Consider the following 288,358-nt stretch of genomic DNA (forward strand, 5'->3'; position numbering starts at 1 on the left):
GAATCTTTTGCAATTACATTCTACAGATGAGGAAATTTAGACCCAGAATCATTCCCAATATCACATATCTAGTAAATTGCAGAGCGGGATTACAGTACTACCTCTAACTACTGTGGGCATAATGTCATCCAGTATATTACAAACTTTTTGCCTCATATTTTGAGACTGAATCCTCACACAGCCAAATCCTACCCATTCCTTAAGATTACTTTCCTTCCCCAAACTACACGAATCTCTCCCACTCTGAATTCCACAATTGACTGTTTAAAGTTCTTTCCCTTCAGCATATAAACATCTTGCTCATCCTTACAACAAGGCAGCTTTTTCAACTATGTTTTCCTAATTCCTCTTCCTCCTAATCAGCTGTCTTGAGATACTCCTTGCACTTTCTGCTCTCTCTTTTCTATTCACTTTTCTGCCTATTATTCTCTACCTTACTAGGTGATTGTCTCTTAATCCCAACACTCAACAGTCACCATCAGCATTCTCCTCATTTATTTCCTCTGTTGCAGCTGACACTGTTCACAAAGCCCCACTTCCCCCTCTGTGGCATCTTAGAATTGGTCTCGTACTTGCATCTCTAACCCTCCATCTATCTCCTCCCTATATTCCTTTTTTTCAGCCATTCTTAAAATGCTTATGTGCCCATTGTTTTTCACTATTCTTGAATTCTACCTGGGCACTTACCCCAGGGTCAGTAGACAGGCCTCATATGGTAGTAAGGGAGTCTCCTGAAATTAATATAAATTATTTTGTATATGTACATTTTTTTCTAGGCAAAGGGCTTTCTCATTCAATATTGTTTATTTCCACAAATACTTATGAAAGCTCTGCATTGTGTTAGGCACTCTTCTAAGTTCTTGAAATAAGACAATTAAAAAAAAAAACCCACAGAAGGAAAGACCAAAAGTGACAAAGATTAGAAAGGAACAGAGAAAATGTCCAGAAACAACAAAACAAATAATAAAATGGCACTAAATACATATCTATCAATAATTACTCAGAATGCAAATGGACTACATGCTCCAATCAAAAGACACAGGTCAAAATGGACAAAAAAACAAGACCCATTGGGGCACCTTGGTGGCTTAGTCAGTTAAGTGGCTGACTTCAGCTCAGGTCATGATCTCATGGTTCGTAGGTTTGAGCCCTGTATCCAGCTCTGTGAGACAGTTCAGAGTCTGGAGCCTGCTTCAGATTCTGTGTCTCACTGTCTCTATGCTCCTCCCCCATTCATGCTCTATCTCTTAAAAGTAAATAAATGTTAAAAAATAAAATAAAATAAAATAAAATAAAATAAAATAAAATACCCCTCAATATGCTGTTTACAAGAGACTCCTTTTAGACCTAAAGACCCCTGCAGATTGAAAGTGAGGAGATGGAGAAGCATTTATCAGGCAAATAGACATCAAAAGAAAGCCAGAGTAGCAATACTTACATCAGACAAACTAGATTACAAACCAAAGACTGTAACAAGAGATGAAGAAAGACACTATATCATCATAAAGGGGACTATCCAACAAGAAAATCTAACAATTATAAATATTTATGCTCTCAACTTGAGAGCACCCAAATATATAAGTCAATAAGAACCAGAAAGGAACTCATTGATGATAATACAATAATAGTAGGGGACTTTAACATCCCACTCAGAGCAATGGACAGATCATCTAAACAGTGGCTTTGAATGATACACTGGACCAGATAGACTTAACAGATATATTCAGAACTTTTCATCCTAAAGCAGCAGAATACACATTCTTTTCAAGTGCACATGGAACATTCTCCAGAATAGATCACATATTAGGTCACAAATCAGACCTCAACAAATACAAAAAGATTGAGATCATTACCATGCATCTTTTCTGACCACAGTGCCATGAAGCTTGAAGTCAACCACAAGAAAAAATTTGGAAAGACCACAAATACATGGAGGTTAAAGAACATGCTAATAAAGAATGAATGAGTCAACCAGGAAATTAAGGAAGAAATTAAAAAATACATGGAAACAAATGAAAATGAAAACACAGCAGTACAAACTTTGGGATGCGGCAAAAGAGTGAAATTCATAAGAGTGAAATGTATAGCAATACAGGTCTATCTCAACAAGCAAGAAAAATCTCAAACAACCTAACCTTATACCTAAAAGAGCTAGAAAAAAAACAGCAACAACAACAACAACAACAAATGAAACCTAGGGCCAGCAGAAGAAGGGAAATAATAAAGATTAGAGTGGAAATAAATGATATAGAAACTAAACAAACAAACAACAGCAAACTAGTAGAACAAACCTATGAAACCAGGAGTTAGTTCTTTGAAAAAAATTAATAAAATTGATAAACCCCTAGCAAGACTCATGGAAAAGAAAAAAGAAAAGGACCCAAATAAGCAAAATCACAAATGAGAGAAATGACAACCAACACCAAAGAAATACAAACAATTATAAGAGAATATTATGAAAAATTATATGTCAACAAATTGGACAATCTGGAAGAAATGGATAAATTCCTTGAAACATATAAACTATCAAAACTAATACATAAAGAAATAGGAAACTTGAACAGACTGATAACCATCAAACGAATTGAATCAGTAGTCAAAAATCTCCCAAGAAACATAAGTCCAGGGCCAGATGGCTTCACAGGACAATTCTACTAAACATTTAAAGACAAGTTAATACCTTTTCTTCTCAAACTATTCCAAAAAAATATAAATGGAAGGAAAACTTCCAAACTCATTCCATGAGGTCAGCATTACCCTGATTCCAAAACCAGACAAAGACTCCACTAAAAAAAAGAGAACTACAGGCCAAAATCCCTAATGAACATGGATGCAAAAATCCTCAACAAAATAATAGCAAATTGAATCTAACATTACATTAAAAGAATCATTCACCATGATGGAATAGGATTTATTCCTGGGCTGCAAGTGTGGTTCAATATTCACAAATCAATCAACGTGATCCACCACATTAATGAAAGAAAGGATAAGAGCCATATGATCCTCTCAATAGATGCAGAAAAAGCATTTGAAATGTACAACATCCATTCATGATAAAAACCCTCAACAAAGTAAGTTTAGAGGAAACATACCTCAGCTTAATAATAATGGACATATATGAAAAACCCACAGCTAATATTATCTTCAATAGGGAAAAACTGAGAGCTTTTCCTTTATGGTCAGGAAAAAGACAGGGATGTCAACTCTCACCTCTGTTATTTAATATAGTATGGGAAGTCCTAGCCTCAGTGATCAAAAAGAAATAAAAAGTCATCCAAATTGGTGAGGAAGAAGTCAAACTTCCACTATTTGTAAATGACATGATACTTACTCTATATTGGAAAGCCAAAGATTCCATGAAAAAATTTCTAGAATTGATACACGAATTCAGAGAAGTCACAGGATACAAAATCAATGTACCAAATCTGTTGCATTTCTATACACCAATAATAAAGCATCGGAAAGAAAAATCAAGGAATCCCATTTACAATTGCACCAAAACCCCTAAGATAACCTAGGAATAAATGTGACCAAAGAGGTAGTCTGTACTCTGAAAAATATAAAACACTGATGAAAGAAATTAAACATGACAGAAAGAAACTGAAAAATATTCCATGCTCATGGATTGGAAGAACAAAAACTCTTAAAATGTCTATCCTATCCAAAGCAATCCACACATTTAATGCAATCTATCAAACTATATGGTCAACTAATCTTCTGCAAAGCAGGAAAGAATATCTAACAAACAGAAAAAGACAGTCTTTTCAACAAATTGTACTGGGAAAACTGAACAACAACATTCAAAAGAATAAAACTGGTATACTTTCTGATACCATACACAAAAATGAATTCAAAATGGATTAAAGACCTAAATGTGAGATAGCAAACCATAAAAACTCTAGAGAACACAGGCAGTAACCTCTTTGACATCAGCTATTGCAACTTCTTACTAGATACATCTCCCAAGGTCAAGGAAACAAAAGCAAAATAAACTATTGGTACTTAATCAATATAAAAAGCTTCTGCACAGTGAAGGAAACAATCAATAAAACTAAAAGTCAGCCTATGGAATGGAAGAAGATATTTGTAAATGACATAAAGGATTAGTATACAAAATCTATGAAGAACTTATAAAACTCAACACCCAAAAAATAAATAATCCAGTTAAAAATGGGCAGAAGACATGAATAGTCATTTTTCCAAAGAAGACATACAGATGGCTAAGACACATGAAACAATGCTCAACATCACTTATCATGAGGGGAATACAAATTGAAACTACAATGAGATATCGCCTCACATGAGTAAAAATGGCTAAAATTCACAACACAGGAAACAACAGGCTTTGGAGAAGATGTGGAGAAAGGGGAACCCTTTTACACTGTTGGTGGGAGTGCAAACTGGTGCAGCCACCCTGGAAAACAGTGTGGAGGTTCCTCAAAAAATTAAAAATAGAATTATCCTATGATCCAGGAATTGCACTACTAGGTATTTACCCAAAGAATACAAAAATAATGATTTCAAAGGGATACATGCACTCCAATGTTTATAGCAGCATTATCAACAATAGCAAATTTTGGAAAGAGCCCAAAATGATCATCAACAGATGAATGAATAAAGGTGTGGTATACACACACACACATTTGCAAAGATGTGGATGGAGCTAGAGAGTATTATGCCAGGTGAAATAAGTCAGTCAGAGAAAGACAAATACCATATGATTTCACTCATGGGTGGAATTTAAGAAACAAAACAGATGAACATAGGGGATAGGAAAAATAAAGAGGGAGAGAGAGGCAAACCATAAAATAGATTCTTAACTATGGAGAACAAACTGAGGGTTGCTGGAGGAGAGGTGGGCAGGGGGATGGGCTAAGTGGGTGATGGGTATTAAGGAGGGTACTTGTTTTGATGAACATTGGGTATTGTATGTAAGTGATGAATCACTAAATTCTACACGTGAAACTAATATTATAGTGTAATGAATTGGAATTTAAGTAAAAACTTGGAAAAAGAGGGGCACCTGGGTGGCTCAGTCGGTTAAGCGTGCACCTTAGGTTCGGGTCATGATCTCATGATTCCTGAGTCCCAGACCTGCACTGGGTTCTGTGCTTATAGTGTGGGGCCTGCCTGGGATTCTCTCTCTCCCTCTTTCTGCCCCTCCCCAACTTGCATGCATGTGCATGCTCTCTCTCTCTCTCTCTCAAAATAAACTCTAAAAAAATACTTTAAAAAAACTTAGAAAAATAAAATAACACAAAAATCTCTGTGAATTTACATTAAGCAATAAGCTATGAACATAATAAATAAGTAAATTATATAACATATTAAAAATTAAAAGGGCGACATAAAAAGTAGAACAAGGTAAAGGGGATCACAAGGGCCAAGGGGGTGGGAGGGCAGCTGGTAAGCCTAACTATGGTAGGTAGGGTAGATTTCATTGAGAAGGTAACGGTTAATCAAAGACTTGACAGACATGAGGAGTTGGCCATGTATATAACAAGTAAAGCAGAAGGAAGGCAAGTGCAAAGGTCTTGAGGCATGAGCATGTTTGAAATGTTCAAGGAACAACAAGGGAACAAGTCCTGCAGGGATTTTTAGATTATTGTAAGTACTTTTACTTTGAGTGAGATAAGCAGCCATTGTAGGGTTTTGAGCCTAGAAGGTATGCTATCTGGCTTACATTTTAAAACGATCACCTGGCTGGTATTTTCAGCATAGATGTAAAGAGGCAGGAATAGAAGCAGAAGACCTATCAGGAGGCTATTGCAGTTATCCACACAAGAGATGGCAGTGGTCTACACAGGATGCAAATGGTGATATGTGAAAAGTGGTCAGTTCCTATTTATGTCTGAAAGTTATGTCCAACAGTATTTCCTAGTGGACTGGATATAGGATATGAGAGACAAAAAAGAGTTAAGGACAACTCAAGATTGTTGGCCTGAACATCTGGAAGAATGGAGTTGCCATCACCTGAGATGAGGAAAACTGTGGGTAGACAATGTCAAGGTGGCGGAGATGGTTGGAAGGTCACTTTGGGACCTGGAAAGCTTGACATGTCTACTACACAACTAAGTGGAAATATTAAGCAAGCAGGGGGGAATTCAGGAGAACAGTCTAGACAGAAGTTCTAAATTTAGGAGTCATTAGCATATATACCCAGTATTTAAAGTTATGTAACAGGATGATATGACTAAGAAAATGAGTTATGATGGGAAATAAAAAGGACCAAAAACTGAGACCTAAGGCAGTCAAATATTAAGAAGGAAGAGATCAGCAAAGACAATTTAGAAGGAGTAACCAGCAATGGAGGAGAAAAGCAAAGAAGGCTGGGATGCTGAAATCCAAAGGAAATAACAAAGAGCAGGGAGTCATCAGCTATGTCAAGTGCTACAGAAAGGGATAATGAGAGCTGAAGTGGGTTCCACGGAGGCCCCTGGTCACTTTGACAAGAGCAGTTTTGGTGGAGATGAAGCCCTGATTGGAGGATGAGTAAGAATGAACACAAGAAGGGGAGTTGGAATTTGGCAGCTAAGAGGAGCAAAAATGATGGTGAGAGAGAAGGTTATTTTCCAATGGAGAACATTTCAGTTTGTGTGTTAATGAGAATGGTTGAGCAGAGAGTGAAAAATTGATGAGATAGAGAAGGATTGCCACAGTGATGTCCCCGAGTAGGCTAGAGGACATGGGATCTAGTACATACATATTTGGAACGTCTGGTTTCCAATATGAATGTGCAGACATTATTTATGGCAATGGACAAGAAAGCAGAATATGTGTGCTAGATTCTGATGGGGAGAGAGAGGTGATGGAGGGATTCTATAGATGTTTTCATGTAAATTATCCAATTATCTAATTTTTTCAGTGAAATAGAAAGTAAATTCATCTCCTGGGAGTGAAGAAGGGATTAGGAGTTGTTTGGGGAAGGGGGCAAGGATTTGAAGAGATGACAGAAGATATAAAATAGCCATTTTATACAATAAGAGATAAGGATCTATCATCTGATTGTCAGGTAGCACTTGAAGGACCCACCTGAAATCCAAGGTCAAGGATGTAAAAAGGAGACCAGTCAGTGTGATTGTGTGTTTTTTCCCAATCACAATCAGTTGCAGTCACAGGCACTAAAAGTAGGCAAAGGTTTGGACTTAATCAGGGTTATTGTTTGTCAAGTAAGTACAATGAAGCAAGAAGAAGAAAGAAAGTGATTAAAATGATTGACCACAAATTTAAGGTGCATAAGCAGTGATCATGAGCATTGAAGGGGTAGGGGATAGTGAAAAATTGGTGAAATACTATTTGATGAAAAAGATGTAAGCAGGGGATTGTGGGTCCTAGTGGGTGTAGGTACATCATTGGAGTTAGTACACTAGAGGGAGTGAGTTATAAATTTGGGAAGTAGTGGTCAGAGAGTGGGATGGATGAAATTAAGGTTTTGGAGGGGTTAGACGTATTAAAATGACAATGTCTAGAGTATGACCATGAGTGTAATCAGGTTGTCAAAGAAATACCTGCATTAATTTTTCTTTTCTGCGTTAACTGCCCTGGCTCTAAATATTGCATATTGTGAGATGATTTCCTGTCTGTACATTCCAGTCTCTACCTATTGGCTATCTCCAGTAGGATGCAGAACAAGTACCGGAAAGATAACATGCTCTAAGTTTCACTCATTATTTTCCCCTTCCCCTGCCTCCTCCACCAGCAGACCCAGACCACCATGTCTTTCATCCATTCCAGCTAAGGCAGAAATCACAACTTAATTAGACTCCTTCCCTAACCGGCAACATTAAAATAATTAACAATCTCTGATTTCATCTCCTACATCTACATTTTAAACTGTCTCATTTCTCCAGTCCAACTCCCACAAGCTGAAATTTATACCCTGAAAATTTCAAAACTGGATTATTGCAGCAATTTCCCAGCCTCTTCGCTATGGTTGTGTCTATTTTCAAAGCCATTATCTATACTCCTTCTGGAGTATTATTTCCTAAATGCAAACCTGCTTAAAGTCTCTCAGTGGAGGCTTTATATTGCCTTCAGGGTGAAATCCATACTCCTTTGCAAAACTAGGCAGCTGCTTATCTTGTGCCTGCCTGCCTCCAACTCACATTTCACTGCTGCCCAGCACACCACGTTCACCTAGTGCTCCAGCCACATGGAATTACAACCAACTCCTTGCCTCTTTACCATTGCAAATCCTCTTCTGTTTCCAGGAATGCTCATCCCCATTCCCTCACCTTCTTCAACTGGCTAATTATTGCTCATTCTTTACAGTTAACTCAATCTTGCCTTCTTCCAAAAAGCCTTCTCAGGGGTCCTTAGTGGGCTTAGGATTTCCACCTATGTGTCCCCAAAGCATCCTGTCCCTATCTACATCAAGTTATTTTCCATACTGTAAATTAGTCATCTTTATTTTTATGTTTTATTTTTTTTTTACATTTATTTATTTTTGAGAAACAGAGTGAGACAAAGCGTGAGCGGGGGAGGAGCAGAGAGAGAAGGAGACACATAATCTGAAGCAGGCTCCAGGCTCTGAGCTGTCAGCACAGAGCCCAACACAGGGCTCAAACAGGGGACCAGTGAGATCATGACCTAGGCTGAAGTCGGATGCTTAACCGACTGAGCCACCCAGGCGCCCCTAAATTAGTCATTTTTAATTTGTCTGCTTTTCTTTTACATCTGAGCTCATTGAGGGCAGAACACTGTTTTCTTAGTTAAACTTTCTGAAGTTCTTTTTTAAAAAAAATTTTTTTTCAACGTTTATTTATTTTTGGGACAGAGAGAGACAGAGTATGAACGGGGGAGGGGCAGAGAGAGAGGGAGACACAGAATCGGAAACAGGCTCCAGGCTCTGAGCCATCAGCCCAGAGCCTGACGCGGGGCTCGAACTCACGGACCGCGAGATCGTGAACCTGGCTGAAGTCGGACGCTTAACCGACTGCGCCACCCAGGCGCCCCAAACTTTTTGAAGTTCTTAACTCAATGTCTGCGTGCATAACCGGTAAACAATATGGGCTTTTTGAATAAATGATCGGGGCTCTACACTGAATCCCACCACTGTGGTGGTTTAAACACCTGTTCAAATCCTGAGATCCCAATTACATGAAAATTCCTAAGGACAGTAATTCTTTTGTAGCTCCCAAAGTATGTAGAAAAATGTCAGCAACACAGAGCAGGCACCTGGTAAACACTGAACTGTGTGAATCCCATGGTAGTGTGACAGGGTCAGGACCTGCAAGATCCCCGCTCAGGCCAGCTGACTTCAGGTGTATTAGAACAGAACACAAGTGAGTGCAGTGGGCTAAGATAGCACAGATCAGGCGTAGTACGTTGGTTTCATTCAGTTAGAGTAAATATTTGACTGTAGTGCCAGCAGCTACCATTCTGGCAACCGGTCAAAACTGTTTTGCTACCTCAAATTTAGGTGAAACTAACAAACAAGTCTACTTGAAGACTGTGACAAATACCAAAGATCCCCAAAAGAAATCTTGCAACTTTTTTGCAAACAAATTGCTTGAGGTTATCATCATAATGTGACAAATTTGACAATGGACTCCTGAGAAGGAAAGCTCCCGAACAAAAGGAAATATTCATTTTGATATTTAAAAAAAAAGAACTACATCTTCTGACTCTGTGTAGTTGCCTAATTGCAGCAAACCATGTTCACTTACTTAGCCAAACATTCTCCTCCTTCCACTGCTCCTTCTCCCCAGCCGGTTCCCAAGTGGAGATTCAGCGGCTGCCAACAACTCAACTGATCCCCAGCACCAGCTCCCATCTTTTTGTCTTTCTCCTGATTAAGACATGCAGCGGGACTCCAATAGAAGGACTTGTGTGGGTTTGAACAAACTGGAATATTCCCCCTAACTCAACAAATGGACTATATTATTAAAAACAAGAGAACGAGGGGCGCCTGGATGGCTCAGTCGGTTGAGCGTCCGACTTCAGCTCGGGTCATGATCTTGCAGTCTGTGAGTTCGAGCCCCGCATCGGGCTCTGTGCTGACAGCTCAGAGCCTGGAGCCTGCTCTGGATTCTGTGTCTCCCTCTCTCTCTGCCCCTCCCCCTCTCATGCTCTGTCTCTCTCTGTGTCAAAAATAAACATTAAAAAAAATTTTTTTTAAAAACACAAGAGAATGAAAGAGCAATTGAATTGCAGGTTTTTAAGGTTTCTTACTGTAGCTTTGTTTTCAGTGCTCACCATTGTTGACTTTCAGGTTAGTGTGTGCCTGATGGGTAGCTGGGCTAAGCAGGCACCAGGATACATGGCAGAACACATTGAAAATGAAGTGCAGCAAGGAAAAGCGTGTGGTTGAGAGGCAGGCAGGTCTGTACTTGAATCTCAACTCTGCTTCCAACCCAGATTATGTCAGTTACTCTGTTCAGCCTCTTTGAGCCTGAAGTTTTCATCTGTAGACTAGGGAAGATTATGTCTTCCATAAAGGGCTATTGTGAAGTGTAACTGAGATCACACACATCTTGTGCCTAAAAAAGGCTTGACATAGTTGACACCTGTTCTCCCAAGAGTTTACTATCCACCTGGGAAACAGATATTTACATAACCTACCATAATAAAATATTTTAAATATTATTGAGCAAACCCTATGAGAGTAGACACAAGGGAATAATTAATTCTGCTGCATGAGGTGGTAGGGAAGACTTTCCACCAGGCTTCCAGATTTTGCCGTTTGACACTAACATTGACCAATTCACCTCTGTAACCATCATTTAATGAACATGTTCTGGTAGCACTACTGTAAATGTAAATAAATCAGTCTTCTCTTGACCTCAAACCGCCCCCGCCACCTTATTGCTCATCTCTCTTAGATTATCTCATCTAGTCCCTTGACATTAAATACAGTTTATTCGCTGATGACTACCAAATTTACATCTTCAGCCCCATCCTCCCTCTTAAGCACCAAATTTGAACATTCAACTGCCGATTCTACATGAGCACATTAGTAGCCTTCCCAAACTTAAAGGGTCTCACACAACTACTGATTTCGCCAAGCACCCCCCCAACAAAACTAAACAAAAATATTTGCTCCTTATTTATTCTTCTGTCTTGTAAATGTCGCTACCATAGTCACCTTTGACCTTTGATTGTCCTTGTTCCTTTACCCCATTTCTGATCCATCAAGCCCCTGGATTCTACCTTCTTCTTCCTTTCCCTCCGTCTCTACTGCATCCATCTTCACACAAGTCACCTCCTGCCCCTCCCCTAGATCCTCCGTAGACTCCTAACCCACCTTACAGCTTTCAATGTGGGTTCACTGCTCTGTTCACAATGTTCCATAGTTTGCACAAAGTAGTTGCAGTGATTTTCATAAAATTTTCATACCCCTTTTTAAAACCCTACATTGCCTCCCCATTTCACTTAGGGAAAAAAAAAATCAGTGCCTTACCATGACCCAGGAAGCCTTGTGCTGTCCAGCCCAACCTACCTCTCTGCCCCCACCCCCTGGTGCCCCCTCCCTTCTGCTCCTCTTCAGTTCACTCACTATGCCTCAGGCACAAAGGCCTTCTTTCCATTTCTCAAATTTACCAAATTATTCCTATCTGGGGGAAAACCTAAATTTGTTCTTTGCTCTATGCAACACTTCCCCCAATCTCTGCATGGCCCAGCCTTCCCCATATTTCAGATGTCAGCTCAGTGCTCCCATCTCAGAGAGGCGATTCCCCAACCATCCATTATGGAGGATCCCTGACTCTTCCCACACCAATCACTCTCTATTATGTCATCCATCTGTCTTCTCCACAACATTAATTCTTTTCTGAATTTGTGCTTGTTTGTTATTTACTTCTCTCCCTCTAAAATATAAGACTCGGGAGACAACGGGTCTTGAGCTGCTTGTTTATTGCTGTATCTCCAGTGCCTAGATCAGTGTGTGGAACTTGATAATCATTCACACAATAGGTGTTGAATAAATGAACATAGTTCTGGAACTGTTTAGTAATATATTAATTAAATTTAAATTTTAAGGGGAGAGGAAGGAGAAAGGGGAGGGGAAGGCAGGGCACAGAGGACTTTTAGTGCAGTGAAACTACTCTGTATGACATTCTAACAGTGGATATGTGTCGTTATAAATTTCTACAGACCCATAAAATGTACAACACCAAGAGTAAACCCCAATATAAACTTTGGACTTGGGGTGATAATGTGTTAATGTATGTTTATTAATTGCAACAAATGTACTAGTCTAGTAGGGGACACTGATCATGGGGAAGTTATGCATGTGGGGGACAACAGGCATATGGGAAATCTTTGTACTTTCATTCAGTCTTGTTGTGAACCTAAAACTGCTCTAAAAATGTCTATTAAAAAATTTTTAATTAAAAATTTTTAACTGTAATATTCTTTATGGCTTCTGATTCTACTTGCAAATGTCATTGAGAATCTGCTGAATGGTGGAAGCAGTGGTAATGTTGGAGTGATTTTACTCACAGATGAACTTTGTGCTCTTGAAAGAGTAGTCATCAGTTAAGGGAAGCAATAAAGACACAACCCAGCCCGCCAGCGCACCTCGCCCAGCTCTGAAAGGGATTGTGCCCAAAGTGGTACCTTTGACGCACTTATTTCACCTGACTGAGGGTGCATATTATTCTGTCCTCTTTTATTATAGATCAACAAGAAGCTCAAAAACAATGAGAATATTTCTCTCTCTCCAAATTCTAAAGAAAACCACACCCATTACCAGGGGACGTGGCTCTAACAGTTGAAAGGGTAGGAGAAATGAAGAAACAATCTAAAGCAGTCATTTCTACAAAAACATGTTCAAAGTAAATCATGAATGCAGAGCCCTTTCTAAGTTATGCACCTGTCAGGAGGCATCAAATGTTGTCCCCAGACATATCTGTTGGAGGAAAGATCCAGTCAACAGAAGCTGGGAGGTCAGACCTCCGCTGCCGCAGGAGCAGACCGGCAACGGGGCCAGCACTCCTGCCATCCTCCTCTAATTGCCCAGGTATGGAGCGTTTTAACGGTTTGATCACACAGTTCTGATTTGCTCTGTCCTGAAAGAGATCGTACTTCGTTTGTGATCTCGTGAATTCTAAAAACCAAAATCCCTCATACAAAGTCGCCTGGTGTTAATTCTGCATTAAAATCTGTGACTGGGGGGCACAGATTCCATGCCTCCAAGTAAGTTTCTCAAGGCTTTCTCCATTCATCAGTGCAAAGGTGCTTCCATACCTGTAGGTCCCATGTCCCCTGGGCGGTCACTGGCACTGGTGACAAGACACTGTACTATCTAACAGAGCCAGCATGTCACACTGTGTCATAACTGACTGTTCACACAACCAAGCTGACATGTGATCACTCCTCACCACTTTGCCTCCTATGCCAGCTAGCTAATCATTTCCATGCTGAAAAACTGAAGCAACAGAGAAGGAATAGATAAATGTGCCTTCTGTTGTCCCGTTACTCCAAGTCTGGTTACCACCACCGACCACCACTGCTCTTAGATCCTGGGACAGCAGCACTGGACACGCCAGGCAAGGCTCCAGGGAGTCAGTTTGTAACATCTGTGTTACCATCTCTTTAAAATGGACAAGGTAGGGGCGCCTGGGTGGCTCGGTCGGTTAAGCGTCCGACTTCAGCTCAGGTCATGATCTCACGGTCCATGAGTTCGAGCCCCGCGTCGGGCTCTGTGCTGACCGCTCGGAGCCTGGAGCCTGCTCTGGATTCTGTGTCTCCCTCTCTCTCTGCCCCTCCCCTGTCATGCTCTGTCTCTCTCTGTCTCAAAAATAAATAAACATTAAAAAAAATTTTTTAATAAAAAAAATAGAATAAAATGGACAAGGTAAATGTCGCTTTATTAAATTCTGACAACCCTCAGGCAAAGTGAATACAATTCAAGGTGACATTTACTGTCAAGGAAATCTTGCCCTTTCTAGGAGAGTGGTTTCTCAACACTCTGTGCATATTGGAATCACCTGGAGAGCTATTTTTAAAAACACACTGAGAGGTTATGATCTAATTGGCCTGAGATAGGATGGTTCTAATGAGCTACCACAGTTAAGAACTACCACCCTAAGTGGGTAAATAGAAGCCGCCAGATTCTTAAAAACCCAGGGAGGAACTCTCAGCATTTCAGTGATGACCTCTGTAACCAAGAGTACACAAATAAAGAACGATAAAGTAAATGAAGCTCCATTAGCACTGAAAACCAGTGAGGTGAGGAAGATCCATTCTACGGTTAGAAGGTCTTAATCACAACTGTGTCATGTCTACAGTTATTTTTGGTAAGTGAAACAGTAAAAATGCTATGTTGTTAGTAGCTTTAATTGGGCTTTGTTTCTTCTGATGATGCTTCTGGTAACTTCACTTTGACTTTGTGAGTTTACCTTTTCCAAATTGACTTTCATAGGAGTAAAACTCTGAGTTAGTTCTTTGCCTAAAGCCCTACTTTGATGTGTTTAAGGTAGGGGAAAAAATCCTTTTAAATGAATTTCAAGGCTATGTCAAAAGCAGTTTAAAAGTTAGAAAAATATTGTTATAAAATTGCCAAAGTCAATATTTTTTTGAAATTTCACTGCAGCACATTGGACAGTTGAAAGTACTACTCGGTCTATATTTTATGGTTCTTTGCTATTGGCTATCCACCTAGTCCTCTCAGACACCTTTGGGGGAGCTGCACTGCTCTGTTTTTGCCATTTCTATACCCATTCTCTGAGGTTCATTGCTAAGAGGTGAAGTCTGATTGCTTACATACACTCGTGTCTTTACGTTCACCTACTCACACACAAACCCACAGGGCTGTCCACCTAGAAGACAGACGCCATTGCCCAGTCTTGGCAGCCACCAAGTTTTCCCACGGGGAAGGGTTTGTATGGAGCCATCTGCACTCAGCCCTCTCATCCTTCTCAGTACTGTGGAAATAAACGAGCACTAGCCAAATAAGGAAACCAAAGACTATTTATTCTGAACTTGCTGTAGCAAGGGAGTCACCATTATTACTTGTGTTTGGGTATAGACTCAAAGGCAGGCAGAGGAGTTGGAAATTTCCAGGTTAAGAAAAAAGGAGGGCTTCAAGTGTACCCTGATTGGAAGCTGTTGGCACAAGGAAGCTGCAGGTGGTCTAACTAGAAGTGCTGTGTGATTGGTTAGGAATACACATTTGGCTTTCTCTTGTTGGTCATAAACTGGACATGGGAAAAAACAGGGAAGGTGTCAGTTATTAATCAAGTTCTGGCTATTTGGGGCCAATTGCTACAGAGCTCATTATTTACCTTCTTGAATTGTCACTAGAGATAGAAATCTGGCTTCCTTCAAGTCTGAGTTATAGCTGGCTGTCTTCCTGGCTTGTTTATTGTAGATGAGGGGTTGATTTCCTGAGCAGGTTGTTGCTGGTTGTTGAGCAAAGTTCTATATTTATATATGGTCTGGCCATTGTCCCTTTAGATATTCAGTCTCTCAGAACTAACAGAATATGGGTTATGGGGGCTGTTTAATCCTCTGCTTTCCAGTCTGTCCCACACCCTGACTTCAGTGATTAGCCACAAATACACTGATAATTTTACCCATTAAATATAACTTAAATTTATAATGCAGAACACCTACGAAAAAGTACAGAAGGATACTATTAGCTACTCCTTTTATTATGATATCATATTTTTGAGTAATCCTAAAGTTTGGTTTAAAAGATAGGAAAGGGTTGAAAAGCAGAAGCTGTCCTATGACAGGCCTTTCTTTACTTGGTTTGAACCATGCATAGTGGGAGCTAAAGACCTGTTTAATAATTACTTGGAAATAAGGAGGAAGTAGCTATGGAAAAATCAAGGTACCTGAGCAGTGAATTCCTGATTTCTCTGGATGCAAATCAGCAAAAAATCTCTGGCAGCTCTTCATCGAGAGCTCTTCATGCTCCCATTCTGCGTTCTCTCTTTCTGGCTTCTGGAAGCACCATTTACCTGTTGATGACAAAGCTAAAGCTACAGTGGGCAGCCCAGGCCCCATACAAGGGGAGTATCTCACACCATATGACTTGATTACCCCTCCAGTTCAGCTCAAGAGGTTTGTAGCTGATAAGAACATGGGTGAATACATATTTAAAAAGTAAATTTCCGTCCAATTTCTTTTTTTAGAACATCTGAATATTGTAACAAATATCATGCCAATTAGTTTCAGGCAAATAAAAGTGCTTATTATGCTGAGATTTAGATTTCAATTGTACTTGAGATCAATTTAACCAGAGAATGGTAGCCACCAGCAGTACTAAACTCAAGGATAAATGTTAAAATACATCCTTTGGATTAATTTGCACAATAACATGATGCAGACATTATTCTCATTTTGTAGATGAGAAGATTGTATGCCCCAGAAAGATCCAAGGGAACACAGCAAACAAATTACACAGCTTTTATTTCATGTACCAGGAATCCTTGGTCCCAGTTACTCTTGTTGCATTAGTTTTCCAGAGAAACAACCAATAAGGAACCAGGAAAGCTGGGGGTGTAATTCAGTAGAAGTCCAAAGGGCCAAGAACCAGGAGCACCAATGTCCATGGCAGGAGAGGATGAATGTCCCAACTCAAACAGAGAACACATTTGCCCTTCCTCTTCCTTTTTGTTTCCTTCAGGCCCTCAGTGGAGTGCATCAATGCCTACTCACAAGGTGAAAGTGATCTCTATCCAGTTCATTAAGTCAAATGCTATCTCTTCTAGAAACACCCTCACAGACATCCCCATGAATAATGTTTTACCAGATATCTGGATATCCCACAGTCCAACCTGGTTAACACGTAAAATTAACCATCACGCATGTCCTGTGAGAGGAGATATTTAAAGATGCTCCTAGGTCATTTTCACAGAAGAACCAAGGACATGTGTGGTATAGAGTCATAAAGACAGCTTCATCCCTCAGAGGCCAATGCTTTGTATACCCAGGAGCCCTTTCTTATGCTTTGTAGCAAACCATCCTTGTTCCCCCAAAGTGATAACACAAATTGCATTGTAATAATATAAGCATATATAATAAATTCCTTCTACACAAGCTTGCAGATCACATCCTGCCTCAGGGAGCAAAGTCTTGGTATGTTTATCAATGCTTCTGCCAAAACTGTCACTTAGGATTCAACAGTGCCACATTCTCCACGTTCGTTTCAACTTTATGGTTAATTTAAAATCACTTTTTGCTTTGGTTATTTTCAGTTCTCTCTAGCCAGCTTATCAGTTTGATGGTTATATATGTTTATGATGGTATCAGTATGAGATAGGGAATTTTTATTTTCGTAGCAGTTGACAGAAGGCCTCATCATAAGAAGAAGAGATCCACCAATGCTCAGAAAATCATTTGAAACTCCTGGTTGAGTAGAAGCTAAGACCTTGGAGGCACTAAATGTAAAAATTTTCCTGCCAGAGGCAAGGAGGGGAAATTGCATCAGACAGGGAATAAGAAGCTAGACAAAGGCAGAAAAAGAGATAAAGCCCACAGTTGTTTATAACTTCTTATAACTTTCCTATAACACTCCAAGACTAAGCTAATAAAATTCTTATTGTGATCAGAACTTTTGTGGACCCTGATGAAGAGCCTGTACTTTCAGTCTAGGTCTATAAGAGGAAGAACCAAGATAGAAAGTTAGAGTTTTAACCATGTATTCTGATGCTTTAACATCTGGGGTTTTGCTGACCCTCCCAGAGTTGGCCAAGTCCTAGGGATAGTAAGCCACTCAGGAGCAAGCTCTTCAAATGCAAACCAAGCAATGCAAAGCCCACACCTCCAACCCCCTCCTTCATTGGCCTCACACTCTGGGCCACTATCCACCTGCTTCAACCACCCCAGACAATGAGAGACCGCTCCTATGCCCCAGAGCCTGATGAAATTGTTCATCTTGCCAGTTCCAAGCCTGCTTACCCTGCCTTGCCTGGTCCTTCTCACAGAAATCACAGTAAAGGCTCTTGCTCACATTCCCTCTGCCACCTCTGTCTCATGCTGACCCTCATGCTTCCCCGTGTGGCCCCCCAAAGCTTGGCATGACTCCTCCTCTTGGAAACTGTAACTACTTTTTCAATGGCAATCACCTTCTGATCTGTTGACCTTATTCTACCCCAACTTTTCCATTAATGTACTATGTCTTATAACACTAGTGGAAAAAGTCCAGAGGAAACCACAAGGAAGAAATATGTCAGAAGTTACTGACATGGTGATAATTGCTCTGAATTTTCAGACACTGAGCTGGGGCTAAGCCAAAATTACTTTAGTCTCTGAGGGGCAGGAAGGCCTCCCTCCTGCTTCAGAAGGATATGACTTTGCTTTACCCTCAGCATCACCCACCTCCCTCCTCCTTTTACCTGGTATGAATTAGCAATTCAATAAATCAACCCTTAACTGTTTTCTCTCATGACACCAGGGATTCTCATAGATGTGTGAGAATCACATAGTAGGGAATAATCTGAAAAGTACCTATTTTTAGCTCTGAATGAAAGCAAGAGTCTCCAAACCTATGTCTCTGGTCAAGTTTGGTGTGAACTGAGTAGTAAGTAAAGAATAAAACATTCTTCTTTTCAGGGAAATTTCTCTTTCAAGTAATGAGGACACACTTGACAAAACAAACATACATGAGAGGAAGGGAAGAAACATGAAAAACCTATGTGAAAAAAATTCATCCTTTCAGATGACCTTTGGATACGTAGCTAACCTCAATGTTTAGGTTGTTAGAAATTCCCTTTAAGCATATCCTGAAGCTTTAAAAAGATGTAAACACTAAGATTTAATATTATGTGTATGGTCAATCCAGAGCCCTAAAGTCACCTAGAAATATGGATAACTTAGGAGACAGATGTATATGATATAAATTATTTTTAATTTTAAAAAAATGTCTATTCATTTATTTTGAGAGAGAGAGGCTTGGGGGGTTGGCAGAGCAGAGCAGAGAGAGAGAGAGAGAGTGAGAGAGAGAGAGAGAGAGAACTCCCAAGTAGGCTCTATGCTCAGTGTGGAACCTGATGCAGGACTCGATCCCAAAGGCTGTGAGATCATGACTGCAGCCAATATCAAGAGTCAGATGCTTAACCAACTGAGTCACTCAGGTGCCCCGGAAATTATTTTTAATTTCTATTTAAAATAATGTATCAAATTGTGGGAAAATTATAATTATGCAGAATCTGTTCTTATTTCTATTCCAGTACAAAATAAGAATAAGCAATTCGAAGTCAGATATAAATTTTGGCCTCCAGAAGACAGAACCGGCAGCCACTTTGGACTGTACATGAGGATGCCACACTCAACACATGCACACAGTCTATTTTTTTTTATTTCAAAGATGTGAGCAGATTCCTTGTGACCAAGAAATTAAGCATGTATGTGAAGAACTAAAAATAATTATTAACTGTATTTAGGAAAATATATATATTTGTTGTTGTTCTTTATTAGGATAGTCTTTAATGGTAAGCCATTCTAGAAAATAAAAATAGTTTGGATTATTTCTACTCAGTAAGCCAAAATTTTCTGGGGCCATTTTGTGTGCAAACCATTTATGTAATTTAAGTAGTAAAAATTAAGATTTCATAAGTACTTGACCTAATTTTCAACAAAAGCCTCCATATATGCCAACTGAAGTAGTCCAAATGAGCTGAGCACTCTAGTATGTTCCTCTTTGTGTCCTCAGAACTGGCACAGTGTCTGTCATCTTGTAGGTTAAGCAGGGTTTTTTAATAAATGAATGGGGGTGCCTGGTGGCTCAGTCAGTTGAGCATCCAATTCTTGATTTTGGCTTGGCTGATGATCCAAGCAAGGGTCATGGGATAGAGCCCTGTGCCAGGCTCCATGCTGAGCATGGAGTCTGCTTGGTATTCTCTCATTCATTCTCTCTCTCTCTCTCTCTCTCTCTCTCTCTCTCTCTCTCTCTCTTTCCTTCCATCTCTATGCCCCTCTCCCTCACTCATGCTCTCTCTCTCACTCAAATAAAAAATTTTTAAAAAATTAGAAAAATAAGTAAAGGAAGCAGAATTAAGAATACAACTGTAATGATGGCCATTAAATGCTGACGATCCTCAGGAAGTGTGCACTAGATAAATTAACATCAATTTCTCTAAGTTTGATACATTAGAGATTACTGTGCACAAAAATCCACCCAAGCCACGTAGAATTCTGGTTTCTGTCCCTTGAAAGTCATAAAACATTACGTGGCAAAAGTATTGAACATTTCCAAGTAACATGCATCATGTTGTAGACTTCCTGCCTTTAAACACATTTATTTTTCTTTAAAAACTTAGCTTTATATTTGAGAGGCTGGCAGTAAATAAGGCTAAGCCTTCATAGGTAAAACAGAGAGTTATTTCAAAGGGATCTAGGACAATTCACAGAAAACATTCTCAGGCTACAAATACGAAACACCTCACTGGAAGGAAAGAGTCAGAAAGTCAAGTCTATATCTTAACAAGAATGAAGTTCCAAAGGTTCTGACACTTTGCAACCATGAAGAACTATTAATGATTCTCTGCCAGCCAAATCCCATCTGAGATAAGGGTACCCCACCTTCCTGACCTCCTTTGCCATTACAACTGTGAGGGTTCACTCATCTTCCTTTTTCAGTGAGGATTTGCTGGCACAGTATCTCCTGGCCTTCTCCTGGAAGATAAGTGGGTTTCAGGTGTATAGGGGGGAAAAAGAATCTCTTCTTCCCTCAAGTTCAGTGGCTGGGGCCTGTGAGTTAAATTAACAAAAGACAGACTAACAGTCTGACAGAAACAGTCTGATGGTCTAACAGAAAAGGCATACAAATTTTATCAATATTTAAAATTTTGTGTGCATGGAGACATCACAGAAAAGAAGTGAAAACCCAAAGGAGCTATTAGACTCATGGGCTTATATATCATTTTAACAAAGGGCAATGAAGACTGGAGACACGACTAGAAAAGAAAGAGGTTGGGGCTTCCAGGGCTGATAAGCTGTGGGAAGTGACTAGAAAATACATAGGAGGCCTAATCCCAAAAGGTTCATCACACAGACCAGTCTCAGTGCCAGCTCTTCATCTCCAGTGATAGGCTCCTCTCCCATCATCCTCGTGTGAGGTGGGGGGGGGGGGGTGGAGATTTATGCTGTCCTTTAAGACAGATGGGAGAGGGCAGAAAGCTCTTTCTGTGTTTGCTATTTCACAGTTGCCTTTAGTTCAAGATCATCAAATCTGCCAAAGTGGCATAATTTGGGATGGTATATTCTGGACCCCTTCCCAGGAATGGGTGAATAGTAACACATTCCGGGTGGGGGTTGCTCAAAAGTCATCTTCAGTTCTGTCTGAAATGTCCTTTGAGGCGCCCATTACAGGCAAGGCATCTTCAGAAACGAATCAAGTGGAAGCAGCCTGTGGAGGAGATGCTCAAGTAATGAAAGTCAACTGCTAAAGCAAAGAAATCTTACTGCAAATGCCAACATAACCAGGAAATTAAATGCTTTTTACAAAGCCAGTTAGGTCATATTCACCTAATGTCATTTTGTAGGTAATTTAAGCCAGAGTTCCTTGCTAGATCCCTCTGGATAGTTTAAATCTTGCTTTGGAGTTTTTTGGCCTCTAATATTTTGCTTCACTTTTCGTTGGTTTGTGTGCTTGATTTTGTCTTTGCATTTCATTTTATTTCTTGTGTTTGTACTTAACACTTGCCTTTGCTAGATTTAGATTTGTGAGATTAAAAAGATGAGAAATACCTTAAAAATATTAAATAGATTGGAGACAAAGGATGCTCTTTTTTCTTCCTCATGAAAAATGAATGGCACCTAAGGTAATCAATACAGTCAAAATAAATTATTATTAGGTCAAAGAATGATGAGTGAATTCTGAAAGGTGTCTACACCAACAAAAATATCATTGTAAAATAACAGATCCAGACTAGTGTCAACTCCCAACCCATAGAATGGAGAACATAAACTTTTGTCTAACAAGGTCTTCATGGAGGTCAACCAAGAAAATATTCTCAGTTTCCACAAGAGAATTCTGCAGCTCAGAAGTATTACATGACTAGCCCAAGGCCATATAATAAATATTGGCAGAGGCAGAACTAGAAAAAAACAAAGTTGGCTGGTTCCAAATCTCCTGTGTCTTTGATAATTGAAAGAGGGGGGGGGGGGAAAGTATTTGTTTTGTATTTGGTTTTACCTAAAAGAAGGAGCTTTTTTCTGGATATGGTTGGTAGAATTTTTAGACCACTTCCAACAATGATCTTTGTCATATTCTTCCCCTTTATTGGGCCATATTTCCCCTAGACTTCCAGAACTATGAAATGAAAAGGATAGAAATACACATTTATATGTTAGTCTTTATTAGCTGCTCCGTTGAAAATCTCAAAGGAATGTTGAATGTATGGAGGGAAAATGGGATATTATATATCTCAACTTTACTCACTTATTAAAACATTTATTTAAGAATTAACTGTAATTAATCTTCCTAATTCTGGCAACAAAATGTAAAAGATGATATTTCATTATTTGATATTGCATTATTTTTTAGTATGATATTACATTATTTTCTTAGTAATTTTCATCATGGCTGTGCCCCATGTTAAGGAGAAGACAGACAAACTAAGCTGAAGTTCAATCTAACAGAGACAAATGCAGCAAGCACAACCAAGAAAATCAGATCGAACAGGCTAAATTGCCTGATGAATGACTCACAAATGGTTCTGATTCCCTAATCTCCACAGCAAGCTTGCTGCTGGCGGACCCTTGAGGACGGCAAGCCCCGCCTGCTCAGAGACAGAATGAGTCACACTCTGCCTGGATTCTTGACTTTGTGGGGTTTGCAACCTCATTTTCCCAACAACTGAACTGCCAACCTTTATTTTCTCACTATGTTAATGAAATCCATGCTGCTTCCTGCTCACTAACGGACAGAAAATATTTTATTGCTTCTCTGGAAAAAACAACACAACACAAAATAACCGGCCATTAGAATTACGCAGAACTAATCGGGAAATTGTGTGGGGAAAGGGCAGGCTATAAAGCCGTGGATCCAAGTTCAGACATAAAGTGTGCCTCAGGCAGAAAGCCTGAAAAGCATCTTGCAGTAAAATACAATAAATTGGAGGGAGGGGGGTGCTGCCTTGTAAAAGTGATAGGTTTAGGGCTTCTTAAGAGTAAAAGTTGGCATGCCCATGACAACCCCAAAGCCTTAACAGGACATTAGGTGATCAATCATGACAAAAGTCAAGGTTTGTGCTCTGACTAGCCCCTGGCCACAGGTCCTCCAAAACCTGTGCTGGGATTACCTCCTTGAGAGGAATAGTAAATGCCCAGCGACCTGCAGCCTTCCCCATGGGCTCCTAGGAGGAAGAGTCTTGACGATTGAAAATTTTCACCAAAATAATGATCTTCATAGTCACAAGTAAAACAACATAAAGCATTTGAAAGCTTGGGGCATATTCAATTATCTTTAGGATCATAAGGTTAGACAATACGGCAAGCATCTTTGGTTGAAATATCTTTTACATTTTCTTTCCCATTATCTCTGCATCCAGTTGGTCATCCCTTTTACTAACTTGAAAGCCTAAATACCTCTGGAATCTATTCAGTACTTTCCATCATCTCTGCACAGCCATTGTCCTAGTCTGATCTACCATTAACTCTTACCTACGCCCTTAATTCGTCCCCTTGCTTTCATTCTGATACCCTCCTGTATGTGTTTGCAAAACCTGCCATGAAATCTCAGTGGCTTATAGACCAAGTCATTTGTATTTCTCACTCGAGACTGGGAGGCTGTCTTAGCTTAGGTCTGCTTGTGTCTCATCCTGGGATCAGTGGAGCATGGGCGTGCTGTCTCATGACTGATGCAGAGGCAAGAGGCCAAGACAAACCATGGACACTGAGCGCCTCGGGCCACATCACATCCACTAATATTCCTCTGACCAGTGCGCGTCACATTGCCAAGACTAAATAAACTCTAGCAGGTGTGTACAATTACTCCCCAGTCTAGTGGGAAGGGGTACAAAGTCACAAGGTAAAAAGAAAAGATCTGATCTTCCAACTGTGGAGGGAATGCAGAATTAGAAAAGATAATGCGGTATACCTTACTACCTATTAATCTATTCGCCACATCAAGTCTGAGAGGCCTTTTAAGTAAACAAATTTAAATAAACATGTCACTTCCCTTCCCATACTCTTTAATTGGCTGAATTACCATTGCAAAACAGTGTCCTTCAGGACCCTGCAGGAAAGCACCCTGCTTGCTGCTCCCGCCTAATCTCTTGCCATTTTCCTCCTCCTGTGCTCTAGCCATTCTGAACCTCTGCCCGGCAGGCCTCTCTCCCACCTCAGAATTTTCTCAAGTTATTCCCTCTGCCTGCCTGGAATAACTTTCTGCCCTTTCCCTCCATTGAAATGTATATCTGAAGGATGTCACTTCTTCTGAGAAATTTTCCCTGACCAGCAAGACTGGGTCAGGTCCCCTTATTAAACACTAATTCCTTCTAACTCTCTTTAACCACACTTATCCCAATTGAAATTAATGGATATTTTGTAATCTAATGACTGTCTCCCTTGCTAAAATGTAAGCTCCATGACTGTACAAATATTTTTTTAGTGTGTGTGTGTGGGGGGGTTATTTTCTTAGTTTCAGGGTTCTATCGTAATGAACACTCAAAACACATAGACGCACATACACATACACACACAAACACACACAGAGTTATATATATATTTCCATATGAAAAGCTCTATACTTTTTTCTTTAGTGATCTCCCCCACTCAGTTCTACCCCTTCAACACTTGTTTGTGTAGCAACCGGAAGAGCTTAGCATTGGGAGCCATGTGTTGAAATCTCGGCACAGCCGTTTAGTAGCTGTGTGGGTTAATGATTTAATCTTGCAGAGCATTTTCTCATCTATAAAATGGAGATGATAATTCCTACGTTGCAAGCATGAGGGATTTAAATGAGATGTGAAGGAGCAAACACTCAACCACTATTCCTTTCTCTCTTCCTGTTCTCTAGCCTAGTTACCATGCCTGAATATTCCAATGCACACCAGACGTTTCTACCCAGATTTGCTAACAGCTACACATACCTCTCAAGCCAAACCTAGCAACTTCCTATCGAAACTGACAAACTGTTCCATCTTGACTCCCTGTTTTGCTTAACTTTTCAACAATTTCAGTTTCAAAATCTGGAACTCATTGCCCCCTAAGCCCTTCTGTGCCTCTTATCTCCCCCAAAAGGCAGCCCACCAGCTCTCCTTGGCCTTTCCCAGCTTCTCCTTACTGACCCTGACTCTTCCCCTCCTGAGACCTCTCCTGGGCTCTGGTCACTACGATCCACGACCTCACAGGAACCACAGTCATTCACTTACAGTAGGTCTTGGATCACAAGTCTTCAATAAATAAAGTGCAGCAGCTGACAAAGCAGCATGACATGTCAAAGCATCACAATGACATTTTTACTTTTTAAAGTCTGTGTCAACAAATTCTAGACAGAATATAACAAAACATAGGTGGTAAGGTTACCAGGATATCTATTTTCTTTTTTATGTTTTTTTCTATATTACTTGGTTTTATATGATAAGAATGCATTATTTTTAGAAGTAATAAAAAATATTGTGTAAATCCAAATAACGACCCACAACAACTATTCTATGACTTTCTTTTCTTTTTTCTAAAAAATAAGAACCAAATACTTAATCTTGGCATTCAAGGTCTTTCATACTTTGGCTCTAGATTATTTTTCCAGCCTTGTCTCCTACCACTTTCCTTCATACTCGCCCATATTGTAATTAAATAATGCTCTTCATTTCCTTCTCCATGTGGAGTTGAAATGGTCACCCATCCCTATGCCTCTTTGGCAAGAGCCCTCAATTTTAACAAAGACATGCCAAATTCACTCTGTCTCATGCCTTCTATAATATTTTAATAAGCTCCCAAGCAAGAATAAGTTTATTTGGACTTCAACACTTGCGAGAAAATATAGCCTCAAGTATCTGCTCTGTAACTTTCATTAAGACCCCAGATCAGAAAAAAATTAACATTCACTGCCATCATGATCCCACCCATTAGGAATCAGGGTGTGACTAGGGTCTCTGGTAATAGCCTTGAAGCAGGAAATTGGTAGGTCTAATTCCACAATACATTATAAGTGGATATTTTACAAAATATGTCACAGCAATATGGGAAAGAAGATTCACATGGTAGCAACACCTACCTAAAACCCAATGTGAGTTCCCATTGATCTCTCTTCTTCTTCCACTGAAAACCTCTTCCCTAAAGACACCTCGTCTGTTGTCCATCTATTGAATTCTGCTGCCTTCAAAATCCTCTTTCTTCTTCTAAGAGTTAAATCAAGCTCACACTTACTTTGCTTGCTCTACTCAGTAAACCAAAAAGTCTGGTGCATAGCTGGCACTTGAGTGGCCTCAAAACCCCACCCAAAATAGAATTGTCAGAATATTCATCAAATACAACAAGGTTCTTCCTAGAGGAAAATTCTACTGCTAAGAAAATATGGCTTCTCCACACTAGTATGCACCCTTGGAAGATCAGTTTAAATGCCATGTCCTTCAGAAACTTCCTCTAATGCAACTAAATGTGTAGACTTTCTTATATCCAAACCCCTATGTAATGGGTTGAATAATACACCCTGCAAACTTATATTACGAGTTTTTACTGTGTAAACCACATTGAGGACTAGAGAAACCCTACTTGACAGGCAACTCCCAAAATATTACTCTTAGTTCTCTCTTGAAAAATATCAAATATGTGGGCAAAATTATACAGCAAGAGGTCATGGCCCTAACAAATGATGAAAACACACTGGCATTATGACTCATAGACACGAAGATTCTTCCCCACCCTTCTCAGTTCTTTAGATGTTATTACCCATTACATTTAAAGAAGACAAAAGGCAATTTTATTTCAAATGCCATGTTTATTTTTGGCTTAAAATTTACAAGCCTGCTTGTCATTGCAAAACAGTATAAAGCACTATGACACTGTTGTGAAGAATCAGAATCCTAAAATTGTTTTTATGATTTAAACAAGGTATTTTATCTGCAGTGATGTAATTCCATGTCAGAATTTTACTTCTGTACAGTTGGTGTCAGACTCAAGTAATTGGAACAAGGTATTCATGAGGCAAAACTGAGCAAAGAGCTCAGAGCAAGGGAATATTTTACTCTTCAAATTCACTGACAATAAATTGTCACACTCCTTAGTTCACTGCCAAAAAAAATTCCTAACACTGTAAACACTGATATCACAAAATATTCCCAAGGAACAGATGATAGAAGTCTATCCATTATGGTAATGGAGCTGAGCATAGGAAAATTGCTAAGGGAAATTGCATCTGGATAAGCTGTCCCAGATGGTGCCTTATTTGAAGCAGCCTGCCCTTCCTAGCACAAACTTATGGTCACAAGCCCTCCATCCCAGGGTGAGAGCATGTGTGGTATCATAGCGTTAGGGAAGTTTGCAAAGCCACATGGCCCTGTTTCTCTGCGGCTACCTCACATACCACATACTTCAGAACTCACCTGCCCTGACATGATCAATAATATCTAGGTGAAAGCTGATGGGAGTTGAAATGACTCCAGAAGCCTTCTAACCAGAGTTAATGTGAATTCCCCGTTATTCATACCATTGCAGAGGCCAGTACAACAAAAAGTACATACATTGGTAAATGCAATTATAGATTTCAACCCCCAAATCTGAGAACTCCCTCAATACCTTCAATCAGTTCTCCTTTGTGTTTCTGTAGGAATGAAGAGATTTCATGTCTTCAAGTCAAATGTCCCTAGCAGAAATCTGAGAAAAATTTGGTCTTGACTTTTTCAGCCATATAATAGGTTCTACAACTCGAATGATTTTTCTGAATAAAACAGATAAACTATTTTGTTAGGAATCATTTTATTTTTTTTTAATTTTTTTTCAACGTTTATTTATTTTTGGGACAGAGAGAGACAGAGCATGAACGGGGGAGAGGCAGAGAGAGAGGGAGACACAGAATCGGAAACAGGCTCCAGGCTCTGAGCCATCAGCCCAGAGCCCGACGCAGGGCTCGAACTCATGGACCGCGAGATCGTGACCTGGCTGAAGTCGGACGCTTAACCGACTGCGCCACCCAGGCGCCCCTGTTAGGAATCATTTTAAATGCACTGCTGAACTAGCACACACACAAAATAAGGAATCCAAAGATCCTAAAAATTAGGTATAATAGTGACTGTGGGAGATAAGTAAATACCAAGACTGGCTTTGCCCCAAGAATTTCTGCTAAACGATGGAAAGCTAAGCTTCTGATTTGTTAGCTTCTTGGTACATGAGGGACAGTAGTAAAAGTCTAGTGCCCACTGAATATGTGGAACCCATTAGGAGACCCATGGATTATACATAACCCATTATATATAAAGCAGGGGACCCTAATTACTCTAAAGGAGAAGGTAAGAATACTTGTCTGTCTTGATTATGACCCTGGATGAAGAGGAAAAAACCTACCCTGAGAACTTGAGAGCTCAACCTGGCCTTCAAATGGGTTTTGGCCCAAAGTGCTTTGTAGGCCAAAACTCTTAGTTTAGTTAAATTAAAAGTGAGTTTTGAGTTGGATGTGTCACACAAAAGAGAATGTCATAAATACAAGTAAGTCATCTTTTATGATATCAATTTCAACTCTGACCAAAGATGTGACACAGATATAGGCCAAGACAATAAATAGTTCACAGCACAAAAACCAAAGATTCACAAGAACAACCATAAGTGACCAACCATAGAACAGACTAAAAATAATGGCAGACATTAGAATTATCAAAGAATGCAAAATCACTGTGTTTAATATATTTAAATAATTTTTAAAAGATAACTAAACTTGGGGCGCCTGGGTGGCACAGTCGGTTAAGCGTCTGACTTCAGCCAGGTCACGATCTCGCGGTCCGTGAGTTCGAGCCCCGCGTCGGGCTCTGGGCTGATGGCTCGGAGCCTGGAGCCTGTTTCCGATTCTGCGTCTCCCTCTCTCTCTGCCTCTCCCCCGTTCATGCTCTGTCTCTCTCTGTCCCAAAAACAAATAAAAAACGTTGAAAAAAAAATTTTTTTTAAAAAAAGATAACTAAACTTGAAAGTGCAAGCAAAGAACAAGACATGATACAGAATGACCAGATGTGATGAAGAACCAAATAAGACTATATTTAGATAATATATCTAAAATAAACCCCCAAATTATAATTATATAAAAAAACAAATAAAAATGTAATAATTAAATTTGAAATTTAAGAGAGATTAAACAGCAGACGAGATGCACGTTCACTGAAAATCAGAGAACTGAAACACAGCTATGAAGAAATTAGATGCAAAATATGAAAGACAGATTGAAAGATATGGAGAACAGAGTGACAAGGGCTATAATAATGCCTGATTGGAAATTCAGAAAAGATAAGGAATTGGGAATAGATAATATTTGAAGATAAAAAGGCTGAGACTTTTTTAATATATACATTTTTTATTTTAGAGAGAGAGCATGCACACAATTGGGGGAGGAGTAGAGGGAGAAAGAGACAGAGAGAGAGAGACAGACAGAATTTCAAGCAGGCTCCATGCTTAGCACAGACACCCATACAGGGCTCGATCCCACAACCCTGGGATAATGATCTGAGCCAAAATCAAGAGTCTGACGTTCAACCAACTGACCCACCCAGGAACCTCAAAAAGGCTTAGAACTTTTCAGAAGTATTGAAAGATCTTCAGATCCAGGACCCTAGTACATCTCAAATAGGCTAAATAAAAACCAGTTGAATTTTAGACACATAATGAGGACACTGCAAAGTGACAAAAGTAAAATATATTTAAAATATTTTAAGGCATAAAAGCAAAAGGAAGATAACTGGAGTGATTGTTGACTACACATCAAAGAATGGAAACCAAAAGAATGCAAAAAAATAGACTGACGGAAAATCACTGCCAACCTAAATTTCCATACCAAACAAAAGTGTCTTTCAAGAACAAAGTGGGGTGCCTGGGTGGCTCAGTCGGTTGAGCGACTGACTTCAGCTCAGGTCATGATCTCACAGTGTGTGAGTTCGAGCCCCGCGTTGGGCTCTGTGCTGACAGCTCAGAGCCCGGGGCCTGCTTCGGATTCTGTGTCTCCCTCTTTCTCTGCCCCTCCCTCACTCATGCTCTGTCTCTCTCTGTCTCAGAAATAAATAAAAACATTTAAAAAAAAATTTTTAAAGAACGAAGAGGAAATAAAGACATTTTTAGACAAAAGAAAAAGTTAAGTGAGTTTACCACCAAAAGATCCCTATTACCATGGATTCTAAACAATGCATAAATTTCAAACAGAAATAAAGTGATTCCAGGTGGAAGATTTGACATACAAAAAGAATAGAGTGCAAAGACATTGATTAATATGTTAGTGAAAGTGACCAACCAGTAACTGTATAAAACTATGAAATTAATGGCCTGTTAATGGTGAAATGTAGGTGAAAACTAAAATACTCCCTAACAATAGCGTATATATTTCTACTCTGCTGTCCTACCCTTTGGGCAGGGCCCTGGCAACTAATCCTTCTATTCCAGCAAACATGTCCCCCAAAATATTGGTTAATTTGATTTTATCCAATTTGGGTGATTACGGGAAAAAAGTGAGTAGAATATGCTCTATGTGAAAGACAGCACCAAAGAGATTAATCTTCACCTAGAAACTCAGAATGCTTTACCTGATTCAAGAAATTCATTCCAACTCCCTTTTAAATCGAACCTTTATTCCTGTCCTCCTTCCCAAAAGTAAGCCTATCTAATTCACAAAAACACTAACGGGACTATTGTATTGCTTAATTCAGGGCAGGAAACAAAATGGCACTCGTGCTGCCCACCCCCCAATCCTCTACCCAGGGTGGACTTGCTAGTTAATCATGGCTCTCTTTTTTGAGGGGCCGACTGTGGTCACAGTCTTGTCAAGTGCTGCAGACAGCCCCTTCCAATCAATCAAAGCTAGCATTTGACATTGAACCTACTTGCCTTTTCCAGCTCAAGGGCTGCTGGCTTTATTCTATATGGAAAGCAGTCTGTGATTGCTATTTCTTTCTTTAGTTGTCACGGGCAGAAACACAATTTTATTTTCTATCCTGAAATATTCCTTCACCCTTGGTTGCTGGTAAAGGGTAAAAATTATATCAAGTCATAATCCTGGCTTAGACATTCACACTGACTTAGGCATACACAGTCTGACTTTTAGGTACACACATTCTATATATGCTTATAAATAATTGTACAAGAATTATGTGTTTGCTACATAACAGTAAAGTCTCATATTTTGATAGTGCTTTACAGCTATCAAAACACATTACCATAAATCTTTTGTCTCAAATTCTAAAATTAAATAGGTATTGAACAATGCCATGTGACAGGTACTGTGCTAGATGTTGGGATATAAAAATTCTTGCCCTCTTGAGTTTAGAGCTTAGTAGAGAACACAAACACATAAACAAATGACAGGAACACAAGATGATAATTTCATAATGAAAAACAAGGAGGGTAGCATGATGGAGTGATTAAAAGTATGAACTTTGGGGGGCACCTGGGTGGCTCAGTCAGTTGGGCATCTGACTCTTGATATCAGCTCAGGTCTTGATCTCACAGTCATAGAATCGAGCCCTGCACTGGTTAAGCATCCAACTCTGGATTTTGGCTCAGGTCATGATCTCACAGTTGTGAGATCTAGCCCTATGTGGGGCTCTGTACTGGGTACGGAGCCTGCTTAGGATTTGCTCTGCCCCTCCCACACTCGTGTGGGTGTGTGGGTGTGTGTGTGCATGTGCAAGCACCTCTCAAAATAAGTAAACCCTAAAAAACAGTATGAACCTTGGGAGCAGAAAAATCTTGAGTTCCTGTCCCTGCTCTATAATTTTCCAGCTCCCTGAATAAAGCTCTGTATTTTAGGGTTCTCTAGATAAACAGAACCAATAGGATATATATGTACATCTTATATATATATTTCCTTATATAAGTTCATCTATACATATATGTGTATAAAAATATACACATATGTTTTTATTTTTTTAATGTTTATTTTTGAGAAAGAGAAAGAGAGATAGAGCATGAGTAGGAGAGGGACAGAGAAAGAGGAAGACACAGAGAGAAGGAGACACAGAATCCAAAGCAGGTTCCAGGCTCTGAGCTGTCAGCACAGAGCCCAATGCAGAGCTAGAACCCATGAACTGTGAGATCATGACCTGAGCCAAAGGCAGACACTTAACCAACTGAGCCACCCAGGTGCCCCTAAAATATATAATATATTATATATTTTAAACATACTTTACACATAATATATATTATATGTATTACACACACACACACACACACACACACACACACACACACACACAGTATATACACATACAGGTGTATATTGGGGATATTACAGGGTCAGTTCCAGACCTTCGCAATAAAGTGAATATCACAGGAAAGCAAGCCAAATGATTTTATTTTTTAGTTTTCCAGTACATAAAAAAGTTATGCTTACATTATACTATAGTCTATTAAGTATATAATAACATTCTGTCTAAAAAAAATAATGTGCACACCTTGATTAAAAAATACCTTGGGGCGCCTGGGTGGCGCAGTCAGTTAAGCGTCCGACTTCAGCCAGGTCACGATCTCGCGGTCCGTGAGTTCGAGCCCCGCGTCAGGCTCTGGGCTGATGGCTCAGAGCCTGGAGCCTGTTTCGGATTCTGTGTCTCCCTCTCTGCCTCTCGCCCGTTCATGCTCTGTCTCTCTCTGTCCCAAAAATAAATAAACGTTGAAATAAAATAAAATAAAATAAAAAAATACCTTATTTCCCAGATGATGAGTGATGTTGAGCATTTTTTCATGTGTCAGTTGGCCATCTGGATGTCTTCTTTGGGGAAGTGTCTATTCATGTATTTTGCCCATTTCTTCACTGTATTATTTGTTTTATGGGTGTTGAGTTTGATAAGTTCATTATAGATTTTGGATACTAACCCTTTATCTGATATGTCGTTTGCAAGTATCTTCTCCCCTTCCATTGGTTGCCTTTTAGATTTGCTGATTGTTTCCTTCACTGTGCAGAAGCTTTTTATTTTGATGAGGTCCCAATAGTTCATTTTTATTTTTGTTTCCCTTGCCTCTGGAGACACGTTGAGTAAGAAGTTGCTGCAGCCAAGGTCAAAGAGGTATTTTCCTGCCTTCTCCTTAAGGATTTTGATGGCTTCCTATCTTATATTTAGGTCTTTCATCCATTTTGAGTTTATTTTTGTGTATGGTGTAAGAAAGTGGTCCAGGTTCATTCTTCTGCATGTCGCTGTCCAGTTTTCCCATCACCACTTGCTGAAGGGACTGTCTTTATTCCATTGGATAGTCTTTCCTGCTTTGTCAAAGATTATTTGGCCATACGTTTGTGGGTTCATTTCTGGGTTCTCTATTCTGCTCCATTGATCTGACTCATCATCCGGGAAATACAAATCAAAACCACAATGAAATACCACCTCACACCTGTCAGAATGGCTAACATTAACAACTCAGCAACAACAGATGTTGGTGAGGATGCGGAGAAAGAGGATCTCTTTTGCACTGCTGGTGGGAATGCAAACTGGTGCAGCCACTCTGGAAAACAGTATGGAGGTTCCTCAAAAAAATAAAAATAGAACTACTCTATGACCCAGCAATTGCACTACTAGGTATTTATCCAAGGGATACAGGTATGCTGTTTCAAAGGGGCATATGCACCCCAATATTTATAGCAGCACTATCAATAATAGCCAAAGTATGGAAACAGCCCAAATGTCCATCGGTGGATAAATGGATAAAGAAGATGTGGTGTGTGTGTGTGTGTGTGTGTGTGTGTGTGTGTGTATATATATTATATATATATTATATATATATAATTTATATATAATATATATTTATATTTATATATATATAAATTATATATAATATATATATAATATATATAAATATTACTCGGCAATCAAAAAGAATGAAATCTTGCCATTTGCAACTACATGGATGGAACTGGAGGGTATTACACTAAGCAAAATTAGTCAGTCAGAGAAAGACAATTATCATATGACTTCACTCATATGAGGACTTTAAGACACATAACAGATGAACATAAGGGAAGGGAAACAAAAATAATATAAAAACAGGGAGGGGGACGAAACATGAGAGACTCTTAAATATGGAGAATAAACAGAGGGTTATTGGAGGGGTTGTGGGAGGGGGAATGGGCTAAATGGGTAAGGGGCATTAAGGAATCTATTCCTGAAATCATTGTTGCACTATATGCTAACTAACTTGGATGTAAATTTAAAAAAAACAAAATAAAATAATTAAAATGAAAAAAATAAAAAAATAAAAGATCTTGAACTCTTTAAAAAAAGGCACCTTATTTCTAGAAAATGCTACCCATCATCTGAGCCTTCAGCAAGTTATAATCACTGAAAACCATAACAAATAAAGTAATGATGAAAAACTTTGAAATATTAAGAGAATTACCAAGATGTAACACAAAGACACAAAGTGAGCAAATGCTGTTAGAAAATGGTGCTGTAGACTTGCTCAATGCAGGCTTGCTACAAGCCTTCACTTTGTAAAATACAAGATCTGCAGAACCCAACCAAGTGGAGCACAATAAAACAAGGTATTCCTGTGTGTGTGTGCGTGTGTGTGTGTGTGTGTGTGTGTGTAGACAGAGAGAGAGACAGAGAGAGAGACAGAGAGAGAGAATATTGCTGGAGTCCAGCTCCAGCAGGTCCAGGGGTTCCCGAAGGATGAACGGCATCAGCAAAAAAGTGAAAACAAAAATAAAACAAAAATAAAAATGGACACAGACAACAGCAGTGTGTTGAACTGGCCGCTTTATTGTGGCAAACGCGGCATTATGTTTGTTAGCAATTTCCTTGCAGTGTACGTCATCTATGTTTTCAGGAATTACCCAATTCTAAAAATGTTCCTATGTGTAATCACCCTTTAAGGAATAATATGGTTATTTTTCTCATAATGTTCCCTCCTGCCCTTTGCTTACTGATTAATTTCGTACATGATTTTCTTATGTATCTATGTTTACCTATAATCTATAAAGCATTTGCTTTGTTGTTTTCATGAAAGGTCATCTATCTCTCAACACCTCAAGCGGAACAGTTACAGGGACATGACCTCTTAGCTGTTTCCCCGAACTATTTGTGGTTTGAGGAACAAAAGTGTTCGCCTTGGTCCGAGGTGCCAGGAGGGGGCCAAGAGGGCCTTAGAAACCCACGCCTTATACATTCTCAGAGAGACAATGCACCTAGGAGCTAATGAACCATTCTGTACTTTAACCAACTAGGTCCAATCATCATCTGGAATGCCTCCTGAAGGCCAAGTGGGCCTAGGGGTCGGAGTAACTTGTGCCCATAGATACACTCCTTTGTTGCCGGAGTGGGGCTTTTAAATCCATTTGTCCCTTCTTGGCTGGGAAATGCATGAGGCTATCCTTCCTTTAGGTAGAGGAGTCTTTATTGGGGGTGGCAAGGGCTAAACGCAGGGCCTCACAATTTCCTTGCGGAATCTTATTTCTTTTCCAATGGCTCTTTTCCCAGGGGGCCTGTTGAGGGAAATTCCTCAGCAGACAATTCCCCAGGTACTTTTATTAAGGCCAAATTACATAAAAGCAGGAGTACAAGAAGCTTCACTGCCGGTGGACCGCCCTGCAGTTCCGATCCGTCCACCGCCCGGGCGCTGCCATCAGGCTGGTTGGAGAGCTTGGCTTCTGGCAGAATATATATATATATATATATATATATATATATATATATATATATGGGGGCAGGGAAAGGAAGAGAGGGAGAAGGAGAGGGGAAGAAAGAGATTGACTCTAAGAAATTGGCTCACATGATTGTGGGGGGGCTGGCAGGTCTAAATTGAAATTCTGGTAGGAGTTGATGTTTTAGTCTCAAGTTCAAAGGCCATCTGGAGCCAGAATCCCCTCCTTATAAGGGGCCTTCGGTCTTTTCTCTTAATGCCTTCAAATCATTGGAGGAGGACCACCCAAGCTACGGAGGGTAATATGCTTCACACAAAGTCTAATCGTTTCTATGCTAATCACATCAACTTAGCACTACAGCCTAGTCAAGCTGACACATAAAATTAAGCATCTCAGGCTCATTTCTTCATTAGTAAAATAATAATGAGAAGAACAGAAATTATTCACACCTGCTTCGTAGGATCTTTGTGAAGTTGTACTGGAATCTGTTCTATCAGTGCTTGGCACAGTGTCTGGGAAAGGTGCATGCTAGGGAACACCAGGTTAGTATCAGTGTTAGCTCATCAGCTGCTCCAGGTAATGGCGTCCCAACCACAGGGCAGAGTTCTGGGTGGTGCCTGGCCTTTCCTCCCCTGCCCGTCTTTGTGCATGTGACCTCCTCTGTCTGGAACACTTAAACCAGTCTTTGTGGATGAACTAGCTAACTCCAAATGTAAGGGTGGCCTGGGAAAAATCTGCAATATTTGACCATCCTTGATGAACAAAAAAGAAACCCCAGAACAGTATCTAAAAACAACTGAAAATAAACGAGGGCATTAAATATTTAATCCACAAATGAAATTTCTAAAATTCCTTTTCCTTCTCAAACACACACACACACACACACACACACACACAGTTGTGTGTACATGTGTATTTCTATAAAGAGAATATATACATGTATCTGTATTTCTGTATTGCATGGAATTCTAGGCCAGTAGCCCAAATGTTCCTCTAACCTAGCCTTGCTTAGCAATCTTATCTTCCTTTTTCTCCTCCTCTCACCTTCTAGATTTATTCTTCTGTGTTCCTATAAGTAGTTCACTGACCTTCTGATGTAAACAACTCAAGCTTGCGCTTCCTAACGAAGTGCAGTCTAGCAAAGACAAGACTCTGTAATGGAGAACATTAATTAAATTACACATTAACCTTTTTTTGCAGTCATAACATTTTGTGCATACATAATTTCCAGATTCCATTACTTTTGTATCTGCTTAATACAAAGTTTGTGTTCATACTGAATTCTGTGTTACACAGCTAAAGCCACTCAATTAAATGAAAAGAAAAACTCAGATTTTTACGTATTAAGGTTTTTTTCCCAATACTATATTTTTAACAAACAATGCTTATTGTGCATAGAGCATATAAAAGCATGCCATGATTGCCCAGGCCTCAGACTGCTCACTTGTGGAGATACCTTTAAAAAATATATATTTTTTTACATTTATTTATTTTTGAAAGACAGAGAGAGACAGAGCACAAGTTGGGGAGGGGCAGAGAGAGGAGGAGACACAGAATCCAAAGCAGGCTCAGAGCCCGATGTGGGGCTCAAACCCACAAACGATGAGATCATGACCTGAGCCAAAGTCAGACGCTTAACCGACTGAGCCGCCTAGGATATATCTTTAAATATATTGTGGAGATATCTTTAAATGAAAACTTGGTGAACACGCTCTTCCATTCCTCTGGGTGACTACCAGTGATGTATGTTTTTTCCCCTCATTTCTTCGTGCAAACCCAGAAGGTTCAAATGTGTTTCTGATGAGCAGAGATCCTGGAAGTTACTTGACCCTGATGTGATAGAATTTTCTGAGCTCAGAAGATGAATCGTCCTTCCAAATTCCCCTGCTGGCCTCGCCACAGCTTTAAGGTTAATAAGGGAGTATTTAGAAGGCAGAAAGTATTTAGAGCTCTGGGAAAATGAGGTAACAAGTGGAGGAGGAGAGGCACTTACAATTATAAGGTAATATTGTTAATACAGAAAGTAAGAGTCAGCCCATTTTCTAGAGAGCAGCCTTTGGCATCAGGCTCTGTGAAGGCCGTCTGAAAACCCTGAGAAGCAGAGCAATTTGAAGGGCTCAGCTTATCGTCCAGCAGTGCAGTTTCTCCCTGGAGTGACGGGCACCTGTTTGCTAAAGAAAGCTGACTCTCCTCTCCTTAAAAATAGATGTGGGCACGGGGCGCCTAGGTGGCTCAGTCAGTTAAGTGTCTGACTTCAGTTCAGGTCATGATCTCACGGCTTGTGGGTTCAAGACCTGTGTCAGGCTCTGTGCTGACAGCTCAGAGCCTAGAGCCTGCTTCAGATTCTGTGTCTTCCTCTCTCTCTGCACCCCACCTCCCGCTTGTGCTCTCTCTCTCTTTCTCTCTCTCTCTCCAATATACATAAATATTAAAAAAGAAATAGATGCAGGTATATCATATAACTGCTTATGTCTCTGGTTTCCATTCTTTCTTTGAACATATCTGAAGTATTTGTAATGAGTTTTATTGAGACATTTTGTGTTTGTAGTTACATTTGTTCATAGCAATCTAAGACAGTCAGGTGGTATATATATGCAGATATAGTCATAGTCATGTCATGTACACAGTCACGTAAAAAAGCAAGAAAGACCTTTAGCTCACAGCAAATCATGGTATGCCTGTGTTCTAGTCTATCTCCAGTGTTATGATACATTCATATAAAAATAGAAAATAAAAGTATAGCAATTTTAACAGATTATCTGTGTGTACTTCACAGCACGCACACAAAAAAGATGTCTCTAAATGTGCAAGCATGGCATCATTACAACAGTGTTTCATTAAATCTTTACATTTAGAAATGCTGTATTTTGAGAGTAATCTCTAAGTCCACTTTCTGGTAGGAATTCATAGAGCTGAAGGGGAGGAAAAAGTTTGCCTTGACTCTCTTAGGGTCCCTAACTGGATCTGAAAATTAAACTGGCAAAGACAGGTTAACAGAAGAAAAGCTTACAAATTGTACTGAATTTTTATGTATACATGGGAAACTTCACAAGAGAATGAGACCTTAAAAGGGACATCTTCAGCAATGGGCTCTCCATGGGCTCAGAGCAGGGAGCTTATATACCCTTTAGACGGAAAGACAATAAATTGGTGAAGAATTAGGACAAAAGCGTTTGGACTCAGGGTAGTAAATAGTGAAGAAGTAACAAGGGTGATAAGGGTTAGTTCAATGAGGTTGGTTTACGGTGAAAAGAGTATCTTCCTCCTGATACAGCGAGGGCACCCGTCACATGGGAGATTTATCTCCTGCATTCAGGAAAGAAAGGTGAGGTGGCAGGCAAGTGTGACCTCTCTGCTTCTATTATTTTCTCAAACTTGATCTTCATCAGCTTAAGATATTCAATATACCAACGTGTCATATTTTGGGGGTAGCATATCCTGAACCCCATCAGAGCCACTGGCTGAACTACAAGCACAACTATCCAGACTGGCTGCAGAAAATATAGAGAAGACAACAAGAAACATAAAATCTCAAGGTTAAAGGGTTACCTTAGCTTCCACTTTGCCAAATTGTGATTCTAAATGTCACTGAAGAAAAATAACTTACTAGGCTATAGCTTAGAATTTAGATTTAAATAAGAGATAAAGCTTGATAATGTTCCCAATTGCTAATATTATAGGCATAGTAACAGTCTAAAATGGATTGCTTTCTAACAGGATCAACCATATGCAGAAGCAAAGTCCCACGACTAGAGGTCCTAGGGCTCCCTGGACCCCTCACCCCTACCCCTCTATTATAATTTTATAGAACTACTGGGTGGTGCCTAAAGTTTCATCATTACAACACTATCTCTTTTAAAATGGATATATATACTATGGCAGAAAGAGGATATATGGTCATTATTTGCCCAAAATATATGTCTGTGAGCCAGAAGCTCCCTGAGGGCAGGCATGTTGTACTGAATCAAGAGGCAGGCAAATTATGTGGTAAAAAAAAGGTCCTCAACAATTTGTTATAGAATGTATAAATAAATCAATCCCCACTGATCCTAGTGTGAATTAATTTATTGCAATTTGGACAACCTATCTGGGAGCTGGTTGTGACGGGAAATAAGAAGGGGACATGAATAGGCAAAGCCCAGAGCTTAGGGAATTGTCCAAAATGACCAGAATTGAATAGATGGTCCTAGGAAGCCTATACACAATAGAGGCAAAGAATTTGGAAACATAAATAAAGCTAGGGTTCATCTCAATTTCCCACTTCTTGACTATGTGATTTGGGCCAAGTCCCTTTGCTTTCTTAGTCTCAGTTTCTAAGATCAAAGTAACAGAGTTATGACATTTAAATATAGCATAAGCTTATATGTGGGTAATAAGTAATGGATACAGACTAACTTGTAGGAGCTCTAAATTATAATAGTTCCTACAGGTATCTAATACCATTAGTGTCAATTAAAAAAATAATCACCTCCAGGAAAAAGGAAGTATTTTAAAACAGATGGTAGAAGGGAGAGAGAAATTTCCTCCTTCATACTTTGTCTGGGGATGGCCCCCTTTTCCAACTACACTTTCTTCCTTAAAAAGATGGCCTTTAACAAGTAAACACCAAATTAATACAGTAAATTAATTGATCTTGACTTCATAAGAAGCAAATCTCTTCACCATAGTTAATCTGAGGTTGATTGACACAATACCTACATTAAGATGACAGTATCCACTCTACTCCCTGTGGTCATAACTCAAACTCTTCAGATGTACAATTCACAAAGCCAGGATTCGTTCTGCAGACCAAGTAGTTGTGCCAAAAGAAGCACTAGAAGTAGTTTGATCCAATCCCTCACTGAAATGTTAAAAGGCCCCCGCCCTGAACACAAGCCCAACATTAAATAAGTAATAAGAAGGCCACTTCTGGAACACCAATGTCCATCCAGCAGGTTTTTTCCACTTCAAGTACTTGGACAAACAGGTGCAAGGTGCTGTGGATAGACCCTAGTGTTGGAAATCAGCCCGGGGGGCAGCAGTGGCATCAGCAGTGAAATGCATCTAGAAAGATCAATTTGCCTCAATTGTGACTCTCCTCTCAGTAAATCATTTCTGTTTAGTATGTATTCCACCAACTAAGAATCTCCTGATGCAATCCATACTTTTCTACGAATTGAAATCATCAGAGATGTCTCACAACATAAAAGTTATGGAGTACTCATCATATAATAACATGGATCTCAATTTTCCAGTTATTCAGGGCACATTCAAATCAATGTTCTAATTTGGGGTGGGCAAACATTTTCTGAAAAAGAGGCAGACAACAAATATTTCAGGCTTCGTGAGTCATACAGATTCAACTCTCACCAAAGCAGCCATGGCCTATGTAAATGAAAGGACCTGGCTGTGTGCTTACAAAACCAGGGAGGGGCGCCTGGGTGGCTCAGTCAGTTAAGCGTCCGACTTAGGCTCAGGACATGATCTTGCGGTTCGTGAGTTCAAGCCCCGTGTTAGGCTCTGTGCTGACCTCTCAGAGCCTGGAGCCTGTTTCAGATTCTGTGTCTCCCTCTCTCTCTGACCCTCCCCCGTTCATGCTCTGTCTCTCTCTGTCTCAAAAATAAATAAACGTTAAAAAAAATTCTTTTTAAAAACAGGGAGAGGGCAGGGTTTGGGCCACAGGCCATAGTTTACCAACCCTTGTAAACTCCATATCAACATCTAAATCATGCCGTAAAATTAAATACCTATTTATCATTCTCTCTGGTTTGAAACTTCATCAAACCACCCTGTGATTTTTCAGCAGCTTCAAGTAACTTCAGTAATTTAGAGCTAAGGCTAGCATGGGTGTTCATAGCAGATAATCAAAAACTATTTGTTGGGGTTGCTTGGGTGGCTCAGTCAGTTAAGCATCTGACTTTGGCTCAGGTCATGATCTCACAGTTCATCAGTTCAAGTCCCACATCTCTGCTGGTCTCTGATCTCTGCTGTCAGCACAGAACCCGCTTCAGATCCTCTGTTTCTCTCTCTCTGCCCCTCCCCTGCTTGCACTCTCTCTCTGTTTCTCTCAAAATAAATAAATAAACTTAAAAAAAACTACTTGTTGTATGAATAAAAGGATGTATCAAAATATAGGGATATAGTAGTTCAATCATGCTGTATCTCCAGATGCTGAAAATTTTTATTTTTTTAAAGTATATTTATTTATTTTGAGAGAGAGAGAGAGCATACAGGTGAGCAGGGGAGAGGCAGAGAGAGAATCCCAAGCAGGCTCCACGCTGTCAGCCCAGAGCCCAACACAGGGCCTGAACCTAGGAACCATGAGACCAGGACCTGAACCAAAATCAAGTCAGCCATTTAACCAACTGTGTGCTAGTTAGGTGACTTCAGGTTAGGAGATTGACTGATGTTTATTTTAAAGCAAAGTCCCAAACCTTGGTGTCTTGGGTTTAGCGGGCTTTCATTGGTTGTAAATTTAAATGCTTGCAGGATCCAGGCAGAAAAATGGATTATGTGAAACAAGGCAGGCGGGGACTGTGATATTTGGACAATGTCATGCTATGCAGGCAACTGAGTTTGGTTTTACCAAAACTTTGAAATTCAGGAGAAACTGGAAATCTAGTTCTTTTATGTAAAATTTCCTCGTTGCATTTCCTTTTTAAACAGTGTTAAAAACAAAACCAAAAACAGTTGGCAAATTAAATCAGATAATCTGCTGGATCCTGTCCACCTGATACTCAGGTACTTACGTGGACTCCAGGTATACATAAGGCTACTGCCCGCCCTTGAGACATGTTGACTAAAAGTTAGCTCCTTTTCCCTCAAGAACATGGACAAATGGAAGTGTTATTGAGGAACAAAAGTCATGGAGTAGCTCTACCAGACTCTACTATTAATGCTTGCTCCATTCTCAAGCCGTATTTTTAATAAACAGTCACCTTTGTCAAATATTTTTAGTTGGTCATAGGTTTCATTTTGAAATAATCACTTTGAATCTTGTCTTCATATGTTAGTTACAGAGCTATAAGCAAATCGCTCTGGATTCTGAACATTAAGGTGATTGATTTCTAAAACTGATTTTGGTAATACAACTCAGAAAATGTTCCACTAACATTATTCTGGAGAATATGGGTCATAGGATGACAACAATTTAACATGTAGAATCATGGTTCTTTTCCCAGATACATGTCAAGGGAATAAATACTGTGTTAACTCTGGTACAAATAAAGTATCGATCAAAAATCATGCATCGTGTCTCTCTATCCACTTGCCTTTTTGAAAAATTGAACCATTTACTTTGTTTCTGAGTATTAAAAAATATATGTTCATTATGGAAATTTTAGAAAATTATAAACAATAAGTCAAAGTCATCAGGAGTCTCACCATCTAGAGATAAGCAGGATTAGGGTTTAGAGATGTAGATATAAATATAGAGAGATATATTTGCATGTATATCCATAAACATGTTTGTAGGGGTGTATTCTCCAAATACATACACATACAGATACGTAAACAAAATCAGCGTAATACTCTATATACAATTTTGTCCTGCCTTATTTTATTAATGAGCACCTTTTTAGTTTTGATTTTGAAATGGCATTTCTCATTTTACGAACATAAGCACTGGAACAAAGCAAGGAGGGATTGCAGCACAGTCCTGCCCTAGTGATAACACACAAATGGTGGTTATTATTATAAATGATAGCCCTGAGTCAGGCAAGCCCCAACAACTGACCTGTTTTTTCTCTCACTCCCTGACTCACATATCTTCTCTTATTTCTATAATAACTGTTGGGTTACTGAATGCATGTGAACTACTTCCCAGCACTTGGACCATTTATGAGGACAATGATTACCAAGAGGCTAATTAGAGTCTATGCCAGACGGTGTCCTCAGTTTTTCTGTACACGAAAAACTGATGTTATTTATATGCAGAAAATTCTACTAGAGTCTGAAATTACTCAGTTCTCCAGGAGTTTTTTATACAGCTGAAGAGATATAATACAAATACAAAAGAAGGATGACTATTACACTAATTTAATGAATTAAATAAATCATTAGAGTAGTAATGATATAGTAATGATATAGTAAGTATAAAATAATAAATCCACAAATTCAGGTGTCCAAGAAATAGCACATATCTTTCTTTTCTAGATCAACCCATTTCTGTCCTAGATTGAAAGGCAATTCAACTCGAGTCAATGCCAAGGGCTTATCACCCTGAACTAATAGAACATCCAGGTCTGGGGAGGCCACCAGTCACCTCTCCACATAAGTTATTTTGAGACACCATTGTCCAGTCTGCATGATTCCTTCAGGTCCAAGGAGCCTGCCACTTTGATGGTCCACTTAGGGCTTGACAGTTTGGGGGGAGACTCAGTTCTGGCACCTTGGGTGCTGCCTTCCTTGGCACACCCCACAGCTACACATCTGTTTGCCCCTGACCCTGGGATGCAGCCTGGGAACTACTATGCAGTCCCCACTCCCTTTTGAGCTTTAGAGTTCTCTCTCTCATGTCCCATTACAGAGGACACTCTTCATGCTCTCTGGCTTCCTCTCAAAGATCTTCCCTTCTCTCTCTTGTGGCTCCAGCATACTAATATAATCAATTCAATGGATGAAGGTTTTGCAAAACACAGGAAAAGCTGTTGACTTCAGGCTTCTCCCACTTTCTCCCTTGGCAAAATTTCAGAGGGTCTGGCTACCTGCTTGAAACAGGGAAAGAGGAAAGTATGGGGAGAAATGATGACAGCAAATATTTCTGTAAGAGTCTTGAGGTGGGAGTAATCACTGAGCTTTGAAGTTATTTAGCAGAGCTCATGGAAGTAATAGTCCCAATTCTGAGACTTGAGGGATGGATTGATCTTGAACACGTAGGGAAGAGTCAGGGCTTCCCAAGTAAGTGGAATTGCAAGGAGTAAGGAAGTAGAGAGGGAATGTTCATATCCTAGTCAGGAACCACAAAGACCAGTTAGTTAGGAGCTCAAAGAGAAGGGAGAGACATGTTTGGAGATGTAGTGGTCACTTTGTGGAAGGCATTGAAAGCCAGATTACTGCCACTTTACTTGTTTTGGAAACAACAGGAAGCATTGAAGACTTTTTTGAGGACTAGGACATGGAAAACATGATAAGATAGAGAATTACAGGCAAAGCCATCCTGGGATAATTGTTAGAGAAGGCCTCTCTGAGGAACTGTGTCTTGGGAGTGCACCATAAAGGGTGAGTCAAACCCTCTGCTCAAAATTGGTTTCGAGATGGAGATGGATGTAGCTGCTCAGGCACTAAGAGTGTGTGAGAAGGTTTACTACTCACATAATGAGGCCTTTGAAGGAGAACACCACGGATACTCAAGCCAGTTCAAATGCCTTGAACAAAGAAAGGGGCACGTGGTTTTTTGTCGTGTTAGGGGCTAGGGCCAGGGTGGGGATTCCCATGAATGTGTTGGGGCTTACGTAGTTTAAATGCCCACCTGTACCAGTGCCAAGGGAGTGAGAGTATAGGTTTTCTCATAGGCTTTTCCAGAGGAGCAGGGCTTGAAGCTGTCTATGGCTAAGCATTAAAAATGAAGAGATAGACTCTATTACAAGGCAATATTTTGGTTGGGACCTAAAGACGGAAGGGCCATGGGAAGAGCTGGAGGAAGAGCATCCAAGATGACGGAATGTATGCAAAAACCCCAAATTGTAAATGTTTGAGGAACAGAAAGAAGCCAATGTGCTTGGAACACAATGAGTAGAAGAAAGTGAGGGTAAAGAGGCCAAAAGAGGCCACATCATACAGGGTTTATTACTGGCTGTGAGTCTGGGGTTGATAGCAAGAGCCATGGGAAGTCATTAAAAGATGGTAGCTTGGTGAAGTGAAGTCAGAATTTTATTGAAAGCCTGATAAAACCTGAAATCTGGATATGGAGAAAGAAGAAAAACAGAAAAATCAATAAAACATCTCTAACTTTTTTTTTTCATTTAGATGTTGTGTACCCAAATAAAACTAACCCTCTTGAATCAAAAAGGTTTAGCCTGAGGTTTAGGACAGGATTTGAATCCCTGCACATATCTCTCCACCCACCCCTCCCCTTCCCATGGTGCTAAATAAATAATTAAATGTGAATATAAAAACAAGAAAGAAACAGGTGATATAGAGAAGTAACAAACACATAACCATCCCTTCTTTAATACTATTGAAAGCATGTGCAGCAACTTTCAGTACAGTGCCATTAGCGTTTCTTTCCTCCTCCATGGTTACATGCCTTAGCTCCAGTCTATCGAGTATCCCTTGGAGAAGAATGACTGGAAGTTTAAAGGAAGTTTCTGAAGCTCAAGATCATTAGCATGCACCTGCTAGACAAAATCATGTACCACTGCTTCAATAGGAATGCTTACAACAAAACTTGTATAATTTATTTTTAGCTAATATAGTTAGCTCTTGGTGATAGATTTGAAATAATTGCCCATTTGTTTTCAAAAGCAATTGTTCAAAACCACTATTCCTTTAATAAGAATATAATGTAGTATTTTCCTGTTCATTTAATTTCCCATTTGGAAAACAAAATATGACTAGAATGATTTCTGGAACCTTCAAAATGATTGCACTACATATTCCTTATTATCACAATATTACCTTTGCACTTATGACTTAAGCAGAGTGATAGGAAGCCACTGAACATCAGCATTACATTCTTCCATTTGTACCTGGAAATGGGAAGAAGCCTCTGATGGAGCATGCCCATGCCAATGTGTGTCCTCTGGGAATCCTGATAATTTTGCCTTGGAAGGTAATTAATCTATTTAAGAAATAAAGCTATGTTTTTGACCTTGCAAACTTCATTCTTCCTGACTGTGTCTCATTTTATTCATCCTCTTAAATTCGTCCTTAATACCATACTGTTTCAGAATTTCTATTCTACTAAATTAAAACTAGGTCAGTTCCAAATTAGTATCATTTTATGCTCAACTTCCTCTGTTGATATTACCCAGAATCTTTTTTAGCTATGTTTCACAATTGTCAATCATCAAGGAACATCCTGACAAATTGGCATGTCTTATGTGGCATTTTATGCAATAACTTCTGAACTTAAGACCTAAGTTGTCCCAGGCTTAATGCTTACAGCAAGCAGATACATATGGAATGGCATTTGGGAGGTGACAAGAAGCATCTCTCTTCTTGCTGGCCACAGTGTTTTACCTAGCAGTCAGGGCCTGAAGAGGGTGTGGTAACACAAGCTCTGAAGGCACAAAATCTAAGGGGCACTCACTCTTCAAGCAGTGCAATCGCCTCCTTAAATTTTGCATCTTAGGCACCTGACTTACCCTCTTCTAGTCCCAGAGAGAAGCACATTTGGGATAAATCTCAGAAGGACTCAGGTAACATACAATTACATTATCCAAAGAGTATGACACAGCAAGTCATTAGTAACCACCACAGAGAACTAGTTTATTAGATTAGAACCAATGTCACCAAAAAGACTCTTAGCAAATGGGACACTGAACAGGTAAATTTTGAGAAATAGAGGGCATTTGAGGTTTCGAGCCAATGGCACTGCCCAAGGCACAGTATGTGACAGATGAACAGTGACGTAGGGGGTAGGGGGGTAGGGGGGCAAGGCGGCGATAGCACAAGGAAGGAAAAAATCATCCAATCTCTGAAAAGGACACAGCATCGTGCAAAATGTATGTGTTTGTGTGTGTATATGTGTGTATATCACTATGTTGTAATTCATGTTATATGTATATATATGTACGTATATATATGTACATATATATACGTATATATATTGCTACTCATATATAATACATAAAATAACTATAATGTCTTATATATGTGAAACTCATATAGTATATATATAAAGTATATAATACACATATATACATATACATATGCACATATATATACACACATATGTGTGTGTGTGTGTGTGTGTGTGTGTGTGTGTGTGTTTGGGGGTGTTGGTGGGAAGTCTTATAATGAACCCTGACATAACCAACTAACATCAAAGTCAGTGACACATTCACATGGAAGGTGGCCCAACTAACCTGTAGTCCTTTAAATCTGCCTGGAGCTTATTTCTGTGTTCATGCCAAAGGAAGGGCTTAAATCACCACCACTCCTATAATATAAGCTTCAGCAGTTTTCAGCCTTACCTCATCAGTGACCATCTCTGTCTTAAAGAGGGTTCCCTGATGGAGGCAGCATTGGAACCCCACACCTGGGCAGCTTACAGGAGACCCATGCTTCATGCTCGAGCTAGTTTGAACTTTGATTTTGCTGCCTGTCCTCAAGCTTCCCATCTGCCTCAGTGTCACCTTCCAGTGCTGGCCCTCCAGCACCCCTGACTTGGATTGTCTCCTCTCTCTCTCATCTTGGCATCCTCAAACTGGCCACCCTAGTGGAATGGCCATATAAGATCCCATGCTTTTTGAAGTTACCTGCTATATGACTCTGCCCCTGAAATGTCACATTCCTAACACATAGTACTAACAACTAGTGCTCAAGGCAACACGATTTTATTGGTGCACCAGATGCAAATGAAAGATCACAGTGGGGACCCCAAGCAGCTGTAACCTCCTCTGAAAGCTCAGATCAGGTGGCTATTTATGAAGCAGTGGGGAGGAAATGCGTAGGTAAGAAAGAAGCGACATGAACTCAACTTTAGATTCAAATTGGGGTGCCTGGAAGGGGCGCCAGGGTGGCTCAGTCAGTTAAGTGCCCTACTTCAGCTCAGGTCATGATCTCACGGTCTGTGAGTTGGAGCCCTGCGTCGGACTCTGTCTGTGCTGACAGCTCAGAACCTGAAGCCTGCTTTGGATTCTCTGTCTCCCTCTCTCTCTGCCCCTCCCCCAACTTGTGCTCACTCTCTGTCTCAAAATAAACAGTAAAAAAAAAAAATTAATTAAAAAGAAACACAAAACAAAACAAAAACCAAATTAGGGTGCCTGGAAAACTGTCATCTTACTACATGCATTGGCTCTCCTGCCCTCCGGTTCCAACCCCCTTCCCATGCAGGGTGACTGCCAGGATCTAGGTCAAGAGACTGTACACAAAATTGTATTTGCTCTCTGAGCCTGACAGATGCCCAGGGCCCCGGGAAGGAAAGCCGTCGGGTGAAAGTACTGCTTTTCTTGGAAGGAGGGTGGCCCTCTGAAATACACAGTCCTAAAGAAGGGTGGGTGTCAACCTGCCTGAGTGGTCGTGGGAGGCCTTCCCATCTTCTCTGCCCCTGAGGAGCTCTGGGAGAGTAGAACAGGTGAGCTGAATTCTCTCTATTCATGAAGCAAAAAGAGAAGCATTAACCATTACACCTCGGGACACTGAAATCAGTAATGGGGCACACTGTGCATGATTCTTGCTTTCTTACGTGTTTTATGAGCCCCGTGAAACACTGATGTGCTTAATAAGGAAAGGAATATGCAAATCTCTCCTCTAAGCCAATGTCTGGGTCAGTGAATATTATTTTCAAGTAAGAACAGAAGCTCCTTGAGGTCAGAAACAATAAATGAATGAATGAAAGAATGAATGAATGCCATAATAACTTCACATCCTGAGGCTATTTTTCCTTAGGTAGGTGAGTTTTACCAAAAATTATCTGCATATTAATGTTGGGGGTATAATACAAAAGGCAATGAATGATTGGAAACTGGGAGACTTGAATGTTAGTCCTGGATCTGTCATGAACCCAGTACACTAAGCAAACCATATCTTTGCTGCTGGTTTTCAAACTCCTAAAATTTTGAGAATTTGGTCTAGAAGAGCTCAAAGCTTCTTCTATCACTAATATTACCAACTAACATTATTAATGTTACTTCTATCACTAATATTGCTGAAGAATTCTTTTGGCATAAAATAGAAATGCCAACCATCTTTCTGGACAGTTCCTGGTTTGTTGTGGCTGGCTCTCTTATTCACATATGTTCACACATGATTTGTTATCCTGAATTTCCTCTGCCTCACTGTGCAGCCCCCAAGCCTGATATCTTGCCTACATAAAGCCCCTAACACTTTGTTCAAGGTGAGAACAGTAGTCTTAACTATCCGCTGAGCGGTGATCACCTTGACCACTATGTTCATTACTTTCTCAAGCCTTAACCAGTGAAGGTTATTGAAGGGGCACTTCTTTTCCGTGGTCTGAGAGTAAGATAGTTTCAAAGCCATTACCCACACCTGAACCAGCAAAGAACATTCAGAAGGTACTACAGGCCACCTTTCAAAATGCTAGTCAATCTTTTGTTTTTCACTGGGGTCAAAAGAAACTATTAAAGTTTCTTAAAAGAAGAGTTTCTGTAAGGTTTTTTAGACCAGTGACTTTCAGCTGTTGCCTGGCAACAGTCCTAAAGGCAAAAGTAGCCTACGGCCTGAAGAAATCTAGTAAATTAGGAAAGAAAAGTGTCTGTGCCCATGTCAAAGTCATTCTGGTTTAGTACTACTATAAAAGGACAGTGAAAATCCAATAAACAGAGTCTGGACTCTTCCTTAGAAATCACAAAAGAGTGAGTTGACTTTGGCAAAGTGGAAAACATGCTCAGTACACTTTCCATAAGCCCATCATTTGTCAGTTAACGCTGTCTTACACTCATGCAGCCCTTCACAGCCGCCATCTTAGTGAGTCTACAGACTGTCAGGGGAACAGATGCAGCAGGAGGATCTTGGGAGGCATTTAACAGCATCCTTTGTACACAAACACTCCTTATACGCTGTGGTGACCCAGAGAAGGCTAATTATCTCACTGGATAGGTCAGTATTTTTTTCTTGACCCATCTATTTTTTTACAGCATCTTTTTTTAATGGTTATTTACTTATTTTTGAGAGACAGAGAGAGAGAGAGAGAGAGCAAGAGCAGGGGAGGGACAGAGAGAAAGGTAGAGAGAGAATCCTAAGCAAGCTCTGTGCTTGAAACGGGCTCCATCTCACAAACCCATGAATTCATGACCTGAGCCAAAATCAAAAGTCAGATGCTCAACTGACTGATTGAGCCACCGAGGCACCCCTTGACCAATCTGTTTTTGAAAAGTTTTCTTAGAATACTCTTCCTTAAGAATTGAAATTGTTTCTAGATAACTTTCATATACTTGTCCTCACCCTCCCATACCCTTTACCCTGTCTTAAATGGGAAAATGAACACTAACTACTGCAACAGACAACCCCCCCCAATTTGGATGACTTTAAAACAATGAAGGTTTATTTCTTCTTCAGGTAAAGTCCAATCCAAATTGGCCACCTAGCTCCATCTTGGAGCCATACCATCTAGAACATGTTGCCAAGGCAGGATAAAAGAAATTTGGTGGAAGTAGACTGGCTTTTATTGCCTGTATCTCCAAGAGGAACCAAAACATTTGCTCCTACCTCATTGGTCAGAGCTGCGGGGGAGCCTGAGAAACGTAAGAAAGCATATGAGATTTAGCGGATGCTGTGTGTCCCATACCCTGTTTCCCCAACTAAGCACACTGACTAGAAGATGAGGCAGGTACCATGATTTGATCCATCACACTGAAGCTAGAACCCTGAAGCTAGATCATACCAAGGAACAGCTGGTTCTTCTATGATCATGCAGAAAGAGACCAATGGTCACTCCTCCAAAGTCTGACATCTGGCCCCTCTTTCTCTGTGCAGTGCCCAGAATATGTGACTTTCCCCCAGTATAGGCCGGGTGGTTAGAGAGCCTAGTGGTAAACTGTGCCGCCATTCACCCTTATTGACTAAAAGCATTTTGTATTCATATCTCCAGACTTAGAGATAAAAAATTTGACAGGATGAAGGAAGGCTGCCACATACCTAATGTCATTTTATGTCCATTAAGATCATGTTAATTACACTTGTTCTTATAGCTCTATAGTAAATATATCTGTTCTGCATTTCAGATTTTCCCAGGGGACTAAGGATGAGATAATACCCAGGAAATAGACATAAGACTTCTCCAACAGGCTGAAAACTCCTGTTTGTATCTTACTCCCAAACAGGAAACTGAGACTCAGAGGGACTGAGTGCCTTATCTGTGTTTACATGACCTGTAAACGCAAAGCCAGAATAGGAGCCCAGATCCGTGACTTCTAATCCAGTGCAAAGTGCTTTCCTAAGGGCATGCCAAGAACTAGATTCCAATCTCCTCCATGCCTTCTTTTTCTTTTCAAATGTCAGAATACCAACCTGACACTGCAGGGAAGAAGATCGACAGCCAGACCTTGGCTGATAACAGCACCTGTGGTGTCAGCACCAGGCAAATAATAGGCAGTGGCAAACGCACACTTAAATCATGCAGAAATTAGTGGCATGATGAGGACAATAAGAGTCCTCTGATGGAATAATTACTTCCCCCAGGGGTGTTCAAGCAGCTCCAGTGCGCTGGTGCCCAGACTATAAATGAGTTTGCATGGGAGGTATCGACATAGCCAATACAATGGAATTGAAGGGGGAGGAGGCAGCCATAGGCATGGAGTTTTCAAAACCAAGTGATATATGAGTTGCCGAAATGCTGTTCAGGAAAATTTACACCTCTTTAAATGCTTTACACTTTGAAAAAGAAAAGGCAAAATGGCACGTTAGCATTGACTCTGTTCTGACTCCTGCAAAGTTGGTATAGTCAACAACCACTTTTGTAATAATAGCTTAGACAGGTATTTAAAAAACTGGTTAATCAGCATGAATTTTACAAATATGTTTTACTCTATAGTGGTACTAGAATCATTCCATTATACTATCTGGGCAATCCATGATGAGGTGAAGAGACAGAACACTTGTGACAGAACATTCAACGGACCTCATAACCCTCCCCCACCCCCGCCCTGCTCGCATACTACCCTGTGGCAGAATCAAGCATCAGTTTATGGAAAGCTCCTGATGAAAACTCATGCACCCTTAGTGGCAATGGCAAATGCATTATGGGAAACAAATGGATTGATTTTCCTCTGTGGTATGTGTATAGTACTCTTACAATCTCACAGAGCTTCTTGATCATTTTAGAAGGCAAAGTAGTCTCATCTGTCCCAACTCAAAGCATATATTCAAATGCATTGTCTAAAAAACCCCTTTGATTTAGGTAGTTCCTGTATTTTTTATGCAGAGTAATAATTACTTACATTTGATAGTTTTTACACGTACACAGCCAGATTTTAATCATGTCTTATTGAAGACTCCTACAGTGCTTATAAAGTAGACTGGACAGATATTGTTATCCCCATATTTTAAAATGAGTAAATGTGAGGTTCAGAGAAGTTAGGTGCTTTGCCTGAAATCACACAGCTAACAGGAAATAAAACTAATATTCTTAGTCAAGGCTTACCTCCTGCTTCCTCTCCGAAGGCTACGAGGCCAGTACAAACTCATCGTCTTAATGTTTACGTCAGACTCATTTTTAAACATACTTCCAGAAGCACATGTTGTGTCTACAGTTCCTGATACATCCCTGAGGGCATCTGAAAACAGGATGATTGAAGATACAGGCTCTGATCCTGGAATCCATTTGCATTTGGGGGTCTGCTTCAGTGGGTCCCCTTGTACTTCTACAAAACCATATGTGTGGATTCATTTTCCTAGGGAAAGAAAAAGGATCTATAGCTCTCAAAACTCCTCAAAAAAGTTAAAGGGCCACCAAATAAAAAGTAATAGGAATATCCTAAAATAGTGTTTCTCAGTCTTTATAAAACTTCCTCTCTTTCATGAATATAAAAATTCATGCCCTTCTTTAAACTTATTTAAAAATCAAAATAAGTGAAAAATCAGCACACACACACACAAAGAAACCATAAATAGGACATAGATGTGCTTTGTTTTTAAACTATATGCATCATCCCATCCTCCAAAGATTTTTAATATACTCTGGCTTTCCATTCCCTCCCACCCCATAATTCCTTCCCTGGAAGATTGTCTCTCCAGGCTGATTAAAAATACTGTTTCAGGAGCACATGGATGGCTCAGTCAGTTGAGCAGGTGACTCTTGATTTCAGCCCAGGTGATGATCCCAGAGTCCTAGAATCAAGCCCTGCATCAACTTCTGTGTCAGGCTCCATGCCTACTTGGGGTTCTCTTTCTCTCTCTTTCTCTCTCTCTCTCTCCCTCCCTCCCTCTCACTCTCTCTCTCTCTACCTCTGCCCCTCTCCCCTGCTCACACTCTCTCTCTAAAAATAAAAATTAATTAACTAATTAATTTTTTAAAATACCGTTCCAGACATCAGAAGCAATGCTACAAGGAGAATGGAAATAATTCGTCCCTGGTGTTATGGATTTCTGGGGAAGGCTGCCCTCTTCTGTTCTATACTTCCTTCACCTTTTGTAGTCCAATTAATGAGAGATTTGTAGGAAAGAGTTTAGGGGTCAGATTTCAGGGGCAAGAAATATTGTCATTAAGACAACACAGCATCAGCTTACCCTAATTTATGTAGTATCCAAAAGTACAAATTTGGCAGTTTAAAAGCAACTCTTTCTTAAAAACAATTTTATTGCAGTATAATTGCCATAAACTGCACATATTTAAAGTGTACACTTTGATAAGTTTTGATACATGTAAATTCCATGAAATATCACCACAATCAAGATAGGGAATGTATACATCATCCCCCCAAATTTCCTCATTCTCCCTCATAATCTCTCCTACTCTGATCCCCATCCTCAGGCAATCACTCGTTTATTTTTTATTTGCATTTTCTAGAGTTTTATATAAATGAAATCAAACATATATTATGTACTTTTTTGTCTGGTTTCATCTGTTGAGCATAATAATTATTTTGAGTCATTGCCTATATCAATATTTCATTCTTTCATTTACCTGTTGATGGACATTAGAGTTATTTCTAATTTGGAGCTTTTACAAAGTAAACTGCTATGAATGTTCATGTATAAGTCTTTGTATGGCTACATGCTTTCATTTCTCTTGGGTAAACACGTGGGAGGGGAATGACTGGATCATATGGTGGGTGTTAGGTTTCAAATTTTAAAGCAGCGCCATATTGTTTTCTTAAGTGTGTGCACCATTTATATTCCCAGCAAGCATTGTATGAAAGTTCTAGTTCTTCCACATACTCTCCATTATTTGATCTGGTCAATAGTTTTAATTTTAGCCATTCTAATAGGTGTATAGCAGCATTTTATCATAGTCTTAATTTGCGTTTCCTTCACGGTAACTGATGTTGAGTATCTTTTCATGTGTGATTTGCTCTCCTCTTTGGAAGATCTTTAACGAAATGACTTGCACATTTTTCTTATTGAATTGCTTATTATTAATGTTGAGTTCTTTAAATACCCTAGATGGAAGTCCTTTATCATATGTATCATTTGAAAAGATTTTCTCCCTTTCTAAGACATGTCTTCATCCTCCTAAAAGTGTCTTTCAAAAGCAGAAGTTTTAAATCTTGATAAAGTCCAATTTATGGATCGTGCATTTCATGTCATGTCTAAGGAACCTTTGTCTAGCCAAACATCACAATAATTGTTTCCCAATATTTTCTTCTAGTGAGTTTTACTTGTTTAGAATTTCTTTGGTATATTATTTATTTTGGGGTTAATTTCTTATAGGGGGTGAGATATGAATCAAAGATTTTTTATTATTATTTTGGGGCTTTTTTTGCCCCTGGACACTCAACTGTTCCAGCACCATATGTGGCAAAGACCATACTTTCTCTCCTGAATCACCCATGTACATTGTTGAAGATCAGTGGTCATAGATATGTTAGTCTCTTCCTTGTCTACTATTCTGGTCCCTTGATTTATATGTCCTTTTCTATGCCACTGATACACAGTCTTGATAACTGTGGCTTTATAGTAAGCATTTTTTTGTAGAAAACAATTGTGAAGCCATCTGGCCCTGGAATCGCCTTATGGGAAAATTTCTAACTAGACAATTTTGTTAATGGGCTATTAACAAATAATAATTTGTTATTGGGCTATTCAGATTACGTATTTCCTACATGAACTTTGGTAGTCTGTGTCTTTTAAGAAACCCATCCTTTTTATTGGTCAACTTAAGTTGTTCATACTACTTTCTTATTATCCTTCTGGTATCAGTGGAATTTATAATTATGTCACCACCCTCATTCCCGATCTGACTCACTTTTCCTTCTTTTTATTCCCCTGATCACTATGGCTAGGAATGTATCAATTTCATTGAACTTCTCAAGAAACAATTTTGGTTTAACTGATTTTTCTGTATATTTCTACTTTCTATCTCCTTGATTTTCACCATAATACTATTATTTCCTTTCTTCTGTGTACTTCAGGCTTAATTTTCTCTTATTTTTTTAGTTTCTTAGAGTGGAAGCTGAAGTCATTGATTTGAGATCCTCTTTTCTAGTACTGGCATTTACTGCTATTCAGTTCCCATTAACTATGACTTTGGAGGCATTCTGGTAGGCTGCATTTGATTTTCACTGAGTTTAAGTTGCTTTCAAATTTCTCTTTTGATTTCTTCTTTGACCTACAAGTTATTAGATGTGTAGTGTTTATAAATATTTGGGAATCTCTCAAAGATTACTTACTGATTTCTAATTTAATTTCCATTGTCATCAGAAAACATACTTTTCATGACCTAAATCTTTTAAATCATATCAAGACTCTTTTTATGGCCCAGAACATGGTCTACCTTGGCAAATGATTTATGTGCATTTGAAAAGAATGTGAATTCTATTGTTGGGTGGAATGATCTATAAATGTTAATTAGCTCAAGTTGGTAGTATGTTTTCTACATCCTTGTTGGTTTTTTGACTATTTATATGAATTATCAAGACAGAGACTAAAATTTCCAACTATAATTATGGATTTGTCTGCTTCTTCTTGCAGTCCTATCTCCTTTCTCTTAATGTATTTTGAACCTCTATTTTTTTTAGATCCATAAACATTAAGGATTGTAAATGTCTTCTTGACCAATTTATATTTTTATAATTATAAAATGACCTTGTTTATATCTCATAATATTCCTGGCTCTGTATCAATTTTAATAAAATATAGCCACTACAGCTTTCTTTCAGCTTTCTTTGATAGTTAGCATGGTATGTAGTTATCTTTTAACTTTGTACCTAATAGTGTCTTTCCACTTAAAGTGCTTTTATTCCAGGCTGCTTATAATTGGGTCTCACAAAGTTTGCCTTTTAAAGGGATATTTAGACCCTTTACATTTATTGTGCTTACTGATATGGCTAAGTTTACTATCGCTATTTGTTTCTTTATTTGCCATATTTGTTTCCCTTGTCTCTCTTTTTCTTCAGTCCTTTGGGTTAACTTAATTTTATTTTCAATTTATTTCATCTTGTTGGCTTTTTAGCTGTAATTCTCTGTATTGTTATTTTAGTGGTTACTTTAGGTTTACAGTAGAAATCCCTAAGTTATAACACCCCACATTTAAGTGATATCATACCTCTTTACATATAATAACCTTATAACAATAGTATACTTCCATTTTTCTTATCCTGGTCTTTGAAATTTGTATTTTGATTTAGATTATAAGCTCTAGACCACATTGTTATTATTTTTGTTTAAAGAGTCATTTTTTTCAAAAATATTTTGAATGGAAATAAAAATGTCTTCTGAATTTTCCCATGTAGTTACCATTTTCATTTCTCTTTATGCCTAGTTAGATCCACATTTTCATTTGGTATCATTGTCTGTCTAAAGGACTTCTTCAATATTTCACATAGTGTAAGTCTGCTATATGACTATAATATACATAGTCTTTTTTAATGTTTATATATTTATTTTGAGGGAGGGCTAGCAGGGGAAGGGGAGAAAGAGAGACAGAGAGAGAGAGAGAGAGAGAGAGAGAGAGAGAGTATCCCAAGCAGGTTCCACTCTGTCAGCACAGAGCCTGACATAGGGCTTGATCCTATGAACTGGAAGATCATGACCTGAGCCAAAATGAAGAGTTGAATGCTTAACTGACTGAGCCACCCAGGTGCCCCTATATGATCATTTTTTACTTTTGTTTTGGCATACATTTAAGTTCCATGGAAACAGTTTGTTTTGTTTTGTTTTGTTTTGTTTTGTTTTGTTTTGTTTGAGTCTTGTATTTAAAATATTTAAGCAGGACCAGAGTGCACTTTAACCTAAGGCTAAATGTGCCTCACTACTGATGTAAAGCCCTTCTATGTACTTACAAAATTTTCCATTAATTAGTTTTTCCAGACTGGTTGGTAGGAACAGGTACAATTCCCAGGCCTGTGTGAATGCTGGGAACTTTCAAATCTCTCCTTTTTTCTCTGTCTAGTTTTCACCTCTCCAGGACTCTGTCCTGCAAACTCTAGCTACTCTGGTCAACCCATACCCTCAGTTCCTTCTCCTCAACTCAGGAAATCTGCTCAGGGGATCAGCTAGATCCCCCTTCCTGGGCACAGCCTGGAAGTTCTTGCTAGGCAGTAAGCTGGGGCAGTCACTGGGCTCAAGTCACTTGTCTCTCCTCACTTAGCATCTTTTATTGCTTGATGCAGTGTCTTAAAAATCATTGCTTTATATATTTTGTCTAGCGTTTTGCTGGCTTAATGTGGGATACTAAATCTGTTTTCCTGTTATATCATCTTCACAGTCCTTTCTTTTTAAAAAAATTTAAGTCTTTTAAAAATTAATATAGAGATCTTATTCCTTCTACTATTTTTCTGAGCCAAACTTTGGCACTCAGGGAAGAAGCAAGCAGCACGCTGGTGTAATGGCGGGGTGCTCTCAAATACCAAAATATCCCTTCAGAATTGTTTATGCTTTCAAATTATCACTGCTCTGTGTCATTGAGTTGACGGCCCAGGCATCTGTTTTTTGAGCAGCGTTAATATGAATGAAGAGAACAGCGATTATCACTGCATTTGAAAATAAAGAGGTATGGTAAGTTATACACAAGATGTACCAAAGAGGCAGTCCTTTATTTAGATCTTTGTATAACGGGGAGAGAATCATGTGCCCCCCATTAAGATCTTTCCTATTCATTTATTTATTTTAAATTTGAAGACGTAATTGGCTTTATTCAAAGATCCATGAATTGGGCAGCATCCCATCCAGCAAGTAGAAAGGAGCTCCCCATTCCGGTTTGTTTAATGGTAATTTCTAAGTATCCTTCACAACCAAACCCAGCTTTCAAAGAAAAAAACTTTAGACATTAACAGAATAGAAATAATTCCAGATACATCCCCAACCCAAAGAAATGCATACTTCCCACTATATCTAAAACAAAACTCGAAATGAACTCTGATGGTCTATAATGCCAATCTTCTTAAAAGAGTAATCATGGGGCGCCTGGGTGGCTCAGCTGGTTGAGCATCTGACTTCAGCTCTTGTCACAATCTTGCAGTTTGTAAGTTTGAGCCCCGTGTCAGGCTCTGTGCTGACAGCTCAGAGCCTGGAACCTGCTTCGGATTCTGTGTCTCCCTCTCTGTCTGCCCCTCCCCCATTCATGCTCTGTCTCTCTCTCTCAAAAATAAAATAAACATGAAAAAAAGTATTTAGAAAGAAAGAGTAATCAACAATTAACCTTTATCTATTGTAGTATGGTTCTCAAGCTGACCGCAACATTACCAAGAGCCCCCTAATTGCCAAATCAATGAATGTTACTGGGTTGGATTTTTTTTTTTTAATTTCCTTTTATACATGACCTCTTTCAAGTATTTGAAACCCTTGACAATTCTTATCTTCTTGGAATGTTCTTATTCCAATCATTTCTCTGCTTCACTCTCATAATGCCTCACCTAGACTCATGATAGCCATGTAATTATGGAAAGCATGCAGTAATTGATAATAGCATAATATAACAGAATATAGAAGCAGCCAAATAAGGGATGTCCCATTTGAAAGAAATATTCTCATCTTACTATGCTGTTCTTATGATTAATGAGAAAAGTACACACGATCCATGTTTCTATTTTGTACTCATTTTATTCAATAAAGAACTGCATTGCACATGGCTCAGAATATATGAATTACTAATATGCCTCAAAGTGTTATTCCTCATGCAGGGAGAAGAAGAGTGATTGCTTGATGTTTACTCTCACATACACACTTTATAATCCACAACACAGGACAAAATATTGAGAAACAAGTTGCGCAAGAGTGAAAAATATCCTCTGCCCAGACTGCTGTGTTTATTCTCCTGCTGTGATCCATTAGTAAACAGCTGTTCCTTGACTTCTGTAGATAAGAATTCTCTCAGCACGGCAAGTTGGGAAAGAAGGGACTCATTTTTTTTTCAAACAGGTGAAGCTAGGGACAAAAAATGATTTGCGATGCTGTGTAATGTGTCACAAAAATTGAGTACCTAATTCATACATTCTAATTGTCATTACTGAGCATAATTCTCACTTTACCCAAGTCTTATATCATCCCCAAGAGGAGAAAAAAAACAACAACAACACAAGAATTTGGGTTAAAGGAATGAGGTATAAAACATAACAAAATATCCAGAACTTTGAAGAGTATGCCATTTTCTTAAACAAATCCATCCTATTCTCTACAATTCAGTTTATCAAAAGTTTGGAAATGAAAATTTTATATTGGTGAAATCTCATAAATAAAACCTCTGGATTAAATATACGTTATGTATGCACAAATCAGAGAGTAGTCCGTTTGGAAAACCACTTCCATATTTAGCTGTCATTCACTCAGCTGCAAAATGTAAGAAAAGCATGCTTATCCATTGCTGACAATGAACACCAAAGACCTCAGGATAAGTTTTCTGATGAACCATAATGAATTACATAGATGACTACAGTGTCTTAATAATGTGTCTTCATTGCTAAATACAGGATTTGTAGACCTCATTGTGTATAGTATTGACATGTTTATCTTCTAGGAAAAAATATATAATCTCACAGTTTAACATTCTTTAATATTGGAAAGAAGCTAATAAAAACTATGAGGGCTGCAGGGAAATAAATTAATTTTACATTAGAGGCCTATTGATTATTCTTGTAATAAGAATGGACAAATCATGCAATTCATGAATTAAACCCTTAGAGAACAGAATTAAAATTCTTCATGTGGAACATGCTTAACTTGGATAATTGAGTTATTTTTGAGAAAGCCCTTCAGGAAACTTTATTCTAGTTTCATTAGTAATCCCCAAGTTAATTCAAAAGTGATTCAAATTTGGGCAAAGTATTAAGGAAAATTTTAATGTATGAAAGTTTAGTGAGAATCATATTAATTAGCATTCATTGTTCTAAGTTGTTTTTCCTTTGGTATCATAAATGTATACAAAGATTCCCACTTTGTTGATAAAAAAAAATCACCACCAATAAGTCATTCATTCACTTACCAAACTATTTTGAGCACTTCTCACATGTCAGGAATGGTGCAAGATGTTAAAGATTAAAAGATGACTAAAATATAGTCTATAACTTATGTTTTGTACTCTATAAACTTAAACTTCGTATCAGAGGGAAACAGATAAAGACTCAAGAACAATGTATGTGACAAATGGATGGGTCAGGTTCATCAGGATACAGGATACTGTGCTGTTCTGTAGAAATAACCCAAGTTTCTAGAGTTTGGAGGCAGTCTGGAGGGGGGTTATAAAAGCAGCCTACCACAGTAAAAGAGTGTAGTTGAATTAGAGCTACCTGGAAATGGCCGTTGATGAGGAAAGTATAATCTAAGGTGCAGCTAGACAGAGCATTTCATTATCTCACTTCCCATTAACAATGTGCTTAGCTCCATAAAATAATAGGTACTCTATTTATGAATCCAACTTTTTTTTTTTAGAAATGGAAGCTGAGTACAATTGCTGGGGATGATGCAGGTTTCAGAGGAATATCTAAAGCAGAATATCTAAAGTGAAGTAGAATATCTAAAGCAGCAACAGGACAGAGGGACTTTGTAAGAGATGTGTTCAATGGGGCTTTGTCTGGGGTATGATGTGCAGCGTGTGACTGTCATCCTTTCCAGTGCCTCCATAAATCTCAGGTAGGGACTATAAAATTCAGAAAAAGAGAAGAATGATGATGAATGGTAAGTACAATTGGGGTTCACGTGAAAACCAGCAAAGGGTCTCAGTTTCAGGTACTGATTGATGTCAGGCCAAAAGAGGATCAGTTTGAATGGATGAGAAGACCACTAAGATCTCAGTTACTCATGCAATGCATGGTCACTGTACAATTCAAATTTCAAAAAGAAAGAAACGAGACAGAAGCAAAATAAAACTTATGAAAAATAAGCCCAATATCCAGTTTCAGTTCTGACATGTAAAGAGCTTGGAAATTGTCACTGCCATTCTTAACATAAGAAAAAACACTAAACAAATTAGAGATCAATGGCCTCCATCAGAGAATTGAGGTCATAGGGCAAACCAGAATGCTGAGTCTGGAAAGACCAGAGAATACAGAAAACCACAGCCAACATCTGTTTACCCACAGCAGACACGGCAGGAGCCATGCACTATAGGTACACAAAAATGACAATTCTGACAAATTGTTTGAGTCTGCACGTGGATTAGAATGAGGATGAGAAACTCCTGGGGGCCACAGTCTCAGGGAAAGTATGATTTCTGTGGGGTTTACTGCCAGGAATCTCACAAGGTTAGCACTTGGAACCAAGAACCGAGAGAGATTCCCTCGTGTCCAGGGTGGAAGAAAGGGAGAGTGGTCATATTGAAATGTGCCCACAATGTTCTCCATAACAAGGGGAAAAGACTTTATCAGAGCCTTATTCCCTTGGGAAAAGGGCACTTATCTTATTCCAGCCCCCGCTCGCTCTTCTGTTTCATCTAGGTGGAGGGAAAAAAACACTGAACACTCGTAAAATTCACAGCCCAAGGTCCCAGGCCCACTAAAAGACTGAGATTTAATTTTAAGATTATAAAACACTTCCTCTCACTCACACCAAAACACTATGTCAAAACAGGGCTCCAATATAAGAACAGTGGATGATAGCCAGCAGAGCTGCAAGGAACAGACTCTACTTTAGTAGGAGTTCTCAGAGAATCCTGAAAACAAAGGGGTGACCACAAGAAGGACACTGAAGAAACTTTAAGCCACTGGCACCTACAACGAACATTAAACACATCTGGTCCCCTAACAGATAACAACAGAGAAACTCACACCAGTGGCCATTTACCACAATTCTTATTATCCAACACATTATGTCAATCTCAAAAATAATAATAATAATAATAATAATAATAATAATACAAGGCATACTAAAAGTCAATAAAGAAAACAGTCTAAAGATTCAAAACAAGCATCAAAAGCAGACTCAGATATCACACAGGTGTTGGAATATCAGAATATTTAAAATAACTATGATTAATATGTTAAAGAATTTACTAGAAAATAGACAACATGCCAAAACAAATAGGCAATGTAGCACAGAGATGGAAACTCTAAACATCGAAAAGAAATGCAGGAAATTAAAAATACTGTAACAGAAATAAAGAATGTTTTTGATGGGCTCATTAGTAGACTGCACACAGCTAAGGAAAGAAGCAGAGAGCCAGACGAGGTATGAATAGAAACTTCCAAACTGAAATGCAAAGAAGAAAAAAATTAATAAGAAAATAGGATATACAAGAACTATGGTAAATTCAAAGGCATAAAATGCACACATGTGGAATATAACAATTAAAAATAAAATGGAAATATTCTGGAATGAATATTGAAAGTAGCAATGTCTGAGAACTTTCCAAAATTAATGACAGATACCAAATCACAAATTAAAGAAAGTCAGAGACACCCAACAGGATAAATGTCAAAATACAGAGGAATTTCATTTTCAAACTGCAGAAAATCAAAGACAAACGACTAAAAGAAGCTGGGGGATGGGAACACCTTACTTATAGAAGAAGAAGAATTACAGCAGACTTCTCATCACAAACCATGCAAGTAAAAAAAATAATAAAAAAGAGTGCTGTGAAACATTTAAGGTGTCAAAAGAAAAATGTGCCATTCTAGAATTCTGCATGCAGCAAAATTATCCCTAAAAAGTGAAAGAGATACAATTTCTCAGATAAACAGGAACAGAGAATTCATCAGATGTGCCCTGCAAGAAATATTAAAAGAAGTTCTTTAGAGAGAAGGAAAATAAGATAGGTCAGAAATTCAGATCTATTAGGAATACATTAAGGTAAAATAAAATATTTTATTTTTATTTTTAATTGATTTAAAAGACAATTTGTTGTTTAAAGTAAGAATAGTAACAATATATCAGATGATTATGACATATGGACAAGTAAAATGAACTTCATAAGAGATTGGAGGGAGGAACTGGGAATATTCTGTTACGAGGTACATGCACGTCACCTGAAGTGGTACAGTGTGATTTGCAGAAGAATTTAGCTTAGATTAAAATGCATATTTTGAGCTCTATGGCAAGCACAAAATGTTTCTAAAAAGAAGCCTAAATTATATGCTAAGAAAGGAGATAAAATGGACCATGAAAAAGGTCCCATCTAAACAGAGAAAGCACAAAACGATGGTGAATGAAGCAACAAAGAAAAAGTACAACAAATAGGAAACAGTAATAAATATAGCAGATATTAATCCAGCCATATCAATAATCACTTTAAATGTGAATGGTCTGAATACACGAATTAAAAGAAAGGAATTGTCAAAGTGAATGAAAACAAATGAGCTATATGTTGTCTACAAGAAACTCATTTTAAATACAAAAACTCAGATTAAAGCAAAGGGACAGAGAAAGATATGCCATGCTAACAATAATCTAACCTAAAGTGGCTATATTAATTTAAGACACAGTGGACTTCAGAACAAAGAAAATTATCAGGAATAAAAAGGGACATTACATAGCAATAAAGGACTATAATTCTTCAAGAAGGCATAGCCATCATTAATTTGTATGTACCTAATAACAGAGCATCAGCACAGGTAAGCCTAAAACTGATGGAGCTGCAAGAGAAAACACATAAACCCACTTCAACATACTTTTTTTCAGTAATTGATACATCAAGCAGGCAGAAAATCAGGAAAAATTTTGTTGATCTGAAAAGCACTGCCAATCAACTTGTTCTAGTTGACATTTACAAAATCCTCCACCCAAAAACATTGGATGTACCCATTCTTGAGTACACAGTCTTCTCAAGTGTGCATGGAACATTCACCAAGACAGATCACAGTCTGGGCCATAAAGCATGTATTATCAGATTTAAAAAAAAGAAGAAAGAAAGAAAGAGAAAAAGAAAGAAAGAGGAAGGAAGAGAAAGAAAGAAAGAAAGAAAGAAAGAAAGAAAGAAAGAAAGAAAGAAAGAAAAAGGAAGGAAGGAAGGAAGGAAGGAAGGAAGGAAGGAAGGAAGGAAGGAAGGAAGGAAAAGAAAGAAAGAAAGAAAGAAAGAAAGAAAGAAAGAAAGAAAGAAAGAAAGAGAAAGGAAGGAAGGAGGGGAAAGAAAGAAAGAAAGAAAGAAAGAAAGAAAGAAAGAAAGAAAGAAAGAAAGAAAGAAAGAAAGAAAGAAAGAAAGAAAAGAAAGAAAGAAAAAGGAAGGAAGGAGGGGAAAGAGAGAAAGAGAGAAAGAGAGAAAGAGAGAAAGAAAGAAAGAAAGAAAGAAAGAAAGAAAGAAAGAAAGAAAGAAAGAAAGAAAGAAAGAAAGAAAGAAAGAAAGAAGAAGGAAGGAAAGGAAGGAAGGAAGGAAGGAAGGAAGGAAGGAAGGAAGGAAGGAAGAAAGAAAGAGAAAGAAAGACATTATACAAAGTATGTTCTCAGACTACAATGGAAGTAAGCTAGAAATTAACAACTTAAAGCTGAAAATCTCTAAAACATTTAAGTAACACATGGGTAAAGTAATCTCTAAGTAACACATGGGTAAAAGTGATCGTCTCAAGACAAATAAAAAATTATTTTAATCTAAAACTTATCAGAATTTGTGGAAGTAGCACAAGCAGTGCTTAGAGGGAAATTTGTAGCATCATTAAATGCATATTTAAGAAAGGAAAAATATCTGAAATCAATAATCTAAATTTCTTCCTTAGTAAAGTAGAGACAGAAGAACAATTTAAGCCTAAAGGAATCAAAAGAAAATAATAAAAATTGGAGCAGAAATAAATGAAATGAAAACAGAAAAATAATATAGATAATCAATAAAAACAAAAGCTGTTTCTTTGAAAGATCAATAAAATAATGGGGGGGAGGAGGGAAGGAGGACATAAATTACCAATATATGAAAGATAGATTCTTATTGCTGATCTCATGGATATTAAAAGGATAAGAAAGGGGAGCCTGGATGGCTCAACTGGTTGAGCGACCGACTTTGGCCCAGGTCATGATCTCACGGTTTGTGAGTTTGAGCCCTGTGTCAGGCTATGTGCTGTCAGCTCAGAGCCTGGAGCCTGCTTCAGGTTGTCTCCCTCTCTCCCTGCCCTTCCCCCACTCACCCTCTGTCTCTCTTTCTCAAAAAATGAATAAACATTAAAAAAAAATTTTAAAGGATAAGAAAGAAATGCTGAAAAATAACTCTATACCCACAAATTTGATAAGTTACATGAAATAGACCAAATTCTTAAAAGGTATAAATGACCAAAACTCACACAAGGAAAAATAGATATTCTGAATATATTTATTAATATGTAGCTATTAATGTATCTGTTAAAGGAATTAAGTCAATAATTAATAACCTTCAAAAAAGGAAATCAAAATACCCAGATAGTTTCACTGGTGGATTCTATCAAATATTTAGGTAAGAACGGATACCAATTCTCCACAATTTCTTCCAATAAATACAAGCAGAGAAAACACTTACTAACTCAACCTATGATGCCAGTATCACCCCAATACCAAAACCAGATGGATATCACAAGAAAGGAAAACTACAGGCCACCATTGCTCATGAACATACATGAAAAATCTTTAATAAAATATTAGCAAACTGAATCCTAAAATATACAAAAAGAATTATCAGGACCAAGTTGGGTCAACATCTTCATACATACATTTTGCGTACTTATTCAATTATTTCCTTAGGATAAATTCCTAGAAATAGAATTGCTAGATTGGAGAGTATGTACAACCTGAAGAATTTTAATACATAGTTTAAAATTACCTACAATAGAGCCAATTTAATTTTTATTTCCACCACAAGAATCTAAGCTATATGAGCCATTTATGTATCATCTGTAGTGATTTTGTTTTGTTTCCATTTGTTTTTTCCCCAGCTTCTTTTTTGTAGTGATTTATATATTAAAGATTTAATAATCTTTCACATTTTGTAACTGATTTTTATTGGTTTGTCACATGCTTTTAGCTCAATTTTTGGTGTTTTAGCCACAGGAAGTTATTTTTTTTAAGACATACGTAATTAAAAATCTAAATCACGGTATGCTGTGGAATAATAATCCCTTTCCCCCACTGACTTTAGTTTTTAAATTTGTTACTCAATTATAAACTTGGGGTTTTTTAATGTCTATTTATTTATTTTGAGCGAGAGAGAGAGTGCACGTGTGCACACTATCAGCGGAGAAGCAGAGGGAGAGGGAGAGAAAATCCCAAGTAGGCTTTGCACTGTCAGCCCAGAGCCCAGCACAGGCTCGATCCCAGGAACCATGAGATCATAACCTGAGCCAAAATCAAGAGTTGGAGACTTAACTGACTGAGCCTCCCAGATGCCCCTGTGGGTCTTTTTTACATTTTGTTTCATTCTTTTGATATGTGTATCTTCTCTGATATCAGAACCATCAGGTTTTAGTTATGGAAACTGCATATTATCTTTTAACTTTAAAATTTTATTCTTTTAGATTAAATGTAAAATTAATAAGTTCTCAGAAAAAAGTTTCATAATGATTTCTTTTTTAAATATCATTAGAAATATGCTGGGGTTTCTTCTTTTTTCAAGTTTATTTGTTTTAGTAATCTCTACCCCAATGTGGGGCTCAAACTTACAACCCCAAGATCAAGAGTCACACACTCTTCCGACTTAGCCATCCAAGTGCCCCTATATTGATTTGGTTTAAGCTGAAGTGCAATTTAGAGAGAACCAAGAACTTTAAGTACACACTCTTTCCACAGATTGTCGCATTTGTTCCAATATATAGAGATGTAACAAGGGCATGATAGGTTTTTTATTTCACGTTTTTGTTACTTTTTAAAGTAACAAAAATATTTAAATTTTTGTTTATTAGTTACTTATTCTAGGCAGAGGGCAAAGCTATTGTTTTTTGCATATGGATTTTGAAACCAACCACATTTCAACTCATTCACTTCCAGATAATTTTTTTTTAAGTAGGCAGTTATGTTATTGCAAATAACAATGATTTTTATGCTTACTTACAAAAGCCTTTATACCTCCCTTTTCTTCTTTTTTTAAATTTTTAGCTCCTTGAGTACCAGGTCCGGAACAGTGTGCAATAATAACCATTATCTGCATCCCTACCTGCATCTCGATGTTAATGGAAAAGCCCACTGATGAATAATGATGCTGCTTAGTGGGATCTGGCCTCTCAGAACACAGTGCAGTAAAACTGGGCATTAATAACAAAATGTTAGCCCAAAACAACAACACTGGAAATGTAACTATTCCAAATAATAATATTCATTTGGGGTGCCAGGGTGTCTCAGTTAAGCTCAGGTCTTGATCTCAGCTCAGGTCTTGATCTCAGGACCTTGAGTTCAAGCCCCACATTGGGCTTCATGTTGGGCGTGGAGCCTGCTTAAAAAAAGAAAAGTCAAGGAAGTGGCCTTCTACTCCTAGTGTTCTAAAACAACACATCAATAATGTATATTGTGATTCATAAAATGCATTTACTACTATTTATTAGGATTAACAAATTATTATTATCCTTTGGATTTCTTGATGAAACATTCCTATATGGGTTGGTCATTATAAAATGTGTAATTTATTAGGGCTTTTTTTATACTGTTGAATAAAATTTGCTAATATTTTACTTAGAATTTGACTCTGTATTTGCAAATAAAATTAAATTGGCCCGCAGGATCTGCATGTGTATGCTCATACCCTCCATTTTCATATTATTGTTATATGGAAATTTTCAATTCTTTTTATAAAATAGTTCCAGTGATGTAGAAATATTCATTCTTTGAAGGTTCCTAGAATTTCTAGAACTTCTATGTAATATAAGCTTTGAGTTTATTTTTCTAAATGTGTGTGTTTGGTTTTTTGAAGGTAAATTTTGAGTACCTTATTTCTATGTTATTGTGCTAGGAAAATCATGTTTCATTAAAATTTTCAAATATATTTGTATGATATGGTACTATATTCCCATTTTTTAAAAATATCCTCTTAATCTGAAGTTATACCACTTATTTTCCATATAATATATTTGTAATTTCCTGAGGTTTTTTTTTCTTGATTAACATTGCCAGAGATTTCTTAAGTCTTTTGATCTTTCCAAAGAGCCAGATCTTATATGTATCAAGTCTATTTTTTTTCTATTAGTTCATTCATTTGTTTAAATCTTACCTATTCTTCCTAATTTTCTGTTTTTTTCTGTTTTTTTTTCAAGTTTCTTGAAGTGAATGTTTAATTTGTTTCCACTTATATATTTCTTTATAATGAAATTATTTTAGCACTATGGATTTTCTTCTGAGTATACCTTTCTCTACATCCTACATGTTCTATTTATTTCTACAATTAGTTTTTCTCTTTATCAAAGAAATACAATAGTTCTCAGTTGCCAAGTGCCATTTTCCTTCAGAGGGCTTTAGGAAGAGTGTAGGAGTATTTAGATTTGTCACAAATACCAGGAGGGGCTACTGGCATAATATACTCAAAGATTGGGTTTGCCAAATGTCCCACAATGCATAGGATGCCCCACAGAAAAAAGCACTAGCACCCAAAACACCAATAATGATCCTATTTGGAAACAGTACAATATGTGCAGTATACAGCATAGACAATAAATTCTCCCACATCCCCGTCCCCACTCCCACTACCCTAAAATAATCATTTTTTATTACTTTTGCTATTTATTTTGGGATTTTCTCCACATCACGAAATAATAGACATCTAATGCATATTGTCAACTATGTTAGACTTCCTACTAATTATTCTGTTAGATGAAAATCTCTTACGTTTCCTCTTCCTCTCTTCCCATTTTCCTAGTATTGTTACAAGTTTTGTGGTATAATATTCTTAATATAACTATGTAGGTGTTTTTTACTCTTGAGTATATTATGACTTAATTCCTTTTCTAGTGCTTCTTCTGGTTATTCCTGGAATTACATAATACCTCTTTTATTTCATTTGCTTTGATGTCTTTAAATCTATGATGCCTTCTACATCCTCCACAATCTTATAAAAACACTGCTCAATATAATTTTCTACACTGCCATACTGATGTTTTTGGTTCCACTTTTGAACTAGAAATACCTCCATTCCCCTTGGAACTCTCTTACCCTCTGGCTCTCATTTGGACTGGATTCTAAGCCTTCAACAGAGTTGTCATCCTGGGATTCCTCTTTATCTTCCTCTATGCTGTATCCTGTTTGTTGGATCTTAGGTCTTCCTCATTCTTGGTTTATGTATTTGTTTTGATAGGAACGCATTCTTCATTAGGTTCTGAAGAAGTGCTGCATGGGAGATAAATTTTTAAAGACTTAATGTGTCCGATAATATCTTATTCTGCACTTATATTGACTGATAGTTTGGCTAGGTGTAGAATTCACTATTTATTTTGAGTCACTCAGAACCTGAGTTCTGACCTGTTTGCTTTTTTTTTAATATGAAATTTATTGTCAAATTGGTTTTCATACAAACCCCAATGCTCATCCCAACAGGTGTCCTCCTCAATGCCCATCACCCACCCCCCCCCCATCAACCCTCAGTTTATTCTCAGTTTTTAAGAGTCTCTTATGGTTTGGCTCCCTCCCTAACTTTTTTTTTCCTTCCCCTCCCCCATGGTCTTCTGTTAAGTTTCTTAGGACCCACATAAGAGTGAAAACATATGGTATCTCTCTTTCTCTTTATGACTTATTTCACTTAGCATGACATTCTCCAGTTCCATCCACGTTGCTACAAAAGGTCATATTTCATTCTTTTTCATTGCGGTTGCTTTTAGGACATTCTGGTATTCTAAAATATCATGATTAAAGGTCTTGATATGATATTTCTAATTATGTGTGCTGAATATTCAGCAAACTTTTTTGCATCCCTCTCTTTTGGATAATTGCTTTTATTATGCCTTTGATAATTTCCTCCCCGATGTGTTATCTATGTTCTCTCAATGAAATCTCTACTCTTAGATGTTATACATTTGGAGTTAATTCTCTAATCTTCTTATCTTTCCTGTCTTATTGTCACTTTTTATGATTTTATACTTAGTGGAAGATTTCTTTATCTTTTACTTTCAAACTCATTATTGAATTCTTAATTTCATTTATCATATCTTTATTTTTCAGTAACTATTTTTCTGATTAATTTTTTTGTAGCATTCTCTTCTTTTTTCCATGGGCTCCATAATTTCTCTTATCTTTTAAAAACATAAGTTGTAATTTCTTTGAAATTTTCATTTGTTTTCTATATTATCAGTATCTGTTTCTGTATGTTTTTTTTTTTAATTTTTACCTTCCAAGATTTATTTATAATCAAGTTAGTTAACATATACTGTAATATTGGTTTCAGGAGTAGAATTTAGTGATTCATCCTTTACATACAACACCCAGTGCTCATCATAACAAGTGCCCTCCTTAATGTCCATCATCCATTTAGCCCCATTTAGCCCATTTCTATAATCTGGCCATTGTTGATAGCGCTGCTATTAATATTGGGGTGAGCGTGCCCCTTTGAATCAGTATTTCTGTACCCGTTGGATAAATACCTAGAGGTGCAATTGCTGAGTTGTAGTTCTATTTTTACTTTTTGAGGAACCTCCATACTGCTTTCCAGAGTGGCTGCACCAGTTTGCATTCCCACCAGCAGTGTCAGAGAGTTCTCCTTTCTCCACGTTCTCACCAACATATGTTGTTTCCTGAGTTGTTAATTTTAGCCATTCTGACAGGTATAGTTTTGATTTGTATTTCCTTGATGATGAGTGATGTTGAACATTTTTTCATGTATCTGTTAGCCATGTGTATGTCTTCTTTGGAGACATGTCTGTTCATGTCTTCTGCCCATTTCTTAACTGGATTATTTATTTTGGGGATGTTGAATTTGGTAAGTTCTTTATAGATTGTATCTAATATGCCCTTTATCCAATATGCCATTTGCAAATATCCTCTCCCATTCCATAGGCTGCCTTTACTTTGTTAATTACTTCCTTCACTGTGAAGAATGTTTTTTTTCCTGATGAAGTCCCAATAGTTCATGTTTGCTTTTGTTTCCTTGCCTCTAGAGACATGTCTCATAAGAAGTTGCTACAACCAAGGTTAAACAGGTTGCTGACTGTGTTCTCCTCTAGAATTTTGATGGCTTCCTGTCTCACATTTAGGTCTTTCATCCATTTTGAATTTATTTTAATGTATGGTGTAACAAAGTAGTCCAGTTTCATTCTTCTGCATGTCAGTGCTTAATTTTCCCAACACCATTTATTGAAGAGACTGTATTTTTCCATTGGATATTCTTTCCTACTTTGTCAAAGATTAATTGACAATATACTTGTGGGTCCATATCTGGGTTCTCTATTCTGTTCCACTGATCTATGTGTCTGTTTCTGTGCCAGTACCATACTGCCTTGATGATTATAGCTTTATAATACAGCTTGAAGTCCAGAATTGTGACACCTTCAGCTTTGGTTTTCTTTTTCGACATTACTTTGGCTATTCAGGGTCTTTTCTGGTTCCATACAAGTTTTAGAATTGTTCTAGTTCTGTGAAAAATGCTGGTGTTACTTTGATAGGGATTGCATTGAACGTATCGATTGCTTTTTGGTACTATTGACATTTTAACAATATTTGTTCTTCCAATCCATAAGCATGGAATGTTTTTCCATTTTTTTGTGTCTTCTTCAATTTCTTTCATAAGTGTTCTATAGTTTTCAAAGTACATATTTTACCTCTTTAATTAGGTTTATTCCTTGGTACCTTATGCTTTTTGGTGCAATTGCAAATAGGATTGATTCCTTGATTTCTCTTTCTGTTTCTTCATTATTGGTGTGTGGAAATGAAAAAGATTTCTGTATGTCGATTTTATATTTTGCAACTTTGCTAAATTCATGTATCAGTTCTAACAATTTTTTGGTGGAGTCTTTTGTAGTCTTTTCTACATAGAGTATTATTTCATCTGTGAAGACTAAAGTTTGACTTCTTCCTTGCCGATTTGGATGCCTTTTGTTTCTTTTTGTTGTCTGATTGCTGAAGCTAGGACTTCCAGTACTATGTTGAACAACATAGTTGAACAACAGTGGTGACGGTGGACATCCCTATCTTCTTCCTGACCTTAGGGGGAAAGCTCTCAGTTTTTCCCTATTGAGGATGGCATTAGCTGTGAGTCTTTTGTATACGGCCTTTAAGGTGTTGAGATATGTTCCTTCTATCCCTACTTTCTTGAGAGTTTTTATCAAGAAAGGATGCTGATTTTATCAAATGCTTTTTCTGTATCTATTGAGAGGATCATATGGCTCTTATCCTTTCTTTTATTAATGTGGTGTATTACATTGATTGATTTGCAGATATTGAACCACCCCTGCAGCACAGGAATAAATCCCATTTGATCATGGTGAATAATTCTTTTAATGTACTTTTGGATTCAATTTGCTAGTATCTTTTTTTTTATATGAAATTTATTGACAAATTGGTTTCCATACAACACCCAGTGCTCATCCCAAAAGGTGCCCTACTCAATACCCATCACCCACCCTCTCCTCCCTCCCACCCCCCATCAACCCTCAGTTTGTTCTCAGTTTTTAACAGTCTCTTATGCTTTGGCTCTCTCCCACTCTAACCTCTTTTTTTTTTCTTCCCCTCCCCCATGGGTTCCTGTTAAGTTTCTCAGGATCCACATAAGAGTGAGACCATATGGTATCTGTCTTTCTCTGTATGGCTTATTTCACTTAGCATCACACTCTCCAGTTCCATCCACGTTGCTACACAAGGCCATATTTCATTTTTTCTCATTGCCACGTAATATTCCATTGTGTATATAAACCACAATTTCTTTATCCATTCATCAGTTGATGGACATTTAGGCTCTTTCCATAATTTGGCTATTGTTGAGAGTGCTGCTATGAACATTGGGATACAAGTGGCCCTATGCATCAGTACTCCTGTATCCCTTGGATAAATTCCTAGCAGTGCTATTGCTGGGTCATAGGGTAGGTCTATTTTTAATTTTCTGAGGAACCTCCACACTGCTTTCCAGAGCGGCTGCACCAATTTGCATTCCCACCAACAGTGCAAGAGGGTTCCCGTTTCTCCACATCCTCTCCAGCATCTAGAGTCTCCTGATTTGTTCATTTTGGCCACTCTGACTGGCGTGAGGTGATATCTGAGTGTGGTTTTGATTTGTATTTCCCTGATAAGGAGCGACGCTGAACATCTTTTCATGTGCCTGTTGGCCATCCGGATGTCTTCTTTAGAGAAGTGTCTATTCATGTTTTCTGCCCATTTCTTCACTGGGTTATTTGTTTTCCGGGTGTGGAGTTTGGTGAGCTCTTTATAGATTTTGGATACTAGCCCTTTGTCCAATATGTCATTTGCGAATATCTTTTCCCATTCCGTTGGTTGCCTTTTAGTTTTGTTGGTTGTTTCCTTTGCTGTGCAGAAGCTTTTTATCTTCATAAGGTCCCAGTAATTCACTTTTGCTTTTAATTCCCTTGCCTTTGGGGATGTGTCGAGTAAGAGATTGCTACGGCTGAGGTCAGAGAGGTCTTTTCCTGCTTTCTCCTCTAAGGTTTTGATGGTTTCCTGTCTCACTTTTAGGTCCTTGATCCATTTTGAGTTTATTTTTGTGAATGGTGTGAGAAAGTGGTCTAGTTTCAACCTTCTGCATGTTGCTGTCCAGTTCTCCCAGCACCATTTGTTAAAGAGGCTCTCTTTTTTCCATTGGATGTTCTTTCCTGCTTTGTCAAAGATGAGTTGGCCATACGTTTGTGGGTCTAGTTCTGGGGTTTCTATTCTATTCCATTGGTCTATGTGTCTGTTTTTGTGCCAATACCATGCTGTCTTGATGATGACAGCTTTGTAGTAGAGGCTAAAGTCTGGGATTGTGATGCTTCCTGTTTTGGTCTTCTTCTTCAAAATTCCTTTGGCTATTCGGGGCCTTTTGTGGTTCCATATGAATTTTAGGATTGCTTGTTCTAGCTTCGAGAAGAATGCTGGTGCAATTTTGATTGGGATTGCATTGGATGTGTAGATAGCTTTGGGTAGTATTGACATTTTGACAATATTTATTCTTCCAATCCATGAGCAGGGAATGTCTTTCCATTTCTTTAAATCTTCTTCAATTTCCTTCATAAGCTTTCTATAGTTTTCAGCATACAGATCCTTTACATCTTTGGTTAGATTTATTCCTAGGTATTTTATGCTTCTTGGTGCAATTGTGAATGGGATCAGTTTCTTTATTTGTCTTTCTGTTGCTTCATTGTTAGTGTATAAGAATGCAACTGATTTCTGTACATTGATTTTGTATCCTGCAACTTTGCTGAATTCATGTATCAGTTCTAGCAGACTTTTGGTGGAGTCTATTGGATTTTCCATGTATAATATCATGTCATCTGCAAAAAGCGAAAGCTTGACTTCATCTTTGCCAATTTTGATGCCTTTGCTTTCCTTTTGTTGTCTGATTGCTGATGCTAGAACTTCCAGCACTATGTTAAACAGCAGCGGTGAGAGTGGGCATCCTTGTCGTGTTCCTGATCTCAGGGAAAAAGCTCTCAGTTTTTCCCCGTTGAGGATGATGTTAGCTGTGGGCTTTTCATAAATGGCTTTTATGATCTTTAAGTATGTTCCTTCTATCCCGACTTTCTCAAGGGTTTTTATTAAGAAAGGGTGCTGGATTTTGTCAAAGGCCTTTTCTGCATCGATTGACAGGATCATATGGTTCTTCTCTTTTTTTTTGTTAATGTGATGTATCACGTTGATTGATTTGCGAATGTTGAACCAGCCCTGCATCCCAGGAATGAATCCCACTTGATCATGGTGAAGAATTCTTTTTATATGCCGTTGAATTCGATTTGCTAGTATCTTATTGAGAATTTTTGCATCCATATTCATCAGGGATATTGGCCTGTAGTTCTCTTTTTTTACTGGGTCTCTGTCTGGTTTAGGAATCAAAGTAATACTGGCTTCATAGAATGAGTCTGGAAGTTTTCCTTCCCTTTCTATTTCTTGGAATAGCTTGAGAAGGATAGGTATTATCTCTGCTTTAAACGTCTGGTAGAACTCCCCTGGGAAGCCATCTGGTCCTGGACTCTTATTTGTTGGGAGATTTTTGATAACTGATTCAATTTCTTCGCTGGTTATGGGTCTGTTCAAGCTTTCTATTTCCTCCTGATTGAGTTTTGGAAGAGTGTGGGTGTTCAGGAATTTGTCCATTTCTTCCAGGTTGTCCACTTTGTTGGCATATAATTTTTCATAGTATTCCCTGATAATTGTTTGTATCTCTGAGGGATTGGTTGTAATAATTCCATTTTCATTCATGATTTTATCTATTTGGGTCATCTCCCTTTTCTTTTTGAGAAGCTGGCTAGAGGTTTGTCAATTTTGTTAATTTTTTCAAAAAACCAACTCTTGGTTTCGTTGATCTGCTCTACAGTTTTTTTAGATTCTATATTGTTTATTTCTGCTCTGATCTTTATTATTTCTCTTCTTCTGCTGGGTTTAGGCTGTCTTTGCTGTTCTGCTTCTAGTTCCTTTAGGTGTGCTGTTAGATTTTGTATTTGGGATTTTTCTTGTTTCTTGAGATAGGCCTGGATTGCATGTATTTTCCTCTCAGGACTGCCTTCGCTGCGTCCCAAAGCGTTTGGATTGTTGTATTTTCATTTTCGTTTGTTTCCATATATTTTTTAATTTCTTCTCTAATTGCCTGGTTGACCCACTCATTCGTTAGTAGGGTGTTCTTTAACCTCCATGCTTTTGTAGGTTTTCCAGATTTTTTTCTGTGGTTGATTTCAAGCTTCATAGCATTGTGGTCTGAAAGTAAGCATGGTATAATTTCAATTCTTGTAAACTTATGAAGGGCTGTTTTGTGACCCAGTATATGATCTATCTTGGAGAATGTTCCCTGTGCACTCGAGAAGAAAGTATATTCTGTTGCTTTGGGATGCAGAGTTCTAAATATATCTGTCAAGTCCATCTGATCCAATGTCTCATTCAGGGCCCTTGTTTCTTTATTGACCGTGTGTCTAGATGATCTATCCATTTCTGTAAGTGGGGTGTTAAAGTCCCCTGCAATTACCACATTCTTATCAATAAGGTTGCTTATGTTTATGAGTAATTGTTTTATATATTTGGGGGCTCCGGTATTCGGCGCATAGACATTTATAATTGTTAGCTCTTCCTGATGGATAGACCCTGTAACTATTATATAATGTCCTTCTTCATCTCTTGTTACAGCCTTTAATTTAAAGTCTAGTTTGTCTGATATAAGTATGGCTACTCCAGCTTTCTTTTGGCTTCCAGTAGCATGATAAATAGTTCTTCATCCCCTCACTCTCAATCTAAAGGTGTCCTCAGGTCTAAAATGAGTCTCTTGTAGACAGAAAATAGATGGGTCTTGTTTTTTTATCCATTCTGATACCCTATGTCTTTTGGTTGGCACATTTAATCCATTTACATTCAGTGTTATTATAGAAAGATACGGGTTTAGAGTCATTGTGATGTCTGTATGTTTTATGCTTGTAGTGATGTCTCTGGGACTTTGTCTCACAGGGTCCCCCTTAGGATCTCTTGTAGGGCTGGTTTAGTGGTGACAAATTCCTTCAGTTTTTGTTTGTTTGGGAAGACCTTTATCTCTCCTTCTATTCTAAATGACAGACTTGCTGGATAAAGGATTCTCGGCTGCATATTTTTTCTGTCTAGCACCCTGAAAATCTCGTGCCAATTCTTTCTGGCCTGCCAAGTTTCAAAAGAGAGATCAGTCACGAGTCTTATAGGTCTCCCTTTATATGTGAGGGCACGTTTACCCCTTGCTGCTTTCAGAATTTTCTCTTTATCCTTGTATTTTGCCAGTTTCACTATGATATGTCGTGCAGAAGATCGATTCAAGTTACGTCTGAAGGGAGTTCTCTGTGCCTCTTGGATTTCAATGCCTTTTTCCTTCCCCAGTTCAGGGAAGTTCTCAGCTATTATTTCTTCAAGTACCCCTTCAGCACCTTTCCCTCTCTCTTCCTCCTCTGGGATACCAATTATGCGTATATTATTTCTTTTTAGTGTATCACTTAGTTCTCTAATTTTTCCCTCATACTCCTGGATTTTTTTATCTCTCTTTTTCTCAGCTTCCTCTTTTTCCATAACTTTATCTTCTAGTTCACCTATTCTCTCCTCTGCCTCTTCAAGCCGAGCTGTGGTGGTTTCCATTTTGTTATGCATTTCGTTTAAAGCGTTTTTCAGCTCCTCGTGACTGTTCCTTAGTCCCTTGATCTCTGTAGCAAGAGATTCTCTGCTGTCCTGTATACTGTTTTCAAGCCCAGCGATTAATTTTATGACTATTATTCTAAATTCACTTTCTGTTATATTATTTAAATCCTTTTTGATCAGCTCATTAGCTGTTGTTATTTCCTGGAGATTCTTCTGAGGGGAATTCTTCCGCTTGGTCATTTTGGATAGTCCCTGGCGTGGTGAGGACCTGCAGGGCACTTCCCCTGTGCTGTGGTGTATAACTGGAGTTGGTGGGCGGGGCCGCAGTCAGACCTGATGTCTGCCCCCAGCCCACCAATGGGGCCACAGTCAGACTGGTGTGTGCCTTCTCTTCCCCTCTCCTAGGGGCGGGATTCACTGTGGGGTGGTGTGGCCTGTCTGGGCTACTTGCTCACTGCCAGGCTTGTGATGCTGGGGATCTGGCGTATTAGCTGGGGTGGTTAGGCAAGGTGCACAGGGGCAGGAGGGGCAGGCTTAGATCGCTTCTCCTTAGGTGATCCTCTTCAGGAGGGGGCCTGTGGCAGCGGGAGGGAGTCAGATCCGCTGCAGAGGTTTGGCTCCGCAGAAGCACAGAGTTGGGTGTTTGTGCGGAGCGAGCAAGTTCCCTGGCAGGAACTGGTTCTCTTTGGGATTTTGGCTGGGGGATGGGCGGGGGAGATGGCGCTGGCGAGCGCCTTTGTTCCCCGCCAAACTGAGCTCTGTCGTCCGGGGGCTCAGCAGCTCTCCCTCCCTTTGTCCTCCAGCCTTCCCGCTTTCCGAGCAGAGCTGCTAACTTATGACCTCCCAGACGCTAAGTCGCGCTTGCTGTGGGAACACAGTCCGTCAGGCCCCTCCGCTTTTGCCAGCCAGACTCGGGGGCTCTGCTTGGCCGGCGAGCCGCCCCTCTGCCCGGGCTCCCTCCCGCCAGTCCGTGGAGCACGCACCGCCTCGCCGCCCTTCCTACCCTCTTCCGTGGGCCTCTCGTCTGCGTTTGGCTCCGGCGACACCGTTCTGCTAATCCTCTGGCGGTTTTCTGGGTTATTTAGGCAGGTGTAGGTGGAATCTAAGTGATCAGCAGGACGCGCGGTGAGCCCAGCGTCCTCCTAAGCCGCCATCTTGCAAACTGCTCCAATTTGCTAGTATCTTGTTGACAATTTTTGCATCCATGTTCATCAGGGATATTGGCCTGTAATTCTCTTTTTTAGTGGGGTCTTTGGTTTTTGAACCAAGGTAATACTGGCCTTATAGAATGAGTTTGGAAGTTTTCCTTCAATTTCTATTTTTTGGAACAGTTTCAAAAGAATAGTTATTAATTCTTCTTTAAATGTTTGGTAGAAGTCCCCCTGGGAAGCCATCCAGCCCTGGACCCTTCCTTGTTAGGAGATTACTGATTCAATTTCTTTGCTGATTATGAGTCTGTTCAAATTTTCTATTTCTTCCTGTTTCAGTTTTGATAATTTATATGTTTCTAGGAATTTATCCATTTCTTCCAGATAACCTACTTTGTTAGCATATAATTTTTCATAGTATTCTCTTACAATTGTTTGTATTTCTATGATGTTGGTTGTGATCTCTCCTCTTTCATTCATGATTTTATTTATTTGGGTCCTTTCTCTTTTCTTTTTGATAAGTCTGGCTAGGGGGGTTATCAATTTTGTTAATTCTTTCAAAGAACCAGCTTCTCGTTTCATTGACCTACTGATTTTTTTTCTATACCATTTATTTCTGCTCTGTTCTTTATTACTTCCCTTCTTCTGCTGGTTTTAGGCTTTATTTGCTGTTCTTTTTCCAACTCCTTTAGGTAGAAGGTTAGGTTGTGTATTGGAGACTTTTCTTCTTTCTTGATTAAGGCCTATATTGCTATATACTTCCCTCATAGGACCGCCTTGGCTGCATTCCATTGTTTCACACTGCCATGTTTTCATTTTCATTTGTTTTCATGTATTTTTTTAAATTTCTTTTTTAATTTATTGACTAACCCATGTTCTTTAACCTCCATGTATTTGAGGTCTTTCCAGTTTTTTTTTTTCTTCTTGTGGGTGCCTTCAAGTTTCATAGTGTCGTGGTCTGAAAATACACAAATATGAAAATAGTATGACCTCAATCTTTTTGTACTGGTTGAGGCCTGATTTGTGACCCAGTCTGTGATCTCTTCTGGTGAATGTTCCATATTTCAATACACTTGAAAAGAATGTGTATTCCACTGCTGTAGGATGAAAGGTTCTGATTATGTCTGCTAAGTTCATCTGGTCCAGTGTGTCATTCAAAGCCATTGTTTCCTTGTTGATCTTCCGCTTCAATGATCTGTCTGTTGCTATAAGTGGGGTGTTAAAGTCCCCCACTATTCCTATATTATTATCAATGACTTTTATTACGTTTCTTATTAATTGATTTATATATTTGGCTTTCTCCAAGTTGGGGGCATAAATATTTACAAGTGTTAAATCTTCTTATTGGATAGATACCTTTATTATGATAGAGTGCTCTTCTTGGTCTCTTATTACAGTCTTTGGTTTAAAATACAGTTTGTCTGACTATTTTCTTTTGATGTCCCTTAGTATGATAAATGGTTCTCTACCCACTCACTTCCAATTTGGAGGTGTCTTTGGGCCTTAAATGAGTATCTTGCAAGCAGCACATAAATGGGCCTTGTTTTGTTTTGTTTTATCCATTCTGTCTTTTGATTGGAACATTTAGTCCATTTACATTCAGAGTAATTATTGATAGATATAAATTTAGTATCATTGAATTACCTGTAAAATTGCTGTTTCTGTGTGCTGTCTCTGTTTCTTCCCAGTCTTTGTTGCTTTTGGTCTCTCTTTCCTGCTCAGAGTATCCTCCTTAATATTTCTTGCAGAGCCGATTTAGTGTTCACAAACTCCTTTAGTTTTTGCTTATCTTGGAAACCCTTTATCTCTCCTTCTGTTATGAATTACAGCCTTACTAGATAGAGTATTCTTGGCTGCATTTTTTTTTCCCATTTAGCATGTTGAATATATCATGCCACTCCCTTCTGGCCTGCCAGATTTCTGTGCATAGGTCTTACTAACCTTCTTCATCTACCCTCATAGGTTAAGGACCTTTTGTACATAGGTGTTCTCAGGATTCTCCCTTTATCTTTGTATTTTGCAAGTATCACTATGATATGTCTTGGTGTTGACTTGCTTGTTGACTTTAAGAGTTCTCTGTGACTCTTGGACTTGAATGCCTGTTTCCTTCCCCATATTAGGGAAGTTCTCAGCTATAATTTGTTCAAATAGACCTTCTTCCCCTTTTCCCTGTTTTTCTTCTTCTGGGACTCCTATTATATGGATATTATTCTGCTTTATGGAATCTCTGAATTCCCTAAGCCTATATTTATGATCTAATGGTTTTCTTTACCTATTCTTTTCAGTTTCATTATTTTCCATAATTTCACCTTCTATATCACCTGTTCATTTCTCTGTTTCTTCCTTCTTCATTGTGATTACAACCAGTTGGTTTTGCATCTCAGTTATAGCATTTTTTATTAGGTCTCTTATCTCTGCTGCAAGGGTTTCTCTGGTGTCTTCTATGCTTTTTTCAAGCCCAGCTAGTATTCTTATGACTGTTTTCTAAATTCTTGTTCAGATAAATGTGGATGGAACTAGAGGGTATTATTCCCAGTGAAATAAGTCAGTCAGAGAAACTTAACAAAAGACCATGGGGGAAGGGAAGGGGAAAAAATAGTTTCAAACAGAGAGGGAGAAACCATAAGCAACTCTTAAATTCAGAGAACAAACTTAGGGTTGATGGAACGTCAAGGCAGAGGGGAGAATGGGTGATGGGCATTGAGGAGGGCACCTGTTGGGATGAGCACTGGGGTTGTATGTAAGCAATGAATCATGGGAATTTACTCCCAAAGACAAGAGCATACTGTATACACTCTATATTAGCTAACTGGACAATAAGTTATACTTAAAAATAATAAAATAAAAAATAAATTCTTGTTCAGATATGTTGCTTATATCTGTTCTGAACAAATCCTGGCTGTGATTTCTTCTTGATCTTTCTTTTGGGGAGAATTCCTCTGTCTTGTCATTTTGTCTGGGTTTCTCTCTTTTGCATGTTATGAAAGCTTCTTATGCTTCTTGCTCCTGAGAGTAATGCTATATTAGAACGGGTCATATACTGTCCAAGACCTGGTGCTTCAGGAAGTGTTTCTGGTATGTGCTGTGTGCACCGGCTCTTGTGTTTGGGCTGCTCTTCCCTACTGGTCAGTCTTCTGCAGAGTTCCTCCTTACTTGGAGTAGGGAGTGTTTAGACCTTTAACTAGGCATGCTTTGATTTGTTTGTTAAAATAAGTCTGATTTTTTAAAAAAGTGTGGGGGGTCTGATCCAAAAGAGAAAAAGGAAAAGGAACAAAGAAAACAAAAAGCTATAAGACTGATTCCAAAGAAAAAGAAAGGGAAAAAAAAAAAAAAAACAGAAAAGGAAGCCTGATCCAAAAACCAAGAAAAGGAAACCAACAAAGAAAGAAAAGAACTATAAGCCCGATTCCAAAGAAAAAGAAAGGGGGGGGGGGGGGAGAAATAAAGAAAAGGAAGCCTGATCCAAAAAAAACCAAGAAAAGGAAACAAACAAACAAACAAAAGAACTGTAAGCCCGATTCCAAAGGCAAGAAAAGAAAAGAAAAGAAAAGAAGAAAAGAAAAGAAAAAAGAAAAGAAAAGAAAAGAAAAGAAAAGAAAAGAAAAGAAAAGAAAAGAAAAGAAAAGAAAAGAAAAGAAAAGAAAAGAAAAGTCTGGTCCTATTTCTACTGGAACTGAAGCCCTCTGAAGCACTGAATGATCAGTAGCATTGGGTGCATGCTGGGGGGCCTGTGCTGGTCCCTGGGAGAGAGGCCTCCTCTGCCTCTCTCCTCAGACCTGCCCTAGTAAAGGTGCCCCTGCAGAGCACAGGGGGGCAGGGTTTGGTAAGCGGTTCCTGCCTCCCTGTGGGGGGAACTGTGTTGCTCTGTGAAGTCAGACCATGCTGGTAGGTGCGATGGGGGGGTAGGGATGGGGGAAGATGGCAACACCCCCGGGGAGGGTAGTTTGCACCAGTAGCTGTTCAGCAAGTCCTCACAGAAAAGCAAACAAGCTCCCCTCCTGTGTCCCAGGCGGATTCAAAACTCCAGATCTTCCAGGACCAGGCAAAGCACCGACCTGCTCCCCTCCTCTGGAGGACAGACTCACAGCACTTTGCCTGGTGCCATTCTGTCCAGAAAAGCAGTTGCAGGGCCACACAGGTGCCTAGGGTTTGTGGTGAAGCTCAGTGAAAGGCTGCCACAAGGTTATCTGCCCTCTGCGCATGCCTCTGTCCCCTGCTGTTGACGGCCACTCAGTGGCTCCCGCCGGGTCTTTTGTCCTTGAAGAGGCAATATACCCTCTTCCAAACCTACTCCAGAGACAGGAAAGTTCTCTCCCAGTGCGACCTAGGGGATCCCCACACCACACTGTCAGCAAATGGCGCAGGCTTCTAAAACCTCAGAATTTGAGCTCCACTGTATGCAAAAACTTGCAATAATCCATTCCTCTTCATTCCCCAGTCAATGGTTTTGGGGGAGTGTTCTTCTTGTGTGAAACTGACACTCTGCTCTCTCTCCCCCTCTCTCCTTCTCTGTCTTCTCTCCACAAAAAGGGCTCCCTCCCCTCCACAGCACCGTGGCTTTTCTCTCCCACAATTCATGTCTCCACCTCTCCTACCTGCCACATTCTCTCCCTCTGATTAGGCAGATTGTTCTCTTAATCCTCAAATTGATTTCCTAGGTGTTCTAAATGATTTGATGTTGATCTAGCTGTGTTCGAGGGACCAGGGTTCACTGACTACTTTGCTATCTTAACTCCTCCCGTTGTTTCTGTATGTTTTGATATCTTTCTTATATATTGGAAACTTTCCTATATACATGGTAATCCTTAGCTTTTCTTACACATTTAAGAGTGAAACACTAGGGGCGCCTGGGTGGCGCAGTCGGTTAAGCGTCCGACTTCAGCCAGGTCACCATCTCGCGGTCCGTGAGTTCGAGCCCCGTGTCAGGCTCTGGGCTGATGGCTCGGAGCCTGGAGCCTGTTTCCGATTCTGTGTCTCCCTCTCTCTCTGCCCCTCCCCTGCTCATGCTCTGTCTCTCTCTGTCCCAAAAATAAATAAACATTGAAAAAAAAATTTTAAGAAAAAAAAAAGAGTGAAACACTAAAAGTCTCATTAGACTCTGCCTTATATGTATGATCATAGTTTTTTTGTGTCTAGATGCCATTCTAGACCATTCTAGGCTAACTTTCTTTTTTAACAAATAACAAGTATTTACAGCAAACTTTGTCATCGGTATACATGGTATATCCCTCTATTTGTACAAATTTCCTTTTACTTTCTTCAACAAAGTACAGTATTATAATTCTCTTCAGAAATTACATATATATCCTTTTTGGTAGATAATCTAAGTAAATAATGGTTTTTTATGTTACAAAAGTTATATTTTTTCCTTTTAAATTACATTTTCTAATTTACTATTTCTGAAATGTAGAAATATGATCAAATTTTATCTTTTGATCTTATGATTGGCATCCTTGCTAACCTCTTAATTGTTCTAAGTTTCTGTATATTCTATTCTATATTTTAGCCATCAGATCATCTGAGAAAACAACGTTATCTCCTTATTTTCATTCTTAAACTTGTTTGCATTTTTATCTTATCATATTGGTTGTAACACTACTGTCTCTTCACATTTATTGTTTCATGAAACATATTTGAGGCCACATCGATTTTTATCCCTTTATACATAATTTTCTCTTGTTTTGTAACACTTTATAAAATGCATGTTGTTTTACTCTCCTTACTTATCTATGAGGAAGACAAGCTCTGTTCTACTTGGAGTTGTTCACCTAACAGTAATCAATGAATTCAGTTCAGTTCTATGAAACTAAATAAAGGAAACCTCATTTAAAATGGAGTTGGGAAGGGGCTCCTGAGTGGTGCAGTCTAAGCATCTGACTTCAGTTCAGGTCATGATCTCACAGCTCATGAGTTCGAGCCCCACATCAGGCTCTGAGCCTGCTTCAGATTCTGGGTCTCCCTCTCTCTCTCTGCCCTCCCCTGATTGCTCGCTCTCTCTCTCTCTCTCTCTCTCTCTCTCTCTCAAAAATAAATAAGCATTTAAAAATTTTTTGAAAATAAAAATAAAAATAAAATGGAATTGGGAAGCCAGAAGGGGGAACTCTTACATGATACCACTCACAGCCCTTTGCAGCCTCAACAAGAAAAGGCATACCCTTCATTCCCACCAGGAAGAAGCCTACTTGATTACCCAGCAGGAGGAAGGCAGCTTTTCTCCTTGCCTTGCAAGGAGCGAAGCCACTGAGAGACTGTCGGCACTCAGCCAATGAAAAGCCACTACACTTCAAACTTCCAGTTTACTCCAATGGACTTTTGTTTATAACACCCCTTCCCAACGCCCCCCTTCCTCTATATAAGAGCAATCCTCTCCTTTGTTCTCTGGATCTGCCTACGGCTTTTGCTATAGCTTACTTGTCACAAATTGCAATTCCTCTTCCATTCCCAAATAAAGCCATTTCGCCGGTAAAATGATTGGCTGTTTTCTTCTTCGGGTCAACAGCTCTGCTCTCTGTGTACGGATACCTACAGTGAACAGACTGATAGCAACAAGGCAGGTTGTGTGGCCAGATCTCAATCCACTGAAGTTTCTAGTAAAACTCTTCTCTCATCTCTGCCTAGTTTTGTCATTTCTCACAACAGAAAGCTGGTGTTCCTTACGTGCAACAATAACAGGGTTCTTCACTGGCCACCTGCTACTCCATTTCCCAATCTCCCAATCCCACCCTGACCCTTAGGGCACTTTCCTCTCAACATACGCTTATTATATTGTGACTTATAGGAAGAAATAGATATTAGGTCTTTGTTCATGGTTCCTGGCTCATAACTCCTAGAACCCTTGCCGTTACCTATATAAGGGCCAAAGGAACTTTTGTTATAATATTTAATTTTCTTCCCTAATTCTGAAATAGCTCCTGAGTGATAAAGGTAAAATGAATTTATTTTATTATTCATAATAAGCCCCTTTCAAGCATAGCTGAGTTTATGTTAATGAAACAAGTTTTGGGAAGCCCACAGGATGAAGACCTGGGTTGTGAAGAGGACCAATCCTGTGATTAAACGGTTGGAACTTTCCACACCCCCACCTCCTCCAGGGAGGGGAGAGGGGCTGGAGGTTGAATCAGTCACCAAAGGCCAATAATTTAATCAATTATGTCTATGTAATGAAGCTGCCAAAAAAATCCCAAAGGACAGGGCCTGGGTGGCTCAGTCGGTTGAGCGACTGACTTCAGCTCAGGTCATGATCTCACGGTTTGTGAGTTCGAGCCCCGCGTCAGGCTCTGTGCCGACAGCTCAGAGCCTGGAGCCTGCTTTGGATTCTGTGTCTCCCTCTCTCTCTGCCCCTCCCCCACTCATGCTCTGTCTCTCTGTCTCAGAAATAAATAAACATTAAAAAAATTGTTTTTAAATCCCAAAGGACAGCTTTTGGAGAGCTTTCAGACTGGTGTACACGTGGAGGTGCTGGGGGAGGAGCACACCTGTGGAGGACACGGAAGTTCTGTGCCTTCCCCACATATCTTGCCCTCTGCATCTCTTCCATCTAGTTGTTCCTGGGTTAAATCTTTTCATAACAAACTAGGAATCCAGTAAGTAAACTGCTGCTCTGAGTTCTATGAACTGTCCTAGCAAATTAATCAAACCCAAGAAGAAGTTGTGGGGGAATTTCCAATTCATAGCCAGGTGGTCAGAAGAGCAGATGACAATCAGGACATGGGGTTGGCATTTGAAGTTGGAGGGAGGCAGTCTTGTGGGACTGAGCCCTTAACTTGTGGGATCTCATGGTATCTCCAAGCCAACAATGTCAAAATTGAGTTAAGTTGTAGGACACCTAACAAGTGTCACAGAATTGCTGGGTATGGGGGGATAAAAGCATACATTTGATGACCAAAAGTGTGAGAAGCAATGCAGTGTTATAGTAGAGTATGGAGAGTAGAAGAGACATACAAGAGGAGCGATTTTCCTTATTTTTCAGTTTCCCCTTATTTTTTCAGTTTCCCCCTTATTTTTCAGTTTGCAGTATCTACCTGATTTGTAGGTTACTGGCAATGATCATTGTTTAGGGGTGTGTTCTGTCATCAGCTTATTGCTTCTCAGTTCCAAACCCACCCTTCATCACCTGTTTGTGATACTAGAAGAGTTTTCCCTTGCCAGTTGGCTTGATGTTAAGCTTGGTCAATGGAGGGACAATGAAAGTCAATGGAAGGACAATTGAAGGACAATGAAGGAAGAAAGGGCTTTTCTTCTGGTACCTGGTTATGTTCTTCTCTTTTGGCTCCTACAGCAAGATGCGGCACAGGACACCCTATGGGCAGCTTATGCTGGCACCCTAGAGGATAATATCCCGGCAGATGGCTTCTCAACAAATTCTTCAGCATGGTGTCTTCTCAGGGATGGCTTCCCTACACCAGAGGACAGAGTCTTCACAGCACTACTGCAAGGTCTCCACCATCCAGTGGGTCATGGCTGCGGAGTCTCCAGTGAAGTCTGCATCTCATGGGCAGGGAAGAGGAGGGTAGGGTCTTCCAAATGTGTTTCTTCCTTGGACGCTCCACCTCAGCCCTAGAGGGGGGCTTCTCCCCACGTCTGCTATTACTCTTCCTTTCCTTATGTTTTCTTTACTCCTTAGTAGGTTATAGTTAATACTGTTATAGTTAATACTTCTTTATATTAAACTTCCTTTGTTTCCATTTCTGTGTGACACTCGTATCTCCAATTGAACTCTAACATAGAATGTGATAAAGCCTTCTTGATATCACTTTACCTATGCTGTCTACAGCTCTCAGAATTCACCTTCCCTGTTTTCCTCATTTAGTTTAATTTGGTGCATCGATAAGTATATTTGCAACATTATCAGGTTATACCCAGCAAGGGATGGCTTTCCTTTTGGTATGACATCAATGATAACCCGGTTGTCTGTTTGCAGTATTACAGATCTGATCATTGGAAGGATTTTCCACAGACTAGCTTCAAGACTCTGTACCTTTCACATCTTGTTTCTCCTCCAATACCCACAAATATGTGGTGGTGGCCACCAAAAGCCACATTCATATAATGATATGACTTCTGGCCCTATACCTTCGTGTTATAATGCCAGGTGAATCAGCACAGTGAGCAAGAGAAGGATTTGGGGAAGCCATTCCTATATCAGATGGTTGATAGTTTAACTTTACCCAACAGTGGCTGAAAACTATACAAACATGTGCCATTCAATGCAAGTTAAATACCCTGATTCCATTTTCTCTTAGATGAGTCTCATAAATTCTTGGAATCACTTCAAAACTACCTGATACAGAGGAGGGAAAGCAAGGGTAGAGGAATACAGTCTTAACTTGTTGAGATTGAAATTGTCTACTTTTCCAAATTTTAACACACACACACACACACACACACACACACACACACACAAAATTGATAACCAAATGAATGAAACATCCTGGGTCCACACACAAAAAAATGTTAACCAAATGAATGAAACATCCTGGGTCAAGAGACAGAGCAAAAGAAGTCTTCATGCTGGCATCCATGCCCTGTGTTGCCAAGATTCTCTGTGGCATCTGTACTTGGCCATGGAGAAAACAGCCACTGAAGCCACCCAGTGGTACAACCAGGGGCTTCATTTCTGTCTATGACTCCCCCAAACCTGTGAAGTTGTAAATACCCTTAGTGTATGCCTTTTCTGCACAAACTACACTGACTAGAAAAGGATTTGTTATTTCTAATTTTTTTTCTTTAAAACCTTACTGCTAAAATCAGTGAGTCTGTTCCCTTTGACTTGTGGGTTGTCCCAGTGACCAGATGGAAGGGAAACCTTTCCCAAACCCCAAGTCCAGTCAGGTTCTTTTGTTATGTGCCCTCCTAGAACTTCAGTCAAGGCACTATTTTAGTTTTTACTGTACCTTTTATGTGATTAATTCACTGACTTCTCTGCCTACCCCACCCACCCACTCCCACCAAAGACTAAGAATACTGACATCAGGGACTGTGTCTATTTTAGTTCACTAGTACTTATCACTTGACATTGAGTAAGTTCCCGATAAATGTTCACCGAAGAAAAATAAAAGCGCTTATCCAGTGAGTCAATTCTTTCTCTTTTATATGTTTCTCCTCTACTTGCCGTTATTACCGTATTTAATAATTACCACATTCTATTGATATTAGCTGTGAACATGTCTGCACACCCTACTTGATTATAAGCTCCCAGAAGTTTGACATTATTTCTCAATTGTTTGAAAGTACCCAGTAAGAAATGTTTATTGAACCAATCTGTGCCCTGAACTGGGAATTAGTATATCTGTCATATATCTCAGATGCATTATGTAGCTTCTTTGAGACTCAATTTTTTTTTCTCTGTAGACTGAAGAAGTTATTCTAGAAATGATCTCCTAGGATCCCTTCCAGTTAAAAAAAGCTAAAAGTCATGTGATTCTAAATACCAAATACATTCTCCTATCTCAAACCACTAACACTTAAGTAATTTAAATGAGGCGGAAAAGGCCTTCAGGTGTATTTAAAGATGTGGGGAGAATTTTCATTAAAATATATGGGATGGAAATTTGTTGATTCATTTTTACCCGGCGGAATTATAAACAATAAAATGTTTACTTACAACAGCCAAACTGGATAACCATAAAGAGCTTATGCTCTTTGGGGGCATGCAGAAAAATCTCTAAAATGTGTGTATATTTTTAAAAACTTACCATTTTAGGAAAAACGGTAGTTTATACTTCTTGGGAATTTGAGAAATGTTGTATGCTTGCTGGATAATATTACCGTATACAAACATTTGAAAGTTTCCTTTAGGAATCCACTGTCATACTCAAGAAAAATAAATATATTAGATGTTTGGGCCATCGGACCATTTAGGATGATTCTCTTTTAACAAATTTGATTTCTAGTAAAGAATAAAACTTACGTATATTTGAATTCAGTTTTAGCTTCACCCTGCTCTTACAAATGTAAATTTTATATCGACTCTACAAAAAAGCTGCTATCAGAAAATCCATTCAATACTCTATTCAACATGAAATAATGTTTCTCCCATGAAGACAATTTTCCCCATTTAGCTTTATTAAAATCTTCAAAATATATGATTAAAAACACTAATTTACTTTAAAAATGCACAGTATTTAGTGTCATTTGCTTTGGAGTATGAGAATAATTTTCATAAATCAAATAGTTTTTTAAGATCTTTCAAAGAAACAGAAGAGAAAAGGAAGATAATTTGGAGAAAATAGGTAAATGAGAATAGATGCTTTATTTCTCATATTCTCATGCAAAATACATCCCTTAGTCAATAATATTATTGCCTCCTTTTAGAAAAATAGAATAAAGCATATTACCTCCAACTCCTCCCAATCTTTCCTTTCAGATAATCATGACAGTCTTAAATATATGTATGTAGATGGTTTGCTAAAAGGTCTACATTTGAAAAACACTAATAAGGACCACTGGCCTCCAAAGATCACAGAGACTGTCACAGTGCAGCTACTTCACTACTTAGGATCCCATCAGGGATTTTCACAGTGTAAGCAGGTCTCTTTTTGGTGTCTAATTCTGGGGGAGCATTAAATATATCAAACTTCTACTATTTAATCATGTTGCATCTGGAATTTAGGATGTAGTTTTAGCTCAATCTTGACAGCAAGTCACAAGCTAGAAGGAACATCAGATAACGCGGGAAGAGAGGGGACCCGACCTATACCTGAGGACGGCGGGTTGGGGAACCAGATTGAAGCACTCCTGGCACTCACACGGTGGCTTATTGCCACCACTGGGGGTAGGGAGAGGGAAGGAAGGAATGGAGAAGAGTACCATGCCAAAAGAGACAGCAAGATGACAGTAAAAATTAAATGTACAGTTTTGCCAGGACAGTTTATATTTCTTATGGTTCACTTACCACAGAAAAATTGGTCCTGAGAATCAAAAAGTGGCTTTAACTGACAACCTGTACCTTTTTTTTTTTTTTTTTGAGAGAAACCTGTACCTTTTTTGAGAGAGAGAGAGAGAGAGAGAGAGAGAGGCTGCTTAGAATTTCTGACAATAATAATTATTCAACAATTACAATTAAAACCACATGCTATATACTTGGTAAGTAAAATACCCGTTGGTATTTAATCTAGAATACCAAATTTCATCATCGACAGAAACATAAAAAAACATACTCTGAATGGCTCAAACACTTGCCCTAACTTTGATGTCACTAATGCCTGGAACCTGGCCCTATACTATGATGTGTGTATCTCATAAACTCAGGCCGCTCCATCAGCCTTTCTCTTGTCTGAAACAGGATGGCACACAGGAATTCATTTTGAAGTTCAACCACAGAGAAAGGCAGGGGTGTGACTATGCTGACTGCAAACCCCAAAAAGGAATATATGTGCCTCAGAGGAAGACCAACGTTGCTGTAATTCAAGAAAACTTACGCTCAGAATGTTTTCAGGCAGGGAAAGACATATTGCTTATAATGCTGCTCTCCAGAGACAAGGGAGCGGTGGGGGCGGGGGGGGGGGGGTAGTTCTTGGCATCAAATGTTTATATTACGTTTTAACATTTAGGTCCATTACAATTAAAAAGATTAAAAATTAAAAGAAAAAGCTCCATGGTCAAGAAAAAACATGGTCAAATGAGTAAGTTGTACACCTGAAACTAATGTAGCATTGTGTGGCAATTATACTTAAATTAAAAAAACAAAAAGAAGAAGAAACAAAAAAAATCTTTCAAAGTCAGAAGAAATGACTCAAAAAGTGATACATCAAAGAACGGCACATTTAACATGCATGGTTAGGGAGAAATTCTGGAAAAAAACAAAACAAAACAAAAACGCAGGAAACTCACTGCACTTCGGATGTATTGATAAAGAAGCCCTGTATAATCCTACCTGTTCATCCTACAGCTTTTTATCCTATTCCAGGATACTTCTCGAACCACATGACTAGCTGTGGAAATTTACTTCTGCCAACTGATCATCCCTTTACCAACAGGCTAGATTCTTATTTAATTTCACTTCCAACAAAAAGAAAAAGAAGAAAATGAGAACCAAATCCAGAAGTAATTCCAGAAAATTTTGACTCCGGCTGAAAAGAAACCAACTGTTTACGGTTCTTGCCTCCCTATTCAGTTATTTCAGTGCCCTGCATGAACAGCTGTATGCAGCACACACGTATCATTTAATCTGGCATATCTTAACTGCATAATTTATTTAATTTCTTAGACATCGTCATTTTTTTCCCCGCTTGTATTTTGTACATATAGACAAAATAACCTCAACACCCTGGTGTAGGTAAAAAATGTATGCTCTTAAAAGCATGTATTTACATTTTATATTAATTTTTAATACTTAAATATTTATATATTGCATTAAAATTTCATGTGGAAAACATTTCTAAATTACTAACCAGAATCTATTTGAGCTCTGCCAAGACATAAGTATTTGCTTTGTAATTTGTTGCTCAATATTTTAAATAATATTTTTCTGTTTTAAAAACCATGAATATAGTTTGGATTGCCTTTAATATAGATTGAAAAGTAAATAAGCTGTAAGGCAACATGGCATAGCGGGGAAGAGCAGGGTTTATGGTATCAGACAGCCTGATTTCATCTGCCTCTAACACTTACAAGCTGTGTGACCTTACAAAAGGTAGTAACCTCTCTGTACTTCAGTTTCCTCATCAGTAAATAAGCGTAATCATAGCACTTACATCACAGAATTGTCAGAAAACCCAATTCATTTTAAACCATCACTGCTACTATCATGTCTAATACCAAAAGGATATTTTGATATTGCTTTTATCCTCATCCCAAAGAATCAATTATATACATGTAACACATGATATTTTGCTAGACCCTTATTTACATGAATCCATTGATTGACTCCTCTTAAAATTTGCAAACTCACATGTGCACAAACAGCCTGTAACAAAGTGGCCAATATATAGCTCTATGATATCCAATTAAGAACATCACCTATGGATGTGCTGTGCTGATTATAAAAAAAAATGATGATTGCTGAGAAATTCATTGATGTTGCTGGGGATCCCGTATTCTACAACACAAAGTGCAGGTCCCCTCTGGTTAATCTAGAAAGATTTCATGGAAGAGCAATGATAGTGACAGTTTCACGACAACAGAGACACAACTGGGTGGGTTTAAAAGAAGCCACTGCTCTGGGGCGCCTGGGTGGTGCAGTCGGTTAAGCGTCCGACTTCGGCCAGGTCACGATCTCACGGTCCGTGAGTTCGAGCCCCGTGTCAGGCTCTGGGCTGATGGCTCGGAGCCTGGAGCCTGTTTCCGGTTCTGTGTCTCCCTCTCTCTCTGCCCCTTCCCTGTTCATGCTCTGTCTCTCTCTGTCCCAAAAATAAATAAACATTGAAAAAAAAAATTAAAAAAAAAAAAAAGAAGCCACTGCTCTAGGCTCATGAGGCTGTTTTCTTCAAGGTTTGGCATTTGGACTGGAATGACTGTATCATGGGAATTTGGTACAGGTTTGTCTAACATGAGTCAAGACCCAGGAACCAAAGAATAGAAACTAAGGAAATGAAGTTCAAGGCTTGTTCCTGGCATGCTGTGATGTACAGTCTGTAGATCTTAGAATTCTGGACAACATAATTAATGACAACACACTACAAGTCTTTGAGGGAAGACTGGAAAGGGTGTTTCTGGAAGAACATTAGGAGGCTAAGAGATGGGAGAAGACAACAATGCTAACTGCAAGGAGGACAATGATACATGCACAACAGGTGCAGGCAGGGAGTCCAGAAGAGATTGAAACTGATCAAGATACAACATTTAAAAGTACCTGGGCCAGGTAAAAAATAATAATAATAATAACAATAAAAAAATAAAAGGATGGGGCGCCTGGGTGGCTCAGTCGGTTAAGCGTCCGACTTCAGCTCAGGTCACGATCTTGCGGTCCGTGAGTTCGAGCCCCACGTCAGGCTCTGGGCTGATGGCTCAGAGCCTGGAGCCTGCTTCCGATTCTGTGTCTCCCTCTCTCTCTGCCCCTGCCCCGTTCATGCTCTGTCTCTCTCTGTCTCAAAAATAAATAAAACGTTAAAAAAATTAAAAAAAAATAAATAAATAAAAGGAAAAAGTACCTGGGACAGGTGTTAGCCATCGGGAGTGAAAAACAGGTGAAACAGATATAAGGGGGAAAGCATGAGATGAAATGAAATTTAATTTAGCAATAACGTGCGTGAACAGAATGAGGAAGGCAGAGGAAGTGAACGTGACACCAGTTTGTGCTTGGAAAGGGCTGACACAGCTGCTCTGATTGACAGTGAGGCAGAACAGAGGAGGGAGAGACACAACACTGTCCTTTAATCTTCAACGGACATGTGATCTCCATCCCAACTTGTCCAGTGGTCAGGGTAATATAAATCAAGGGAAAGAGCAGGTTAAAGGAAAACTACATACGCACTTCAAAGCTCTTGCTTTCTCGTGAGGTCAGCACTTACCATCCTAACTCTCTGCTGCTTCTCTCCTATCCTTGACGTCTGTCACTCCCAGGGGCTGGACACTTGGCCTGTTGGACACTTGGCAGACCGTACCCAGGATTCAGAAAGAGTTTTACGTACACACATAGTAAGGCATGCACACACACACACACACACACACACACACACACACACACACCTTCCAAAGCTAGAACAAGTATTAGGATGAAACTGCTTCATTAATGCGCTTTTCATGTGGTTTTCTTTCGTAAAGTGACTTTACTTTCTGCACTTACTCCTGTGAAAACTCTCTTTGCTAACCCCTTGATTTGTTTTATGCGTATCCCCTCATAAGCAGTTCAAGATCTTGCTAAATTAGAGAGGAAATGTTCATTTTACCTCCTTAGCTGGTCATCTCTTTTTCTCCAGAGGTACAAGAGAATATAAGAGCATAATCAACACATTTTTAAACAACAGACAGTACAAAAGAAGTACTTCTTTGAGGACTCATTTAAGGTTTGATGTATTTTCAGAGAGTCGTACACAGCTGAAGAAATAGATACGAGTGTGCCACAGAGCAAACAGCAAAATAAAGAGTTACTCTTAGAATAAGCATCTAAGAGCCAGCTCACCTCATAAGTTAAGCACATCCACTTCGGGATAGACAACAAGCATCTAATTAACACAAATATCTAATTGCTTTAACCAAACAGGCAGCAAATTATGTCAAAGGGAAGGAATTAAACAGCAGGGAAAACAGGGAGAAAACAACTCAGGGGATTATTTATTTGAGAATATGATCACATTCACAAGTATCCTTCTCTTTAATGTACTTGGCTGAGACATCATCACAGCAAACAGCTCTTGTTTCACAAAACAGTAAAAGCAGTCAAGTTCTTCCACTGGGAGGGCAGGGATGGTATTTGCCCAGAAGACTTGGTAACCAGTAAAATCCTGCCATGTCTAAATACACTTGCCTCAAGTAGTGCTCTGGCTCAATTAAATCTTCTTTAGTTTTTTTTTTTAACATTTTATTTATTTTTTGATAGAGACAGAGCACAAGCAGGGGAGGGGCAGAGAGAGAGGGAGACACAGAATCCAAAGCAGGCTCCAGGCTCTGGGCTGTCAGCACAGAGCCTGATGCGGGGCTTGAACCCATGAACCATGAGATCATGACCTGAGCCAAAGTCGGCCGCTTAACCGACTGAGCCACACAGGCGCCCCATCTGAGTCAATTAATTTGATCTGACTCCATACTTGGCTCAAGGTTAAAATAATAGGCAGGCAGGATTTGACCAATCCATATATCAAACCCAATACAGCCCAAGAACTGTCAGCCAATAAGCTAGAACTGGGTCCAAGAATGATCAAATATAAAACTGTTTTACTGACACTGGACCGAATTTTTGTCAGACATGTTTTAAAGTGAAATCTTCATGAAGAATTCTGAATAAAAATCTTACACAGAGGTACATGGAAATGACGACTGACACCCAATCAAGCCAGCTACGTGAACTCTACATGATTTCAGGGGCTGACTCCTGTAGCAAAGATTCTCTCTTGCAGACTCTGACCCTTTGTCCTATAAAGTTCTTCTTTAGAAGAAGCTACCCTCAGCTCACTCCATTTGGCCCCACACAAGTTATTCCAGTATTCCCTACACACATAATGTGAAACCCTCTGCAGAGCTACAGAATGTTCTCACTTATTTAGGCTGTACATTTTCTTTACCCTGTTTACTCCAACATCACTTGGAAGTGGCAAGAGCCAATGAGTACTGTTTGCTCTTTGAGCATCGTAGAACATTTGTACTTTGCTCCCATGTCCTTTGGTTGCCTTGGTAAATGTTAATTTGTAATGTCTAATGTTCAGGGGAAAAGAGGAAATTGAAAGTTGACATAAATCAATAATTTGAAGCATAGATTGTTAACTATGAAAAGGACCTCAGAAGTCATATGATCAAATCTTCCATCCAGTAATCAATCCTCTTTAAAATATTTTTGGAGGGAAAGGTTTCAACTTCTGGTTTAAACTAACATAGTGATGGGAAGCTCTTTACCTCACAAAGCAATCTATTTCTCATCTTCCAATTCTGCTTAGAAAGTCCTTTGCTAAAGGAAGCGAAAAGCTACCTCCCTATAATTCCTGACCGTGGAGCTTACTTCTGCTCTCTGGGGCAGCAAGCACAAGGTAATTGCCTTATTTATACACCAATCCTTCAAACATTTAAAGAATGTTATTTCTTTCCATGGTCTTCTTTTCTCCAAGGGAGTCTTCCTAAGCTCCTTTCCTTCTATTTTGATACTTACGTCCACTGGACAAAGTCACTGTGACAGCTAAGTGAGTGAAGCCCCACACAACACTTAGAAGATAGGAAACATTTGCGTGATTGTTCAAAAGGTGAAAGTACTAATGCAAAAAGATCTCGGGGGCTTCTTTTCTTCATCTGTACTTCCGAAGATATCAGAAGTCCCTTTTGGAAAACTGTCTACTCTGTAAATGTCAATATCCTACTTCAAATATGCTGACAGTACTGAACATAATCCTTTAATTGATTAGTGATCAGAGCAAAATTTTTGTGTTTTGTGTGGTCAGGACCTTGATTGTACATTTTTGTGTATAATAAATCAGCCCATCATTTTGTTAGCCTTTTTAGCAGCAAAAACAAATGGCTGGCTCGTTTAAATAACCTCGATTGTGTTTACTTGAACTACTACCAACCCAGGCTTCTCCCTTTTGTCTTTTTGCAAAGTATCTTATCGATAATATTTCTACCATGAGTTGTGGGAAGATGGACTCCTGACTAAAATGTGGATTTCATTTATGTATCCTTTATTTCTGTCATTAAAAATGACAATCAAAAACGAAATAGGTCACAAAGTCCTTCTTTTTGATCTGAAAGAAAAGAGACCACTAAGAGGTAAGATACACTCTGTACTAACTACAAATATCTTTGTGAAAGTAATGCTTGGAGAAAGAAAATTGGCAAACTCTTCAAACTAAACTAGGACATTTGCTTAGGACATTTTAAAATCACCTTGCAAAACAAACATGTTTCATATCAGTTGTTATTCCTTATGCACATCCAGAACAATTTTCTAAATAATAAAATAAATTTTCTTTGCACGCAATTCCAATCTTTGCTTGCCAGTGACTATATACAGGGTTTCTTTCTCAGTTTGGTTTGTATATGTAATGATTCAGTATCATCCAAAGAGTGTCACCTCCATTTTCTAATCATCAGCTTAATATATTAAAAATATACAAAACTTTTCTGTGTACATAAATCTTTTTTAAGTAACGAGTTAACAAATTTTGATTACCCTTGGAGCAAATAATATACTATGAATAGGAAAAAAAATTACAACTTGGTGCTAACTTTAAAAGTGACTACTGACAATGCAATAACACTGACTATAAAGTCTGCAGTTTTCTCTGGAAGAGAGAATTCCACTACTCAGACATCTGAAATGTAGCGGGTCACCAGGTCTGCCTAATCTTTTAGTCATGAGTTTTATTTATGACTTTCTGAGGCCTGCAGCTGTTTCTATGCTCAACAGAATATATGGAGGAAGAACAGGTGGTCACAACAGATTATTTACTCCACTGATTATAAGAGTAATTATAGATACTAGGCAAATTGTTGGGTTAGAAAACGAAAAGGAAAATGGAAACTTATAACAATGACATAAATTCTAGTTCATTCTAGCTTAATCATGACAATGCATCTATCAATCAAATCAACACATAAGCATGGAGACCTTCTGTAGGTTTTAGACAATCCTCTGATGTTTGTGTCCATAAGGTGAAGGGTAAAGGACTATACTATTTTGAGAGTACCTTCATTTCCAAAAGTTAGAATTTTACCCTGAAACATGTATGACATTTCACCTTTTTTTGACATATATACCAATAGTATTCATGATGTCAGTCTGTATGTGGTACAACCGCTTCAACATGGCACTATTTTTCTATAAAATATGGTTTTATGTGTATATTGCAAAATACATATCCACACCCACAGATGGAAACAAAGGGTTAGACAGAATATGACAAAATGTTAATAGTGTTTCTCTCTTTGTTATTTCCTTTTGTTTCTTTTATTTTTTTAATTTTTTTAATGTTTATTTATTTTTGACAGAGAGAGAGACAGAGCATAAGCAGGGGAGGGGCAGAGAGAGAGAGGGAGACACAGAATCTGAGGCAGGCTCCAGGCTCTGAGCTGTCAGCACAGAGCCCGATGCGGAGTTCAAACTCACAGACCAAGAGATCATGACCTGAGCCGAAGTCGGACGCTCAACCGACTGAGCCACCCCTCTGTTTCTTTGATTTTTTAAATATTTACAATTGAAATATAGTTGACATACCATGTTATATTAGTTTCAGGTACACAACCTAGTGATTTGACAATTTCAAACATCACAGAGTACTCACCACGGAAGTGTAATTACTGTCACTGTACAACATTATCACATTATTGACTATCTTAACTATGCTGTACTTTCCATTTTCATGACTTATTTTATGACTGTAAATTTGTAATCTTAATCTCCTTTACCTATTCTACCCTTCCCTTGTCCTCCTCCCTTCTTTTTTTTTAATGATTTGTATTTAGGTTCCAGTTAATTAACATACAGTGTAATATTAGTTTCAGAGATTCCCCCTCCTTATTGGCAACCATCAGTTTGTTCTCTGTATTTATGAGTCTGTTTCTTTGTTCATTTTGTTTTTTAGATTCCACTTATAAGTGAAATCATATGGTATTTGTCTTTCTCTGACTTATTTCACTGAACATAATACCCCCTAGGCCCATCCATGCTGTCATAAATAGCAAGATCTCATTCTTTTTTGTTGTTCAATAATATTCCATTCTGTACATATATTACATCTTCTATATCCATACATGTATCAATGGACACTTAGGTCACTTTTATATCTTGGCTATTGTAAATAATGCTACAATAAACACAGGGATGCATACATTTTTTTGAATTAGTGTTTTGGGGTTTTTTGGGTAAATACACAGTAGTAACATTAGGCGATCATATGGTACTTCTATTTTTAGTTTTTGAGGAACCACCATACTGTTTTCCACAGTGGCTGCACCAATTTACATTCCCACCAACAGGGCACAAGGATTTCCTTTTCTCTACATCCCTGTTAATGCTTGTTGTTTCTTGTCACTTTAATTCTAGCCATTCTGATCAGTGTGAGGTAATATCTCATTGTGGTTTTGATTTGCATTTCCCTGATGATTAGTGATGTTGAGCATCTTCTCACGTGACTATTGGCCACCTGTATTTCTTCTTTGGAAGAATGTCTCTTTAGGTCATCTGCCCATTTTTAAAATTGGATTATTTTGGAAGAATCAATATTGTTAAAATGTCAATACTACCCAAAGCTATCTACACATTCAATGCGATCCCAATCAAAATTACACCAGCATTCTTCTCGAAGCTAGAACAAGCAATCCTAAAATTTGTGTGGAACCACAAAAGACCCCGAATAGCCAAAGTAATATTGAAGAAGAAAACCAAAGCGGGAGGCATCACAATCCCAGACTTTAGCCTCTACTACAAAGCTGTCATCATCAAGACAGCATGGTATTGGCACAAAAAACAGACACATAGACCAATGGAATAGAATAGAGACTCCAGAATTGGACCCACAAAAGTATGGCCAACTAATCTTTGACAAAGCAGGAAAGAACATCCAATGGGAAAAAGACAGTCTCTTTAACAAATGGTGCTGGGAGAACTGGACAGCAACATGCAGAAGATTGAAACTAGACCACTTTCTCACACCAGTCACAAAAATAAACTCAAAATGGATGAAGGACCTGAATGTGAGACAGAAAACCATCAAAACCCTAGAAGAGAAAGCAGGAAGAAACCTCTCTGACTTCAGCTACAGCAATTTCCTACTTGACACATCTCCAAATGTAAGGGAATTAAAAGCAAAAATGAACTATTGGGACCTCATGAAGATAAAAAGCTTCTGCACTGCAAAGGAAACAATCAACAAAACTAAAAGGCAACCAACAGAATTGGAAAAGATACTTGCAAATGACATATCAGACAAAATAAAGAGCTCACCAAACTCCACACCCGAAGAACAAATAATCCGGTGAAGAAATGGGCAGAAGACATGAATAGACACTTCTCTAAAGAAGATATCCAGATGGCCAACAGGCACATGAAAAGATGCTCGATGTCACTCCTCATCAGGGAAACACAAATCAAAACCACACTCAGATACCACCTCACACCAGTCAGAGTGGCTAAAATGAACAAATCAGGAGACTATAGATGCTGGAGAGGATGTGGAGAAACGGGAACCCTCTTGCACTGTTGGTGGGAATGCAAACTGGTACAGCTGCTCTGGAAACAGCATGGAGGTTCCTCAAAAAATTAAAAATAGATCTACCCTATGACCCAGCAATAGCACTGCTAGGAACTTACCCAAGGGATACAGGAGTGCTGATGCATAGGGGCACTTGTACCCCAATGTTTAAAGCAGCACCTTCAACAATAGCCAAATGATGGAAAGAGCTTAAATGTCCATCAACTGGTGAATGGATAAAGAAGTTTACATACACAATGGAATACTAGGTAGCAATGAGAAAAAAAGAAATATAGCCTTTTGTAGCAACGTAGATGGAACTGGAGAGTGTTATGCTAAGTGAAATAAGTCATACAGAGAAAGACAGATACCATATGTTTTCACTATTATGTGGGTCCTGAGAAACTTAACAGAAGACCATGGGGGAGGGGAAGGAAAAAAAAGTTAGAGAGGAAGGGAGCCAAAGCATAAGAGACTCTTAAAAACTGAGAACAATCTGAGGGTTGATGGGGGGTGGGAGGGAGGGGAGGGGGGGTGATGGGTATTGAGGAGGGCACCTGTTGGGATGAAACCCAATGTGACAATAAATTGGGTGTTGTATGGAAACCAATGTGACAATAAATTTCATATTAAAAAATAAATAAAATAAATAAAATTGGATTATTTGGGGTTTTGGTGTTGAGTTGGGTAAGTTGTATAGGTTGTATTCGGGGTATTAACCCCTTCTCAGATACATCATTTGCAAATATCTTCTCCCATTCAATAGGTTGTCTTTTCATTTTGTTGGCAGTTTCCTTTGCTGTGCAAAAGCTTTTCATTTTGTTGTAGTTCCAACAGTTTATTTTTGCTTTTGTTTCTCTTGCCTGAGGAGACATCTAGAAAGATGTTGCCACAGCCAATGTCAAAGAAATTACTGCCTGTGCTTTCTTTTAGGAGTTTTATGGTTCAGGTCTCACATTTAGGTCTTCAACCCATTTTAAGTTTATTATAGTGTTAGAAAGTGGTTTGGTTTCTTCCTTTAACATAGCTACCCAGTTTTCCCAGCACTATTTATTTGGAAAGACTGTTTTCCACCCTTGTATATTCTTGCCTCCTTTGTCATAGATTAGTTGACCATAAAAACATGGATTCATTTCTGGGGTCTCTATACTGTTCCATTAATCTATATGCCTATTTTTGTGCCAGTACCATACTGTTTTGATTACTACAGCTTTGCATATATCTTAATATCTGGGATTGCGATGCCTCCAGTTTTGTTGTTCCTTCTCAAGATTACTTTGGCTATTTAGAGTCTTTTGTGGTTCCATGCAAACTTTAGGATTATTTGTTCTAGCTCTGTGAAAAACAGTATTGGTATTTTTTAAGTGGGATCTAAGTCCACTTAGATGTTCTACTTAGAGCATCACGGGGCTCTGACTCACAACACTGAGATCAAGACCTGAGCTGAGATCAAGAGTCAGACACTTAACCAACTGAGGCACCCAGGTGCCCCACTATTGGTATTTTGATAGAGATTACATCGAATGTATCAATTGCAGGGCAACTATTTTACGTGTGTATTTATAGGTACCTCTCTTCCTTCAAAAGGAATTATTTAAATATGACATTTATAATGGATAAGGCAATGTGGTAAAAATGGGTAGAAATACAAAGCAGGCCAAGGAGTAAAGTTAATTCAAAAAAATATCCTACATAATCCTAATTGTTACTGAGAAGAGGAAAACATAATTATTAGTAAGCTTCACAGTTGCATAAAGTATTATTTTTTTATTGCTCAGGGAAATAACAACTGTGCTTAACTCCCTGGCCAGAAGAAAATTTCTTCCATGAGATCACTTACTGGGAGAATACTGTGCCATGTAATACAATCAAAAATATTCTTAGTGCACATAGCAGTGTACTTCATAAGGCTATTCTTTTGGGAAGGTCATCAGTGTTAGCCCATGATGACAAACCATAAAGGAATTGAATACATGCAATTGTCAGCAAGAGACTGGGTTGAAAATGCAAAATAATATTTTATAGGATCATGGCTTTCTGATGTTGGTATATGATACTTGTTATGATCTAATATTGTTAAATACTAGTAGCATATATAGAAATAGTTGTTAAAATGCTTAAAACAAAAAAAGAACAAAAGCAAACCTTTGATAGTATTTTCATTAAGTAAGTTACCCCAATCATTAACTTACATTTTAAAAAAGCTTTCATGAAATATATTCCTCACATGTCTCTTAGATACAATATAAATTAGATCTGGGCACAGGATTCAAAGAAGTATTTGGCTTACATAACATGGGAGTGCGCAAGAGCCTATGTTGTTGAGTGCTATTTTTAAGTCCTAAAGATGTTATAGTGCAGGGTGCTAAGTGCTTCAAGAGCAACGAACATGGGGTCTCATGAAAATGTCTGACAGGAGTAACCTTGAAGACTCATGAGAGTCTTGAAGATATCTCAAAGGATGAGTTGATGTTGGCCACACATAGATGGGAGGAAAGAGGACGCCAGGCAGAGGAAAGAGCATGTGCAAAAACCAGAAGGCACAAAGGTCTTAGAACATTTAAGTAACTCACTGTCACTGAAGAGTACTCTTGGGGGACTTAGGAATAACCAGAGAAACTAGAGGCAAAGGCATGGTCTAGATCATAAAGTGCCTTATGTGTCACAATTGGAACTCTTTACTTTTTCCCAAGAACAATGGGGAGGCATTGGGAAATGTTGAACGAGAAAGAGACCGTATCAGAGTTGAGTTTGACAATGGTTTCTCTGGTAGCAATGTAAAGAATGGACCAGAAAGGAGTAAGAATGGCAGAAGAAAGATAAGTCAGGATCCTTTATTAAATTATGTCAAAGCTGATAGTTGGGAGTGGACATTGCTAAGAGATATGTGGGAGGTATAATTGAAAGAACTTGTTGAGTGGTTATAAGAGGGCTAAATGGAAAGGAGATGACAAAAATGACATTCAGTTTTCTGACTTGAGCAACTGGAGAGAAGGTGTTGCCACAGTCTGCCCAACAACAACAACAACAACAACAACAACAACAACAACAAAATGGGAGACTTGGCAAAAGAAAGAAAACTTTGGTTTGTGGCATATTTACTGGGAGATGTCCAAGTAAAAATGTTGAGGAAAAATTTTTGATATAGAGCCCTAGACCCCAAGAAAGGGCTTTAGAGCCGAGATTGAGATTTGGGTGTCACTGGTACCGATAATGATCGAGAAAACTCTGATTTAAAGTGGCAAACATACTCTACCTCCTGACATCTGAACGGAAATTACAATGTAAAATTTGAAGGCAGAATTCCACCTGCCACAATGAAGAGAAAGGTAGGAAGGATTACCCAACAGATAAACTACTTCAGCATGAAACAACGCTTTTGGAAACGTGCCCGTGGATGAAGCAAAGGAAAGAAAGCTGTGGCGATGAGGAGATGGAGAACCTCAGGGGAGGTGGATAATAATATGTTCATCTTCCAGTAACTTGAGAGTCACTGGGCTTCATGTTCTCGATTTTAATGGAAGTTGAGAGAACATAAGAAAGTAAAAATGGGATGGTGTGGTAATTTTAAGTCTAGCGTGTGCCCTCACAAATATTTTCTTTGCCATATCTAACAGATTTTTTAAGCTAAGATAGAAAAGAGAAAGTATATCAAAAACATCTTATAATTATAATAATTTCAACATGAAGGAAGGCAAAGACCAGTGGATATAAGTCAATGTCAAAGTTCTTTCCTTGTAAGGGAGAAGAAATCATTAAAGTCAAAAATAAAAACAAGACAGGAGAAAATAAAACAAAAAAAAAGTAAAAACAATTTTTAAATAAAAGCTAAGCAAATAGAAATAAGCTCAAATACATCAGTAATCACTATATACAGAAATGGCTTATGTCCCTGAACTTGTGAGGTACTGGGCAGATATAAGCTTTGTTTGAACACCATTCTGTAAGAAATAGAGGATGGTTACCTTGTTTGTCTACAATACAAAATCTTCACTGAAATTGTCTGGAACATAAATCCACTTTGGGATTTGTCATTTAACTTTAGAGGGCAAGAAGAGGATCTCTACTGAATGAAAATATATTTCATTTTACTAAACAACCATATGAAGCCAACTAAATTGCATTCCGTGAATTCTGAGTTTTCTCTAAGAATTAATGGAAGCTTTGATAGGTGTGACAATGACAGTTACGTATTCTGTGCTGTTCTAGGTCCAGCTCTCTATTCTATCACTGTCCAGTTTCTTCCGAATTTCTCCTTTATAATCCATACCATTCTGATGCTATGCCAGATCATTTAATACTAATTGGTTACAGTTCAGGTTTTAAATGACAGCCATCCTATTCACTGAATGCTAAGTATTATTTCCTTTAGTAATACTGGTATAGTGCCTGATACAATTATGGGACAGGAATTCATCCTTTTATTTGAACGACCCCACATTTTCTGACTTTTGGCTGTCTGGAATTTATTCGTTTCTGTCCTTTGGTCTAATGATAACTTTCAGATTGCATTAAGCTTAAAGGTTTTTCCCCATGGACAGGTTCTTGGAAATCCTATCATACCCTCTAGTTACAGGAGCCCAACGCTTAACTTTTTAACTATTCCACTCCTACTAGACTGTATGTTAACCACATATTTTATGTCCACACTAAATTAATGCTAAGAAATCAAAGATAAACAAACAAATAAAAATGATTACGAGAACATCTTTAAAAAGTGATCAAGGAGCTTTTTGGTACAAGACCAATGATATGAAACATACAAATACATTTTTACCATACTCTCGATGACCTTACCTGAGGGAAAAAACAGCTCATTATTCAACCAAAGAAGGTTTTGAATGTGAGTTGTACTAGATTTTTGAATATGTATTATTAGATAAGAACTTGTTCTAAGTTTATAATGTAAGTGTATAACTGGAAACACTAAACATTGTCATGTGAATCGTCTAAAGTTTCTCTCATTTAAATTTCTACTTGAGAGTTCTACTTTTAAATGAGAAAACCCAATTCATATGTTCAGGGGCTAATGATTCCATTTGTAAAAAATCTCTTGTTTTTATTGCTTCTTCCTCTGCTTGCTTCTCCTCCTTCTCTTCCTCCTCCCCCTCGCTTTCTTCTTCTTCTTTCTTAACCTTTATACTCAGTATAATTTATGTCTAAAGGTAGGAAGAAGAAGTCATAAACCTCAAGCCAGCTCCATCCATTTCACTTTTTTCTAGCTACTTGGGTAGATATTACGATTACCTGTTTCATATAAGGCTTGGAGACTATCTGAAGGTGTAATTCTATGGAGCATATTTGTCTACTGTCCAAAAAATGGAGAACTTTCAATATCTTCCATTTGGAGTTGGCTTTCAGCTAGCTACATAAGAGCCATTGCTTAAAGGACAAGAACTACAAATCCCAAATATATACATGTCCTGAAGTCTAATAAATCCACCTCACATGGCTTTTCTCCATCACAAGATTTCAAATTGCAGGTCATAATTCAAGAGTTTCCATCTTCCTTTTAAGAACTATCCTCTGAAACCCACTTTTGGGCACTGCCCCCAGGAGAAGCAAAATGTAAAACATAAGCTGTTCAAATTATATCAGGATCAAAATGTGTTTTCATGCTACAAGTTATGACAAAAATAACTACTACTTTAAAATTAGAATGCATGTATTGGTAGCGTACCAATTACAATGTCTTCTGCTATAAACAACAGAAAACACAACTCTAACTAACTCAAACACAAAGAAGAACACCATCATACACAACAGGAAGCCAAGGAGGTGGGTAGATTTCAAGGGTAACTTAGCAGGTACCTCCAGCTTCGTCAGTCTCTCTCCTCTGTCCTTTTATGACGGCTCATTCCCGGGCTGGTAGGAGCATGATTCTATTAGCTGGGATCACACATCCACACACCAAAGGAAGAAAGAGTGTCTCTGCCTGTAGTTCTTTCTTTCTCCAGGATGAGAGAACTTTATCCAGAAGCCCTCAGAAATTCTTCCAGTATCGCAGGGGCCTGTGGTAAAGCACGTTTTTTTCCGGTACTAATCTGTCACCTGGGAAAGGCTTTTTTTTTTTTTTTTTTTTTTTTTTTGCTCAAGTCTGGATCCCTGAACCAAAAATGAGAAGGTTTTCTGTCAGTGTTTAGCTGTCTTAGCAATACTATAAATGTGGCCTGACATCAGGTTAATACCTATAAAAAGGAAAACTTGGCCGTTCGGGTCCCTCCTTCCAAATTGCCACTCTCCTCCAAACTACTTGGGGTTTTTTCACTTTCCATAGGCTTCAGGTAGCTGTTTACTGTAGTTTTATGGTTTGACTTATGTCCCTCCCCCCAAATTTTCATATGTTGAAGTCCTAACCTCTAATAGCTCAGAATGTGACATCATTTGGATATAACTAGTTAAGACAAGGTCATACTGGAGTTGGGGATGGGGGGGGACCACTATCCCAAAGTGACTTGTACCCTTATAAAAAGGGGAAATTTGAACACAGACATACGCCCAGGGACAAGACCATGTGAAGATGAAGGCAGAGGCCAGGATGATGCTTTTACCAACCAAGGAACTGACAGCAAACTCAGAGACAGTCTGGGAACAGATCCTCCCTTACATCCCGCAGAAGGAACCAGCCCTGCTGATACCTTGTTCTCAGACCTGTAGCCTCCAAGATGGTAAAACAGTAAATGTCTGCTGTTTAAGCCACGCAATTTGTGGTACTTCTTAAAGGCCGCCCCAGCAAAGCAACACACATACTATGCCCGGTGTTTATACAGGGAGGTCATCAGATTACTCCCCCAGACCAGGGATGAAACTGTCTTACTTAGAACAAGTTAATGTTTTCTCTACGCTTCTAGTTTTCTTATCTGCAAAATAGGGGCTATGACAATATGTACCTCATAGCAGTGGTGGGAAACTGAAATAAGCTGATATGCATAAAGCATAGAGAACAGTACATGAAACACGGATGCTCTCAACAGTTACTAGCTATTCTTGGCCTGCACCCATTGGACTATAATCCAGGCTCCGACAGAGTTACTCTAGGTGAGTCACCAAACAAAACAATTTAAACTGTGGCCCTTCTGAGGCTGACATTGTAGCGAAAGGATGCAGACAATAAAACAAATAAGCAAATTATGTAATGTATGGGCCAGTACTAAGTTCCATATGCAGAAAGGAAGCAGAGAATGAGGAGAGGGAGGGCTGGGGTTGGACATGGCAGCTGTTGATAGGCTGGCCCAGAGAGGCATCCCTGGAGGAGGTAAGATCCTGAGCCAGCACACCAGGCAGACAGAGAAGCAAGTGCAATTGCCCTGTGGTAGGAGCCAGCCTGGAGTACTCAAAGAGCAAGAAGGCCCGTGCGGCTACAGCAGGATGAGCTGGGAGGCCGTGGGAGAGGAGGTCACAGATGTAACAGAGGACCGGTGTACGTGTCCCAGGAGGGCTTTTGCTTGCACCCTGAATAACATGGCAAGTCATTGGAGGTTTTGAGCACAGGAATGACATGATCTGACATACATTTTATAGGATCACCCTGGCCACTAGGTGAGAGTAGATTTGAGGAAGAAGAGATCAGAGAGACTAGTAAGGATGCTGTTTCCAGAGTCCAGTCCAGAGATCACACTGGCTCTGACCAGAGTTGGTCAGTGGAGGAGGTAAAACGTAGATAGTCTCTAGATGCTTTGACAAGAGAAGTGCCAAGTTATCCTGATGGATTGAATGTGATATTTGAATGAAAGAGAGGAGTGAAGAATGGCTCTGAGGTTCAGTCCTGAGCAACATTAACCAAATAAGGAACAGACTTTGGAGCAATGGGTTGGGGAAGGAGAGAGTGAAGTTGTTATTACCATTGTCTTATCTCTTACCTTTAGCAATTTTGCCATTATTATTGTTAGAATGAATGAAGTTGTTACTGTGGTCCTTCCTCGTCCCCTTACTATTACTTGAGTTATTGTTATTAAAGTGAGAGGTGGCTTAACCCACACTGTCCTGTTTAGTCTCAGTCCCGTCTCCAATGGCACCTTCTTTTTTCCTTATTGGTAACAAGCCACTTTGGGGTCAGCACATCACATCCAGCTGCCCCTTTTTCCTGATGAAATCTGGAAGTCAGTGGACACAGAGTGTGCCCCCCTCTCCTGGGAACATGACCTCATCTCACCCCTGTTCCTCCCATCACACCTTCCCTCTCAATCTCCCAGGACAGTCTTTGTGAGAGGAAATCCCTGCCTTTTCTTCCTTTGGAAATTCCATTGCCCTTTGCTTTTTCTCATTTTAGCCATTTTTCTTCCGCTTGCTCCATTTTCCATTAATCCTTCCCCACACACGGTCCTGGCTGTTCTTGCTCATGAATTCTGCTGTAACCCCTCAGTAAATCTGAATAAATTCTGCGATTCATCTTCCCAGGTTTTCCCTTCCCTCTGGCTGTCAATTCAAGCTCTTGCCCCAGGAATTGTTGCTTGGTGTCTCTGAGTGATAGTTTGCTCCTGTGTCAAATAAAGGAATTAACTAGGTCATCTGTAAAGAGCCTCTCAGTTGTAACTTCTGAACACCCTCACTCGGTGTTTTTCCTGGGTGGCAAGTTCTCCTTTCTAACTCATCTTCACAGCCTGCCTTTCATACTCTGTTTCCAAGGTCCTAACCACATTTTTTTTTCATCGTTATTTCACCCACACCTTAAGTTGGTCAAAAAAGGTTTATTTTTCTAGATATTTCCTAATATTACACACAAAATATTTGAGGGACAATGATTCAAGCTTAAAGACGCAAACTTATTTGGACATTTCTTAACCATGAGTGAGATTTTGCTTTTCTTTTTTTTTTTAATTTTTTTTTCAACGATTTTTTATTTATTTTTGGGACAGAGAGAGACAGAACATGAACGGGGGAGGGGCAGAGAGAGAGGGAGACACAGAATCAGAAACAGGCTCCATGCTCCGAGCCATCAGCCCAGAGCCTGACGCGGGGCTCGAACTCACGGACTGCGAGATCGTGACCTGGCTGAAGTCGGACGCTTAACCGACTGCGCCACCCAGGTGCCCCAGAGATTTTGCTTTTCTTTAAGAAATCTGTGACTGGAAAGTTTGGTTAATGCCAGTGACAAGCAGTTAATGGCATGGTTTCTGCTTTGATTTTCTGTGACACACTTTTGAGGTTTTCACCCTCACTTCTTTGTGGTGCCCTCACCTTTCTCTTCCTTTTGTCCTGTAACTGCCAATTTTCATCAACGACCGAAAAAATAAGAGTGACAAGGAAAAAACAATTTAGCTCAGCTGACTGTTTCTTCTACAAATAGGGAAACACAGTGTGTTCTCCTGGATTTCAGATTAAATTAATTAAAAAATTTAATCCTATAAACAGAAGTCAAAGCTTATTATTTTGAGAGAGACAGAAAGACAGAGAGAGAGAGAGAATCCCAAGCAGGCTCTGCACTCAGCACGGAACCTGATGTGAGGGTCAAACTCATGAACCATGAGATCATGACCTGATCTGAACTCACGAACTGTGATATCATGACCTGAGCTGAAATCAAGAATCTGACGCTTAACCGACTGAGCCACCCACGTGCCCCAATCAGAGGTCATTTTTAATGCTTTTATTTAGCAAAATTCCAGGTGATTTTGAAATACATCAGACATCCATTTATTGAGGACAAGAGAGGTTATTCTAAAACATTCTTTAATAGCACTAAACTGATTTTGCCTATCAGGAGAAAAAGGAAGAAAATCCATCCATAGGGGTCTTTCTATAGTGGTGGTTACATAGCTGAACTTCTTAGGCATTAAAGAAATTCTCACACACATGTACACACACACATAATTAGAAATATTCCATTTTTAAGACTGAGTTTTACACAACACATTATGATCATAAATGGGTTACTTGGATACAATAGTTATCTCTAGTTATTTTTAGCAACGGAGCTAGATTTCATAATACTCAATCCTGCCTTATAAATTTAACTTTGTAAACTTGCAGGAGAAATGTGAGCTGTCTGGCCTTCTCTGACAAATCAAAAGTCACCCCGCGAGTCCCACAGTGAGGACACCCCTCCCTCCTCTGAACTCCAGGGGACTTACCCATGTGTCCCCCATACGCCCTAATTCACAGTCTCTCATATCTATCAATAAATAATTATGGAAGAAAAAAAGGAGCAGAAAAATAAACAGGCATTGTAACTTAATAGAAAAAGCACAGGCATTGAATCAGACAAACCAAGCTTTGGATTTCATTTCCTCTATTTATTCACCGTGTGATGCTGGGCAGTTGATTTAACTATCTGAGCCTTCGTTTCCTCATCTATGTATCAGAAGTAACGAACCGCCCTCATAGGGTACTGTGAAGGTTAAATTAAAATTGTAAAGCACCTGGCACACACGAGGCGAGGCACCCAATAAAAGTTACTTCTCCTTTCCCCTACTCTGGCATATCATTCGTGGTTCGACCCTGCAGTGTGGTTGACCGAACACACGGCTCTTTCTGTGCTGCGACCTTTTCGAAGGCAGTCTTGTTAATCTTTGTATTTCCTACAGAACCTAGGGTAGTGAGCTAGATATCCTGGAGGCACAGTTAACCACGTATTGTTTTAAACTGAGGGCTGAAACAGGATGGCTCCTAAACTGTGCAACAATTATTCATGGATTGGGGCTCTTTTGGTAGGACAGCTCCCCTCTTGAGCGATGGCTCTGGCCACTTGGGTGTTGAGACAGCCCATCATATTTCAAATTAGGTTGCCCAAAACATAACCACTTTCCTAAATTCTCTGGCAACTAATCAGAATGATGTTCCATTTCTCACCGTAGACACTGCTGCAGAAAAACTGACCCTATTCTGAGAGAAACAGAATCCACTATACTGTGCCGAAAAGACAAGTTGTGTTGAAAGCACTGAGTCACCTCAACGTGGGTTTTAAACACCAGCTGGCCCCCGACTAGCCCTCAGACCTCGGGCAAGCCATCAATGCTCCTTGAGCCTCAACTAAAACAAGGAGACAGACAATAACTCTCCTTTAGTTGTCACACAGGGTTGTGGGTAGAGAAGAAAGGTGATTCCCTAGAACCAACTTGAACAACTGTGAAGCAGGATGCCAACACGAAGTCTAGAAAGCCATCACTTTTCAGTCAATGTGAGCTCTTCCTTTGTCACAGCCCAGGCCTCTCCCCCTATTCCCTTCTCTGGCAACTGACCAGCTCTCATTTTATCATTTCAATTCAGTTGAGCAGGAAAGCGATGCACCTGTGTGTGTGTGTGTGTGTGTGTGTGTGTGTGTGTATCAACACACAAGTGATCAAATCTACAATCCTGCCTGTCACATTACAATGCAGCAAGAAGATGTGGTCATTAATTCGCACAACAAATCCAGCAACTGTAAAGCAAAGGGCTGGTCTGCAGGCAGGCAGCAGGAACTTGATGCATTACTTTTCTGTCTGATACTAGAACACTGCAGAGCGCAATTGCTTGTGGCTTTTTTCTCATGTGTCAGTCACAATTTCCACTGTAAAACATTTCAAAGAAAATACAGTCCAACCAAAGCATAATAGAAAGTCAGCCCCAGACTAGAGGGGGCGGGTTGTGGGAAAAGCCAAGTGACCAGTCTTGTTAGTTCTGATGGAATCTTCGTTTCTAGGTCTTTCCACTGACGTCATCTAAGGAAACTGGGTTCCTAAGGACATCGGGAGGGTGGGGAGGCAGATGGGCCATCTACACACTACACACGGAAGAACGAACCTTCCCAAATTTCTGAAAAAAATCTTCCTCCGCCCGGGCCAATGCGTCTTCATCAATGTACACAGCCGGCCTTTTGGCCATGAGGAAGTACTGCACCTTCCTCAGATTCCAGCCCAGCACGTACTGGAGCCAGCCGCACACGGCCGCGGTGGACCGGCCGACCCCGGCGTTGCAGTGAACGTACACGGTGTGTCCATTCTCGAGCAGTGCGTGGAGGAGACAGACAGCCTGAGGCAGCATCTGTACTCGGCCTGGGATTGAGAAAGCACAGCACATACACATGAATAACGAACCCCAATATCGCCACTAATAACAAGTCCTGCAGCGCCTGGTGAAATCAGTGCCATGCAGAGAGAGGCGGGGACGTTAGAGCTGGCTCCATTCCTTTGTTTTGACGGAGAAGGTGAGATGATATCAAAGCCCACTAATGATAAAGCAGAAAGAGCCCTCCAGAGGCAATGGATCAGCTCTGAACCTTCACTTGCTTTTGCTTTGAGTGACTTCTGCATCGGCGCGACTTTCCTTTCAAAGAACAGTTAACCACTGTCTATAGTCAGAAGAATGGATTTTTACATCTATCAGATTGGCTTGTACAGATTGGGCAGAGATTTAGAGGATTTCACCTGGACTTTCTTTAATCCAAATGGATCTTCGGGATAAATGCAAAACACAGAATTAATCCATGTTCGTCAAAGGAGTCAATCTTCTTCACTCAATATATGCTAATTTTCATTTGGCCAATGAGATGCTCACATTAATTGATACACATGTGATAAACGATCATTCATTTGTTCCCTCATGAACCAGTGAGTATTGAAATGATTCCATTTCTCCTTTGCTGTGCAGCTGTGATTATAGTTATTATGACCTCGTGACTATTATTTTGATTATCAGGTGATCAAATGTCTTCTCTTTTACACACTGAAAGGATAGGCAATGGTCTGCTCAGGCCTGCTGGACTGTCTTATCTCATGAGAGGCAGGAGCCCCCTAAAGTCATCAAACTCCTAGATGCCTGGAGTTTCTTTTGCACACAGGTTCTCAGAGTAAAGACAGTGAATTTGCGGCCGGGGGGGGGGGGGGGGAGGGTGGATGACGGTCACTATAAATTATTTCAAAGGGGAATGAAAGAAGGAAACTATACGGATTACCTAACCTGGATTATGTGACTGTGACTTGATATGCTCTAGCTACTCTGTGTTCTTGAATTCACAGGGGCACAATGGCGCTTCATGTTGCTACCCCCCTGGATAACTGGAAAGGTGGGGGAAACTCCCCCTCAAATGATTTCAATGCAGATCCTCACGGAGGCCTGGAATTCCATGGTGGAGTGGAGCCACGAGGTCATGAGAACCACTGAAGTAAGTTTAGACTTCCCTCTTTAGATGTCCTCTTTTAAAATGCAAGTGCCCCTTAAGAGGCCAACACAACACATGGGAATCAGGGGTCAGCATCTCAGAAGAACAGATAGCTGTTACAAGACCCCATCATGGTTTGAAGGCCCTCTCACTTGCCCCTCCGTCTGGGGTGGGTCCACCTTAGCCTCAGGTTCACCTTGCTCTGAGACAGGAGCAGAAACATCTACATGGAAGCCAGTACAATATTCTACGTTTGCTGCTGGCATTCTATTCATCGCTTTCCAAGGCATCTAAAGCTACAGGTCCCACACAGCAGTTTAGGGCCATTTCTGACTGGAATGTCTTTAGTCAGGGCACCCTTCGCAGTTCCTCAGGCTCCATCTCCTGCTACTGCCTGTTGCCATACGTTCGTGCTCCCTGCCTGATCGCCGAGGGCATCTGAGGTGGGGACACACCAGCTCCTCTGTGCCACTTGAGTTTGCAGGTCCAAACCCAGCCATCAGCTGTAACCGATTTGCACTTCCTCACTAGGCTGTGGGGTACTCTGAGGTTAGAGCTGGGGGGGCATCCCATACAGGCAGCTGCTCATGGCACTTCCCCAGAGGCAGTCACATATCACTGGAGATGGAAAGATGCAAAATGTCATATGCACCAGAGAGCTGTCTCATTGCGTGCCTCAGGGAGAGTACTGTGTACTTGACTTACCATGTGATCTGGGAGATCAGAAGAGGCAAAACTTCCAAAATATGCTTGAGCAGCCCTGCCAACAAGGGTGAGGCCTGCCCACGTGCAAGGCTTTTGTTCTGCGGAAGGGGTGTTAGAGGTGTAGCCCAAGTAATACTGGCTGGGAAGGGAATGACCATACAGCAAACTGTGAAGCCGGGCTCTTCCTGCTCCTGCCACAGCTGGCATCACGTGCCAAGCTCCCTGTTACAGCCGCCTCTCCAGCTACTGTGTACTTTGCCAGGAGATGAGCTGAAAACAAATTTATTTTCTTGAAATACAGCTGACATTCGATGTTAGTTTCAGGGGTACAACCCAGTAATTGGACAATTCTATACTACATGCTATGCTCAGCACAATAGGTGTAGTTACCATCTGTCACCACACAATATTATAAGATTACTGACTAGGGGAGCCTGGGGTGGCTCAGTCGGTTAAGCATCCGACTTTGGCTCAGGTTCTGAACTCACAGTTCGTGAGTTCGAGCCCTGCATCGGGCTCTGTGCTGACAGCTCAGAGCCTGGAGCCTGCTTCAGATTCTGTGTCTCCCTCTCTCTCTGCCCCTCCCCTGCTCACACTATCTCTCTCTCTTTCTCTCTTTCTTTCTCTTTCTCTCTTTCTTTCTCTCTCTCTTTCCCTCTCAAAAATAGATAGATTTTTAAAAAATTAATTAAAAAATATAGCCTTGAGAATTATTATTAACATGGATTTTCATTCAGTGTCCAGTGCCCAAATAGTGACCATGTGCTGTAGGAGCTTCTGGAGTCAGAGCCCCAGCCCCTGTGTTCAGCTTACACAGCATCGGTGCCACCAACCTGCCCAAGCCCAGGTTCACATGGACCCATCAGGATCCCTTCCCCCAGCGCACTCTCTGGCCAGAGATTCCCGGAGGAAGGGTCTGCATCAAATGGCCCAAATGAGGCAGTATCTCTCCCTTTCCTTTTTATCTGTAAAAGGTTCTTCAAGAGGCATGCATACAGCTTACAAGTTGAAAAGGGAAATGTGTGAGTTTGGAATTTTGTGGCCTCGGACATGTAGTCCTGGAAAGTAAGTGGCAGCTGCCATCGGGAAGCTCCAGAGGGCCACCCGTTTAATTGCCGGTTTCACCCTGCAGTGGTCTTCTCCTAGAATCACTTAGCCACCTCACTTAAGAACTGCCACACAAATATTTCAATAACATAACAAAAAACTAAATAAGAAGAAAGGACAGCAGACAAGGACCTGGTCCAGGATGTCCACCTGTCTCGGCCTGGCCTCCACTGGAGCTCTCACTTGTTTTCATGTCTAGGGACTACAAATCAGTCTACTTTGATTAATGACAGCTAACATCTACCTGCCCCTTCTACCTGCCAAGTGCTGTTCTAAGCACTGTGCATGCAATAGTTCATTTACAATCACCTTTTAACAACTATGAGGTTGGTGCTATTATTATCCTCCGTTTATACCTGAGGGAACTGAGACGAGGAGATTTGCCTAAGGTGACCATTCAAACCCAGCCAGCACAACTCCAGAGCCTCTGGTCTTAACCACTATACTACTGCCCTTCCCTCACCTGCCTGGTCTGTGGCACTTGCTGGCCCCCATGCTGTCAGTCTGAATCCTCAGCCTCTGACCCCAACCTACCTGGTTACACTGTTGCTCCTAACCCAGGTGAGAGCAACATCCTCGCTGGGGGTTAGGCCTTCTGTCCTACAAGAACTTTCTGTGCCCAGTGGGCCATATCCCTCTATTACAAAACCCATTCTACGGAGCCTGAGCTAATGCAAAACCCACCAAGGAATAAAAAGAGGGTGTCCATAATCAGAGCTTGCACAATAAACCGGTGTCAACAACAGCCTCTAATTTTTCATGTTTCATATACTTCGGTTCCATATAGAAGTTAATTAGATAAGAAGTTTCCATGCATACAAATGATAATACCTAAAGGCAAGAGAGAAATCCAGATTTTTTATAGCAAGTATTCCAAATTTTAACTGTTGGCAACTAAGTTGAAAATTTTAAACCCTGTGCAGGTCTAACAAAACATTTAACTGTCTGTGGTTCTTACTTTGGAATTTAAAACAGGCCATGGCTCTCAGTGGATGCTCAAGAAGCATTCATTAAGTGCATGAATAAAAAATAAAATGAAACAAAATCCAATAATACTAATTAGATCTGAGACACTACCAGACCCCTCTAATCTAACTTGTGGTCCACACCTCCTCTAGGCTAATCCGACTCTGTAATGATTAAAAGCTTCTTGAAAGCATGCAGTGAGCAAACAAAGATTGGGAGAAAGGGGACAAGGGTTTGAAATCAGGGAGAAGAGTGGAAAAGGTCCTGAAGATGCCCTTTACCTAAGGTTGACCTTGAAAGAAATTACTTCTGGAGCATCTCTCAGCCTTTCCAACACACACACACACACACACACACACACACACACACACACACACACACTCACTCCCTCCCTTCCTTTTTTACTCCAGGCAGATTTATGGCAGGATATATGATTATTTTATTTGAGCATATCTCCTTTTTCACCTTTGCAGGGTAATATAGATAAGGTCCATACTGTCTAGTACATCCTCTGGTAGAAAACTAAGAACTTGGGACTAAAAAATATAGTCCCAACTTTGTGATTTTCAAAGCACTTTCTTTTATTTTTTTTTAATTTTTTTTTCAACGTTTATTTATTTTTGGGACAGAGAGAGACAGAGCATGAACGGGGGAGGGGCAGAGAAAGAGGGAGACACAGAATCGGAAACAGGCTCCAGGCTCTGAGCCATCAGCCCAGAGCCTGACGCGGGGCTCGAACCCACGGACCGCGAGATCGTGACCTGAGCTGAAGTTGGACGCTTAACCGACTGCGCCACCCAGGCGCCCCCTCAAAACACTTTCATATCAATCATCTTATTCTATTGTTATAAACCTATGAGGCAGAAATAATTACCCCATTTTCCAAATGCAGGAGCTAGCCTGCTTGATATCACAAAGCTCCGTGGTGGCAACAAGGCCCAAGCCCAAGGTGTTGTGGCCCCAAGGTCAGTGACCGCCTCATGGCAGGGCTGCACGCACAGGGTAGCATTGGACAGAACTGTCCAAACAAAGGGGCAGCTGGGGACTCTGGGAAGCACATTAAGTCGTTTGGGAGGCAAGGGCAGACCATTTGTTATCACCAGCACTGCACTGATAGAGGTCAAAACACAATCGGAGTACTTCCTATGTGAAAGAAAACTGAATTTTAATGAACAGACTTGGGTTTTTTTTCAGGTGACTGCTAGATTTGGGAGTTTTTCATGTCTCAGGTGAAAGACACAAACCAATTTTTTTTAAGAAAAGAAAAGAAAAATCCTAACTAACTCCTCTACATATGACAAAATGTACAAGAGTAAGGATCGATAGTACAATTGATTGTAACAGGCCTGTGACAACCAGTGGTGACAGTCAGGCCTAACACACTGTCTTCTTTCTCAGACTTTATCTGACAGCATTATGCTACAGCTCAAAACACTTCCAGATGGATTTTTCTCTAGAGTTCTAAAAATATTCAGCTAAATTAACCTATATGTTCATTGTGCTAATATTGTGAGCCACACAGATTAATCTATTGGTCCAAACCTCCCCTGCAACTCTGGAATGGTCATTAACCCTTTGATTACTCCCCCAGTTATGCTGAGCCAAAGAAAGCCTTCATTTAACCTTCAGAGTTTGCCAAGTGGGAGCTTTCATTCGCTGTCATTGGTGTTGCCAAACTGCCTCAGTGTAGAAGGTGTTCCCCTGTTGTGGTGGGGATGGGGACCTGGTGACCCTGTGACCCCCCCAAAAGAATTTAACACAACTACAGTGGGCCTTTGGGGGTGGAGTTTTCCCTTAGGCTTCTGCATACCCCAAACTATCGAGCAAACACCTATTAGTCACCAGGGCCCTCGGGTAATCAATGCCTGGAATGGAACGGGACGCGGCTACAGTTAGCAGCTCAGCTACTCCAAGCTTGTCTCACGTTACACTCCCAACAGGTAACGATGCTATGAAATCAGAATCAAAGCAGCAAGAATCAGAACGCTCTCTGGAAGCTACAGGCACGTGGTCCTTACAATCTTCTCTGTTTTGAAACCAGAAACACAAAGCACTTTCGTATCAATCATCTTATTCTATTGTTATCGTCTTGTAAGGCAGAAACTATTACCCTATTTTCCAAATGCAGGAACTAGCTTGCTCGATATCACACAGCTACTCAGGGGCTTTCATTCTGCTGTCACCAGTGTTTGTCAAACTGCCCCGGGGTGGAAGGCACTCCACTGTTGTGGCGGGGATGGGGGCCTGGTGACTGCGTGACCCCCACAAAAGATTTTAACAGAACTGTAGTGGGCCTAGATTCAACCGATGGTCTTATGTGCAAGCAAAGTTATTTTGTTTCCTTGAAAAACAGCACAGCTCTAATGGCTCAATCAAGTTTCTTTGGACCAGCATTACCACCAAGAGTAACCAAACAATCTCCTCTTCAGGAAGAAAAATTACACCTCATCCCAAGTGATGGTTCAGTCCAGCCTGGCCATGAGAACCACCTGAGATTCATAAAGAGCCAAGGCAGGCGACAGCCAGGTTCCCAAGGATCCTCAAGGTCTTCTGTCCCCACCTACATCCTGGACTGTTGACTCTGGGGAGACAAGCCATATCCCTGGCAAATGGTCTTTGTCTAACTCCAGGTCATCATGAGCACAGGGGACTGAAAGTCCACATGAGCACGCAGGGAGTAGCTCCGTAGCACTGTGTCTGCAGCCATGATCCAAGTCTGACTGCCTGTGTTGAAATCCAGGCTGTGTGTCTTTCCCTATGACCTTGGCCACATTACTTAACATTTCCGTACCTGTCTCTTCCTCTGCAAAACAGAGATAACTACATGTGCCTGGAGTCTTGTCGGAATTATATGAGTTGGGCACGAAACTGCTTAGGAGAGTGTCTGATACGTTATGTACTTTGGGGGGGGAAGAGGACTGAGGGTGGAGACATTTCCTGGCTAGGCATCCCTGCCTTCCTTCTTTCCCCCAGAATAGCAGTTCACCAAAGTCCCTTGCCAATGCCATTCCCACAGCCCTCTGCTGCCCCCTGCTGACAGCCGGTTGAACTAGTAGTGTAACTTGATTCTCTCAGCTTCACTTCCCCTCATTCCTTTCCCAGAGAGAACCTTACTCTACTGCCATGCTGAAATACAGAGCATTCCTGTAAAATGCCATGCCTTAGGCCTTGACTTACACTGTTTCATCCACCTGGCATGCCCCTCCTCCCTCTCCATCAACGTGTCAAAGCCACGCCCACCTCAAATGCCATGACATTGATATAGCCTCCCTGTGCTTTTCTCCCCACCTCATAACCCATGAGGAACACGTGACTCGTTACTCACATCACATTCTTCTCTGCATTGTAATTAGTTTTGAGCTTGTCTTATCACCTCTTGCCATTAGATCAAAACTATGCCTTCTGTCTCTCTCATTTTCCCAGCAGCACGCATGTCCTGACCCCTCTTCACAAAGACATGCTCAGCCAGTAATTGTGCAGTAACTACAGCCTCACCATTGCCACCCTGCCCCCAACTGTGTCATCCCTCATTATCTCTCACTTCAACTATCGCAGTAACCTCCTAACTGGTGTCCCCAGATCCACTGAGAGCCCACCTCCATCTTTTGTCCACGGAGCAAACCGCACTTCTGAATGGGAAAAAAAAAAAAAAAAAAAAAGTGATCTTGGCACTAGCCCAGTCTCCCACCCTTTCAACTGCTTCTTACTGCTTTTAGGAGACAGTCTAAAATCCTTATTGTGGCCCAAATCTGCAAGATCCTCTTCCTTCATTCCCTGACCTGCAGCCATACTGGGCTTCTTTTAGAACATTCTATGTTCTCCTGCAGCAGAGACTTCCTAAGCTGCCCCCTCTTGCTGGAAGCCTCTTTCCCACCTCACCCCCAGCAACTCCATCCTTCGATCTAGCTCAAACATACCTAGGAAAACCTTCCTTGACCCTCTTCCTACATCTGATTTGCCTGTGCATATGCTCTCACAGCAGTATCTTTCTAACACAAGTTTCATCGTATTTGTGAATTTCTGTTCATGGTTATTTGATTAATGTGTGTCTTCCCTTTAGGACTATAAGGTCTATGGGGACAGGAGCTATGCCTGCTTTTCCTCACCACTGTGTTCCCAGCTGCCGGCATAATGCCACACATACATCAGGCACACAATAGACATATAGTTAATGAATAAACAAATCAAAGGAACCATGTTAAACAGAATCTTGGCCAAATTATCAAAATATGTCAAATCTATTAAACCTAAAACCTTATAGTTATTCCATTTCTATCACTCATATTTAAGTCACTCAATTATAGACATAAAGGTAGGTGGGTAGGTAGATAGGTAGGTAGATAGATGATAGATAGATAGATAGATAGATAGATAGATAGATAGATAGATAAAGACAGACAGACAGACAGCAATGGCTTCTCTGAAACACTTCAACAAGAAGCCAGAAAGATTTTTCTGATGCTTACCTTCAGTGCTCATATCTGGGGTCGGCATCCAGATGTAGACCAAGCCTTCTTCCTTATATAGCTTAATCATGGTGTCTGGAGTCATGGGTTCTGGGTAGCGGTTACAGCCTGAGGAATTCTGTACAATATCCCATTCAGTCTGGAAATTCATTACAGCTGTAATCCCCAATTCGTGCTTCAGTTTGATGGTTACATGCTCCACTTGACGAGGGCAGCTACCCAGCCAGATATTTGGGAGAATTCTAATGAGAATACATAGAGGCAACTATTATTATTGTTACTGTTATGGTTTGAGGTCTGAGGAGCTACAGAAAATATGTGGTAATAAAATGCAATTAACCTTTAAATCTGACACAGGAAAATCTGCATTAACAATATTAGATGTTGTAACAATATTATTGATATAATAATATTATTATTGAAAGAAAAAATACCGCAATGTTGTTTTTAAGGAAACAAACAATTCAATTAACTAAAATGCTAGGAAATAGGCAATAGCAAGACAAATCCAGCAACATACTAAAATAAGTCCACCAAGTTGTATTTATTCCTTGATTGTATATGTGGTTTAACATTTGGAAACTCATCCACATATTTCAAACACTAATAAGTTAAAGGCAAAACTCCCATGATTATGGGAGTAAATCCTGTAAAACATTTACAAAAATCAGCCATCATTCCTGCTTAAAACTCTGCATAAAAATTTCAAATAGTAAGAGAACTTTTAAACACCAGAAACTAACAAACAATAGTCTTCTTTTAAACAAAATCAAAGTCAAGATTATATCTATTAGTACCCAACGTTGTCTTACATGTTTCACCTAATGCTACAAGTTAAGAAGAAATATAACTATCTGTAAAAAATCAAAAAAGAAAAAGAAAATGTCATTATTTTTCAACTATGTTTCCATATCTAAATATCCCAAAGTCTAGATTCTACCCTCAAAGTTTCTGAGTCAGTAGATCTGGGTTGAGAGTCCAAGAATTTGGACTTCTCTAACAAGTTCCCAAGCAATCCTGATGCTTCTAGTTCAGGGCAAAACTTTGAGAATCACTCCTTAAAAGACGCAATTACAAAGCTATACAAAATATTACAGGTATTAAGATATATGGATTAAGGAGAATGTACCAAAATCAAACAGCTTTTCTGTGTGCCAGCAGTAGCCAGGTAGAAATGGGGCGGTGGAGGGGTGCCTGGGTGGCTGTGGCTCAGTCGTCTGACTTCAGCTCAGGTCATGATCGCTCAATTTGGGAGTCTGAGCCCCATTTTGGACTGGCTTCTATCAGCACAAAGCCCACTTGGGATCCTCTATCCCACACTCTCTCTGTGCCTCAAAAATAAATAGACATTAAAAAAAAACAGAGGCATGCCTGGGTGGCTCAGTCGGTTAAGTGGCCGACTTCAGCTCAGGACATGACCTCACGTTTTGTGGGTTTGAGTCTGTGCTGACAGCGCAAAGCCTGGAGCCTGCTTCGGATTCTGTGTGTTCCTGTCTCTCTGCCCTTCCCCCCACTCGCTCTCTCTCTCTCTCTCTCTCTCTCTCTCTCTCAAAAAACAATTTTACGTTCATTTGTTAATAAACAATAAAAAAAAGAAATGGGGAGGTAGAGGTGAATCTCATTCAAAAATAAAAGCAAAATTATAAAACAACTAGGAAGACATTTAACCAGAAAGATTTATGAAACTTTATTGGACATTAAGAAAAAAGACAATGAATAAATAGATATACTGTGATATTATAATAATATATATTTGGTCTTCATCGCAGTTTCTGGCACAGTTTCCTGAGTGATGAGAGCCATAAGGTGTCTTTTGCTGTGTTAATGAAGTAACTTCTGGATAGCACCTAAGGATGGCCTGGTTGACCAGGGGAACCAACTTTGTGATTAGAGGGACTGAACCTGAAGTCCCACCCCTCGGCTTCCAGGAAGAGAGAGGGCTTGAGGTTGAGCCAATCATCAGTGGCCAATGATTTAATCAATTATCCCTAGATAATGAAGCTTCCATAAAACCCAGGATTCCAAAGTCAGGATTCCAAGAACTTCCAGGTTGGTGACACAGAAAGAGTGGGGCTCCCAGAGAAGGTCTGGAAGCTCCAAGCCATCTCCCACATTCCTTGCCCTGTGCGTCTATTCCATCCATCTGTTCCTGAATTATATCCTCTTAAAGTAAGCCAGTAACCTAGTGAAACATTTCCTGAGTCTGTGAACTGCTCTAGAAAATTAATCAAACCCAAAAAAAAGGAAGGGGTCATAGTACCTGTGATTTATAACCAGTCAGAAGCACAGGTAACAACCTGGGCTTGCAACTGACATCTGAAGTAGAGAGTGGGGGACAGTCTTCTAGGACTGAAATCTTAACTTGGGAATCTGATGATACTTCCAGGTAGATAGTATCAGAGTCAGGTCGAATTGTAGGACCCCAAGTTGGTGCCCAGAAAATTGATGACTGTACGGGGAAATCTCCTCACCTCATACACATTGAAATTGGGTCCCAGAACCCAAAAGAAATGCCATGCAAATATCACAAAAATGCAAATATTTTCCAAATCAATATATAACTTTAATGAACACTATCATAATTTATTGTGTGTGGTATATATTGTCTTCCACACTGATTATTTCACACGTGTACATTCTCTCCTGAAATAATGGGTAAATACTCTATTTCAACTTTATTTGAATCACGTCACCTAGAACTTTACTAGGTTCAATACGAAGCATTCAGACAACAGTTTATAAATGATGATGGTAGATATCACTTGATGCTCACCAGTGCTCCCAGTTATCTTCTTTCAAGCATAGAGGACTAAATTTCTTCTCTGCCTGCAAATTAGAGCCATCTGATTTGCTTTTGTCAATAATAAGTGAGCTGAAGTAACATGTGTACCTTCCAGAAGGACATATGTAGGACCTCATGCACAGGTCTCCATGCTCTATCTTTCCCTGCAGCAATGGTCATGAAAACATGTGTGGATAGTGAACTGCTAGAAGACTGAAGTGGTCTAGAATGCTAACTAAGCTCAGGAGGCCAGCTGCCCTGGAGAGCCAGTGGCTTGTTGATTTAACCCAATTTTGCCATTGTTTGTTACCACAGCATAACCTGACTTGTTCTAACTCGATGCCTAAATAATTAATCCCTTAAAGCCCCTGATGTGCAGGAAAGAAACAAAGCAGAGGGACTACACTTTTATTTAGCTATTTTCAGACTGAGATTAAAGCAATCCTTCTCTTTTGGGAAAAATTTTGTTTCCCAAGGGATATTTGGCTACAATTACGGAGACATTTTAGATTATGACACTGGGTGGTGTTAATGGTACCTATTAGATTGAAAGTGGGGATGTTGCCAAACATCCTATAATGCATAGGGTAGCCCGCACAACAAAGAATTAGCAAATCCAAAACATCAATAATGCTGTGATTAAGAAGCCTTGGGCTGGGGGAATAAAAATGGAATAGACCTCCTTACTATGGGAGGGAAGAAAGGGAACTTGGGACAGGGAATAAGACCAACATATCTGACACAGAGTTTGTGGCTCATCAGTTATGCCATTCTGATAACACGATATCCCACGTCATATTTTAAAATATGTATGTATGTGCATAAAGAGAGAGAGTTAGAGAATGAGCAAAAGTCTAATAGTACAGAGTTGAACAGCACTAAACATTTTAAGTGTGGTGTAATGGAAAAGGCATGAAACATAAGCCAGAAACAATGCCAATCATAGCATGATATTTTTTTAATGTTATTTATTTTTGAGAGAAAGAGAGCAAGCAGAGGAGGGGTAGAGAGAGTGGGGGTGGACAGAAGATCCGAAGCAGGCTCTATGCTGATGGCAGCGAGCCCAATGTGGGGCTCGAACTCGTGAACCGCGAGATCATGACCTGAACCAAAGTTGGATACTTAACCAACTGAGCCACCCAGGTGACTCCATAGCAAGATCATTTTAAAAGCACTTGGTAATAACTGTGTGACATCAGGGAAAGTTATTTCTCATCTCTAAGCCTTTGGCTGATCATCTTTAAAATGGGTCTAAAAATAACAAATTCATGGGAAGAAAATTCAATGTAATAAGGTATTTGAACAGGACTGATACTAGTGTATGTGCAATAAATCAAGTGGCATTAATGTCTAGTTGTTATAATTTACTTATTTTAGTAATTTACTTTGTATTGTAATGACTATTCAGATAATTTCCCATTGTTCTGTGTATCCTTCATTTGAATGCTGCAGAGTTTGGAATATTCACTCTATTTTCTTAGATGAAATCCAGCTTGTTTTTGTGGGGTTTTTTCCTTATGGCTGTTGCTATTGTAATTGTTAATGTTAATAAGAAGCCAATTGACTAATCCTCAAATATGGGTATTATCCACCCTCACTGAAAATATCTCACAATATCTAGCATCATCTAAAACTTGAATCCTACTTATACTCCAGAAGATAAACCAATTTTTTATTGCTACTTGGGCTCTAACAGGATCTATTTGAGAGTCATAAAGTGGCTGTGGAGTGAGGCCTATGAGTCTGTGGAATTTTTTTTTTCAAGAAATTGACTAGGTTAGGGGCGCCTGGGTGGCGCAGTCGGTTAAGCGTCCGACTTCAGCCAGGTCACGATCTCGCGGTCCGTGAGTTCGAGCCCCGCGTCGGGCTCTGGGCTGATGGCTAAGAGCCTGGAGCCTGTTTCCGATTCTGTGTCTCCCTCTCTCTCTGCCCCTCCCCCGTTCATGCTCTGTCTCTCTCTGTCCCAAAAATAAATAAACGTTGAAAAAAAAATTAAAAAAAAAAAAAGAAATTGACTAGGTTATATTTATTACATATACAGCCAGATTCCAAAACCACTAGCCTGGCAGATAGCAATAACCATGCAGAGATTAGTACAGAGATTAGTACAGAGATCTCAATACCTTTTAATAGCAGCAAAAATATGGCAATGAGAGGGAATGAAGTGCTCAGCCCTACACATGCATATGAAAATTAAGTCTGTGCCTTTCTCCAAAAATACTTTCAAGACTATGGGGCGCCTGGGTGACTCAATCGGTTAAGCATCTGACTGTTGGTTTGGGCTCAGGTCATGATCTCAAAGTTCATGAGTTCAAGCCCCACATTGGGCTTCAAGCTGACAGAGCAGATCCTGTTTGGGATTCTCTCCCTCTCTCTCTGCCCCTCTCTTGCTCATTCTCTCTGTCTCCCTCTCAAAATAAATAAATAAAAACTTGAAAAATTTAAAAAAAAATACTTCCAAGACTAAAAATGATTCCTAGACAGATTGAGGAATGGGAAACTGTTAGGAGAGTGTAGCTACAAGGATATGTGTCTATGTTCAATGTGTAGTATCTTCTAAAAAGTCAAAACTAAATCTTCTTCTGAGTCATGACAAGTATTTAATATAGTTATATTCACTAAGAATAAACTTTTGCAGAAAAAAAAGTTTTATTAATGGGAGTCTTGACTATTGCCACCCTTATTCAACCAAACTGTATTTAAATAAAATCCATCCCATTAATATTGCAACTTAACTAAAGACCAGAGGTGGGGGAACAGGGGATGGATGGATGGATGGCTGACATTCTGGAACCTTACTTTGTTGGACTGCAAATCAAAATCAATTTCATTCATTTGGGTGAATGTGGACCTGTGGTTCCAGGTAATCACATCACAAAACTACACCGTTCGCTTCACCTGTCAGGCTGGGGCCTGTGTTACAACAGCAACTGAAGCGTATGAATGAACCAGTGCCCGCTTGCTGTACCTCAGCTGTCAGTGAACGGAGGCCTTGTTGGCAATGATGAGTGCATCAGACAGAATGAGCATCCAAGCACTTTGCAAAATAAATACCGCCGGGCATTGACAGGAGGAGGGGGCATGGGATAAACAGAAGATATCAGCAAAAAAAAAAAAAAAAAAAAAAAAGCCAGTTATATGGACACCACATCACAAGTTCCATCACTAATGGCCTTGAAAAATGGCAGAATAACCTTTTCCTGAAGGTGAAAATTAGCATTATATTTTGTCCATAAGAAAAAAAAAGTTAGGAAACACAGAAATCATGCAATCAATGAATGAACATAGGATTTGTTTATCTCTTATCACACTAAGAGACCACCACTGTTGAAGACAGTGCCCCATTCCTAGCCGTACAAACATAACACCATTTTAAAGAGAAAGAAAATGGATTTTGCTGAGGTTCTTTATAAAACCCAGCTAAGGATTTAAAAGCAAAAAAAAAAAAAAAAAAAAAAAAGATTAGCACATTTCCTAAGGTGGATAATTTTGCTGCATTTACCTTATTTAATATTTTATGGGAAATTCAATGTTAAATTAAAATGTGATCTGGCTTTTAAATAATACTTGAAAAAAAAGTGTATCAGTCCTATCATTTAGATCTCATTAGTGGGAAAGCAAGAGAAACGTTAAAATCACCCTCCAATAAGCTCCAAGCTTCATTAGCACATGTAACTCCTGCTGAAAATCTGTCCTCTGTGTCAACTGCTATGTTATTAATACCAAACTTCTACCCAAAAAAGGGTGCTTCTAATACACTCCAGTTAAGGCTAAATGCGCAAAGACAAGTGTCAACTTAGAGAGTGATACTAATTAATTTCTTTATTAAAATAGTTTTATTATAGTTTGCTTACAGGTTATAGACTACAGTATGTAGATAGCACATTCTAATTTCTACAGGTAGTTAGTTTCTTAGATTTGGGGGGGGGGATGTGCTTGAGTTTAAAGCCACATGAAGCAAATATTTTTGACATATGTTCTTTTTATTTTCTATATTAAAAATGACATATAATTAATTATCAAGGTCTGTTATGGGTTGAATTGTATTTCCTCTAAATTTCTAACCCCAGCACCTCTTCTTACTTGGAGATAGGATCTCTACAGGGCAATCAAGTTAAAATGAAGCCCTTAGGGTGGGCTCTAATCCAACATGACTGTTGTTCGTATAAGAAGGGGAGATTTGGACACAGACATGTACAGAGGGAAGATGATGTGAACATAAAAGAAGACAGTCATCTACAAGGCAAGGAGAGAGGCCTGGAACACAGCCTTCCCTTGCAGCCCTCAGAATGAGTCAACCCTGTAGATACCTTGATCCTGAACTCCTGGCCTCCAGAACTGAGATAGTAATTTTCTGTTGTTTAAAAGCCACCCAGTTTGTGGCACTTTGTCAGACCAGCCCCAGGAAACTAATACAAAGTCTGAACATTCCAATTTAAAATATATACGTTAATCATCCAGATTCTTCAAATATCCATATATCAAGTATGCTTAAAGTAAAACATTTTAATAGATTTTTTCAGCTTTCATCCTGATCTCTGAAAGTCTAAATTAACTTTTGATTGTGGCATTCCAATCGTCCTCTCATACACAATACTACTCATCCACATTCCTTAACTCATGTCCTTCAGTCCATCACTTGAGCATCTCCAGCATGGCAGACAAGATCATCAGGCCCCTGGTTGGGCTATTTTGGCTTACTTCTTTCATGAATTCATTCTGTTTGTTTGTTTGCTTGTTCTCATTTTCTGAGAGAGAGAGAGAGAGAGAGAGAGGACACACATGTACATGCAAGTGGGAAAGGGGCAGAGGGAGGAGAGAGAGAATCTTAAACAGGCTCTGCGAACCCAACGCGGGGCTCAGTCTCACAACCATGAGATCGTAACCTGAGCCAAAATCAAGAGTCAGATGCCTGACCAACTGAGTCACCCTGGCGCCCTTGGGTTTCCTTCTTGATCTAATAACTCAGTTCTGAAGTTCTGAGATATCCAGTTTTGGTAACTACAATATAGTCTTGGGCCCCTTTGCTTGGCTTTCAGAAACTGGACCTCAATGGAGACTCACCTGAAATATGTAAGAGCACAGTCTTCAGACTCACAAATTCTTAACCCTGAGTCCAAGAGACTTTGGCTTTCTGAGTTTTGAGAATTTGTCGCCCTGAAATTTGGTTTATAGACCATATCAATAGATTACAGTGGTAAATAAGACAACTGGCATACTTCATTTTCTTAAAGTCAGTCACAGGGTAACACAAAGATTGAGACAAATAACTAGGCTAAGCAGCCTCAGTTGGTTACTGTGATACAAATCTCAACAAAATGTTCAATTAAAATATCCTCTTGGCATGTTAATTTTGTTTCCAATATTGAGCACTCCTTGAAAGAGTAAAGTGTCACATTTAATGCTTTTTCACATAATGAACTTGAAGGGATTTGTTTAAAATTAATCACTTGCATAATGAACGAGGAACCACTGAAGATCAAAGAAGTAATTAAAAATTAAACAGAAGATTTTTTTTAAGATTGTTCTAAAGTCATTCTATCTATTCAACAAATATGTAATGATGCTTGCTTTTTGCTGGGAACTTAATAAATTGTGAGCAAGACAGTACACCCTCATCTGAGCCTACATTCTTTGAGAAAGATAGGCAATTAGCAAATAAATATACAAAATGTATACAATTAATCTGTAATGTGCTACTGAGGACATAAACAGGGAGTTAAAATGGAGGATCATGGGAAAGTTGGACAGTCAGGAAGGCCCTCCCTGAAAAGGTGGCATTAAAACCGAGACCTGATGTGGAAAAAGGAGTGAGACATTTAATGGTCTTATGGTGAGAAGGAGGTATACCTTAGGAACTGACAAGAATATGGAGACATGGAGTGAGGTGAACAAGAAGGGACTATGGCATGAGATACTCTGAGAAGATGAGAAAACCATGCCAGGCCTTACTGCTGTGCTAGGAAATTTGTATAACAAAACAAAAGCAATAGAAAAGCAGTGAAGGATTTTTAAGTAGAGGAGTTACACGGACTTATGTCAGCATTTTTAAAGGATGACTCCACCCGTTATGGAGAAAATGGATTGGGCATAAGATAGAGCAGAAACTATAGAGGAAGAGGGAGGACTTCTGGGACAGTGATGGCTTGGAACACAGCGGTGAAGATAGAGAAAGGTGGATTAACTCAAAATGTACTTTAGCAGTGGAACCAGCAGAACTTGCACATTAACCAGATGAAATAGTTGAGGGGAAGGAAAAATTCAAAAATGACTCCAAATTTACTAATGTGATATCCTAAGCTACAGTTGCTTAACCAGGTCTGCCTTCAGTGAAGCCTACAGCTCTCAGTTTGTGTATTATGTATTTTTACAAGTTTCAGATTAACCAACATTTCACCAGGCATCATGCTAATGACACCCACATGCCTAAAAGCTTGATGATATCAAACTATTCAAACTTCCTTTCAGTGTTCCACTCAAATCTTTATTCCCATTATAAAAGTGTTAATAACATAGGGTTTTTATTGATGTGAGAACTTTGTACACAGAATAAGTTAAATCAACTAGATTTAACTCATATGAAAGAAATATCCATGTACACAAAGTGGTACACAGGAAACTGATGTATCTACTCAATCAATTCACTAAAGATATTTTTAAAATTTATTTTTTATACCTGTGGGTCTTTATTTCAGCTCTAGAACAAATAAAAATGAATTTAGGAAACATGACAATCAAAAAATGAAAAAAATCATGATTTTTCTTTTTTTATGGTAATTCTTCTTCATTGCCAACCAGTCATTTGAGTGATTAAAATAGGAGTTTCTAGTGAGAAAAACAATTCTGTTCAGTACTGTCAGCACAACAGATGTTTCCATTGTAAATTTCTTTTTTCTTTAAGATTTTATTTTTAAATATCCTCTACACCCTGTATGGAAACCAATTTGACAATAAATTTCATATTTAAAAAAATAATAATAAAATAAAATATAAATAAGTAAATATCCTCTACACCCAACATGGGGCTCAAACTTATAACCCCAAGATCAAGAGTTGCACACTCTACTGACTGAGCCAGCCAGGCGCCTCTCATTATAAATCTCTTGACAAAAAAATAAAAAAATTAAAAGATGGGATTATTCATCTAGACCAGTGATTTTCAAATATTAATGTGGAGACAAATCACCTAGGGATCACCTTAAGAGGCAGATAATGATTCAGTCAAGTCTGGGCTAGAGCCTAATATTATGCACTTTCACAGACTCCCCTGTAGTACCAAGGCTGTTGGCCCTTGGAACACACTTTGAGTAGCCAGGAGTACTCTAACAATGGTGTTGACTCTAAAAGTATTATTTTATTAAACGTCACAACAGTTCACTACATTTCAGTACTCAGTACTTCAGTACTTAGGAACTCTGTTAAGTAAATGAAGTAAGATCCTTGTGCTAGAGCAAACAGAAAGACAAGCATTTTATCTCTATTACTGATGCTAATATTAGAGGCCTGATATCAACCATGCAGGGAGGCTGCTATTTTTAAAAAATTTCTCCTAATTACAGAACATTTTAAAATCTCTTTAGCCCTTTTTCTTGATTTTCCAGTGAAGAACCTGCAGGAAGCCAAATGACTATCTTACATAACAATCTTGCTTGGCTCTAAGACATTCCTCCTTTCTACAGCACTCATTGGCTTCTTGAGAGTGACCTAAAATTCCCTTTTGTGTTATCTTTTAAAAATGCAGTTGGAGATTTTTTACATATAGATGCTGAAAACTGGGGAAATTTCACATAAGGCTTGAATATTACGGGGGAACTAAGTGATTTAAATGGTGGAAAACTCTAATGCAATTAGCAGTGTTGCAGACAAGGGTGTCAGAAACTAGATAAGGTTCCAGAAAGACAATGAACATCTCCCCTTCCCTATTTGATGTGAATTCTTACGATGGTAAGAACAGAGGAGAGATGTCAAACCATTAATATTCCAATATTGAGACCTACAAAATCCCTGAGAAGCTTTGCTTCTTTCTTTCAGCCTGGAGTCAGGGCACATGGTATATTTCCCAGTGTATAGAGAGAAGACATGATAGGCAATAAACCCTCCTAAGGATGAGCAGATCAAAAAGCCCTCTGTTTTTAGTTACCTGCGGGTCCTGAGGCTCCACAGATATGGGAAAAGAGGCCAGGTATCAGTGATACTTCATCTCCTTATGTTATTCCTAAGAAAGCTCTTAAAGAGTCAGACATGCAGTCTAATACAATTCTCAAGGAGGAGAAGTACCACTTATACCCAAACCAAAATTGTCATACTTAAATTGGTAATCTTTAATAACTCTACTCATTATGAGAGTGCATTCAGTTACGTGGTGCTCTTACTTGCAGCTAATTTGTTCCGGCAAGACCTTCACAATACAGTTTTATTTAAGACCATCCATTCCACCGAGCATTTTATTAATTGAAGTGCTTAATTGGTAGAAATTGGCCTTAATTTTCCATGTTTCATAGCCCAGGACATTGTCGTCTCCACCTTGTGCTACGCAAGCACTTAGGTTTCTTTCAAGACTTTTGAAGATATTTATTCTGCATTCACAACTGGACTTAAGCGTGTGGAGAAATGTTTGGATCTCCAACTTTTGAAATATATCTGATATCTAAAGCGTATGTCCCTTAAACAATATGAACCCATAGACTCTTATTAATAATATTCAGTCTGGTGTCAAAGTCCCATCTAGCACAACTGATATTCACAGAGAGAGTTTAGTGTGTTTCTATCTCAGTCCTATCGCTGTTCAAGATTACATCCCCAGGTGGTCCCATGTATCCTATTAATCACTTCCATTACCACACATACTCTCAGTGTATTCTTACTGTGCTTCTGTCTCCTTCACAAACTCTATATCCTCTACAAGCCTTTCAAGTGTAAATGTTTCTCAGAGTTTCAGAATGTAACTCATCTCCCTAATATACATTGCCATCTATAACTGACATCTACATGCTGGTAAATTCCAAAACCACTGCCTCCAGCTCAGACCTCAATGCTCTGCTGGAATTCTCCAGTCAATGTCCCATAACTATCAACTGAACTCGTCTTCACTATCTTCCACTCTTTGCTCCCTACCCACAAACCTAATTTTCCACTGTCATTCTTCATCTCTGTAAACTATCCCACAGCTTCCCAGTCATCTAAGCCAGGTAACTTTACTTAATTCTTCTCTCTTCCCCTTCTTATAGTCATTAATCCATATAAGTCAATCTCTTAAACAGCTGTAGAATCTGTCCCCTATTCTACATTATTATTGCTTCCTTTCAGATCTTAACACTTAAGAAGTGAATTATACGAACAGCCTCCCACGTGACCTCCCAGTCTCTTTCCTTCCACAATGTAGCTAGAGTCATCTTTATAAAACACAAATCTGATCATGTGACTCCCCTGCCTAAAATACGGAACTGACTACCCATCACTTTCATGCAGTCTATAAGTCTTTGGCCTGATCTTTGGAATCTGATCCCCACACATATCACTGATTCCACATCCCCATGTGAACCCCACCCTCCAACTTAGGAGAGACATTTGCAATTTTCCTGACTGCTCAGTACTCTTCCCTGCTGCTTAACCTGCTACTCTTCCTCTGGAAATGCATTTTCACGGCTCATCTTAAGCCTATTCAGTCTTCTCTGATCTCCCATGGTCTCACTTAGGTCTTCCTTCTTTGTGTCCCCAAAACATAAACAATCACACACCTTCATTTTGAGCTCTGTCCTCTCTCACTCTGAGATGTTGGTTTTACTGAGCATTTCCTCCTCTGTACTGTGAGCTCCTTGAGAACAAGAATGATCTTATTGATATCATATTCCCATAACTGAACAGTGCATCCAGTACATTTGTTAGCACTTAAAGCAAATAGGTGACTGAACAAATAAATGAATAAGTGAATGAACAACTATAGAAATGTCTACCTTTTCACGATATTTGGTTCACTCAACTACGTGAGGATTCATTCAACTATCATAAACTGAACATCATTTCTATGACTTGCAAAACTGTGGTGAAGATATTTTCAGCTGTATTATCCCAAAGATATATGCATTAAATGATTGGTTGAAATTAGTCCAAAAATAACAATTTTCTCTGTGAGTGTGGAAGCTGTTTTTATCCAGAATATAAAATTATGTCCTTAGCATGTTTTACTTTTTTGCCTTAACTGCCAGAAAACTTAAAGATAAATTTAATGTTTCACAGTAGTAATTCGACCATCTCAAATCCTGGGAATTTCAACCCCATCACTTTCATACAGTCTATAAGTCTGAATTTTGATCTCCAGATGGTCCACTGCTATGCTAAATTCCTCTAATATACATGCTTTCTTTTCTGAAGTCTTCTATCATAAACAATTATAATATATTTAAGTTGCTGAAGAAGAGTGGCAAAACGTAATCCTCCAAAATACATGATTCTTCTACAATAAGTCCCAGGCATTAAACAAACACATAAAAGGTAAAGATCAGCCTCTATTTGAGCCATACTGACTTACAGCAACCTATCAGAGTCAGTCTATCCTGCAGCTATGCATGTCAAACCAAAGGCTCCACTCACATAAAACTGATTGAATATTATAGCTGCCAGCACAATCAATCTGCAATAATAAAGTTCCACTCATGCTTGCAATGTGGTCACATTTTTATTAATTATAACCCATGGCCCACATAAGTTTTATTTCATTCCATGTAGTATTTTAAATGTTAGCTGTTAATGTAGGTGTACAATTTATCAGACAATAACAAATGTGACTCTAGACCAGTGATTTGCAACCCTGGATACAGACATCTTTAGAAATACTTAAGCCAGATCCGCAATCAAAACAGAATTTCTAAAGCAGTGGAGTGGGGCTCAGCATCATTTTTTCCAAGCAGCCCAAGTGATTCTGATGTGCATTGAGTCTTGGGAACACTGATTTAGAGCCTGAGAGAGAGATGTGAGTTGGAGATAAAGATCTGTCATCTTCCCCTTGATAGAGGATTGCCTATCCCATTTTTTTAAAGTGACAATAATTCTATCTTTTAAAAATCAAACTGTAAATTCACCCCACTGAAATGGGACTAGTTATAAAAACCTGAGTTAGAAAAAGGAAATTAGAGATGATTACTCATTTTTAAAAGGATTTTTTTATCTTTATAAAGGATTAATTTAAACATTTCTTCCAGTGAAGGGCAGTGATTTAACTGATCTGTAGACTTGCCTCAGTTACTAATTATGCTTGTGACCCTTGCAAAGTCACTGAATCTCTCCAGACCTCACTGAGAGAACTGGATTAAAGAAGCACCTTCCCAGCTCACACAGTACCTCACACAGGTGTCTACATGTTATATAGAGGCACAGGATGGCCCAGGCCACAGACCCTGGAGCCAGGCTGCCTAACTTTGAATCCCAGCTCCACTAATTACGGCACCTTTGGCAGATTATTACCCTTCCAGTGCCTCAGTTTCATCGACTATAACATGACATTAATAATAACTCTACATCTCACAGGGAGATTAAATGAAATAATATATGTAAGAGCATTTAGAACAGTTCCAGCACATAGTAAGCACTGGTAAAGTATTAGTTATCATTCCTGTTACTAATGTTACACTCCTGAAAAAAGTCAGGACCTTTAGTATACTAATGCACTGGAGTCCTTCTAAGAAGGGAAAATATCATATAGAATTTCAAAAATACATTTGACCACTTAACCTTTGATTGTGGGGCTACAGCTCTCCATGGAGCCCCTTTTCAGGAAAGCCACACTATGTGATGATGGTTGTGACCCTTTCAAGGTGTGATTCATCTCTATGTCTTGGAGACCCAGAAAACTAAGGCCCATGAACCAAAGCCAGCTCACCATCTGTTTTTGTAAATAAAGTTTTAATGGAACACTGTCGTGTTTGATTACATATTATCTACATCTACTTTCACGTTACAACAAAAGATTTAAGTACCTACAACAAAAACCATAGAACCTAGCAAGCCTAAAATAGATACTGCCCAACCCTTTACAGAAAAGCTTGCCGATCCCTGCCTTACATATGTAATATATGGGGAAGCCTATAGCTCTACCCAGGGTAACTTAATCACCAAACAAATTATATTTTATGAATGGGCATTTCTAGTCCATCAATGTGCTTGGCTGATGGAATGAAAGAAACACTCATCAATGTGGGATGAAAAGAGATGATGGGAGGCTCTCAATAATTGGCTGGACAGGATAAACAGCGAGGACCACAGAGGAAGAGCTGCTGATGGGGAACAAACAGAAGGCAACTGGAAAAACAGAAAGTGACCTAAAGCCCTTGACCCTGGTTGAAGGTGCTAATGTATGATGGGCACTTTCTCCTATCATCTCCCCAAAAGTCTACACACCCTCCCCAAAATATTACATTTCATTTATAATTACTACTATTAATCAATTACAATCATAACAAAATGTTTTTGTTATTCTACTTGATTCTTACGTATTATTATCCTAATTTTATAATGAATAAACCAAGCCACGCAAAGTTAAAGCAACTTCTGCATATCTAATCAATGGTTGAGCTTGTAGTCACACTGGGATTTTTTTTTTTTTTTTTGGTCTCAGATTTTCCATCATGACTCAATTGAAGATTTTCAATTCTAGAACTGCTCTTAAGTGCAGAGAAATGCTATCTAAAATTCTGATGACCAGGATTTCTTAGGCACGGTGCTAGATAGTTGTTTATTATTGGGCAAAGTTTTACTAGGTCTACCCATACTAACAATCTGTTGCTCTCCACATGTTTGGCTCTTGGGTGAGGGTGAGGAATAATGGGAGATGAAGGGGCAAGGTGATATAAGGCATCTGCCTATATCCTGCATAGATAGCAACCCTGATGAAATTTATCTTACCAAGAAATATAAAGAAGGGGATTCATTCAATAGGAGTAAAAACACAGGAAGTTATTAAAGAACAGACAAAAAAATGCAGTGTTTGAAATGGCAGCTGCAAACCTTATCTTTTATATTCCATTGCTACAAAAACTAGCCAGCTTTTCTTAGCCAAATGTGAATTAGAAGAAACATAATTTAGTGTTTAGAAAATATGCCTAATTTTCCACCAAAGCTATACAATTTGTCTTGAAGTAAGGAATTCAACATCAGCTTTTTAAAATGATGGTGATTAAGTAGACTACAATATACTTCCAATGTTCTGTTCTTTTCATTATTTGTGGCACCCTGATGGAAAGTAATTATGCTTGAGCGAATTTTCCTCTTAGATGTAATTTGGACCACTTATCTGAGATTCTCAGAAGGGAGCTGAGTTGACAACTAAAAGAGAACACCTGTTTCCATCAACGTAAAGGAAGCTTTCCTGAGAGACCTTACCGCTGCCTACCAATGCATAGCATGGCTGCAGTGAGAAATAGTGAGTGATGTATTAATGAATTGCCTTCTCTATCCAACAAACAGAATCAGGAATTAAGTGGTGTATTTTTTATGTTTGCGTAAGGAAAGGAAGAAGAATGGTCATGAATATAAAATAACCAAAAGAGAAGAGGGAGTGTGGTGCTGATTGAGAGCCCTGAGTAATATTGATGCCCACGCTAGTGACCAACACACCTGCCATCGTATGCCCCTCAGCTACTCAGAGCATTTTTTTTAATTTTCATAATTTAGGATTCTGTTACTTTATTAAATAAGTCAAAGGGATCCGCAGAAAATGTTGGTAAATGTTTTATTGTTTCCAACACAAATTATGGATGTGAAAATTCTATCTATCCTCTTCTCGTTGATATAAAAAGTAGGCAGCTGGCATGATACTTACGGTGCATAAAAGGAGGATGGTCCCATGGCTTTACTGAAACACTAAATAATTCCATTTTCTGACTAGGACCCATGAAGCTTCCAATATACTTTTAAGAGGCGTTGTTTCTTTTATGATCTATAAAAAGCTATCGTGCTATTATGTTGGCTTTTCCAATGTGTTTTAGCAAACAGCAGAAAGCACTTTCACAAATACAACCATTTGGCCTATCACATTTGTGAGATAAACATCAACAAATAAAATTAGTACAGTACAAAAGATCTAAAACACAATTTAAGTGGATCTATTGAAAATCAGTTAATGGATTTCAAAAACAATTTTATTTTCCTCTACCCTCTATTTTACCATCCTTACTTGTTTGTTTTTAATGGGAACCTAATTTTCTAATGGAAACTACTGAAGAGAAATGTTACAACCAGTCATTTTGGTTGTTTATCTTTGTAATACATTAGGATTTTTTCACTCTGTCAATTTTTTTTAAGTATTTGCAAGACTGGGTACCTGAGTTTTAAAAACGTTCTATTAAAATAATATACATTAAAAATACACATAAGTAGACTGCTCAATACATCTTTTTACAAACTGAACATAACTGTACAGCCAACACCCAAATCCAGAAACAATTGCTACAAACCCTAGAAGTCTCTCCTCCTATTCCTTTCTAATCATGACAAGGATAGCCACTATCTTATCATTCAGAATAGAAGGAGAAATCCAAGAGTTTCCCAGACAAACAAAGCTAAAGGAGTTCACAACCACTAAACCAGCCCTACCAGAAATGTTAAGGGGGGGTGGAGGGGACTCTTTGAGTGGAAAGAAACAACTATAATAAGAGTATGAATCAAAAAAGCAGACAAAAGGAATTCCTACTCAAAAAGTAGGAATCAAAAAAGCAACCAAAATAAGTATACATGTAAAAACCAGTCAAAGAACTCACAAAATAAAAGGAGGTAAATTATAACACCATGTACCTAAAATGTGGAGGGGGGAGGGGTAAAGAGTAGGCTCAAACTTAAGTGACCATCAATTTAATAACATCTGCTATATGCAGATGTTATACACAAACCTACTAGTAACCATAAATCAAAAACCAATAATAGACACACACAAAATACAAAGAAAGGTATACAAGTATATCACTAAAGAAATCCAACAAATGATGCAAGAAGAAGAGAAGAAAGGATGACAGAAGAACTACAAAAATTACCACAAAACAAGTAACAAAATAGCAATAAATAAATGCCTACCAATAATTGCTTTGAAAGTAAATGAACTAAATTCTCTAATAAAAAGACATAGGGTGATGGAATGGATACAAAAAAAGACCCACCTAGGGGCACCTGATTGGCTCAGTTGGTTAAGCATCTGACTTTGGCTCTGGTCGTGATCACATGGTTCATTAGCTCAAGACCTGAATCAGCTAGGCACTGATGGTTCAGAGCTTGCTTGGGATTCTCTCTCCCTCTCTCTCTGCCTCTCCTCCACTTGCTCTCTTTCTCACGCTCTCTCAAAATAAATAAATAAACTTTTTTAAAAAAACAAAGACTCGGGGCGCCTGGGTGGCTCGGTCGGTTAAGCATCCGACTTCATCTCAGGTCATGATCTCACGGTCCGTGAGTTCGAGCCCCGCGTCAGGCTCTGTGCTGACAGCTCGGAGCCTGGAGCCTGTTTCGGATTCTGTGTCTCCCTCTCTCTCTGCCCCTCCCCTGTTCATGCTCTGCCTCTCTCTGTCTGAAAAATAAATAAACGTTAAAAAAATTTTTTTAAACAAAAAAACAAAACAAAGCCAGGGTAGCAATACTTATATCAGACAAAATAGACTTTAAAACAAGACTATAACAAAGAAGGACACTATAAAATAACAAAACAGACAATCCAACAAGAAGATATAGCAATTGTAAATCTTTATCCACACAATATGAGAGCACCCAAATACATAAAACAGTTAATAACAAACATAAAGGAACTAATTGACAGTAATACAATAATAGTAAGGAACTTTAACACACATTTACATCAATGGACAGATCATCCAAACAGAAAATCAACAAGGAACCAGTAGCTTTTAATGACACACTGGATCAGATGGATTTAGCAGATATATTCAGAGCATTCTACCATAAAACCGCAGAATACAAATTCTTTTTAAGTACACATAGAACATCCTTGAAAATACATCACATATTAGGCCACAAAACAAGTCTTCAAAAAGATCAATGTCATACCATGCATCTTTTCTGACCACAATGCTATGAAACTCAAAATCAACCACAATAAAAAATCTAGAAAGAACACAAAATACTTGGGGGGTAAATAACATCCTACTAGACAGTGAACAAGTCAACCAATAAATCAAAGAGGAAATCAAAAACACATGGAAATAAATGAAAATGAAAACACAATGATCCAAAATATTTGGGATGCAGCCAATGCAGTTGTAAGAGGGAAGTTTATAGCAGTTCAGGCTTACCTCAAGAAGCCAGAAAAAATGTCAAACAATCTAACCTTACACGTAAAGGAGCAAGAAAAGGAAAAACACACAAAACCGCAAACCAGCAGAAGAAAGGAAAAAATAAAAATTAGAGCAGAAATAAATGATATAGAAACTGAAAAAAAACAATAGAACATATCAATGAAACCAGGAGCTGGTGTTTGAAAAAAAATCAACAAAATTAATAAACTTCTAGCCACATGCATCAAAAAACATAAAAAAAGAGAGAGGACTCAAATAAACAAAATCATATATGAAAGAGAAGAAATAACAACCAACACCATAGACATACAAATAATTGTAAAACATTATGAAAAACTACATGCCAACAGGTTGGACAACCTAAAAAAACAGATAAATTCCTATAAACATATAACTTATCAAAACTAAATCAGTAAGAAATAGAAAATGTGAACAGACCAATTACCAACAATGAAACTGAATTAGTGATCAAAACAGTTCTAGGACCAGATGGCTACACAGGTAAATTCTACCAAATTCTTCCAAAGAGTAGAAGAGTAAGGAAAACTTCCAAATTCATTCCATGAAGCCAGCATTACCCTGTTTCCAAAGTCAAACAAAAACATAACAAAAAAAGAAATATCTTTTTTTCCCTGTTTCCAAAGTCAAACAAAAACACAACAAAAAAGTCAATATCTCTGATGAACATAGACGCAAAATCCTCAAGAATACATTAGCAAACTAAATCCAACAATAAATTCAAAAAATTGTTCACCATGATCAAGTGGGTTTATTTGTGGGATGCAAGGGTAGTTCAACATTCACAAATCAATCAATGTGATACATCACATAATAAGATAAAGGATAAAAACCATAAGATCATTTCAATAGATGCAGAGAAAGCATTTGACAACGTACAACATCCATTTGTGATAAAAACCCTCAACACAGTAGATTTACAGGGACCATACCTCAACATAATAAAGGCCATATATGAAAAACCCACAGCTAACATCATATGCAATAGTAAAACACACACACACACACACACACACACACACACACACACACACACACGAGAGCTTTTTCCCTAAAGTCAAGAACAAAACAAGGATATCTACCCTCACCATTTTTATCCAACATAAAATTGGAAGTCCTAGCCACAGCAATCAGGCAAGATAAAGGAATAAAAGGCATCCAAACTGGTAAGAAAGAAATAAAACTTTCACTATTTACAGATGACATGATACTATATATAGAAAACACTAAAGAGGAGTGCCTGGGTGGCTCAGGTGGCTGAGCATCTGACTTCAGCTCACATCATGATCTCACGGTTCATGGGTTCAAGCCCTGCATCGGGCTCTGTGCTGACAGCTCAAAGCCTGGAGCCTGCTTCAGATTCTGTGTCTCCATCTCTCTCTGCCCCTCCCCTGCTCATGCTCTCTCTGTCTCTGTCTCTCAACAATAAATAAAAGTTAAAAAAAAAAAAGAAAACACTAAAGACTCCACCCCAAAACTGCTAGAACTGATAAACAAATTCAGTAAAGTCACAGGATACAAAATCAATATATAAAAATAATATATATTTTTATATATATATTATAAATTTAAAATATATAAATCAATTTAAAAAAATATAAAAATAAAAAAAAATAAAAAAAAAAAACACCAATAATTAAGCAGCAAAAAGAAAAATTAAGAAATCAATCCCATTTACAATTGCACCAAAAATAATAAAATTCCTAGGAATAAACTTAACCTAAGAGGTGAAAGACCTATGCTCTGAAAACTGTAAAACACTGATGAAAGAAATTGAAGATGATACAAAGAAACGAAAAGGAATTCCATGCTTAAGCGTTGGAAGTATGAACACTGTTAAAAAATGTCTATGCCAGGGCGCCTGGGTGGCGCAGTCGGTTAAGCGTCCGACTTCAGCCAGGTCACGATCTTGCGGTCCGTGAGTTCGAGCCCCGCGTCAGGCTCTGGGCTGATGGCTTGGAGCCTGGAGCCTGTTTCTGATTCTGTGTCTCCCTCTCTCTCTCTGCCCCTCCCCCGTTCATGCTCTGTCTCTCTCTGTCCCAAAAATAAATAAAAAACGTTGAAAAAAAAAATGTCTATGCCAGCCAAAGCAATCTACACATTTAATGCAATCCCTACCAAAATACCAACAGCATTTTCACAGAACGAGAACAAACAACGCTAAAATTTGCATGGAGCCACAAAAGACCCTGCATAGCCAAAGTAATCCTGAAAAAGAAAAAGCTGGAGGTATTACAATTCCAAACTTCAAGTTATATTACAAAGCTATAGTAATCAGAACCGTATGGTACTGTCACAGAAACAGACACATAGGTCAATAGAACAGAACAAAAAGCCCAGAAATAAATCCATAATTATATGGTCAATTAATCTTTGACAAAGGAGGCAAGAACATGCAATGGGAAAAAGATAGTCTCTTCAACAAACAGCACTAGGAAAACTGGGCAGCTCCATGCAAAAGAATGAAACTGGACCACTTTCTTTTATCACACACACAAAAAAATAAACTCAAAATGGACTAAGGACCTAAAAGACCTGAAACCATAAAAATCCTAGAAGAGAGCACAGGAAGTAATTTCTCTGATATCAGCCATAACATCTTTCTAGATATGTTTCCTGAGGCAAAGGAAATGAAAGCAAAAATAAACTATTGAGGCTACATCAAAATAAAAAGTTACTACACAGCAAAGGAAACAATCAACAAAACTAAAAAGACAACCTACTGGATGGGAGAAGATATTTGTAAATGACATATCCAATAAAGGGTTAATATCCAAAATATTTAAAGAACTTATACAGCTCACTCAACACCAAGAAACTCCAAATAAATCAATTTAAAAATGGGCAGAAGACATGAACAGACATTTCTCCAAGGAAGACAGGACAAATGGCCAATAGATACATGAAAAGAGGCTCAACATCAGTCATCATCAGGGAAATGCAAATCAAAACCACAGTAAGATATTACCTCACAACTGTCAGAATAGATAAAGTCAAAAATGCAAAAAACAACAAGTGTTGGCAAGGATCTGGAGAAAAAGGAACACTCATGCACTGTTAGTGGAAATGTAGACTGATGTAGCCACTGTGGAAGACAGTACAGAGTTTCCTCAAAAAGTTAAAAATAGAACTATCTTATGATCCAGTGAGTGCACTACCGGACATTTATGCTAAGAATATGAAAACACTAATTCAAGGGGTGCCGGGGCAGTTCAGTCAGTTAAGTGCCCAACTCTTGGTTTGGGCTCAGGTCATGATCCTATGGTTTCGTGAGTTCAAGGCCTGCATCAGGCTGTGCTGACCGCAGGGAGCCTGGTTGGGATTCTCTCTCCCTCTCTCTCTCTGTCCCTCCCCCACTCATGCTCTCAGTCTCTCTCAAATATAAATAAACTTAAAAAAAACATTAATTCAAAAGGCATATGCACTTCTATGTTTACTGCAGCCAAATTATAGAAGCAGCCCAAGTGTCCATCAATAGAGAAATGGATAAAAAAATGTGGTGTGTGTACACACACACACACACACACACACACACACACACAGAGAGATATGTAAAATGGGATATTATTTGGCCATAAAAAAGAATGAAATTTTGCCATTTGTAACACACAGATGGATCTAGAGAATATAATGCTAAGCAAAATAAGCCAGGGAAAGGCAAATACCATATGATTTGACTCATATATAGAATTTAAGAAACAAAACAAATGGACAAAGGGAAAGAGACACAAACCAAAAACCAAACTCTTAAAAATAGAGAACAGATAGTTACCAGAGGGGAGGGTGGGGGGGAATGGGTGAAATAGTTGAAGGGTATTAAGACATTTATCTTGATGAGCACTGACTACTGTACAGAATTGTGGAATCACTATATTGTACACCATAAATTAATATAATACTGTATGTTAACTACACTGGAATTAAAGTTTTTTTAAAAAAAATTTTGAGGGGTGCCTGGCTGGCCCAGTCAGTAGAGTGTGCAACTCTTGATGCAAGGTTGTAAGTTCGAGCCCCATGTTGGGAGAAGAGACTTAAAAATAAAATACTTACAAAAAAATTTTTTTGAAGACTAACCACTATTTGGACTTTTAACACAAAGATTACTTTTGCCTTTCCGGTGAGTTCATGAACTTCTATTATCTTGGTTAATCTACAGGCAGAAACAGAGGCAAGAACACCTAGGGCAGTTTGTATAATGCCATGCAGATCTTGAAGAGTGAAGTCGAGACTTCTCATCTAATGGTTTCCACAGGACTGCCTGTTCTCTAAAAGCCTCCTAACAACCAATGGAGAGTGAAATCCATATGAGAAGTGTAGCCTTTTTGTACATTAATTTCTGACTGCTTTAAATACAGGAATTAAAGGTCACTTTCTTGGCGTAATTTATCCCTACTAGCCCTTTGATCTTGTTTGCACTGATCTCTAGGAGCTCATCATCTAGGAAGATTAAGTATGGGAAAAGGAAGTAAGATATATATGGCACTCAGTCTTTCAGCTCAAGTGACAGTGCTCACCTTCCACTGGTACTGTTATTAGTTGCTACTCTACAGAGAAACAGAACTATATACATGCAGAGAGAGAAACAGATTTATTCTATGGAATTGGTACAAGCGACTAGAGACTGGCAAGTCCAAAATCTTCAGGGTAGACCAGCAGGCTGGAGACCCAGAGACCAGCCAATATTGCAGCCAAACTCCAAAGTCACCTGCTGGCAGAATTCCCTCTTTGGGGAAGGTCAGTCTTTTTCTATTAAGACCTTCAACTGATTAGAATAGGCCCACCCACATTATGAAAAGTAATATACTTTACTAAAGTCTACTTATTTAAATGTTAATCCCATCTAAGAAATACCTTCACAGAAACCTCGAGAATAACATTTGACCAGATATCTGCATAGTGTGGCCCAACCAAGCTGACACCTAAGATTAGCAATCACATGCTGCCTCTAGAAGCAAGTCTACTGTTCTTTAAACTTGTTTAATTTATACATTATTACTAATATGTTCACGCATTTAATGCTGTACCATTCCAAACAGACAGTGAGTTCTAAAAAGTCAGGGAGCTGTTCCTGCATTTCTTTGATCCTCCACTGTCCTGATCTCAGAATCCATTATATTTGTTGATCAAATGGTGTGTTTTTAAAGTGTCAGTTTTACCATTTTCTGCATAGGCCATGCAATTCTAATATTGCATAAAAGCATAGACAAGCAGAAAATTATTTCAGGACCAGGAAGCAGAAACCAAAAAATAATTAACTTTCTATGTTACTGAAAATTTTGATTGCGGGAAATACAGAAAAGGTTTTGATATGCCATACTCAGAGTTCAACAAAAATTCCCAGTTGCCTTAAGCACTTTACAAAGTCTATCAAGCTTATTACCATCTGACCTAGTTTCCAACTCACTTCTTTATTTCCCTAGCATGGGAAGGTATGAGTAATCTGTTCTCACTGATATCACTTCCTGGTTACTCAAAGTTTAAAGTGAAGCAGAGGATTTAGCTTACAGTTTGATAACTAGCTCCTGGGTGGCTAACATTGAACCCAGTTTCTGCTTAGTTTGAGTCTCCCGTGCCAACAGAATGATTTTCTAAAGTTCCTGAAGTTTTAGGCAATCTTCCTGTTTCCAGAATCCCTTGCTTTACTCGTATAATGTTACACCTTTGCCACTAGTAATTGGATCTGTTTATAAGTCTATTTCCTGCTCTACACTGTCAGCTCCATGAGGATAACATTTGTACTTACCTTTGTGAGTTGCTTTGTCTCAGCCCAAGATTGTACGGCTGGTCTGGTTTATTTGGTTTGGTTGTGTGTGTCTGTGTGTATGTGTGTGTGCATGCACACAAGCAAACACATACATGCCATGTTGACACTAAAGCAAATCTGGACTTTTGGAAGTTCCAAGAACCTGGTATTCCAAACAGCAATATTTTACCGTGAAATGAAAACAGGACTGGTCTTCCTAATGGTTTATTGCCATTATATTCTATCATATGGTATGTATTTAAGGGCCTAAACATCTGTTATTACACATCTTAGAAACCATCCAAAGTTGTTACAGAACTGAAAAACCGCTATCAAGTAAAAGCTACTCGTGTATGGTTACAATGATCAAGGAAAAAACGATCCGAGGAACTGTGTAGTGACTTTGGACTATGTAGTCCGCCACCCAGTCATTGAAATAAGTTACAAGAATATAGACATAAATAAGATAAAGTCCTTAACAACAAAAAAAACACTTCCAAAACAGAGATCCAAGTCCTCTAAAATAATATTTGAGAGGTAGAAGACATCATTTATTTTCAAGTTTGCAAGCATAATTACTTTAAAAATAATAACTTAAAATCTGAAGGACACAAATTTGCAAGAAATGTGCTACTTGATGAAGATGTTGCTTGTTAGGCTTTAGAGCTTCCTAAATCTTTTTAAAAGAGAATTTCTTCAGAGATTGGCATACGTAAAAATTTTTTGGTTGGTACGTCTGTTAAAATGGTTCTGATGAAGGGCGCCTGGGTGGCTCAGTCGGTTGGGCAGCCGACTTCGGCTCAGGTCATGATCTCGCGGTCCATGAGTCCGAGCCCCCCCCGTCGGGCTCTGTGCTGACCCGCTCAGAGCCTGGAGCCTGTTTCGGATTCTGTGTTTCCCTGTCTCTGACCCTCCCCCATTCATGCTCTGTCTCTCTCTGTCTCAAAAATAAATAAACGTTAAAAAAAAAGGTTTTTTTAAATAAAAAAAAAAAGAAATGGTTCTGATGAAACAAAAAAAACTACTTTAAAAAAAAGGAAAAGAAAAGAACATTGGCATTTACTAATTCAAAAATTGATTTTTAAGTTGCAAATATAAAATTTATCTCATTAAAATGTACTACATCATAACACAGGAAACAAGCTTAGTCCTTAGTGTTGGGAAAATGTTTTTAAGAGTTGCTACTGCTGGATATCTTTAAAGTTTTGACCCAAAAACGCAGTCTGAGGGCATAGCTAAGACCTATTTTTCCTGCAATAATTGAAAAGGAAATGCTCAGAGCAAATCTAGAAATCTACTAATATGCAAAAAGGTAGGGAAGTTATCAGCTAAGATGTTAAATTTCAAAATTCTATGATGATGATAAAAATGAAGCCACAGAGGGGTGCCTAGGTGGCTCAGTGGGTTAAGCGTCTGACTTTGGCTCAGGTCATGACCTTGTGGTCCATGGGTTTGAGCCTTGCATCGGGCTCTGTGCTGACAGCTCAGAGCCTGGAGCCTGCTTCGGATTCTGTGTCTCCCTCTCTCTCTGCCCTTCCCCTGCTCACACTGTCTCTCTCTCTCTCTCTGTCTCAAAAATAAACATTTAAAAACTTTTTTAAAAACAAATCCATAGAAAACACAACAAATTCTGCCACAAAAAATCTCAAAAAGTATGACTAATTTGGCCATGTTCACGTAGCTAAATACACTTTTAAAAAAGCATATACATAGTAAACATAGGAGTCTTCTTCCTCATCCCCTAATTTTCATTTCTGATAATGAGTATTTATTTTCACTACACTTTTTTATAACAGGACAGGATAATTCTTGGACAGTAGTCCTTAAAACCAAGAGTCCTGTGTTTGAATCCCAGTTCTGCAACTTAATGGCTACATTAATATGGTTAACAGATTTAACTTCTCTATGGTTTAGGGTCCTCATCATTAAAATGTGGATATTAACACCCATATTATAAAGGGTTGAAAGAATAAACTGAATTAGTGCAGGTAGCTACCCAACATAATACTCAGTAGGTAGGAAATGGCTCAGGAAATTTTTATTTACTTTCTTAACTCTCAATGTTGGTTTTTTCTACTGTTTTCAAGTGTTCTCCTGCTACTTGTGATTTATAAAAAAAATACACAAGGAATAGAAGACTAATTAAATCTCAGCAAAAGGCAGCATTGACATAGACTTCCAAAATCTGCCTCCCAGAACACACCTAACCCGAAGTCAACATAGTGAAGAAGAATATATCACCAGGTCTGCAACAAATAGAAGAGACCAACCCTATACTACCAACCTCAAGAAATGGTCAAAATGTAAAACCACGGAACCAAGTCCAAAGAATCAGCACATTACTTTATCTCATTTAAGCCTGGAAACAGTCTATTAAAGTAAGTTGTACTGCTATCATTATCTTAAGATGATGCACAACAGTAATGTACCCACAGTCCTACTGTTAGGGAGTGGCAAAGCTGGAATTCAAACCTTGGCAGCCCAACTCAGAGAGTATGTTTGTTTTTTTGTTTTTTTCTTTTAAAAATTTTTATTTTAAGTAGGCTCCACACCCAGTGTAGGGCTTGAACTCATGACCCTGAGATCAGGAGTCACCTGCTTTACTGACTGAGCCAGCCAAGCACCGCTCAGAGCATATATGTTTAATGACCACATTACATGAGCAGAAATTAACTTTAGAATATAATGAAAAAACCTGCCCACACATTATAGGCACATATGTACCTTGGATTCATACCAGCTGAACAGACACTGGTCTAAGAGAAAAAGGCTTCCTTCACCCCTACTGATTGGTGATGATGAGCCTTCTGATGGTCTGCAGTCCTGGCTAGGACTGACTCAAGATATTAGCTGGACTGAGTCCTATAGAGTGGATGTGCCATGCAAGACCATCCCAGTTCTATGATTTGGTTGAAGACCTCTTAGGAATAAGCATATGGTTGTACTCATGGCTGAGATTTCTTACAATGAAAGGATAGAAAGCAAAATCAGCAAAGGGAAAAAGTGCATGGGAGAAGTTGGGATTTTAAACCAGTTGCAAGATTCAGAGTCCCCTCCCAGGATGTGCTGAATTCTTCAAGCAGCAAGTTGTGACAATAAATAAGAAGTGTTATCTACCAGAGTGGCTCATTAGAGACACTATCAATGCTTTTCACTTGGGGCTACCTGAGTAGCATGCACCAAAATTCTGGACTCTCAGAAGGAAGGCAGATTTCTGAAGTATAAATACATTCTTTGCATATTTTAAGCACAGTGAGCCACCATTACTAGGTAGGGAAAGTTTTCAATTGGTACAGAGTACCATTTACTAGCCAAATTCCCAGACAACACCAGAAGGGCCAATCTTGCAAGCAGGCTTTTCTAAGAAGAGGCAATCTCAGGCTGCTCTACTTTGTGCTGCACAGGAGACATGATCTGAGTTTCCCTCTTATGACCCTGTAACACTTCCCTTTTAACATTCTACAATTCTTTATTCATAATTTTCTTATAATTTTGAATTCGTCACCTTTCTCTATGCCCACCTGCACACTTGTCCACTGAAATTTTTACTCATCATAATTAGTTACTTCTGAAAAACATCCCCTCTGAATTGCCAATGACACACGAGCAGACTGGCACTCTAGAGGATCAAAGAGGGGAGAATGCATTGTGTCTGATGGTGGCCAAGCTATGACTTCGTAGCAATCCAGTTGTTTTCCCCTCTACCCCACCCTGTGGCACCACACAAGACCTACCTATGAGTTCCCAAAGTTTTGGGTAAGTTCTAGATGGCAAATACTAATGATCCATGAAAGGTTATGAAGTTCATCATTCAATCCACACATATAACCATGATTTATCTGCAAGGAATTATGTTCAAAGCAGCCAATAAACGTGAAGCTAAATTCAGACATATCCTGCACTGAAAGAATACACTGTCTTCTTGTTAGGATGCATTAGTAAATAACTTTCCCATAAAATAAGAAGTGATCAAAAAGCATACATAAGCAAAGGGCAGGGAATACAAGCAAGGCTGGGAATACAACAGTGGATGAAGTAGATACACTATTACACCACACTAACACTACACTCATTACCAAAGAACGATCCACAGGAAGTGGCATCAGAGAAGAGAACTGGTCAAGACCAGGATATGTCAGTACGATTACGTAATGTCAGTATGATGGAAAAATTAACATGGTTACAGTGCTGTTATCAAAGGAGCCACATGAAGCTGGATGGGATAATTTCCTGACCCACCATGACTATTTATTTTCTTATTCACAAAATGCCATGCACAGTATTTGATGTCTCAAAAAAAAAAAAAAGCTCCTGCTCTACAGAGCTCTTTATCATTCCTTTGATAGCCCGGCAGCATGAAATTTTCCCAGTCTTGTAAATAAAAATGAACACAATTCAATATTGCATGGATAGGGGTAAAAGATCTTCTTGGGTCTTACGTTTATTACCTTATTTATTAGGAAATGCTAGAAATTTTTTCCATGTCTACTAATAAAGGCAGAATTCATTTTAATGTGAGTAACAGGTTTAGAGTCAAGAATAAAATTGAAGAGTGATAAATTACAATAAACAAAAGAATATGCTCCATTTTTTTTTATTTGAGAAATTGAAGCCTTCTGATTCTAATTTTCCAGACATGTATAGTAGTTTTGTTTCTTGGGTTTTTTTGCTTGGTTTTGTTGGTTTTGTTTTGCTGTTTTTTGTTTGTTTGTTTGTTTGCTTGTATGGAAGCTGTACTTCCTATCTGACAAGATGTAGTCTCATCATTAGGATATATTTAGTTTTTCTTGCTGACCTTTGCTTTTTCTCATTTACATTCTTCTCTATTCCCTTTCTTCTGTTTGCCCCTTCTCCCCCTATGCTAGCTTCTTTAAAACACTTGATCCATAATCAGGAATCTGTTTCAACATCAGTGGCATTTTTGTAAGAACTTGTTTGGTCAGCTGGGTTCTGAGGCTGCTACAGAGCGGGTTTTTATTAGAAGTTTAGGAATATAAGGCAGCCTTTGTTGAGTTTTTCAAATTCATTTTAAGGACTACTTTCATGTTCTAATCAAAAGACTGTCATTTCACTCTTAAAACATCTGAAGATTTACAATCTCTGTGCCCAGAGGCTGCTGAACTCAAGACATATGGGCACACAGGTAACGCATCTCATTGAACTGCGCTTTAACTTTCTCCAAAACTGATAATACCAAATTCCCACCTGCTTCATATATCCTAAAACTGTGATTGTTTCCTCAACTGTCTGTTTCATTTCCTTTACTTTTCCCAGTACCCTAGCTGCCTTTATGTACACTCTGTATTTACTATTTTGATTTTCCAAACAAACAAAAAAATCTATTTGCATTAGCAAGAAAGCAGCCCAAGACAAACATCTTTAAATAAGTTGAAGAAATTAGTCAAGTCACCAAGATGGAATACTTTAAGCCAAAGCTGGATAGTAAATACTGTCTGCATCTGTCCGAGCATGCAGCCATATTTTACTCTTCTCTTTATTTTGCATTTTATTTATAGATATGTTCCATTAAATGACTGACCTGTCCTGCACTCCACAGCATTTTAAAATTTTACTGCCTCCTTATTTTTCATGAAGATCTGCAGTTTGGAGTCACCATTTACAACACAAGAGATGACTTTTGCTCCTAAACTTATTATTTCTCCTTATTATAATTACTAGAACTCTGAGACAGTTTCAATCAGATTTAGTTGTTTCTTACTTTTATTTCTAAAAGCAGAAATCCCAGTAGATGCCGTTCCTATTCTTTTCATTTAAAATACAACTGAAAGATCTTATTTCAGTCTCATTCTGTGATGGCACAGTTCACTGAATTCCAGATGACAGTTATGTTGTTTCCATTAAAAGTCAATTCTTATTTAAGAATAAAAAATTTGCTCTGGGATGACACACACATTATAAGGCTATTTCAAAAACCTAAATAGGTAGAAAAATCTATTTTGCCTTTTATAAGTTAAAGTAGTGAAAAGCTATAACTGCTTTCTAAATTCAAAACCCAGAAGTGGTTTTCATTCTTTTATGAAATTAATGCTAACTGTTAATCTTGCCAATAGATTGGGGTCTTAATTTAATTTTTTAATCCCCATTGTCCTACTGTATTTAGAAATATTTTCTAAATATTTTCTAGATGTTTCTAGGCTTAGATACTTTTCCCTATACAAGCTCCAGAAAGATCTTTCAGACTGCTGTAGTGGAAGAAAAATTATTTTTCCTACTACCCTTCTAGGTTCTCTGGCTGAGGCTCTGTAAATTAGGCTGACAAAAGGCAGATGCATAAGAAAAAAGCATACAAATTTATTTATATTAATATATAACTTTATATATTTAATATTATATAACATTTAATATGTTTTTCATGACATAGAAGGCTTCAAAAGGAAATGAGGACCTAAAGAAGAGGTTAAACCTGAGAATGTTTATACTAGGTTTGATGAAGGTGGGAAGTTGTGGGAAAACGTCATGGGGCAAAAGGATATGAGCTATGGGCAGTAAACTGGGAGAAACTTAGCAAGGCCTGTCCATTTGGAGCCTTCTTAGTCTTCAGGGATAAGGATGCTCCTTTCTTCCAGGTATAAGGAAGGTGCCTCTCACACAAGGGTCTCAATATCTGCTTTGGAGGGAGGTCAGAAAGTCCTTTATATACATGCTATTTCTCAAATTCTTTCAGCCTACTATATTCAATATCCCAAGGTGCCATATTTTGGGATAGTGTGTTCTAAACCCCATCAATGTGAAGTTGGATATGCTTGAAGATTAAATAACAGAAGAGGCCTAACTCAATCAGAGTCCCAAAACAGATGTGATGCAGTATCAATCATTTGACTTACAAACTAAAAAAAAACGATCAATAGAGGTAATTTCTTAGAACTTATAACATCTTGGACCACAAGTCTACTATAAAACTTTAAAGTATATATCAACCCAAAAAATTACAATGCCAACAACCAGATTTCTATGTGGTGTCTAAAATTATTACCCAACCAAGCCCTCTACATACAGCAAAGTAGTCTTTGTACTGACAGAGCAAGTGGGGGTGGGGAAAGGATATCATATAAAATGCCGTAAGAATCATATGTTCTGGAGTTGTGCAAAGCCATGGTCCTCTACCCAACCCTCTATGAAGTTTTATTTTTAAACAATGGTAAGAATCTAAAGTACAATTTTAAGACAGTGTGCTTTACCCAGAAGGCATTTGCTGTAACTCAACAGTGTAATTATTGAAAAGATTTTATTATGATGAGAAAATAAGAATATAAGGTAAATAAAACTTGTACTAATTTCCTTAATTCATAAAATGTTAAATACCATGGACTCTCCCTTTATTAAAAAATTTAAGTTTTTGTAAGCCAAGTCACATTTTATTTTCCTTAAGTTTACTTATTTATTTATTTGAGAAAAAGAGAGAGAGGGCATGAGGAAGGGAGGGGCAGAGAGAGAAGACAAGAGAAAATCCCAAGAGGGCTTGGAACCAAGAACCATGAGATCATGGCCTGACCCAAAACCAAGAGTTGGACACTTAACCAACCGAGCCACCAGGGTCCCCAAGTCACATTTTGAATGTAGAGAGATTTTAACAGGAATTCAAGACCTTACTTCAGTCAGGGACACCTAAAGGAAATAAGTTGAAAAATCACAGAGAAGTAAAAGTAATTTAACTGGATTAATATCTTCATAGTAATATATTTAATTTGTCTCTACCATGGAGCTATTTATATTTGAACGACAGACACAAGATCGTGTTTAACATTATTCCCCCAGTGTCTAGCTTCTGGCAAAAAAAAAAGCGGGGGTGCTTAAAAAATAGTTGAATGCATGAATGGAACAAAAACAGACCAAAGTTACCTGATTACCCATATGAAGAACAGGATACAGAAAGTGATTTAAATATGTGTTTAAATGTGGACTTCAACCCCATGTTGTGTGTGGCCAGTTAATAAAGTATCAAGAAGAAAATGAAAAAAACAGGAAGGATGATAAATAGGAGAAGACAGAGGAAGGATAAGAGAAAAACAGGGAAACAGAGGCACAGCAGAAGAGACAGTGGAAGACAAAGTGAGTGGGGAGCAGGAGAGAAGCAGACTGGAAATACTGAAGATGGAAGAGAAATAGAAAACATGGCAAAAAACAAGGGCAAAATCTGATCAAAAAGGCGCATTCGTACATTTTTATAAATGCCATCCCACAATCTGTTCACCCAAGCATGAATTTCAGTTTAAACTTCTCATTACTCATCTTTGAAATGTGAAATAGCTGGTTAATTACTGTTTATAGTTTTAAGAATTTTTTTTCTTTCTTAATTTGTCCCAGTCATAGTGACAGTGACCAGGACATAAACATTCCTTGGGGTATTATTAATTCAGGCCAGGGACTGATCATGCCTCTCAGCTCTATCCTCAAAATGCTGATTCCTCTAAATGTAAGGACATCTCTTCACGAAGCTAAGAACGCTTCTGTGATATAAGTAAATGCCATAGAACATTATTATTATTTAAGTACAAAATTTTTAACATCACACAACACAATACAGGGTACATGGTATAGAATCAAAATGACACTTCTAAATTAAGCTTTTTAGGTTGTATTTTTTTCATGTAGGGAATGATGGTAAGCTCATGGAAAAGGTTTTGAAACTTGGGTGTTCTGATGTTCAAATCTAGTTCTATAATCAACCACAGGGATTTCTAACTTCTGTGATACCATTTTTATTGCCCTTTTTATTCTCTCCTGACTTAACCATATCTGATTTGAATATCCCCAATTAAAGACTAGCTCTCAAAACCCCAGCAGCTGCAAATAGTGATTATTCTGGCTGAGGACCATTGACTAAAGCATCGAGAATGCTCCTTTCTCTTTCACTGAATCCCTAGGCTTTGCTTTCTTTGAAAAGATCTGAAGTAGTAAAAAGTCGTCGTCATGGCTGTAAGCAACGAGACCCGTGAAGCCCTACTCCCAAATCCCTGGTAACACCAGAAACAACAGATAACTCAGAGTGAACTTTCAAGGGACAGAGCATGCTTCAGAAGGAAATGGCATCGAAAAAAATAATCCATGTGACCACCTGCTATCCCAGAAAAACTGAATGACAAGTAGCCCACCACCCACCACCCAAAAAACTCTATATTCCTTCCTCCTTCCCACTATCTTCTCTGCCCTTCCTTCTTTTTTCTTCTTTTCTAATCTTTCTAGGCTATAGTAAACAGACAAGTAGCTTTCCAAATATAGACAAACTCCACTTTACACAACAAAATGCTCCTCATGATGTGTGTAAACCTTTTATAACAATTTAACAATGCTTCTCATCGATTTGTTGTTTTTGAGATGCTTAAGTTTCACTCCTGATTGATCACTAATTTTAGCTTTAGGTTTCTCTTCCCTCCTAAAACTAGACCCTCTCCCCCCCAAAAATGTCTGGAAATAAACCCTTAAATCCTTGGGGAGGTCACCATTTAAACAAATTTTCCAGTGACTTCCTATTGAATGCAAATATGTCTCTTTGAGCTTTGGGACTTTACATACTCAGCAACCATAAAACTAAGCATGAGGAATCAGACCTCAGTAATTAAGCTGGAGTAGCGGTAGAAAACCAATGTGACATAGTTTATACTAAGAAGATCCTCTCATAAAATTCCTTCCTCTAAAACCAATATGCCTATTCATAATGGCAAGTGCAAGAAACATTGTGAGGAAAGGGTGTAGCAATGGAAATGCCAGCGACTAACTTAAGAAGATTAAAAGTAATTGTTAGAGAAAAACAAAACAGGCCTAACAAAGGCATCTTATGGAAGAAAGCATTGTTGGGATAAGATCTACAATCTAGGAAATGAGGAAATGAGACAAGCAACTGGTACAATAGTTCAAATTTATAAGGTGGGAAAGGATAAGCAAGTGAGTTAACTGCAAGGCAAATAACTGAATAAGGAATGCTTTTCAAAAAAAATGGCATGAAGGTCTGGGAGAAAGGAAAAGGTTTCAGGTTCTTATAATTAATTGAACTTATCGAGATTTATGTGGATTATATAAACTTTAAAATTTGATTAGAAAAAATAAGTTGGCTCTTTTTGGTCATTTGTTTGCATTCAGAAATGCATTTGGATCAGACGTTGGCAGTAAAATACTCTGCTACAAGAAACAGCTCTCCTTGTCTTACGAGGAGAAAACAGAGGCACATGGAGGAGAATCTGGCAATGACGTCAGCTGTTATGTAGCTCTGGTTTTCAGCGTGCCCTCTAGAACAGGAGAGGATACTTTGTAAGATTCCTTTTCTCCCACACTCAGAAGTAGCAAAGGGTTATGGAGCATTATGTTGGTTTTAGTAGCCCAGTACAATCTTGTTCAACATCTAAAATTTGCTCTGGTTACCCTGGGTCCTGGAGTAGTCCTGTCCCAGCACTCTGTCAAACACAAGTGGCCTGCGGGTAGAAAACAACCCTTTCATTATAAATGGAGAGCCTTTACAAGTACATGGGGTGTGTGTGTGTGTGTGTGTGTGTGTGTGTGTGTGTGTGTGTGTGTTGATACACCATGTATTTTTTCAGAGTAATGTTTACACATGCTAATCAATTAACTTAATATGTTTATTGCTATTGATTCACTTATCAAGAACAATAAATCTACATGACATTCAAAGGAAAAACTTCAAAGAACTTAGGAAAAAAAGGATGAGGAAGGCGTTTTATAATTTATCCAAGCATGAAAATGAAGATCTCATTTTTCAAAAAAAAAAAAGTCTGTGAACAGAAAAGTCACAATAGACTTATGACATAAAAATAACCAATAGCAAAACTGATCTTCATATACAGTAACATATGCATTTTAACTACTATTTCTGAATTGATCCCTCCTCATGGGTGTAATACTTCTATACTGTTCAGCAAAGATGAGGCTATGATCTGAGAAACTCATCAGTTATGGTCATAATCAATGACTGGCAACATGATCTAAATATTCCAACCCTCTGAAAACAAAACAGAATTCCCTGATGTATTCACTGATTCTAATATAAATACATTCACTGGTCTTCCTGAAGTGGATCTTCCATAATGGCTAAGAATAAGAAATTTAATTCTAGCTCTGAAAAACTTGTTATATAATCCCCACCCTACCCAGACTCTAGTTTAATGTGCTACGTAGACTCCTTTCTGATCAGGCTAGAGTCACACAGAAAAACATAGAAAAAGGCTATCTCAGATTGTCAAAAATATTCTGTCTGTCTCCTGTACTCATTTATTATGAGAGAATAACTCTTCTTTGGTTGTCATGGCCACTACATATTGGAATTGAGAAAGTCTTGTAAAAATTAAAATTCATGAGTCAGTACATTTACATTCCATTAGTTACCCAGTCTATATATCTCACTCAAAGCCAAAATTCCTCTCTTGTTACTGTCATCTGATGACCTTGCTTCCTATTTCTCTAAGAAAATAGAAGCAATGAAAAACTGAACTTCCACACTTCTCACTATCACACTGACCTACCTGTAACCATGCCCAAATATTCTGCCTTCCTCCCATGACCTTGGATGAACTGCTTGTTCCGGATTCAGTTCACTCCTGCTTACACAAAGATTTTGCTCCTACAACTCTCCTTTTTCTTAATCATTAATTTTTCTCAACTCTATGTGATGTTCTTCAACATCAGAACATTCTATAGTAGCATCCATCTTACAAACTACCCTCCACTACCCTATAGATCCTTATTTCTCTGCTCTCTTTGGTAGTAAAAATCCATATTCATAGAATAATATTTTCACATTTTACCCACATGACTTAGGGGTCCAATTTGCTTAATTTATATGATAGAATACCCCCTCTTTTATACTAAGATTTGGACATAACCTGAGATCTGATCATCAATTTTCCTCCTTCAATCAAGCTTCTCTCTCAATCAGCAGTGACCAAGACATTTCAATCATAATTTAAATAACATGCTGTTGACATTCAAAGCAGCACAGAATCTAGCTACTTTTTTTATACTTGTATGATTCCACAACAGCACGCAAGCAAACACTTATTTCTCCATGAATTTTAGCAGATATTTTAAAGGACTCTTAACAAACAAGAATTAAGGGGTATGTCTGCATTAGTCCATACTACCATTAGAACGCTGTTATCTATCATTAATATTTTTGGATATGATATTGAAAATAAATCATCCCAATATAATTATGTATATAATATATAATCTACTTAACATATTTAAATATGTTTTATATGAAATATATTTTAATCATATGCAAAAGAGGATATCCATCAATTAATCTGCCTTATAAAATATGAACAACTTTATTTATAGAAAAAAAAGGAATTCTTTGAGGAATCTCACACATTCAGTTAAAACTCAATAAAAATCACTGCCTAACCAAAAGAATTCAACAAGAAGGAGGATTATGCTGTTTTCTGCTACTAGGATGAACAATTATAATCTTGGCTTCAATGTTTAAAAAAGTCTCAAACCATTCAATCAGATGTAAATGCCCACTGAAATTAGATTCTTCCTTTAACCAATGATATCTTGAATGTGAACTACTGAAGTGGGACAATGTGATTGATTCCTACTGCACACAAAATTTTGTAGCTATTCTTTATTTACTCCAAAAGAGATTTCTTGTCAAAATTTGATTATAAATATGAGCAGTGTAAAAATATTATTATATAATCATACACATACTTACTAAGGCTTATTTGTATACTGGCTATGAAATATGTGTATTTCCAAATATAGCTTCTGGAATTGGACTGAATGTATGTCCTTGGCTACAAAAATGAGAGAAAGTACCATCTAGAGGCAGCACTATGTGGAAGGCATTTAGTCCCTGGATCTGAAACCAGAGAAGCATATATAGAATGTAGTCATTGTTCGGCCAATGTAACATGCCGGCAAAATGTTGCATAAGCCTTTGTTTTTTAAATTAATTTTAATGCTTCATTATTTCCAGAACTGCCTTTAATAGTCATCAAATTCAACCAGCTCACTTTTGCTAATCAGGAAACTGAAATCCAGAATTGTTGTTCTAAGGCTACCCAGCAATAAATGAAAGAGTTGGTTGGTACCCAAAGTCTTTACTCTCTCTCCAAAGTAATTAATTTCATTCATGTTAGAAAATGTGCTAGATACAACAGGATTTATTAATGTGCAAAATTATTGTTCTACAGTCTTTAAAACAATTTTGAGTTTTGAAAATTATTGTATATTGTATTGAAAATATTGTTAATCTTTATAAGCCAAAGGGGCTACAAAGTAAAAGAATGCTTTCATAATACTTTTTATGAATTATAACTTTTTAAAAAGCATATAAAGTGTGATTTTCATGAAGTCTAATTTATGTTTTTTGAAATGTGTTTAGTTAGCAATAGGCCTTCTCAAGATACAGAAATTACAGGGGCACCTGGGTGGCTCAGTCGGTTAAGTGTCCAACTTCGGCTCAGGTCATGATCTCGTGGTCCGTGGGTTCGAGCCCAGCGTTGGGCTCTGTGCTGACAGCTCAGAGCCTGGAGCCTGTTTCAGATTCTGTGTCTCCCTCTTTCTCTGACCCTCCCCTGTTCATGCTCTCTCTCTGTCTCAAAAATAAGTAAATGTTAAAAAAAAAATTTTTTAAAGATACAGAAATTACAATCCCTTTCCACTAAAGCTTCATTGAATTAGTTATCAGTTTTTAGCAAACATTTATTCTTTTGCATTAAAAAGCAATCTATTAGGGCACTTGGGTGGCTCGGTTGGTTGAGCGTCAGACCCTTGATTGTGGCTCAGGTCATGATCCTAGGGTCATGGTTGGAATTGAGCCCTGTGTCAGGCTCCATGCTGAGTGTGCAACCTGCTTAAGATTTTCTCTCTCTCCCTCTCTCTCTCTCTCTCTCTCTCTCTCTCTCTCCCTCCCTCCCTCCCTCCCTCCCTCTGTCTCTCTCTCTGCCATCCTAGCCTACTAGCACTCTCTCTCCCTTTTTCTCTCTCTCAAAAAAAAAGGGAGAGAGAGAGAAAAGAGTCTGTTCAAAAAATATATATTGAAGAGGGAGATGTAGCTTGGTTCCAAGTGTAGCCTGAATGTGGCTGATTTTTAAAATCTTATTCTAGCATGGTAGAATCTGATCTGGGTCAGAAGAATAGAATACAAGCTAAATGTGAGAAATAAAGAATGAATTGAATATTTACTGAGCTACTATTTACCAAGTTTTATGTTAGACAAATTGATTCCATGTATTTAATATGAGACTTTCACTAAATCCCTCTTAAAAAACAACCTAAAGAGATTTTGTGAAAAACTAAACACACAAAGCCACAAGAAAGAAGAGAACAGGAGGAAAAATGGCAAGATCAAAATTCTGGAAGCTGCAAAGCAAATGACTGATTCCTGAACAATTTAGCAGACCTGAAAAACCAAATCCTAAGGCCAGGAGTGGAAAACACTACAAACAGATGGGAGTTACATTACAGAATCCCCACCAGGCTCAGACATTGGGTTCACCAGGCAGTAAGTGAAAGGAATAAGAGGAACTGTTTTCAAGTTGTTTAAGAAGCAGCCAGACCCTCAGATTCATTTTCCCACTTTCCTCAGCTGGAAAACCCTTCCCTCCCCAGTCCTGAATAAGACTGGGAGTTTATTCTATGGAGAAAGTTAAACAAGTTTCTGGACTGGGGAATACTCCAATAATTAAATGAAGGGCTCCTAAAAAAAAAATAAAGGATGATAACATAAATAAAAACTAAATAGCAACTGGGGTGCATAGCTGGCTCAGCATGCTAAGCATGCAACTTCGGTTCAGGTCATGAATTCGAGCCCTGCATCAGGCTCTGTGCTGACAGCTCAGAGCCTAAAGCCTACTTCAGATTCTGTGTCTCCTTCTTTCTCTGCCCATCTCCCACTCACACTCTGCCTCTCTCTCTCTTTCTCTCTCAAAAATAAACATTAAAAAACCCAGTAAAACTAAATAGCAGATGATAAAATGGGTTCAAAAATATGTTAGAGGGAAAAAAGCAAAGATGTCCAAAACAGAAGAGACTGCTAGGAGTTCCAGAAAGAAAGGAGAAAAAATCATCAAAGAAATAATTCAAGAAATTTACATTCAAAGAAGTATCTGGGTTTATAGAATTTAAAATTCTACTCACTGAGAGCCCAGAAAAATAGACAAAAATACACCCACATCAAGACATACCATCATGAAATTTCATAATATTAGAAATGAAAAGATTCTCCAGGCTTCTCTAGAGGGGGAAAAAAAAGCAGCTCAAATATAAAGGATCAAGAACCATAATGACTTTGACTTCTCAATAGCAACCCTGGAAACTTTACATTCTTCAAAGGAGATTTAGACATTTGTGAAGAGTTAGGGGTATTAAATAGCATTTACATAGGCATACAAATAAACATGAAAAATACTGATCTCATCAAAATTACTGTATAACTATGTCAGGAAGACTGAACAACAGAAAGGATATCACAGAATTGAAAGGATATCAATGAATTGAATATTTATTGAGCTACTATTTACCAAGTGATGTTAGACAAGTTGATTCCACATATTTAATGTGAGACTCTCACCAAATCCCTTTTAAAAAACAATTTAGGGGGGCCTGGGTGGTTCAGTCAGTTGAGCGTCCAACTTCGGCTCAAGTCATGATCTCGCGGTCTGTGAGTTTGAGCCCCGCGTGAGGCTCTGTGCTGACAGCTCGGAGCCCAGAGCCTGCTTTGGATTCTGTGTCTCCCTCTCTCTCTGCCCCTCCCCTGCTCATGCTCTGTCCCTCTCTCTGTCAAAAATAAACAAACGTTAAAAAAAATAAAATAAAATAAACAATTTAAAGAGATTTTGTGAAATCTCTTTCAGAAAAAAAGACCAAAAAAAAATAAATAAATAAAGAGCTAAATCTTCATACTTTGCAGTGTGAAATCAATAGGTAATACCTAAAACTAAAACAAAGAAGCAGGAATGTAGTCACATTATTTATCTTTGAAGGTAATTAGCAAATAATCTGCTTAAGATGTGAAAATGGTTGCCCGTGGAAAGACCAAATTAGGGGAGATGTAGGGATGTAGGTAGTCGTCTTCTTTTCATTACAAGCCTTGTAGATAAACTAAATGTGTTAAATATGTGTATAACTTGACTAAATTTTAAGACTAAAATATACCACACAAATTCTCTAAACACAGTTATATTACCTAATGGGTCTGAATTTCTATAAAAGAATATCCATAAACCCAGAGTGTTTATCAGCATCTCTCTCTGGATCTGAATATTAAGAGGGCACCAGAAGGTTCTCTTCTGGACATGGTCTCTAGGTTGCCCTATGTACTGTTGTGTTATTGTAATGCATTGTGCAGGCTAATTATTAAAAGTATCTCTTTTCACTCTCAAAATTATCCTGATTGAACAAAATTATTTGCTCAGCTAAATATTACTTTCCTACCTCTGTACATTCGCACTTGCTCTCTTCCTTACTTGACTTCCCTCTCCCAAATGTCCTCCCTCACATTTCCATTCAAGTTCTATTCATAAAGATTTCCTTGAACTAAACACTTCTCCTCCCAACCCTCATTACACTGCATATACAACTTGAGCATAACCATTTTCACACTGTGTTGCAGCTACATATGTTTTCATACGAACATGAGTTTCTGAGAGCAGGGATCATTGGTCTCCATCTTCAACCATCTAGCACTGAAGATGGGGGCTACATGCAGCGATCCACACAATTGTCACTGAGTGACTGAATTTGCCACATTATATAAAATTTAATTGTTGGACATTTGTAGTCTTGAAAGACTTGTCATCATGAAAGATACTGACAGCTCAATTCTGATAAGATTTATCCCAACCATAAAAAAAAAGTGCAGGCATAATTCCACTCCCATATTCAAAGTTAAAGATGATAGTTTGACATTACAAATTATTGGGTGAGTTTGAAGATCTCTATTTTTACATATGTGCAAACATATATATGTATGCATCTATTTCAACAGCTACAGTAAATTCACAACTTATTTTAGCATTATACATAGTCAGATGAATATAGCAAGCAGATAATTAGATGTTTTCAAGTTAATAACGAAATATATGAATGTCTTTACAATTCTTTTCTTAGAAACTTAACTCGCATTTTTATCTGGTCCAGTTCACATGAGGATGAATTGTTGCTGGAATTAATTCATAAGGGGGGGTTAGACTAAAATGGCTGAAAGCACATAAGACCTTCCTCTTCCAAATTCTAAGTTACTATCTTTATTGGAGTAAGCACACATATTCTCAAACTTGTATGCCCAAAAGAATCATATGGAGAGGTTGGAAAACAAGATTCCCAGGAGGCAGTTTCAGGATGGCAGTGTAGGAAGACACTGAGGTCACTTCTTCCTGCAGACACATCAAATCTACAGCTACATATACAACAACTCTCTCTGAAAAGGACCTGAACACTAGCTGAGCAGCTCTTCTACCACGAAGGATAAAAAAGCCAAACTGAAATGGGTAGGAGGGGCAGAGTCACGGTCTCATGGGAACCACACCCCTGCACAGCAACCCACAAGCAGATGGGGTCTCACAAATACCAAGCACATCCCTGAGAACTGAGGGGTTCAAGCCCCACCTCAGCCACCCCAGCCCTTGGGATCTTCACTAACATCTTCACCCCCAAACATCTGACTTTGAAACTGAGAGTTACATCTAGGAGACCCAAAAGGCTGTTGTAAAAAGAGACTCTTAAAGGGGTCATGCACAGACTCACTCACTCTGAGCCCCTAGTGCAAAAGCATCAGGTTGAAACACATCTAGACATATGCGAAGGAGATTCGTTGGCTAATCTTAAAAGCATCTGCCAGAGGGGTGAGGGTCTAGTAGAGCTGTCTCCGGGGACAGAGCTGCTAGCAGGCACAATTTTTACACTCTTTCTCTACCTCACTGGCACCACTTGGCAGACCCCTACACTCTCCTGTGACCCTGTCCCTGTGACCCTGGTGGGCTTGCCTTGGCCCAATGCTCCCCTACAACTCTGCCCTGCTAAACCTGGCAGGTGGGCAACCCCAACCCAGTGCTCTCCCATAGCCCTGCCAAAGCCAGCAGGTGCATGCAGTCCACTCAGAGGACTCCCCCTGAATGCCTGGCACTGGTGGCAAGGGGGCTTGTGTCTCTGGGCCCCAGAGAACTGAAACATCAGGGAGATAGTGCTTGGCAGATTGCCACCTATAGGTCACTGCACAGACAGCAGACTGAAGCACATCACCAGTCTTCCTGTGACCAATCCTTCAAGACTGAAAAAGATATTCGTTTTACCTACTACATAAAAATGAAACAGCTAAGCAAAATGAAGAAACACAGGAATATGTTCCAAACAAAAGAACAAGATAAAAACCCCAGAAAGAAAAACACCTTCATGAAACAAAGATAAGTAAACTAACTGATAAAGAGGTCACAAAAATGCTCATCAGTCTTGGAAGAAGAATGGATAAACACAGACATAGAACATAAGAAAGTACCAAACAAAAGTCACAGAGCTGCAGAATATAGTAAGTAAAGTGAAAAATACATGAGCATGGTTCAACAGCAAACTAGATGAAACAAAAGAAAGGATCACCAACATGGAAAACAGGGCAGTGGAACTCACACAAACAGAGCAGCAAAAAGAAAAAAAGAATTTTAAAAAAGTAAAGACAGCTGAAGGTACCTATAGGACAACATCAAGAGGAACAACATTCTTCATGCAGTGCTCCCAGAAGGAGAAGGGAGAAAGGGTCAAAAATTTATCTGAAAAAATTGTGGCTGAAAACTGCCTTAACCTGGGGAAGGAAACAAACATCCAGATCCAGGAAGTCCAGAAATTTCCAATTAAGAAGAACCCAAAGAGATCCATACCAAGACACATTATGATTAAAATGTCAAAATTTAAAGATAAAAATAGAATCTTAAAAGCAACGAGAGAAAAATAACCCGTGACATACAAGGGTACCCTCCTGACAACACACACACACACACACACACACACACACACACACACACACATACACACACACACACGACTATCAGCAGATTTTTCAGCAGAAACTGAAGGCCAGAAGAAAGTGGAGTAACATATTTAAAATGCTAAAAGCGGGGCGCCTGGGTGGCTCAGTCGGTTAAGCGTCCGACTTCAGCTCAGGTCACGATCTCACGGTCCGTGAGTTTGAGCCCCGCGTCGGGCTCTGGGCTGATGATGGCCCAGAGCCTGGAGCCTGCTTCCGATTCTGTGTCTCCCTCTCTCTCTGACCCTCCCCCGTTCATGCTCTGTCTCTGTCTCAAAAATAAACGTTAAAAAAAATTTTTTTAATAAATTAAAAAACTAAAATAAAATAAAATGCTAAAAGAAAAATACTTCCAACTAAGAATACCCTAGGCAAGATTATCATTCAGAATTAAAGGAAAGAGAAGTTTTTCAGACAAGCAAAAACTAAACCAGCCTTACAGTAAATGTTAAAGGGACTTCTTTAAGCTAAAAATAAAGGACACTGATTAATAATAAGAAAACATATGAAAGTAAAAATTTCACAGTTAAAAATAAGTATAGTAGTAAAAGAAGTGGACTAATCACTTAAAAAGGTAGCATAAAGTTAAAAAGACAAAGATAATAATAGTGATAAAAAATTAGTTAAGGGTTACACAAAATAAAAAGATGTCAAATGTGACATCAAAAACATAAAACATGGTGGGGGTAGTAAAAATGTAGTTTTAGAACGCATTCAAACTTAACTTGCTATCAACTTAAAACAGACTGGTACAGATACAGATAGAGAAATAGAGAAATATAGATTTGGATATAGATACATATGTAGATAGATTGATATATACAAGCTTCATGGTAACCACAAAGCAAAAACCAATAGCAAATACAGGAAAGATAATAAGACAGGTATCTAAACATAACACTACAGAAAGTCATCACACCACAAGGGAGGAGAGCAAGAAAAGAAAAGGATAGGAAGAAAAAAAACTATCAAACAGCCAGAAAACAATGAAGAAAAGACAACAAATACATACTTATCTATAATTACTTTAAAGGAAATTCTCTAATTAAAAGATATAGCGTGACTGAAGGAAAAAAGAAAAACAAGACCCATATATTTGCTGCCCACAAGTGACCCACCTCAGACATAAGGACACACAAACACTGAAACTGAAAGGTGGAAAAAGATATTTCATGCAAATGGAAACTACATGAAACCTGTGACAGCTCTCCCGATAGCAGATAAAATAAACTTTAAAACAAATAAATAGTTTATTTATTAAATAAATCAAATAAATTTTATCAAATAAAAATAAAAGAAATAAACAAAAATGGGCATTACATAACGATAAAGGAACAAATCTGGCAAGCATATATAACACTCATAAATATGTATGCATTCAACACAGAAGCACCTAAATATGTAAAGCAAATATTAACAGACCTATGGAGAAACTGAAAGCAATACAATAATAATGAGGGGATTTAATATCCTACTATATACAGAATATTCTCTTCAAAAGCAGCAAAATACATATTCTTCTCAAGTGCACATGAAACATTCTCCAGGATAGATCATAATTCAGCCACAAAACAAGTCTCAATAAATTTAAGAAGACTGAAATCATACAGAACATTTTTTCAGACCACAGTGATATGAAAGTAGAAATCATAAAAAGAAAAATGAAATAAGTCACAAATATATGAAGAACCAAACTGCTACTGAACAAATGATTCAACAAAGAAATCAAAAGAGAAATAAAAGAATACCTTGAGACAAATGAAAACTTATAATACAACATACCAAAATCTATTAGATGTAGAAAAAGTAATACTAAGAGGAAAATTCATAGTGAGATAGGCCAACCTCAAGAAATGAGAATAATAATCTAGGGGTGTCTGGCTGACTGAGTTGAAGAAGCATGCGACTCCTGACCTCAGGGTCATGAGTTCAAACCCCACATGTGGTGTAAAAGAAGTACTTAAATAAATTAACTAAATTTTTAAAAAAGAAACAAGAAAAATCTCAAGTAAGCAAACATTACACCTAAAAGACTAGAAAAGGAGGAAAAAATGAAGCCCCAAGTTAATAGAAGGAAGGAAATAATAAAGCTCAGAACAAAGATAAAGTGAAATAAAAACTGAAATGACAATAGAAAAAATAAAGACACTAAGAGCTGATTCTTTGAAAAGATAAAAAAATGGTAAACTTTTAGCTAGACTCACTTTAAAAGAGAGAATATTAACAAATATATAACATCAGAAATGGAAAAGGAGAAGTTACAACTGATACCAAAGAAATATAAAAAATCATAAAAGACTATTATGATAAATTATATGCCAAGCACAACCTAGGAAAAATGGGTAATTTCCTAGAAACATAGAATCTTTTAAGACTTAATCATGAAGAAACAGAAAATCTGAATAGACTGATTATTGGCAAGGAGAGTGAATCAGTAATCAAAAAACTCCTAACAAATAAAATCCAGGACGAGAGACTTCACTGGTGAATTCTACCAAACATTCAAATAAAACTTGATATCTATTATTTTCAAACTCCTCTAAAATTTTGAATATGAATGAATGCCACCAAAAGCAATTTACAAGGCCAGTACGATTCTAATACCAAAACCAAATAAGAACAACAAAAAAGGAGAATTATGGCCCAATATTTCTGATGAACACACATGCAAAAATCCTCAACAAGGGGCTCCTGGGTAGCTCAGTTGGTTGAGCTTCCGACTCCGGCTCAGGTCATGATCTCACAGTCTATGAGTTCAAGCCCCGCATCAGGCTCTGTGCTGACAGCTCAGAGCCTGGAGCCTGCTTCAGATTCTGTGTCTCCCTCTCTGACCCTCCCATGTTCATGCTCTGTCTCTCTCTGTCTCAGAAATAAACATTAAAAAAAATTTTTTTAAATCCTCAACAAAACACACCGAACTCAACAATACATTAAAAAACTCATACACCATGATCAATCGATATTTGTTCTAAGCATGAAAGGATGGTTCAATATCTGCAAATCAATCAATCTGATATTAACAAAATATTAACAAAACCCTGTTATTAACAAAAAATAAGTACCATATGATCATCTCAATAGACGTATGAAAAGAATTTGACTAAGTTCAACATCTGTTTATGATAATAACTCTCACTAAAGTAGATAATAAAGGGAATGTACCTCAACATTATAAAGGCCATATATTACAAGCTTATAGCTAACATCATAGTCAACAGTGAAAAGCCGAAAGCTTTTCCTCTAAGATCAAGAACAAGACAAGGGTTTCCAACTCTTGCCACCTTTATTAAACATTGTATTGAAAATCCTATCCAGGAAATTAGGCAACAAAAAGAAATAAAAAGTATCGAAATTAGAAAGGACAAAGTAAAACTGTCACTATTTGCAAACAACATGACTTTATATGGAAAAAACTCTAAAGACTCTACTAAAAAAAAGTTAGAAATGATAAACAAATTCAGTAAAGCTGCAGGATGCAAAATCAGGACACAATATCCATTGTTTTTATACACTAAAAACAAACTATCAGAAAGAAAAGTTAAGAAAACAATCCCATTTACAGTTGTGTCAAAAAGAATAAAATACCCAGGAATAAGTTTAACTAAGGAGGTGAAAGCCCTTACACTAAAAACTACATGACACTGATAAAAGAAATTGAAGAAGACACAAATAAATGGAAAAATATTCTGTGCTCATGGATTAAAAACTTAATATTATGAAAATCTCCATATTATCCAAAGCAATCCATGGATCCAATGTGATCTCTTAAAAATCCCAATAGCAATACAACAGTCCTAAAATTTTTATGGAACCACAAAACATCCCAAACAGCCAAAGCAATCTTGAGAAAGAAGAACAAAGCAAAATCACACTCCTTGATTTCAAACTACATCACAAAGCTCTAGTAATCAAAACAGTAGGGTATTGGCATAAAGACAGACACATAGATCAATAGAAGAAAACACAGAGTTCAGAAATAAACTTTTACATATATAGCCAATTAATTTATGATAAAGAAGTCAAGCATACACAATGAGGATAGGAGAGTCTTTTCAATAAATGATATTGGGAGAACTGGACAGTCTCATGCAAAATAATGAAACTGGAACACTATCTTACACCATACACAAAAATTAACTCAAAATGGATTTAAGACTTGAATGTAAGACCTGGTACCATAAAACTCCTACAGGGAAATATAGGCAGTAAGCTCCTTGACCCTGCTCTTGGCAATATTTTTTTTGGATCTGACTCCAAAGATAATATCAACAAAAGCAAAAGTAAACAAATGTGATTACATCAAACTAAAAACCTCTGCACAACAAAGAAAATTATCAACAAAATAAAAAAGGCAACTTACTGAATGGGAGAAGATGTTTGCAAATCATATTTTTGACAAGGAGTTAATATCCAAAATATATAAAGAACTCATACAATAAAATTCAAAAATGGGCAGAAGATCTGAATAGACATTTTTCCAAATAAGACATGTAGATGACCAAAGGTACATGAAAAGATGCTCAGCATCACTAATCATTGGGGAAATGCAAATCAAAACCACAGTGAGATATCATTCTAACATGTGTCAGAACGGTTGCTATCAAAATGACAAGAAGTAACAAGTGTTGGTGAGAATGTGGAGAAAAGGGAATCCTCATTCACTGTTGGTGGGAATCCAAATTTATGTCACCACTCTGGAAAACAGTGGAAATTACTCAAAACACTAAAAATAGGAGCACCTGGGTAGCTCAGTTGGTTGAGCATCTGACTCTCCATTTCAGCTTAGGTCATGATCCCAGGGTGGTAAGACTGAGCCCCACGGCAGGCTCCATGCTGAGTAAATTAAATTTTAAATATAAAATTAAAAAAAAAAACTAAAAATAGAACCACCATGTGGTCCAGAAATTCCACTTCTGGTTATTTATCTGAAGAAAAATGAAAACATGAATTCAAAAACACATATGTATCCCTATGTTCATTGCAGTATTATTCACAACAGCCAAGCTATGGAAACAACCAGTGTCTGTTGATGGATGAATGGATAAAGATGTGATATATCACACACACACAAATACACACACAATGGAATACCACTCAGCCATAAAAAAATAATCAAATATTCATTTGCAACAAGGATGGAACATAACAGTATGCTGAGTGAAATAAGTAAGACAGAGGAAAGGACAAACACCATATGATTTTACTTAGATGTGGAATCTAAAAAACAAAACAAACAAATACAATGTAACATAACACATAGATGAAGAGAATAGATTGATAGTTGCCAGATACGAGAGGGCTGGGAGGTGGGGTGAAATGGGAGAAAATTGTTAAAAGTGCAAACTTACAGTCATAAAATAAATAAGCCATAGGGACATCATGTACAGCATGGTGACTACAGTCAATAATATTGTATGTATGCTATGTAACTTTATACAGTGACAGGGGAAGCAAGATTTATTGTGGTGATCATTTCCCAGTGTATATAAATATTAAATCATTATGTTGTACACATGGAAGTCATGTAATGTCATATGTCAAATATGCCTCAATTAAAAAAAATTTTTTTAAATCATACCACTCAACTGATTTTCAAGTAGATGACTCTGGAACTGAAATGTGAGAAATCTTGGAAGTTAAGGGGATGCTTGAAAAGTAAAGATATGGCTCCAGGTCCATTATAAACAATTGTTATTTATTCCCAAGTTTCTAGTTATCTATGTTATAGAGATAAATAAATAGAGGAACAAAGAATACCATTATTTACTTCTAAACTATGATAATTCTGAAATTTTATCCCATTTATATATGTATCTAGCTATGTGTTTCTGTGTGTATTATATATTACATATATACCTCATGTATAAATATATGTTCTATATTGTATGTGTTACTTATATATTATATGTTTTATATTTTCATATATATATTATGTGTTTTTTCAACCTATTATCCTTCTCAGATGTAAATATATACATGTAAAATGCAGGAAAAGCATGATTAAATTCAATATCAATTTATGATAACTCTCAACAGATGGGTATTATATATATATGTGTATATATATATATACACACACACACAAATATACACATACAAATATATATGTATATATCTGAACATATATATACATATATACACAAATATGTATATATATTATATACATATAAATTCTATGTAATATATATACATACATACATATATATACACACACACACCTAAGAAGGATAATAGCAAGTGGAATTATCTGAGAATTCAGTAGAATAGAGACTTAGATGTAAAACTAAGTTGCTTTAAAGAAATATTTTGGGGGGCAACTGGGTGGCTCCCTCAGTTAAGTGTCAGATTTCAGCTCAGGTCAGGATCTCACAGTTCGTGGGTTCACGCTCCACATTGGGCTCTGTGCTAACAGCTCAGAGCCTGGAGCTTGTTTCGGATTCTGTGTCTCCCTCTCTCTCTGCCCTTCGCTCGCCTTCTGTCTCTCTCACTCTCTAAAATAAATAAACAGGGGCGCCTGGGTGGCGCAGTCGGTTAAGCGTCCGACTTCAGCCAGGTCATGATCTCATGCTCCGTGAGTTCGAGCCCCGCGTCGGCTCTGGGCTGATGGCTCAGAGCCTGGAGCCTGTTTCCGATTCTGTGTCTCCCTCTCTCTCTGCCCCTCCCCCATTCATGCTCTGTCTCTCTCTGTCCCAAAAATAAATAAACGTTGAAAAAAAAAATTTAAAAAAAAAAAATAAAATAAATAAATAAACATAAAAAAATTTAATAAAGAAAAAATTTTAGATGTTTACTTATTTTTGAGAAAGAGAAGCGCAGTGGGGCAGAGAGAGAGAGAGAGAGAGAGAGAGACAGAGGATATGAAGCAAGCTTGTGCTGAGAGTGAGAGCCAATGTGGAGCTCAAATCCATGAACCTGAGAACATGATCTGAGCCAAAGTCAAACAACTGAATGAGCCAACCAGGCACCCCTAAAGAAAATTTTTTAATTTACCCTTTTTGTATGAACTGTGAATGAACTGTGAGAATATGATTCATACGCATCCCCCATACAGCTATGATACTATATGTGAAGAAATACCTTTTTTAAATGCTAAAACATCCGGGACTCCTGGGTGGCTCAGCTGGTTAAGCATCTGACTCTTGATTTCTGCTCAGGTCATGATCTCACAATTCATGAGATCACCCCTGCATCAGGCTCTGTGCTGACAGCAGTGAGACTCCGTGGGATTCTCTCTCTCCCTTTCTCTCTCCTCTCTCCTACTCTCCCTCTTCCCCTCTCTCTCTCTCAAAAAAAAAAAAAATTGAAACATCTATATGGGGAGCAAAGACTCTCAGAGTGAGAGGTGTGTCCCACACAGGTCCTCCTCATCTTTTCATGCAGAGTAGGGTAGCCATAGTGCCCAAGCTGATTGTCTGCTTCTGTTCTACTCAGGGAGACATGATCTACCCACATGCACACAGCTTGTGCCAACACTGTTATAGGATTAGAAGCTAGTAATGGCAGAGGAAACTCATACCCATCAAATTGAATAATCAACCTACTCTTTCCATTAATAAATGTGAACAACTAAAAATTTCCAGTTATATTTAAAACCAACAACAAAAGGAGCACCTGGGTGACTTAGGCAGTTAAGGGTCTGACTTCAGTTCAGGTCATGATCTTGTGGTTTGTGACTTCAAGCCCCATGTCAGGCTCTGTGCTGACATCTCAGAGCCTGGAGCATGTTTCAGATTCTGTGTCTCCCTCTCTCTCTGTCTCTCTGAGGTTTGGGCTCTGTCTCTCTCTCAGGAAAAAAAACAACAAACAACCAAACAAACAAACAAAAAACAATGTTTTAAAACTAATGACAAAAAAGAGAAAGGTCAAACGAGAAGAGAACAACTGATTCTGAAGGAAACAAGATAATTCCAGTAAGATAGGAGGACTTCAAATCATTCTTAATAGTATTATAAGAAAAACTCAAGAAGATATCCATTCACAAACTAGAATAAATGAATATGCAATAAGGGAATAACAAAATAAGAGTCCATGAAAATTAAGAATACAATTATCAAAATTAAGAAAAAAAGTTAGTTGAGTTGGAAGAAATAAAGTCTCCAAAATTTAAATCAATAAAACCAAGAGATGAAAATATTTTTAAAAAGTCCAGAATAAGATATAAATCCAAGATGCAGCAAAGGCAGTCCTAAGGGGAAAATACATTGCAATCCAGTCCTAGCTCAAGAAACAAGAAAAATCCCAAATACAAAACCTAACCGCACACCTAAAGGAACTAGAAGCAGAACAGCAAAGAAACCACAAAGCCAGTGAAGAAGAGAAATAATAAAGATTAGAGCAGAATAAACAATATAGAATCCAATAAAACAGTAGAACAGATCAATGAAACTAAGAGCTGGTTTTTTGAAAAAATAAACAAAATTGATAAACTCCTAGCCAGACGTCTCGAAAAGAAAAGAAAGAGAACCCAAAGAGATAAAATCACAAATGAAAGAGGAGACATCACAACCAAAACCACAGATACACAAACAATAATTAGAGAATACTATGAAAAATTATACACCAACAAACTGGACAACCTGCAAGAAATGGACAAATTCCAAGATGCTCACATACAACCAAAACTCAAACAGGAAGAAACAGAAAATTTGAACAGACCCATCACCAGGAAAGAAATTGAATCAGTTATCAAAAATCTCTGAATAAATAAGAGTCCTGGGCCAGATGGCTTCCCAGAGGAATTCTACCAGACATTTAAAACAGAGTTAATACCTATCCTTCTCAAGCTGTTCCAAAAAATAGAAATGGAAGGAAAGCTTCCAGACTCATTCTATGAAGCCAGCATTACCTTGATTCCCAAACCAGACAGAGACCCCACATAAAAAGAGAATTAGAGGCCAATATCCCTGATGAACACGGATGTAAAATTCTCAACAAGATACTAGCAAACTGAATTCAACAGTATATTAAAAGAATTACTCACCATGATCAAGTGGGATTCATTCCTGGAATGCAGGGCTGGTTCAATATTTGCAAATCAATCAATGTGATACATCACATTAATACAAACATATGATCCTCTCAATAGATGCAGAAAAAGCACTCGACAAAATACAGCATCCTTTCTTAATAAAAACCCTCAAGAAAGTCAGGATAGAAGGAATATACCTTAACATAATAAAAACCATATATGAAAACCCCACAGTTAATATCATGCTCAACTAAGAGCTTTCCTCCTAAGATCAGGAACACGACAGGGGTGTCTACTCTCACCACTGTTGTTTAACATAGTATTGGAAGTCCTAGCTTCAGCAAAGCAATCAGACAACAAAATGAAATAAAAGAAATCCGAATTGGCAAAGAAGAAATCAAACTTTCACTTTTTACAGATGACATGATACTCTACATGGAAAACCCAAAAGACTCCCATGAGCTGCTAGAACTGATACATAGATTCAGCAGAGTTGCAGGATACAAAATCATGTACAGAAATCAGTTGCATTTCTTAACACCAATAATGAAGCAACAGAAAGAGAAATCAATAAATGGACTCCATTTACAATTGCACCAAGACCATAAAATACCTAGAAATAAACCTAACCAAAGATGTAAAAGATCTGAATGCTGAAAACTTATGAAAAAAATTGAAGAAGACACAAAGAAATGTAAAAACATTCCATGCTCATGGATTGGAAAAACAAATAATTGTTAAAATGTCAATACTACCCAAAGCAATCTATACATTCAATGTAATCCCAATCAAAATTGCATGAGCATTCTTCTCAAAGCTAGAACAAACAATCCTAAAATTTATATGGAACCACCAAAGACTCTAAATAGCCAGAGTAATGTTGAAAAAGAAAAACAAATCAGGAGACATCACAATCCCGGACTTTATCCTCTACTACAAAGCTGTAATCATCAAGACAGTGTGGTATCGGCACAAAAACAGACACATAGACCAATGGAATAGAATAGAGAACCCAGAATTGGACCCACAAATTGCATGGCTAACTAACTGCTCTTTGGCAAAGCAGGAAAGAGCATCCAAGGGAAAAAGTCTCTTTAGTAAATGGTGCTGGGAGAACTGGACAGCAACATGCAGATGAATGAAACTGGACCACTTTCTTACACCATACACAAAAATAAACTCAAAACAGATGAGAGACCTAAACGTGAGACAGGAAACCATCAAAACCCTAGAGGAGAAAACAGACAACAACCGTTTGACCTCAGCCACAGCAACCTCTTACTCAAGGTGTCCCCAAAGACAAGGGAAATAAAAGCAAAAATGAACTATTGGGACCTCATCAAGATAAAAAGCTTCTGCACTGCAAAGGAAACAATCAACAGAACTAAAAGGCAACTGACAGAATGGGAGAAGATATTTGCAAATGACATATCGGATACAGAGTTAGCATCCAAAACCTATAAAGAACTTACAAACTCAACACCCGGAAAACATATAATCCACTGAAGAAATGGGCAGAAGACATGAACAACCACTTTTCCAAAGATGACATCCAGACGGCCAACAGACATATGAAAAGATGCTCAACATCACTCCTCATCAGGGAAATACAAACAAAAACCACCCTGAGACACTACCTCACACTGGTCAGAGTGGCTAAAATTAACAACTCAGGAAACAACAGATGTTGGCAAAGATGTAGAGAAACAGGAACCCTCTTGCACTGCTGGTAGGAATGCAAACTGGTGCAGCCACTCTGGAAAACAGTGTGGTGGTTCTTCAAAAAATTAAAAATAGAACTACCCTATGACCGAGCAATAGCACTACTAGGAATTTATCCAAAGGATACAGGAGTGCTGATTCATAGAGCCACATGTACCCCAATGTTTATAGCAGCACTTTCAACAATAGCCAAATTATGGAAAGAGCCTAAATGTCCATCAAATGATGAATGGATAAAGAAGATGTGGTTTAAATATACAATGGAATACTACTTGGCAATGAGAAAGAATGAAACCGTGCCATTTGCAGCAACATGGATGTAACTGGAGGGTATAATGCTAAGTGAAATAAGTCAATGAGAGAAAGACAGATGTGATACATTTTTATTCATATGTGGAACTTGAGAAACTTAACAGAAGATCATGGGGGAAGGGAAGGAAAAAATAGTTACAAACAGAGAGAAAGGGAGGCAAACCATAAGAGACTCTTAAATACAGAGAACAAAATGAGGGTTGATGGGGAGGGGGAAGGGGAAAATGGATGATGGGCATTGAGGGTTGCATGTAAGCAATGAATCACGGGAATCTGCTCCTGAAACCAAGAGTACAATGTATACACTGTATGTTAGCTAACTTGACAATAATTGAAAAAAAATTTCCTATCTAGTTCTGAGATGTTAAATTTAAACAGAAAATGTGATATTCAACAAAAACAACAAAAGATATAAATCCAAGAGGTCCAAAATCCATCTAGGGAAGGTTTTTAATGATACAACAAAAACAATGAAGGAAGAGAAATAATCAAATAGTAGAAGAAAATCCCTTAGAGCCTAAGACACGACTCTTCAGCAATTGTGGTCCAGGAAAAATGAAAAATAACTCATAAACACATCCTCATTAAAGGTCAGAACATCTCAACAGATGCTTCTTTTCAGTTCTCTTCTCTGGATCCTCTTCTCTTTGATCTCCAAATTGTATGGATCCACGGGCTTATTATTTTCCCTTATTTTCTTTTTCTCTGCTATATTTCACTCATTCACTAAATGATTCCATCTAAACTCATTACTTAGAAGTCACCCAGATAATGATAACCCCAATTTTATCTGTCCACTCCCAACCTCTCCATAAACATCCAGATATCAAATTGATTTCCTTTCTGCAATCTAACCTACATTTCAAATGTAATATGCCAACAACAGAATTGTTATCTCAATCCATACTCTAGTCTTCTCATCTCGTCTTCCTCATCTCAATACACAGCAATACCATTAATCCAGTTCTTCAGACCATAACGCCATAAGTCATGCTTAACTCCTCTCTTCCTCATGCTCTGCCTCCAATCCATCGGCAAGGCCAACATCTAGCATGGATTTACAAGAATGGTGTGTCCAAGAAGAACATGAATTCCCTAATACCATGATGAAATGTTATACTCATATTACCACTCACAACCCTGTTTGTATTAATTATATCTCTCATTCAAAGCAATACAGTTTTTTTTATGTTTTTTTATTAATTTTTGAGAGAGAGAAAGAGAGAAGAGAGTGAGCAGGGGAGGGGCACAGAGAGAGGAAGACACAGAATCTGAAGCAGGATCCAGGCTCTGAGCTGTCAGCACAGAGCCCAATGTGGGGCTCAAACTCATGAACTGTGAGATCATGACCCAAGCTGAAGTTGGACGCTTAACCAACTGAGCCACCCAGGAGCCCCAAAGCAATAGTTTTTAAGAAGATGAGAATGTCTCTCTTTGTCTATGATACAAACACTGCATGATCCACAGTAAATAGTATTTACATGATATTTTAAATGTTGAATATTGGTTTCCATTTTTAAATCATCAAACTATAAAAGACTTACTTATATTTAGTAAATGAAGTGTAAATTCTATAAACCTCGAGAAGGTGAAAGTAATGCACAGTAGGAGTTAACAGGCGGAAGTAGATGTGGAAGAAAATATGGGGACAATAAATCCCTGACTTATCCAGTAGGAAATCAAGAGGCACTGTCAAAAACGTATGAGTCGAGAAACAGAATTTTTATGAAGTCAAATAACAAAGGAATTTTTTAATGAGCTGGTAGGGATTGGCAGCGGGGAAAGAGAACAAATAGAAGTGAGCTAAATCTCTCTCATGCCACAGATAGGAAATAATAGCTATTTTTAAATTGATACATTATATGAATTGATAACACGATAGGAATATTATTTAAGACTTGGATTTAACCTCCAGAAAAACTAACCATAAAATCATTGGAAATAATTACTTCTGATGAGTGGAAATGAAGGAAAGTGTACTGAACCTTACTTTTTAGTTAGCAGCCTCATTAGTGTTTCAATTTTTATTATGGAAAATATTGCTGGCCTAACAATTACATACACAAAAAATAAATATATTATTAAATAGTATAGCAAATGATCACATCTGATCTAGTTTTATGTCTGTATTTACACATGTTTATCTGAATAAAACTTTATAAAGAGACACCAGTTTTTGTTTCACTGTTGGTCAGTAGCATAAAAGATATACATGCTGGTCTAGGATCCACTATGTAAGTACAAAGATTGGCCAACTACAGTCTGGTCAAAATACATTGATGCCAGTTATGTAATTAATAAAAGAATTCTATAAAAAGGATCCTTCACATCTAGAACCAGAAAAGCTCACACAATGATTCACTATAATTTATCTCCTTAAAGTACTGCAGGCCCACATGCCTCCCCAAAGGGAGACACTGCTGCTTTGAACACAGTAAACACTTCCATTGTCCTAATACTACCTCTCGTCCTACTTCTATGCTTATAAACATGGCACTATTTTTACCTTGAATAATGCATGGCTTGGTGGCCTGCAATATTAAAATAGAAGTCTGTTGTGTGCTTCATCTCATTGGTGTGCCCAGTGGCCTCAATCCAGTGTCCTATTGGGAGACAATAAACACCATCCACCAAGTTGTTTTCATTATAAGTACAGCAACGGTCGTGGTGAGGTCCATTGCCTGGAACAAGAAGAAATGACAAACAGAGAAATTAAATCAATGTTTTGCTTAAACAGCCACAAAGTAGCTGATGCAAAATTAATAGGAAGAAGAAAATAAATATAAAGCTGCTTAATCTACACATTTCAGTATCAACAAAAAGGCTACAGTGAGGGGAGAAACAGAAAAAAAATTTGTAGAGTTACATATGAATTTCAGAGTTCTGTGCTCCCTTTGAATAAATGCATATTTCCAGAAGCATATTAACTCTCAGACTTTTATGGTTACCTCTCACTGCCCTAACTGCCCATTGTGAGTCATTTTGCAGCCTTTTTATCTTTTGGTATGCAAATTTATAACTAAAATCAGCAATAAAGCATTTTAGTATCATCTCAAACAAATGAATTTTTTTAATAAATACATTAATAAATAATGAAACAAATGATCACATCCAACCTACTTTGCATGTAAATCAGTGGTTAGTACTATTTTCAGATGGGACACATAGCATCATAGAGATTAGCTACCTTGCCCAAGGTCATAAAACTAGTAAATGCAGCACCAGTAGCAAACTGATACTCCTAGTCCCCCATCTTTCAGGCCCCTGTTCAGGACCTTCATCCTGTTTTCTACCTACTTCACAAGCACCAGCACCGCCACCTTCCTTCCATTGAGTAAACCAAAAGAGACAGAGGTGGAAGAACATGTCTCTGAAAACACTATTTGTCTATATCACATTCTGCCCAGTATCTACTACACTAGTAAACAGATCCTTTATTTCTATGAAAATTACAATTCATACATTACTTCTATTCATCCTTCTTATGTGACCACCCTATTTCAAATCATGCCTTTCCTTAAACAACCTAGTTTCCATATATTGTCTTTAATAAGAAAAACATGTAAGCAAAATAAACATAGGAATAAGTCACATTTGTTACAAATATGAAAATCTGACTCATTTGTTCTTTTCTCTCTCTTACAAAACATTTTACCTAAAGTTATTTGGCATAAAATGTCAAAAACAAAAAGTCCTTAAGTCATTGGGCAATTCTTTGGGATATAATTCCCCCCCCCCCAATCCAATAGAAGGTACAAGACAGCTCCTTTAATAAATCATCACTGATCTTCTTAGATCAGACTTCTCTTTTTCTCTTGATGACTACAAGGCACTACACCAATTTCTCCTTTACCCCTGATATTTAATAGATGAGAAACAAACCATACTAGCAGCCCCATTTCTAAAAATATATCAAATAGAAATATAACAAGAGTAAAAAATGATATATAGAGATACATGTATTAACAATACTATTTTAATAGCAAACACTCTAAACTATGTAAGTTCATCTATTCATTTTTCCACAAATACTTACTGATTGTCAAGTACACAATCCATACTATGCTAAGTCATGTTAAGGATTTGGGTATTTACTGTAAGAGCAATAAAAAAAATGAAACATTTTAAGTAGGCTGGTAACATGACCAAATTTTTATTTTGAAAGTATCTCTCTTGTTACAGAGTAAAAAAATAATTCAAATGCAATGAGATTAAAGCAGAAAATGTCCATTTAAGAAAGGACTTCATTAGCCCAGGCAGGAGATGATGAAAGCCTGGAGGTAGAATAGGGAAGGAGTGGGCAGATTCAGGAAGGAAAAGCCACAGGAATGGTGGATTAACTGGGTATGGGAGGTGAAGGAAAAAGGGAAGCAACAATGACTCTAGGCTTCTGGCAAAGATAACTCAATATATAGTTGTACCACTCATTAAGATGTGAAATCTGTAAGAGGTTGGAAGGGAAGATCACTAGTCTGGTTTTTGTATGGGGCTTGAAGTGCCATTTAGATACAAAAGGAGCTGTCACATGCAGAGTTGGCATAATTGGTTTGACACTCAGACCAGAGATCTGAACTAGAAAAATAAGCTTATGAGTCATCGAAGTGGCAACTGAGGCAAGGAGATAGATGAGTGACAAAGAAAAACAATATTGATGTAGAAGAAAAGGTTTCTAGAACAAAGTCTGAAAGCATCCCAACATTTAATAGCTAGATAGAGAAGGATAAGCTTACAAAGGATGTACAGAAATAAGTTGGAGAGAAAGACCAGGAGTGAGTAAATGAGGTGGAAAAACATGAATAAAACTGTAAATAGAGACTAAAAACTGGGTGAAACTGGGTCTGACTGTTAAAGGTAGTTACATCTGGAGAATGGAGTTGGGATGGGGAGGACCATTTTACTCTAAATTATTGTGAATTCACTGGATTTGTCACAGAGCACAAGTATTACTTTTTGGTTTAATAAAGGAATAATACCTATGGCTCCCACTGTTCAGTACAGTAGACTTACAACAATTTAAATATTACAAATTAAATAAAAACAATTATTCAGGAGCTCAAATATACATAAATTAAAATATTCAAGAAAAATTATTTACATAACATCAACCACCTCATCCCTATAATTAATTTTTGGAAATACTCATTTTTACACACACATGTTTCAGGAGAAGTAACAAAACATTTCTATTTCTTTCACCAAGAAGGTATCAGTGGAGGCCACTAGAAAGCTGGGACTCCCACCATACTCAGTGGGATGGGTAACAAGGCAGCACTCCCACCCTCCTAATGGAGAGTGTTAAAGGAATCCAGTTAAACCCAAAGATTTTAATAAAATCTAGAGTCACATTACATAATTCTCAAAATGGCCACATTTCAACAGAAAGTCATTCCTTACATCAAATATCACAAAGATCTCAAGCTAAATAAAAATTTTAAATGCTTGAAAGATGCCAACATCAAAATGACAGAGATGTGAGAATTATCTGAAAAGGATTTTAAATTTCAACAACCCATTAGAACACATTTGAAACAAATGAAAATATTAGAAAGTCTCTGCACACACACACACACACACACACACACACAATAGATGACGTAAAGAAGAACCAAATGGAAATTTTAGAACTGAAAAATATAACAATTGAAATAATAACCTCAGTGGATAAGCTCAAGAACACAATGGAGCAGACAAAAGAAAGAATCAGCAAGCTGCAAGACAACAGAAATTAATCAATCAAAGCAACAGAGAGAAAATAGACTGAAAAAAAGAACAGGTTTAGAGACCTGTGGGACAGCTGGGTTGTTTCTAGGTTTTGACTATAATAAATAAAACTACTGTAAAATAAATAAAATTGCTGTATACACCTAACATTCATGCAGTTGAATCCTGAAAAGAGAGGAAAGTGTGTGGCTGAAAAATTCTTGAGAAAATAAGGTCTAAAATCTTTCCAAACTTGCCAATAAACATAAACTACAGATTCAAGAAGCTAAGCAAATTCCAAACAGGAAAAATAAAGAAATCCATGCCACTACATATCATAATTAAATTTCTGAAAACTAAAAACAAAGAAAAAATCTTGAAAGTAGCCAGAGAAACATAACAATTTAGGAGAACAATTCAAATGTGAGTAGGCTTCTCAAAAGAATGGCTAATAGACGATCTATAAACAGAAAAGAAATCACTGAACATCAGGAAGGATGAACAGAATAAGCAAATATAGGAGTAAAAACAATAGACTTCCCTTCTCCTCTTGAGTTTCTAACAAAAATTATAATGCTACCTGATATGGTTCTACATGTATAGAGAGGAAATATTTAAGACAATTCTATAAAGAAGGGGAAAAGGATAAAAAGGAAGGTAAGATTTCTCCACTTTATTCAAACTTGCAAAATAATGACACCATCAACTATAATAAGTTATGTATGTATGATGTATGTAAATAAAAATAAAATTCTAAAAAATGTTCAAATATGTACTATACATGGCATATAAAGGTAGGAAAAACACATGGGGAGAAAAAAAACAGAGAAAATTAAAATGAAAAAAATAAAATGACAAACTTAAGTCCTAACATAACCAATAATTACATTAAAGTTAAATAGGCTAAATACACCAATTAAAATAGAGTGGCAGAGTGGACTTTAAAAAAAAAGAACCAATTGTATGATATCTAGAAGAAACTCACTTCAAATTATATACAAGATGGAAAGTAAAAGTGTTGCAAAAGATATACCATGTAAATATTAATCAAAAGAAGGCAGAAGTGATTATGTTAATATTATATAAAGTAGAACCTTCACAGCAAAGAAAATTACTAGAGATAGAGAAGGAAATTATCTGATGTTAAAAAAAACCAATACTACACTGTTTAACTAACTTGAATTTAAATGAATAAAAACAAATCTTAAGTATCAACCTATCAAGAAGCTATAAGAATGTACCAAAAAATAGAGTTGCAAAATATGTGAAACAAAAACTAAGACCATTAAATGGAGAATAGACAAGTTGGGAATTATATTGGAAATTTCAACACTCTCTCTCAACAATTGATAGAAAAACTAGGAAGAACATCAGCAAGGAATAAAATAACTCAACAACACCATCAACCAATGGAATTTAATTGACATTTATAGAACACACCACACAATAATAGCAGAATGCACATTTTCAAGTGTGCACAGAACATATACCAAGCTAAATCATATCCTGGACCATAAGATAATCTCAAAACTTTAGAATTAAATCACACAAAGTGTTTTCTCTGACCTCAATAGAATCAAACTGGAAATCAATAATAGATAATGGGAAAATATTCAAATACTTGAAAACTAATCAACATATTTCTAAATAATCTATGGGTCAAAAAGGAAATCTCAAAGGAATTAAAAATACATTGCAATGAATGAAAATTAAAATAGTATGTATCAAAATACTATGTGTGACATAGCTAAAGCAGTGCTGTGAGGAAAATTTATAGTCTGAAAATGCATACAGTAAAAATAGGAACAGTTTCAAATCAACTATCTAAGCTCCCCCTCAAGAAATTATGAAAAAAAGAGCAAAATAAATCCAAAGCAAATGGAAGTAAAGAAATAATAAAGATAAGAATGGAAATCAATGAAATTAAAAACAGAAAAACATTAGAGAAAATCAATGAAACAAAGAGCTGGTTTGTTGAAAAGATCATTAAGACTGGCAAACCTCTAACAAGACTGGCAAAGAAAAGTGAGAAAAGGCACAAATTACAAAAGAAAGAAAAGGGAGAGAAAGAAAGAAAGAAAGAAAGAAAGAAAGAAAGAAAGAAAGAAAGAAAGAAAGAAAGAAAGAAAGAAAGAAAAGAAAGAAAGAAAGAAAGAAAGAAAGAAAGAAAGAAAGAAAGAAAGAAAGAAAGAAAGAAAGAAAAAGAAAAAGGGGACAGGAAGGAAAGGGAAGGGAAGGAAAGGGAAAGGAAAAGGGAGAGATGTCACTACAGACTTTGCAGGCGTCAAAAGTGTAAGAGAATACTATAAAAACTAAAACACACATAAATTTGACAACTTAGATGAATTGGACCATCGTCAAAACACAAATTACCACAACTCACTGAATATGAAATAGGTAATTTGAATATTCCTATAACTCTTAAGGATACTGGATGCATAATTTAAACCCCCCAAAAAGAAGTTTCAAAGCCCAAGTAAGTGGTTTCAATGAATAATTCTACCAAATGTTTAAAAAAGAATCAATACCAATTCTATGCAATCTCAACATAGGCATGAAGAGAAAGAAAGAAAGAAAGAAAGAAAGAAAGAAAGAAAGAAAGAAAGAACTGTCCTTATTTGCAGATGACATAACTGTCTAGAAGAAAACCCCAAGGAAACAATACTAATTAAAAAAAAACTTCCTAGAATAAGAGAGTTTAGCAAGATCATATGATATAAGGCAATTATGCAAAATAAACTTTATTTCTATATAATAGCAATGAACATTTGACAATTAAAATTAAATACAATACCATGCACTTAGGTATAAATCTAAGAAAAACATGTACACAATTTATATGCTTAAAACCACAAAATGTTAGAAAAGAAATCAAAGCAGATCTAATAAGTGGAGAAGCATACCATGTTCATGGATTGGATAACTCAACCTCTACATCTGATACAAAATTAATTCAAAATGGATCATGGACTTAAATGTAAACTTTCAGAAAAAATTAGGGGAAAATGCAATATTTAGGGCTGGACAGAGTTCTAAGACTTCACACTAAACACAATCCAAAAAGGAAAAATTTATAAATTTGATTTCATCAAAATTATATACTTTTGTTCTGCAAAAGACCTTGTTGAGAGAAAAACAAGACAAGTCCAGATTAGAATAAAATACTTGCAAACCATATACCCAACAAAGGACTATATGTAAAATATTAGAGAACTCTCAAAACTCAACAATTAAGTAACAATCTAATTAGAATATGAGGAAAAGACAAGAAGTGGCAGTTCACCAAAAAAGATATACAGATGGCAAATAAGTACTTGAAAAGATGTTCAACATCACTAGCCTTAAGGAAAATTCAAATTAAAGCCACAATGAGATATCACTACACACCTATAAGAATTTTTTTTTATTTTTATAAAAGAAAAAATAGGACATCAACTTCTATATACAAAGCTGGGAGAAATTGGATAACTCATACACTGCTAATGGGAATGTAAAATGGTACAATCACTCTGATAAAATGTTGGCAATTTCTTTTAAAAATTAAACTTGCAAGTACTATACTACCCACCTGTACTCCTGGCATTTATCTCAGAGCAACTAAACTTTCTTTCACACAAAAACCTGTAGAAGAATCTTTACAGTAGTTTTATTTATTATGGTCAAAACCTAGAAATAACCCAGATGTTCTTTAGTGTGTGAATGCTTTAACAAATTTGTGATACATCTATACCATGATTAGCCATAAAAAGGAATGATCTATTGATATGTGCAACAACCTAGGCAAATTTCCAAAGAATTATGTTAAGTGGAAAAAATGCCAATCTCAAAAAGGTATACATACTCTAGGATTTCATGTATTTAACATTCCTGAAATGAAAACATTTATAGAAACAGAGAACAGATTAGTGGTTGCCAAGGATTGGGGAGGGCTGGAAGGTTGGGGAGGAGGGGGAATGTTGTGGTAATGAAAATATTACCACTGAGGGAAACAATAAAAGTTATACGGGATCTTTCCCTATTACGTCTAACCATCGCATGTGAATATACAATTACCTCAAAATAAAAGTGAATTATCATTCCAGATTGGAGCTGGTCATTGCCAGTTATTCATTAGCATTAATTTAGTGTAAGTAAACATACAAATAGCTCACTAAAGTAGGATAAACTAATATGTTATTGGCAGAAAAGTGGGAAAGGATTGATTTAATGAACAATAAGCACCTGTTTCCTGGGACCAAATTTGGCTATCATGTTATTTGTTCATCAAGGCAAATTTGGTAAGCTAATATAAAGTGAATAAATGTGAAGGAGTAAGACGCCTGCTTTCTGACACTCCAGTAAAAACCAGAGAAGAAACCTCAGAATTTAAAATCATAACACATTACTTCAAATAGTTCTACCAGTTTGAAAGTTCACGTTAAAAGACGTTTATTCTTTACAAAGTCAAAAGTTTTGAAGTTATATTAGATAAGCGAAAACTATTTGGATAGTGTAGTCTACTTAAGATTAAAATTATAATTATTATGCACATGTTATTTTATGTGAATCTATCCTCTTTGGAATTTGACTACTTTGAAGTTTTTATTTCTAGCACATGAAAATAAATTCTGAACCTAACACATTAATCTCTCATTTTAGCTAGTAATTCACCCAAATCAAATCTCTCTCATGCCCCATCTGTTACTACCTCAAAAGTTATTGGTGCATAAAGTTGTACAAACATGGTATAACCATTACCAACTCTTCAGCATTTTGATATTCTGTTCTTACAGCACAAGTAAAACAAAATAAAACATAAAAAGTCTTTTTGTTCAGCGAATTGCCTCTTTAAGAGTGGATCCTGTTCCAGTTGAGCCCTTTGATAAATTGCAATATGCAATGGTAGAAAATAGCTGAGTTGGGGGCCAGTGGTGGGAGACAGCTGAACTGCCTCATAGACTAGAGGACTCAGAGGCAATCAAAGAAGAGGAGGGGGGTGGGATGTAAAGGTTAAGAAGGAAAGGTAAAATGGAGAAAGAGGAAAGAGAATAGACAGTTCAGGGGAAAGCTACGTAAGGTAAAGTGGATAGTCAAAACAGGTTGGTCATGAGAACACCAAAGGGCAGTTAAAGGCAAGCATTTTAATATTATTTTGAAGTTGTTTGCCCTCCTGTAACATCCCTCTCTTCTCTTCTTCCTCAACCCTCAAAATTATCTACTACATTCACACATGAATTTCTTATGTGGACAGAAAGAAGACAGTCCACTAAGAAAAATTTACTTAAAAACTGGATTCCTCGCCTACATTGAGTTCATGTAAAACAGGGCAACATAAGCAAGGCCACAAGAAGGTGCATCTGCTAAGCAGAGCAGAAGCAGGAAAGCAAACTCAAGGATGACCATGAGGATGTAAACCTTCCCTGCTTCCACAGGCATCTTAGAGAGGTTCCAACCTCCCAAATTCACAACAACAGGGATTGGATAGAATCTGTAGTATATATGGGGGTGCCTGGGTGGCTCAGTCAGTTGAGCGCCCAACTCTTGATTTCAGCTCAGGTCATGATCCCAGGGTCATGGGATCAAGCCCCATGTTGGGCTCCATGCTGAGCATAGAGCCTGCTTAAGATTGTCTCTCTCCCTCTGCCCCTCTCCCCGGCTCACGCTCTCTCTCTCTCTCTCTCTCCAATAGATTAAATAATTAAATAAATAAATATCAGCACACACACACACACACACACACACACACCAGAATAAAGTGTTAAGATATAAAACAATAAGATCTAATAAGAAAATGATACATAATACAACACTTACATAGAACATTTTTACTTACAAGATTTTTGTCTTAGTTCATTAAAGAAATGCACAAATCTTAAGTGAAAAATATAAGTAGACAACATTTCATGCTATTGGCAAAAATAATGTTATTTGGCTAATGAAAGCTAGGAAATCAATGACTACCTGGGGATATGAAGAAATTTCTATACTAACTCAGGCACACAGAAAAAACCTCATTCCTGTAGAACAATATTGCATTAAAATAATAGGAAGTTCATACAGTTAAGAGTGCCATACCTATAGTTAGAGCTGAAATAACATCTAAGAAAAATCCAGTAAAAAGCAATCCAACAAATTCAGGGAAGAACTCCAAGGGTTTTGATTAAAAATGATAATAACTCCAAACACAAAAAAGTGGCCCACTTAGCCATGATAAAAAACAGGAGTTAGACTTAGAGATATGAAAACGCTATTTGTTAAGGAGGCTAGAGTTTGGAGAACCAAGAAAGAAAATATCAAATGTGACAGGATGATTATGGTAATGAGTCAAACATCTGGCTCAGGTATGTATGTATGTGTGTGTGTGTGCACACGTGGGCACATGTGCATGTATGCACTTGTGTGTGTGACTGTCTTTCAAAGTAGAAAACTGAGGATTAATTATGATTCCTATTTTTATGGCAAATAGTAAGTTGAAATGTGGGGTACATCAATATCATCCTTTCTGTATATCTGGACATACAAACCTGTCCATTCCTTTTAGTCAAAAATGAGCCACTCACACTAAGACGTTTACTTGATGGAACTACAAGTCAGCAGGCTCATCCCTAACCTCTGCACATAACAGATCTGGCCTCACTCATAATCAGACTTAAGACCATTCATATATGCTTCCAATCCTATGAGATCATCAACAAAAGTCCTTGAGACAGTTGTTTAGTAGGTGGGTATGATGTGTTGGTCCCTTCAAGGTGAGCTTGAGGTATACAGAAAAGGGGAGCAGCAGGAGTGATTAACAAAGCTCAGCCTTGGGCCCACTCCCTGCCAAGCCTCCAGGGGGGGACCTTTTAGGTAAAACTCCCAGAAGAGTCTTGACCAGTTCCAGCTAAGACTTTAAGGAAAAAAGTTAACACCTGCCAAGCCATAGAAAGCCGAAAACATTACAAGGGAAAACTTCCATGATTATAGAAAAATATAGGTGAAATGGAGGCTTACATCAAGCTCGGTTGAAGAAATATAACAGAAAAAAAAAAAGAACTTACAGAAAAAGAAAAATTCAATAGTTATTTTCTTTAAATATTTACTAATAATTTAAGAGCTCCTTGTTATGAACTAAATTATGTTTCCCCCAAATTTGTATGTGGAAGTTCTAAAACCCCAATGCGGGCTGTATCTAGATATAGAGCCTTTAAGGAGGTAATTAAGGTTAAATGAGATCATAAGGGTGAGATCCTAAACCAACAGGACTCGTGTCTTTACAAAAAGGGGAAGAGACACCCGAGATCTCTCTCCATGCACATATAGAGGAAAGGCAGTGTGAGGATACAGTGAGAAGGCAGCCAACTGCAAGCCAGAAAAAGAGTTCTCACCAGAAACCGAATTTGATGGCTCTCTGATCTGGGACTTTCAGCTTCCAGAACCGTGAGAAAATAAACCTCTGTCGTTTAAGCCACCAATCTAGAATATTTTGCAATAGCAGCATGAGCAGACTAATGCATTCATACCCAAGAAATATCCTAGAGTTTAATACATATCCAAGTATTACTGAGAGCTTATGTATCCAGCTCTGTGGTAAACTGAGGTTGAAAAATGAAATTTAAAACATGATTCCCGATGAATGGACCCTTGTTAGTTACACAAAAGTTACACAAAGCAATTAGTGAATGAAACAAAGCTACCTTAAATTATGAAAATAATTGTAAAACCATATGACAAAATACTAACACATAAACGAAATATTCAAGAATGGCAAACAGGCTTCCTTTCCAATGCGATTTTCAATGTATGGTGACTGAAATGTTATGTTAAGATATATTTTAATGGGCAACTGGCCCACTGGGAAAGAAAACTATGATGGATTTATGATGTGTACATGGATGTGGAAGACTGAAAAGTGGAGACGGCTGTATCCGTGTGGGCCAGAATTACCAAGAAAGGATTTGCAATGGAGGGGATGGCTCTCAAGTTGTGACTGACAACAGGGTATGTTCTGGATACATAACAGAGAGGACAGCAATGTATGAATGAGTATGATTCAAAGCAGGAAGTAGATAACAGCAACAAATCTGTTTATTCCAGTGGGTAGAGTGACAACACAATATAGACTCAGGGGGTTGATCCTACTTACCAAATTCTAAAGTAAGTACAGTAAAACAACTGACTTGAAAAAGCAGAGAACAGAACTACCACTTCTCTAGCCATTAGTTAAGAACTCAGATTTTTTTCTAATGCAGAAGATTTACACTAATTAGGGATTCATGATGATACACACATCTCAAAATGGGAAGCATCTCAAGGATTCAAGCCTCTCTTGAAAAGTATCCCAAACAATGGCATAACCAGGCAATTATACTTCCATTTAAATTTAAATATAATAACAGAGCTCTCCTTCTTATAAAATTTTTAGGGAAAATCTAAAACTAAGATTGTTATTAATAGGCTTGACTCAAAGCACCAAGACTGAATTATTAATAATTCATTCAATGTGATGATAGTCTAGAGCAAAGCCAAAAGATGTGACCATCTGATTTGAAGTGATCAAATCTTTTGGTAGCTAATTATGCCTTGACTCAAGGGATTAAACAAGCAGATCAGCATATTAAAATGCTCCATCTCTGCATAATTGGATATATTTTCTGGATATTGCATTTACTTTCTGTGTCACATGCAGAGATGCTTATTCATGTGTTTAATAAATTTTTTCTTAATTGCTCTAATAATTTTTAATGTTGATTTTCCCACTGTCATTTAAACAATTTTTATGGTAGTGTCTAGACTTTTGCTGTTTGTAAATTGGCAGGTCAATTTTTCTCACCATAGCACTCCCAGAATTGAGTAGAAATTTTATCGTGTTTCATCATCTGAACACAAATCCAAGTCACTCTAAAAATAGAGGAAGCATCTATATTAGTATTAGACTCCCTATATAGAAGAATATGCTTCCGACCAGATTTCACCCCTTTGTTTTTCATAGCTCCATGCCCACTACAAAAGCTCCTGGGCCACCTCGTGTACTTTAAGACAAATAATGTTGAGGCAGACGGTGATAACCTTCCCTAGAAGGCACATCTCAAGAGTGTGAACATTTAGATGCAAAGAACACAAAATAATCATATTCACCCCAGGACTCTGAAGAACATTGAGGATTATTTTACATTTAACCTCCTCCTAACCAAGCAGACATGCATTTTAGCGGTTCCATAGTAAGTAAATGTTTGGCATAAAAATCTCTCTTCAATTAAGATTTTCTAGAGTGTCAATCAAATGGTTTAATAAAGTATTCCCTGATCTAGTTCTGAAGTGAGAACCATCTCTAGTGGCTTTGTGTTTTGCTTTCCTCCACAGAAAAAGTATTTTTTGATATTACGGAGTTGATGCAAACATCATGCAGCCATGACTCTAGTTACTGGAAAGAAACTAGACGTACAGCTAACTGAAATAGCAAATAGAGTGGTCAAATATAATTTTTAAAGACAAAATTGTTTCTGAAATTGATAAACCACAGTGTTTTCAATGTGATATTAGTGAGATATTACAGGCTGTAAAAAATAAAAGAGGGCCAATCAGAGACATTATCTTAGAAGTTACCATAGCTATAAACATAAACTACGTCTGTATTAAGAAATAGTTGAAGAAGGGTTTTGCTGGTCTCCGGACTTTGTCTGATTCCAAGCAACAGAAAATCTGACCAACAGGGACTTCAACAAATACAGGTCTATCTCTCTCATACTAAGAGGCATAAAGCCAGGCAGCCCAGAACTGATGTAATACCAATGCTTTTTGACTGTCCGCTTTGCCACCCTTCACACATTGATCTTGTTGTCATACTTGTCACCTCATGTTCAAAGGCTGACCCCTAGGCATCACGTCCGGATGGACACTCCACTTCCCAGTCATAAAAAGGGGGAGGGACCTAGGTTCCTTTTCATGGGAAAAGTGAGAGCTCTCCTGGGAGCCACACCTAAAAAACTTCTTGCATCTCATTCACCAGAACTAGATGACACAGCTCTCCTGAGACCAACTGCTAGCCCTGGGGGGATAAGAGAACCACACAGATTAAAGCACTAATGATTCATCCCAGTGCGCTCAAGACAAATCAGACAAAGCATGGGGGACAAATGCTAATTAGGCCACTGATAGTGGCTGTGATGGGCTTGAGCATGTATGTCATCTTTTCCCAGCAAACCATTTTGGAAAAGGAACCACGTTGGTTTAGGTATCACGTGTCTCTACTTGATTTTATTCAAAAGTACCCAATGCATTACATTTGAATTGTAAAGTATTTTTAAATAAGTCAACAGTAAAATTGAAAGCATTTTAATGCACTTTACAAACTTGAAAATTGCCCAAAAGACAGAGAGAGAGAGGAACAGTCTGTTTGTCTAGTTCTTGATATGTTTGGTTCGTAGAACCTCTTTGCTATAACACAAAATCTCCTCCTGCTTCTAGCCATACACCTTCTCCATCCCTCCTATTCCAGCTTTCCTGTGGGCTGCCCTGCCATCATCTCTTATAACCTTCTCTTTCCCCTAACTAGCCCTGTCCTCACCAAATATACCCTTCTTCAATATTCAATCTTCAGGGCACTACAATTTGACATCTGCCCTCAACACTCCACTAAAAAGACTTGAAATGAAGTCATCTCCTGTCAGATTCATTTTTTATCTTTCTTTACCTGCCTATAGCATTTAAAGATAGTGACCACTCTCTGTTTAATCTTTCCCCTGTTGGCTCCATAATACTCCTCTTCTGAAAGGCAGTATATTAGAACAGTTAAATGCATGGGCTCATGATCCAGACGGGGACTCCATTCCAAGTTATATGAATTCACCATCTGTAAACAGGAATGAGAAATCCCTTTAAGCAATCTGTGCCTCCATTGTCTCATTTGTGAAAAAGGAATCCTGGTACCAGCTCCCTCACAGGGTTGTTATGAGAGAATTCCATTAGATAACCCATTCAAAGGATTTAACATAGGACCTACCACAGCTGGTGTTCAGTAAGAATTCTTAACTACTATTCCTCTCATATCCCTTCCAGTCCTTCTTGTCAGTTTGCAAACTGTAGGCTGACTTACAAAACAGATGTACTCCGAAAAGAAGTTCGTATCGTTTTAACAACAGCTTTGTCCAGACCTATATGTTTCAAGACAAAACTATAGTAACAGTGACTCCACATGGGCTCATGTGTTCCAAAGACAGGACCACTGAGTTTTTCAACAACCCACTTAGTTTATAAATGCTGACCAATTTCTGCCCAAATCATGCCAGCTTCTCCCTAAAACTAAAATTGAAACATCCAAATCTTTTCACTTTGAATTGTTCCCAAGGCAAATTTCTCTTAGTTCTCTCTGTTTAAAAATAGCTCATTGGTGCAAATATAAGACTTGACTTTTATTTTCTTCTTGTTGGTTTATTCCTACTTTGGTGACTTCAAATTTTGAATACTGCTTCTCTCAAACAAAATAGCTACTATCTCGCCCAGTTCATCTCTTACCAGGAAACTCAATAAGCATGAGTCCTAAATTACTGATATAAAGATTTAGCAGGAAAGGATCTAGAATAAAGTGACTTGTAAAAAGCCACTTGCACTCACCCTCATGTTCTACTGGTTCATCAGTCAGCTGTTCAACTAGCGTGAATCCACCTAACTTGTCTATTAGCCAGCCAGTCATTTTCCAATTTGCAGGCAAAAAAATTGGGAAATTTTTCTAAAATTCTTTACTGAAACTAAGATGCAAAATTCCTCCATTTTTCCCCTTGTACAAATGAGGATTATTATTTGATGAGGTAAGACTTCTAAAGCAATTTTAAAGCTCCTTAAAAATATGTAACGATGGCGAAATATCAAGGTGGGTTTTTTTTTTTATCTTTTTGTGAGTCATAAGTCCCTTTGAGAATCAGTGAAAAGCTATGAATAATCTTCCTCAAAATTAAAAAAAAAATTAATGTTTATTTATTTTTGAGAGAGAGACAGAGAGACAGAGAGAGAGAGACAGAGCATGAGCAGGGGAGAGGCACAGAATCGGAAGCAGGCTCCAGGCTCTGAGTTGTCAGCACAGATCCTGACGCGGGGCTCGAACTCATGAGCTGTGAGATCTGAACTGAGCCAAAGTCAGACGCCTGACTGAGCTACCAGGTGCCCTTCAAAAAATGTTTTTAAATGCTCATGCACACAGTGCATACAGCTTATCATTATTATGTATAGTGGAAAAAGGAATTGTGCTTTATAATTATGGCCATCAGAGAAAGAGATGAAATTTTCATTAACATATCAATTCAACTTTAGACATAAATTTTTTTTAACTTATTCTTTTTTTTTTCCTCCCTGAAAACAGCAAAGATCTATTTGGCACAAAATTTAAATTAAACATCAAGAATCACCATTTAAAAATGAAGATTTCTCTATCGACATCAAGTTTTATAAACAGTTTTTCAACAGCCTAATTTTTCCAAAGCACCTAGCTGCTTTCTCTTGTACATACAGAATGTAGTCTTTGCGGACGTATACAAATCATGTTGACGGTCTCTTTACAAGTGAAAACTAGCATTCCACCATGTTGCTAAAGAATTTTTACTTTTTCCATGCTACAGAACAAGACTACTCCAGGAGACCTAGCCTGCCACTTACATTGAAGCCTCAATATTAACGGAAGTCAGCAAGGAATCACTTACCAAGATTTATAAGGGTACTTGTCTTATTTAACTTATCTTGTAGAATTGATTCTCTAAGAAATTCTGACACAAAGTTAACTGGTATGGAACCATGATAAAGTGTTTCTCAAACACGTCATAGACATCAAAGGAATCTGCACAACAACTTTATGATCTTATGATACACAGGATAAAATAAGCAAGCATCCATGATAATATCAGTCAAAAATGTCCAAATGAGTTCATTTAAAAAAAAAAAAAATCATTGTTAAAGCATTCACAAAAAAAGCCAGTGGCAAGATTTTTATAGGTGATTTTCAACTGGTTTTAATTACCTACATCAAAGTAATTTGCTTACATCTGAACAAAATTAAGCTATCTAACACTTCCTCCCAAATGAAGCAGAAGTTCTGGACAAACCTCTCTCTTACGGTGACTGTCCTCACATTTATGTCATTAAATCTTTTTTAAATGAATGGTGACTGTTTCTCAGAATTCTTTTGGGAGATAGGGAGTACACAGGAGGAGAAAGTGGAAAGATAAATTGGGGAGATAATGAGATTGTGAATAAATTCTTTTTTTTTTTTCCTGAGATTATATACAAACTATAGAATTATAGTAGAGTACAAGTGAAATACTGCCACCCAGTGGAATTATAACATAAATAAAATCTTGAAATTTGAAAAGACTGCAAAAATTCCCTATCAATTTTTAATTGGAATGATAAAGCTTAGTGATTTTCAAAGTACTTTCAAATATATTATTCCTCAAAAATAAAAGTCCAGGGGCGCCTGGGTGGCGCAGTCGGTTAAGCGTCCGACTTCAGCCAGGTCACGATCTCGTGGTCCGTGAGTTCGAGCCCCGCGTCAGGCTCTGGGCTGATGGCTCGGAGCCTGGAGCCTGTTTCCGATTCTGTGTCTCCCTCTCTCTCTGCCCCTCCCCCGTTCATGCTCTGTCTCTCTCTGTCCCAAAAATAAACATTGAAAAAAAAATTTTTTTAATAAATAAAAAAAATAAAAGTCCAGTGGGACAGACAGCAACTGTGTAAGCACATCTTTTCCTAAGTCTGAGGTTCTAGTGGATTAAGTGACTTGACAGAGCCCTATGTTCACTAGAGCCCAAGGATGCGCTCCCAGGTCAAGGCTGCTTACACCACGGAGCCCCCCTGAAAGACCCTCTGCCTACTCTTGTCCAAACAAGAGTTTTGTCTTCTTTTGTTTTGTTTTTTCTCTGTGTCCCAGTTTTTATGGTTTTGCAGGAGAATGCTGGACATGAAACATAATTGCAAACATTCAGCTGTGCAAAAGAGAACAGTGCTTAAGTACAAACGGAGACATGATTCTTAAATTAAATGCTTAAACACAACTAAGGTCCCACAAGCACCTGGACTCTAGGGTCAGTGTGGCGGAACTGCCTGTGGACTCACGAAGAGGTCCTAAATCCCCTTCCCACCCCCAGCCTCCACAAACAATACATGGAATCTGGTGCCAATCGTCCATCGCAAAGAGCTCCTTTTAGAACCTTCCCCAGTCCTCTATACGTGATCTGGCCGGGCAAGGACACTGGAATTTCTCGAATATCAGTGGTCCCTAACATAAGTATTCTACGTGATGGCCTTGGTCCCCGTGTCTGGGAAGCACACCGCTATGACTTTCTTCAGCTCGCGTACAGAACCAGCACAAAGGCGCACCCTGGCCCCCAGGACATTGGACCATGTGCCCTTGAATAAGGTTTTGCCCCCTTCGTCATGGAAGGTTTCCACCAGCAGTCGAAGGTCCCCTGGTATGTAACGTCAGCTCCTTTGTGCCCCCACCGCATCATCACCCGCAGCTGCACGGTGTCGAAGGGGCAGGAGAGCCCACCTGCCGCGGCTGTCACGGTCTGGGGGTGTTCCTGGGGCCTGGGAGCATGCCTTTGGCTGGGTCGTACACGCCTAAGTAGGCCGCCGGGTGGACGATGGTGATGCCCCTGCCCCGAGACACTGAAGCCGTGGTCCAGGCCCCGGTGCCTGGTCATCTTTACCAGACAGTCCCCTAGGCCTTTGAACTCCTGCTCAGATTTCCCCATGTCGGCTGCCACTTGGGTTCTGGCAAAATCCAGCGCGGGGGGGGGGGGGGGGGGGGGCGGGGAATGAAGCAGAGGGAGGTGGCTCCAGGTGTCCCACCTGAGGCCAGATCACCGGCAAAATAACTCCAGAAGTGCGTGCGCTTGTCCACCCCCCTCCCCCCTCCAGGAAGATCTGGTTGTACGTATCCCGGAAGGCCAGGTTGAGGGCGTGTGTGGGGAAGTAGCGGATGACGTTGGCCAGGTCAGGGCAGCACGCCCTGCTCCTTGGGGATGCGCACGATGCAGTCTGCGATGCCCTTGCACCGCTGGTTGGGGGCAATCTGCTCTCACCTGCAGCAGCCACTGAGCCCGCTGATCAGGGTCACGGCCGTCTTAGAGATGGTGGCAGTGAGGTCTCCGGCCAGGAAGTATTTCAGAGAAGAGAAAACAGAGACTCGGCGATTATCAAAGCTTCTCAAACATCTCCAAGGGGTCTTGGGAACATAGCTTGAAGAAGTACTCCATACTGTCATGAAAATTCTTGGAAGACTTGTATTTTTCCCTTAAAAATTCCTGTGAGATTTGTGCTCTATTCTGTATCATATGCATGTCTCCTTCAACTTGAAATAATGTTTTTGTCCCCCTGAAATGTCTTTTAGACACTGTTGCTTTAAGACAATAGTGTATTTCTATTATTCACTAGTCCAGGACCACACTGAAGATGAGAAGACAGTTTTAGTATACCAGTTTGAGACACCTGGAAAGTACCTTGCTCAAGTTCATTCATTCATCAAGTATTTAATGAACACCCGCCAAATGCTAGGCATTGTTTTAGATCATAGGGCATGCTATGATAATAAACACCTAAGTTATCCGGTCTCCTAGAAGAGCAAAGGTTTATTTCTTGCCTGGGCTGGAGTTCACTGTGGATTGGCTAAGCAAGGGCCATTCTTCACATTTCATCATCTTCAGGCTGGGATCATCAGACAGAGTAGTCACTATTTGGAACATCAATAGTAATCTCTTGGCAGAGAGAAAGGAGTGTGGCAAAGCAATAGGAAGTGACACACATCATTTCCTCTTATATTTTATTAACCAAAGCAAGCCATATGACAAAGATATTCTTCTTCAACAGAGCAAAGAAGAATAATTCACCCAGAGGGAGAGGATGTGAACACTGGCAAACAATTAACAGTATGCCTCACCCCACCTTTTCCAAATATGCTGAGGAAAGGTGGTTCTGGGTAACATAAAGGACAGAGGTCAGATCTCTCAGTCTGCCAGATGGGAATTCAAGCAGTTTTACTTAAATGTTAAAAGAAAGGGTTATCATAGAAGGCCAAAGGACTTGGAGTATGTAGATGTCAGACACATGAGATCTACACGAGTATGTATTAGACAAGTAGAAACGTATTTTGAACGTTTATAACTCTGATTTATGGTCCCAAGTCCCAGTACTGATATAGTACTTTATCAGCACAAAGTCCTGAAAGCTGCCTGTTTCTACTGCAGGATACCACATCTGATCAGAAGCAGTATGGCAGGGTTGCTCAATGTACCTATACATAAAACCATAGCCATGGAGGTGGGAGTGGTACACAAATTATATCCAGGATCAACATGTCAGGGTTGCCTAACTCAAATGTATGTCAAACCCACAACCAGTTGAGTGGGGCAACAGAGCCAGTACAGGCACTAATCGTATACAGTAAAACCTTGGTTTTCGAGCATAATTCATTCCAGAAACATGCTTGTAATCCAAAACACTTCTATATCAAGGCAAATTTCCCCATAAGAAATAATGGAAACTCAGATGATTCGTTCCACAACCCAAAAATATTCATATAAAAATGGTTACAATAGGGATACCTGGGTGGCTCAGTCAGTTGATCGTCCAATTTTGACTCAGGTCATGATCTCATAGTTCATGAGTTCAAGCCCCACATTGGGCTTGCTGCTGTCAGCTTGTCAGCACCAGGTCTGCTTTGGATCTTCCGTCCCCCTCTCTCCCTGACACTCCCCACTCATGCTCTCTCAAAAAAGTAAGAAAAAAACACTTAAAAATGACTACAATACTGTAATATAATACAAAATAATAAAAAATACAAAATATAAAGGAAAATAAACAAATTAACCTTCACTTAACTTTGAAAACCTTCGTGGCTGCTGTGAGGGAGACGAGAGAGGAGGGTTACTGTGTAGGACAACTTTCTCTATCACTCACAGAAATCACTGCTGTCTATCGGCCCAATGGACTCTTTTTCTTTTCTCGCAACGTTAACAAGGAATCTATCCAACGACATTTGTTTTTGCCTCCTTTTGAGGATTTTGTGAAAATGTGACATTGCATTGTTGTTGAACAGATTCATTGCTCACACTACTACGGCCTTATTCAGGTGGTGCTTTTCTACAAAATTTGGCACTGTTTCCCACATTTTACATATCTCCCTAATCTCATTTGAAGTAAGGGATTCGTCCGCTTTTTTCTCCTCCTCCTCTGCAGACAAGATGCAGATGTGGATTTCTTATAATATCTTGCAATTTCAGCCACTCGCATACCTCATTCGTACTTCTTGATGATTTCTTTCTTAACTTCCACTGTAATCATCTCCTTCTTCTTACTGCCTTTCTTTTCAACCTTTTTCTGCATGAGGGCCATTGTACACACTCTCATGGATGTTGACTACAGTACAGTATTAATAAACTCTTGCCATATACTGTATTTAATGTAACTGGCAATAAGGCAGCAAAGGGTCTGTATCTGCAGGCAGCCTGACATAGAAGGAAGCAAAGCACTCCTAGCTTACTCTTGTCTGGAAAAGCAAAGGACGGTCCATGGGTGCTTTTAAGTGACAGAAAATACACTAGTGCCAGTTGTGGGCACCTTCCAATGTTCTGAAAAATCACTCATTTCTGCCTAACACTGCGGCCTGAGACCAAACATCTGAGCATGGGAGATGATCACTCACAATCCCACAGAGAGAGAGAGAGAGAGAGAGAGAGAGAGAGAGAGAGAGGCACCTTCCAATGTTCTGAAAAATCACTCATTTCTGCCTAACACTGCGGCCTGAGACCAAACATCTGAGCATGGGAGATGATCACTCACAATCCCACAGAGAGAGAGAGAGAGAGAGAGAGAGAAAGAGAGAGAAGGAGAGAGGGAGAGAGAGAGAATGAGAACCAGTGGCTCAGTTGTGATCATGTGACATTCAGCATCACATACTACTCATATTGCAAGACATCGCTCATTTATCAAGTTAAAATTTATTAGAAATGTTTGCTCGTCTTGCAGAACACTCACAGGACAAATTACTTGCAGTCCAAAGTTTTACTGTATATGACTAAAACTATGTGAGTTCACTAAACTGTGTGCTACTATTTTCATAGCTCCATAAGATCTCCAGTTGGAAGACTGCATAGTATTCCTTCCTGTTGCTAATGCTGGAAGGTTGAGCCTCTGACCAGAAGCTCTAATGAAAGCCTTCATACTGAGTCCAACCAACACGGATGGCCTCAGCAGCTGCCAGAGAAAAAGAAAGCAATCTGGCCTACAATGCCACCAATGGACCATGGCAGACACCCCATAGAGATTAAGATACTAATCCCCTGTATCCCTAATCCAAGGAAATAAGTATATGCCTGTATGGGTGTTGTACCTTAACCAGAAGGTTTGGTTTAGATAGATTCAATAATTTTACATCATATAATCATTTGTATTTAAGAACTGTATCATAAGTATAAATTATTTGAAGAAGCCGCCTCTGATTTTCATATTATTCCACTAAAGCCAATGGAATAACGTAGCATGGTTCATTGCAGATCTAAGACTGCCACAACTGTGACAGAAATCCAAGAAAAGCGATAGCATTATCAAAGAGTTACATGAAATGTTGGGGGGAAATAAAGAGTCTGGGTGGCTGGAACTCTTGATTGTTTTCAGCAAGTGGCAGGAGTGCAGACAAAAGTAGATAATTGACAGATTGTGAGGAGCCTCAAAGGTCATAGTAAGAAGTTTGGATTCATTTTGTAGGAAATAAGAAATCATCAAAGAATTTTTAATCATAGATGTGACACTATCCAATTTGTATTTTAGGAAGATAATCCTGGTAGCAGTGTGGAGGAAGGACTGAATAGAGAAGGGACACAAAGGAGTTAGATCTTGTAAAAGGCCACTGAAATGCCAAGAAACCAAACCATAACAGAAGCAGTAGGATGAAAATAAAAAGAGGTGGCTGGGGGTGGGGTATGCGTTGAATGGAACTATTGCAACTTGAAGAATCCCTTACAGTGGTCTCCCAAACCACCTGGTTTTCAAAAGTACCTTGGGAAACTGTAAAATTCTTATTCCCTGGCCAGTCTCAGAACTATTAAATCAAAATCTCTTAAGGATGTAGACTAGGAAATGCTGGTCACACCCCAGGGGTTCATGATGTAATCAGCCCAGCCTAAGAAGTTATGCTTGTACAAACTTACTTAAGTGACTGAGCTAGTGTCTTTAAATCATGAAAGTACGAATGAAGAATGTATAATCAGTTACAAAGAGCCCCATATTGTATGGTTCCATTTATATGAAATGTTCAGAATAGGCAAATGAACAGAGACAGAAAATATATTACTGCATTTGCCAGAGGATGGAGGAAGGAGAAATGGGGATTGATTTGTTGTGAAAATGTTGGAGAATTAATGTTAATTACACAACGTTGTAAATATACTAAAAACCACTGAATTTTACGCTTAAAGGGGTGAATTTTATGACATGTAACTTAGATCTCAATAAAACTCCTTTTAAATAAATGAATTTCTAGATTCCACCTTTGGAGATTCCATAAATCTGCAATTGACCCAAGAATCTGTATGTTTAAAAAGCTCACCAGGTTGGGGCACGTCATGGTTCATGGGTTCGAGCCCTGCATTGGGCTTGCTGCTATCAGCACAAAGCCCACTTCAGATCCTCTGTTCCCCTCTCTGTCTGCCCCTCCCCTGCTCACTCTCTTGCTCTCTCGCTCTCTCTCGCTCTCTCTCTCAAAAATAAATAAATAAATAAACAAATAAAAACATCTTTTAAATGTTTTTAACATTTTAAAAGCTCACTGGGTCAATGAAAACAATCAACAAAACTAAAAGGCAACCAACAAAATGGGAAAAGAAATTTGCATTAACATATATGATTTTAGTATCCAAAATCTATAATGAACTTATCAAACTCAACACCCAAAAAATGAACAACCCAGTTAAGAAATGGGCAGAAGATGTGAAAGACATTTTTCCAAAGAAGACATCCAGATGGCTAACAGACACACGAAAAGATGCTCAACACTACTCATCATCAGGGAAATACAAATCAAAACCATGATGAGATACCGCTTCACACCTGTCAGAATGGCTGAAATTAACAACACAAGAAAAATAGGTGTTGGCAAGGATGCGAAGAAAGGGAAACCCTCTTGCACTGTTGGTGGGAATGCAAACTGGTACAGCCACTCTGGAAAACAGAATGGAGTTTCCTCAAAAAACTAAAAGTAGGGGTGCCTGGGTGGCTCAGTTGGTTAAGCATCTGTCTTCAGCTCAAGTCATGATCTCCTGGTTCATGGGTTCGAGCCCTGTGTTGGGCCCTGTGCTGACAGCTCAAAGCCTGGAGCCTGCTTCGGATTCTGTGTGTCTCTCACTCTCTGCTCCTCTCCTGCTCATGCTCTGTCTCTGTGTCTCAAAAATAAATAAATGTAAAAAAAAAAAAAATAGAACAACACTATGATCCAGCAGTTGCACTATTAGGTATTCACCCAAAGGATACAAAAATACAGATTTGAAGGCATACATGCAGCCCAATGTTTATAGCAGCATTATCAACAATAGCCATACTATGGAGAGAGTACAGATGTCCATCGACTGCTGAATGGATAAAGAAGATGCGTGTGTGTGTGTGTGTGTGTGTGTGTGTGTGTGTGTATACACACACACACACATATACATACTGGAAATTAGCCATCAAAAGGAATGAAATCTTGCCATTTGCAATGACATGGATGGAGCTAGAATGTATTAAGCTAAGTGAAATAAGTCAATCAGATAAAGACAAATATCATATGATTTCACTCATATGTGGAATTTATTTTTTAATGTTTATATTTGAGAGAGAGAGAGAGAGAAAATGTGAGCGGGGAGGGGTAAAGAGAGAGGGGAGCAGAAGATCTGAAGTGGACTTTGTGCTGACAGCAGAGAGCCCAATGCAGGCCTCAAACTCAGGAACCATGAGATCATGACCTGAGCTGAAGTCAGACACTTAACTGACTGAGCCACCCAGGTATCCCTCCTCATATGTGGAATTTAAAAAACAAAACAGATGAACAGATGGGAAGCGTGGGGGCGGGGAAGGGGGGGGAGAAGAGAAGGAAACAAACCACAAGAGACTCAATGACAGAAAACAAACTGAGGGTTGATGGAGGGAAGTAGGTGAGGAATGGGTTAGACGGGTGATGGGTATTAAAAAGGGCACCTGTTGTGATGAGCACTGGGTGTTGTATATAAATGAGGAATCACTGAATTCTACTTCTGAAATCAATATTGCACTGTATATTAACTAATTAATGCACCAGGTGATCCTAATGCTCAGTCAGGTTAGGGAATCACTGATGCATCTAGAAAATTCACTACAGAGTTCCCTGAATTACACTTGCAGAAAAAGAAAAGATGCCAACAGCAGTGGCTCAAAATGAACAAAGCAGAGAGAAAGGCTGTCCCTGCCTCAGTCCTCCAGGCCTCAGGAAAGAAGGCCCTACTCACCCCCCCACAGAGGATGCCCCCCTCCCTCCTGCAGTCCCCATTCCCACCTCCCTCACCAGCTGCCCCCAAAGCACTCTCCCCTGTACAGCTCAGCCACCCATCACAGGCCTTCCAGGGAGTCCTATCACAAAAGGCCTAACCACTTAAATGCCTTTGAACCCCAGACTTCGGCTTTTCCCTTGTCACTCTAATAAAACCATGATTCTCACATCTGGCTGATTTCTAAAAATAATTCTGATGCTTTTACTTTCACAATTACAGAAAAAAATAATGAGGGAAGATCCTCTTTCTTTAAATACCAGGTTTGTTTAAAACACTATCCCTTCTATAAAGACTTCCCTAACCCCTCTCCCATTCCTGAATTCTTACTGGGATGAACTTCCTCCGCATCACTGCATATAGATTTTCAGATTTCTGTCACGGTCCCTCCTTGATTATAAATCTTTGCCTTCTCAGCTAGAATATAAATCTCTTAAGTTCAAGAGCTGTGAATTTTTCACTGTTGTTTCCAAGCACCTATTACAATTCCAGGTGGGTAACTGAGCCTCAAAATTGTGTTGAGTTGAATATGTGAATCAAACACCTATTCTGATTTGTCAGGATTTTTTTCTAATTGAGGAAGGGAAAGTTATATACATCCTTTCTCAATGGCTAATACCAAAATAAGGTTTTAAACAAGACTAAAATGTGAAGTTTAGTGAAATTAATACATTTTTATTTTCATAGTATTTTTTTTCATCTTTGTAATAGCAGAGTACCTAAAAGAGTTCCATGTTTTTTTGTTTGTTTGTTTGTTTTTTCCAACGTTTTTTTATTTATTTTTGGGACAGAGAGAGACAGAGCATGAACGGGGGAGGGGCAGAGAGAGAGGTAGACACAGAATCGGAAACAGGCTCCAGGCTCTGAGCCATCAGCCCAGAGCCTGACGCGGGGCTCGAACTCACGGACCGCGAGATCGTGACCTGGCTGAAGTCGGACGCTCAACCGACTGCGCCACCCAGGCGCCCCAAGAGTTCCATGTTTTAAGTCTGATTTGGATTATGTCTCTCTACATTCCTCACACCTAATTAGATCGATTCACTAATGAATTCTAAGTGCATCTCTCTGAAAAATAATAAAACCTCTTCAACTACAATCAAAAGACATCATCAAGTAAAAATTGCAGATTCAAATTTCCAAACAGAATAAGTAAAGACTGAAGCTTTTGCAAAAATGTATACACAGTTTGGGGGTAAAGTGCTTTTCTAAGAAAATTTTTATAGGATACTCCCTCATTGCAAATAAATGTGAAATATCACTAAAAAACGATAAATATAAATAAGCCAGTGATAAAATCCTGTCAATATTTTAATATAAAATAATTATTACTTCCATTTACAAAGCATATTCATATGTATTAGCTCAATACTTCTTCATAATTATTCTGAACTGGTGTTAAAGCGATGCTTTAAGCCAATATGTTTCTGTATTCAACATTCAGAATCCGCACAACCTCAGAACTTAATAGACTATACTGAGATTAGCTCTGAATATAAGATCATGGAAATAACAGTGTAACCTCCAAATACAATCTTCGGTGAATGGGAGTCCAAAATTTCTCCAGCTCTGGAATTGTTCTGGGTAACGGTCGTCACGCTCCTCAAATAGATTTTTTAGTGATTTCAGTCAATGATGAAGGTAATAAATTGGTACTTTATAGCAAAAGACATGAATCTAAATGCTATAGTAACTTTTTCCAAAGGCACAAATAGTTCATAAAATCTACAAATATAGCATCCAGAAATTTTGGCAATCATAAGTGAAATGTTGATAAAAATCTTCTTTGCTCATGGACATAATATAGAATTATGACAACATAATATATTACATCATTATAATTATAATATAATATAATACAATATAATATAATAACTATAATATAAAATTATAGTTTAACTAAACTGAAAAGAAAATGATTTCACAGTAACCGTTTATCTAATTCTCTATGGTTTAATTAGCTAAAATTCAGGATAAAGCTCTATGTTATGTTAATGTGACATTATGATTTAACAGTTAAAAACATGAAGGTCATAGAACTGAAAATGTTAAGCTTCTCACTCGGTGCATACTGGCTGTACTACAGACCTACGCTGGCTGGACGCAGCCCAGGATCCCACCATCGGAGCAAAAAACAGAGAACTGTCCAGATAACAATATTCAAGTTGAGGATCTCGGAATAACAGAACATTTTAATGAGCCTTCCTGTGCAGAAGCCGATAGCAAGACCTAAGCGACGCCCAGCGAGGGGGACCTGACCTGCCAGCAGAGCCTGAGTCTTTTGCAGAAAGTTGAAATCTCCTCTGACGTTTCTCATCTCATTAAGTCCAACTGTAAATCTTTTCCTCACTCCTTCTCGCATCCCAAATACTCATGAGCATTATTTTTACACAAAGAAACACAGTGAAATATAAAATCTCCACTATATGCATTTTATTTTCCCAAATTAAACAACATAAAGTATGTTATACTTGTTTAAAATTTTTAAGTTATTTTCTTATTATTTTTTATTTTGAGAGAGAGAGCAAGCAAGGGAAGGGCAGAGAGATAGGGAGAGAGAGAAAATCCCAAGCAGGCTCCACACTGCCCATGCAGATCCCAACACGGGGCTCAAACTCACAAACCATGAGATCATGACCTGAGCCAAAATCGAGTCGGATGCTTAACCCTATACTTGTGACCCTACGCTTGTTTAAATTAATGCTTTATCCAACTGATTATTTTGTTTCTTTAGGAGCAGCAAAGAACATTTTTAAGATTGTAGTCAATGTACCACCTTTAAAAAGAAAAAGTTCATAACTTTTCTCCCTCCACACTGTGTGAGCATGCGACATATTTTTTCTTTAACCTACCCTAAAACTAGAACCTCATTCTGCTTCTAGGGGACGTGAACAAATCATATAAAAGCAGCAAGAATTTTCATTTCAGCTCTCATTAACTCTCTGGCAAATGATAAAGGATCAGGTACTGGGGGAGATTGAATAAGAAACTGCAATAATATCTACTCCTGGATTATTTTCCTCCTGTCTAGTACAACTGGTTTGGATCCACAAGGCAAAGAAATGCTTGCCATTTTGGTTTGAAGATCCTTCTTGATGTTGTTAAAAATTCGGGTCATTTTGGCTGATACAACACAAAAAAAGAATGCTCTCAAGAAAAAGGAGTTGGGGAGCCACCGAGACAATGTCAAGAGAAGGATCATTTGGAGTAAGTAGAGTATCAACTCACTTCCCCATTCTTTCTCATTCTCTGTCAAGTCCCTTCTCGCGGATAATACAGAGATATCCCAGATCTTACACAGCCAGCACAAACTCTTTCTCACCTGTGAAGTCCCACAGTTAAGAGTTTGTAGATGGGATATTAAAATTCATTCACCAAATTCCCATGCCCTGCTTAGTGCTGAATCATGCCTAAAAGAAGCTGTTTCCCACAGCCAGCGTTTCCCATAGGTTAGCACCGTGTGAGCTTAGATTATCCACTAAACCTCTTTTCACCCCACTTTCTCCATCATAAAATGAAATCATCATACAGTAATTTCAGGTGACCAAGAAACAGTAAAGTTTCATTATAATTTTTAGGTGGAATTTTTCATTCAACAGTAATAAACTATTACCAAAATAAATCTTTCTTGACCATGTCATATGTCACTCTTCAAAGGTTTCCTTATCCTTGTCATTCATATCTCATTACACTATTCTCCTGTAATGCTCTACCACGCCCCTCTGTGTGTACTGCCTTTTTAATGATTCCTTAACTTTGATTCCTTCCTTTTTGATGGTTCCTTTGAGTGTAGTAAGCAAAACTGTGTTCTTGAAAGACTCTCACCTCATAATGGATAAAACAAAGGACCAAGGTCATACTTAGGAGATTGTTCTTCTACTCAAAGTTTATCCAATTAAAATTGAGTGCACTGTATCCACAGAACTCAGCTGCAACGTGGAAGATATCCCTTATTCAGTACATGTCCATCTATCCTCCACTCAAACCAAGTCTTCCCCAAGGTATAGCATAGCTGGAGTAGAAGCAGAAGTAGAAATGGGAAAGGCAAGTAATATTGGGAAGATGTAGCATAATCTAGAATATAATCCATTGTATGGATTAGTCAAATATTACACAAAACTGCTGCTTCTATGAACATAAACTTTCTTCAAGATCAATGAATTTTTTATTGAAAATGGAAACACCAAGGTAATTCAGCTGCTATAAATTGTTGGCTATCTTAAAGTGATAGCTACTACTTTCTTCTAGGCACTTTATGAACTAGTCCTCGTAACAACCCTAGTACAGTTTTTAATCATCCCTTTTTAGAAAGGAAGCAAACAAACCTATGGGGTTAAGTGATTTATATAAGGTTATACAGTCTGTGGCAGAATCTGATGTCTGATCAGAGTTTATCCTATTCCAAACACTTGTTCTTTCCACTGTGATATGGTATCCCTTCATATTACCTTCTAAATACATGTCTTTTATCTAGAATATAGAAAACAGTGAAGTAGGCATAGGGCAAGTTTTCCCACCCAAAGACAACTGATACCTTCTTTAATAATTTAGAATGTCAATATTAATGAATTAGATATTAGAAAAAATTTACTACACGTTGTGGGTTGAATTGTGTCCCCAAAAATTCATATGTTGAGATCCTACCCTTCAGTTCTTCTGAATATTATCGTATTTTGAAACAGTACCTTTATAATAGTAGTCAACTTTATTTTTTTTCTTTTTTTTTTTCAACATTTTTGTTTTTTTATTTTATTTTTGGGACAGAGAGAGACAGAGCATGAACGGGGGAGGGGCAGAGAGAGAGGGAGACACAGAATGGGAAACAGGCTCCAGGCTCCGAGCCATCAGCCCAGAGCCCGACGCGGGGCTCGAACTCCCGGACCGCGAGATCGTGACCTGGCTGAAGTCGTACGCTTAACCGACTGCGCCACCCAGGCTCCCCAGTAGTAGTCAACTTTAAAATGAAGTCACTGGGATAGGCGTTAATGCAATGTGACTGGTGTCCTCATAAAGAGCGAAAATTTGGACAGAGAGATGCATAGAGAGAAGATCAAGTAAGGATTAGGGAAAAGATGACCATCTACAAGCCACGGAGAAAGGCCTTGGACAGATCTTTCCCTCACACACCTCAGAAGAAACCAATCCTGCTGAAACTCTGATTTGGGACTTCTAGCCTCCAGAACTATGAGAAAATAAATCTGTTGTTTAAGTCATCCAGTCTGTGGTAATTTGTTATGGTACCCCTAGAAAACTAATACGTTATCTTAAAATATAAAGTTATGATGGGGCGCCTGGGTGGCGCAGTCGGTTAAGCGTCCGACTTCAGCCAGGTCACGATCTCGCCGTCCGTGGGTTCAAGCCCCGCATCAGGCTCTGGGCTGATGGCTCAGAGCCTGGAGCCTGTTTCCGATTCTGTGTCTCCCTCTCTCTCTGCCCCTCCCCCGTTCATGCTCTGTCTCTCTCTGTCCCAAAAATAAATAAACGTTGAAAAAAAAAATTTTTTTAAGTTATGCATGTTGATTTGTTTAAGCTCCTTAAATTATAATAGATTATTTAAAAATTAGAAATGTTCATGTCATTTCTACTTTAACATAATCATTGTTGTGGCACAAAAAGTAATATGAAATGAAGATAAATTAATTTTTGAAGAGAAAAAAAGAGTGGAGTAAAAATAGTGATAATTTGAATGTTGAACTTATGGCCATTAACATCTAAAACTATAAACCGAGACAGAGTGTTACTGAGTAGGGACACAATTTAATGCCAGGTTCTAAGTAAAGAGTTAAGGATCTTCAGCATTAAAGAAAACAAGGAGGGGTGCCTGGGTGGCTCAGTCGGTTGGGCGGCCGACTTCAGCTCAGGTCATGATCCTGCGGTCTGTGAGTTCGAGCCCCGCATTGGGCTCCATGCTGACAGCTTGCAGCCCAGAGCCTGCTTCGGATTCTGTGTCTCCCTCTCTCTCCGCCCCTTCCCCATTCGCACTCTGTGTCTCTCTTTCAAAGGTGAAGAAATGTTAAAAAAAAATTTTTTTTTATTAAAAAAAAAAAGAAAACCAGGAAAACAACCTAATTTTAACAAGAAAAATACATATATTAGACTCTGTATGTGTGTGAATCCATGTACATATAAATACACACACACATAAATATATTAGAAATAAACAACAAAATCAAGAATTATTTTGTGGGGCATCTGGGTGGCTCAGTTGGTTAAGCATCTAATTCTTGATTTCAGCTCAGGTCATGATCTCACAGTACGTGAGTTTGGGCCCCAAGTCGGGCTCTGTGCTGGCTCTTTCTCTCTCTTTCTCAAAAATAAATAAACATATTTTAAAAAAGAATTGTTCTGCAAAGTTTTTAAAAATATGCTAGAAAAATATCTACCTGCAAACTTTTAAAAATCAGTCCAAGACTTCTTCTCTTTCCTGTTAAAGTAACAACTAAAACAATGGTACAATATATGAAACAACTGCTTTCAAATGCTGAACAAAAGGCAGCACAGGACTATAATTTCTGAGAGAAGAGAAAGAAACAAGGCGAACAATATGAATGCCATGGATTTCTACTTATAGAGAATTTCTGAACCATGACACAGGGATAGGATTCCAAATAGAACTTAATGGTACCTGTAATTGAGAAAACAGAAATACAAATATGGGGAGAACAGGGTGTGTAGAATTTGTAAGAACAAATTCCAGAAATGAGAAAGCAATGAAGAGAAAGAGTTCGATAAATCTTCACTAAAGTCTCCTAGATTCTTCGGCTTCGTGCCAATCTGTGGATGCATAAAATGAAATTTGATAGAGCCATACAAAGGACAAATGGCAAGCCATACAAAAAACAGAGTAAATTTCTGAATATTGTATGCTAAAGACTTGGCAGAGCTAATACAGAACCGAGAAACATGTGCATTTCCATCAGGGTGAGGAGATCTTATTTAATACATGGGGCATTCAAAAGAGAACATAGAAGGGTCATTGTTTAGTAGTGGGGCTAAATTAGCCCTACACTAAAAACTACTATATACCTATATAAACCTTATAAACCTTCAAGATAAACTTCAAAGGTAACAAACTAATTCACAAATAACTGCCAGAAAAAAAATTTGAAATTCTAAAACAATGTAAAACCACAATGTCCAGCATCCAAACAAATATCAATAGATATGGAAGTCAATTTCCTTCTATGTATCAGCAATGAACAATTGAAATTTAAAATTGAAAAGTGTTTTGGGGCACCTGGGTGGCTCGGTTGGTTGAGCAACCAACTTCACCTCAGGTCATGATCTCATGGTTCATGGGTTCGAGCCCCACTTTGGGCTCTGCGCTGACAGCTCAGAGCCTGGAGCTTGCTTCTCATTCTGTGTCTCCCTCTCTCTCTGCCCCTCCTCCACTCATGCTCTGTCTCTCTCTGTCTCAGAAATAAACATTAAAAAAAAATTTTTTTAATAAAACAAATAAAATAAAATGGAAAAGTTTTTAAATATACCCTTTAAAATAACAGCCCTCCCAAAAACAATGTATAAATCTAACAAAACATGTACGGGATCTGTATGTGAACAACTACAAAACACTAATGAAAGAAATCAAAGAAGACCTAATTAAATGGAGACGTATTCCAGATTCATAGATTAAAAGACTCAGTACTGTTAAGATGTCAGTTTTTCTGAACTTGATATATAGTCAATGCAATCCCAACCAAATCACAGCAAGCTATTTTGTAATAACAACAAATTGATTCTAAAATGTAAGTGAAAAGGCAAAACATCAAAAAGACTCAACACAATACTGAAGAAAACAAAGATGGAGGGCCCATACTATTAATATTTCAAGATTAGCCTAAAACTACCGTAACCAACCCAGTGTGATGTGGGTGAAAAAATGGGCACATAGAGCAGTGCAAATACAGTCGACTGAGTTTTAAAAGGCACATCAAAAAAGGAAAGACAAAGTTTTCAACAAATAGGGCTGGAACAATTGGATGCCCACATGAAAACCAAAAAAGAACCTAGACACAGGCTTTGTATCATAAATAAAAATTAACACAAAATGGATTATACACCTACATGTAACATGCCAAACTATAGAAAGCTTCTAGAAGATAACACTGAAGGAAATCTAGATAACCTGGACTTAGAAATGAGTTTTTTATTCAAAACCAAAAGCACAATCCATAAAAGAAAAAAAAAAAGATAAGTTGGACTGCATTAAAGTTTAAAGGTTTACATTGTATATAATACTGTTAAGAAAATGAAAAGACAGGTGACAGGGAGGAAATATTTGCAAATCACCTATCACTTTAGAATTGTATCCAAATATTCAAAGAACTGTTAAAAGTCAGCAATAAGAAAACAAACAACCTACCTAAAAAAGTGGAGAAGAGATCTGAGCAGACACCCAATTAAAGACATTACAGATGACAAATAAGCATATAAAAAGATGCTTCACATCATTTATTATTAGGGAATTGCTAATTTAAAAACTCAGAGGGGTGCCTGGGTGGCTCAATTGGTTAAGCGTCTGACTTCAGCTCAGGTCATGATCTCATGGTTCGTGAGTTTGAGCCCTGTATCGGACAGCACAGAGCCTGGAGCCTGCTTCAGATTCTATGTCTCCCTCTCTCATTTTGCCCCTCCCCTGCTCATGCTCTGTCTCAAAAATAATAAACATTTTTAAAAAATTCAAAAATCAGGGGAGCCTGGGTGGCTCAGTCGGTTAAGCCTCTGACTTCAGCTCAGGTCATGTTCTCGCAGTTTGTGAGTTCGAGCCCCGCATGGGGCTCTGTGCCGACGGCTCAGAGCCTGGAGCCTGCTTCAGACTGTGTCTCCCTCTTTCTCTCTACGCCCCTCCCCCACTCACGCTCTCTCCCTTTCAAAAATAAACGTTAAAAATTTAAAACTCAGAGACTACTGCACACCTGCAAGAATAGTTAAAATCCAAAAAATTAACAAAATCAATTGCCAATGAGGATGTGTAGCAATAGGAAGTCTCATTCATTGCTGGTAGAAATGAAAAATGCTAGAATCACTCTGGAAGATGGTTTGGCAGTTTCTCCTAAAGCTCATTCTAGCTTTATATGATTGGCAAACCCATTCTTAAATATTTTTCAAAATCTTTATTATGTGTATGTAAAAACTTGCAAATCACTGTTTACGGCGGCTTTACTCACAATCACCAAGTGAAAAGAAGTGTGTGTTTTGGACAGGAGAGGACTGAGCTGAAGTTACAGCTTTCTAGATAAAAGGGATACTCATGGCTGACACTTCCACTCTTCTCTCTCCTCCCATATTCCACTGGATGCAGAGGTGGTGATAAGAGCGGCAGCTGGTGTCTTGAGGAAAAAGCCAAGGAAATATGATGACCCCTCTCCTGACATCCATGAGCTGTGGACCATCACCACCTCCATCTATCTATGTACTTTCTGTAGCAGAAAATTTAACTCATTTATGTGTTTAAGCAACTGTTGTGTTTTCCTTATAACCTCCCGTTAACCACCGTATTCTAAACTGTCCCTGAAACACTACACACTTTTAGGGGGACGTGTTCCTCCTCAACTCCAAGAAGGGTTTGCTGTTGACAGTGCTCATTGTACTCCCACCTCCTTGGCAAGAAGGATTGGTTCAAGAAAGGTGAATTCCAGTTTTCTCCCCACACAGTTTTCTTTTTTTTCTTTTTAACATTTATTCGTTTCTTGAGAGAGAGAGCTTGAGCCGGGGAGGGGCAGAGAAAGAAGGAGACCCAGAATCCAAAGCAGCTTCAGGCTCTGAGCTGTCAGCACAGAGCCCGACACCAGGCTCCAACTCACGAACTGTGAGATCTTGACCTGAGCCGAAGTCCGACATTTAACCCACTGAGCCACCCAGGCGCCCCTCCCACACATTTTACTAACTAGAGCTGTCAGGGAAGAACATTTTTTCTTCTCTGGCTTTGAGTATGTAAGCCTGGAGCTCCCTGTGGGGAAGTCTAGCTTGGTAGAGTTTGCTTGAGAGAATGAAGTCCAAACCAGAGTAAAGCAAACCCAAGGGGGAAGAGAGAGAGCTGGAGAGCAAGTGAGGAGACCTCTGTCTGGTTAAATTCCATGCGTCTTTTACTTTGGTTATATGAGTTAATAATGATTTCTTTTTTTTTTTTTTAGGCTCATTTACACTCAGTTTTCTATTACTTGCAATCAAAGAGTCTAGGCCAATATAACTAATGTGATTTTAAATTATAAGATGAAGTATGCAGAAAGGAAGAGGTACTATGAGAAAGATTAAGAGAGGAGTTAGGGAAGATTTCTAAAATAAAGCAACAGATAAGAAGAGATCTAACAAATAAACAGATGCAAACCTGGAGAAGACTGGAAGGAAAGAAGGTTTCCCACATGGCTCCTCCCGGCCCACCCTATCAGCAACATCAATTCAGTATGCCCTAAACATAGAAAGGAGAGGTTTTTCTGGAAAGATCTTGAGACATCTATGGATCCACCCAGTAGAGGTAAAGGTAAAAACAAAACAAAAACAAAAAAAACAAAAACAAAAACAAAAAAAAGCAATTCCATTTAGGAATAAATAAGCTAAAATATCTTTCCACATAGTAAAGTTTGGTTTGCTTGTCTGTCTGTTTTTACTTGCTAAATGTAAGGACCTGGAGCTGGCTGGCTCCCCAGCCTCACACCCTAAGGAAGGAAACCTCTCTGTGCAAAATCTGTCAAATTACACAGTATCCCATGCATGACCTCCCATGTAGAGGGGATCTGGGATAAGCATAAGCAACTTCAAAACAAAACCAGCCCACCTACCTATACTAATCCACATAGCCTTTATTCATAAAAATGAATGGTCATCCAAGGATTACCAGATATTTGAGGAAAATCTGTAGTATAAAAAAAATTGCCTATAGAGAAAAATAAATAAATGCAAGACAGAAACAACTTTCAATCAATTCTATCTAATGTCATCATCGGAAAGATTCGGTTATTAATTGTATCCATATAGGAAGAAAAGCAGTTCCTAAAAAAGAAATCAGAGAATAACAGAAAAAATGTGGAAGATTAAAAATATGATTACCAAAAAAAAAAAAAAAAATTCCAGTGTAAGGACTAAATCATGGAATGGCTACTATTAAAAACCAAACACTGAGGGGCGCCTGGGTGGCTCAGTGGGTTAAGCGTCTGACTTCAGCTCAGGTCATGATCTTGCAGTTCTTGAGTTCAAACCCCATGTAGGGCTCTATGCTGTTTTGAATTCTGGAGCCTGTTTTGAATTCTGTGTCCCTCTCTCTGCCCCTCCCTCCCCTTTCAAAAATAAATAAACATTAAAAAAAATTGAAAACCAGGGGCGCCTGGGTGGCTCAGTCAGTTAAGCATCCAACTTTGGCTCAGGTCATGATCTCACGGTCCGTGAGTTCAAGCCCCACGTCGGGCTCTGTGCTGACTGCTCAGAGCCTGGAGCCTGTTTCAGATTCTGTGTCTCCCTCTCTCTCTGACCCTCCCCTGTTCATGCTCTGTCTCTCTCTGTCTCAAAAATAAATAAACGTTAAAAAAAATTTTTTTTTTAATTAAAAACCAGTGATCTGAGAAACACTGTCAGGAAAATCCATCCAAACACAAAACATAGAAAATACAAGACAAAATTTAAGAGATACTTACATATATGCAGAAGGTACAATATATGGGTAACAGATATTTCAGAGGGAAGAACAAAGAAAACAGGGGAGGAAATGAAAAAATAAAAAATTTCCCTGAGTTCAAAGAAAGAATTCCTGAAACTGAAACAGCCAACCAATTAACTGTCAAGGAATACAAACAAAAGAGACTCAGATAAATCCTGGTAAAATAACTTAAGGAAAGCTTGTAAAGCTTCAAAAGGGGAGGAAAAAAATAAACAGACTGCCTACAAAGGAATGGGCTTAGTTTGGCATCACAATTGTCAATTACAATGGGTGCTAGAAGGCGCTGAGGCAACGGCTTCTAAGGGAAAATTAATTTGAGACTAGAAAACTCTACCAAATGATCAAGTGTGAGGGCAAAATAAAGATATCCTCAGGCATTTAAGTATTCAGGTATATAACCTCTCAGATAGGTTATCTCTCATTTACTGTTTCTTCAAAATTATTTTAGAATACAATCCAACAAAATGAGTAAGATATTTAAGAAAGAGGAAGACACCAAATCCCAAACAATGTAACTAACACAGGGGTTCAACTAAGAAAAAAAAAAGAAAAAAGTCCCAGATAGCTGTGCTCAGAAAGCTATGTATCAGTGAAAATTAGAATAACCCCAATTTTTCAAGGAAAAATATTTTCAAAGAGTGAGAAATCTGTATCCATCAAATACTTAATCAAGCTGGGAAATTCTGATGATCAGTGTGGGTCTTCTGCTAAAACAATTTAACTAGAAATTTTAAAACAAGTTGTAGAAGAACATTACCACCCAAATACAAAGTTTAAGTAAACTCTAATCGTAATTTACAGCAGAAGAGCAGAGAATTTTTCCTTCCGGTGGCACAGGTTCCGTGTCACAAAATTATATTTCCTTTTTAATGAGACTAATTGCACTACTTGGTTCTGCAGTAATTATTTCCCAATCATAACAGTAAAGGTAATAATCACTAACACTTACTTAACACTTAATGTAAGTCCTATTCTAATTCCTTTAGATTTTAGTCAGCTTGGTTCTTTCAACAACAGAACAGTAAGGTTTAGTAACTTGCCCAAGGTCACACACAGGTCAGTGAACCCAGGCATTCTGGCTCCAGAATCCTACAACACCTCTCATAATGCTGTTTGTTAATTTACCATTCTTAGAATCAAGTTACCGATCTAAAACAAGAAGGAATAGTAACAATTATAAAACAAAATATAAATTATACAAAACTTACCAATGTAGAGAAAATAATTAACCAAAGTAAGGAGAGAGGGAAGCATGTGTAAGTCAGTTATTTTTCTTATCCTCTTACACAGGAGTAACTTTCCATATAACAGAATTCTAACACAGAAATTTCTATATAATAGAAAGACAACAATGATATAAATATATAATTTTTATATCAAAGAATAATATAAAAATCAGCAAAGATGAGAAAGATAATGAACTTAAATTCTTCATATTTCACAGTATGATGGCTAAATTTATGGGTATACAGTGGCTGTCGATTTCTAATTTTAAAATATTACATATGATTTACCTAGTAACTCAGAAAATCTAAGCTCGGAAAAGTTAATACATTAAGAAATAGCAATAATAAGCAAATTATTTCGAACTCTGAAAGGAATATCAGAAAAGCTAAAAACAGAAAAGGAGAGGGACTAGGGAAGGGTAAGTCTTTAATTTTTAATAAAATGACCAGGTGTTTTACTGGGAAAAAATTATTATATAATGTCATTAATAAAAGTAGTATCTTACTAAAGTAGTATCCTACTGAAGTATCCTATAAAGAAGGGCATATAAACCGGTGAGGCTACCTTTCAATTCTGGCATGGTAATACAAAGTAACAATAAATGCCACCGGGCCATAAAACCCAGTGGGACAAGGATAATATATAAACGTATTACAGAATACTCAAGCTCTTTACTGATTCTTTGTTTCCACACCATTATGACTAAATGGCCCATTTTTGTCATATAAACCTCTACAGAGACATTCATTTCATCATCGTTAGACAACTCCTGAATCGCACCTACTCCAATCCTGTACTTTGCACACCACACTTAAGAGAAATTGCCATCTGAATTCACACATCGCCGGCGGGAGTCTACATTGGTAGAACCTTTTCAGGCTATAATTTGGCAGTCCTTTTTGAAACGTAAAATATGGCCACACTGTGACCCAACAATTTCCCTTGGCAGAATCCACCCCACCGCAACACTCCCAAACACTCAAAGACAGCTGCACACATTAAGCTATTACTGTTTATAGCAAAGGTGAAAGAGACAACGTAAATGCACCCAAGTTAGATGCAGACTATCTTGTTGCCGTTTAAAAAACCAAATACATCACTATGGAGTGACACTAAAAAGCATCCGCAACATATCGTTAGGCGAGAAAAGGCAAGGCGGAGAATCCTCTATTACACGATCTGCGCGTGAGATAGATACATGATAGGTTGACAGACACATATACTGGGCAGTTGGCAGTGGGCTTAAGGTGTGCGGAGGAAACAGTAAGTTTTTACCTTGAAAGTTGGCTGTTTTTACAACTACGTATACTGTGTGTATAGCCTAAGAAACCAGAGTCTGGCCGAAAAGAGAAACCCTCAACGTGTTTGCAACTCGCTCACTCTCAGATCTAAGAGGGAAAGGAAGCGCGAGGATGAGCGAGCAGGCCAGCTCCTCCGGTTGGGGGATGTCTCGGCGAACGAGGCGGGAAAGCGAGGACACAGAAACCACTAAGGCGGAGCTGACGAGCGAACCCGGGAGCGGCCGGGGCGCGGGGGACACACACTGGGCACTGGGTGCTGGGTGTGAGGGGAAGAGGGCGGAGGGTCGGGGAGCAAAGGCGAAAGGGGCGCGCCGGGCCCCGCTCCGCCGGGCGGCCGCGAAGGGTCAGCCCGGGGCACCCGGGGAGTTCGGGGCGGCTTTCGAAGGCCGGGAGGGGGCGCGCAGCGGGCCCCGGCCGAACGCCCCAGGCCGAGGCGGAGCCCCGAGCCCCCGGTCCGCGCTCGGGGACGGCCGCCGGGTTCCAGTACCTTCCCAGGAGAGCTCGCCTCCCGGCTCGCGCTTCAGGAACTTGTACCAGAACGTGTCCACGCGGCCCGGCTCCGCCCCGTCCTGCGCCGCCTCCTCGGGCGCCAGCTCCACCTCCCCGAGCCACAGGCCCGGCTCCTGCAGCGCCAGCGCCCCGGCGCCCGCAGCCGTGCCCGCCGGCCTCAGGCGCACGGCCCCGCGCGGCTCCCAGCCCCCCAGCTCGGGCCGCGAGCCCACGACCAGCAGCTCCGGCCCCCGCCCGGCCACCGCGGGCGGCACCACCACCCCGAACCGGAACCGCATGGCGGCGGGCGGCGCGGCTGCGGTCCCCGTGTCCCCGCGGCCGGCGGACGTGGCCCGAGCGCGAGGCGGCCGCGGCGATTGGGCGGCGGCGCGGGGGGCCTGGTCGCCAGGGGCCGGGGCGCCGGCGGGGACACGTGCGAGGATGCACCTTTTTTGGGCTGCATCACGCGGCCCAGGAGCCGGGGCCTGCTCCAGCCCGGCCTGTGACGGCGGGAGAAGTGGGCTCCGCCGGGGAAGGACGCTTGCCCTGGCCGGCCGCCTGGTCCTGCAGCGCGGCTCCGCCGGGCGGCTGGGGACGCGGCGGAAGGAAGGCAGGGGAGGCCAACCCGGGTTAGGAAACCTATCAGAAGCCCCGCGAGTTTCCAGTCGTCTTTCCCCAGGCCCCAAAATTATCTTTGTGCCGGTCGTAACGAACAAAGGAGTGGCCGGTAGTGAAGTTAGGGGAAGATCCCGGACCAGGTATCTGGAGAGCTCCGGCCCTTAAACTTGCCCTGCGCCTCTGGTTACTTGTAAATCGAAGGTATAAAATAACTGATGTTGAAAGACGCTGCTAGCTCTTGAAGGTCGATCTGATTGCTGGAAGAGGCGCCATTCGACCCATATAATACCCTCTAGTTCACTTTTTTACCAGCTTTTTATTTGAAAGCTTGTGAATAAGGGGGGGGGGGGGGAGCCAAAATTTCACGTGTTCATAATATCCTTAGTAAAACAAAAAAAGTGCAAAAAATGTTAATCATACAAACTCGGTGTCTTAGTGGAACATCTAGTAAACTAATATGCTTGACTCTTCAATACTGATGTATTCCACTGAGTGGTTGGTTGCTAAGCTTAACGGTAAACACAAAGAAAAACGTGAAGACAGCCAGGCTGGCCAAACATGGCTGACTCGGTAGCAAAACAGACACTAAATCACAGTGGCATGTGAGTCAGTTTATTCAAATTGCTGTTGCAAAATATTCTTACGCTCATTTTAGGAAATTGAGAGTCATTGGGCCATGCAAGGACCCTGGGAGCTGACAGTTGAGGACTTTCTTGTGTTCTCCTGGGCAGCTTGTGTTGTACACTGTCCAAATGGCATTATTCCTACCAGCTCTTCCAAAGTACTGCCCATTCTGGTATATAAAACAAGGAGAGGAAGAAAAGGAAGGGAGGAAAGAAGGAGAAAGAAAGGAACGAAGGAAGGAAGACGAAACAACATATTTAAGAAGCATTATTTCCTTTTCTCTTATCGTAAAGGAGTAATTTTAACAGTTGAAAGTACTCCTTTAATCCCCTGAACAAAATCTGTTCTAGCTTATTTTATGGCATGGATTGAAATACAATACAAATATTATGGCTACACCGTGCACTGAGTAAAATGCAGTCGGAAATAACAAGATCAAAAGGACATACACCAAAGCCTCAGTCATACTTTGTCAATCATTTGAATGTATTAACCATAAAAATTATAACGGCCATTGCACCATTATTATGAACCAGGCACGTGGTTTTCAAACTCTTACTATCTCATTTAATTCTCTCACCAATCCTATGAGGTAACTAACCTTGTTATCTCCATTTTTATGTGTGAGTAAAAAGGCACAGAAAGTTTCAGTAAGCAGCCCACAGCAAGGAAGGGACAGAGACATTGCTAAAATTCATCCATTTACAGTTAAAGATGTGTATACACACACACACACACATACACACACACACACATATATAATTTGATTTCTAGGAGAATCATTTACAGAATGCCTTCAAATCCCAGCGTATTTAAAGGAGTTATTCACCACTAGCTCTGAATGAAAAATGAACTTCCTATAATTATTTCCAATAACCAGTTTCATCCTTAGGAATGATGAAACAGATGAAGCTAAACCAATCAATGAGTCTATAAAGGCATAAATGTCTTGGTACTTAGAGTGGATTTGACCTCAGGCCCCAGAAAATGGTCACTGTTACGCCTTTATACACCTATCTTGTTGACACTGAAATACAAATTTAAAAAGTCAAGGTGAAGAATTTTACCAGGCATTAAGCTGTGTTATTCCCAGCTTTTTTTTCCTGGTTGAGTTCTCCATGTGAGATTTCTTTTTACATTTCAAAGAACCATGGTATTTATTAGAAGGGATTATTTATGGGATCCATTTGAGGTCAGATTCTTGAAGCTATTAAGACCAGCTGAATTTAGAGCAAGAATCAGCTCAGTAAAGAAACATAATTCTGATAATAATTTTTGAAAGACCTAACTAATTTGTTGTCACTGAATTTCATTTGTATAGTGCTATCTCATATATAACCGCAATATTTCTTGAAGAATGGGTGATAAATTCACATTTAGAGTTTCAGGATCCAATTCAAATGTAAATTCTTTGAAAGCTCCCTCAGGGAAAGCTATTATTTGGAACTATGGTAATTTATGTTTTCTGAAACAATCTTTCACTAGTCAGTGAGTTATCATAAATCTTCCCTCATAATATTGTATATGTACAGACACACTCACTGCTGCAAATCATATTTCATTGAAATAGTTCAGGGACCGTTATGAGCATTAGTTTATTGCTTGTCAGAACAGAACACACTAAGAATTACACGTGCCACATATACTATTCCCAATTTTGTGGCTTCAAAAACAAAATAAAAACAAACCCTTCCAGAGAGAATTTGATGATCGCTTAGAAATTTTGCATATTGCAACTGACTTTTCTCTGGGTTGCAAAATTGTACATTAAGCTACTTGAAATCCCTTGGAGGCTCTGGAACAACAGACTGATTTGATCCACACCAGAGCTTCGTCCCAAAATTCCACATCTCTCAACTATTTAAAAAATGCATGTCCCTTTATGATACATGTAAAAATCTCCTATCTGCAGAAGATTCCAGTAATTCCTCTTCCCACCCCATCCCACCGCAGACAAGTACTGCACTTGTAGTGCGTCACCAACAGTCAGTTTAGTCAAGCATTTTTTCCTGTAATTTATGCCATAGAAAGATTGATTTTTTTAAATGGTCCGAGTATAATATTAAAAGGAAGCATACACCTTTTCAAAAGAAATTGCCCTACCCCTTCCCTGACACAGCCCATTCCCCACCTGCCGTCAGCATTACAAAACCCACACCCTCTCTCCACACCTCTCAAAGGAGAGACTCTTCCCGACAGGTCAGCCAAGCCTGGGTTCTGTCAGGCAATGACCTCAGCTCACTTTTCCTAGGGACAGTAGAGAGCCAAACCAGGTGACTGGACCTTGAGGGTAGAGACACCAGCTCAGAGCTTCCTTCAGATGTAAGAAGATCCTCCTAGGTCTGGGGGAATTCGAATGGCAGGCCAGTTGAACCCTTTCTCAAAAGGGGTAGAGGGCTTGATAACCCCTAGGAATAAAAGAGTGGTGGCTGGAAGGGATGATTTGAAACTCCAAAGGGAACTTGCAAAGCGTTTGAGAAAGGGGAAAGAGGTTAGCTGAAAGCCGAGCTGGTTCATTTAGACTTAAATGGGGAATGGAGACTGAGGTGGGGGAAAATGGGGACAGTGGGGGTGGGACAGGGGGCTGGCAAACGTCACAAGTACTTTTTAAGAATTTGAACAATCTTGGGGTGCCTGGGTGGCTCAGTCAGTTAAGCATCTGACTTCGGCTCAGGTCATGATCTTACCAGTTCATGGGTTCAAACCCCGCGTTGGGCTCTGTGCTGACAGCTCAGAGCCTGGATCCTGCTTGGGATTCTGTCTCCCTCTCTCTCTGCCCTTCCCCAGCTCGCTCACTGTCTCTCCCTCTCTCTCTCTCTCTCTCTCTCCCTTAAAAATAAACTTTAAATACTATGTGGCAATGAGAAAGAATGAAATATGGCCTTTTTGTAGCAACGTGGATGGAACTGGAGAGTGTTATGCCAAGTGAAATAAGTCATACACAGAAAGACAGATACCATATGTTTTCACTCTTATGTGGATCCTGAGAAACTTAACAGAAGACCATGGGGGACGGGAAGGGAAAAAAAAAAAAAGGTTAGAGAGGGAGGGAGCCAAAACATAAGAGACTCTTAAAAACTGAGAACAAACTGAGGGTTGATGGGCAGTAGGAGGGAGGAGAGGGTGGGTGATGGGTATTGAGGAGGCCACCTGTTGGGATGGGCACTGGGTGTTGTATGGAAACCAATTTGACAATAAATTTCATATTAAAAAAATAATAAAATAAACATTAAAAAAAAATTTTAAAGAATTTGAACAATCTGTAATTCACTCTTTGCTTATTTTTCCTAACCCTTGCATGTGTTTATATCAAGAATAAAAGTATTTTAGGGGTGCCTGGGTGGCTCAGTGGATTGAGCATCCGACTCTTGGGATCAGCTCAGGTCATGGGGTTTGTGGGTATCAGCTCACGGTTTGTAGGATCAGGCCCATGTCGGTCTCTGTGCTGACCCCGTGGAGCCTGCTTGGGATTCTCTCTCTCCCTCTCTTTCTCCCTCTCTGCCCCTCCTCTGCTCATGCGAGCTCTCCCTCTATCTCTCTCTTTCAAAATAAATAAACTTTTGGGGTGCCTTGGTGGCTCAGTTGGTTACGTGGCTGACTTCAGCTCAAGTCATGATCTCACAGTTGGTGGGTTCAGGCCTCGTGTCAGGCTCTGCGCTGACGGCTCGGGAGCCTGGAGCCTGCTTTGGATTCTGTGTCTCCCTCTCTCTCTGCCCCTCCCCCATTCAAGCTCTATCTCTGTCTCCCTCAAAAATAAACATTAAGGGGCGCCTGGGTGGCACAGTCGGTTAAGCGTCCGACTTCAGCCAGGTCACGATCTCGCCGTCCAGGAGTTCGAGCCCCGTCAGACTCTGGGCTGATGGCTCAGAGCCTGGAGCCTGTTTCCGATTCTGTGTCTCCCTCTCTCTCTGCCCCTCCCCCGTTCATGCTCTGTCTCTCTCTGTCCCAAAAATAAATAAACGTTGAAAAAAAATTAAAAAAAAAAATAAACATTAAAAAAATTTTTTTGATTAGTGGAACTAGCCACTTATACAAAAATATATACTTGTCCAAGCATGCACTATGGACATTGTCAAAGTCTAATTTTCCAAAATGACTGTCGTATAAATTAATGAGGGAACCAGCAGGATGGTAAAGATGGTTCAAAAAGAACTCAAGATCTAATGTGTACAGACTCTGAAAGACTCCTAGAAGATTACTAGGTTAGATACAAAATGGATTCATTTACTACTGGGCAATGAAAGATTTGGGTTTGTCTATCCCACCACACAGAAATCACTTGCATCCTAAATGGATAAAATCTACAATATTGAATTTATAACTTTAGTAGGAGGGTCTGAACCAATAGGAAATAGTAACATCAACTGGGCACGAATATCCTGTAGAGAATGAAATAACTCTGGAATGAACCTGGAGTGCACTGCTCCAGCCTGCGGGACAGGCGGTCATCCTTCCAACCTCAGTTCTAGGTTTTGGATACTTTTTCTTAACAGTGTATGACAATAATTAATAATAATAATATCCCCATTATTGAGCTCCTGTCTATCACAGGCTGGGCACTGTGCTGAGTGTCAAACACACCTTATTTAATCCTGTCCACATTTCCATGAGGTAGTCATGATCTCCATTATCCAGAAGAAGGACACAAATTGTCTGAACATTACCTGATTTGCCTAAAGCCATACAGAGCTAATAAATGACAGAGCCAAGAATTGCACCCGGAAATGCCAGACCTAGTAACGTCTCCAGGCAGGGATTCAGCACATGGTTGTGCAGCTCAATACTACACAGAAGCACCAGGCTGAAGGGATGAACGGAGGGGGCTGCTGAAACTCCATCCATGCTTCACTTGCAAAGCCTTTTGTTCTGGGTGCCTTTTTCCTCCCGTAAAATATCTGCTCCTTGGTAAGCTTCGTGCTGCATGGCAAACCTACATACAAAGCCATAAGGGCTGTGATTGCTCAAGGGTAACACATTTCACTATTTCCTCCTCCCAGCAGAAAATTTTGCCAATTTTCACAAAGGCATATATAAGCTAAGCCCTGACTCCAAGAGTGTAAGAAAAAAAAAAATGATAGCAGTTTAGATACAGTTGGAAAACTTCAATATTTTTACTCATTGGGACAGATCCTTAGTAAAATTACAGCTGTAAACAGATTATATGCATCAGCCTGTACAAATACAGATGCATCTGACTAGACTTAAAACAGTAACTTAGATTTTATATACAGTCACTGTGTGGAAATTGTCTGTCTTTGGCGTCTGCCATGTGGGAGATTCTGCACTAAGACTTAGTTCTGCAGGAACTTCACCAGAAACTCCACAGCCTTTCTTTAGCTCAAGGATCTCCAAGAGATGAATGAAACAGGAAACAAAAATATATACTTCCTTAGAAGGAGGCCAGAGACTGCTACTATGAAACAGTTTTTGTAACCTGACTTAGCACATTTCCTTTCCATTTCAGCCAGAAATGTGACCAAATGGATTGCAGTGTCCTTGTCTCTATGCCTCTACACAGAAAAGGGCTTGCAGAATTTCCAAAGTCACCCTGGGGTGGGGAGAAAGGGATGAGGGTGGGAGGAGCTCCTTCCGATAAAGAAATTGTAACAATAGCACCTGTTGCTCCCTCTGAGGGAAGTAACATGGTTGTTGCAATCTCATTGGTCTGTGACCTTAGAAGCCTCTGGTACTGTCTGTAGCAAAGGATGCAAAACAGCAGACCATACCTGACAGACAGACAGACAGACATGAACTTTTATTTAATTTGCCAAAATATAAATATTGGAAATTTCACAGGAATATCCAAATTTTTGTCTTCTCTTGGAAAAACAAGATTTGGCAAGAAGGTGCCCCAGGCTCCAAGGCATAAAGGGCTGGAACCGAGTAGGGACTGCCGCCCCTTTGATGGGCTTGAACTCCTGACTCTAGGTCTCCACCACACCCACAAAGTCTCCCTGAAACTGGGGCCAAGTTGCTGTTTACCCATGCACTCCAAGAGTTTCTGTTTGTTAGTCTTTATGATAGCATTAAAAACAAAGTAGCAAGTATGTGGAGATGCTGGAAACTTCATTTATTGTTGATGCAAAGGTAAAATAGTGCAGCCACTTTGGAGAACAATTTGGCAGCTCCTCCAAAGGTTAAACATCATGCTACCATATGACCTAGCAATGCCACTCCTTGAAACATATGAAAACATACGTCCATTTAAAAATCTGTAAACGAGGGGCGCCTGGGTGGCGCAGTCGGTTAAGCGTCCGACTTCAGCCAGGTCACGATCTCGCGGTCCGTGAGTTCGAGCCCCGCGTCGGGCTCTGGGCTGATGGCTCGGAGCCTGGAGCCTGTTTCCGATTCTGTGTCTCCCTCTCTCTCTGCCCCTCCCCTGTTCATGCTCTGTCTCTCTCTGTCCCCCCCAAAAATAAATAAACGTTGAAAAAAAATTAAAAAAAAAAATCTGTAAACGAATGTGCATGGCAACATTATTCCTAGTAGCCCAAAATTGAAAACAACCCAAATGTCTATTAAGTGATGGCCAGATCAACAAAATGCAATGGAATATAATTTGGCCATAAAAAGGAATGAAGTACTGAGGTATGTTATAACTTGGCCTGACTTTGAAAATATTATGCTAAGTCAAAGGGCTGGTCACAAAAGACCACCTATTGTATGATTCCATTTATCTGAAATGTCCAGAACACAGGCAAGTCTACAAGATGGAAAGGAGTGGTTGTCTCAGGTTGAAAGAAATCGGGAAAATGAGGACAAATGAAGAGTGATGGTAAAAGGTATGGAGTTTTGGAGAGGGAGTGTTAAAAATATTCTAAAACTGGGGTGGCTGGTTGACTCAGACTGTGGGCATGTGACTCTTGATCTTGGGGCTGTGAGTTCAAGCCCCATGTTAGCTGTAGAGATTGCTTAAAAAAACAATCTTTAAGAAATATATTCTACGGGTGCCTGGGTGGCTCAGTCAGTTGAGCGTCAGACTTTGGCTCAGGTCATGATCTCACGGTTCCCAAGTTCGAGCCCTATCTTGGGTTCTATGCTGACAGCTCAGAGCCTGAAACCTGTTTTGGATTCTGTGTCTCCCTCTCTCTCTGTGTCTCCCTCTCTCTGTGCCTCCCCCACTTGTGCTCTGTCTCTCAAAAATAAATAAACATTAAAAAAAATAATAAAGGGGCATCTGGGTGGCTCAGTCGGTTAAGCATCTGACTTCGGCTCAGGTCATGATGTTGCGGTCTGGGAGTTCGAGCCTCTCGTTGGGCTCTGTGCTGACAGCTCAGAGCCTGGAACCTATTTCGGATTCTGTGTCTGCCTCTCTCTCTGCCCCTCCCCTGCTCACACTCTGTCTCTGTCTCTCTTTCAAAATAATAAATAAACATAATTTTTTTTTCAAGTTAAAAATAAATAATATATTCTAAAAGTGATTGTGGGGGCGCCTGGGTGGCTCAGTCAGTTGGGCGGCTGACTCCGGCTCAGGTCATGATCTCGCAGTCCGTGAGTTCGAGCCCCGCGTCGGGCTCTGTGCTGACAGCTCGGAGCCTGGAGCCTGTTTCAGATTCTGTGTCTCCCTCTCTCTGACCCTCCCCGGTTTATGCTCTGTCTCTCTCTGTCTCAAAAATAAATAAACGTCAAAAAAAATTTTTTAATAAATAAATAAATAAAAATAAATAAAAGTGATTGTGGTCATGGTTGCCTGAATCTGTGAATATACTAAAAACCATTGAATTGTACACTTTAAATGATTACTTTTATGAATAATATCTCAATAAAACTGTTACCAAACAGAGCAAGTCAACTATTACACCAGCCGTGGGCCTCTTTAAGTCATTTGAATTTTCAGATTCACAGAGGATAAGGACCCCATAAATTGTGTTTCTAAGATAACTATATGACAAACATGTTATATATTAATAAATTACATGTTAGACTAGTAATATGCTCTCATGTATATGTTTCACAGTTTTTAATAAAAACAAATAAAGTAACAAGTGTATTATGGTAGTTCTATAATTAAAAAATGGAAAATAGAGAAAAGAAAATATCTTGGGTGTTTACTCTCCAAAGAGAGAATATCAAACTTATTTAAAATCAAAAGGTGAACTATTTCATACACTTTAGTTCAGTATGAAGGAATGAACGAGTGCAATTATGCCATTTCATAACAGCAAAACTTAGTATATTATAAATTGTTACAATCTGTTTGTTTTACCTTTGGCAGTGAGTATGTGAGTGCACCACCCACAAGCTTACCAGGCAAAGAGTATTAATCATGGCAAGGCTAATATATATTTAATAATCTCATTTAGTTATCAAACTCTTTGAAGTATTATGTTAGGTACATGAGATTGCTTTTTTTAAGTAAATATCTTTGGGATGCAGTAACATTCTTTTGAGAAAGTGTGATTTATTATCACTGGGAGGAAAGAATTGATTTTCCAGAATCTTTAATTTTCACTAAATGTCCAGGCCCAGCACAGTCACTGCAGGACCAGTAAATTCACCTGGAAAACATACTGTGGTTTCATTAAGTGTGTATGTCCCAGGTGGGGTAGCCATTGATTCAATGATCAATTTGGAAATTCCCCCATAGAATAAATGAAAACATAATTTATTTCGCCAGATTAAAGCCTTCAACAGTCTTTATTAATAGTTTAATATAGTCTGCTCACCATATTGCCCTGGGTTAGAAAATCCAAAGAAAGAACAATTGCATTTGAAACATCAGAGTTTCAACCGCCAGAAGGAACTCTCTATTTCAGCCTCTTTGTTTGATGTATGAGGAAGCTGAGACTCTTACAAAAACAGCTTTAAGTTTCTCGTTTATTTGTTTTCATCTACAAATCTAAATTTCTAAAACATAAAGGATTATGAAAGAGACACACTTCCCCTTGTTTCCATGCTCTTCCTCCTCCCTCCACGTGGTAACCTCTAGTGTCAATGATACATCCACCAGAACATACACAATCCAAGATTGGTAAAAGTGATTTTCTTTAAGAAAATAGCTATATTAGTGCTATTTTGGTTTTGTGGCCAATATAATTGTAGAACTTTTTAGGAGCATCTTCTACTACTCTTCCAAGAGAACAGTTCCCTATATCATCTGCATTTTAAACCCACGCCATGCCTTGAGATATTCCAAGAAGCTGTGCCATTCTGGGTTATGTTCAAGAGCCATCTTAAAATTTTTTAGAGTAGAGATATTTATTACACTGCTTTCTTTCCAAGTTAACCCATCTAAAAAAAGGAAAAGTATCTTTGACACTTTGCAATAAAATACAATGTTCTCTGTACTCAGGAGTTGAAGGTGTATCATTCTCAATATATGTTCCTTTACCTCCCAGGCGGACAACCCCCTCACCCCCAAGCACCTCATGGTACATGGAGATTGATCTTATCTCCTCAGCCAGGAGACAACTAACACACACCCTTAACTTGAGAGCAATTTATTGCTCTCCTAACTTCTAACCTATGAAATATTCCCTATTGTTTTCTCTTTGTCTACATTCCCTTCAAATGTCCTTCTGGGAAAGGCTGAGGCAGTAGGCGTTCAGTCAGGATTAGGTAACGCTTTGGTAACAAATGTCCTCAAAGTATCCATGACCAGAGTTTATGTGTCCATCTCACCTGTCCTTCTTGGGTTGGCTGTGTATCTGCCCTACATCATGTTCACTGCAAGACCTCCCACAAAAATTAACAGAAAATGATGTATAAATATCTTAACTTGTTTGCCCCCTCAAATAAGTTAATTCTGGTGTGTCCAGAATTCTGGCTCCTTTGAGTTTCCTTAATGGCAGCAAGCTCTAGTCATCCACACTGGTAATTGGCTGGAAAATATATCCTATTTTGTCTGCTTTTGTTCCTTGTCTATTTCCCCATCTCTACTGCTATTTTTCTTTCCTTCCCAGATAAACGATTCCACCGAACCATATTTGCCATTTGTGTAGGTCACAAACTATGGAGTATCAGTAGTTTCATATGTTTCAACTTAATACTTGAACTTGAATCCTTGATTTAGGGTTTGCTTCTGGGACACTTGTGCAAAGAAACTTAGTTTCACCTATTTTTTGAATTTTGTATAAATAAAACCACGCTGCATGTTTTCTTTTGTAACTTAAGTCTTTTGCTCAAGACTATGTTTTTGAAACACATACATGTAGCATGTAAGTATAGCTCAATTATTTTTGTTGATGTGCAGCATTTTGCATGGTTTGAATATCCCATACTTTATAAATCTTACTGTTAATAGTTGGATGAATTATTTTCAGTATGGCCCTATTACAAACATAAAGCTATGAAGAGCCTGGTTCGTACAACCTGAAGTACACTTGCACAAGTTTCTCTGGGATCTGTAACTAAAAGTAGAATTGCGAAACCATAGAGTATGTTCATATTCTATTTGGATCTTAAATAATATTCAAGATAGGAAACAATAACCTTTACTGGGTTGCAATCCAGTATGTACATCTTCCCAGTCTCTACTTGCTGCCCAGTATACCTTCAGTGTAAGAGTTTTAATTCTATGAAGACCTGAGTTGGAAAGAAGGCAGAGGCTTTTGATTCCTCCTAGAGTACCTCCTACATTTTCTTCTTGAAGACTGTAATCTCCCTAGTCTTTCCTTTTTCTTCAACAGATAAATAAATCCAATTCCTTTAGTCATTGCTTCATAGAAGCTTTCCCTATGCCTTCAATTATTTCCATTACCTTCAACTGAACTGCCTCCAAATATTTCAGATGCTGGATGACCATGTAATTTATTGTCCAAGGCAGATCAATTTTGAGAATGAAAAGGGGTGTTAAAATAATTAACAGTGTTAATTGATTTACAACAGACGTAAACTAGATTCATCCCAGGCAAGCCAGAATGTACTGTTACCTTACTCATATTAGACTTTATTAATGTGTTCTCAAAGCAAATAAGGAAGGCTTCTGGAGGACTGACACATAGTAAGTATTAAAGAGGCATGCTTGACTACATGACACATTCCCAATTACAGTCCCAGTCTCAGAGACTTTATTATTAATTTATTATGCGTAAGTAACAATACACATGATATTTCTAAACGGGAAGGGTAAAACATTGATCTCTTCGTGGCAGTAAGGTAATATTAGCTATGTTTTCAACCGTGTCCTTCAGGGAAATTGTGATTGCATATTTGATCTTCAGTCTGGCAATAGACACGAATCTCAATGGCAATTTAGTACAAAAAGGAAATTTTTCAAAAGCATTAACTGTTTGCTAAGCAGCATTGGAAAAAAGGTAAAATTGGGAAAATTTTACTAATTTCCCGTATATTTACTGGCTTCAGAAAACAGCTCTCTTTTAGATAGAAACTGTTTGACAATTTGTTCTTGGAAAATGTAGTGTGACATTTTTCTACAAGCAGAAATAGGCAAAACACAGCTATTTTAGCTATTCTTTATTGTGAAATAAAGAAATCTCACAGGGTTAGTATATTTGTTTATATAGAACAGTCTATAACGCACCTCATTGTTCAGATAAGCAAAACGTTTGAATAAAAATGCAAAATATTTAGGAAAAAGCTTAATTGCCTCAAAAACACTTGGATGTTCTCCAGTAGTTTGGTAATAATAATAGAAATGACTGTTTAATGGGAGCTATGTTGTGGCAGTCACTGAGCTTTAGGCTTTGGTCAGATTATCTAATAAAACACCCTGAACTAAAAATTATGATTCCATTTTGACGGTTAAAATACTGAAACTTAACTTGTTACTTAAATGTTTTCTCCATCGCAAGCTAGCAAGTGGCTGAGTTGACTTTTGAATCCAAAGCTTTTTGACTCCAAGTCCTTGTGCTTTTCGTAAAATATTTAGAGCCTTTGATTTTGTTACCACCTCATTAAAAAATGTTACAGTTCAAATTACATTAAATTAATTGAGACAGCAAATACAGTACTGAGACGTGAGGATATTAGGTTTTCAAAACAATTCAAAATGATATATGAGTAGAGATTTGGGGGCGCTATACCTTCCTTAAAAGTGTATTTCTTTTCTTTTAATTTTTAAAAATGTTTTATTTATTTTTGTAGAGAGAGACAGAGTACAAGTGGGGAAAGGGCAGAGGGAGAAGGAGACACAGAATCCAAAGCAGGTTCCAGAGCTGCTGTCAGCACAGAGCCCGATGTGGGGCTCCAACTGGTGAACCACGAGATCATGACCTGAGCCAAAGTTGGACACTTAACAACTGAGTCACTTAGGTGCTCCCAAAATGTATTTCTGAATAAAAACAAAGTAATTATTAATATTTAAACACTAAAAAAGAGTTTGACTTAATCTAAAAAAAATAGAAAAAAATAGATACTGTTTTTTAAAAACGTTGAATTTCACATTCTCGGAAAGCCAATTTAAACATTGTACATTTAGGAAAAAATATGTATTAATTAGTATGATAGTGTAGGTAATCTAGTAGGAGGAATTTAACCCCCAAATTCACAGAGGTAAGATATTTTCTGGTTGCCTCTCAACTCTATCCAACTTTTGCCATGATAAAAGTTCACTGTAGTGGAGAAATTTTTAACCCATTTTGTATGAGTATGATATTATTCTGAAGCAGAAAACTTGAAATCTTTGGAGTAGTGTTCCCGTGCAACCTAACCTTTCCAAGGTGCACAGAAAGTAGAAGCTTTAAGAGTATTCTTGCTGATTGTTTTCATTGCCCATCACACACAGGAATTCTTTTGTTTTCTATTTCACTCTTCCATCTAATTTCCATAAGGGAATCACTATTTTCCTCTACTCTTCTTGCCCTCTGGCCTACCTTCTTCTATTTATCTTAGTTTTTAACTTCTAGCAAATTCTTTTGAAATGCCTGAGCCATGTCAGCTATGTTTCTCCTTTCACAGTACATTAAAAGTGATCCTTTATTACAAAAAAAGTCATACTCTATGGGTCGCATGGGTGGCTCAGTCGGTTAGCGGCTGACTTTGGCTCAGGTCATGATCTCGCGGTTCATGAGTTCAAGCCCCTCATCGGGCTCTTGTGCTGACAGCTCAGAGCCTGAAACTTGCTTCTGATTCTGTGTCTCCCTCTCTCTCTTCCTCTCCCCCCACTCACATTTTGTGTCTCTTTCTCATAAATAAACTTAAAAAAAAAGTCATACTTTAAAGATCTCTATGTATTGTGAACTTTAGCCTTGCTGAGAATAAATATAAAATTAATAGTATGGTATGAGGAAAAAAGTTTTCATTTGTCAAATTACATATAAGTTCCTAAACAGGTATGAGCCACATCTTCAGTGGAAAATATTAAAAATTTCAAGATAACTTTTCTACTCACTATCTAGATATGGTTATTTTGTTGCTAGCTAAGCTAAAGATAACATATGAATAAAACTCTGGACAATATTACTAACTTAGTGTCTCAAAATCAAGAAAGGTATATTTCTAAGAAACTTAATGACTTTAAGAAGAGATGAATGGTAGCATTTTTCTTGATTTCTGAAAACTGTAAAGTAATAAAGTAAATTTAATTGTATAGTTCTGTAAGGAATATCATTCCAATGCCTGATCAGTGAACATTTGATTTTGAATGACTTAAAGATGTGGTTAAACTATAATATCATGAAGTTTGGGACTGACAAATCCTAAAGAGAATTAGTGAGTCTTTTTCAATAAAATGAAAAACTGTATCTATTTAGTATGTGTGAGTAGAAGAAAAAGAAACCATGAGATGAGTAATGAAGTCAGTAATAATTACCTTTCAATGTAGTTTGGCTGTGTGTGTGTGCGTGTGTGTGTGATCACGAGGAGTGGGTAGGAGCAGTGGCTACTAGATCATCTCAGGGAAATGATGATAGGAAGATATTTAAAGTCTGAAATAAAAAAAAATAGGTGACTCACTGACTTACAGTTATTTATCTGGATTTAAAATATTTGCTAAGCACCAACTAAGTACATAGCCAACGTATCAAAGCACCAATATTCATCAGGATTGCGGAGTCTTTAATCACGGTTGCCAACTATGATTAGTTCAAACTCTGCTTCTATGTTTTAGGTGTTTGCAGACAATGGAAAGGTTTCTGCTAGATCTTGGGTCAGGAAACTGGTCAATGGGCTGCTCACTTGTTGTTGTAAATGATGTTTATTGGAACGCGGGAAGGCTCACCCATTTGCATATTGTCTTTGGCTACTTTCATAAGCCAATGGCAGAGTTGAGTAGATGCAACAGAAAACAAAGTGTCTCTAAGCCTAAAATGTTTACTATCTTACCCTTGACAAAAAAGCTGGCTTACCAGGGCTCTCCACCAGGGTCTGTCAGCCAGGGCACTACTGACATTTGGGTCACATAATTCTTTATTTTGCGGGGCTTTTCTGTGCATTGGAGAATATGTAACAGCGTCTGTGCCCTCCACCCACCAGATGCCAGTAGCACTTCTGCAGTTATGCCAACCAAAACGTCTCCAGATGTCACCAAATATTCCCTAGGGGGTAATAGCGCCCCTGATTGAGAACCACTGCTCTAGACAAGGTTTTCCAAACTCCTACAGATTTCTGACACAAATTGCTCTTTCACGTTGACTTATATGGCAACATACGAAAGAGCCAATTTGAAGAATTTTTTCTTGAAAATACAGAAATAATCAAAAAGGAATTACAAGCTCTTGCCTCTACCTCTTCTACCCAATAAAACATACGTGGACCCATACACTCTGCCTTCCCTCTCTCAGAGGACATGCCAGTCATCCTGTCTAAGGCTAACTCCACCATTGCATGATCCCAGCCCCTCTCATCTACTCAAGGGCGTGAGACAACGGCCCCTCCCCATGGTGTCACCAGTTTTTTTCTTTCTTTACTAGATCAGTTACATCAGTTACATTTATGTTACTATTTCTCTCATCTTGAAACAAACCAGCTCAACCTCTCTCTTTCTCTCACCTCCTTCTGTTTACTGTTCACATGTCTTTGATAACCATTTACAGTACATCTTCTGGAGAGATACAAATCTTCGGATTCAAGAATTATGATGAAGCCCAAATAGGATACGTAAATAATCTGTACCCAGATCTATCATAATGAAAACAAAGGACACTGGGGATAAAGAGCTCATCTTAAAAGCAGGCAGGAAAATAAAAGGTAATGTACGGAGGAAAGATAACTAGACTGACAGCTGCTTTCCCATAGCCAAAATGAAAGCCAGAAGATGGTTGAATATCTTCAAAGTACTTTGTGGGGTACTGCCTACTCATGAGACTTCCTACTAAAGAATTCGCACCCTCTGTCACGTTGATTCAGTTGTATCATCTTTAAAACAAGGACAATGACAGTGTACCGTACCTCCCCTGCCTACCTCACAGCATAGTGAGTAGATACTGATTCCCAACACTCATCGTCATAAGACTAATTTTGTTCTTTGCCGATCTCGACTTCCTAATTACATAACCACTTTCTGCATCATTATAGATATATTTCACATTAAACACATGTGTTTGTATAATTACTAATCTTTTAATTTTTAACACTTTGATAGTTTAGTATCAAAGCAAAAAAACCACTGAATAAACAAAAATGTTGTAACTAGTAAAATATTCTAGAACAAATGATATATTAAACTGTTCCTTGTACAAATCTATAAACTGCAAACAAATTTACTTTTTACTTAAAGAAGTAAATGGTAAAACTTTGGATATATTAGTATTAAACCAGTGGTTATTTAGAATCAATGTTTAAGGTGGGGCACCTGGGTGGCTCAGTGGGTTAAGCATCCAACTTCAGCTCAGGTCTTGATCTCACGACTCGTGACTTCAAGCCCCACATCGGGCTTTGTGCTGACAGCTCATAACCTGGAGTCTGTTTCAGATTCTGTGTCTCCTTCTCTCTCTCTGCCCCTCCCCTGCTCACACTCTGTCTCTCTTTCTCTCAAAACTAGATAAACATTAAAAAAAATTATAATCAATATTTAAGGCGATTCTAGACAAGCAGATAGGTCAATGACATGAAGCTGAATATGTTGCAGAAAGTGAAATTATTAGCAACTGCCAATTATTAGGAGCTAGCAATGTGATTGTAACATAAACTTATTACATTTGTGCTTGATAAATTTAAACATTTTTTGATGCTCAATATCTGTGTCTCTCGATAAATAAAAAGATTTTTAAAATATTTATTTTATGTTATATTTGTGGCAAAATGGAATGCTTTCTCTCTTTCTTCTTATCAAATTTTTTCACGTAATGGGACTCATACACACACGTGCACACACATACACACACACACACACCTTTCCCACTGATTCCTTCAGGCTCTAGTTCATCCCAACTAGAATAATCAAAGAGAGAATCTCAGGCTTTGGCAAAGGAAAGATTCAGAGGCTCCATGTAGGTTATGCTATAAAAAAGGCAGTCTATTGGTAAGAAAAAGGTTTGTCTGTCTCCTGAATGTTTTTGTTTGAGAACTAAAGTAACTAAAGCACCCCCACCTAGAGAGCAAGTAAATGAAACAGAAATAGTCTGACTTCAGCATCTATGTTGCTAACAACTGATCAAAACTCATAGACATAAAGGAGTGCTTTGGGCAGAAGAAACGAAGAAGGCTTTGTGTTGAACTGTGTTGAACTGTGTTGAACTGGTACTGGCAGGCCACCCAGGAGACACTTGGGTCAATCACCGTGGAATTTAGTAGAAGAGGTTTAGATCTGGAGGTCACCAAATCTGGTGTGCCTGAAGGTGAGACGTAAATGGGATTATCTGGTTAAATGGTCAGAATGAGTGAAGAAGAGGAACAAGGATAAAGCTCTGGTGTCCTCTGGTATTAAGAGAAGAGCCCTGAGACTGAGAGAGAAGCATTTTTCATTCATTTGACAAATATCTGTGTGTCTGCTCTGTCTGATGCACGGAGCTTAGTAATGGGAAAACAAATAAGATGTGGTCCATGCCCTTAAGAAGTCCAGCTAAGAGCAGCTAAAATCAACACAAGGAAAAGTAGGAGGATGTAGTCTAAGGGAAGATACAGGAGCAAGAGTTTCAAGCGTCACAGAGAGTTTGAGTAAGATAAGAACAGAAAAATACCCTAATGGAACTGGAAATTCAAAAGGTCTTTGCTGAGAATGATTTCTTTGCCATTGTTGAAGGGAAATCAAATGGCTTAAGATGGCTAATGAACAGACATGAGCTAATACAGAGTGAGAGCAAACTCCTCTTTCAAGAGGCTTGACCTGAAGAGCAGAGAGATAGGATGAGCTGGAGGGAAGTGAGGACGGCAGTGAAGCACATATGGAAGTTTCTGCTTTCAAATAAAATGGAGGAGATGATCATATTTACGGGCTGAGGGGAAGTTAGGATGGAGAAAGAATTTGAATGTACAGAGTAACAAATGGATGGAGCACCTTTCCCCCAAGGGGTAGGAGAGAAAGACGGAATCCCAGTCACAAGCTACAGGGGATTAGCTCTGTGATCAAGTAGGAATAAGTGTTTTAAGGAGAAAATAAAAAGGGAGGAGGAGTAAAGATGAGTAGACACGCAGAAAAAGTTGCAGTAAATATGGGTAGGAAAACACTGGGTAGTCTTATCGAGTCTTCTGTTTTCTGTGACGTGAGAACCAAGTGTCCCCGCTGAGAAGGAAGAGCTGGAGAGACGCTCCAGACAGCTCAGGAATGCAGAGTGGCTGGGTGGCTCCACACCCCTACAGTGTTTTCTCTAGAAAATATGTTTTTGGCATTCAGTCTTATCAGCACCCTGGCAGTGTTCGCGGAGAACCGTGAGCTGCACGCTCAGACCTTCCTAGAGCCTGCCTTTACCTCCCCAAGGTGGTGACTGCAACTCCAAAACACTGATTAAAGGTAAAGCAGAGCTGAATAATGGTAGAGTGGCGATATGAATACAACAATCCAATAAAGAGATACTACTTGGGGGAGGTTATTTTAGGAGGTATATATTTCACTAACCTAAGACTTGCATTGTTCCCAAGTTCCCAGCTCCAGCATCTCTGACGACTAATTTGCTATTAGTGTCAAAGACCTGAATTTTGACAGGAACACACTGTTTAAAGTTCATCCCTGTACAAACATCATTTCCACTCACTGGCTTTCCAGAAATGTTTGCTTGAGTGGGCAAGAAAGGAGAGGAAGTTGCAGTCAACATGAAGAGAATGGTAAATAACCCGTCTATTTCTATGCTGTTCTCATTAATGAATGGCTATTTGCTGCTGAAACATTTACATCGCAGGATTAACGGATTATTGAAAGTGCTTATGAGTTGTGATGTTGTAATCAGTTTTGTTTTATTTTTAATTTTACACATGGATAAATTTTTAATGCAGACAAAAGTAAAGATAAATGAGGAAATTATGAGTGGTAGATCTACCCTACAGCACACAAATGAGCGAGATTAATGCTCCGAACATTTCTGTTTGTAACAGCAGTGTTGATGATCAAATTAAAAGCAGACAACAAGGCACAGGTGAAATTTTTGAAAATTCTCTTTAGGTTAATGATATTAAACTCTGTGAATTTTGCATATTGGATATTTTTTTTTAATTTTTTTTTCAACGTTTTTATTTATTTTTGGGACAGAGAGAGACAGAGCATGAACGGGGGAGGGGCAGAGAGAGAGGGAGACACAGAATCAGAAACAGGCTCCAGGCTCCGAGCCATCAGCCCAGAGCCCGACGTGGGGCTCGAACTCACGGACCGCGAGATCGTGACCTGGCCGAAGCCGGACGCTTAACCGACTGCGCCACCCAGGCGCCCCTGCATATTGGATATTTTAAATTGAGAGGTATATGTTAATGTATGCCATAGAGTTCATTCTTTTTAAATGTAAAATTCACTGCTTTATAGTAGATTCACAAAGGGGGCACCTGGGTGGCTTAGTCGGGCAAAATATTTTCGCCATCCCTAAAACCCTATGCCCACAAATAGTAATTCCCCACACCCATTTTTAACTTCAGCCCTTGGAAACCACTAACAAACTTTCCTTCTCTATGGATAGGCCTCTTCTGGATACTTCATATAAATGGAATAATGTAACACAGTAAAACCTTGGATTGCAAATAACTTGTTCTATGAGTGTTCCTCAAGACAAGCAAACATTTCTAATAAATTTTAACTTGATAACCAAGCGATGTCTTGCAATGCGAGTAGTACGTGACACTGAATGTCACATGATCACAACTGAGCCATTGGTTCTTCTCTCTCTCTCTCTCTCCCTGAGGATTGTGGGTGATCATCTCCCATGCTCAGAAGCTCGGTCTCAGGCTGCGGTGTTTGGCAGAAAGCAGTTATTTTTCAGAACTTTGGAAAGTGCCCACAACTGGAACTAGTATATTTTTTGTCACTTCGAAGCACCTGTGGACAGTCCTTTGCTTTCCCATACAAGAGTAAGCTTAGGAATGCTTTGCTTCATTCTAGGTCAGGCTGCCTGCAGACATAGACCCTCTCCTCTGCTACCTTACTGCCAGTTAAATTAAATACAGTATATGACAAGAGTTTATTAATACTGTACTGTAGTCAACATCCGTTAGTGATAGTGAAAGTCGTCCTACACAATAACCTTCTCTCTCGTCTCCTTCACACCAGCCACGAAGGTTTTCAAAGGTAAGTGTAGGTTAATTTTTCTTTCTATCTTGTATTTTTTATTACTTTGCATTATAATAATTTTGTGATAAGTTTTATATGCATATTTTTGGGTTGTGGAACAAATCATCAGAGTTTACATTATGTCTTATGGGGAAATTCACTTTGATATACAAGTGCTTTGGATTACAAGCATGTTTCCAGAACAAATTATGCTTGTAAACCAAGGTTTTACTGTATGTATATTTTTAAGACTTCTCTTTTACTGATGACATTGATGACACAGTATTCCCTCTGGGATTTGCTTCCAGATAATTTGCAATGAAGTTGGGGGTAGAGGTGAAACAGAATTGGCCATGATTTGATAATTATTGAAGTGGATAATGGATACATATTAGCTTACTCATGTTCTTACTACCATTGTATATGTTTGAAAATTCTTAATAAAATTTTTTTAAAAATAATAACAAAAATAAATGGAATAATGCAGTATGTGGCCTTTTGTGTGTGGCTTCTTTCACATAACACAATGTTTCAAGGTTCAGCCAAGTCATAGAATGTATTAGTAATTCATCCCTTTTTATTGCCAAATAACATTTCATTATATGGATATACCATATTTTTTTATATAATTTATTGTCAAATTGATTTCCATACAAGACCCAGTGCTCATCCCAACAGGTGCCCTCCTCAATGCCCACCACCCACTTTTCCCTCTCCCAAACCCCCCAATCAACCCTCAGTTTGTTCTCAGTATTTAAGAGTCTCTCATGGTTTGCCTCCTTCCCTCTCTGTAAGTTTTTTTCCACCCTTCCCCTCCCCCCTGGTCTTCTGTTAAATTTCTCAGGATCCACATATGAGTGAAAACATATGATATCTGTCTTTCTCTGCCTGACTTATTTCACTTAGCATAATACCCTCCAGTTCCAGCCACATTGCTACAAATGGCCAGATTTCATTCTTTCTCATTGCCAAGTAGTATTCCATTGTATATTTAAACCACATCTTCTTTTTTTAAATTATTTTTTAAGGTTTTATTATCCATATTTGAGACAGAGGGAGACAGAGTGTGGTCAGGGGAGGGGCAGAGAGACAGAGAGGGAGACACAGAATCTGAAGCAGGCTCCAGGCTCCAAGCTGTCAGCACAGACCCTGTCAGCACAACGCGGGGTTCAAACCCATGAACTGTGGGATCATGACCTGAGCCAAAGTTGGACACTTAACTGACTGAGCCACCCAGGCGCCCTAATAAACCACATCTTCTTTATCCATTCATCAGTTGATGGACATTTAAGGTCTTTCCATAATTTGGCTATTGTTGAAAATGCTGCTATAAACATTGGGGTACAAATGCCCCTGTGCATCAGCACTCCTGTATTCCTTGGGTAAATTCCTAGCAGTGCTATTGCTGTGTCATAGGGTAGATCTATTTTTAATTTTTTGAGGAACCTCCACACTGTTTTCCATAGTAGCTACACCAGTTTGCATTCCCACCAACAGTGCAAGAGGGCTCCTGTTTCTCCACATCCTCTCCAACATCTATAGTCTCCTGATTTGTTCGTTATAGCCATTCTGACCAGCGTGAGGTGTATCTCAGTGTGGTTTTGATTTGTATTTCCCTGATGAGGAGTGATGTTGAGCATCTTTTTTTTTTTTTTAATTTTTTTTTTCAACGTTTATTTATTTTTGGGACAGAGAGAGACAGAGCATGAACGGGGGAGGGGCAGAGAGAGAGGGAGACACAGAATCGGAAACAGGCTCCAGGCTCTGAGCCATCAGCCCAGAGCCTGACGCGGGGCTCGAACTCACAGACCGCGAGATCGTGACCTGGCTGAAGTCGGACGCTTAACCGACTGCGCCATCCAGGCGCCCCTGTTGAGCATCTTTTCATGTGCCTGTTGGCCATCTGGATGTCTTCTCTAGAGAAGTGTCTATTCATGTTTTCTGCCCATTTCTTCACTGGATTATTTGTTTTTCGGGTGTGGAGTTTGGTGAGTTCTTTTTTTTTTTTTTTTTAATCTTTTATTTATTTTTGAGAGACAGAGACAGAGCATGAGCAGGGGAGGGGCAGAGAGAGGGAGACACAGAATCTGAAGTGGGCTCCGGGCTCTGAGCTGTCAGCACAGAGCCCGACGCGGGGCTCGAACCCACAAGCCATGAGATCATGACCTGAGCTGAAGTCAGACGCTTAACCGACCGAGCCACCCAGGCACCCCTGGTGAGTTCTTTGTAGATTTTTGGACAAACCATATTTTGTCTATCCATCTATCACTGACAGACATTTGTGTTGATCCCTTTTTGGCAAATATAAATAAAGTTCCCACTAACATCTGTGTACAAGTTTTTGTGTAACCATAAGTCTCTCAAGTGTGTGCTAGGAGTGGAATTATTGGGCCATAGAGTGGTTCTATTTTTCAACCTTTTAAAATTAAAAACTTTAAAAAATTAAAATTAAAACAATTTTATTATTTGTGAGGTAGCTGCAGCATTTTCCATTCTCATCAGCAGTGTATGAGGCTTCCAATTTCTCCAAATCCTTGCCAACACTTTTTATTTTTCTACTTTTTTTTTTTTTTTAAATTTTAGAGGGAGAGAGAGTGTGAGCAGGAGACAGGGGCAGAGGGAGAGAGAGAGAGAGAGAGAGAGAGAGAGAGAGAATCATAAGCAGGCTCTGTGCTCAGCACAGAGCCCAACATAGGGCTTGATCCCATGACCCTGGGAATATGACCTGAGCTGAAATCAAGAGTTGTATGCTCAACCGACTCAGGCCCCCCCCCAGACCCCCGCTCTACTTTTTAATTATAGCCGGCACTTGTTATTTTTCTACTTTTAAGTATAATTTTTAATTAATTATATATTAACTTTTCATTAATTATAGGTGTGAAGTGCCATCTCATTGTAGTTTTGATTTGCATTTCCCTAATGGCTAATGACATTAAACAGCTTTTCGTATGCTACTGGCTATTTGTATATGATCTTTGCAGAAGTGTCTATTCAAACCCATTGCCCAGTTTTTCATTTGAGTTGTCTTTTTATAGTTGAGTTTTGAGTTTTTAATATATTCTTTTTAAAAATTTTTTAACGCTTATTTATTTTTGAGAGAGCACTAGTGGGGGAGGGACAGAGCAAGAGACACACAAAATCTGAGGCAGGCTCCAGGCCCTGAGCTGTCAGGACACAGCCTGATGCTGGGCTCAAACCCATGAACCATGAGATCATGACCCAAGCTGAAGTCAGAAGCTTAACTGACTGAGCCACCCAGGTGCTCCAAGTTTTTTAACATTCTTGATAGTGCAGATATCAGATATATAATATGCAAATATTTTCTCCCATTCTGTAGATTGTCTTTTCTCTCTCATGATAGTATACTTTCACATGACTCTTTAATTTTGGTGAAATTCAATTTTTCTGTTTCTAATGGTATTGCTTGAGTTTTTAATGTCATATGCAAGAAACATTGCCTAATCCAAAATCACCAATATTTGTGCCTGTGTTATTTTTTTCTTCTCAAAGCTTTATAGTTTAGCTCTTTCATTTAGATTGTTGGTCCATTTTGAGTGAATTTTTGGGTGTAGTAAGAGGAAAGTGTTTAACTTCCTTCTATACTATGTGAATATCCAGTTGTCCCAAAACCCTTTATTGAAATAAACTATCTTTATTCCCATTGAGTTGTCTTACCATGCTTGTTGAAAATGTATAAATGTAAGAGTTGGTTTCTGGACTCTCGGTTGTACTCTGTTGGTCTATATGTCTATCCTTATGACAGCACCATAGTGTCTTGGTTAATGTAGCTTTATAGTAAGCTTCAAAATTGGAAAAGGTGAGGAAAAAGCTGCTCACTTTCAAGATTGTCTTGGCTATTCTATTTTGGCATTTCCACGTGAATTTTAGGATCCTAGCTTGTCCATTTCTATACCAAAAAAGACATTTTGGAGATTTGATAAGATTGAATTGAATATATATTGAATACATAGATCAATTTGGGGACTACTGCCATCTGAACAATATTAAGTCTTTTGAGATATCTTCTCTTTATTTAGATCTTCTTTCATTTCTTTTTACAATATTTTGTAGCTTTTAGCATACAGGCCAAACTTCTTTGGTTAAATTTATTCTTAAGTATTTTATTGTTTTGATGCCACTATAAATTAAACTGATTTCATCTTTTATTTTCAGATTGGTCATTTTTACTTATAGAAATACAATTGATTTTTTTAAAATGCTTATTTATTTTGAGAGAGAGAGGGAGAGAGAGAGAGAGAGCACACACAAGTGAAGAAGGGGCAGAGACAGGGAGAGAATCCCAGGCATTGACATTGCGGAGCCCAATGTGGGCTCCAAACCATGAGATCATGACTTGAGCCAAAATGAAGAGTCTTGGATGCTTAATTGACTGAGCCACTCAGGCGCCCTTAGAAACACAATGGACTTTTTAAGTTTTTATTCAATTTATTTCAACTTGATCATGTATTCTGCACACTTGGTGAACACAGATCATTAGTCCTAATAGTTCTGCAGTGCACTTCTTAGATTTTTTTATATACTAGATCATATCAGCCTATAAATGGAGAGTTTCACTTTTTCCTTTCAAATTTGGATTTTTTTAATGTGTGTTGTTTTGTTTTGTTTGCCTAATTGCTCTGGTTAGAACCTTTGATATGATGTTGAAGAGAAATGGTGAGAAGAGTCATCCTCATCTTGTTGCTGAACTTAGGAGGAAAAGTTTCAGTCTTTGCCATTAAGTATAATTGTAGATGTGGATTTTCTGTATACACCCTTTGTCAGGTTGAGAGACCTCCCTTCAATTCTTTGTTTGATGAGTGGTTTTATCATGAAAGAGTGCTGGAGTTTGTCAAATGCTTTTTCTGTGGCTATTGAGTTAATCATGTGGGTTTTGTCCTTTATTCTACTAATATAGTGTATCACATAAAATAATTTTTTTATGTTGAAAGAACCTTGTATTCCTGGGATAAATTTCACATGATGTGGTGCGTGTTTTTTGTATATTGCTGGAGTTGATTTGCTGGTACTTTCCTGAGGATTTTTGCATTTATATTCATAAAGGATATTGGGCTATAGTTTTGTTATGATGTCTTTATTTGGTTTTGGTGTCAGAGTAATGGTAGCCTCATGATGTTCTCCCCTCTTCTAGTTTTTGGAAGAGTTTGTGAAGGATTATTGTCAGTTCTTCTCTATACACTTTATAGAATCCAACAGCATGGCCATATAGTACTGGGTTTTTCCTTGTGGCAAGTTTGAAAATGAGTCAATCCCTTATACTTGTTATAGGTCTGCTCAGATATCCAATTTGTTCTTAAGTCATTTTTAACTAGTGTCTCTCTAGGAGTTTATCCATATCATTTAGGCTATCTAACTTGTTGCCATAAAATTGTTCACAGTGTTCCCAATATAATTGTTTTTATTTCTGTAAGGTGGGTAGCAATGTCCTTTCTTCCACCCCTTGTTCTGGGAATTTGACTCATCTCTCTCTCTTTTTTTTTTTTTTTTTTTTTCACTTGGTCACTCTAGCTAAAGGTTTGTCAATTTTGTTGATCCTTTTAAAGAACTAACTTTTGGGTTGGTTGATATTTCCTACTTTCTTCTATTTGACATTTCACTTATTTCCCCTCTAGTCTTTATTATTTCCTCCTTTTGTTTGCTTTTAGTCTGCTCTTTTTTTGAGTGTGGTTCTTAAGGTAGATTACATTACTAATTTGAGATATTTCTTTTTTTTTAATGTAGACATTTACAGCTATGCATTTCTTTGTAGCACTGCTTTAGCTGCATCCCATATGGTTTAGTATTTTGTGTTTTCATTTTTATTCATCTCAAATATTTTCTAATTTCTTTGTGACTTCTTTCATCCATTGGTTATTTAGTAGTGTGATGTCTGGGGTACCTGGGTGGCTCAGTCAGTTGAGCGTCTGACTTCAGCTCAGGTCATGATCTCACCGTTTGTGAGTTCGAGCCCCACATCAGGCTTATGCTGTCAGCACAGAGCATGCTTTGAATCCTCTGTCCCCTTCTCTTTCTGCCCCTCCCCCACTCATGCTTTCTCTCACTCTCTCAAACATAGACATTAAAAAAAAAAAGGGTGATGTTTGATTTCCATATATTTGTGAATTTTCCAAATCTCCTTCTATTATTGATTTCTAAGTCTATTCCATTGTGGTTAGAGAATATATTATGTATGCTCAGTGACTTAAAATGTATTGCTTGATGTCTAAGATATCATCTATATTGGAGGATGCTCCTGTGCACTTGAGAAAAGGGGGTATTCTGCTATTGCCAGGGGGAATAGTTTATAAATATCTGTTAGGTCTAATTGATTAATAGCGTTAATCAAGTTTTCTATATCCTTGATTTTCTGATACTTGTTCTGTCCATTATTGTAAAAAGATTATTGAAGGTTTAACTATTATTGTTGAATTGTAAATTTCTCCCTTCAATTCTTACAGTTTTTGCTTCATGTATTTTTTCCATCCCTTGTTAAATGCATATATATTTATAGCTGTTACATCTTATTGATGCACTGCCAATTTTATCATTACAAAATTTCCCTCTTTGTATCTCTTAACAATTTTTTTAAATTTAAGTCTATTTTGTCCGATATTAGTATAGCAACTCAGCTCTCTTTTGGTTACTGTTTCCATGGTATATCTTTTTTTGTACTCTTACCTTTAATCTATGTATTCCTTTAACCCAATAGTGTTTCTTGTAAAGAGCGTATCACTGGATTATATTGATTTTGTCAATTTCTTTCTTCTATTTATGTCTGCCATTTCACTATTTGTTTTGTAAATGTCTTACATCTTTTATGTTTCTCTATTCCTCCATCATTGCCTTTGTTTATAGTGAATATTTTCAGTGTACCATTTCTATTCCATTTTGATCTCTTTTATCATTTTTTTAGCTTTTTTCCCAACTAAAAGGTTACCTGGCAGATTACAATTAGCATTAGGTTGAATGTCTATCCCGACATTCATGTCTACACAGAATCTCAGAAAATAGAGTCTTTGCAGATGCAATTAGTTTAGTTAAGATGATGTCAGACTAGATTGGGATGGGCCCTAAATTGAATGACTGGTGCCTTTGTAAGAAGAGAAGACCCAAGAGATAGACACAGCAAAGAAGACCATGCGATGGCAGAGGCAGGTCTTGAAGTGATGCAGCCATAAGGCAAAGATTTCCAAGGACTCTCAAAAATCACTAGAAGCTATGATGAGGCAAGGAAGCATTGTTCTCTATAGCCTTCAAGGGAGCATGGCCCTCCTGACACCTTCTAGACTACAGAACTATGAGAGAATAAATTTCTACTGTCTTAAGCCACTCAGTTTGTGGTGATTTGATAAGAAAGCCCTAGGAAACTAATACAACATCATAACTTATAATAGTCTAGTTCAGATTAATACCAATATAATATCAAGAGTATTAAAAACTGTGTTCCCATATATCTCCTTTCTTTCCCCTTCCATTGTGCTGTTATTTTATATAAATCACATTTTTATACATTGTATGCCCATAAACACAGATTTCTAATTATTAATTTATATGGTTGTCTTTTAGGATAAAAAAAAGTTACAAGCAAGAACTGCATTTATACTGTTTTTTTTTTTTATATTTACCTGGATAGTTACTTTTGCTAGTGCTCTTTATTTCCTCATGTGAATTTGATTTACTATCTAGGTTCTTCCTCAGAAGTCCACTCTTTCTCAAAGGTCCCCATATGGGTGTTGGGACGTGAGTTCAATATTCAGCCTTCCATGTAAAGCCTCAAAGGCAAAGGTAAGGGTTTATGGCCTTCTTGGGTCTTTATGGAGCATGCACACAGACCTACATGTGCACATAGACTTACAAATTCCCTACAATATATCAGAGCTCTGCAACACCCTCTATGAACATAGCATTTCTCAGCCTTTCCTTTTAAATTTTTTCATTAGACTACAGTTTGCACCAGCTATTATCACTGCCTCACATAGCTACAAAGTTAAGCTACCACTGGTTATTTCCAATAAATGCCCCTGGATGAAGTTTGTTCACCTGGTTGATCTCTCAATCAGATCAAATAAAGATATGCATTGCTAGTGGAGTTTGCCAGGGAACAGCCAGATAGGTTAAATAATTACATTTCTCTGCAAATGGGACTTTGAAGTTCCTCCAAACCGATTCTGACCCCTCCCGGTGCTGCTAGGCGGTCAGTTTTTCACCAGGATTAAAAGCTGTTGGTTTCCAAGATTTCCATGGCGCTTAGGAGAGGAAGATGGGATTGGGGTAGGCCAAAATGCTACAAAGCTTGTTGTTCTTAGTGAGATTCAGCCATTCTTCTTGAATAAATATTCCCTGGATTGTTGCAACTCTTTGGTTAATCTCCTGAGTTCTGAAAAAAGTTTATTTTGACAATATTTGCCAGTATTTTCATTATTCTTATGGAAAAGAGGATATTTGAGGTCCTTATTCTGGCATTCTCAATAATGTCACTCTCATATTTTGAAATTTTAAATAATGAAATAAATTCATGTGTGCTTATTACTCTAACGGTACCTATTACCTAATTTATAAGTGACAAGGTCTCTTACTTTTCCTCTCTCTTTCCTAATGCTCTTCAATTTTGCCATTGCATTGCTCATGTGCACCTCCACTAAAAACAGAGAAAATAAAAGCAAAGGATATAAAACTTAACTTGACCTTTGACTTTTCCTGGCTGGCTGTGGTAAAGAATTTCATAATGATGGAATTGAGTCTGATAACTAAATGAAAGAGTTGAATTTTCTTGATGTATATATTTTTTTATGTTAATGGTATCCTCTGTCATCATATGTTTTTAAAAAAGGATCAGAGGTTTCATAAGTACAATATCTACTATGATAGAGTCTAGTCAAAAATGGTTAATTCAATTTAACTTTGAGTTTCCAGGTAAAACAAGGGATACAGGAAAAGGCAAAATGAGGAAGCAGTCAGAGGCAGGAGATGACTCTCACAGAAATCTGGTCTGGATTTTTCAATAAGTCAGTGTCACAAAAAAGGATTGTTAGTTTAAAAAGACACTCATAATATATAACAACCAAATGTAATATGCAGGCTTAGATAAGATACTGCACTGGACAAACCAACTATAAAGAACATTTTGCAGAATTGGATAAAATTGAATATGGCTTGGGTGGTAGGCAGAACAAAAATTTACTGAACTAGAAAATAGAAATCTTTAATTGGAAAAAGTAAATCACAAAATAATATTTATAGTATAGTATCATCTGGGTAAAAAAAAATACATGTAGGAAAAATCTAGAAATATAAAAACTAAAATGTTAAGTGCAGTCATTGTTGGGTGATAGAAATTTGATGGTAATATTTCTCATGTTTATCTGTATTATATATTTTCCTATATTTCACATGGACTATTTTCTAACATTTTAAAACATCTACTTCTTAGAATAGCATTTTTATCTCATGTTCTCACATTAACAACAGGTATCTTATGATGTTCACTTCCAAAGCTTCCCATGAATATACCTGGATTATGCATGATGTATCTTCTCTGCAGCACATTAATGAGACTGACTCTTTATAAAGTCCATTATCCTTTGGGTAGTATAATCTGTACGGATTTTAAGGCAATATTACAAATAATAGCATGCATCTTTGTTACTAATGAAAGAATTCACTTAATTTGTAAGCAATTTTGTTCACATTATGAAATGTTTACTTTTAAGCATGCCTCTCAGTGCTTCTATCACATTTGACCAAAGACACCCAGTGCCCTTTCCTGGCTGAGAGCCCCAGACACAGCCACCACAACAGCTATTCAAGTTTTTATTTAAATTCCAGTTAAGCAACGACGAATGGATAAAGAAATTGTGGTTTATATACACGATGGAATACTATGTGGCAATGAAAAAGAATGAAATATGGCCTTTTGTAGCAACGTGGATGGAACTAGAGAGTGTTATGCTAAGTGAAATAAGCCATATAGAGAAAGACAGATACCATATGTTTTCACTCTTATGTGGATCTTGAGAAACTTAACAGAAGACCATGGGGGAGGGGAAGGAAAAAAAAATGGTTAGAGAGGGAGGGAGCCAAAATACAAGAGACTCCTAAAAACTGAGAACAAACTGAGGGTTTATGGGGGGTGGGAGGGAGGGGTGGGTGAGTGATGGGCATTGAGGAGGACACCTGTTGGGATGAGCACTGGGTGTTGTATGGAAACCAGTTTGACAATAAATTTCATAATATAAATAAATAAATAAATAAATAAATAAATAAATAAATAAATTCCAGTTAAGCAACAGTACAACATGAATTTCAGGAGTAAAATCTAACAACTCATCACTTACATACAACACCCAGTGCTCATTCTAACAAGTGCCCTCACCCATCTGGCCTCCCCACCCCCCGCTTCCCCTCCAGGAACTCTGAGTTTGTTCTCTACAGTTAATAGTCTGTTTTCTGGGGCGCCTGGGTGGCTCAGTCGGTTGAGCGCCTGACTTTGGCTCAGGTCATGATCTCACAGCTCTGTGGGTTCGTGCCCCACATCGGGCTCTGTGCTGACGGCTCGGAGCCTGGAGCCTGCTTCGGATTCTGTGTCTCCCTCTCTCTGCCCCTAACCCACTTGCATTCTGTCTCTGTCTCTCTCAAAAATAAATAAACATTAAAAAAAATTTTTTTAAATAGTCTGTTTTCTGGTTTGCCTCTCTCTTTCCCCTCCCCCATGTTCATCTGTTTTATTTCTTAAATTCCACAGATGAGTGAGATCATATGGTATTTGTCTTTCTCTGACTGACTTATTTTGCTTAGTAGTATTCTCTCTAGCCCCATCCATACAACAGCTATTCTAACAGAAGCCTCACTAAATGTTAGCTGCCCCATTACCCATTTTCTGGAGAGTTACTAATGAATCGAGGTAGAGCTTAGTTTCTAACTTGTACAATGGGGATGACAGTTTTATTTATTCAGTCCCAGGACTTGAACTTAACCTTGATCCCTCCTTTTCTCTTACACTTCATCGTACCCACTGCTGACAGCCTGGCCCACATCATCTCCTTCCTTTGCCTGCATTACAATAGGCTGCAAACACGTTGCCTTGCTTCTCTTCCTTGCTCCACTACAATCTAGACTCAGCACAGTAGCCAGAATGATCTGTACATCTGCACACCAGCAAGAGTACATCGGAGCATGGAGTAAGTCAGACTCAAAGCCATGTCATGACTTCCCATTTCACAAAAAGCCAAAGTCTCACAAAAACCTTCAAGGTTCTTGATCTGGTCTCCCATTACCTCTCTCATTGCCTGTCCTGCTATCCTCCCCCACCCCCCACCACTCCCCACTACTCATTCCTCCCAAGTCACACTGGCTTTCTGCTGTCTCTTGAAAATACTCAGCACATTGGTCTCAGGTCCTTTGTACTTGCCACGACCGCCTGGCTGGAACACTCTTCCCCTGGATAACCTCTCTGCTAACTTATTCAAGTCTTTGCTTAAATATTGTCTTCTTAAGGAAGCTTACTCTGATTTTTTTTAACTGCAGGCTGCCTCTCATCCCCTCCTTCCTGATTTCTCTTTCTCCTATTTTTATTTATTTTTCACAGTGTTTCCTTTCTATAGCCTATCTTTTATCAGAGATCAAGCATAATATTTCATAAAGACAAAAGGGTCAATTCATCAGGAAGACCTAATAATAAAAAGTATACACCTTTTACAAGCTTCAAAATACCTGAAACAAAAACAGAACCGAAAACAGAAGTAAATCCACCCTCACAGTTGGAAATTTAAACATCCTTCTCCCAATCATTGTTAGAGCAATGCAAAAGAATCAGTTAAGAAAATATAACATCTGCATGGTATTTACAAATGCTATAGTCCAAACTGTAGAATACACATTCTGTCCAAGTGCACATGGATTTTCATCAACATTGGCTACATGCCAGGCCATCAAATCAAAGTCATGAAAAATTTCAAAAGTTTGAAGTGTGAACACAATGGAGTTAGAAATCAGTACCAACAATATCAATAAAATTCCCCCATTTGGAAATGTAATATAACATAGTTCTAAATAAATAAAACAAGGAATCATAGGAGAAACCAGAGGGTGTTTTGAGCTAAGTGATCATGGAATGACATCAAAATGTATGGGATACAACAGGAGTAGTGATTAGAGGGAATCTGACGTCTTTCAGTGCCTGTATTAAAAAAAGAAAAAGGCTTACATCAATGATCTAAGTTTCCACGATGAGAAGCTGGTAGAGAGCAAATTAAACACAGGTAAAAATAAGGGAAATAACAAAGAGAAGAAGCAAAATCAGTGGCATGTAACAGACAAACAAGGGAGAAAAATTAAAAAGGCAAAATTGGTTCTTTGAAAAAATTAATAAATTCTTAATCTCCTATCAAAAGCGGTAAAGTAAAACGAGAAAAGGATACACAAATTACTAATATCAGCCATGAAAGATGGGCCATGACTGCAGATCTTGGAAACCCAAACATAAGAAGGAGTCCCTTTCCGGCTCGGTGCTCCCCCACCCCCCACCCCCACCGACCCCGCCTCTGCCCCTCGGTCCGGGCAGCTGCCTTCGAGAATGAAGTCCCCTTGAGCCCCACACTACATTGCTATTCAGAATTAGCCCCACACATGAATTTTGGTCATAAAATTCTCCAACCCATAACATCCCTCTGAAGCCTACTAATCTATCAACGTTATATCCTCAGGACTATTATTCTAATTTTGTAAACCGAAAGTAATTGGTGTTCTATGTGGCTCAGTCATTACACTGAGTTACATTCAAGGAAGCATGATTCATAAGTCAAAGTGGTTTTAGAGTAAGAATTCCAAGCGGTTTTTGTCTCTGCCAAAGAACATAAAAACATGCCACATCATAAGCTACATTAATATTTCTCAAAACAACCTGGGGCTCTCCTACCATTCCGATACCCTGGACCCTAAACTTTCCCAAACTTTTCTCCACTCTCTTTTCTCCATGCCTTGCATGTTTACCCCATACTACTCCAGCCTTCCTGATAGAAAATCTCCCCACTGTTTCTGCATCACACTGGACCAGTATGGGGAAAATACAGGATGTGGTAACTTCCAGGTCCTCCCTTGAGCCCAGAGGAGTGAAACATAGAGGCCTTTCAAAAATGTGATTCTTCTATTCTGACTCTCTCTCAAAAAGTCTTATGAAATTTTTCTTAAGAACAGAATTCAATACTTTCTTACTCTCTTTCCAGTTTTCAAGAAAGAAAAAAGCAGAAGATAATTCTGGTTTTTAATTGTCCCTGGTTTTAAATATTCAGGGTTTTTTTTCATAAGAAAAATCTAATGCGGGAAGGAGGGACTACCAAATTGGGAAATTTGCATTTGTGGTAGGCTTCAGTGGACACTATTCTCCCCATTCCCATATACACGCTCATTTGCAACATGACTTTGCTGCTCTTCCCATTGAGGTAGAGTCTATTTCTTCATCCCTCGAATGTGGGCTTGGACGTGTAATTGCTTTGGAAAATGGGACTTTAACAAATATGGCAAGCAGTGACTTGGAAAGGGTTTTGCACAATGGGACGTACTCTCTTGCTGTTCTTGCCACTGTCATGGAAATAAGCCTGGGCTAGCCTGATGTATGATGAGAGACATACGGCCTAATCATCCCCATGACCCCAGCCAACAGCCCGCCAACTGCCAGACATGTCAGTAAGGCTGTCTTAGATCATCTAACCTCCAGCTGACCCATCAGCTGACCGTGGATGTGTGAGCCAACCGGACAGAGATCAGCCAAGTCAAGCCAGTCTAGAATAGCCCAGCCAAGTAATCATGAGCTAATTAAACATGTTTCAAGTCATGAAGTTTTGGGGTGGCATGTTATGCAGCAAAAGCTAACTGAAACAGCATTAAAAAGTATTCAATCATTTTTCATGATTAGTTCAACAGGCATCTAGGTGTGTAAGCCCCTCTGCTAAGCACAGGGATCCAAAGCCAAGTAAGACGTGGTTTCTAGCCAGAGGGATCCACAAGCTGCAAGTGTACAGATACCAGCAAATAGATAATGGCAGTGCGGTGTGATAAATACTGAAAAGAGGTATGAACAACAACAACAACAAAAAAGTGGGGTGGGGGGCCATAGACAGAGTGACTCAGTGGCTTGGGATAGTTCAGGAATTAACAGGTGACATCAGAATTGGATCCTCGCCAATGAACCAAAGTTTTACCAGACAAAGAAGTTGGGGAGAGGGCATTCTAGACAAAAGAAAAGCATAAGGCTGAGAGACATGAAAGTGTATAAGGTATTTGGGAAATACAGAAATGTAACCTGCAAGGAGATGGAATAAGAAGTGAGGATTAAGGAAATATGGGTCAAATAATGTATTTGGTAATAAGCCCCCAACTATTATAGAAATATCAAATTAAGTAAACAAGAAATCATTAAGTGAAAAATCACAACAAAGTTATGAACATACAACAAAGAGTATGAATTATCACAATTATTTTCCTTCCTCCCATTCTCTTCGACTTCAGACTCCGTTGCAGTGAGAAAAGCTTACAGGGCAAGTCTCCCTGTGTCATTCGGTTAATTCAATTATACTTGTTCAGCTTGGAGCATATACACACTTTAAGGCATATGTATCCCCAATTATGTCAGAGGCACAGTTATCTGCAAAGCAATTTAATTTTTTTTAATTTCTTTTATGTTTACTTTTGAGATAGAGAGAGAGACAGAGTGCGAGTGGGGAAGGGGCAAAGAAAGAGGGAGACACAGAATCGGAAGCAGGCTCCAGGCTTGAGTGGTCAGAACAGAGCCGGACATGGGCTTAAACCCACCAACAGCGAGATCACGACCTGAGCTGAAGTCAGACGCCCAACTAACTGAACCACCCAGGCACACCACAATTTAATTTTTTTTAACATAGAATATAATAAATTATTTTCTAAAGTCAGCTCCTTAGAAAACAGTGGAAAATAATTGTAATAATTTAAAGGAATATGAAAATAACTTCTTCCCAAAGTCATGAAAGTAAATTTGTTAATAAGGGTGTTCCTAAATACATAAATAAATGTATTGTGATCATGTGTATTTTACTGCACTAAAGAATATCTCTTTAAACTATTTGGGGAAGATTTATGTAAAGAACCATCTAAAGTGAATCTCTGCGTAAACCCTTTCCTTCTTTGGAACTTGTCCATGCGTCCATGTGTCTGGCATAATTACTAGGTATTAGGAGGAGAACGAAGGGGAGGAGGAGAAAGAGGAGATGAAGGGGAAGAAGTAGCAATTCCCTGTGTAACCTTAAGCACATCACAACCTTCCCAAATCTAGCCTCCACTGTGCATGGCATGAGTATTCAATAAATGTGTGTTGAACGAACAAACACGTTGACAATCTCAGCTTTGATTTCTCCAAACAGAAAAGGAGACACTACCTGATCATTCAAGTACCTACCAATCCTAAGACTCAAATGTTTTCCCCATGACATAATACGAAAGAATACAAAATATATACAAGGGTTCAATTTATTAATTTAGTCTTATGTAATACATCAATGTATTTGCTCTTTAAAAGGAACACAAAGTATAAAACTATAAAAAATGATCCTGAAAATTATACAAATTGTTTTCAAAGCATGATTTTAAAAACAGACCTTTAAAAAATGTGATTGTGATGTTCCCCAAGGAATCATAAGAAAAGGTAAAAGATGAAAGATGAACATTGACATGGAAGCCAATTTTTCACTGTCCAAATTGTATGAAAATAACAAAATCGTGATGAATTACAACTTCACTTCTGTGCTGTTACCAGGACTTCTGTGATGGGATTCATGAATTTCATCAGGACTTTAAGCTGAATAAATCTGTCAGATTACTAATGCTGTAAATTAATTCTAAACCATAACTTGAGCATTTTATAAACCTTGAGAACAAGGTACTTTTTGGCTTTGGTAAAAATTACTCCTACCCTTCATAATTGTGGTTAAATACATATAAAATTTACCATTTTAAAGTGTACATTTCAGTGTCGTTTAGTACATTCACAATGTTGTACAATCAACACCATCTTCTAGAATATTTTCATCACTAAAACAAAACCAGTACCCATTAAGCAGTCACTTCCCACTACTCCCACCCCTCCCTGCCCGCCCCTCACAAACTGATTCCTGTCTCAATGGATTTACCTATTCTGGATATTTCATGTAAATGGAATCACATAATTTGTGGCCTTTTGTATCTAGCTTCTTTCATTTAGCATATTTTTCAAGAAATACCATATCCTTTAGCACTTAAGGAGAAACTATTAATGTAAACCATGGGGGAAAAGGATATACTGGAAAACTAAATGACACCTGAGGTAAGTGAATGAGTCAGTGCAATTATCTTTCAGAATGCATTCAAGTTTCCAGGACTGACTGGTGTTTAAACACTGATCAAATGAACAATACAATTTTAACATTTTATATGCAGCATTAAAATCTTAAGAATTCATTTCCACTGAATTAGTAACCATTGAAAGCAATTTATTTCATGTCAGTTTTTCTCACAAGGCTATTGGAATGTTGTAGGGAATTAATACCATTCTCTATTTCAAATCCCTTTCTAATGTAAGTCCTAGTTTTTTAAAGTTATCAATTGATATAAAAGACACCCACTTGACATCATTAAATATTCACTGGGTAATTCTATTCTTGAATAGATGTTATACTTGTGATCACTTCTATTTCTATGGTTTGATTTCTTTTAATCAAATAATGTAGTTAAAACTGAATGCTGATACTTCAGTTTTTCGATACTACAAACTTGTCAACTGAGACTTTAAAAGAAGCTAAATATGTTACTTAATCAAATCTAAACTTACTGGCCCAAACTACTAAACATGTGCTGGTTAGAAGAAGTTTTTAAAAACTCTATATACTTAATCTAGGTTATTTTGATCTCCTGGTCAGAAAATTGAAGCATTAATGACAATTAACATGGAAAAGGGGATTTCAATGAAAAAAAAAAAAAAATTGCAGGACAGCAAAGGGCAGTATCTCCGATCTTCAACTTCAATCTTTTGAGCAATAACACATTATTGCTACTGTTTTTATATCATTACATCACTGAATATTAATGCAATTAATTTTACTCTTTGAAAGGGGTATGGAAAGCTACCTCTAACCTTTGCCAAAGAATGAACCAACATGTACACCAACCTATGTACCTCTTTAAGGACCTTGTCTGAGAAAAAGATACTTTTGGCAATTTATAATAGAAAATGGTAAAAAGTAATGAATTTGCTTTTACTGGGAAAAGATAATTCGATGAGTTGGTGGGTCTTAAGAGTTCAACGGAAATGCAGTTTTAGGACTTTCAAACACATGCACTATTAGCAGCACTAGAACTAGCTACGTACTGAAGAACCACTTCCTATCACAATACTTGCATGCAAATAGATTCATAAAGTGATTTGGAGGATGCCCAAAATTTTATCGGTGAAAAGAAACACTTATGTTGTCGGTTTGCTTCAAAAATACTTTTCTTCACAGTAAACAATACTCAGACCAGAAAATGTCAAAAAGAGAAAAAATTATAGGAGATTCATATCAATGACTTTTTACTGTATTTCCACAGAGTACATTCATGAGACATTCTGGTAGCCCATTTCTTTTCAGTTATTAATGAAAAGTCACTCCCCAAATAACATATTTGAATGTCAAACATTCTGAATACAAAATGTCAGTTTTGAAATGTTCTAAGGTAAAAAAAAAGTACCTCAAGGTGTATCTCCATTAATATAGGTCAAGATGTATTAAAATCTACTTGGCCAATTCGTGATTATACGTGCAAATAAATATACATATATATATATAAACAATAAGCCTATATAGAATTTTACCAATCACAGATGCAAAAAAATACTTGGCAAAAACTCAGCAAAAAACCTAGTTTTTGCAAAGGACTTTCCGAACACACATACTTAGTTTCTTTCTAGTTTTTTTCCTCTTGCTATTGCCCAATATTTCTTTCTAAAACACTTACTAGGAATCAAATATGCCAGGCAACAACATTTTCCAAAGTAATTTCCTTATATCTAAATGTCCCTTCTTTCTGAATTAGTAAAGTAGAAAAGTAAACCCGGTGAGGACACGTTTCTCTGAAATATCCCCACACAATCATATCCTCATACAATCATCAGTACCTGAACTTTGAGTACCTCAATTTTGTCATCATTAGAACAGAAACTTGAAAGGACTTATCTTTTGAACTTACTTTGATCTTTTAAATCAAAGAAAATAATTACATAAAAAGTGACATTAAAACAAAACCATCCTTCCTCTCCCTTATTTTATTTAGAAAGAAGTTTATAAGAATTGGTCTTTACTTACACAGCTCAAAACTTGTTTGGAAATCAGATTTAGGTCAAATCCTAACAAAACCCATCACTGAATTAAATTAAATACAATGGATGAGTCACTCATGAGTTGATTTTCTTTAAAGGGATAACTAACATTCCCTTACTTTCTAAGCCTCATGAACCTGTTAGGTAAGACTACTTAGAGGAGTATTTAGATAATCAAACACATATGAGAGAAATCCTTCCCAGGGGAGACTTTGTCCTTTGGCCAGTCTACTAAGAGACGGAGGGCTAGCTGCTTTCTTCTACTGCAACCCTAAACCTCCACCTGCAGGGGACCCAATCCTGTCACCTTCTGACATGGTGTGTCATGCATGAAACAATTTTTAAATGTCTGCATAACTATTCCTTAGAAAACTTTTACAATTAATAAATCCTAGATCTTTTTAGGTTGGGATACAAAATATGGAGAAATCTATTTTGCTTCTAAATGCCAAAAACTGCAAATTGCTAGAGGTTAACAATATGCTATCAATATAGTAATGGAAACTACCATATCGTCAAGGGATATGGAAGTTTTGTTGAAAACCTCATTATCTGTGAAGTTACTAAGATCCTAATATCCACTGTCAATAACAGCAACTACATTGATGGGATATGTAGCACAGGCTCAAAGACTAAAAAAAAGATTACCAGATTATCAACCTTTAATATCTCTAAATGATAGGGTTGAAAGGATTCCTACAAATATTTTTGTAGGATTTAATCCAGTATGTCTACGTCTACTCTTTTTGTTTATCCTAGAAATCTAATATGTTCACATGACTCTGCAACCACTAAACAAGAATGGATGATGACAAGGCTAAAGGTTAATGCTAATGAACTGTAAGTTGCACTGCAATTTACTTGGAACAGAAGAAACACAAGTGAAATACTAGTAATAACACTAGTAAAACTTAAACACTAGTAAGTCCTAGTTTTTTAAAAAAATGTCCAACCACCATGGCACCCAATGTATTTTGTCATACAGCTATAAGATTGACACAACACACATCACTTAATTTAACCATTAATAACAAATTACCATTACTCTTAATTTTGGATTACACGTGTGTATATATTCAAACATACTGACTCCAATAGTACATCATTCAGGAGAATAGCTGGCATGTCCCAGGCTCTTCTCTAAGTTCTCAGACTTACAGTGCATCAGAATCACCTGAAGGCTTCTGTTAAAGCAGACTGCTGTTTCCTTCATAGAGTTTCTGATTAAGTCTACAGAGAGACCCAAGAATCTGCATTTCTAACAAATTCCCAGATGATCCTAGGAACCCCTACTGTTAAGTGACCTGTGAGTCTCAAAAGGCAATTACAGAGACAGAAAAGATAGAGAGAGAATGAGAAAAACAGAGACATGCAGTTCTAGGGAAGGAGGCAGCAGATAAAATTTAATACAGGTATTTCCTTCCATCCTGACACCTGCCCTTTATTTTGGTCAGAAAAAACTAAGAAATCAACAGACTCTCAAATGACAACTGACACACAAACCTTTTCATGCTTAAACACCTAGATAGATTGTTCCCATTACAAGTTTTAGAAAAACAATATAGCCAGAAACTCTTCAGCCTTTCAATACCCCTAGATGAGACTAATTTCAGGAAGACACTGAAAAGGCACAGAAAGTCAATGAGTTTTCCATATTTAAAATAAAAAAAAAAATGCCCACCAGTAAAACAAGGGTGAGCAATGATAATCAACAAACTTTTACAACATGCACAAAATGTACACTTATTAGAAACACTGTGTTTGGAATTTCTCAAACAAGTATTAAAAGTTTATTTCAAAGAAAGTTTTTCTTTTTAAGTTACTGAGCCACATAAAGGGAAAATATTAATTTTATTAGAATTTGAACAAATGCTGCACAAAGAAAACATTTTAACAAAATCATATGGTGGCATAACAAACAAAAAAGAAAACAGCCAAAGATGTGTAAAAGAAATATAAGGTGGAAAACTGTTAAATATCTCATGATCCAGTGTGGAAACAAAAAGTCTAAACTTAAAAACCAAACAAGCACAACCATAAAACAAAAAGTTAATGTTTGTGCTATCCTAACCAGACACATTCTTCAGCAAAACTTTAAAAGGCAGAGTTATATTTTACAGTATTTGATATCTTATTTCTGACTTTTTTCACAGAAATAGTATAGAATTCAATCTCACAGTTGAAGTTTCAACATGGAGAAATAATTATTCTATTAATTAAAATGACAGGTGAGGCAAAACAACTGATTAGCCTTTAATGCTGTATTTCCAACTGTAATAAGGATGTGATCCAACCAAAAGAAGTCTTAAGTAGTTGAGAGTTTTTTTGCTACCGCCCAAGGAACACCTCTGCCCAGTCTGACTGCCATATATGGTAATCAAGACCCTAATAACAATAGAGCATTCTCAGGGACAAATGTAAGAAAACATAAGAGAAGTTTGATGTTTTATAGCAAAGTAACTTGTCACCATTTCAGACTACTAAATGCCAGGAATTACTTAAAACAAATTATTTAAGTATATGTCCCCATCTTTGCAATTTATTTCTAAATACTGACACCGTATATTCATTTTTTTAAACTGATTAATTAACATCAGGTGAGTTATGGTGTATATCAATTTGAAAACTATAATAAAGTACCTCAACAATAAGACTTTGAGTATTTTTCTGTTATACCTTGATCTTTACACAAAGATGCAATTCTTCCTATTTTGGTAGAGAAGTCTACAGGAAATAAACTTGGAAATGTTTTAAAGAGATTGTCAACCAAGACAGGTTTCTCCATTTCATGATTGTCATCTTACAAAGACACCGAATTTCACATTGTTAAACGTCTTAAAACAATATAGTTGTGATTTATAAAAAGGCAAAATTTTAAATGCTTAGGAAAGAAAGTTAAGCCCTTTGCATTCTGAATATTTGAAATTTATTCACACAATGTGCCCAACCCAAACTTTAAATGAGGTATATTTTCTTCTCTCCAAATATCAGAAACCTAGCAAATGCAGAATATGATGAACAGTTTCAAATTAAAATAAATTCACAGGCTTTTTGTTTTCACTTTAACCTGTCATAAAACACACTGCCATGAGTCTTTGGATGCGGTGTCTAACAAAAACGAAAAGTTGCATATGGTCATTCTCTGTATGAGAGCTGCAAATATATAAGGTGAAAATATTTTTGTGAGTCTTTTTAAAACATGATAAATGCATTACCAAACATCTGTCATGATTTTAAATATTACCTAAATATATATTAAAGATCATCTGTGTATCAACAATTGTATAAGGGGAGCACTAGAAAATAAAAATCTTACAATGATCTTACGGCAGTCCTTAAGCAATTGAATGTTTTCATCTGAAAAACAAATGCTGAAAAAATTTGATTCAAAGTTTTGCTTTTTGAATGCATGGGTTATAACCCACAGAAAACATGAGGAATAAATTGGTCAGGATCTTGTTAGTTTAAGAAGCAAAAAATTTAAAAACCAAAATATGCACACCATTAAAAATACTAGTTCTGAAAATTATGTAGCTAAAAATTAAATCACCCTGTCCAGCAAGTTCCAAAAATTTCACACATTTCAAACATTAAGGCAACTTTTTTCCAACTAAACAGGACTTTATAAAAATATATGTCACTTCAAAACATTATATACATAGTGGCAATAAATTTAGCTAGTTGTAATCTTTAATACAATAAAGTGTCACATATGACAAACAAATTATACTAGGTGCTTGCATGTATGTGCAAGTGGAGTTACAGTCTCTAAAGTACAGGTTTTAAAACTGAGCGAAGTGAACGTCCTTCTTTAGTGAGTTCTCGTGTCACACACATACACGGCAGTGGGATTGCTTCCTCCCGTTTCTCTACAACATTGTAACTGCATTTCTTCAAGTGGTCAGCCATGCTTAGGATGTCAGCAAATTTCCATTCATTTACAGAACAAAATGCAGTACTGAATCGCCATACCTAAAAGAAAATTCTACTTCAGATTTAAACAAGTCAATTTACAAGAATCAAAATACACTTCTTGGTCCAACTGCAGACATTTGTACTGTTAGAGAAATAGCCAATATAATGTTTCAAGTAGTTAGCTACAAAACTGTAAATGAGTAAATCCATTTGGAGGCAAATCTGTTTATCAAATACCTGTAAATCACTTCTATGACATTATGATCTCAATAAATGCAGTAACCAAAAATAATAAAAGAAAAAACTCAACATTAAAAACTACATCCAACTAGACTTATTAAGCAATTTTTAAAAAATCATAACGTTGTTAATTCAGAGCTACTTCCTAAAATAATATATTGTACATTCTTTCATCCTATCCAATTGGCCACAGAGAACTATTCAGAGTCTGCAGATGCTGACAACACCCATTATTATTTTTTTCCCCAAGTGTTTCTCCCATTCCTATTACACTATATGAAGTATGCCAAAAAATACACTATTTAGAAGTACCCAAGGTACTTCGTAATATTCATGAATACAGGTACTTCAATTTATTCAAAATGTTTCTTAAAAATTTACATAAAAAAGCTTTTGTAAAATGAGTCAAATTTTATTCCAGATCACTGTAAAATGCATTTCTAGGCAAAATATCCACTTGCTACCCCTATTCATGTGTCTATTGGCAAAAATATGGGCTACTTCCCCTTTTGCTCACTCAACGGCTCCAAGCCCTGAACAATGTTACCTTATTGGTCTAGCAATGACAGTTGTGACCCCTTCTCATCTTTACAGTTCTAAATATAAAGCTACCTGAACATAGGTGACAAGCAAGAATGGAGGACAGACTCAGGTAACAAGCATGAATGGGACAGATCAGGCCTAGGCATTCTAGCTAAGCTCATCAACAGGCACATGTGGAAGAACACTGAATACAATATAAACAGCAGATAACTCTAGAAAGTAGCAGATTTCAGAAAAGACCTCAGCACTCACTCATTAGAGCTTCTCAGGTAAGGAGGGCAATGTCTTCCAGGGTGGCCAGATGCCTTCAAATTCTGTGGGAACACTTAGTTGTCAGCTGGCAATAGAGGTCACCGCTGTTCAGCACAGAGGGTACTTACTCCCTGTATCCCTTGGGGTTATACCAACCATTCCTCCTGCATGGAGTTATTTCCTATGAGTCTGAGAGAGCAGCTACCAACAGACATTACAAATGTCATCAGCATCCCTTACAATCCCCTATAGCTATGAAACTAGAGGAAGAATTAGGAGTTTTGTTAAACTTCAGCAGAACAAATTCGTTTAAGATTCAATGGTGGCAGACAGCCTCCCTACTTCCACACAATTAATTAAGAGTTTGGTGAAACAAACTCAGGAAAAACTGGATGATTCCCACCTGATGACAAGGTTTCTTAGTCATGGGCCAATTGTTCTTTCAAAAGTATTCCTCAAGTACATTAGTGCCTGCTATATGGCGGTGCTGTGCTAGGCAGTAGATATTTTAGTTCCCAGAGTCTCACTTCTCAAGGAACTTACAGTCTGATGAAAAAAACCTGACAATTCATCAGTGAATTACAAAACAGCAGAGTGCTCTAGTAGGGGAACATAACCAGGCGCCACACGAACACAGAGCAGCGCACCTCCCTGAAGGCTTCAGTGTGGGGTGGGGATTCCAGAAGGCTTTCCTGAGGAAGTAAGATCTGTAGAGTAAGCAGGAAATATAGTGAGAAGATGAAGAACGCAAGTTCCAGAGACAGGTTCCCTAGGTCTGAATGCATCAATTAGTTGGACAAGTTACTTAACTTCTCTAAACTTCAGTTTCTTCATCCATAAAACAGGGACAGTAGATTAAATAAATTAACAGAAGTAAAATGCTTATTAGCATACTGTCAGGCATATTGCAAATGTTCAAATGTAGGTATTGTGTTAGGGACAACATACTCGAAGGCTGTAAGTGAAGAACGCAAGAAAGAAAACATCAGGAAACTGTAAGTAAGTCAACATAGGTGGAATATAAGAACAAGAGAAAACTGAAGACATTAAGATTTATAAGATGAATCTTACAATTTGAGATTATAAAAAAGTCTTAAATGTTTCATTAAGGAATCTTTCTCTATCCTGGAACAATAAACAAACATGGAAGTTTTTTGTTTTTTAAATTTTTTCTCAATGTTGATTTATTTTTGAGAGACACAGAAAGACAGAACATGAGCAGGGGAGGGGCAGAGAGAGAGGGGGACACAGAATCCGAAGCAGGCTCCAGGCTCTGGACATTCAGCACAGAGCCTGATGCAGGGCTTGACTCACGAATGGTGAGATCATGACCTGAGCCAAAGTCAGACACTCAACTGACTGAGCCACCCAGGTGCCCCAAAGTATCTTGTTTTTTTAAAAAAAATTTTTTTAATGTTTATTCATTTTTGAGAGACAGATCAAGTCATGATGTCACCGTGAGTTCGAGCCCCACCGTCGGGCTCTGTGCTGACAGCTCAGAGCCTGGAGCCTGCTTCGGGTCCTGTGTCTCCCTCTCAACCTGCCCTCCCGCCCTGCTCATGCTGTCTCTCTCTGTCTCAAAAATTAATAAACATTTGAAAAAATACATGTATTTCTAAGGTGCCTGGGTGGCTCAGCCGATTGAGCATCTGACTTCAGCTCAGGTCATGATCTCGCCATTTGTGAGTTTGATCCCCACACTGGACTTGCTCCTGTCAACCTGTCAGCTCAGAGCCCAATTTGGATCTTCTGTCCACCCCCCTCTGCCCTTCCCCCCCCCCACCTCTCTCTCTCTCTCTCAAACAATGAAACATTAAAAAAAAATACTTAAAACAAGAAAATATTTCTCACTCTAGTCCTTATGGAGAGAATATGCTGGAGAAGGACCCAATTAGGAACAGAAACCCAGTTAGGCTCTCTTGCGGTAAGCAAGAGAGAGCTGAAGGGGACAGAGCTAAGGAAATGGCAGTGGAAACAATAAAACAAACCGGAGTGGTATGAAGAAGGGAGACTCAGGAAGACTTTGTGATTACGTAGACATGGAAATAAAGGGGGGAAAAAGAAGTCAACTCTACCTCCCAAACTCCTAGTTTAGGCAATCTGATAGATGATAAGGCCACCTGCTGAGATTAGGGGGGATAGAGATGTAGATGTAGAGTAGGTTGGACATGCTGAGTTTGATGGCCCTGTGAGACAGTCAAGTGGAAATGTCCAGGAGATGCTTGTACAGTCTAGAGTTCAGGAGAAAGCAGCCAGGATACAGATGTGGGAGTACTCTGCGTAAATGATGGCAATTTAAACTCCAAGAGTAGATGAGATTTTCTGCAGGAACAGAATTCCCAGAAAGTATGTTACCTCATAGGTCAATACTAATGAGCAAGGACAAAAAGAGACCACGCTCAGAGTATCCCATCCCGAATGGGAGAAAGACACCACATCACCTGTATGTGTATGCAGGTACACAGCAAGTATGAAACCTTCTGCCACTAGAATTCCCATTTGCGAAAAAAATGATAAAATAGTGTATTCATTTGTTGGTCAAAGCTTCACGAGAGCACAAAAGATGTAGAATTCTATTCTGAAAAACTGGAGCAAATGAATAAAAGTCAGAGAAAACCTAAAGGTGATAAGAACAAAGTAGCTAGAGATTTGAAACCTGTGCAACCAAGGTGAAGATTCTTCCACTTTATAAAATGCAAAATGTCACATTATAAATGTTCTAAAATGAAAATCTGCAATAGAAGATACTTGTAATGCCTTCTAGTTTCTCTTAGATGGTACCTCAGAAAGTGGGCAAAAGTAGGGGCCCCAGGGTGGCTCAGTCGGTAGAGCATGCGACTCTTGATCTCAACGTTGTGCGTTTGAGCCCCATGATGGGCATAAAAATTACTTTAAAAAAATAATTAAAAAATTATAAAGATAAAAAGAAGGTGGATGGAAGTAGACTTTCCACAAGAGAAAATGGTGGAGCCAGGATTCGTTCCCAGGTCGGCCTCAATCCCCAGCACAAGTCTCCAATATGCAACACTCTCTTGTACAGTCCTACATCCAGAGCCCCCACCCCTAGTATCAAGTCCAACTACCCTACTCTTACCTCACTTCAACCTAACACATTTCCACATCTATCCATTTATGCTCTCTATCCCCCCAAATACTCCACTGATCACTTACTAATAGAAGCACTTGTAACTTTTTTCATCTCTCCCTATTTAAGTTCTACCTGAAATAACCAAATTCTAAGAAAGAAATTGCTAGGAATGGAAAGAAACTGCCAATTGTAAGCAGTGAAAAACCTTGTCCTTGCTTCCTTCATCGTCCTATAGTGAAAATGTTTCAGATGGAACTCAAAATAGAAGGTGGTTAACATGGATTCAAAAGGAGTTGTTACGGAAGAATTGAATAAGGACAGAACTGCTCAACTAAAAAAACACAAGTGGCCTCTTACACATCAGAATGCCAAATTAGAACTCAATACTGGGATGTCTGCAGTAAATATGTGATTATGACAAACAATTCTAGCCTAGTTTTCTATTAACTATCATTATGTTTAAAAAGTCTGTCAGATTGAAGAATGGTCAATTTTTCAACAAGATCTTAATTTTATTAATTCTGCAACATTAAGTGTCTACCATATGTCAATTAAGGAGATGATACAGTTGAGATTAAACTAACCTTTTCTTTTATTTGCCATGATGAATTTCCTTCTGGATACTTCTTTTTCCCCCACTGCAGTATGACCATTCCACGCGATTGAAGCAGGCTGCCACATACATCCCTCATTAACTTGGATACACATGAGAGCTGGCATAAACTGAAGCCATCAAGAAAGCCTGCAATATGTTGTAGGACCTCAAAAGGAAGACTACTTAGATGGTCACTATGTAATCCCAACACACAGTTTCTAGCAGGCTCCACTAATACTGTAGATACACAAGGCTGAACTCCAAATGACCTCAAATGGCGGTCATGTATAATCTTTGCTCCTTGGGTTGATGGACAAAATCTACGCTGAGAGTAGGTACAACCATAATATGCTAAAGGACACCTCTGTTCCATCCAGCCATTGAGTCCAGCATGAATGTCACCATGCACATTCTTAAAATGGGAAGAAAATTCTTTTCTTCTAAATAACTGTCCACAAACAAATGTAAACATTGAACGCTGCTTGGGTTGATACCTAGCGACACATTCCAATACTAAATCCAGCCCAAGTGTCTGAAAAGGACTTGGATTTGAAAGCTGTGGATTGGCATGATCACAAGCAGAAGCTGAAGCTATCTCCCCAACCATTGTATTTGTAGCTAATATTGCAGATGGAAGTGAAAAAGTCTGAGTCCCAAAATCAATGTGATATACATCAACCATGCGACTATCAGATATACCCCTCCCACCTGGAGAATCTCCTAGACAAAACAGTAATGCTGCTGTGATTAGATCTATTCCTTGGAGGCCCATTGGATCTTCTGCAACTTCCAAATCTGATGTATCTACTGCTTTATCTTCTTTTGGTTTGGACCAACATGAATTAGAAAGAAATTTGAATGAAGGAGGATGACTGAAAGATAAGACATCCACATTCCTCAAGTCCCCTAAGTCTACTTTTCTCCAACACAATTCTCCTTCATCCTCACCATCTGGCATGAGGATGTGCTGAACTGTGCCATTAGGCAAAGCATTAAGTTGTGCTGCTACTGAAAGTGAACTGGAAGGATCTGAAGTGCCATCTGATGCTATACATTCTCCATTTGTTAAGTTACTTTGTTTTGAATCACCATGTAATTTCTGACTTTGGTCTACGGCCTGTGTACATATATTTTCCAAAGAAAAGCCATTACAAAGAGCAGAAGTGCCATAAGAACTGGTGTTCGAGTCATACAATAAATCACTTGAGCCATTTTGTTCAGACTGGAAATTCAGACTTGCATCATTATGATCAATTCCACCTACTGCTCCTATCTCCTCCTCATAAAGATGGTCCTGGTCTTTCAAGTGTCTATTCTGCAAGCTTTCTCTGGCATTTTGCTCTTCATTCACTTCATTTGGGGAAGCACAAAGACTTGTACTTAACATGCCAATGTCTCTTGTGGCGGTATTCAGGATATCTAAGGCAGCAGCCAAACTTCTGGTTGTTTCTACAGTAGCTTGATAAAGTGCACCATAAGATTCTTCATCGACGGATACCAAACCATTAGTATGTGGTATTTCCGGGACACTTGATTTAACTGAGATTTGTTCTCTAGGTTCTGCCACTTTATCAGTTGCTTTTGACATCATGGTGGCTACTTTGAGAGACTCTAAGAGCATCCTTTGGTCTTGAAGGGCCAAGGCCATATCTAATTGTGCCACTTCATCGACATCTCTGCTTAGATTTTCATACGATTTCCGATCTGCGTAACTAACTGGCCATCGGTTCCACTCCATAGTACAGCACACCACACTTGCAGGACACATTTCCAGATGTTCAGCAACTTTATTTCGAGCCATTGTAAACGGACATCCGAAATCACTATTTAAGCAAGGCACTCGTTCAAATGGACATAAAAGTCGATGCTCATCAGCTTTACAAGAATGGAAAACTGCTCCACAAACCAGTGGACAACCAATCAAGTCACAGGAAATCCCAGGCTCCGGTCTGATCATACACCGTCTACTGACACAAGTCACACAGTGTGAATGCTGCAGCTCCTCCTCCATAATGGCCGTCCAGCTCTAGTTGTTGAGATGGAAAAAAGATAAGACGTTAGGCAGAAAGTGGTCGATTTTTAAAAATTGTTGAATAATATAAATCAAGTCATAAAGGTGTACTGACTTACTGCAGGATGAAATACATACAATAAACATATTTAACAAGTTTACTTTACATACACTCAGTCCGTCTTGAAACAACTTAAGCACTTCAAAGAACCGCAGTTCATTTCCATATATCATATAACAATATGCCTAAAGAGGTCAAGTGTTTCAAAATGTAATACTTGAATTCTAGTATACTATGTAGTATATAAATTGATGCCAAAAACAAATTAATGCATGTCTAACTTCTAAATTCCAAGAATGTTTCAGCTTATTTTTTTAAGACTGATTCTGAAGCACCCAGACTGCAGAAATTTCATCATTTCTTAAAAGGGAATGATCTGAATTTCATGAATATACTTAACTAAAAGTATTAGAAGCTTTTGTTTTATTCCTTCTAAATATATGAATTCATTTAGGATTTCGTCTATTGATCACTCCTTCTACATAGTGATCACCATAGTGAGCCTTAATTAGAACACAGAGGGAATTTACCCACAAAACCTAAGTTCCAGTTCAGTTGGTGGTTATGGGCAAATCACTTACTTCTGAGGGTCACGGTTTCCATTCATTCATCAAACATCTATTTATTGTTTAACTAGTATGCACCAGGCACTGTGTTTGGTGTGGCAATATAAAGATTATTAGTAAGACGTGGTGCCTCCTCTCAATGAACTACAGCAGGTCAGAGACACAACAGTAAAAATCATGTCACATCATTATGTGACCGATTTGACAGAAGTAGAATGGTAACACGGAGAACGTAATTATCAGCATGGTAGGGGCTAGAGAATTCACAGTAGTCTTGAAAGACGGGAAATCTTAAGCATAGGAGGGGAGACTTGGAAAGGTAGGGAAGTATTATTCAATGTTGAAGTAATGACATGTAAATACAGAAAAGTAAGAATTGGCAAAACATATTCAGGGAACTTGAAGTTTCCTAGTGTTGCTGGATCATAAGGTGAAACACTACATAGCTGTGGGAGATGAGGCAGGATACTAGAAATAAAGCAAATCATTAAGACTGCGCTATATGCTCCTCTCAGGAGGTCAGACTTTAAGTAATAGGAAGTCACTGAGGATTTGAGCAAAGAAATAGTATCTATAAAATATTAGGAGGGGTTTACAGATACCTAATGGTCTTCCCTGCCTTTATCAAGAAAAATTTTATACAAAAATAAGAGAAAACATCAGCAAAATATACTGATATAATTACTGACACTATGCACTGTATTTTTTTTCTCTAATCTTCAACATCTTTATTGACTTGTTCCTATGAGCAGTAAAAACTTAAAAAACTATTTCATCTTTAAAAACCTAAATAATAAAACAATATCCTCCTTCTACTACTATTCTTTTTTCCTAGTCAAGCTTTCAGAAGGGAAGAAAACAAAAACAAACCTTCAACTCTCCCATGTACTCTTCTGCCCTCTAATCAGTCTTTATTTTTACCACCAGTCATTAAAATGGCTCTGAGATCCTCAATGCTAAATCCAAAGGGCATTTTTTCCAGACCTCACCTTCCTTGGCCATTTCCTTTATTATGCGGACTATTCCCTCCCTTTTGACATATTTATCTTTCCTATAGTTTTCAAGATGTCACATTTCCCTGATTTCGTGCGCCCCCCTGCCCCCATCTCTTTGATTATTCTTTAATCTTTTCTTCTAAAATATTTCTCTTCTTCAGGGAGCATGTCATTTCTTGCTCATTCTATACATTCCCCTTGGGTGCTCTCAATTTCTCAAAAGCTTCAATTACCACCCATATGCTGAAAACTAATCTATACCACTTGCCCGGACCCCTCTTCCAAACTTTAGATCTGTACAGCCGATTGCTTATTATACATCTCTACTTCTACATGCACAAGCAACTCATCTCAACATTTCCCAAATTAAATTACATTGTAATAGATAATAATTTTCTGGGTAAGAAGTCGATTCTTAGCCTATTTTCTTCACTTCAGGGCATAAAAGATTACTAGCTCTATGACATATTTTTCCATAAATTCTACCTGGGTTCCAGGTGGCTAATGTAAACTAACTACTCCCAAATTTGCTTTTTATTTTTCTCCAGTCCAGGGTTGATTTTTGCCAAACAATAACAAAAGTCTACCTAATACTGACAGAGCTCTTGATTAAGTGGAAAAATTTCTGAGTTGGTATTATGGCACTTACTGATGTCTGGAGGGTAAAAACCAAAGCACACATTTAACAAGAAAACTGTATCTTTAAATTGGGTTTAAAAATTACAAATTATGAGTTAAATACTTCTGCATGTTTATCCCCATAAGTTTTACAGGTTAAGACAGAACCTGTATGTTAAATACACACATGCTCACAGAGTCATAATAGAAGAAATGACAAGACTAATGATGACAAACATTTGTAAATTGAGCAGAGGTTCAAAGAGAAATGTTAGTAAGAATTAAGACAAATTTTACTGAGTGATTAGATTGTGAAAACAGCTGTAGCTTTCTTATTTTGCAATAAGACTGAGTTCTTCTCACGTGCTGAGGGGTTATAAGCTTGACTGTTACCAAGAGAGAACCTAAAAATACACCCAGTTCTAAAGAAGTGACCACTGCTCTCATAACTTGTAGAAACACTTTATGTTATGTGCACATCACATGACCACACAGGCAGAACACATCTCAAAAACATCACTTAATTCTAAAATAGCAACTGCTACAAACAACTAAGTTAATGCAAAACAGCGACAACTTTGAAAGGAAGATGTAGAAGGGCTCTCAAGCTTCACAACAGTTTGTTCCACACTACTACCCTCGGAATAAGAAAAATGTTTTTAAAAAAAATAAAAAGAAATAAAAGCATCCACAGCAATGAGTCTACAATATTTATTTACTGAAGTAGACTTCGAAGGAAAAAAAAAACACTAATTATGTACCAATTTTATCCCTGATGTATATCATTTCATGTAATGTCCCTTAATACAACAACCCAGAGGAAACTGAGGTTCAAAAAGGTTTAAGTGACTTGCCCAAGGTCATCCACCTAGTAAGTGGCAGAGGTAGGATTTACGTCTGTATCTGATCAATGCACACGGACAACAACAGATATGTTTACTCATAAAAGCTTAAGAAAATAGGCAGTACACTTCAGTAACTGGTGATCCAATTTTAAGATGTTATTTGAGGAATGGAGATTACACAACTTTGCTTGTAGTTTATTCCAACACTTAGTCACCCCTGTGGTCAAGAAAGTCTTTTTGGTCCTTTGTAATTACAATAGCACATAACTTCACTTTGAATATAAGTGTTTGAAACTACTTTTAAAATAACCTACATTTGTAATACTCAGTATAAACTTATGGAACAAGAATACAAATTTAACAATTCTCAAAACGGCCATATAAAGTAGGAATCAAGTTTAATTCCATTTTACAAGTGAATATATTCAAAAATAAGTTAAGAAAATGCACTAGATAATACCCAGAGTGTATTCTGGGGTAGAATCCTCAGCTTAAAAATTTTAAACTTCCAGATCCATTCTTTTTCTAATCAAGATCATCACCAAATTAAATATACCTCCATAAAGTATTTTATAATTGGTCATAAATCCTGTGAAATGGGTTTAAAGCATCCGTCCCTGACTTATCAGTTGAACAGTGACACAGCAGACTCAGTAGAAAACAAGTTGCTAAAACTGAGCCTTCAAATTAAAGATAAGCTTAATTGAAAACTCAGTATTAAGTTTTCTTAAACTCTCTTTAAAAAGCATCTTAACATTCCATATAACATCTCTTAATTTACACTTAAAATTGAATGACTGGGAAAAGTCTCATGAGACTACAAAATGTTTGTAAATGATTAAATGCTTTACAATAGTGTCAATTTTCTCCAACAGAAATTCTTGGCCAACTCATACTCTCTGACTGACAAGCAATCCATAAAAATAGTTTTTAAGACATGCCATTTTCCCATACAGTGAAATGAGGCCTTGTCATTTAAGGCTATTTCTAGACATAAAAGTAACTGCCCTCAAAAACCCATTTCTTTATTTTTCCAAATTCATCAAAGTAAGTAAGGAGATAAATAAATACAACATTGCAAGTTAGCATGACGTTACAACACTAAGTCAAGTCGCCCAAAGCACTCAACACAGCTTGTTGCTAGGTATGTCTCTGCCAGCAAGACCCATGCACACACGCACACCTCCCCTCCAACTCCCGCCTCGAATCTTAAGTCGCAGCGTAAATGTTACTTTCCACACACCAAAGACAAGGTATGGATCTCACATTATGCTGTGGGCTCAAGACACTGCATTCCTCCTTGGTAATACCAGTCGCAATTCTTTAAGTAAATCGTTATCCTTTAATAACTACCCGCGCAGGAAAACTTCAAGCTTCCTGAAGGAGACAGACCATCTCTGTCTCATCCATTCTTGTGTTCCCTTATTCCAGACTGTGCCTAATTGGAGCTTCACTTATTTTAGAAACATGAATAAATGAAAGAATTATACTACAAGAAAGAGCCAAATGGATTCCAAAACAAAATGAGATTCCTGATGTCATGGGAGTCTACATACTTCACAAAAAAATACAACCTTACAGACCTAGCATTAGACAATCAGACTGAGCCAAAATTACCTCACTGTACCAGCTATAAAAAGTCAGTAATGCTCAAACATTTACTGAGGACCTAAGTTATATGTTCCAAGCATTATATACAGAGTAAACTGACTATGAAAAAAGCAAATCAAAGGGAAAAGGAAGTCAAAGAAAGTTGATTTCAACCTCTCATTATTTTAAAATCTTAAAAAATAATAGTCATAAAAGGTACAGGCGTAAATGTTTGCCTGTATATTGTCCCACTATTTTAACTCCCTAATCGACTCTGTGCTGTTTCAAAAAGAAAAGCAGAGAGAGGTGGAGGTGCATGCACATGTGCACGTGCCTGAGTAGCTATATGGTTAAGAAGCTCCAAAAAGGAAGTGGCATCAGCCTACCGCTTAATGTTACAGCTACTATGGTACTAGATGAAACAGAATTCCACTTAAACAATAAAATGTTGTTTCAATGTAAGGCTGAAAAGGAACAATAGACACACATGTTCAATTAGTTAACACAAGCAAGTCTACAACTGAAATCTGACATTTAGCAATCAGTTATAAGCGGCTCCAAGCAAGTCTCATGCTACAGTTGGAGGCACTGGTCATAGTAATACAATTAACTGTACAAGTAATATTAAATAGAAACACCTACTGGGTGATTTGCAGATCAAGCGCAATCAGTATTAAAGACCATAATAAATCTATAACCTCAGTTGGACATCTTATTTCACTGGTTTAAAAAGGAGCGGGAGGGGGGGTGGCAGTGACTAGGCAAGATTGAAAATCCACTATCATTAAACTTCCAACTCAAAGCACATGCCCTCCTGATGAGTCCAAAATGGCTAAATGGGTTACACTGTATACATTCTTTGTATTCGATTTTGGTTCGGCCTTTTTATTTATAGATTCATGACCTAATTATATGGAATTTCTTTTCAAATTTTTAACTATTCCCCTTTTGATATAATCAAAACATATATCTTCTAGTCTAAATATGGTCATGAGTAGTTTATTCCAAAGTGAAGTTCTAACTGCTTGCAATGTTCTCCACTAAATAAGCAAATGAAACTATTACAGACTTAAATTAAAGTAATATTAACAAATACTTAATACTCAGACCAGACCTATTTGAGCAGATACTCAGATAAAAATAATCCACCCAAATGGTGGTACTCAGCTTACTGAAATGAGCATCATGGCAGAGGGGAATGGGCTTCTAAGGAATCTCAGCTTTGTGACCTTGAGGCTATTACTCTATTGTTAAAACAACCTGGAACTCTATAAAGGTTAGTTATAATTATATGTGCCCAATAGGATAAATGTATTCCTCAGAAAAAGATGTACTTTACACAACAGCCACATTTACATACACAAAGCTTAATGTAAAATAATGTTTTATATCAAGTCATTTATAATTATAAAGCTTACCAAAAGCAACCGTATGAGGAAACAACCTATGTTAACATTATCCACACAAACACAACAAGACCTAGCCTTTTTATAAAAGATTTCTGGACTGGGTTTTAATTGGGGTATGTCTGTAATTATCTAACTGCCTACAGCATAAAAACCATTAGTCTAATGGTTCACATAGTTCTCACAAAGTTCAATCAAACTGAACATAGTTCATAGTTCATCTCGCATAGTTCATCAAACTGAAATTGAAATTAAATATTTTATATAGCCTTTTCATTGAAGACTTTGTCAAAGAATTCTACAAATACAATGTCCTTTTAATGAAACAGGCATAGGAACTCAGTTAAAAGATGTATCCAAAATCATACAAAATAGCACAGGGCTTACCCCACTGAAAGTCACATTTCTGTAATATACTAGATCAAAGAGTAAACACGCATATGTGGTGACCTTAAAGTACCCCTCTAACTATACACATTATCTCAAAGTATTACCACTCTTTCATAGGTATTGTATTAGGATACTTTGTATTTTTTAAAAGTCTCCAATGGTAGACAGGGAGAAATACTGGGTTGAAATTAAACACCTAGCACACTTGGAATGCATAAAAGTTTGCCTATACCAGAAACTTCAGCTCTCTGGTAACACTCACAGAACTCCACCCGCTAACAAGTCCAGAACCACAAAAAAAGCTTATGTCACTGCATTAAAGTACTAGGTAAAAACAAGTTGGCAATGTAAAAGTTGCCAAAACACCATGTTATCCTCAATTAGGCTTCTGGAGTAAGAAACAGTGACTAAGCATAAAGAACAGTGATTCAGCGAAAACTGCATACTGAAAAATTAAACCCTTAGAAAAATCCTAAACATACATTTTATGCTATTCTTTTCCCTTTGCTGCGTCGAAAACTGGACTTTGTAAAACCTTAGCAAATATGAGCAAAGGCAAAAATCTGCTCATGTAACTTACTAGGTCTCTAAAGGATACAACACAGTATTGAAATGCAGCAAAAAAAAAAAATAAATAAAATAAAATAAAATTAAGTTTAAAAAGTTTGGGAGGTTTGTATTTAGAGTTTTAAGTTAATCTACACGGATATCAGAATGCCCATAAATAGCTTCCTCTTGGATCAGAGTCAACAAAGTAATTACGGAATAAAAGGTCAATTCCTTCCCAACCATCTTTTATCTGGGACTTACGACAGAGCTCAGAAAGAAAAACAAGAGAGGGGAACGGAGTGCAAGAACCATGGTAAACAACACACTGTTCTGCCCGTCTGTCTCTATCCTCCCAAATACACACGTTAAAAACATACTCAAAGGAGGTTACTTTGAATTCAACGTGCACTCCGTGGCCTCCTTCCAAGCACTGTTCCACGGACAGGACACAAATAACTTGGAAATGGTCATACCCCTCAGATCCAGAAAATCAGGAAGTTTCTCTTTAATAAGGGCTCTCAGAGGCTAAGGCTAAGATCCGCTCACTACCATGAATGGAAAAGTTACCAACTTCACTCATCCCGTGAAGACAGTAAATAATGCCTCCCAATCTTCCTTTAACCCGTCTGTCCCCAAACAACCCAAGTTTCCCAACGGCAAAAGGAAAGAGAAGCCGGGTTTTCAAGGTTCGGAGGGCTTCCCAAGTTCACCCCCCGCTTCACCCCTCCCTCCCCGGCACACGGACGGACACGCCAGCCAGGTGACACGGGGGTCGCGGCTCGCGCGTGGGTCGCCATTGCTGACCGCCTGCCTCCCCCGCGGGCCGGGCAGGACGACCCGCGCGGGCGCCCACGCCGCGGACGCCCTGTGGGCGCGCCAGGCCAGGCCGGCCGGGGACCCGCGGGGCCGGCGCGGGCCGTGTTTACTCCGCCCAGGCCCGGCCCGCCGCCCCCCGAGGCCGCCGCCGCCCCGGCCGCGGGCCTCGCACTGCCCGGCCGCCGCCTCCGTCCTCGGCGCAGCCCGCGCCGCGCCGGCCTCCCCCGCCGGCCTCCCGACACTCACCGCCCCGCGCGGCCGAACCGCGGCCCAGGCCCTGGCTGCCGAGGCCGCCGTGCCCGGCTGCTCCGCGCGGTCCCGGCCGCTCGGCGCCCCACACCCCCCGTGCAGTCCTCCTTCTCCGGGCCTCTCAGCCCCGCCGGGCCGCCGCCTTTTCTCCTCTCCTCCAGCTCCTCCGCCTCCTCCCCTGGCGGCAGCCCTCCTCGCGCGCCCCGCCCCGCTCCGCTCGGCCCCGCCCACCCGACCGGGCCCGGCCTCGGCGGCGGCTGCAGTCCCGGCGGAGACGCGCACGCTGAGGCCGGCGGGGACGCGCACGCTGAGGCCGACGGGGACGCGCACACCGCCCACTGATGCTCCATGCGTAGCGGGGGAGTAGAGTCTCTGCAGTCCTGGGCTTCGAGCGCCCAGCCAGGGGATTCCCACTGGGCCCCACGTGGCTCCGCCGTGACGGTGCTAGTTCAAATCCTGTTGGACTTTGGAATCTTGTATTCCTGCAGGGAATCCTAGACCTGTACTGTTGGAATTGAGGAAGCAGGCCCAAGTACGGTGTCTTGTTTCCCTCCCTACATTGTAGGATAAGCTGCCAGATCCCTTAATTCTCGGTGCGGTGCTCTTGCCCTTTACGTCATATTCAGGAAGAAGCGAGCAGCTCTCGCTGAATCTTTGAAGATGCTGCCGCAAACCTTTGTGCTTGCTAACTCAGTGCACCTGAGTCCTGTAGCTTAGTGACCCTTGTAGTGTTCCACCTACCCCGGGACTGAGCTCAGCCCAGGATTCAGGCGTTGCGAAGCTTCACTGGAGCCCAGGCAGGTCTATTTCTGTAAGGGACAGAGGCATTCTACACACACAGACCACAGCAGCAAGGTTGTCTGCATGGAAAAGTGACAATCTAGCTGGAAGGATGCCTTGAAGCCACTTCTGCTGGAGACTTTACAAATGATTGAGGATTAAAGAAATATCAGATGGCCATATCAAAGAATTGGGGTTCATTATCCCGGTACTACCACTAAGCCTTGGTCTAGGCCAGGAAACGGATCCAGAATCCTGGGTTGGGGGTGGGGGTACCTCTCATTCCCTCACCCATACACCTGTGTCCATTCCGTGGGCTCCTGCCCACTCCCAGCGCGAGAGAACTGTGATAAAGAGAAAATGGCTCTAATCCTGGCCTCCTGGGTGGGGGCAGGGACCTGAAAACACTGTTTTGTAATGCTTTTTGTGACTACATTTTTACCCCCAACTGGGTATGTCTTGGAAAATATAGATCACTCCCAATTTGCCCTCCTGCGGAGAAGTGACTCTCAGACTTAGATTTTAAAGGGCACTATAAAAAAAAAAATGAAGAAAGAACTTAGATTACTAGCTTTTTATTTTTTATTTTTGAGACAGAGAAAGACAGAGCATGAACGGGGGAAGGGCAGAGAGAGAGGGAGACACAGAATCGGAAGCAGGCTCCACGCTCTGAGCCATCAGCCCAGAGCCTGACGTGGGGCTCGAACTCACAGAGGGCAAGATAGTGACCTGAGCTGAAGTCAGACGCTTAACCGACTGAGCCACCCAGGCGCCCCTAGATTACTAGCTTTTAAAAAAATATTTATTTGTTCTTGAAAGAGAGAGAGCAGAGGCAGAGAATCCCAAGCAGGCTCTATGCTGTCAGCACAGAGTCCAAAGTGAGGCTGAACCCAGGACTGTGAGATTATGACCTGAGCAAAAGCAAGAGTCAGACCCTTAACATACTGGGCCACCCGGGCACCCTGATTAGTAGATTTTTACTATGCTAAGACAGTAAAAATTGCACCGCTTGTATCAATTCCTCATTTCATAAATGACCATTAGCCAGGACACAGTCGCAGAGTAAAGGTCAGTTCTTTAAATGAATAAATTTAGCATTTTGAAAAATTCAGTCCGTTTTTTTCTTATTTGGTCATATTTGGCTGCGGATGGACTCTGGTCCTCAGTCCAAAGTTGAAGAGACAGAGAACTGGACAGAAAGGATAGTGGAACAGACAGGATGACCTGGTAAGAGAAGATACAGATGTGGCTACATTCTTATGCTGCCCTGTTTGCTATCCTGGATTGAGTCAAGTCAATGACCTTTGCCTCAGTTGCTTTCTTGCAAAATGAAGGGGCTAGAATAGATGCCCTTTCTAGCTTTAAAGCCTCATGATTCTGTGGCACCTAGGTAGCTCAGTCAGTTGAGTGTCGGACTCTTGATTTCAGCCCAACTCATGACCCTAGGGTTGTGGAATCAAGCCCCGTGTTGGACTCTGTGTTGAGTGTGGAACCTGCTTAAGATTCTCTCTTTCTCTCTCTCTTGCCCTTTGCCCCTCCCCAGCTCACATTCTCTGTCTCTAAAAATAAAAAAGTCTTTAAAAAAAACCAAAAACAAAACTACCTCATGACTCCATGATTGTACTTGTTAAAATTCTGGGGCTTTCCCCTTTACTAAATCATCTAACTGATACTGACTGGGTCACCCCCACAAGCTGAGTCATTCAGGCTGTAAACTTCAGTCTTCTTTGCCCCTTCCATCTCAGTAATTTTCCATGTCCAGGCAACCAAAAAAAAAAAGAAAAGAAAAATCCTTTATTCCTGTCTTTCCCATTCATTCCTAGTTATCATCCTAGGCAAATTTGCTGTTCCCTAACTCGTCTTTCCTCCTCCAGTGTTTCTGTGTTATGTGTCTATTCAGATATCTATAAAGACTAGTGTCCATGGCTAAAGTCTCAACTCCTGCCTTCAGTTGCTCAGAGAAAATCATTCTAGCCTGATTAGTTTCTTCTTTTCTCCACCAAATACCATACATAGCCCAATTCTAAGTCACCTGTGCCCATGTAAGGATAGTGCCTGAACTTCTTCGCTCTTAGGCTCTCACCCCATGTCCTCTATGAGAGACTTCTGTAGCACATACGATTTATTTTCAGCACTTTGACTTGTGCCTCATGCCGTTGTTAACTGTTTCACAAATAAATGTCAGCTTGCAGATCATCTCAAGCCCCTGGAAACATGTTTTGCGTTGTTTTTATATCTCCCCTCAGTGTCCAATATCCTACCGTGCATAATGTAGACACTTAATGAATATTTGCTACTTCAAAAACCAAATATGTACTTCTGTCATTTCATCCTATCCCCACTTTCATTTTCTGTCCTATGTTCTAACCCCTCAGGTAGCTTTCTCTAAGTTTTCTTTCAAGGAAATTTATCTAAAACTTCAGGGGCCAGCAGAGAGAAATGCCAGGAATCACAGGTTTCCTCAACTATGCTCTCCTCTCTAGTATACATGTAGTTGACATAGACTTCTACAGCAAAGCTATTATCTATGTGGCTTAATCACCCAGGGGAGTGAAAGGGATCCTGGAAATTTAAAGTAAAAAAAGAGGTCTTGCTATAGGACATTGTTGAAATTATCTATCACATGTATTTTAATGTTTATTTATCTATTTAAAATGTTTATTTATTTTTGAGAGAGAGAGAGAGAGAAGGAGAGAGAGAGCAGGAGAGGGACAGAGAGAGAGGGATAGAGGGTCTGAAGTGGGCTTTAGGCTGACAGCAGTGACCCCGATGCAGAGCTCGCACCCGCAAACCGTGAGATCATGACCTGAGCCAAAGTTGAACACTCAACCAACTGAGCCACCCACTCCCTATCACGTGCATTTTAATGTTTTACAATTGAGTAGGCTTGACCTACATACTGCCTCAAAAAAAGGAGGTCCCTACAGCTCCTTAAACCACAGTCTGCAGGCTGTTTCACACTGGCTTAGATGAAGCACAGCGCCTGGTGGTTTTTTCTTTTCTTTTTTTTTACATATGAAATTTAATGTCAAATTGGTTTCCATACAACACCCAATGATCACCTCACGCCAGTCGGAGTGGCTAAAATGAACAAAGAGACTATAGATGAGACTATAGATGCTGGAGAGGATGTGGAGAAACGGGAACCCTCTTGCACTGTTGGTGGGAATGCAAACTGGTGCAGCCTCGTGATTTTTTCTAGAGGCCATTCTCAGGATGGGGGAGATAAAAGAACTATAAGAATATAATAACACCACAAATAGAAGTACAAAGCCTAGACACCAGACTAGATTATAAGAGAGAGAAGTTGCCAGAGAATGCAAATTCAGTTGATATAGCAAATTCAACAGCCAGATGAATCGTTCTTCCCTTTGTTCAATGTCGGGCAAATAACATCAATGTACAAGAAGGTATTATTTCCCACTTAGACCAGCCCACACTCAGGTAGCCCAGGGACCAAGGCAACAGATAAGTCAGGACTGAAGTTAAGTCATGTACTAATTAAAGAAAGCATCATTGGCCAGAGACAAGTGTAAGAGCATGGGGGCTGATTTGCAGCTGTGAAATCATGGGACAATCAGAATTCCCAGCTGGGACTGCGGTGGGAAATACCATTCCTCTTTTGTGATATGCTCCTAAGGAATCGTAGGAGAGAAAGAGCCAGTTTGAATCACCTAATTGCCAGAGTTTAGAATCTAATAGCTGTAATTATAATTTCTATATAAGTTTCTTTCAAGGATAAAGAATATGACAATTAACATGCAATTATATGGTAATTTAGAAAGAGCCTGCCAAGGATAGTATTCATAACCCCAAATCAACCTTGCAGTTTTATGTAAATAATCAAGGGAATTTGAACCAAGGAAGCATGGAATGTTGGAAAATGTAGAAGACCCAGGTAGTGTTCCTGTATGCCACAGGACTCACTCTAGGACGTTATTGAAATTATTTATCATGTGCATTTCAATGGTTCATAATTTCAGTTATTATAATTAGGTTTATTAATATAATTCCTAGCATACAGAATATATGCCCATTGTCCAAATAAAGGAACACATAAATAATTCTATTTCCAGGAAGGCTGTTGAGTGCCTCCAAGGTGTTGCATTTATATTTCAGTCAGCTGCCACTAGATGGAACTAGATGGTACACAAGCAGATAAGCAGGTAGCCTTCTCTCAAGTGGGGGTAGCGAAGAAGTAATCTTAATTGTCTACAAATATAAATGTAATTTTGTGAAGCTAACCTCGCATTTTGGAGGTGATCTTTAATGTCTATATATAAATTTCACATTATTCAAAGCAATTTCAGATGTGTTAGATATCTGGGAGAAACCACTTTAAATTTGCCCACAAATGAGTTCACGATCCAGTGCTCATACCGCATTCTCTGTTCAATTGCACTAGTAGCAAAGTTGAATGCCTACAGCTAAATGGCATGCTAGTCACAACAATTGGGCTCAAAGGGAGTTGTTGGAATCAGAGCAGCGCAGCGTTACTAAGTTTTTACTTAGTTCTAGCCCATCGTTGTTGCTGCCTGAAAATGGAGGCAGTCGTGGTACCGTTTCTTCTGATTATTTTTGTAAAAGCTCCTGGAAATTTAGATAGTTGTGTCAAAGCCACCTAATGTTTTTTTCACATTTTTTGGAAAACCTGTGTGGGGTAAAATATCAACTACAAAAAAGCCTATGTCTTCAGCAACCCTTGTTTTAGTGATTCATCCAAAAGATGACAAACTAGAAGTACAAACTTATTTCTACGGGTAGCCAATTCCCAAACCACTTGAGTCTCACTTTCCTCTGGAACTGCACTTCCTGTGCTCAAATGCTGGATTGTGTATTAGTAGCGAATGTTGTCAAGTGCTATGGATTGAATGTTTGTGTTCCCCCTAAAAGTCATATGTTGCAACCTAATCTTCAAGGTTATAGTATTAGGAGGCAGGGCCTTTGGGAGGTGACTAGGTAGTGAGGGCAGAGCCCTCGTGAATGGGATTAGTGTTTTTATAAAGAGACCCCACAGAGCTCCTTGGCCCCTTCTGCCACGTGAGATTATAGCGAAGTGGGTTCTTACCAGACGCTAAATCTGCTAGTGTCATGATCTTCCACTTCCCAGCCTCTAGAATTGGGGGGGGGGGGGGGAGGAAATGTCTGTGGTTTATAAGCCACTCGGTCAGTGGTGCTTTGTTACACTAGCCCGAAAGGGTTAAGACTAAATAAGTTACTTACCCTCTCCTTACTGCCACACAGACTCTGAGATGGCCCCAAATGACCCATGTCTCCTAGTATGTATACATCTGTATAATCTCCACCTTGAGTGGGGGCAGGAGATGTGACTTGCTTCTAAGCAGTAGACTATGTCAAAGGCATTGGGCTATCACTTCCATAATTAGGTTACAAAAGATTGTGACGTTTGCCTCACTGGAAGACTCTCCCCTTGCGGGCTTTGATGAAACTAGTCATCACGCTGGGGAGGCCCATGTGACACGGAACTGAGGGTGTCCACTGGACAACAGCCGGCTAGGAATCAAGGCCCTCGATTCAACATACCAAAGGAACTGAATCTTGCCAACAACCGTGTACATGAGATTGGAAACAGATCTTTCCCAGCCAGCCCTTCAGTTGAGACCTGAGCCCTAGCCAACACCTTGACTGCAGTCTTGTGAGAGACCTTGAACAGAGGCCCCATTAAGCCATGCCTGGACACATAGAAAATGTGATATAGTAAGCGTTTGTTGTTTTAAGCCACTAACTTTGTGGTTGTTTGTTGTGTAGCGATAGACAGCCAATAGAGTCCGCCTTACTTTTCTCATCTCTAAAACGGGAAACATAATAGCACTCCTTGCCCACGCTCAACATAGGCTGTTGAGAAACTTCAGTGAGCTTCATCTATTCTAAGTAAAGTGCTTAGGACAGTGCCCAGTACATATGGGCACTCAGTAGTGCTGGGTGTCTTTTCCTCAGGCAGATTCTAGAAGTCCAGTCAGGCATCTTAGCAAGGAAGGTATAGGAGGCAGAAACTGAGAGAGCTGTTTTGGTGCTGCTTCAAACCCAAGTGACAAATTATAACATTGTGCAGGACAGAGGGAAGTTTGTTCCCATCTGTGTACTACCACCAGGGCAACTTTGCTACAGAACTGGGAGGAGCTGCAGGGGAGCCTGTGGAAACCAGGGGGGCCATGCCCACACAGAAAGCAGACACTCAGCCTCTCCCGTAAGCCAATGGGCAATGAAGAGGCACCCAGGCAGAGGCTCATCAGTGGGTTTATTTTTTATTTCTATTTTAAAAAAATTTTTAATGTTTATTTTTGAGAGAGAGAGACAGAGACAGAGAGAGTATGAGCAGGGGAGGGGCAGAGACAGAGGGAGACACAGAATCTGAAGCAGGCTCCAGGCTCTGAGCTGCCAGCACAGAGCCCGACGCGGGGCTCAAACCCATGAACTGCGAGATTATGACCTGAGCAGAAGTCAGACGCTTAATGACTGAGCTACCCAGATGCCCCACATCAGTGTATTTATTTTTGAGCATATGTGACGAACTCCTGGGAAAACCGGAAACGACTAAGCCAGCCTGTGAGATGAGCCTCTGAAGGGCAGTAAGTCCTACCATTAAGAATTGTACCTGACTCCTTCCTTTAAGCCTTTTAGTGTCAATCAGGCAACCCCCAATGGCCTAGGAGAGGGATCTGTTGTCTATCTTGTGTATTCTTCTATCCCCAGAATTCAGGGAAGGATGATATAGTTGATGTTAAATTAGCATTTGCTAAATGACATTCGTGTTACCCCAATACATATAAATTCTTATTTCTTCCTACTTGGAGATGACAGTACAGTTTTCACAGACCTTTCTCTTGCCTGACCTTATACTTGACAGTGATGGAAAAAAGATGCATAATAATATTGGGCCAGAACTTTTCCTGCCCACAGCTACTATAGCATATTTCCGGGAGCAAAGGCAAGCTGGTCCTCAGGGTGTGTGATTTTCTACTTCCAGGGAGATAAATATCTGAATGGCAAGCTAAGTTGGTTTATCTTGCTAAGACAGAAAATATCCTACATAAGTAAATTAACCAACATTACTCTTTAGCTATGTAAATAATTCAGGATGTGTTCAGAGTATGGAAGATGGGGCTGAAGAAAAAAAATGTGTGTAAGCAAATCAATAATTATGAGTTGATACTAATGATCACTCAAGGTAGGTCAAGTCATTTTAGTAGGAAAAGCTCTATCAGATAAGTCTGGAAAGTAAAAATGCAAACTTAGGGGAGTTGTCTCATTCGAAGAAGAATTACATGTCTTTTAGAGAATAGATGAGAGAACAGAAAGACCTAGAAAGGAGTGGGCCTTTCTAATCATCTTTCCAGCATTCAAACGATTAAAGGGTAAGAGTATTCTTCATTTCTATCAGTTTACAAAGCTGAAGCTTGTATCTGGCAAATGGCCTGCTGGTTTCTCTCTGGACTGTCTCCCTTGAGGAAAACTGAGGCAAGCGATGTGTCTTGTCCTCTCCCGCAAGAGTGGAAAGTCTGAGGTCCATGTAGCTGTGTGAAAGGCAAGTAGGACACAAAATTACCAATGTGTTCCTTTGAAGATTATGAGGTCTTCTAGAATCACCTATTAAAAGACAGATAACCCTGGAATCGGAGTACTTTATTAAGGATTATGGACATTTGGCAGCAATAGAAGATCTGAGGTGTGGGAGTGGGAGATTCTCAGCACCCTCAGGATGGTGAACGGGACTGGATGGGGTGGCAGAGGTCTCCAAATTTAGCTGTGAAAGTTCACCTCCTCTTTGTTCCACCTATGGCCTCGGGTGAAAAGCTAAATTTTCCACCCAACCACCCTAAGTCTAAGTCTGTATGTGTGTGTGTTTTATGCAGATTGCACATTAATTCTGGCATAATCAGAACTGCATAGCATACAATGCTGACATCACCATGCCCAATTTGCCTGGAGTTTCCTGGAAAAATTTTGTTTCACGTAGACATTTTATTGAGTTTCTTGGACACAAAGGAAGAACCAAAGTTAACTGCCCTTGATATCCTTCTCACAGAATTTCTGGAGCTAGCTTCATGGACATTATATGTTCCCCAAGGCATTATGACTGTTCATATCACCCGTATTTTATAAGTAGGAAGGACAGTAAAATCAATTTCTGAACCAAGGCCTGCATCCAGGACCTGGCTCCCACATACTGTGATTTAATTAAGAAGACATTGAAAACAAACACACTGGCACAAAAACTAAATTAACCCTAAACTGACTTAGAGATCGCTTATCAGATGCTTAATTTCATTTCCAATGTGATTTGGAAAGACCGAATGCAAGCCTGTGTGGGTCATTCATTAAAACCTAAGTCACTACAATGCAAATACCTCATCATTTTAGGGTATTTAATCTGTACCCATGTCTCCCTCAGACATTCCAGAATTGAATAAGCTGGCCACACCCTGATTCTGCCCCTCCAGAATCTCTCTGCTTATCATGTGCAAGGAAACATTATAAACAACATATGCTTCTATTTCTTCCTTTCCTTAGTGAAATCACATAACAATGTTCTTTGGAAAAATAGAACTGACTGATGCCTCAGCACTAGAATAACTCTCAGCTGCTTCCCACATTTGGCTAAAAGCTTTTAATGTTTATTAAAGAATATAAACATTTGTGAAATTTGAGAAAGTAGGCTTCAGAAAGAGACAGAAGGCAAATAGTACTATTCAGGGATGGCCTTAATGCCAAATGCATCAAAGTAAGTGCACCTGATTTAATGGTTGTAGAAACTCATGGCTAAGAGGGTCGTGACTTGGCATAACATGAACAGCAACTTCAAAGCATCCTTAAAACAAACAAACAAAAAGCATCCTTGAATTGAGTTGACCTAAGATGTCTGAGAAGATATAGATCTCAGGATCAGGGATGAGGGGGAGGTGGTAAAATAATTCCCTGAGATGGGGAGCTACTCCAGAAAGTCCTCTTTATTCCCTAAGAGCCTCCGAGGCACATGTGAACCTGTGAATATCCACAACAGCTTCCGGCCTCAGCCAGACTTTGCTTTTGTAAAGGCAGGTGCCCTGGGCCAGAAGGGATGAGACTGGACCTCACACCAAGTCAAGAAATCTATTCTTCCCTTTGATCCCCTGCTCTTGCCTCAGTTCTTGAAGTCCTGGCATGGACACTATTGTCCTACTTTCACTAGCAAAGTGAAATTCTTTGCCCCAAAAGTCAGATGAATCCATCTTGATAAGTACAATTCAGCTAGGCTAATTTTAAGTAAAAAGCCCTTTACAACTGTAAAAGATATTTTAAATTACTTTAGGGGCGCCTGGGTGGCTTAGTTGGTTAAGCGTCTGAGTCTTGATTTCTGCTCAGGTCATGATCTCACAGTTCAAGAGATCGAGCCCTGTGGTGGGTTCTGTGCTAACAGAGCCTGTCTCCCTGTCTCTCTTCTCCCCCTCCCTTACTCCCCCACTCATGCTCTCTCTGTCTCTCTCTCAAAAATAAATAAACTTTAAAAAATAAATATCTTAAACCATTATAATCTAATTATTGTAACTCCACTGTCAGTTTCGTGACTTACTCAAGGGTCCCTACTTAGCATTTGGGGAAATAGGGACAAAGAGCATTGAAGCAACTCGACCTCCAGGTCTTGCCACACAGAACTGGAGGTAGAGCTGGGATCCCCTGATTCTGTATTTGTCCTCTTGCAGGAACAAGATGTGCAAATAAGTTGGACCTTGGAGATGATTAACCCATCATCTTGTAAAAGAAGACACCGAAAGCAGACACGAACTGCTGCCCAAGGTCAATGTTAGTCATTACAGTCAGAACAACTGGGGTTTAGTAAACCTACCATCTGGCACCCGGGCCACTCTGAGCAGCACCTTACATTGAAAAGAGCAACAATGCTGTGGGGAACTGAGAACCTCTTTTCTCAGTGTTTCCAGTGGTTTCTTTCTGGAGCCGTGGCACTCACAACCACCAACTCTGAATGAGGTCGCCCAGGAAACCCTATTTCTGCATAGCTGCTATACCTCATAAACAGGCTAATAAAGGATCAAGTTTCCTCACTTGTAAGTGAAATCATAACTTCTTAGGGTGGCAAGGAAACTGTTTAAAACTTTGAGTGCCTGTGGAGAGAGGAGGAAAGGGGGATAGATAATCGAGGAGGCTTTGGGGGATGGAAAGATCGGGAACAAGATCCTGAACCCATCCTATAGGAAGTGGGGATTCATGGGTCAGGGGCAAGGGTGTGTGGTGGTGGAAGAGGAGAGGGACGTCTGGGGATAAGTAGGTCCCAGGAGGGGAAACAAAGAAAACACTTAGTTCGCAGTTGGACAGACCTGCTCAGACAGAGGTGCATTAAAAAGATCGTTTTGTTTTTAAGATTAGATTGAAAGGCATTTCAAAAACTCATCTACATTGTAGTAAAATTTTGCTGTATTTGAGACTTAGAAAATCATGGTTTTGTGTCCCATTTCATTCGCAAACCATTTGAATAATAAAGCATGCCATAAAAGGGTTCTACTATCAACTACACATGAAGGAAACATTACTCTCTGCGGCACCTGGATGGCTCAGTCGGTTAACCATCTGACTCTTGATCTGAGCTCAGGTTATGATCTCACAGTTAGTGAGTTCGAGCCCCACATCGGGCTCTGCACTGACAGTGTGGAGCCCGCTTGGGATTCTCTCTCTGCCTGTCCTTCACCCGCTTGCTCTCTCTCTGTCTCTCAAAATAAACTTAAAAACAAAAACAAAAACATTACTTACTACTTTTTAATACAAGAAAAAAGTCTTTGAGATTATGTTTGGAAATAAGCCACTTGATGAAAAAAAAAATCCCATGACCCTCATAAAAATCAGTCAGTCCAAACTGTTTATTGATAACGTTTCTGCAATTTGCCCTCATTAACACCGGTTAACTATTTGATTAATATCAACTTTAGACTCAGATTGAGCTGCTGAAGGGGCAAACACCAAGGAATTCACTGCCATTCAGAAGCCCTGGAGGTGGGGAGGGAAAGCAATGCAGTTGGAATCAGCACCTGAAATACTAGCACTTGAAGAAGGCCTGGTCACAGAGAAAGGCAGGGCCGGGGCGAGCCTTCTGTCCTGAGAACTCTGATAGGCTACACTCTGCTGTCACCTCCCCTGACCTGCAGCCTCTGGCTGCGTGACCCCAGCTCCCTTGCCAGCTCTTTCTGTTTCTGGCGGGACTGTTGCCGGCGGCCTCTTACTCTGGCTTGAGCCAGGCTGGTCCTGGTCCACTAGTGTGGTCTCCCACTGCCTGTGGCCCTGGCCGTCCCATCCAGCCTCTTGTCCTCCCTGACTCTCTTGGGAATGAAAAACAGAGGCATACTAAAAGCCTGCCGACCATATACCCTGGGAGGTTTTTTTTTTTTTTTTAATTAATAAACATATCTCCATCACAAAGGACCCGGTAGCATAAAATCATTAACTACTCTGTAATAAGATCCAATATATGTGTCTACTATCTTCCTTTATGAATCCAGTTGCATATTCAAGAGTTTGAAGCAAGATGACCTGAAATAAAATCCAATAGGTATAGCCACACTAAATAGAAGAGAAAGAGATCTAAACACGCAAGGCAATGAACATTTCTAGTAACAGATCACAAATGGCAGAAATTTACAGAAGGCTACAGCTTGTGCCAAACATTAATTTTTCTTAGGTTAGTGTAAGACTATGTGGTGATTCTGTGTTAATAATAGCTCAGAAGCTCAGGACTTCTTATCTTACTATCAGGCTAGAACTAGCTTAGTGGTGGACCAAGTGTGTGGAAGCACCGACTGATGCCAGACACGATGGATTTCCAATTAAGATGTGAGCGGGTGTGTGCAAAACCATCTGGGGATTTGAAGAACAGCTCATGCTGAGT

At 38.7% G+C, this 288,358-nt stretch overlaps 2 protein-coding genes, 1 long non-coding RNA gene and 1 pseudogene across 4 annotated transcripts; 1 reads left to right on the plus strand and 3 right to left on the minus strand.

Annotated features, from left to right (window-relative positions):
• Positions 1-14,052: 14,052 nt before the first annotated feature.
• LOC109499942 lies at positions 14,053-87,749 on the plus strand. Its single transcript, XR_002157530.2, has 2 exons — positions 14,053-14,240; positions 87,344-87,749. It is a non-coding gene; the product is annotated as an uncharacterized LOC109499942 (long non-coding RNA).
• A 22,657-nt stretch (positions 87,750-110,406) lies between these two features.
• Positions 110,407-218,397, minus strand: EPM2A (EPM2A glucan phosphatase, laforin). Of its 2 annotated transcripts, XM_023254472.2 has the most exons (4): positions 217,836-218,351; positions 178,486-178,660; positions 121,155-121,396; positions 110,407-112,804 (listed from the first exon to the last, which is right to left on the minus strand). In XM_023254472.2, the coding sequence occupies exons 1-4, from the start codon at positions 218,134-218,136 to the stop codon at positions 112,527-112,529; spliced, it is 996 nt and encodes a 331-aa protein (XP_023110240.1). In that variant the 5' UTR covers positions 218,137-218,351; the 3' UTR covers positions 110,407-112,526. The 2 variants fall into 2 exon arrangements, with proteins under 2 accessions (XP_023110240.1, XP_044914104.1); XM_045058169.1 differs by lacking the exon at positions 121,155-121,396 and having other exon boundaries at positions 112,606-112,804; positions 217,836-218,397.
• On the minus strand, positions 195,341-198,172 carry LOC111560561 (annotated as a pseudogene).
• A 35,681-nt stretch (positions 218,398-254,078) lies between the features above and the next one.
• FBXO30 (F-box protein 30) lies at positions 254,079-275,815 on the minus strand. The gene is made up of 3 exons (XM_023254473.2): positions 275,683-275,815; positions 265,579-267,615; positions 254,079-260,928 (listed from the first exon to the last, which is right to left on the minus strand). The coding sequence occupies exons 2-3, from the start codon at positions 267,598-267,600 to the stop codon at positions 260,725-260,727; spliced, it is 2,226 nt and encodes a 741-aa protein (XP_023110241.2). The 5' UTR covers positions 267,601-267,615; positions 275,683-275,815; the 3' UTR covers positions 254,079-260,724.
• Between the last annotated feature and the right edge of the window lie 12,543 nt (positions 275,816-288,358).

The sequence above is a fragment of the Felis catus genome, chromosome B2, assembly GCF_018350175.1.
Source record: "Felis catus isolate Fca126 chromosome B2, F.catus_Fca126_mat1.0, whole genome shotgun sequence".
NCBI lineage: Eukaryota > Metazoa > Chordata > Mammalia > Carnivora > Felidae > Felis > Felis catus.

What these genes read in the sequence shown, in the direction of transcription:
- EPM2A (XM_023254472.2), bottom strand. Translation starts at nt 218,136, where the DNA reads ATGCGGTTCCGGTTCGGGGTGGTGGTGCCGCCCGCGGTGGCCGGGCGG. An exon ending in AGGCGAGCTCTCCTGGGAAG is followed by an intron (nt 178,661 to 217,835) that starts GTACTGGAACCC and finishes TTCTTGTTCCAG; the next exon opens with GCAATGGACCTCACCACGAC. An exon ending in CAAGCCATGCATTATTCAAG is followed by an intron (nt 121,397 to 178,485) that starts GTAAAAATAGTG and finishes TATTCTCATTAG; the next exon opens with AATTCTCCCAAATATCTGGC.
- FBXO30 (XM_023254473.2), bottom strand. Translation starts at nt 267,600, where the DNA reads ATGGAGGAGGAGCTGCAGCATTCACACTGTGTGACTTGTGTCAGTAGA. An exon ending in CATGGCAAATAAAAGAAAAG is followed by an intron (nt 260,929 to 265,578) that starts GTTAGTTTAATC and finishes ATTTTCTTTTAG; the next exon opens with GTATGGCGATTCAGTACTGC.